Source organism: Scyliorhinus torazame, chromosome 5, assembly GCF_047496885.1.
Source record: "Scyliorhinus torazame isolate Kashiwa2021f chromosome 5, sScyTor2.1, whole genome shotgun sequence".
In the NCBI taxonomy this organism is placed as follows: Eukaryota; Metazoa; Chordata; class Chondrichthyes; order Carcharhiniformes; family Scyliorhinidae; genus Scyliorhinus; species Scyliorhinus torazame.
The window spans coordinates 177,234,593-177,514,089 of NC_092711.1; the positions used below are offsets into that span (position 1 = coordinate 177,234,593).

At 47.5% G+C, this 279,497-nt stretch overlaps 8 protein-coding genes and 4 long non-coding RNA genes across 19 annotated transcripts; 6 read left to right on the forward strand and 6 right to left on the reverse strand.

Annotated features, from left to right (window-relative positions):
* Positions 1-7,500: 7,500 nt before the first annotated feature.
* Positions 7,501-14,153, reverse strand: LOC140422469 (uncharacterized). Of its 3 annotated transcripts, none has more exons than XM_072507479.1 (3): positions 13,719-14,153; positions 10,296-10,722; positions 7,501-9,080 (listed from the first exon to the last, which is right to left on the reverse strand). In XM_072507479.1, exon 3 carries the CDS (start codon positions 9,031-9,033, stop codon positions 7,903-7,905), a length of 1,131 nt encoding a protein of 376 aa, XP_072363580.1. In that variant the 5' UTR covers positions 9,034-9,080; positions 10,296-10,722; positions 13,719-14,153; the 3' UTR covers positions 7,501-7,902. The 3 variants fall into 3 exon arrangements, with proteins under 3 accessions (XP_072363580.1, XP_072363579.1, XP_072363581.1); XM_072507478.1 differs by having other exon boundaries at positions 10,175-10,722; XM_072507480.1 differs by lacking the exon at positions 10,296-10,722.
* A 9,499-nt stretch (positions 14,154-23,652) lies between these two features.
* LOC140418062 (uncharacterized) lies at positions 23,653-146,258 on the forward strand (the record flags this gene model as incomplete). The annotated part of the gene is made up of 2 exons (XM_072501489.1): positions 23,653-24,804; positions 143,937-146,258. Coding segments are annotated over 2 exons (2,028 nt in total), but the record flags the coding sequence as incomplete, so codon positions are not given.
* Positions 32,596-39,656, forward strand: LOC140422488 (uncharacterized). Its single transcript, XM_072507511.1, has 2 exons — positions 32,596-32,682; positions 35,037-39,656. The coding sequence occupies exon 2, from the start codon at positions 35,383-35,385 to the stop codon at positions 36,055-36,057; it is 675 nt and encodes a 224-aa protein (XP_072363612.1). The 5' UTR covers positions 32,596-32,682; positions 35,037-35,382; the 3' UTR covers positions 36,058-39,656.
* On the reverse strand, positions 45,273-47,716 carry LOC140422479 (uncharacterized). Of its 2 annotated transcripts, none has more exons than XM_072507500.1 (2): positions 47,501-47,716; positions 45,273-47,350 (listed from the first exon to the last, which is right to left on the reverse strand). In XM_072507500.1, the coding sequence occupies exon 2, from the start codon at positions 46,935-46,937 to the stop codon at positions 46,059-46,061; it is 879 nt and encodes a 292-aa protein (XP_072363601.1). In that variant the 5' UTR covers positions 46,938-47,350; positions 47,501-47,716; the 3' UTR covers positions 45,273-46,058. The 2 variants fall into 2 exon arrangements, with proteins under 2 accessions (XP_072363601.1, XP_072363602.1); XM_072507501.1 differs by having other exon boundaries at positions 47,480-47,716.
* LOC140422480 (uncharacterized) lies at positions 53,244-59,786 on the forward strand. The gene is made up of 2 exons (XM_072507502.1): positions 53,244-53,311; positions 58,321-59,786. Exon 2 carries the CDS (start codon positions 58,672-58,674, stop codon positions 59,536-59,538), a length of 867 nt encoding a protein of 288 aa, XP_072363603.1. The 5' UTR covers positions 53,244-53,311; positions 58,321-58,671; the 3' UTR covers positions 59,539-59,786.
* LOC140422493 (uncharacterized) lies at positions 78,946-80,477 on the reverse strand. The gene is made up of 2 exons (XR_011947486.1): positions 80,217-80,477; positions 78,946-79,305 (listed from the first exon to the last, which is right to left on the reverse strand). It is a non-coding gene; the product is annotated as an uncharacterized lncRNA (long non-coding RNA).
* LOC140422487 (uncharacterized) lies at positions 80,703-97,647 on the forward strand. 2 transcript variants are annotated; one of them, XR_011947483.1, is made up of 3 exons: positions 80,703-80,824; positions 83,568-84,897; positions 97,397-97,647. XR_011947483.1 is itself a non-coding variant. In XM_072507510.1 (2 exons), exon 2 carries the CDS (start codon positions 83,949-83,951, stop codon positions 84,648-84,650), a length of 702 nt encoding a protein of 233 aa, XP_072363611.1. In that variant the 5' UTR covers positions 80,703-80,824; positions 83,568-83,948; the 3' UTR covers positions 84,651-85,342. The 2 variants fall into 2 exon arrangements, 1 of the variants encoding a protein (XP_072363611.1); XM_072507510.1 differs by lacking the exon at positions 97,397-97,647 and having other exon boundaries at positions 83,568-85,342.
* LOC140422484 (uncharacterized) lies at positions 111,753-120,875 on the forward strand. Its single transcript, XM_072507508.1, has 2 exons — positions 111,753-111,930; positions 117,110-120,875. Exon 2 carries the CDS (start codon positions 117,468-117,470, stop codon positions 118,251-118,253), a length of 786 nt encoding a protein of 261 aa, XP_072363609.1. The 5' UTR covers positions 111,753-111,930; positions 117,110-117,467; the 3' UTR covers positions 118,254-120,875.
* Positions 146,259-181,358: 35,100 nt separating the features above from the next.
* LOC140422497 (uncharacterized) lies at positions 181,359-183,669 on the reverse strand. Its single transcript, XR_011947492.1, has 2 exons — positions 183,470-183,669; positions 181,359-182,566 (listed from the first exon to the last, which is right to left on the reverse strand). It is a non-coding gene; the product is annotated as an uncharacterized lncRNA (long non-coding RNA).
* An 8,352-nt stretch (positions 183,670-192,021) lies between these two features.
* LOC140422507 (uncharacterized) lies at positions 192,022-212,704 on the reverse strand. Its single transcript, XR_011947505.1, has 2 exons — positions 212,478-212,704; positions 192,022-200,405 (listed from the first exon to the last, which is right to left on the reverse strand). It is a non-coding gene; the product is annotated as an uncharacterized lncRNA (long non-coding RNA).
* Positions 212,705-212,830: 126 nt separating this feature from the next.
* On the forward strand, positions 212,831-222,610 carry LOC140422467 (uncharacterized). 4 transcript variants are annotated; one of them, XM_072507474.1, is made up of 3 exons: positions 212,831-212,995; positions 219,630-220,050; positions 220,947-222,610. In XM_072507474.1, the coding sequence occupies exon 3, from the start codon at positions 220,994-220,996 to the stop codon at positions 222,350-222,352; it is 1,359 nt and encodes a 452-aa protein (XP_072363575.1). In that variant the 5' UTR covers positions 212,831-212,995; positions 219,630-220,050; positions 220,947-220,993; the 3' UTR covers positions 222,353-222,610. The 4 variants fall into 4 exon arrangements, with proteins under 4 accessions (XP_072363575.1, XP_072363573.1, XP_072363574.1 ...); XM_072507472.1 differs by having other exon boundaries at positions 212,832-212,995; positions 219,630-220,171; XM_072507473.1 differs by lacking the exon at positions 212,831-212,995 and adding an exon at positions 213,126-213,245 and having other exon boundaries at positions 219,630-220,171.
* Positions 222,611-253,366: 30,756 nt separating this feature from the next.
* Positions 253,367-273,282, reverse strand: LOC140422504 (uncharacterized). Its single transcript, XR_011947503.1, has 2 exons — positions 272,970-273,282; positions 253,367-256,269 (listed from the first exon to the last, which is right to left on the reverse strand). It is a non-coding gene; the product is annotated as an uncharacterized lncRNA (long non-coding RNA).
* Between the last annotated feature and the right edge of the window lie 6,215 nt (positions 273,283-279,497).

Sequence of the window (279,497 nt, forward strand, 5' to 3'; positions counted from 1 at the left end):
GGTGAATCCCTGCCCCCACACATAGGGAGCTGGTCAAGGGCCTCTCCCCGGTGTGAACTCACTGATGTGTTAGCAGATTGTATGAACTGTTGCTAACACAATTATATCTTTGTTTTTCAAACAAGGTGAAGAAGCAGTGCACAATATTTTAGATGTGGCCTCACCAAGACCCTGCACAGCTTCCATTCCCCTTCTACTAGCAAACCAACGTTTTGTGATTCCTGTACCAGGACACCCAGATTTCTCTGTACCACTTAGTATTGCAATCTCGCTCCATTTAAATAGGATACTGTTTCTCTATTCCTCTTGCCAAAGTGAACATGTTCATATTCTTTCACATCATAGTCCATCTGCATTTTCCCCCCACACACTTAACCTGCCTGCATCTTTTTGTAGACATAGAATCATAGACTTTACAGTGCAGAAGGAGGCCATTCGGCCCTCGGAAAGAGCACCCTACTTATCCCTACCCTTCCACCCTATCCCCCTTGCCCGTTCTAACCAAGCAGTTAAACCGGGACTCACTGACATCTCATCTGAAAGATGGTACCTCCAACAGAGCAGCACTACCGCAGTGCTGCACTGCAGTATCAGCCTGAGTTTTGTTCTACAGTCCTGAATGGGAAGATGAGCCCAGAACTTTGGAACTCAAGAGGTAGGAGTGTTACCCACTGAGTTCCGACTGACAGTGAAGGTAAAGAGGACTGGGAGGAGGTATGTGTGGAGCATCAAAACCATTGCAGACCAGGTGGGCCGAATGCTCTGTTTCTTTGATGTCCATTCTATGTCATTTCAACCAGTGGAACATTTCAGCCACGGAATGATCAATTTCATATTAAGGATTGTTTGGGTGTAATGCTGAAAGCAAACTTTTTTTGTAAAATAATTTCAGCTGAGTGTCCCTGAATGATGAGGAGAGATCACAGGCAGCAGTTCTTAAAGAGACAGCAGTTCTGAAAGAGACACCGATCACCCAGAAAATCTGCAGCCCAACTGATCCCACATCAATGATATCACATAGGTTGTTCAATCCAAATCTGGTTTATTTGACATAATCCAGAATATTAAACTCTAGTCCAGTTACAGGGGGCTGTAACTTCAGAATGAAACTCCAAGTGGCAGAATGAATAAGGTTTGGTCCTGAACAGCAGCAACAACAGTAAAATCCTTCTCCCTCTCAAATGTTTTTTCCCCACACACTCCCCCATCCTTGTTGATGTTAATACTGATTCATCCGCCTCCTGCTTTTCCCCCAATTCTCCTTCCCTGAAGCTGCTGACTCTCGGGTTCAGTTTCACTCTCACCTATTGCCCTCCCCAAATGTCACACAGGAGTCTAAATCTTTACACCTGAAGTTAACAAATTGTTTTCTTTTTTTAACAAACAATTTTATTGAGGTATTTTAGGCATATAGAAAAAGTGACATTGTACAGTACAAAAAAAAATGAGTCAAGACACAAATTACAATTTAAACATAGTGCAAACCTTGGCTCTGTTCACACACGGACCTGCCTCAATATCCCCCTACTCGACTCTACACTACCCTAGCCCCCTCCTCCCCTCCCCCCCTCCCCTTGCTGACGCTTACTCCTCTGCGAAGAAGTCAATAAATGGCTGCCATCTTCGGGCGAACCCTAGTAGCGAACCTCTTAAGGCGAACTTGACTTTCTCTAGGCCAAGAAAGCTCGCCATGTCCGATAGCCATACTTCAGCCCTCGGGGGCTTTGAGTCCCTCCATGCTAACAGTATTCGTCGCCGGGCTACCAGGGAAGCAAAGGCCAGAATATCGGCCTCCCTCTCTTCCTGGCCTCCCGGGTCCTCTGAAACCCCAAAGATTGCCACCTCCGGGCTCATTACCACCCCAGTTTTCAACACCCGGGACATGACCTCTGCAAATCACTGCCAATACCCCCTTGAGTTTAGGGCACGACCAGAACATGTGTACATGGTTAGCCGGACCTCCAGCTCATCTTGCAGACTTGTCCTCCAGCCTGAAGAATTTACTCATCCGGGCCACCGTCATGTGGGCCCGGTGCACGACCTTAAACTGGATCAGGCTGAGCCTGGCGCATGTTGCGGTCGTGTTTACTCTGCTCAGGGCTTCTGCCCAAATACCGTCCTCCAGCTCCCTCGCCCCCCCCCCCCCCCCCCCCCCCCCGAGCTCCTCCTCCCACTTAAGCTTCAAGTACTCGGTCTGCGTATCCTCAGCTCTCATTAGCTTCTTGTCGACGTCCAAAACTCTACCCTCTCCCACCTCTCCCCTAGAAACTACCCTGTCCTGCCTCCCCTTCGGCGGGAGACGTGGGAAAGACGGCACCAGTCTACGTACAAAATCCCTCACCTGCAAGCATCTAAAGTCGTTCCCTCTCGTCAGCCCAAACTTCTCCTCCAGCGCCCTCATGCTCGGAAAGCTCCCTTCCAGGAACAGATCCCCCATCCTCACAATCTCCGCCCTCCTCCACAGTCGATACCCCCCGTACATGTTCCCCGGGGCAAATCGGTGATTGCCGCAGATTGGGGTCCACACCGATGCTCTTACCTCCCCTACATGCATCCTCCACTAGCCCCAGATCCGAAGAGCCGCCACTACTATCGGGCTGGTGGAGTACCGTGCCGGGGAAAGCGGCAGAGGCGCCGTGACCAGGGCTGCTAAGCTAGTGCCCCTGCACGAAGCAGCCTTCATCCGCTCCCACACCCACCATCCATTTCCTTATCACCGCTGTGTTGGCTGCCCAGTAATAGTTGCTGAAGTTCGGCAACGCCAGCCCCCCTTCTCCTCTGTTCCTTTCAAGCATCGCCCTCTTCACCTGCGGGGACTTCCCTGCCCATACAAATCCCAGAATAATTTTATTAAGCCTCTTAAAGAGGACCGCGGGATAAAGCTGGGGTGACATTGAAAAACAAACAAGAACCGCAGGAGAATCGTCATCTTGACAGTCGGTACCCTCCCCGCCAATGACAGTGGGAGCGCATCCCACCTCCGGACCTCCTCCTTCACTCGTTCCACCAGTCGGGACAGGTTGAGCTCGGGCAATCTGCCGCAGTCCCATGCCACCTGAATCCCCAAATATCGAAAACTCTCCCCCACTAGCCTGAATGGCAGCCCCTTCAGCTTACTCTCCTGCCCCCTCGCCTGAATTACAAACAACTCACTCTTAGCCATGTTCAGTTTGTATCTGGAGAACCCACCAAATTCCCTGAGGGTTGCTGTAATACCGTCCATCCCCACCATTGGGTCCGGTACATAGAACAGCAGATCATCCGCGTATACCGAGACTCTTATGTTCCACTCCCCCTGGACCAGCCCTTTCCAGCCCCTAGAAGCTCAGCGCAATTGCCAGCGGCTCTATGGCCAGCACAAACAGTAGTGGGGAGAGAGGTGGCCCTGTCTTGTCCCACAGTGCAGTCTAAAGTAGTCTGATGTCATCCTGTTCATCCTTACACTCGCCTCCGGGGCCTGATACAATAGCCTAACCCAGTCAATGAACCCCCCGCCCTCCACCCCCGAACCCGAACCGTCCTAGTACCTCCCACAGATAATCCCACTCGACCCGGTCAAAAGCCTTTTCAGCATCCATGGCTACCACTATCTCGACCTCCCTACTCTCCGGGGGCATCATAATCACGTTGAGCAGCCTTCTTATGTTGGCCACCAGCTGCCTCCCCTTTACAAACCCGGTTTGGTCCTCCACAGTTACATCCGGTACACAGTCCTGAACTCTGGTCACCAAAAATTTGGCCAGTAGCTTGGTGTCTACGTTAATCAGAGATCGGCCTGTATGACCCACAGGCCTCCGTGTCCTTATCCCGTTTCAGAATGAGCGAGATGGTGGCCTGCGACATCGTCAGGGGTAAACTCCCTCTGTCTCTTGCCTCGTTGAAGACCCTGACCAGCACCGGCCCCACTATCCCGGCAAATGTTTTGTAAAACTCCACCGGATACCCGTCCGGCCCCGGGGCTTTACCCGACTGCATTACCTTCAGACTCCCCAACACCTCTTCGATCCTGACCAGGGCCCCCAGTCCGTCCACCAACCCCCTTCCCACTCTTGGGAAGGTCAGTCCATCCAAGAATCGCCTCAACGCCCCCGGTCCCCCGGGTGGTTCCGAAGTGTACAGCTGCCTATAAAAGTCCCTAAAAACCTTGTTCAGCCCTACTGGATCACCCACTAGATTACCTTCCCCATCCACTACCCTCCCCATTACCCTAGCCGCTTCCCTCTTCTTCAGCTGCTGCGCAAGCATTCTACTGGCCTTCTCCCCATGCTTATAAATCACACCTATTACCTTTCTAAGCTGCTCTACAGCCTTGCCTGCAGTCAGCATCCCAAATTTGGCCGGCTGCCTCTGTCGTTTCCTGAGGAACTGTGGCCTTGGGGATTCCGCGTAACTCCTGTCTGTCCGTAGAATTTCCTTAATCAGTCAGTCCGTCTCTGCCCTATCTGTCCTGTCCCTATACGCCCGGATTGAAACCAGCTCCCCTCTCACCACTGCCTTCAGTTCCTCCCAGAGCACCACTGCCGAGACTTCTCCAGTATCGTTCACCTGCAGGTAATTCTGCATGCAGTTCCTCAGACCCTTGCACACCGCCTCCTCCGCGATTAGTCCAACTTCCAGCCTCCATGGTGGGCGCTGAAAGCTGTCCTTACAAAACTGCAGGTCTACCCAGTGCGTAGCATGGTCCGATATGGCAATTGCCGAATATTCTGCCCCCACCATTCCGGCCAGCAGGTCCCTACTCACAACAAAGTAGTCAATTCGAGAATACACCTTGTGGACGTGGGAGTAGTACGAGAACTCCCTCGCCGTCGGCCGGCTAAATCTCCACGGATCTGCTCCCCACATTTGCTCCATGAACCCTCTCAGTTCCTTTGCCATCGCTGGCAACCTGTCCGTTCTTGAGCATGACCGGTCCAGGACTATTAAAGTCCCCACCCAGGATCAACTTACGCGAGTCCAAGTCGGGGATCATCCCGAGCATCCTCCTAATAAAATCCACATCGTCCCAATTAGGGGCATACACACTGACCAGGACTACTCTCACCCCTTCGAGCTTACCCCTCACCATAACGAACCTGCCACCCCCATCCACAACTGTGCCCTCCGCCTCATATTGTACCCTTTTATTAATCAGGATCGCAACCCCCCCTCGTCTTAGAATCAAGCCCCGAATGAAAGACCTGACTGACCCAGCCCTTCCTTAACCTAACCTGCCACTTTCAGGTGCGTCTCCTGCAACAAGACTATGTCTGCCTTCAGAACCCGCAGGTGCGCAAACACACGCGCCCTCTTCACTGGCCCGTTTAACCCTCTAACGTTCCAGGTGATAAGCCTGGATGCTAAGCTGGCACTTCGCCCCCCCCCCCCCCCCCCCCCCCCGCCCCCCACACACCCCTTTGCTGATCAGCCATCCCCTTTCCTTGGCCAGCTCCCCAGCCATGTGTCATGCTTCATCTGGCCCGCCTCCTGACCGGCTCCACCCAGGACCTCCTCTCTGTTACCGTGCCCAGTTCTTATCCCCGTCAGCAGAACAACTCCGCCCCCCCCCAGCAACACCATCCTGTCACCTAACCCTTGCCCTAATCGAACTATATGGACACCCCCCCACCTCGGCTCCCGTTGACTAGCTGCACTCAGCTAGCCTGGGGCTCCCAGCCTCGGCTCCAGCCCGTCTCCCACCGATTGTTCCCAGTCACCCCCGACCCCTCCACACCACTTCCCCAGATCAGCCCTACTTAAGCAAACGCTCTTTACAAGTCATAAACAACCGCCGCAATAGCACAATTCAAGTTAAACAAGAAAAAAAGAGATAAGAAATAACAGGCACTCTCATACAGACACAGAAAAAAAAAATTGCACAAAGTTCCCCTGAAGCATCTATTTCAACTCAACCCTTTTAAACTGTTTTCTTTATTAATTCCCCCCCAGCCAAACTCCAACTAAGCAAAGAGCCCAAACAGGAAACATTGAGGTAAACCACGCAAAGAGCACGCAAAAAACAACCACAACAGAAAAAAAAGATACATCCCAAAACAGGAGAGACACCACATATATACTTAAAAGCTCTAACATGAGTCCAAACGTCCTCAGCTCAGGGCCAGCCCTCGCTTCTTAACGAAGTCCATCGCCTCTTCGGGTTCCTTGAAATAGTGGTGCTGACCCTTATACGTAACCCATAGTCACGCCGGAAAAAGCAGCCCGAATTTCACCTTGTTTTTATACAATATCTCCTTCACCTGCCTGTAGCCTCCCCTCCTCCTGGCCACCTCAGCGCTCACACGGAGGGTGGTATTGTCCCAAATACAGCTTTGTGTGCTCTTTGCCCATTGCAGCACCCGTTCCTTGTCCAGGTACCTGTGAAAGCGCACCACCATCGCGCGTGGGGGACCCCCTTGTCGCGGCTGCCTCACCCGCACTCTGTGTGCCCCGTCCACCACCGTCGGGCGCGGGAACACCTCGTTCCCCAGCAACCTCTGAAACATACCCTCTACATATGCGGCAGCGTCTAGCCCCTCTGTCCCCTCCGGGAGGCCCACGATTCTCACGTTCTGCCGGCGAGATCTGTTGTCCAGGTCCTCCAGTCTTTCCAGAAGCACTTTTTGCTGGTCCCGCATTCTCTGAATTTCCACATCCGCCACCGTTTGAAAGTCAGCCTGCTCCTCCACTGACTTCTCCAACTGCTGGAGCTTCTCAGCCTGATCACCCAGCCTTTTTTCCCATCCGATCAATCGACTTCTGAAGCGGCTCAAAGTTGTCACGCTTCAGAGCCAAAAAGCCCTCCTGCATAGTCTGCAGCAGCTGCTCCATTGTGGGCTGGGCTGTCGGCTCCTTGCTCTGAACACCAGCCATGCTAGTCTCTCTCACAGCCTCCACTGTGCCCTTACTCGACCACTTCTTCTGCTGTTTACGGTCCCTCCAGCTTCTTAAGTCCATACAATTCTGCATGGGTCCAGTGCCTGAGTACTATTGCTTTCCAGTTCCGCGCTCAAAAGCGCAAAAAAGTCAGGAGAAAAGGTCCAAACATCCGACCGAAACGGGAGCCACCAAATGTGCGACCTACTCCCTCATAGCCATCACCGGAGGTCCGTATTCTTTTGTATTAATGGGATAGTCAAAGTATCTTCCACCATAAAGACTGATGCAAAAAAATCTGTTTAACACCTCTGCCACTTCCTCATACCATGACAGATTCCTTCTGCGAGAAACTCCCAGATAAATTAGACAAAAGAACCCTGTAACCACCACAGCCCATCTTCATGGCAACGTGGCTGCTTTGGGAACTAAATATCTTCCAACGTGCAAACACCTTTTCATTCTGTGCTCCTCGTCAAACTTGGAATCAGATAATCGCAACGAGGCTCAAAAATGATCAGCCCACCGGAGGCAGAGGTGTTAGACCGGCCAGTCCAGCAGAAAGAAACCCTCCAATCATCACCATTCACCAGATGTCAGAATGAACAAAATGCAGTCCTGGATGTCAGTGAGAGCAGAAACAATAACAACGGAGCCAACATCTGTAATTTATTGTGAACTTGTTGGAATCACAACAGATGTGATGAATCACAAAACCCCTCCCCACATTGACAGCAGATGAATGGTCTCTCCCCAGAATTAACTCGCTGGTGTCTCCGTAGTTGGGACGGTTCATTGAATGTCTCCCCTGCTCAGAGTAGGTGAATTGCCTCTTCCAGGTGTGAACTTGCTCATGTTCCTGCAGGGTGTATGGATATCTGAATTCCTTCTTTCACTAAGAGCAGGTTAACGCCTTCCCTCTGTGTGAACTCGCTGGTGTGTCTGCAGGTGGGATAACCGAGCGAATACCTTCCCACACTGAGAGCAAGTAAAGTGCCTTTCCCCGGTGTGAATTCGCTGGTGTGTCCGCAGGTTCGATGAAGTCGTGAATCACTTCTCACACTGAGAGCAAATGAATGGCTTCTCCCCAGTGTGAACTCGCTGATGTATCCGCAAGTTGGTTAACTGAGTGAATCCCTTCTCACACTGAGAGCAGGTGAACGGCTTCTCCCCAGTGTGAAGTCGCTGATGTATCTGCAGATTAGATGAAGTCGTGAATCCCTTCTCACACTGTGAGCAGGTGAATGGCCTCTCCCCAGTGTGAACTCGCTGGTGTGTCCGCAGGCTCGGTAAAGTACTGAATCCCTTCTCACGCTGAGAGCAGATGAACGGCCTCTCCCCAATGTGAACTTGCTGGTGTTTCCGCAGGTTCGATGAAGTAGCGAATCCCTTCTCACACTGAGAGCAGGTGAACAGCTTCTCGCCAGTGTGAACTCGCTGGTGTGTCCGCAGGTTCGATGAAGTAGTGAATCCCTTCCCACACTGAGAGCAAATGAATGGCTTCCCCCCAGTGTGAAGTCGCTGATGTATCCGCAGGTTGGAAAACTGAGTGAATCCCTTCTCACACTGAGGGCAGGTGAACGTCTTCGCCCCAGTGTGAATTTGCTGGTGTGTCTGCAGGCTGGATAACTGAGTGAATCCCTTCTCACACTGAGAGCAGGTGAATGGCCTCTCCCCAGTGTGAACTCGCTGATGTATCTGCAGGCTGGATAACCGAGTGAATCTCTTCCCACATGGAGAGCAGGTGAATGGCCTCTCCCCAGTGTGAACTCGCTGATGTCTCTGCAGATTGGATAACTTACAGAATCCCTTCTCACACTGAGAGCAGGTGAATGGCCTCTCTCCAGTGTGAACTCGCCGGTGTGACTGCAGGGCGGATAACAGAGCGAATCCCTCCTCATACTGAGAGCAGGTGAATGGCCTCTCCCCAGTGTGGACTCGCTGGTGTTTCCGCAGGTCGGATAAAGTAGCGAATCCCTTCTCACACTGAGAGCAGGTGAACGGCCTCTCCGCAGCGTGAACTCGCTGATGTCTCTGCAGGGTGCATAACACAGTGAATCCCTTCCCACACACAGAGCAGGTAAATGGCCTCTCCCCAGTGTGAATGCGACGATGAATGTCCAGCTGAGATGGAGCCATAAATCCCTTCCCACAGTCCCTACATTTCCACCGTTTCTCCATGTTTTTGGTCTCCTCGTGTCTCCCCAGGTTTGACGATCAGTTGAAGCCTGTAAAAGAAAAAATGGGAAAATATGTCATTTGAAACATGGAAGTCTGGCAATACCTGGATAAGGTACATGAGAGAATGTAGGGAAAAATCCCACGAAGGGTTAACAGCAGCTGCAAAAGAAGGTTTTGAAATGCAGATAGCCATTATCAAACAGGCGTTAAGGAAATAGCTTGTGACTATTCAAGCTGCAAAACTGTCTTTTAAGTCACAGCAGATTGAACTTTTTAGTTATATGGAAAAAAACAATATTTTGCACCTTCTTTGAAGTTAATTATTTTAGTAAGCAGCTAAAAAAGAATTGCTAGGATTTTCAGTTAATTGGGTGACAAATGTTTAGGTGTGAAATTCTGCTGACACCAGGTGAATTTGGGAAGCTGGACACAACGTGTCCACGGGAACACAGGTTAGCCCCAAATTGGAGTCAGAGTTCTGAGCTGGGGGCACTATTTGGTGATAAAGCAACTTTAGAAATGACAGAAACTAGATGTAACACCCCTCTTGGATCAAAGTACTTTTGAACATCACAAAGGAAACAATGTAATCAGAGTTCGATGAGCTGAAGTCATGCTCAATATGAATACATAGTCGTGTTAGAAATAATTCAGATTAAAGGTACCTTGTTCAATCACGAGTAAAATAAAGTTACTTTACGATAATGTCATATCACTTAATAACTGCTGGAAGAAAATATAAACCCTAAAAAATTGGGATAGCCAGCAGAGAGTCAGCTCTCATAGCTCGGTCATGTAAAGAATAGAACATAGCAACCGAGTAGAACAGCGAATCCATCTGAGGAAGACCAACAGCTTAAAAAAAGAGAGTCAGCTCTCATAGCTCGGTCATGGGAAGGATAGAGCATAGCAACCGAGCGGAACAGCGAATCCATCTGAGGAAGACCAAAAGCTAAAGAAGAGAGATTGTCAAGGTGGACCTGAAGGTCTTTTCAACCAATCAGGAGAATCCAGAAGCAAGATCTTTTTACTTTTCTGTAAAGACAGTGATTGCATCTTTTAAAAGAAAAAAATATAATCATAAAATAACTTAAAAGTTTTAACCTGAAACCGTGGTTATTACAAAGTCTACTTTACTTACTTAGCAACGCGGGATCCAGGATCGATGCTACTAAGTGGTAAGTAGATAAAATTATTTGATGAAGATATGGGTTATACCGGGGGATAACTTGAAAATACAGTTTGACCTGAATAGCACCCACCTAAGTCTGCATAGGAGTCAGGGAGTGAGAATCCCTGTTCACCATTTAGAATGTCTTATTGACCCTTTTTGGTATAGGGGGAATTCTAAGAATAGTGGTGAGTTTTTTACTTCAAGCCTCATCCACACACAGAACATTTGTAGGGTCTCTCCCCGCTGTGAATGGTGTGATGTTTTTTCTGGCTGTGTAACTGGTTAAAGCTCTTTCCAGTCAGTGCTCTGGAACACTCTCACTCGTGTGTGTGTGTGTCTCGGTGCTTTTCCATCACACTGATGTTTAAAATATTTTGAAGCCGACAGAACAGACAAATATTTCTACTTTTAGATTCAAACTCCGGTGATATTCAGTTCCAAGGAATTGAAAGACTCAGTCAGATTGAGACGTAAAGTTTGAGAATTCTGTCTGTAATTCCTCCTCTTCTAATATCCTGCAAAACAATTTACAAAAGACATCAATGTCAGTACAGAATAGAAATTCAGAACAGACAATTCTAGTTCCTAGAGAACATTCTTTCCTCTCTCATTCCCCAAAAGCTGTAAATCTCCATCCCACACACTCTCCCTCCATTCTCACTCTGCTGTATCTAATATTCACCCTCCCAATTCTCCTGAAGGTGCTGATTCAGGCTGATTGACAGATCCATGCTCACTGCTTCCTGCCCTGGTCACAGAGATCATAACTAATAGGACCTGCAGTCACCCATTCGGCCCATCGAGCCTGCTCGTCTATTTTGTGGGATCATTGACCGATTTTTGTCAGCAAATTTATCCGTGTTACTGACCACAGGCTGAATGTGCTGACTCAATATCTGTGAGCTCATGAGGCCGAGCTGTAAAACACCAAGGAAAGGATCGACGATCCCAAGGAGAGATTCCTGAATGTTGAGCAAGATGCCTCCTCGGGGCATTTAAATCCTTGGAGAACCGGCTGAGTGGAGTGGGGGAGGTCATAGATCATAGAATTTACGGTGCAGAAGGAGGCCATTCGGCCCATCAAGTCTACACCGGCTCTTGGAAAGAGCACCCTACCCAAGCCCACACCTCCACCCTATCCCCATAACCCAGTAACCCCATCCGACACAAAGGGCAATTTTGGACACTGAGGGCAATTTAGCATGGCCAATCCACCTAACCTGCGCATCTTTGGACTGTGGGAGGAAACCGGAGCACCCGGAGGAAACCCACGCACACAAGTGGAGAACGTGCGGACTCCGCACAGACAGTGACCCAAGCCGGGAATCGAACCTGGGATCCTGGAGCTGTGAAGCAATTGTGCTAACCACTAGGCTACCATGCTGCCCCTGGAGGTCTTGGAGAACCGAGGGTCAGAGAAAGAACATCCGAGTCGTCAGCCTGCCAGAAGGTGTGGAGGGTAAGGTTCCGATTAGGTTCTTCGAGGACCGGCTGCCACATTTTCTCAAGCTGGATGTGAAGCCTGGGTGTTTCAAATTAGAAAGGGTATTGGATCCTGTCTTTGAGACCGAGGGATAGTTTTCATCCCAGGCCTGTAAACATTCACTTCCACAACTTGAAAGATCGGCAGAAGGTCCTGGAGATGGGTAATGTGAGGTGGGACCCGGCTCCATGAGGGAGTAAGGATTTCCTTCTTCCAGGACTTTTCGGCAGCCACACAAACGAAGCATCGAGGCTTCGATGAAGTTTGAAGGGAACTCAATGCTGCGGGAGTGAATTCTGTCGCTTTATCCTGAGACCCTGAAAATTGTGTCCGACAACACCGTCAAGACTTTCGATAATCCGACTACTGCCTCGGCCTTCATTAAATCCATGAAGGGCAAGGATTTGGAGGGATGGTTTGCAGCTCGGACTAACTCAGGCTCTAATCCGGACTCTTTCCCTATCATGGTGTTGTTGTCTGAATTTGTTATCTTTTATCCTGTTGAAGGGAGTTGTTATTCTGTGAGGGCCAATTGAATGTCTTCTTCTCCTCCATCGAGTGTTACAGGGACTCATATTATCTTATCTCAGTTATGGTAGATGTGCCGTGTGCTTATTATCCATCATCTTTGTTCTATTATCCGAGCGTTAATCATGGCAGAACCGAGTGGCGCCATTGCCAACGGGTGGGTGGTGGTGGATGCAGGTCTTCACGGGTGGGTCTAAAATGTGGGAAGGACATTCGATCCCCATTCCCTTGTTGGCCCTTATTTTCTTCTCCTAAGTTTGGAGAAGGTATCCCGAGGGTAACGACAGTCTGGCTGTGGGGTTAACCCTCCAGGTCCTTAGTCATATTGAGGAAATTCCCCTTGGATCTATTGTGGTCGTAATTCTTTTGTATTTTTGTTATTATGGGAGGGTTTATGTATTGTTGACTTTATCCTACTCTGGTAGAGACGAGGCTTTTATCCGTGAAAGGAGCAGTTTGGGGATACTTTGGTTCCTCTGGTGTAAAGTGAGTTGGACGAGGGGGTAATGGCACATGCCTGATTGTGGTATGAAAATCTGTTCCTGTTCTCTCTGTCGCCTAACTAATGGCGACAGTTAATCTTCACATTTTCTCAGGGAAAGTACGGGGGGCATCCATCACCCTATCAGAAGGAAAAAGATCCTCTACTTTCGTAAGGAGAAAGTCGACATAGCTTTATTGCAGGAAACTCATCTCGCTTAAACTCATTTGGTGCGGCAATGTGGCACAGTGGTGACCGCAGGTGCCTTACAGCGCCAGGGACACAAGTTCAATTCGGGCCTCGAGTGACTGCATAGGTGGAGTTTGCACCTTCTCCTCGTGTCTATGTGGGTTTTCTCTGGGTTCACCAGTTTCCTCCCACAGGGCAAAGATGTGCAGGTTAGGTGGATTGGCCATGCAAAAAAGCCCCTCAGTGTTCAAATAGGTTAGGTAGGGTTGCTGGGTGACAGTGATCGGGTGGAGGCATGGGCCTAGGTAGAGTGCTCTTTCAAAGGCAGATGCAGAATCGATGGGCTGAAAGGCATCCTTCTTTCTGCACTGTAGGGATTCTATGATGAGGAACACTTTAAATTGAGGCTGGATTGGGTGGGAAGGATTTTCTTTGCCTCTTTGTCATCAAGTAGCAGGGTTGTAGCAATCCTTATTAATAAAAATATCCCTTTTAAGGTTGAAACCTGCACCAAGGACAAAGGAGGTAGATCTGTGATCATTAGAAGTTCGGTGAATGGAGATGTTGTTTCAATAATGAATGTTTATGGATCCCCGACTGACTCCCCGGAGTTCATTGCGAAAGCTTTTGTGGATTTTGCTGTTAGCTTCGACTAACTCTTTTGTGGTTGGTCACTTCAATGGCCACATATATCCTCTGGTAGATAAGCTCCCGGTTACCAGGAAATCCCCCCACCCACCGCTACAAGCTAGGGCGTTGGTCTCGGCTTGTGAGGAGGTGGGTTATGTGGATATTTGGGGAACTTTGCACCCGAGGGGCGGAGATTTTACCTTCTTTCCAGTCCCACAGCAATGTCAGACTAGAATCGCCGACTTCTTCGTGCCGAGGACGGCCTGGTGTCCGCTTGCACCACAGGGAACATCTTAAATGCGGCCCATCCCCCCCCCCCCCCCCCGTTTTTCTGGAGGTTCTGCTCGAGGGCTCACCCCCAGGTCGAGAAAGTGGAGGTTTGATGCCTCCCTGATCAGAGATACTTCATTCACTGCACATTTTCAGGAAGAGTTTGAGTTCTTCCGTTAACTCGGCCCCTGGTATTTCCCCCTCCAGACGTGTAAAGCTCAGGGCGGGGGGGGTGATCATTTGCGTCACTGCTGATGAAAGGTGCAGAATGCTGGAGAACCAGCGGCGTCTGGAGGTTTGTTTGCTGAAGGCCCAGGAGGAGGTTTCCGCCGGAGTGAAGCTCAGTCACCCAAACCCCGCGCTATGATTGGTTGGAGGACCAGACTCCTTCCGGTCGTGCAACTCTTCCCATTGGTCAATGCCTCAGCAGGACGGTCAGGAGGTGAGCTCTCCTGCACATGCGCAGCTTCCACTCTCCTTTAAACATGCGCAGTCTCAGGCAGGGGGGAGATCACCGAGCGGCTTTCAGCTCTGATCGGAGCCGTCAGCCGGTTGCCTGGAAACTTGTCTCGAGGAGGTGTGGAGGGAGGGGGTTGATCGGGGCTCCCGCGTCCGCGTACTGGAACCCAGTGACGACACCGCGGAATAGAGTAATTCCTATTGGCTGATTCAGGGAGGGCTCCATTCTGATGTCACAGCGGAAGTGAAGGTAAAACCTTCTCCTGTCTCCAACATCTGTGAGTAAAACACTTTCTTTTTTCCCCCTTTCCATTTATTTTCTCATTCTGACCTTCAATTGGTCACTTGCAGCAACTGAAGGGAAAGGAAGTGAATCCAGGGAGGGTGCAGACTCTGCAAAACTTGGCCCAGGTCTCTCTCTCTCTTAAAGACATTGTGTGGAGATACCGGCGTTGGACTGGGGTGAGCACAGGAAGAAGCCTTGCAACACCAGGTTAAAGTCCAACAGGTTTGTTTCGATATCACTAGCGCTCCGAAAGCTAGTGATATCGAAACAAACCTGTTGGACTTGAACCTGGAGTTGTAAGACTTCGTACTGTCTGAAAGACATTGACATCCTTTGCTCCCTCAGCTTGACACATTTATTTGTCTGGCTAAAAGGATGGTCTCTTTCCCAATGTTCACAATTAAAGGGCTGCTTTCCCCAAGAGATGGCTGACATTTAAGGGGTCAGTAAATTAATATCGGACAGAGATTTGTCCATTGTTGTTATATGGTACATATTAGATATATTGTTCATGGTTCTATAATGAAGTATATTTATTATTATTTCAGTAGTGTAATATTGTGTTTTAGCTCTGTTACATATGTACAGTCAGCTCCTCCTTCAAGACCATAAGACAGGAGCGGAAGTAAGGCCATTCGGCCCATCGAGTCCACTCCACCATTCAATCATGGCTGATTTCAACTCCATTTACCCACTCTCTCTCCATAGCCCTTAATTCCTCGAGAAATCAAGAATTTATCAACTTCCGTCTTAAAGACACTCAACGTCCCGGCCTCCACCGCCCTCTGTGGCAATGAATTCCACAGACCCACCACTCTCTGGCTGAAGAAATTTCTCCTCATCTCTGTTCTAAAGTGACTCCCTTTTATTCTAAGGCTGTGCCCCCGGGTCCTAGTCTCCCCTGCTAATGGAAACAACTTCCCTACATCCACCCTATCTAAGCCATTCATTATCTTGTAAGTTTCTATTCGGTCTCCCCTCAACCTCCTAAACTCTAATGAATATAATCCCAGGATCCTCAGACTTTCATCGTACGTTAGGCCTACCATTCCTGGGATCATCTGTGTGAATCTCCGCTGGACCCGCTCCAGTGCCAGTATGTCTTTCCTGCGGTGTGGGGCCCAAATTTGCGCACAGTATTCTAAATAGGGCCTAACTAATGCTTTATAAAGCTTCAGAAGTACACCCCTGCTTTTATATTCCAAGCCTCTTGAGATAAATGACAACATTGCATTTGCTTTCTTAATTACGGACTCAACCTGCAAGTTTACCTTTAGAGAATCCTGGACAAGTCTCCCAAGTCCCTTTGCACTTCAGCATTATGAATTTTGTCACCGTTTAGAAAATAATCCATGCAAGACCTCGCACTTGCCCACGTTGAATTTCATCAGCCATTTCTTGGACCACTCTCCTAAACTGTCTAAATCTTTCTGCAGCCTCCCCACCTCCTCCATACTACCTGCCCCTCCACCTATCTTTGTATCATCGGCAAACTTAGCCAGAATGCCCCCAGTCCCGTCATCTAGATTGTTAATATATAAAGAGAACAGCTGTGGCCCCAACACTGAACCCTGCGGGACACCACTTGTCACCGGTTGCCATTCCGAAAAAGAACCTTTTATCCCAACTCTCTGAGTGTTGTTAGTCTCTGGATTTCTCTTCCAAAGGGATCAGTGGAGTCTGGGAGTCACTGAATGTGTTCATGGATGAGTTAATATTTCTTTTGTTATGTTTTTTAACCAATTTTTAAATAACAAATGTAACGGAATAACAGGAAAAATGTGGAAAACGGGTACAGAGCAGAACAACTGATACGGCCAACATAAATACAAGCAACACATTGCAGAATTAATTCATAGCAGAATATTTGAGTGACCAGAGCCTCGAGATGAAATGCCTGGTCCATTGAACAACCAGTTAACAGGTTAACATAGTGAGTGGAGAAAGAGGGTTCGATTATATAAAAATGGAAGAATAATAATGCAGGACGCACTCCCCAAAACATTACAAATGGACTAACAGCATAGTTGAATTCAAATGAATAACATAACATAATGAGATAGAAGCTCTGCAGTGCAGAAGGAGGCCATTCTCTCCTTCAATCTGCACTGACCCTCAGAAAAAGCACTCCACTGAGGCACGCTTCCCACCCTATCCCCGTAACCTCGTGCATTGATCATGGTCAACCCACCTAACCTAATACCTTTGGACACAAAGGGGCAATTTAGCATGATGAATCCACTGAACCTGCACATCTTTGGACTGTGGCAGGAAACCGGAGCAGACACTGAGAACATGCAAACTCCACACAGATACTCAAGAAATCGAAGCTGGGTCCCTGCCTCTGTGCGGCAGCAGTGCTAACCACTGTGCCTCACTGTGCCCTACTCCCGACCTAAGTTGAATTTAATTCACTGATGGAAATCTCTGGAGGAGCAAGTCAGTCAAATTGGAACCTATATATCTGAGATAGGGGTCGTATAACTTACCAAATGTATCAGACTTTGAATGAACTACAGACATTAAAAATTCCATAGGGGTGCATTCTGTAATCGGCCGATGCCAGTTTTAGATAGAGGGAGAAGTGACTGGCCTGCTTCTATATCGAGCCAGAGGGATGTTGGGTCCATTCTCACCCAATCCCTTATGAACCTAAGATGCGAGGCCAATTGATATAGCCCAATATTCCGGAGACTCAACCCTCCCTTGGATCCTGGTGATTGGAGCTGAACAAACTTGAGGCAAAGTTTCTTTTTGTTCCAGATAACTGTACTAATCATTCCATTAATTTCCTTAATGACTCTGGTTGACAGCAGTATAGGCAGCATCTGCAGAGGGTACAACAGTCTGGGCAACACATTGATTTTAATGAAGACGATCCTCCCTCACCATGAAATCGGAAGAGCCGACCACCAGGCAAGGTCCCACCTAATAGTCACTATCAGCTGTGGAAAGTTAGCCCCATATAGCTGTCTGAAAGAGGGGGGTCATTGATATTCCCAGATATTTAAATCCCAAGGGGGGAGCATCTGATTGGGAACTTAGCAAGAGGAGGGGGCTTACCCTTCAACACCCCCCTCCCATCACCAGCATGGCCCCTGACTCAGTAAAATTCATCTTATAACCAGAGAAGGCACTAAATCTGTCCACAATCGGGTACAGCTGGTTAAGATGAACATTTTGCTGTGGTTTTTATTTTTATCTCGGTGCCTAATGGTCTTTTTTCCAAAATTGGTCTTTGTGGAGGTGGATCGGTTGGCTTAATCGTTTGTGTGGGCAGATAAGTTGGCAAGGATTAGGAAGACGGTGATTCAGAGAGGGCGACAGTCAGGAGGCATGGCCCTGCTGAACCTGTTATACTATTATTGGGCGGCGAACGCAGAATAGGTGTGGGGTTGGAACAGGGAGACGGAGGCTTTGTAGGCTTACATTAAAGGGTAGGTGGGGTTAATGGGTTACAGAGATAGGGTGGAGACACGGTTTATGTCGGGTGCTCTTTCAAAGAGCCGGTGCAGACTCGATGGGCTGAATGGCCGCCTCCTGCACTGTAGGGATCCTATAATTTCACGGCGCTGGTTACCGTCAACTGATAGGTGGGAGGGAAGGAGGTGGAGAGGTTGGTTAGGGAGTTGGGGTGGGTTTATGTTTTTTTTGTTGGTTTTACTTTGTAATGTTATGTGTTGTAAATGTTAAAATCTGATTGAAAATACTTCAAAAAATCTATCCACTTCTCCAATAATGTCCAGGACTGAAACACTGGGGTTCAACACAAACTGCAGCCCGTCATCTGCGCACAGAGTGATCTTGTGCTGCCTCACCCCATCCCCCAGTCCCGATATCAGAGGATCCAATCTAATAGCCTCTGGCAATGGCCAACAACAAGGGGGACAGAGGGCAGCCCTGTCTCGTCCCTCTCTGAAGCTGAAAATTCGATGCCCGTAAACCATTGGTGAGCACCGCCGCTGCCGGTCTGTGATGTAACAATTGAATCAAGTCAATCTAATCCTCACCCAACCCGAAGCCTCACAGCGGATACACCAGATAATTCCACTCAACTCGAGCAAAAGCTTTCTCTGCATCGAAGGAGATCAGCAGCCCATCCAATGCATATTTCTGAAAAGCCTGAATCACATTCAGCAACTTTCCAACATTGTTACTGGAAACTCTTCCCCGTATAAACCCAGTCTGGTCCTCCCGCACGATTGTCGGGAGGATGTCCTCCAGCCTTATCGCTAAAACATAAGATCGCAGTTTCAAGTCAACATTCAAAAGAGAGGGAACTTGTGACGGGGATGTGCTGAGTAGTCACACATCAGGTGGCTCTCCTCCATGCAACAGAAAAATATGCACTGTCGGCCGAATTTAGCCACAAAATCAGAGTTAACCATCCCCCTCAGCCTCAACAATAGTGCGGACAACAAAATGCCAGAAAGCAACAGCTCGAAAGGCTGCAGTCACAGAAACTGCAGCAAGGGACAGGAACGGCGAGCAAGCGGGTCGGCGGCCCCACGAGGCAGGCGGTCTCCAGTCTTCCCGACAGAGGGAGACCGACGACCCAGAAAACAAGCCCCCCCAACCCCTCCCCCTCCCCCCGACCAGGCGATGGATGGAGGATGTTCCGAACCAAGGAACTAAACGCAATGAAGGATGACATTAAGGGTGACGGTCAAGCTGGCGGAGGTGCTAGCCGCCATGCAGAAGGTGCTCAATGGCATGTGGAGGAAACTGGAAGCCCAGGGGAGCACAGTTCGAGAGCTGGAAAAGGTTGTGGACCAGTAGAATCGGTCAAGAAGGCAGAACATTCGGATAGTGGACCTGCCAGAGGGGATCGAGGGCAGGGACTCAATCGACTACGTGGCCCAAATGCTGGACAACCTGATTGGGAGGGACAGCTTCCCCAAACCGCCAGAGATCGACAGGGCTCACAGGTCGCTCCGACTGCATCACCTCGCAATGAACAGGGGGCCAGCTCATAGGAGGGAGGGGGCAAGGGCAGCAGAGCGCAGGAGATGGTGAGGAGGAGGCAGCAGGGACACAAGCAGAGTGGGTGTAGGAGGGGGTCAGATCGATCCTGGGTGGGGGGGCCACACACCAGCAGGAAAGCTAGTGCCGGGAAGTACGGGAGAGAGCGGGACTGCGGCACATCTCCCACTGAGAAGAGAGCATCTGGGAGGGGGGGCAGATAGAGGAAGGGGATACGGTGGGGGGAATAAAAGAGGGAGGAATACGGTGGGGTGGGGGAGATAGAAGAGGGGGAATACGGTCTGATCACGGGAGGGGGAACTTCACAACTGTTCACAGGATCCATTGACAATCAGATCAATCCCAGAACACGGAAAATGAGAGACACGGCGAGGGAACTGGGAACGTTCATGGAGCAGACGGGACAGTGGATCCCTGGCGGTTCATGGAGCAGACGGGGGCAGTAGATCCCTGGCGATTCATGGAGCAGACGGGGGCAGTGGATCCCTGGCGATTCTTGGAGCAGGCGGGGGCAGTGGACCCCTGGTGGTTCATGGAGCAGATGGGGGTAGTAGATCCCTGGCGGTTCATGGAGCAGACGGGGGCAGTGGATCCCTGGCGATTCTTGGAGCAGATGGGGGCAGTGGATCCCTGGCGATTCTTACACCCGGGTGAGAAGGAATTCTCGTTCTTCTCACCAGTGCACAAGGTCTACACTCGCATCGGCTTCTTTGTTGTGGGGAAATCGGTGCTTCCAGAAATAGTCAGAGCGGAATAATCCATGATTGTAATCTCAGACCACGCTCCACATTACATGGATGTGAGGTTGGAGACGGGCCAAGCCCAATGCCCCACATGGAGGTTGGACACAACCCTCTTGGCCAACAAGGTCTTCTGCCAGAAAACATCACAGGCCATCGGCAAGTACATCACGAACAACCAGAACGGGGAAGTCTCACCTTCCACATTCTGGGAGGCACTAAAGGCTGTGATTAGGGGAGAAATAATCACCAAAAGGTTCGCGGAGACAGGGAAGAGAGAGCGGTTAGGCAGCAACTGATCGACTCCAGTCTGGAGGTTGTCAGACGATACTCCGAGGCCCTGACCATAGAGCTTCTGCTGGAGAGGAAGAAGCTGCAAAAGAACTTTGACCTGCTCCCCACCAGGAAGGCAGTGCACCAACTCCGCCAGGCACGGGGGACCTTTTATGAGCACGGAGAGGGCTCGCCGCCTGCTGGTTCACCAGCTGAGAAAGAAGGCAGCCACGAGGGAAATAGCCCAGGTAAAGGATAACAGAGGCAGACTGGTATAATAATAATCTTTATTACTGTCACATGTAGGCTTACATTAACACTGCAATGAAGTTATTGTGAAAATCCCCTAGTCGCCACACTCCGGCGCCTGTTCGGGTACACTGAGGGAGAATTCAGAATGTCCAAATTACCTAAGTACAAACTCGAGCTGGGCAAAAACAAAGATTTCCCGGTGAGGCAGAGAGGGGGAGGGACAGAGCTGGAGGGCCTCCCAGTTAAAATAGCCCAAAACAAATTCCGCTACCTGGAGATCCAGATTTCTCATGAGTGGACACGGATCCACAAGTGGAAGCTGTCCAGTCTGGCGGAGGAAGTCAAAACCGACACATAGAGATGGGATGGACTGCTTTCCCTGGCGGGGAACATGCAGACGATCAAGATGAACGTACTGCCCAGGTTCTTCTTCCTGTTTAGATCCTTACCGATCTCCATCCCCAAGGCCTTTTTCCATTCAATAGATGAAGTGATTCTGGCATTTGTGTGGAGGGCAAGAATCCAGGAATCCCTAAAACAGTACTACAATGGAGAAGAAACATGGGAGGCCTCCCCCTCCCGAACTTGCAATACTATCACTGGGCAGCCACGGCCGAAAGAGTGAGGAGATGGGTAAAGGACCCAGACATGGAATGGTTGATGATGGATGAGTCCTCATGTACAGGAATGACCCTCCCGGCCCTCGCCACAGCAACACTCCCATTCCCGCCAGCACCAGTCCAGTGGTGGCAGCTACCCTGGAACCAGATGTGGCAGCATTTCAGTCTGACCGATGTGTCCATCATGGCCCCCATCTGCGGCAACCATAGGTTTGCACCAGCCATTTTCGACGCCACCTTCAAGAGGTGGAGACAGGATGGGGGCACACTGATGGTGAGGGACTTTTACACGGGAAATAGACTAGCGACCTTAGTGGAGCTGATGGAGAGACTGGACCTACCAAACAGGGATGAGCTCCAGGTCAAAAACTTTCTCCACAAGGAGACACCAGTACACCCAGAAACCCTGAGAAGTACAATGCAAGAGGGGTTACTGGAAGCAGACAGTCTGGGGAAGGGAAACTGTGGGGACCTGTACGGTCAACTCTTAATAAGGATGCGCTCCTTACTCGACCAAACCCAGGAAAAATGGGAGGAAGAGGGAGGGACGGAAATAGGGTGGGGACTCTGGAGCGAAGCACTGAACGGAACCAACTCCACCTTCTACGCAAGGCTAAGCTTCATGCAGCTGAATGTTGTGCACAGAACGTACCTGACAAGAACCCGAATGAGCAGGTTCTTCCTGGAGACAGAGGACAAATGGGAAAGGTGCCAGCGGGGCCTGGCAAACCATGCCCACATGTTCTGGGAATGCCCCAGACTTGTCGAATTCTGCACAGCCTATTTAAAGGCTGCAGACTGGCTGGCAGACCTATCGGACTTTCTCCATCTGGAGAAGATCAAGCTCACCGTCCGAGGGTCAGAGGATGGTTCCCACAAAGTGTGGAGGCCATTCACCAACTTGTTCCAGGACCTGTTTGAAGCCAGCGGCCAATGGAACACTGGGGAGGGAGGTGGACGTACGGGGGCCAACGGGATCACAGGGAGCAGGCAGGAAAGGGATGTGGGGAGGAGGGGGGTGGAGGCTTCTGGGAAAAGGAGGAGGAGGCCATAAACCAACTGACACAGAGACCAGAGAACGAAAATATAAGAAGAGGAACCCCCAAGGGAAGGTTTAAAACAGGACAGGGAGTGCGCGGGGTGGAAGGTGGGAGGCCCATCAACAAAATGGGGGGGAAGGGAGGGCACCGTCCACTTGTAAATAACAGATAATTCCCATTGTACAGTGACGGGCCCAGGAAAGGACCCAGAAACGGCGAGTGAAGGGGGTGGAGGGGAGGGACGGGAGATGGGGGGACCGACACAAAGGAAATTGACATGCACATTGTATTCGGCAGAGTTACCCTGACTGCTTGGATAGTGTATAATAAGCATTGCCAAAAGTCTGTTACTGGATGAAAAGGAGGTGAAAAAAACTGCCCCATCCAATCCCGCCTCAATTTAAAGTGTTCCTCATAATCCAGATGGGTTTCCTGTAATAAAGCAATGTCAACTTCCTCCTTAAGAAAGGAGAGGATCTTTTTCCTTCTGATAGGGTGATGGATGCCCCGTACATTCCCTGAGAAAATTTGCAGATTAACTGCTGCCATTAGTTAGGCGACAGAGAGAACAGGAACAGATTTTCACACCACAATCGGGCGTGCGCCATTACCCCCTCCTCCAACCCACTTTACACCAGAGGCACCAAAGTCTCCCCAAACTGCTCCTTTCACAGCTAAAAGCCCCGTCTGTCCCAGAGTAGGATAAAGTCAACAACACATAAACCCTCCCATAATGACAAAAATACAAAAGAATCACAACCACAATAGACCCAAGGGGACATTCCTCAATAAGACTGAGGACCCGGAGGGTTAACCCCACGGCCAGACTGTCGTTCCCCTCAGGATACCTTCTCCAAAATGAGGAGAAGAAAAGTCACTTTTGTAAATTGTTTTTACAGGATATTAGAAGAGGAGGAATTGCAGACAGGAATCTCAAATATCGCGTCTCAATCTGACTGAGTCTCTCAATTCCTTGGAACTGAGTATCACCAGACTTTGAATCGAGAAGGAGAAATGTTTGTCTTTTCTGTCGGCTTCAAAACATCAGTGTGACTGGAAAAGCCCCGAGACACACACACCCGAGTGAGAGTGTTCCAGAGCACTGACTGTGGAAAGAGCTTTAACCAGTTACGCAGCCTGAAAAAACATCACACCATTCACAGTGGGAGAGACGTTACACGTGTTCTGTGTGTGGACGAGGCTTCAACTGATCGACAAACCTGGAGGGACACGAGGAGACTCCCACCCTGGAGAAACGGTGGAAATGTGGGGACTGTGGGAAGGGATTCAGGGTTCCATCTGCACTGGAAGCTCATCGGCGCAGTCACACTGGGGAGAGGCCGTTCATCTGCTCTGTGTGTGCGAAGGGGTTCATTCAGTTATCCGCCCTGCAGAAACACCAGCGAGTTCACACTGGGGAGAGGCCGTTCACCTGCTCTGTGTGTGGGAAGGGATTCATTCAATCATCCGACCTGCGGACCCACCAGCGGGTTCACACTGGAGAGAGGCCGTTCATCTGCTCTCAGTGTGAGAAGGGATTCACTACTTTAAGGAGCCTGCAGATTCACCAGCGAGTTCACACTGGGGAGAGGCCGTTCACCTGCTCTGTGTGTGAGAAGGGATTCACTCAATCATCCGACCTGCGGACACACCAGCGACTTCACACTGGGGAGAGGCCGTTCATCTGCTCTCAGTGTGAGAAGGGATTTGCTCAGTTATCCAACCTGCGGATACATCAGCGAGTTCACACTGGGGAGAGGCCGTTCACCTGCTCTCGGTGTGAGAAGGGATTCGCTCAGTTATCTAACCTGCGGACACATCAGCGAGTTCACACTGGGGAGAGGCCGTTCACCTGCTCTCAGTGTGAGAAGGGATTCACTCAATCATCCGAACTGCGGACACACCAGCGAGTTCACACTGGGGAGCGGCCGTTCATCTGCTCTCAGTGTGAGAAGGGATTCACTCAGTTATCCAACCTGCGGATACATCAGCGGGTTCACACCGGGGAGAGGCCATTCACCTGCTCTCAGTGTGAGAAGGGATTCGCTCAGTTATCCAACCTGCGGACACATCAGCGAGTTCACACTGGGGAGAGGCCGTTCACCTGCTATCAGTGTGGGAAGGGATTCACTCAATCATCCGACCTGCGGACACACCAGCGAGTTCACACTGGGGAGAGGCCGTTCACCTGCTCTCAGTGCGGGAAGGGATTCACTACTTCATCGAGCCTGCGGATACACCAGCGAGTTCACACTGGGGAGAAGCCGTTCACCTGCTCTCAATGTGAGAAGGGATTCACTCGGTTATCCCACCTGCAGAGACACCAGCGAGTTCACACAGGGGAGAAGGCGTTAACCTGCTCTTAGTAAGGGAAGGGATTCAGATATCCATACACCCTGCGGGAACCCTAGCGAGTTCACACCTGGAAGAAGCCATTCACCTGCTCTGAGCAGGGGAGACATTCAATGATCCGGAGACACCAGCGAGTTAATTCTGGGGAGAGACCATTCATCTGCTCTCAATGTGGGGAGGGGTTTTGTGATTCATCACACCTGTTGTGACTCCAACAAGTTCACAATAAATTACAGATGTTGGCTCCGTTATTGTTTCTGCTCTCAGTGACATCCAGGACTGCATTTTGTTCATTCTGACATCTGGTGAATGGTGATGATTGGAGGGCTTCTTTCTGCTGGACCGGCCGGTCTAACACCGCTGCCTCCGGTGGGCTGACCATTTTTGAGGTTAGTTGCGATTACCTGGTTCCAAGTTTGACGAGGAGCACAGAATAAAAAGGTGTTTGCACGTTGGAAGATATTTAGTTCCCAAAGCAGCCATGTTGCCATGAAGATGGGCTATGGTGATTACATCGTTCTTATGTCTAATTTATCTGGGTGTTTCTCGCATCTTTGTATCATTGGAACATAGGAGCAGGAATTGGCCATTCAGCCCGTCGAGCCTGCTCCACCGTTCAATATGATCATGGCTGATCATCCACTTCAATGTCTTTTCCCCACACTATCCCCATATCCCTTTGTGTTATTGGGATTTAGAAATCTGTCAGTCTCTGCTTTAAACACACTCAGTGACTGAGCTCCCACAGCCCTCTGGGGTAGAGAATTCCAAAGATTCACAACTTGTAGATTTCTATTGATCAAATGATTGCCCTGTTCTATTCCCGTATCTATGTCAGTTTATTTCCCTCAAAAGCCCATCCAATTTCCTTTTGGAAACATTCCACCATCTCCGCTTCTACCCCCCTCCTCGGAAGTGGGTTTCAGGTAATTCCCAAATACTGCCAAACTCTGGTTCAAGTCTAAGATTTTCTTCAAATGTAAACAGGAATCAAAGGGCAAAGAAGGAGGCCATTAAGCCCACCATTCCCATGCTAGCTCTTTGAATGAACAATCTAATTGGTCCCTTCACCCTGCAAGTTTATTTTCCTGCAGAATTTTTCCAGTTCCTATTTGAAAGTTACAGCAGAATTCACTTCCTGCACCATTGTCAGGCAGTGAATCCCAAATCACAACAAGTCATTCTGTTTTAAATCAAATACTTTCATGAGATACTGTGTTTGGATTTTCACAGGGTATTTGAAATGAAGTGAAAGACATGGTTGTTACATAAAATCAAGTCTCAATCTTTATGAGTGATCTTCGTGAGTGGACCGAGTGTGATATATCCAAGTTTGGGGACTAGTTCTAAAAATAAATTACATTTATTACAGTGGCACAATGGCATAGTAGTTAGCACTGTTGCCTCACAGCACCAGGGGTCCATGTTCCATTCTGACCTTGGTCACTGTCTGTGTGTGGTTTGTATATTCTCCCCATGTCTGTGTGGGTTTCCTCCCACAGTCCTAAAATGTATGGGTTAGGGGGATTGGCCCTGATAAATTGCCCCCCGGTGTCCAGGGGTCTGCAGGTTAGGTTATGGGTGAGTGGATATGGGTAGAGTGCTCTTTTGAAGGGTTGGTGCCGACTCGATGGGCTGAATGACCTCCTTCTGCACGCAAGGGATTCTATATCTATTTCTATAACATCTTTCGTGACCACACAATCTCCTAAAACTTTTTACAGCCTTTGAAATACTTTTGAAGTGCAGTCACTGTTGTAATGTTGGAAATTCTGGGTATGCCTCATTAATAATATTTCTTTTTAAAAATCAATCACTCATCCAACTTCCCTGTTATAAGTAACAAGGTTAAGGAAGCCATGTTAAACTCTGAAACGTGACTGGATCTTTATTTTAAAAATTCATTCTGTATAAACCAAATTGTTTCTCGAAACTGATGAATAAGGCAAAATTGTTTAAAACAACAAATTGTTCCAGAATTTTGTAAAGCTACATGGTATCATATCCTGCCAAAGTCTGGCTCAAGTCTAAGACTCATTGTTCAATCCAATCAAAGTCAATAAGAAAGAAAGTGGTTGTCTTCCACAAGACTGTCTCTTTGAACCTGTGTATCTTGTATTAACCAAATATATTAATTAAAGATTACTGTATTAATTAGCAACCAATCAGTAACAGATGACTGATTAAGTAATGAGCCTTAATTGAGTGACAATTAAATAATCAAAAGTGAATCAGTAGTTATCGCAAGAGACTGAGGTTTATTTGCTGTAAAAATGTAAAAGCTTAATTGCTGTGTATGTAAAATATGTGCAATCATGATAAATGTACTGGCAAGAGAGACCTTCAAGCTCTGATTAGCCTCAACATTTGAAACTGTATGAATAAGGGATTGTATAGAATCAGATAAAGGGATAGTATGAAACAGTTCTATTGTATTCCTGTCTGAGATAATGAGAGAATGTGGTGTCAGTAATTTGGGATCCAATTAAATTAATCCAGTGACCAAATTGACCAATGGCCATGTTACAACTGGCCCAACTCTGACGTGAGGTAATGGTCACTTTGGGGATAAAAGTAGAGATTCTGAAGGTCTTCCTTGCTGGCCAAGTACTAAAGATTCCCAAGGCCGAGTTCCAAGGAAATTACTGTCAAAGAAGGAGCCAGACTCCCGAGGATGAATTCCACAAGAATTACTGTCAAAGAAGGAGCCAGAGAGGGTTACGCTTCTACAGACTGATCACCCACATGAAGTTGTAAAAGTCAATGTCTTACAGTTTCTTTGAATAAACTTTTTAATTTAATATCAAGCAAATTCTATCTTTGTCTTAATTGCCTTGTCTGAACCAAAGTGAATATATGAAATGGTAGGTTGGGTGTGGCTGAAATCAATAAAGTTCCAGATAATAAGATCAGACAACAGAAATCTTCAATTTAACAACTTGCATTTCTATAGCATCTTTCACAACCACAGGACGTCGCAAAGTGCTTTACAGCCAATGAAGTACCTTTGAAGTATAGTCACTGTTGCAATGTAGGAACCGCAGCAGCCAATTTACACACAGCAAGATCCCACACACAGCAATGTGATAATGAGCAGATGATCTTTTTAGTGATGTTGATTGAGGGGTAAATATTGACCAGGACACCGGGGATAACTCCCTTGCTCTTCTTCAAAATAGTGAGTGTGGGAACTTTTACACCCACCTGAGTGGGGCAGACAAGGCCTCAGTTTAATATCTTATTTGAAAGAAGGCTGTGCAGACTCCTTCAGTGCTGGGACCCGGAATGTTTGATGTTATTCTTGTCCTCGGGTCCCTGAACTGGGATTTGAACCAACAACCTTCTGACTCAGAGGTGAGAGAGCTGCCCACTGAGCCATGGCTGACACTATCGACAATGCAAAGTTAGAAAGGGAAAGTCACCCGTTAAAAACTCCCACCCTTTGTCTCCCCTCTCACCCACTTTCCCTAAAGTACATCAATGTGACATGAAAAGGGGTGGCACGGTAATAATAGAAACCCCAGTATAAATAACATGGATTTGATTGGCAAATGTTGATGTCTGGGTTTAGAGCCACAAGTTTCGACTTCCCATTTGAGCCACGGGCACCTTTCTGTGTCTATTGCTCTTGTCAATGACAGCCAGGAGACGGAGCTGAGGCTGAATTTAGCTGAGAATAACAGGGCTTGCGCACCAGTTGGGAAACTGCCATGGACGTCGCACTAATAGAGAGACAGGAAGGTGCTGGAGGACTGACTGGGAAATGGGCCTCCAACCAATTAGTATATCGGTCACTCGAAGCTAAAGATAACTCCATCTCTTTAAATACATATCCAGGGAAGAGGCTGCAATGAAATCTGTCCCTTTTAACCTGCACAAAAGCAGGAGGCTCAGATTCACAGGTTGGAGGAGGAGCCCATTTGGCCCATCATGCCCCTGCTATCTCTTTGGAAGGACTGACTGATTCATCCAACTGCTCTGCTCTTTCCCCACAGCCCTGCAAATTCTTACCTTTCAAGTATTTACCCATTGGAAAGATACTACTGAATCAGCTTTCAGGCAGATCAGAACAGCTCGCTGTGTCAAAAAATAAAATCTCATCTACCCCACTGGCTCCTTTGTCAATTACCTTGGAGCAGTCACTTTCAAATCGAGCGGCACGACTTGAGGATGGGTCCTGGGCGGGTATTGGGAAGGTCGTGCCGTGGGCATTCCGGATCATGGAAATTGGTGCTCAACGGCGCAACCGCTTTTAGAATGCCAGCTGTTCCCCGCATGCGTGCCCCCTCAGCAGTGTGCAGGCCCGGAGCCCAGCAGGGTAGAACGCAGCCTCCTGATGTCAATGCGCTGACCCAGGAGCAGATTTTTTTTTTAATAGCTGGAGTCTTCTGCCTGGAGTGGTGGCAGACAGCAGGCCACACTGACATCACGTGCTCTAGGCGCGCAAGAGTGATTCCTCCATTTTGAGTTCCAGGGCCTCTGGTGAACAACCCATGAAGAAGAAGCTGCGAACAGGAACAAAGCAGCATAAAGATGATTACTTGAGGGATGCGTTATTCATTGTACCACTGCAAATCAGGATTCAAAGTGTGTTATATGCAGGGAAGCACTGGGAAATGAAAGTTTAAAACCCTCAAAACTTCAAAGACATTTGAAGACGAAACATGGCGAGTTTGAGGATAAATGTCTTTATTTTTTTCAATGGATGCAGTGAGATCTTAAATCATCAGCTGAAGTCATTGTCAGGAACGTAACATTGAATAACAAAGCAAGTGAGATTGTGAGGAGCAAGCAGACTCACCTGTCACATTAAAGGTCAGTGAAAATGGTGGGTCACGAAGGTTGGCCAGTGAGGGTCACATAGGTCAGCCGATGTGGCTCGCAAAGATTGGCTGACGTGGGTCGCAAAGTTCGGCCGATGTGGGTCGCGAAGGTCGACCGGTTGGCAAAAATGGGTACTCAGTTAAAACGTTTGAAAAACACCGCCTTAGAGTGGCTCACTTTCTGTTAAAGAGTCTGTCACTCCCTCTTACCCGCTATCCTTAATGTGCATCGGTCTAATCAAGAAAAGTCAACAAAAATCAAATATTTTTCCTGATAAAAGTTTATTAATGAAACTGAACATGGTTATAAAAAGCAGAAAATGAGTTGAGGCTCAAAGACAGCCAGAGTAAAAGGATATTTACAATGTTCTGGACCCAAATGGTTTCTCTTTGGCTCCCCAAATGATTTCTCTTTGGCTCCTCTGTTAGCTGTTCCTGTGACTCCCCACTTTTGGCACCAGGGCACATTCAGCCTGTTTGGGGATCGATGAGTCTGGAAGCTCTACGTGTTTAGGTTTGGTGATGTCAGTACATTGTAGTCACTAAAAAGAGTGGTGAATCCATGGAAAATAGTTGGAGTCAGCCACTTTATCATAATTGGCTGTTAGACTTCACCTCATTAACGCATTTTTGTAATTAATTTGTACTGTACATAAGCTCGGTGATTAAATATATTCAATAGCATCTCCCTTTAAGTGTCAGATACTCTAATGTAGCTTTAGACTTGTATAACAGCTTTCAGGGCCACTGGATTTCTCAATGCACTTTCCAGCTAATGATGAACTTTCTGAGGTGTAGTCACTGTTGTGTAGGAAACGTGGCAGCAAATTTAGGCAAAACAAGATAGGAACACAGGAACAGGAGAATGCCATTCAGCTCTTTGAACCTGCTGCCCAATTCGATAAGATTATTGCTACTCTGGCTGAGACTTTCCTGTCTCACCCCCATAACCCTTGTCTCCTCTGTCAATAATCTGTCGAACTCTGCCTTGAATATATTCAATGACCCAGCCCCCACTGCTCTCTGATGAAGAGAATTCCAGACTAAACACCCTCTGTGAGAAAAACATTCTCCTCAATCTCCGTCTGAATAGTGGATCTCATATTGATAAACTGTATCCCCTAGTTCTAGTCTCTCTCATATTTGGAAACATCTTCCTAATTTCCACCCTATTAAATCACCTCAGAATTGTAAATGTTTCTATAATATTACTCTCCTTCCTCTGAACTCTAGTGACTAAGGACCTATCATGTTCCACCTTTCTGCATAAGAGAAGCCCTTCATCCTGAGAATGAGTCGAGTGAACCTTCTCTGAACTGCTGCGAACACAATTATATCTTTGTGTTTCAAACAAAGTGAAGAATTAGTGCACAATATTCCAGATGTGGTCTCACCAAGGCCCTGCACAGCTGTAACTTTCATTCCCCTTGTGGGAAACACTAATATTCCAGTTGTTTTCCTAATCACTTAATGTACCTTCATATTAACATTTTGTGATTCCTGTACCAGGACACACAGATCCCTCTGTAATACTGAGTATTGAAATCTCTCTCAATTTAAATAGAATTGTGTTTCTCTATTCTTCTTGCCGAAGTGAACACATTCAAATTCTATTCCATCTGCAAATTGTTGCCCACTCACCTAACCTGTCTGTATCTGTTTGTAGTCTCCTTACAACCTATTGACAGTTAACAAACAGCAATAGGATAATAATGATCTGTTTTAGTGATGTTTATTGAGGGATATATATTGACCAGGACACCTGGGATAACTCCCCTGCTCTTCTTCAAAAAGAATGATGTGGGATATTTTATATTCACCAAAGGAGGAAAATGGGACCACAGTTTCACACATCATTTGAAAGATGGCACCTCAAAAGAGCAGCACTCCCTCAGCACTGCACTAGAGGACAGCCGTGGTTTTGTTCTCCAGTCCTGATTGAGAAATGAACCCAGAACCTTTGGAACTGAGAGGCAGGAGTGTTATCCGCTGAGCCCTGACTGACGGTGAAGGTGAAGAAGACTGGGAGGAAACATATGTGGAGCATCAAAACCATCACAGACCAGGTGGACCTTATGGCATGTTTATTTGATGTCCATTCTATGTCATTTCAATCAGGTTGGAATTGTTGATTTCACACCAATGGATTTGTTTGGGAGCGATGCTGAAAGTGAACTGTTTTATTGTAAAATAATTTCAGCTGAGAGTCCCTGAATGAATGTGGAGAGATCACAAACAGCAGTTCTTAAAAAGACACTGATCACCCAGCAATCAGCAGACCCAACTGAACTACAGGAAGGACATGACACAGGGTGTGCAATTCAAATTTGGTTCATTTGAGCTAAATCCAGAACTTTAAACTCCATCTCAGTTACAGGCGTCTCTAACATCAGCAAAAATAAGCCCCAACCTTCAGCATCAATAAGATTTGGTACAGCAACAACAGCAGAATCACTCTTTGTCTCAAACAATAAATCTGTGTCCCCAATCTCTACCTCCTCCCTACTGGTTGTAACACTACTTCATCCCACTATCCTCCTCCTGCTTTTCCCCCAATTCTCCTCCCCTGAAGGTGCTGACTCTCGGGTTCAGTTTCACTCACACCTATTCCCTCCCCAATATGTCACCCAGGTGACTAAATCTTTACACCTGAAGTTAACAAACTGTTCTGCAAAGGGAGACGTCACAAACAAATCCAGTGACTTTGTGTCAGGGTTGGGTCACTGCTCCCTCCCGCTGCCCCACTCTTGATGCCAGTCCCAGGAGTTTGGAGACTGGGCTCCACATGAGTAATGGCGGCCGCGGCTCCCACAATTCCCCGCACTGGAGAAAGGCTCTATCCGCCGCGTGGGTAGGCGGCCCGGGACTGCGCATGTGCAAGAGTGAGGGGCAGCTGCGCATGTGCGGAGAAGAGTCAACACCCTGATCTTCCTGCTGAAGTGTTGACCAATGGGAAAAATTGGAGGACCGGAAGGACTCTGGTTCTCCAGTCAATCAGTGCGCCGGATTTGTATGAATGAAAATTGAGCTTCACAGACGGAAACTGTCTCCTGTCTCCAAACATCTGTGAGTAACACACTTTATTTTCTCTCCCTTTTCATTTCTTTTCTCATTCTGACCTTTACTTGGTGACTTGCAGCAACTGAAGGGAAAGGAAGTGAATCCAGGGAGGGTGCAGACTCTGCAAAGCTTGGCCCAGGTCTCTCTCTCTCTCTCTCTCTTAAAGACATTGACATCCTTTGCTCCCTCAGCTTGACACATTTATTTGTCTGGTTAAAAGGATGGTCTCTTTCCCAATGTTCACAATTAAAGGGCTGGTTTCCCCAGGAGATGGCTGACATTTAAAGGGTCAGTAAATTAATATCGGACAGAGATATGCCTAGTGTGAAATAATACAGATTCGATATATTGATGGTTCTGTAATAAAGTACATTTAATATTATTTCTAGTTGTGTAATATTGTACTGTAGAGGGCAGCATGGTGGTGCAGTGGTTAGCACTGGGGACCCTGGTTCGGTCCCAGCCCTGGGTCACTTTCCATGTGGAGTTTGCACATTCTCCCGCGTCTGCGTGGGTCTCACCCCCATAAACCCAGAAAGATGTGCAGGATAGGTGAATTGACCATGCTAAATTAGCCCTTGATTGGAAAAAAATTAATCGGGTACTCTGAATTTAATTTTTTTTAAATACATATATTGTACTGTAGCTACATTATATATTTCCAATCATCTCTTTCCTCGGAGGGTTGTTTGTCTCTGGATTTCTCTTCCACTGGGATCAGTGGAATTGAATATTTTCAAGGATGAGTTCTACCAATTTCTGATTGACAAGGGAGTCGAGGGTTTTGGGGAATAGGCAGGAAAATTAAGAATTCTCTACCCCAGAAGAGTGTGGAACCTCAGTCATTAAGGATTTGCAAGATAGAGATTGATAGGTTTCTAGATATTACAGATATCAAGGGATATAGGGCATTGTGGGGAAATGGTGCTTATGTAGATCAGCCAATGATGTCATTGAATGGCTGAGCTGGTCTGAAGGGATGAATAGCCGATTGCAGCTCCTATTTCTTTTTTAAAAAAAATATATTTATTAAAGTTTTTTAACACAATATTTCTCCCTTACAAACAATAACCCCCCCCCCCCCCCCAACGTAACAAAAAAAACCCCGAGAAATCGCGCAGAGCAAGATATATACATGGCAAGATGATATATTTACACAGCTTTGTACACTGGCCCTCATTTGTACGTGCCAGTTTCCCCAACCCTTCATGTTATCTCTTGCTCATCCACCCTCCCTGGCAGTCCCCCCTTCCCCCCCCCCCCCCCTCCCAAGACGTCTCCCCCCCCCCCCGCCCCTCTTCCCCCCTTCCCCCCCCCCCCCCAAGGTTGCTGCTGCTGCTGCTGACCGACCTTCCTTTAACGCTCCGCGAGATAGTCTAGGAACGGTTGCCACCGCCTGTAGAATCCCTTAGCAGACCCTCTCAAGGCGAACTTAATCCTCTCCAACTTTATGAACCCAGCCATATCATTTATCCAGGCCTCCGGGCTGGGAGGCTTCGCCTCCCTCCACATTAGCAAGATCCTTCGCCAGGCTACTAGGGACGCAAAGGCCAGAATGCCGTCCTCTTTCGCCTCCTGCACTCCCGGTTCGTCCACTACTCCAAATATTGCTAGCCCCCAGCCTGGCTTGACCCGGACTTTCACCACCTGAGATATTGCTCCCGCCACTCCTCTCCAGAGCCCCTCCAGTGCCGGGCATGACCAAAACATATGGGCATGGTTCGCCAGACTCCATGAGCACCTTCCACATCTGTCCTCTACCCCAAAGAACCTACTCATCCTCGCCCCCGTCAAGTGCGCTCTGTAGACCACCTTAAATTGTATCAGGCTGAGCCTGGCACACGAGGAGGAGGAATTAACCCTACCTAGGGCATCAGCCCACAGACCTTCCTCGATCTCCTCCCCTAGCTCCTCCTCCCATTTACCCTTCAACTCTTCTGCCAGCGCTTCCCCCTCTTCTTTCAACTCCTGGTGTATTTCCGACACCTTGCCCTCCCCGACCCATACACCCGAGATCACCCTATCTTGAACTTCTTGTGCCGGGAGCAACAGGAATTCCCTCACCTGTCACCTCACAAAAGCCCTCACCTGCTGCAGCTCCTATTTCTTATGAACCTCTCAGTCCGAGAGATGAAGTGGTCAGTGTGGATGTATTGATCAGCCTGAATCAGCACCTTAAGAAGAATTGGGAGGGTAAATATTAGATACAGCAGAATGAGAATGGAGGGAGAGTGTGTGGGATGGAGATTTACAGCTTTTGGGGAATGCGAGAGGAAAGAATGTTTCATAGAAATTAAATTGTCTGTTCTGAATTTCTGCCCTGTACTAAATGTGATGTCTGTTGTGAATTCTACTTGCAGGATATTAGAAAAGGAGGGATTACAGACAGACATCTCAAATCAAAAGTCCAGATCTCTCAGAGTCACTCGATTATTAGGTTTGTGACGATCAACAGCCTCATAATCTGGAAGGAGAAATGTTTGTCTGCTTCAAAATATTTCAGACATCAGTGTGACTGGAAAGCACTGCGACACACAGGCAGCTGAGTGAGAGTGTTCCAGTGCACTGACTGTGGAAAGAGCTTTAACCGGTTTCACAGCCTGAATAGTCATCGTACCATTCACAGCGGGGAGAAATCATCCACATGTGAGTGGTAAAGGCTTCAACTGCTTGCCCAATCTGGAGAGACACTCTGGCAAGCGCACCATGGAGAAACTGTGGAAATGTGGGGATTGTGAGAAGAGATACAATGCACCATCAGTGCTGGAAGCTCATCGACGCAGTCACACCGGGGAGAGGCCATTCACCTGCTTTCAATGTGGGACGGGATTCATTCTGCAATCCCACCTGCACAGACATCAGCGAATTCACACTGGGGAAAAGCCGTTCACCTGCTCTCAGTGTGGGAAGGGGTTCAGTGATTCAACCACTCTGCAGAGACACCAGCGAGTTCACACTGGGGAAAAGCCATTCACCTGCTCTCAATGTAGGAAGAGATTTGCTCAGTTATCCAGCCGGTGGACACACCAACGGGTTCACACTGGGGAGAATCCATTCACCTGCTCTCAGTGTGGGACCGGATTCACTCTGCAATCCCACCTGCACAGACGTCAGCGAATTCACGCTGGGGAAAAGCCGTTCACCTGCTCTCAGTGTGGGAAGAGATTCAGTGATTCATACACTCTGCAGAGACACCAGCGAGTTCACACTGGGGAGAAGCCATTCACCTGCTCTCAGTGTGGGAAAGGATTTACTCAGTTATCCCACCTGCAGAAACACCAGCGAGTTCACACTGGGGAGAAACCATTCACCTGCTCTCAGTGTGGGAGGGGATTTTGTGATTCATCGCACCTGCGGAGACACCAACAAGTTCACAAGTGATTACAGGGGTTGGATTCTGCTGATTTTGTTTCTGCTCTCATTTACATCCAGGACTGCATTTCGTTCATCTGACAGTTGGACAATGGGGATGGTCGGAACTTTTCTTTCTGCTGGACTGACCGGTCTGACTAATTTGCCTCCAGTGGGCTGATGCTTTTTGGGCCTTGTTGCGATTTTGGCTTCAAATTGCACATGGATCACAGAGTGAAAGGGGTCTGGAAGTTCGAAGATAATTATTTCTCATTTCTGTTTGGAAACCCCCAAAGCATGCCATGTTGCCATGAAGATGGCATTGGTGTTTACATGGTTCTTTTGTCTAATTTATCTGGATGTTTCTTACAGAAGGAAACTATCGGTGTGAGAGGTACTTTGTCTGAGGTGGACTGAGAAACTACATTAAATGGTATGTTCCGAGATAGGCAGTAGCTAATATTTAAGGAATTATTACATATTGACCAAGGGGTCAGTTAGCACAGCTAGCTGGACGGCCGGTTCGTGATGCGGCACAATGCCAACAGCGTGGCTTCAATCCCCCGAGCGGCTTTGGTTATCCATGAAGGCCCAGCCTTGTCAACATTGCCCCTCAACTGAGGTGTGGTGACCCTCAATTTAAATCACCACCAGTCAGCTCTCTCTCTCTCAAAGGGGAGAGCAGCCGATGATCTTTTGGGAATTTTAGCGACTTTAAATTCAAATATTTACATCAAATATAGATTCCTTTCAGAAACAAATATCAAACAGGAAAAGTGATGCAAGTGTGGCTACATGAAAGTTAAAGATTCCTTTTGATCAAAGGAAGGGACCCATAAACTGGACAAAATAGTAGTAAGTCTGAAGTTTCAGGGGCAGCACGGCGGCACAGTGGTTAGCATTGCTGCCTCATAGCGCCGAGGTCCCAGGTTCGATACCGGTTCTGGGTCACTATCTGTGTGGAGTTTGCACATTCTCCCGTGTTTCCGTGGGTTTCGTCCCCACAACCCAAAGATGTGCAGGGTAGGAGGATTGGCCAAGCTAAATTACCCTTTAATTGGAAAAGTGAATTGGGGACTCTAACTTTAAAAATAAAAATCCTGAGATTTCGGAACTTGTTTAGAATTCAGCAAAGGAGGACCAAGAAACTGATAAAGGTAAAATAGAATATGAGAGCAAACTGGCGATAAACATAAAAACCGACTGGAAAAGCTCCTATAGGAATGTGAAAAGGAAAAGATTAGCAAAGACCAATGTGGGTCCATTCCAGACAGAGACAGGAGAGTTTATAATGGGGAATAAGGAAATGGCAGAGAAACTAAACAATGTGTCTGCCGTCATGGAGGAAGACACATTAATTGTCCCAAAAACACTAGGGAACCAAGGGACTAGTGAGCACAAGGGACTGAAAGAGGTTAGAATTGGTGAAAAAGTAGTACTGGAGACATTAATGTGGCTGAAAGTTAATAAATCCCCAAAAGCTGCTGCTCTACATCCCAGAGTGTTGAAAGAGGTCGCTGGAGAGATAGTGGATACATTGGTGATCATCACAAATGGGGCTGATTTAGCACAGGGCTAAAGAGCTGGCTTTTAAAGCAGACCAAGGCAGGCCAGCAGCATGGTTCAATTCCCGTACCAGCCTCCCTGAACAGGTGCCGGAATGTGGCGACTAGGAGCTTTTCACAGTAACTTCATTTGAAGCCTACTTGTGACAATAAGTGATTTTCATTTCATTTCATTTTCATTTCATTCATTCAAAATTCGATAGATTCTGGAATGGTTCCTGCAGATTGGAAGGTGGTAAATGTAACCCCAATATTAAAGGAGGGAGAGAGAAAACGGGGAACCACAGACCCATTAGCCTGACATCAGTAGGAGGGAAAATGCTACAATCTATTATAAAGGATGTGATAAGACACAAATTACGAGCAGCAGTAGGCCACCCGGCCCCTCGAATGGCCTACTGCTGCCCCATTTCATCTGATCGTAGTATTTTTGTGAATCTTTGTTGCACCTTCTCCAAGGCCTCGATTTCCTTTTTCTAAATGGCGATCACAAATGTTTACAGTACTGCCTGTGTAATCTAACCCTGGTTCTAAACAAGTTTAACGTATTGAACAATTCTAACCCTCAAAAATTGAACCTTATTTTGGGGCCCCACACTTTAGGACAGATGTGAAGTTCTCAGAGAGGGTGCAGAGGAGATTTATGAGAATGGCACCTGGGATGAGCAACGTCAGTTAATTGGAGAGACTGGAGCAGATGAAATTTCTCTCTATAGATCTATCCCTTTTCATTTGTATCCCTCAGGTGCCCCTCCGACTTCCTTTGGGAAACATTCCAATGTCTCTGCTTCGAATCCACTCGTAGGAAGTGGATTCCTGGTATTTACCACTTTTCTTTAAGTGCAAATGCGGCTCAGAATGCACAGAGGGAGCCCAATCCACCCCTTATGCCTATGCTGACTCTGAATATTATACATAACAAGGTCAAGGAAGCCATTTTAAACTCGACTATGTGACAGGAACTTTATTTCAAAAGGTAACACTGTATCAACCTAAATGCTTGAATAAGCTGCATAGCAACAGAAATTGTTTAAACTAAGAATTTATTTTATCATTTTGATCAGCTACACAATATTATGTTTTGTCCAATCTGGCATCAAGTATAAGGCAGATACTTCAGTCCAATCACGATGAGTAAGAAAGAAAGCTATTGTCTTCCAAACTTGTCTTTTTGAATCAGTGGATCTTGTAGTAACCAAATGTATTAATTAAAGATTACTGTACTAATTAGCTACCTGTCAGTAACAGATGATTAAGTACTGACCTTAATTGAGCTACAATTAATGAATCAGTAATTATAGTAAAAGACTGAGTTTTATTTGCTGTAAACAAAGAAAACCTTATTTGCTGTGTATGTAAAGAATGTGCAATGAAGTGAGTGGCATGGTGGTGCAGTGGTTAGCACTACTGCCTCACGGTGCTGAAGACCCGGGTTCGATCCCCGCTCCGGGTCACTGTCTGCATGGGTCTCACCCCCACAACCCAAAAGATGTGCAGGGTAGGTGGATTTGCCACGCTAAACTGTCCCTTCATTGGAAAAAATGAATTGGATACTCTAAATTTATTATAAAAAAGAATGTGCAATGAGGATAAATGTACTGGCAAGAGAGACCTCCAAGCTCTGATTAGTGTCAACATTTGAAACTGTCTGAATAAGGGATTGTATAGAATCAGATAAAGGGATAATAAGAAACAGTTCTATTGTATTCTTGTCTGAGATAATGAGAGAAGGTGGTGTCCGTAATTGGGGATCCAATTAAAATAATCCAGTGACCAAATTATTATTTTTTTTTTAATGTTTTTTATTGTATTTTTGAACAGAGTATATTTTGCCGTTACGTACACAGGATATGATATATCTATATATATGTAAGCAGGCACCCGTTTGTGCCGGCGAGGCACTTCCGGAGGGCAATCCTCGAGTAGGTCTGGTGCCGGTGTTGCCTCTCCCGGTCGGATTTTGCCGCCGTTGTCTTCACGTGCACGCTGCTGCTTCAGCCGGCCCTCCCATCCTCCACCTGTGTTCTCCTTTTTCTCTGTTCCTGTGGATGTAAAGTTGGTTAATGTTTCCCAGCCTCCCCCCCCCCCCCCCCCCACCTCCACCTCCCTGGCTCTCCTCTATTGTTCCCTGTCTCTTCCCCCCCCCCCCCCGTGGTTCACCTTTCCTTCCTCTTAGAATGAGTTGCCCCCCTCCCGTTCTATCTCCCCCTCTCATGCTTTGGCTATCCAGTGACCAAATTGACTAATTGTCATGTTACAACAGGCCCAACTCTGACGTGAGGTGATGGTCACTTTGGGGATAAAAGTAGAGGTTATGAAGGTCTTCCTTGCTGGCCAAGTACTGAAGACTTCCGAGGCTGAGTTCCAAGGAAATTACTGTCACAGAAAGAGCCAGACTCCCGAGGCTGAATTCCACAAGAATTACTGTCAAAGATGGAGCCAGAGAGGGTTACGCTTCTACAGACTGATCACCCACATGAAGTTGTAAAATTCAATATCTTAAAGTTGTTCAGTAAACCTTTTTCATTTAATAAACTTCTTTTAAAATTTACCATCCAGAGAATTCTGCCTTTGCCTTAATTGGTTAAAGTCTTGTCTGACCCAAAGTGAATTTATTAAATGGTAAGTTGGGGGTGGCTGAAATCAATTAAGTTCCAGATAACAAGATCAGATGACAGAAGTCTTCAATTTAAAAACTTTCATTTCTATAGCACCTTCTACAACCACAGGACGTCCCAAAGTCCTTTGCAACCAATGGAGTGCTTTTTGAAAAACTCTTTTATTTTTATTTTCTCACGGCACACAGAAACAATAGGTTAAAATGGTTTGAATTGTCCACATCAATCATTGGCATTGTTGACAGAAATATAACAGACACAGTATAACAAAGACACTTTTAGTTTTGAGAATCAAGTTACACGTACAGACAGATGTTGATACAGCAGATAAACAAGAGTTTGATGATAATAACTGGTCCGTATAAAAGTTGTTTCCTTACATAGAGCACCAGTGAAAAATGACCACGGAAATATATGGGAAAACACGGTTTTAAAAAAAGGCAAATAAAATGTATATAATGAGTGGGGCTTGGTTGGGTGCGGGAGTGCTCTCTGTGGTTTAGTTCATGTGAATAATATTCCCGTTACTGGCAGCCACCTTTGAAATAATGTTTGGCTCTGGGAGCGGAATGCATGTGGGATTCTGTCCATCTCAAATCGCTCTCTGACTTCGGATCACCAAGTTTCACAGGTTGGGGGAATGGGTTTCAGCTATTTGAGGACAACACCCTTCATGACAGCAAAACTTGTAAAAGATTGTGTTTTATTCGTTCCATCTCTTCTGGAATTATCCCTCACAGAGCAGCTGGAGGGGGGTCTGTGGGATGTCCATGTGCAATACCTCAGCCAATGTTTTGAATATCTTATCCCAATCTCTCTCAAATTTGGCCACGATCAGAATGTGTGGAAGTAATGATTTCCTGCAGTCTTTTCAGTAACTACTTGTAGAGGGGGAACCAATTTTTACAGTAATATGTGGTCTTCTGAAGTAGCTCGGAATGAGCTTCCATTTATATTCCCTCCGGATATTTGGGTCGGTGACGAGATTGGTCTCAGGACAAGTTTGATCCCAGTCTTCCACTGCTATCTCCTGTTGCAGTTCAACCGCTGCAAGCGCTGGAAGCCATCCTGTTAAACATGCCCAAAATGGGACTCTGTTTCTTTTCCATGAAATTGCCCCCTTCATGTTTGCAAAGAAAATGTTGTATCAGTACGTATGCTAAGAATGTTAATATTTGGAAGGCCAAATTCCCCTCTGATCTGCTCAAAAGATTTTGGAGTATCTGCTGAAATATCTGGTGAAGGTGAGGCAATATTCAGACCATTTCTTAAAAAGTCCTTCTCGTGCGTGGAGAGTATTAAATGTTTTATAGACCCAATGGTGGTCAGAGCCGAGATTGAACCAGGTAAATCAAATGATTTCTGAATTTCTTTTCAAATATTGTTAGTCAATCTGGCATTCACTCATTCTGCAATCCCTTAAGCTGTTACCCAGAAATGGCAGTGCTGTTAATGGAAGTTGGGACGCAGGTTTCTCCAGGTTCAGCCACCGTGTGTCTACGCTGTCTGTTAACCAAGCTGTCACAGATTATAGTTGAGCTGCCCAGAAACGGGAGATCGGACAATGTAGCAAATTGAATATAGATTCTGGAATCTGAACAGGTAACATCTGGAACAGGGACAACAATCTGGGGAGGACATTCATCCAAATACCTTCAATCCGTCCTGACAGAGAGAGTGGTCGGCTCAGCCACTCATCCAGCCCACTCTTCATACAGTTAACGATGTGAGTGTAATTTGCTCCATATATTCTATCGATTGTTGGTGGGACAAGAATTCTGAGATATTTAGTGTCCGACTGAGCCATTTAAAGGCACGTTGTTTCTCCATATGGTTGGGATTTGTCCACCATTGCTTCAAACTTTTTAACATTAACTTTATAACCCGAGTCACAGCCTACCTTTTAAATACTCTCTTTCATAGAAAATATGGATGTTGCAGGATCTGATAAGTAAAGCAGGACGTTATCAGCATAGAATGACAACTTGTGCTTTTCTTCTCCAGCTAGAACCCCTTTATGTCTGTCTTGTCTCTCACCATTTGGGCTAACGGTTCTATACATAAGTGAACAGAAGAGGGGGACAGAGACTAACCCGGTCTTGTTCCCCTCTCTAGCCCAAAGACTTCAGCAATATGACTGTTCACACGAACAGAGGCCCATGGATTTGAATAGAGATCTTGAGTCCAAACTCCAGGCTGGTGTAAAGTCAGAAATATGTACACCCATGATATTCGATCAAATGTCTTTTCAGCATCTAAAGATAAGATCATGGCCTCAACTCCATTCCCTTGGGCATGAGTCATGATGTTAAGGAGCCTGTGGAGATTGTCTCCAGAGTAACACCCAGTTTGGTCTGGGCGTTAACACCTCAGTTATTATTCTGTTTACTCTATGGGCCAGTATTGATGTTAGAACCTTCAGGATACAATTAAGTTATGATATGGGGCGATGTGACCCACACTCTGTTGGGTCTCTCCCCTCCTTATGAATGACCGTTATAATTGCATCTCTCCATGAAGGAGCCAATGATCCAGTTTCTAATGAGTGACAATAGGCCTGCTGAAGTAAAGGTGGATGTATGTCTTTAACGGTCTTATAAAATTTGTTTATGTAGCCACCTAGGCCAGGGCTTGCTTTTTAAAATGTAAATTTAGAGGACATAATTATTTTTTCCAATTAAGGTGCAATTTAGCCTGACACGAGAGGATAAGAATCCCTGGTTTGCCAAGCATCTGCCCAGCTTACTGTGGTCTGTGTCTGACAATTGTGTTTCTTGTAAAAATGCAGTTTTGCAGCTCAGATGTTTCAACTGACAGAGCATCTTTTTTCTCTCAATGGGTTTATGTCACCCTTTCAGATTTAAAAAAAAAAAAAATTAGAGTACGCAATTAATTTAACATTTTCATCTGGAGCTGAGAAATTTCACCACAAATGATCTTGGGGTGAATTAGCATCTGACGGCTTTTGTTACAGTGATCTGTGAGCCCACTCTAGTTGCAGTGGGAAATCGATCGGGAGTTTAAGCAGGTTCTTGAGAAAGCTTTCGACCCAGCGGATAATGTCCCGCCTGCTGAGTTTTCTGGCACCTCATAAATTCACAGATTGTTCCATCTCATGAAATGTTCAAGGTTCTGACATCTGTCCTCTAACCGTCTGTCTCTCTGGTGTAAATAAGAAAGGAGCCTGTATCTGTGAATGTTACTATCGTTAACCATACTAATTCTGTTCTCAGGCTGCACTACCCTCTTTCCCAAACCGCTGACAGCTTGATCCAGTTCTGAGACTGAATTTTTCATTGTCCCAAGGGTGTCACTAATGTCTTTTCTGAATTTTCTCAGCTCAGTCAGGATAGTCTCAGCTAAGACTTTTCCAGACCTGAATGTGGTGTTGGGACGGGCCCGTTGCTGCCATATGAAGAGGGGCTGAGGCTTCTTACTGAGTGAATCCCTTCCCACACTCAGAGCAGATGAATGGCCTCTCCGCAGTGTGTACTCGCTGGTGCTTCCGCAGGTGAGATGAATTAATTAATGCTTCCCCACACTCAGTGCAGGTGAATGGCCTCTCCCCAGTGTGAACCCGTCGGTGTATCAGTAAATTTGATGAATGACTGAATCCCTTCCCACACTCAGAACAGGTGAACGGCCTCTCCCCAGTGTGAACTCTTTGGTGTGTCAGCAAGCCGGATGAATTGATGGATCCCTTACCACACTCAGGACAGGTGAATGGCCTCTCCCCAGTGTGAACGTGTTGGTCTGTCAGTAAGTTGGATGAATGACTGAATCCCATCCCACACTCAGGACAGGTGAACGGCCTTCTCCTCGTGTGAAGCTGCAAGTGCTTCAGGAAGCTGGATGAATTAATGAAACCCTTCTCACACTCGGAGCAGGTGAACGGTCTCTCCCCAGTGTGACTGCTTTGATGAATTTCCAGCACAGAACGGGATCTGAATCCCTTTCCACAGTCACCACGTTTCCACGGTTTCTCCATGGTGTGGGTCTGACTGTGTCTCTCCAGGTTGGACAACCAAGCCTCATGCACACAGAACACGTGTACGGTCTGTCCCTGCTGTGATTGGGATGCTGTTTTTTCTGGCGGTGTAACTGGTAAAATCTCGTTCTACAGTCAGTGCACTGGGACACTCTCATGTTGGGTATGTGCATCTTGGTGTTTTTCCAGTTATACTGATGTTTAAAATATTTTGAAACGCTTAGAATGCACAAACATTTTCTCGATTCAAAGGCCGATGATATTCAGGTCCTGATGCAACGATGACTGGCAGATCTGGGGCGTCATTCTCCGACCCCCCGCCGGGTCAGAGAATGGCCGTTGGCCGCCATGAATCCCGCCCCCGCCGAAGTCTCCGGTACCGGAGATTGGGCGGGGGCGGGAATCGGGCCGCGCCGGTTGGCGGGACCCCCCGCTGGATTCTCCGGCCCGGATGGGCCGAAGTCCCGCCCAGGAATTGCCTGTCCCGCCGACATAAATCAAAACTGGTATTTACCAGCGGGACCAGGCGGCGTGGGCGGGCTCCGGGGTCCTGGGGGGGGGGGCGCGGGGCGATCTGACCCCGGGGGGTGCCCCCACGGTGGCCTGGCCCGCGATCGGGGCCCACCGATCCGCGGGCGGGCCTGTGCCGTGGGGGCACTCTTTCCCTTTCGCCACGGCCTCCACCATGGTGTAGGCGGAAGAGACTGTCCCCACTGCGCATGCGCGGGAAACTGACAGCGGCCGCTGACACTCCCGCGCATGCGCCGCATTTCCGCGCCAGCTGGCAGGGCAACAAACGCCATTTCCGCCAGCTGGCGGGGTGGAAATCCCTCCGGCGCTGGCCTAGCCCCTCAATGTTGGGGCTAGGCCGCCAAAGATGCGGAGCATTCCGCACCTTTGGGCCGGCGCGATGCCCGTCTGATTGGCGCCGTCTTTGGCGCCAGTCGGCGGACATCCCGTCGTTGGGGGAGAATTCCGCCCCTTGACTCAACATCCAATCTAATGTCCTGTAAAAGGAGATGACAAAAGTCATCACTGTCAGTCGAGGATAGAAATTCAAACACACAATTCTAGTTTATAATAATAATAATCTTTATTGTCACAAGTGGGCTTACATTAACACTGCAATAAAGTTACTGTGAAAAGCCCCTAGTCACCACATTCTGGCTTGTTTGGGTACACGGAGGGAGAATTCAGAATGTCCAAATTACCGAACAGCACGTCTTTCGGGACTTGTGGGTGGATACAGGAACACCCGAAGGAAACCCACGCAGACACGGGGAGAACGTGCAGATTCTGCACAGAAAGTAACCAAAGCCAGGAATCCACATTATAGAAGGGATGGGATAGCACTGGAAAGGGTGCAGAGGAGATTTACCAGGATGTTTCCTGGTTGGAGAGTTTTAGTTACGAAGAGATAGACTTGGATTGTTTTCCTTGGAGCAGCGGAGACTTGATGAGCAAAATTATGAGGGGCATAGATAGAGTAGACAGGAAAAAACTTCTCCCTTTGGTAGAGGGATCAGTGACCAGGGGGCATAGATTTAAGGTAAGAGGCAGGAGGTTTAGAGGAGATGTGAGGAAAACATTTCTCACCCAGAAGGTGGTGGGAGTTTGGAACACGCTGTCTGAAAGGGTGGTGGAGGCAGAGACCCTCATGACATTTAAGAAGTATTTAGATAGGCACTTGTGAAGTCCAGGCTATGGGCCAAGCACTGGAAAATGTGATTAGAATAGGCAAGTGGTTGTTTTGGACTGGCGCAGCCTCGAGGGGCTGAAAGGCCTTTACTGTGCTGTATGACCTATGTGAAGTTGGTTACAATCGGATCAGCTGGTGTCTCTGATGGATAATCGAGTGAGTCACTTCTCACATTGAGAGCAGGTGAATGGCTTCTCCGCAGTGTGAACTTGCTGATCTGTCTGCAGGGTGGATGAATGTCTAAATCCCTTCCCACACTGAGAGCAGGTGAATGGCCTCTCCCCAGTGTGAATCCGCTGGTGTCTCTGCAGGGTGGATGAATGTCTGAATCTCTCCCCATACTGAGAGCAGGTGAACGGCTTCTCCCCGGTGTGAATCCGCTGGTGTTTCCGCAGGGTGGATGAATGTCTGAATCCCTTCTCACATTGAGAGCAGGTGAACGGCTTCTCCCCTGTGTGAACTCGCTGGTGTGACAGTAGATTGTTTAACCGAGTGAATCCCTTCCCACACCGAGTGCAGATGAATGGCCTCTCCCCAATGCAAATTTGCTGATGTTTCTGCAGGCTGAATAACTCAGTGAATCCCTTCCCACACTGAGAGCAGGTGAACGGCCTCTTCCCAGTGTGAACTCGCTGATGTTTCTGCAGGTTGGATAACTGAGTGAATCCCTTCTCACACTGAGAACAGGTGAATGGCCTCTCCCCAGTGTGAACTCGCTGATGTTTCTGCAGGTTGGATAACTGAGTGAATCCCTTCTCACACTGAGAACAGATGAATGGCCTCTCCCCAGTGTGAACTCGCTGATGTAACTGCAGGTTGCATAATTGAATGAATCCCTTCCCACACTGAGAGCAGGTGAATGACTTCTCCCCAGTGTGAATTTGTTGGTGTCTCTGCAGATGGGGTAACTGAGTGAATCCCTTCTCACACTGAGAGCAGGTGAATGGCTTCTCCCCAGTGTGACTGCGTCGATGAGCTTCCAGCAAACATGGGGCTCTGTATCCCTTCCCACAGTCCAAACATTGCCAAGGCTTCACCATGTTTTCGGTCTCCTTGTGTCTCTACAGACTGCACAATTGAAGCCTTGACCACACACAGAACACATGTACGGTCTCTCCCCGCTGTGAATGGTGATGTTTTTTCAGGCTGTGGAACTGGTTAAAGCTCTCTCCACAGTCAGTGCTCTGACACACTCACCCAGGTGTGTGTGTCTCGGTGCTTTTCCAACTGATGTTTAAAATCTTTTGAAGCTGAGAGATGAGAGAAACCTTTCTCCTTCTAGATTCAAAGGCTGATGATATTCATATCCCAAGGAATTGAGTAAAACTTTTGTTGGATTTTTGTTGCTTAAGGAGTCTAAATTTTGTATAGATTTAGACTGTCAGATCTAAATCTGTCAGGTCGAGATGTGTCGTTTGAGATTTCTGTCTGTAATTCCTCCTCTTCCAACATCCTGTAAAAACAATTTACAAGAATTATCTGTCAGTACAGAATAGAAATCTAGTTTCTCTGGAACATTCTTGTTCTCTCATTCTACAAAAACTGTAAATCTCCATCCCACACACTCTCCCTCCATTCTCACTCTGCTGTATCTAATATTCACCCTCCCAATTCTCCTGAAGGTGCTGATCCATGCTCACTGCTTCCTGGCCTGGATACAGACTGAAAATCTTCATGAATTACTACACAAAAAATGTGTAATATACAGATTGGATTCAGTTCCTTTCCCTTCAGTTGTTGCAAGTCGCCAATGTCGTCCCCGCCCCCGAATGAGAAAAGAAATGGAAAGAAGGAAACATTGATTTCCTCGCACAGAAAAGGAAGCTCAATGTCCAATTTCCGGGCTGTGACGCCACAATATAGCCCAGCCTACATCAACCAATAGGAATCAGTCTGTTCCACGGTGACGTCATAGGGTTCCAGTGCGCAGGGGCATCAGGGGTGCCCGCCTCCACTGGCATATCCTCGAGACAAGGTTACCGGGCAACCATCTGACGGCTCCGGCCAGAGCGAGAAGCCGCTCGGTGACTATACAACACAGTCACAGTACATATTGTCATAATATACACACAGGTATATGATTGTGCACAGACAGGCAGTGATTGACACACAGGATGACCAGTGAACACACAGAACACAGCAGCCAATCACCAGACAGGACACGACCACTATTAAGCCAGGGGGCACTAGTTTTCCCTTTGGGATCCAGTCTCTGAGACAGTCAGAGCCCATGAGCAGCAACTAGAACATACACCATGTGGTAGTAAGATAGTCTGGTCAGGTTAGCCTCAGGTCTCCAGTCAAGTCAGCAGAGTGTCAATCCACAGTTAAAGTATGTATGATAGTTAAGAGTTCAATAAAATCAAGTTGCATTTCTTCAAGTGTTGGAAGCCTGTCTCTCTCACTGCTGCAGCAAACGCAGTGGTCGCAGACCCGGCATACCCAACACATCATGATACCAGTGAGTTATGCTCGAGTTTGACGGACCTACCTTGAGATAGTCTTCCTTTGACCAGCGATCAGCCATCCGGTAACATGGACTGCGTCTGCCCTCCCCTGCAGCTCCGCATCGGCGGCAACCTCGGTGCTAACTGGAAGATTTTCAAGCAGAAGTTCCAGCTGTATCTTGACGCCACCGACCTGGAAACCGCATTGGATGCCAGGAAGATCACTCTCTTCCTCTCTACGGCCGCGGACCACGCTATCCACATCTTCAAGTCCCTCACCTTTGCTGAAGGCGAGGACATGACAAAGTTTAAAACAGTCCTGCTGAAGTTCGACAGCCACTGTGACATCGAACTCAATGAGAGCTTTGAACGCTATGTGTTCCAGCAGAGGCTGCAGGGTAAGGAGGAACCTTTCCAGTCCTTCTTAACCCACCTCTGTATCCTCGCGCAGTCCTGCAACTACGACTCCACTTCCGACTCCATGGTCCGCGACCAGATCGTTTTCGGGGTCCACTCCGATCCCCTTCGCCAGCAGCTCCTTAAAGTTAAGCAGCTCACCCTTACCATCGCCGTCGAAACCTGCGTCCTCCACGAGCACGCTAACAACCAGTACTCCCATATCGAGGCAGCAGAGATGGCACGGCAAGGCCCCCACGATGTGGAGCAGGTGCAGGCTATACACCCAACACATCACATATTACACTGGAGCTAATAATAAATGTACTTTATTACAGAGCCATAAATCATATATCTAATCTGTACCATATAACAACACTGGACATCCTATATTAATTTACTGTCCCTTAACCAAGGACATGGACATGGGAAAACTGGATAGACTCTGTGACTTGGGAAAGAAGATCTCTTGGGAAGGTTCAACCAATAGTAAAATGGACTCTTGTTGACAAGAGCACTGGGACTCTCGAGCAAGCTGAACTTTAAAACCTCATTGTCACATTGGGTTAGTTTTGTTCAGGTTTAAGCTTATAGTTTTGCCAAGGTGATATGTTTCATTGTAAAATGGGAAAAAGAGAAACCATTATCTGTACAATGTGTAATAAGGTCGTTGTTACAGTGTTTATAATGTTCAAATGTGTTGTAGCATGAAAGGATTCTGAAAACATGCTTACTTCAGAAGCGTTATTTCTTGGGGATGGGCGGGCATGTGATGACCCAGGTACTTTGGGAAAATTTGTGCAATGACCCGTTTAAGACCCAAAGTGAAACTGGAGATTCTTCTGAAGGAAATGAATTGATTTCCTGGTTCTGAGGTCATCAGTTCCAAGAAATGACCGTGTGACCTGAGGTTATTCTGGGAATGAAAAGCTGGAGAAGCTAAGCGTAAATAGACAGATAATTGTATATTCAGTTACACGTTCCATCCTACTAAAGCAGGTTCAGTTGCTGGGGGATAAGAAGCGTTAAGAAGATAACCTGCAGTTCAAAATAGAGCATGGAGCTTCCAACAGGTCCGGGTGTTGAAGCAGTGCACTGAGAATACAGCAAGGACTGTGTTACATTGTGTGTTACACAGTTGGAAAGGACAGCTAGCTGAAGTCTAGGAGAGCAGGGGGTTGTGGATCGGAAAACACCACTTGCTTCTATTTCAGTTATGTAAAATCCAACCATACTGTTTAAAGAGGTCATAAAATGGAGTCTCTGGAGACATCGGAGCCTCACAACCCGAAAGAGAGAGCATTTGCAAGCGTGCACTTTGTTGGTGTTCATCCTATTCACGGATCTTGGATAGAATTCGGCTGTTGGTGGAAGTGACTCGAAGGCCAAGTCCATTGGATGGGAAGTGAGGGATTCGACATTGCAGAAGGAGATTGGGAAGAGTGTGAGATTGTCCATGGTGCAACATTTCGACAGGAAGTAATGTGAGGGCTGATAACGACGTGAGATGTATCTTTGTTGTACTGACTAGTAAAGTGAAATTTCTCTTGTTCTGTGAAATATCCAGTCCCTGTTAATTAAAGTTTGTGTCGATTTTAGTTGGTTTGTTACAGTGAAAGTTTGAAAATGTGAAATTGTGTCCATTGGTTTGCTTTCCAGTGGAGATTCCTTTCATTTAATAAGTTATCAATCTCTACAGAGATGGTAACAAGTGACAGAGTCATTAGGGCAGTGGAGGAGGCCATTCTACCCATGCTAACCCTGTGTAGATCATCCATTCAGTCCCATTCGCGCCTTCTATCCCCGTACCCCTGTATGTTTATTGCCCTCAAGTCCCCATCCAATTTCGTTTTGATATCTGGGAAAGGTGGGAGGAACCAAAGGAAATCCAGTTTAATCTGGCACATCCGCTGTTTATTATTAAGACCTGGAAGATAATAAGGTGTTTAGTTAATAAAGAAGTCGAACCTGGATCAGGTCAATAAAATGGGGACATTCAATGGGTTTGGTGTATATCTGAGATGATGAAGCTTCACTAAACACGTTAAAATCTTTAAGTGAGAGAGAGAGACAAACATGAGGACTGGTCCCAGTCCCCATTAAAACACAAATAAACGGGAAGATTAGTTAAGGAATCTCCACTCAGTCAGCTCCTGGTTGATCTGCACCTCGACTCCGTGCTCCTGTCTTTGCTGCTCTTTGCACAGGGTTGGGTCGATGAGGGGCAGAAGCTGGCGAGGTGAGACTGGGGGAGGGGAACCACAGCCAGATGAACACACACGTGAACTCTGCAGGAGACAGGTCCTCCCCGAAAACTGACCCACCCAGAAGAACGAGAGCATCCTGAAATGTAACAATAATTCTGTCAGTTAGTGGCTAACTAGACAATATGTTGTGATGAGGTTTTAGAAATAGACCCTGGGTAGACGAGTTCACTAAAGCTCCCACAGTGAATCTGTCTAACAGCCACAGCGACCTCTAACGTTGGAAAATGGGTGTAACCCTGTTTGGATGCTGCCGTCAAAGGATGCTTGATAAGTCGATGCAGAGCTTCTTTACAATAATAATCTTTATCAATGTCACAAGGAGGCTCACATTAACACTTCAATTAAGTTACAGCGGAAATCCCCTAGTCGCCACACTCGGGTATACTGAGGGAGAATTCAGAATGTCCAATTCACCTAACAGCACATCTTTCAGGACTCGTGGGAGGAAACCAGCGCAACCGGAGGAAACCCACGCAGACACTGGGAGAACGTGCAGACGCCTCACAGACAGTGACCCAAGCCGGGAATCAAACCGGGGTCCCTGGCACTGTGAAGCAATGGTGCTAACCACTGTGCTACCGTGCCACTTGTAGATGGTGAATGGGGTGCTGATCCCAGTGTTTACTTTGTCTTGTATAAAACAAACTCTCCGATTTGAGTAAGACTGATAATTAAGCACTTTTAAGAATTGATTGAAACATATTAAATTTAACTGATCCAGCTCATTTGAAAAAAAATCTGCCCTTCAAAGATATATTGGTACAAATTACATGAGCTCTTTGTAGTTGAATTGAATACCTTGACTCTTCACACGGACACCTGGCTGACAAGAGGCATTAATTGGACAATAGCTGGAAATAATAAGCTGAAATGTTTTTCTGGGAGACTCTGTCTCTTGTTCACCCGGAATCGACTATGTGAGAGTTAAAGGCAATACCAGGCTAAATTACATTGAATATACAACATAGAAACGCCCAACCAATCCATGCCAGTGTTTATACTTCATTTGAGCTTCCTCTTATGCTTTCCCATCTGACTCTATCAATATATCCGTCTGTTTCATTTCTCCCTCATGTTCATCCAGCAACCCATAAATATATCGATGATATTTACCTCCACCAATCCCTGTGGTAGCGAGTTCCACAATCCCACAACTCACTGGGGAAGAAATTTCTCCTGAATTCCTGATTAGATAGTCTCACCTTGATAGCCTCTCATTTTGCTCTTACCCTTACAAGTGAAAACATTCTCCATGTGTATCAAAATCTTTCATAATTTACAGGCCTCCATTAGTCCCTCAGCCTTGTATTTTGAAGAGAGGAGTGACCCGCCCTATTCATCGTCTCCTGATAGTTTTAACCTCACACACTAAAAATCTGAAGACAAAAATGCTTTGTTCGCACTTGAGATCAGATCAGGGATAGAGTTGCAAGGGAGCCTGAGAACAGCAGATTCATTGAGAATGGGTGGGCTGGGCTGATCTGTGTAAATAAGATGGTTAAATAGACTGTTCATGACCTTCTAGCAGGTGTTCAGGATAGTGGAGGAGCTCAAGTGTCAGTCTTCGACAACACAGTAATTTGCATTTATACAGCACATTTAATGTAATTCAATTTCACAAGGACATTGTAAATCCAAGTTTCACAAATGATTTGATAAAATTGTCCAAGCTCATGATCATGTGACAGAAAATGCTACATCTCTCTGACTCTGCCTCCACACACTCCCTCCCTATTAATTGCAACACTAATTCATCTCAATATCCTCCTCTTGCTTTTCCCCCAATTCTCCTCCCCTGAAGGTGCTGACTCTCGGGTTCAGTTTCACACTCACCTATTGCTCTCCCCAATATGTCTAAATCTTTACACCTGAAGTTAACAAAAAATTGTGCTAAGGGGCGTCACAATAAAATCCAGTGACTACACACATGTACTTTGTGTCCGGAATGGGGGCACTGCTACTCCACCCCCACTTTTCATCCCAGTCCCAGGGGTTTGGAGACTGGTTTGGAGATGGTTAACGGCGGCTGAATCTCCCATAGGGCCCCTCGACGGAGACACCGCTCCATCCACCGCGCGGTGGCGGCCAGGGACTGCGCATGTTCAAAGGAGAGGAGAAGATGCGCGTGCGCAGTAACGGTTCTTCCCATTGAGGTCAAATGGGCATCCATGACACGTGACATCCGTTGCCCATTGTCTTTAGGCGGCCAGCAACCAATGGAAAGATTGGAGGACCGGAAGGACTCTGGTCCTCCCGCTTTGTGCGAATGAAATTTGAGCTTCAGATAGAGTGTGCCCAACATCTGTGAGTAAAACACTTTATTTTTTCCCCTTTCCATTTATTTTCTCATTCTCACCTTCAATTGGTCACTTGCAGCAACTGAAGGGAAAGGAAGTGAATCCAGGGAGGGTCAGACTCTGCAAAGCTTGGCCCAGGTCTCTCTCTCTTAAAGACATTGACATCCTTTGCTCCCTCAGCTTGACACATTTATTTGTCTGGCTAAAGGATGGTCTTTTTCCTAATGTTCACAATTAAAGGGCTGGTTTCCCCAGGATATGGTTGACATTTAAGGGGACAGTAAATTAATGTAGGATAAAGATATGTCTGGTGTTTGTATATGGTGCTGATTAGATATATTGTTAATGGTTCTGTAAGAAAGCACATTTATTATTATTTCTAGTTGTGTAATATAGGACTGTAGCTACGTTATATATTTCCAGAAGAGAAATGCTGGAAAATCTCAGCAGGTCTGGCAGCATCTGTAAGGAGAGACAAGAGCTGACATTTCGAGTCCAGATGACCCTTTGTCAATGATAAAGGGCATAGAAAGTGGAAAATATTTATACGGTAGGGTGAGGGAATGAAAGATGAGTCATAGCCACAGAAACAAAGGAAAAAGAGTGCAAATAGCAGTCCTCAGGGAGGATAAAAGGTGTGAAAGGTCAAACAGCAGAGAAACTAAAATCTGAGGGTAAGGTGCGACAGATACAGGTGTGGGGAGAAGGGGGTCATGGGTGGTAAATAGGTAAAATGAGGGGAAGGGGGAAGCAAAGGGGAGAAATTGTAAGGAAAATGGGGATATGGTTGGGGAGGAAAATATATATCAAGAAAGAAAGACAAATTAAAAGACAGGTAAAATGAAATGTAATGAAAACATAGTAGAGCTAATCATCTGAAGTTGCTGAATTTAATGTTGAGACTGGAAGGCTGTAGCATCCCTAACCGGAAGATGAGATGCTGTTCCTCCAGGATGCATTGAGCTTCTCTGGAACATTGCATCAGGCCAAGGACAGAAATGTGGGCATGGGAGCTGGGTCTTGTGTTAAAATGGCAAGCTACGGGAAGGTCAGGGTCCTGAATGCACACAGATCAAAGGTGCTCAGCAAAGCGATCACCCAGTCTACGTTTGGTCTCTCCGATATAGAGGAGACCACATTGGGAACTGTAAATGCAATAGACCAAATTGAAAGAGGTGCAAGTGAAACACTGCTTAACCTGGAATGAGTGCTTTATGCCTGGGATGTAAAGAATGGAAGAGGTAAAGGGGCAGATGTCACATCTTCTGCAATTGCATGGGAAGATGCCGTGGGTGATGGGAGAGGTGTTGGGTATGGTGGGGGAGTGGACTAGATTATCCCAAAGGGAGCGGTCTCTGCAGAATGCTGACAGCGGGAGTGAAGGAAAGATATGTTTAGTGGTGGCATCATGCTGGAGTTGGTGAAAATGGCAGAGGATTATGCTTTACATACGGAGGCTGGTGGGGTGAAATGTGCAAATGAGGCGACACTATCCTTGTTCTGGGAGAGAGGGCAGGGGGTGAGGGAAGTGGCACGGGAGATGGGCTGCACACTGTTGAGGTCCCTGTCAACAACTGTAGGTGGGAAATCACGGTTGAGGAAGAAGGAACACATTTTCGAAGCACCACTTTGGAAAGTGGCATCGTCGGAGCAAATGCGACGGAGGCGAAGGAGCTGAGAGAAAGGGATGGAGTCCTTACAGGATGTAGGGTGTGAAGAGCTGTAGTCCAGGTAGCTATGGGGGTCAGTGGGCTTGTAATGGATGTTAGTAGATAGTCTATTGCCGGAAATGGAGACAGAAAGATCAAGGGAAGTGAAGCGTCTGAGATGGATGGGGTGAAAGTGATGAGAGGGGTGGAAACTGGAAGCGAAGTTGATGAATTTTTCCAGGTCCAGACGAGAGCATGAAGTGGCACCAAAATAGTCATCGATGTACCAATAAAAGAGTTGTGGGAGGGGACCTGGGTAGGCCTGGAACAATGAATGTCCACATACCCCATAAAAAGGCAAGCGTAGCGAGGACCCATTGCTACACTTTTGATTTGGAGAAAGTGGGATGAGTTGAAGGAGAAGTTATTGAGAGATAAAACAAGTTCAGCCTGGCGGAGAAGAGTGGTGGTGGATGGGAATTGTTAAGGCCTCTTTTTTTGAGAAAGAAGTGAAGAGCTCTCGACACCTCCATCCCACACCAGGATGGGTTGAGATCTCTTTGGGAATCACCCGAAAGTCGGCCTTTTTCTTTGTCAAACGGGCCAAGTATTTGCACGGCTTTTTCCCAAACTCGTACAACTTCTCCCTCAAACTGTCAACTTTACTCGACCTGCTGAGTCAACAGGGAGTCCAAAACTCCTCTTGCTGCATTAACCTCCTTCAGCAAAGCTTACTCGGGCCCTCCATATGATTCTCCACCGCCTTCACCAAACAAACCTCCAGAAGCCGCTGGTTCTCCAGCATTCTGTACCTTTTATTAGCAGTGTAAGAAATTATCAGCCCCCGAGCATAAACTTTACTTGTCTCCCACAAAATGGAGGGGGGAATTTGGGGGTCGAGTTAGCCAAAAGGAAGAACTTAAAATGCGCAGTGAATGAAGCGTCTCTTATCCGGGAAGCATCAAACCTCCACATTCTCAACCTGGGGGTGAGCCCTCAAGCAAAAAGTGCAGACAAACGGGGGAAGGTCTGCGATTACGATGCTCCCGGCACAAGAAAGTTGTCGATTCTGGTGTGGCGTTGATGTAGGTCTGGAAAGAAGGTAAAATCTCCGCCCCTTGGATGCAAAGTTCTTTCAAACATCCACATAACCCACCTCCTCACAAGCCGATGCCAAGCCCTAGCTTGCAGTGTTGGGGGGTTCCTGGTAACCGGGAGCTGATCAGTCAGAGGATATAAGTGGCCGTTGAAGTCGCCAACCACAAAAGAGTTAGTCGAAGCTAACTTTGCAAAATATACAAAAGCCTTTGCAATGAACCCCGGGGAGTAATTTGGGGGTCCATAAACATTCATTATTAAAACAACATCTCCATGCACCGAACCTCCAATGATCACATATCTACCTCCTTTGTCCTTGGTGCAGGTTTCAACCTTAAAAGGGATATTTTTATTAATAAGGATTGCCACACCTCTGCTACTTGATGAAGGAGTTGAAAAAACCTGCCCCACCCAATCCCACCTCAATTTAAAGTGTTCCTCATAATCCAGATGGGTTTCCTGTAATAAAGCTATGTTGACTTTCTCCTTAAGAAAGGAGAGGATCTTTTTCCTTCTGATAGGGTGATGGATGCCCCGTACATTCTCTGAGAAAATGTGCAGATTAACTGCTGCCATTAGTTAGGCGACAGAGAGAACAGGAACAGATTTTCACACCACAATCGGGCGTGCGCCATTACCCCCTCCTCCAACTCACTTTACACCAGAGGCACCAAAGTCTCCCCAAACTGCTCCTTTCACGGATAAAAGCCCCGTCTGTACCAGAGTAGGATAAAGTCAACAACACATAAACCCTCCCATAATAACAAAAATACAAAAGAATCACCACCACCATAGATCCAAGGGGACATTCCTCAATAAGACTGAGGACCCGGAGGGTTAACCCCACGGCCAGACTGTTGTTACCCTCAGGATACCTTCTCCAAAATTAGAAGAAAAGAAGGGCCAACAAGGGAATGGGGATCGAATGCCCCTCCCGCATTTTAGACCCACCCGTGAAGACCTGCATCCACCACCCACCCTTCAGCAACGTAACCACTCGGTTCTGCCATGATTAACGCTCGGATAATAGAAGACAACGGATAATAAGGACACGGCACATCTACCATAACTGAGATAAGATAATACAATTCCCTGTAACACTCGAGGAGAAGAAGACATTCAATCGGCCCTCACAGAATAACAACTCCCTTCAACAGGATAAAAGATAACAAATTCAGACACCAACACCATGATAGGGAAAGAGTCCGGATTAGAGCCTCAGTTAGTCCGAGCTGCAAATCATCGCTCCGATCCTTGAACTTCGTGGATTTAATGAAGGCCAAGGCAGTAGTCGGATTATCGAAAGTCTTGACGGAGATGTCAAATATAATTTTCAGAGTCTCAGGATAAAGCGACAGAATTCACTCCCACAGCCTTCAGTTCCCTTCGAACTTCATCAAAGCCTCGATGCTTCGTTTGCGTTGCTGTTGAAAAATCCTGGAATATGGAAAATCCTCATTCCTTATGGAGCCAGGTCCCACCTCATCTTACCCGTCTCCAGGACCTACTGCTATCTTTCAAGTTGTGGAAGTGAATGATTACAGGCCTGGGATGAAAACTATCCCTTGGTCTCAAAGACAGGATCCAATGCCCGTTCTAATTTGAAACACCCAGGCTTCACATCCAGCTGGAGAAAACGTGGCAGCCGGATCCTCGAAGAACCTAACGGGAGCCTCACCCTCCACACCTTCTGGCAGGCCGACGATTCGGATGTTCTTTCTCTAACCCTCGGTTCTCCAAGTCCGCCAGGCTTCTTCCACGCCACTCAGCTGGTTCTCCAAGGATTTAATTCTTGCCTCCGCCGAGGAGGCATCTTGCTCAACGTTCAGGATTCTCTCCTCCGGATCATCGAGCCTCTTAATGGTGTTTTACAGCTCGGCCTCATGCGCTCACAGATATTGAGTCGGCACACTCAGCCTCTGGTCAATAACACGGATAATGTCGCTCACATAGATCGGCCAATGATCCCACAGAATAAATGAGCAGGTTCGATGGGCCGAATGGCCAACAGCAGCTCCTATTTGTTATGATCTCTGTGCCCAGGACAGGAAGCAGTGAGCAGGGATCTGTCAATCAGCCTGAATCAGCACCTTCAGGAGAATTGGGAGGGTGAATATTAGATACAGCAGAGTGAGAATGGAGGGAGAGTGTGGGGGGTGGAGAATTACAGTTTTAGGGGAATGAGAGAAGAAAGAATGTTCCATAGAAAATAAAAATAATCTGTACTGAATTTCTATCCTGTGATGTCTTTTGTAAATTGTTTTTACAGGATATTAGAAGAGGAAGAATTACAGACAGAAATATCAAACGTCACGCCTCAATCTGGCTGAGTCTCTCAATTCCTTGGAAGTGGATATCACCGGACTTTGAATCTAGAAGGAGAAATGTTCGTCTGTCGGCTTCAAAACCTTTTAACCATCAGTGTGACTGGAAAAGCACCGAGACACACACACCCGAGTGAGAGTGTTCCAGAGCACTGACCGTGGAAGGCGCTTTAACCAGTTACACAGCCTGAAAAACATCACACCATTCACAGCGGGAGAGACCGTACACGTGTTCTGTGTGTGGACGAAGCTTCAACTGATTGTCAAACCTGGAGAGACACCAGGACACCCAAAACATGGAGAAACCGTGGAAATGTGGGGACTGTGGGAAGGGATTTAGTGCTCCATCTCAGCTGGAAGCTCATCGACGTAGTCACACTGGGGAGAGGCCATTCACCTGCTCTGTGTGTAGGAAGGGATTCATTCAGTTATCCGCCCTGAAGTCACACCAGCGAGTTCACACCGGGGAGAGGCCGTTCACCTGCTCTCAATGTGGGAAGGGATTCACTGAGTTATCCAGCCTGCGGAAACACCAGCGAGTTCACACTGGGAAGAGGTCATTCACCTGCTCTCAGTGTGAGAAGAGATTCACTGAGTTATCCAGCCTGCGGAAACACCAGCGAGTTCACACTGGGGAAAGGCCGTTCACCTGCTCTCAGTGTGAGAAGGGATTCACTCAAACATCCGACCTGCAGGCACACCAGCGAGTTCACACTGGGGAGAGGCCGTTCACCTGCTCTCAGTGTGAGAAGGGATTCATTGCTTTATCGAGTCTGCGGATACATCAGCGAGTTCACACTGGGGAGAGGCCGTTCACCTGCTCTCAGTGTGAGAAGGGATTCACTACTTCATCAAACCTGCTGACACACCAGCGAGTTCACACTGGGGAGAAGCCGTTCACCTGCTCTCAGTGTGAGAAGGGATTCACTCAGTTATCCAGCCTGCAGAGACACCAGCGATTTCACACTGGGGAGAGGCCGTTCACCTGCCCTCAGTGTGAGAAGGGATTCACTCAGTTATCCAGCCTGCAGAGACACCAGCGAGTTCACACTGGGGTGAGGCCGTTCACTTGCTCTCAGTGTGAGAAGGTATTCACTCGGTTATCCAACCTGCAGAGACACCAGCGAGTTCACACAGGGGAGAAAGCGTTAACCTGCTCTTAGTGAGAGAAGGGATTCAGACATCCATAGACCCTGCGGGAACAATAGCGAGTCCACACCTGGAAGAAGCCATTCACCTGCTCTGAGCAGGGGAGACATTCAATGAACCGTCCCAACTACGGAGACACTAGCGAGTTAATTCTGGGGAGAGACCATTCACCTGCTCTCAATGTGGGGAAGGGGTTTTGTGATTCATCGTACCTGTTGTGACTCCAACAAGTTCACAATAAATTACAGATGTTGGCTCCGTTGTTATTGTTTCTGCTCTCACTGACATCCAGGACTGCATTTTGTTCATTCTGACATCTGGTGAATGGTGATGATTGGAGGGTTTCTTTCTGCTGGACTGGCCGGTCTAACACCTCTGCCTCCGGTGGGCTGACCATTTTTGAGGCTAGTTGCGATTACCTGGTTCCAAGTTTGACGAGGAGCACAGAATGAAAAGGTGTTTGCAGGTTGGAAGATATTTAGTTCCCAAAGCAGCCACGTTGCCATGAAGATGGGCTATGGTGGTTACAGGGTTCTTTTGTCTAATTTATCTGGGTGTTTCTCGCAGAAGGAAACTGTCACGGTATGAGGGGCAAGTTGTCTGTGGTAGATGGGGAAATTACAATAAACATATCACTGAAAGTGGCAACGCAGGTGGATAAGGAGCTAAGAAGGCAGACGGCATGCTTGTCTTCATTGGTCGGGGCATTGAGTATAAAAATTGTCAAGTCATGCTGCAGCTGCACAGAACCTTAGTTAGGCCACACGTGGAATATTGCCTCCAATTCTGGTCACCACATTACCAAAAGGATGTGGAGGCTTTGGAGAGAGTACAGAGGAGGTTTACCAGGATGTTGCCTGGCCTGGAGGGTATTAGCTGTCAGGAGAGGTTGGATAAACTCGGATTGTTTTCACTAGAGCGACGGAGTTGAGGGACGACCTGATAAAAATTTACAAAATTCTGAGTGGCACGGACAGAGTGGATAGTCAGAAGCTTTTTCCCAGGTTGGAAAAGTCAATTACCAGGTGACATAGATTTAAGGTGTGAGGGGCAAAGTTTAGAGGAGATGTGCGAGGACATTTTTTTTACACAGAGGGTGGTGAGTGCCTGGAACTCGCTGCCGGAGGAGGTGGTGGAAGCAGGTACGATAGTGACGTTTAAGAGGCATCTTGACGAATACATGAATCGGATGGGAATAGACGGATACAGACCCTGGAAGCACAGAAGGTTTTAGTTTAGACAGACATCATGATCCAAGCAGGCTTGGTGGGCCGAAGGGCCTGTTCCTGTGCTGTACTGTCCTTTGTTCTTTGTATGACAATAGACAGGCAACCACTCACATTTTATTTACATAAAATATAGATTCCTTTAAGAAGCAAAAATTAAACAGCAAAATGAAGCTATCGTGGCTAACAAGAACAGTTAAAGATTCTATTAGATCAATGGAGGAGACTCAAAGTGGGTAAAATATTAGTGAGCCTGAGGATTGGGAACTTGGTTTAGAATTCAGCAAAGGACCAAGAAACTGATAAAGAGAAAATAGAATATGAGAGCAAACTGGGGAGAAACATAAAAACCGACTGGAAAAGCTCCTCTCGGAATGTGAACAGGAAACGATTAGCAAAGACCAATGTGGGTCCATTCCAGGCAGAGACAGGAGAGTTTACAATGGGGAATAAGGAAATGGCAGAGAAACTAAACAATGTGTGTCTGTCTTCACGGAGCAAGATACAGAAATTGTCCCAAATACACGAGAGAACCAAGAGACCAGTGAGCACGAGGGAATGAAAGAGATTAGTATTAGTGAAAAAGTACCACCGGAGAAATTAATGGGATTGAAAGTTAATAAATCTCCAAAAGCTGATGCTCTACATCCCAGAGTGTTGAAAGTGGCGGCTGTAGAGATAGTGGATACATTGGTGATCATCTTTCACAATTCTATAGATTCTGGAATGATTCCTGCAGATTGGAAGGTGGTAAATGTAACCCCAATATTTAAGGAGGATGAGAGAAAACGGGAACCACAGACCCATTAGCCTGACATCAGTAGGAGCGAAAATGCTACAATCTATTAAAAAGGATGTGATAACATACGAATTAGGAACAGGAGTAGGCCACTTGGCCCCTCGAGCCTGCTCCACCATTCAATAAGTTCACGGCTGATCTGATTGAAACCTCAACTCCACAGAGGCCCCTTAGAAAATAAATCTGAGGCGATAGTAATAATATTCTTTATTATTGTTACAAATAGGTTTACATTAACACTGCAATGAAGTTACTGTGAAAATCCGCCAGTCGCCACACTCCGGCCTATTCGGGTACACAGAGGGAGAATTCAGAATGTCCAATTCACCTAACAAGCACGTCTTTTGGGACTTGTGGGAGGAAACCCACGCAGTTTTGGGAGAACGTGGAGACTCCGCACAGACAGTGACCCAAGCCGGGAATTGAACCCAGGTCCCTGGAGCTGTGAAGCAACAGTGCTAACCACTGTGCCTCCATGCCGCTGTGTCAGTTATGGGGAACAAGGAAATGGCAGAGGAGTTAAACAGATTTTTTTGCATCAGTCTTTATGGTGGAAGATACTTTGACTATCCCATTAATACTAAAGAATACGGAGAGAGCAATTACATACCATCACTGGAGAAGTCATTTTGGACAAACCGATGGGAATAAGATAAGTCCCCTGGATGGCTGCATCCTAGGATCCTAAAAGAAATGGCTACAGAGATAGTGGATGCATTGATTGTAATTTTCCAAAAATCCTTGGATTCTGGAGAAGCACCGGAGGATTGGAAAACTGCCAATGTGACAACCCCCCGATTCAGAATGGGAGGGAGGCAAAAAACGAGACCCTATAGGACGATTAGCCTAACATTTATTGTTGAAAAAAATGTTGGAATCATTTATTAGGCAGTATTAGCAGCACATTGAGAAAATCATAATCTAATCAAGCAGAGTCAGCATGGCTTTGTGAAAGGGAAACCGTGTCTGACTAATTTATCAGAGTGTTTCGAGGACGTTTCAACCAGAGTGGATAGAGGGGGACTGGTAGATGTGTTGTATTTAAACTTCAGAAGGCCTTTGACAAGGTACCTCACAAAACGTTAAGTCATGAGATAAGAACCCATGGAGTTGGAGGTAGTATATTGACATGGATAGAGAATTGACTAATGAGCAGGAAACAGCGAGTGGGGATAAGGGGTTCTTTTTCAGGTTGGTGACCTGTAACCAGTGGGGTTCCACAGGGGTCAGTGCTGGGATCGCAACTGTGTACAATTTATATTAATGACTTGGAGGAAGGAAGCGAACGTACTGTGCCCAAATTTGAAGACAACACAAAAATAGGTGGAAAGGCAAGTTGCGAGCGGGATACGAACAGTTTTCAAAGAGATATTGATAGGTTAAGCAAGTGGACAAAAAGTTGCCACATGGAGCATAATGTGGGAAAATGTGAAGTTCATTTTGGAAGGGAGAACAAAAGAACAGTATTATTTAAATGGAGAAAAACTGCAGAAAGCTGCAACACAAAGGGATTTGGGGGACTTCTGCACGAAACACAGAAAGCTAGCAGACAGGTGCAGCAGGTATTCAGGAAGGCTAATGGAATGTTGGCCCTGATTCCAAGGGGGTTGGAGTATAAGAGTCGGGAAGTCTTGCTGCAGCTGTACAAGGTGCTGGTGAGACCACATCTGGAGAACTGAAAGCAGTTTTGGTCCCCTTATTTAAGGAAAGATGTTACTTCATTGGAGGAGGTTTAGAGAAGGTTCACTAGGATGATCCCAGGTATGGAGGGATTGTCTTAGGAGCAAAGGTTAAACAGGTTGAGACTCTACTCATTGGAATTTAGAAGAATGAGAGGTGATCTCATTGAAACATACAGGATTCTTAAGGAGCTTCACAGGGTAAATGCTGAGAGGATGTTTCCCTTCATGGGAGAGTCTAGGACCAGAGGGCATCCTCTCAGAATAAAGAGGAGCCAAATTAAGACTGAGATGAGGAGGAAAGTCTTCTGAGAGTCTTTAAAACTGAGAGTTGAGGGGACAGAGTCCTTGTGTATACTTCAGGCCAAGATAGATTTTTGGTCAGTGAGGGAACCAAGAATTACAGCGAAAGGGCAGGAAAGTGAACGTGAAAAATTTCAGATCAGCTGTGATCCGATTGAAAGATGGGCCAGGCTGGAAGGACCGAATGGCCTACTCCTGTTCCTATTACGTCTGGTCTTAGTATGGTCTTATTCCCGCCTACCCTCCCTATTATCTTTCACCCCCTTGCTTTTCAAGAATCTATCCAGCCTGCCTTCAAAATATTCAAAGTCTCTGCTTCCACTGCCCTTTGAGGAAGAGAGTTCCAAAGACTCCAAACCCTCTGCCTTAAATGGGCAAGTTGTTACTTTTAAAGTGACTTCGATTTCTAGATCCTCCCACAAGAGGAAACATCCTTTCCACATCCACCCTGTCAAGGCCCCTCAGAATCTTATACGGTTCAATCAAGTCACCTAAACTCCATCGGACACAAGCCCAGCCTGCTCAATCATTCCTCATAAGACCAGCCTCCAATTCCAGGTATGAGTCCAGTAAACCTTCTCTGAACTGCTTCCAACACATTTACATCATTCATTAAATGAGAACAATACTGTACCCAGTGCTCCAGATGTGGTCTTACCAATGTCCTGTATAACTGAAGCATAACCTCCCTACTTTTGTATTCAATAAACAATAACTTTCTATTAGCTTTCCTAATTACTTGCTGTACCTGTATACTCGCCTTTTGTGATTCATGCTCTTGGACACCCAGATCCCTCTGAATCTCAGAGCTCTGCAATCTCTCACCATTTAGATAATAAGCTTTTTATTCTTCAGGCCAACATGGACAATCACACATTTTCCCACATTATTCTCCATTTGGCAGATCTTTTTCCGCTCATTTAAAATATACCTTTTTAACCTCCTATCTCCTCTTCACAATTTACTTTCCTGCTTATCATTGTACCATTGGAACATAGGAGCAGGAGTTGGCCATTCAGCCCATCGCGCCTGCTCCACCATTCAGTACGATCATAGCTGATCATCCACTTCAATGCCTTTTTCCCCACATTATCCCCATATCCCTTTGTGTTATTGGGATTTGGAAATCTGTCAGTCTCTGCTTTAAACATACTCAATGACTGAGCTTCCACAGCCCTCTGGGGTAGAGAATTCCAAACATTTACAACTTGTAGATCTCTGTAGATCAAACCATTGCCCCGTTCTATCCCCATATCCCTGTCAGTTTATTTCCCTCAAAAGCTCATCCAATTTCCCTTTGGGAAACATTCCAAAATCTCTGCTTCTACCCGCATCGTAGGAAGTGGCTTCCAGGTTTTTCCCTTGTTCTTCAAATGCAAAAGAGTCTCAGAGAGCACAGAAAGAGGCCATTCTGTCCATCGTTCCCATGCTAGCTCTTTGAATGAACTATCTAATTCGTCCCATCGCCCGGCAAGTTTCTTTTCCTACAGAATCTGTCCAGTTCCCTTTTGAAAGTTACAGTTGAATTTACTTCCTGCACCTTTGTCAGGCAGTGAATTCCAACAACTCGTTCTGTTTTAAATCTAATAATTTCACAATACGCTGTGTTTGGATTTTCACAGGGGATTTGAAATGGAGAGAAAGACATGGTTGTTGCACAAAATCAAGACTCCGTCTTTATGAATGATCTTCATGAATGGGCAGAGCGTGAAATACCCAGGTTTGCGGTGCCAAGGTGCCAGTCTGGCAGTGCCAAGGTGTACACGTTCCAGGGGCTTGGCCAGGGGGGCCACCCTGCCCTATCCCAGACCACTCAGGGGCCTCCAATGGCCCGGAAACCCCTCTGGTACCATGATGCCTGGCCCATGTCTGTGTGGGGCCAATACTCATCGGCGTCCATGTGACCGACTGGGGAGTCGCTTAAATCAAGCCTTTAGATAGGGGGTCCTTCCCGTTAACGGGATGGAGATTGGCCTTAATCCGGCCAGTGGGAATAGGCCGGTTAGATCGGAAACCGATTGGCGCTTGGTGCCCAATTTCGGCTCTCCTGTGATCTAACTGGCGCACTTGGATTCGCGCCTTGCGCATCGTGGCCATTAGATCGTGCCCTGATTCTCATTTGCTGTAAAAATGTCAAAGGATAATTGCTGTGTATAAAGAAAGTGCAATGTGGATAAATGTACTGACAAGAGAGACCTTCAAACTCTGATTAGTCTCAACATTTGAAACTGTATGAATAAGGGATTGTATGGAATCAGATAAAGGGATAGTATGAAACAGTTCTATTGTATTCCTGTCTGAGATAATGAGAGAAGGTGGAGTCAATAATTGGGGATCCTTAAATTAATCTAGTGTCCAAATTGGCCAATTGTCATGTTACAACAGACCCAACTCTGACGTGAGGTAATGGTCACTTTGGGGATAAAAGTAGAGGTTCTGAAGGTCTTCCTTGCTGGCCAAGTACTGAAGACTCCCGAGGCCGAGTTCCAAGGAAATTATTGTCAAAGAAGGAGCCAGAGTCCCGAGGCTGAATTCCACAAGAATTACTGTCAAAGAAAGAGCCAGAGAGGGTTACGCTTCTGCAGACTGATCACCCACATGAAGTTGTAAAAGTCAATGTCTTAAAGTTATTCAGTAAACCTTTTTCATTTAATAAACTTATTTTTAAATTTACTATCCAGAGAATTCTGCCTTTGTCTTAATTGGTTAAAGTATTGTCTGAACCAAAGTGAATTTATTAAATGGTAAGTTGGGTGTGGCTGAAGACAATTGAGTTACAGATAACAAGATCAGATAACTTAAATCTTCAATTTAAAACCTTGCATTTGTATAGCACCTTTCACGCCCACAGAATGTTCCAAAGTGCTTTACAACCAATGAAGTACTTTTGAAGTGTAGTCACTGTTGTAATGTAGGAAACACAGCAGCCAATTTACACACAGCAAGATCCCACACACAGCAATGTGATAATGAGCAGATGATCTGTTTTTAGTGATGTTGATTGAGGGATAAATATTGACCGGGACACCGGGGATAACTCCCCTGCTCTTCTTCAAAATAGTGGCTGTGGGAACTTTTACGCCCACCTGAGAGAGGCAGACAGGGCCTCAGTTTAACATCTTATTTGAAAGAAGGCTGTTCTGACAGTGCAGCATTCCCTCAGTGCTGGGACGAGGAATGTTGGATGTGTTTTTTGTCCACAGGTACCTGAACCCACAACCTTCTGACCCAGAGGTGAGAGAGCTGCCCACTGAGCCAAAGCCAACACTATCGACAATACAAAGTTAGAAAGGGAAAGTTACCCTTTAAAACCCCCACCTTTTGCCTCAAGTGCCTAAATCTAATAATAAAAACCCCAGTATAAATAACATGTTTGACTGATAACTGTTCAAGTGTTGATTTAGAGACACAAGTTTTAACTTCCCATTTGAGCCTCAGGCACTTCTCTGTGTCTATTGCTCATGTCAATGACATGAAGGTGACGGCGCTGTGGGCTGAATTGGATTGGATTGGATTTGTTTATTGTCACGTGTACCGAGGTACAGTGATAAGTATTTTTCTGCGAGCAGCTCAACAGATCATTAAATACATGGGAAGAAAAGAAAATACATAATAGGGCAACACAAGGTATACAATGTAACTACATAAGCACCGGCATCGGATGAAGCATACAGGGTGTAATGTTAATGAGGTCAGTCCATAAGAGGGTCATTTAGGAGTCTGGTAACAGCGGGGAAGAAGCTGTTTTTGAGTCTATTCGTGCGTGTTCTCAGACTTCTGTATCTCCTGCCCGATTTAGCTGAGAATAGCGGGGCCTGCGCACCAGTTGGGAAACTGCCATGGGCGTCGCACTAATAGAGAGACAGCAAGGTGCTGATGGACTGACTGGGAAATGGGCCTCCAACCAATTGTTGTATCGGTCACTCAGAGCTAAAGAGAAATTTGTCCCTTTAAATACATATGCAGGGAAGAGGCTGCAATAAAATCTATCCCTTTTAACCTGTACAAAAACAGGAGACCTCAGATTCACAGGCTGCAGGAGGAGTCCATTCAGCCCATCGTGTGCCTGCTAGCTCTTTGAGAGGACTCTCCGATTCATCCAACTGCTCTGCCCTTTCCCCACAGCCCTGCAAATTCTTCCCTTTCAAGTATTTACCATTTGGAAAGATACTATTGAATCTGCTTTCAGGCAGATCAGAACCATTCACTGTGTCAAAAAATAAAATTCCCCTCTGGCTCCTTTGCCAATTACCTTAGAGGGACTCACTTTCTGTTAAAGAGCCTGTCAACCCCTCGCACCCACTTTCCCTAAAGTGCATCAATCTAATGAAAAGTTCAGAAAAATCAAATATTTTTACTGATAAAAGTTTATTAATGAAGCAGAACATGGTTAAAAATACAGAAAATGATTTGATGATCAAAGACAACCAGAGTAAAAGGATGTTCACAATGTTCTGGATACAAATAGTTTCTCTTTAATTTATCTGTAGCCTGTTCCCTGCCTTCTTTTTCAAAAAAAAATCTTTTTATTGGCATTTTCAATATTGTATACATTGCCTTTCGTTGTCATTTATTGTACAGTCACAAAGGTTTCTTCTTAGGTTTCTCTATTTACAGTCTGTCGCTGTCTTGCTCAGCATACAATCCTCCTTATCCACCCCCGCCCCCCCCCCCCCCAGCTCCTCTCTCCCTGACTCCCCCTCCCTCCCAGCTCCTCTCTCCCTCACCCCCCCCCCCTTCTTCACTGCTACCGCACATTCTTTCTTGCTGGGTTTTGCTCCCTTACCTTGCACCCCACCCCACCCCACCCTGGCCCTTCCTCGCTTTCCTCTTTTTTTTCTTCTGGATATTTCTCCCTGGCTACTGGCTATTTATCTATTTATGTGTTGGCTGCAAACAGGTCTCGGAACAGTCGGGTGAATGGCTCCCATGTTTTGTGGAATTCCTCTTCTGACCCACGGATGGTGAATTTGATTTTCTCCATTTGGAGAGATTCCGATAGGTCGGACAGCCAGTCTGCAGCTTTGGGTGGTGCTGCTGACCACCAGCCGAACAGGATTCTCCGGCGGGCGATCAGGGAGGCAAAGGCAAGGATGTCTGCCCTCCTCCCCAGGAATAGACCTAGCTGGTCTGATACTCCAAAAACCGCCACTTTCGGGCATGGCTCCACCCTCATCCCCACCACTTTGGACATTGCCTCGAAGAAGGCTGCCCAGTACCCAACAAGTCTGGGGCAAGACCAGAACATGTGGGTGCGGTTGGCCGGGCCTCCTTGGCACTGTTCACATCTATTCTCCACCTCCGGGAAGAACCTGCTCATTCAGTTTCTGGTCAAGGGGGCTCTATGTACCACTTTTAGCTGCGTTAGGTTGAGCCTCGCGCATGTGGAGGTAGAGTTGACTCTGTGCAGTGCTTCCCTCTGCAGCCAGTAGATGCTGGGAGAGGCTTCCCCCAGGCTTCCCGCCTCATGAGATCTAACCGGATCTCGCAAGGCATCGCGATCAGGATCCCGCCCACAATGGGCGGGATCGAGCCTCGCACACTTATCTGGGTTTAAAACCCAGGATCTATCAGCTCCCAGCATCTACCGGCGTCACCAGGGAAACCCCAGGCAGGCGCTGTTCAGTACTGGTCCACACAGACATGGAAGGCCTGAAAATGGAGGTCCTCGGTAACCCCACAGTGGGGGTCCTCACTTGGGAGGGTGTAGGATAACAGCAAGTGTGTGGGAAGTGACATTGCTCGTGGGTGGGGGTGTGGGAACCTTCAAGCACAGATCGGGGCATCTTTTCTTTTTTTCTTCAATAAATTTAAAGTATCCAAATCAATTTTGTTTTCCAATTAAGGGGCAATTTAGCGTGGCCAATCCACCTACCTTGCACATCCTTGGGTTGTGGGGTGAGACTCATGTAGACACGCGGAGAATGTGCAAACTCCACACGGACAGTGACCCGGGGCCGGGATCGAACCCGGGTCCTGAGCACCGTGAGGCGGCAGTGCTAACCATTGCACCACTTACTCAGGGCCACCCTTTCCAAACGGTGGGCCGAGCTGTGCGAAGCCGGTCTGACCGGCGAGTTCAGCTCCCCAGTGATGAAGATAATTCTCAGTGTGGGCCTGACCAGGGAGAAATTCCCCAGGGCCCAAAAAAGTGACTAAATGTGGTTAAATAGCGGCGGAGAACTCGCCAACAGAGTCAGGGAGAAACTCACAACTAACTGGCCACAAATAACACTTTGAAACTTTTCCATGAGATCACGCCCTCTCCTTCTCTCTCCACAGATGCTGCCAGACCTGCTGTATTTTTCCAGTTCTTTCTGTATTTATGTTATATCTGTCTGTTCGGGGGGGGGGGGGAAATATTTACTATCCAGAATAAAATAAATGTCCTTCCTCAGCTTTTGTGGATCATTTCAGTGGAAATGTGCTCTCCCAGGCTCAAAGAGCATCAGCCCACTGGAAGCAAAGTTGTGAGACCGGCCAGTCCAACAGAAAGAAACCCACCGACCCTCCCATTATGAACATGGTTCAGTCCTGGATGTGATTAACAGCAGCAATAACAGCAGAATCTAACTCCTCCAATGAATCATTGAATCAGACAGTGACCCAAGCCGGGAATCGAACCTGAGACTCTGGAGCTGTGAAGCAACTGTGCTAACCACTCTGCTACTGTGCTGCCCGGTTCACAATAACTTGTGAACTTGCTGGTGTCTCAGCAGACTGGATAACTGGGTGAATCCCTTCCCACACTGAGAGCAGGTGAATGGCTTCTCCCCAGTGTGAACTCGCTGGTGTGTCTGCAGGCTGGATAACTGAGTGAATCTCTTTCCACACTGGGAGCAGGTGAATGGCCTCTGCCCAGTGTGAACCCGTTGGTGTTGCTGCAGTGTGGATGACATTTTAAACCTCTTTGTGCAGAGAGAACAGCTGAACGGTCTCTCCTCAGTGTGAATGCGCTGGTGGGCTACCAGTTCCCGAGAACTTTTGAAGCCACTCCCGCAGTCAGAGCATTTAAAGGGTCTCTCATTGGTGTGGGTGACATGGTGTGTCTGCAGGTGGGATAACTGAGTGAATCCTTTCTCACACAGAGCAGGTGAACGGCCTCTCCCCAGTGTGAACTCGGCAATGTCTCTGCAGTTGGGATGAATCACTGAATCCCTTACCACATACAGGGCAGGTCAATGGCCTATGCCCAGTGTGGACTTGCTGGTGTACCCGCATGTTTGATGATGTTTTAAATTTTTTGGTGCAGTGAGAGCAGCTGAACGGTCTCTCCTCAGTGTGAATGCGCTGGTGAATCATCAGATCTGCAGCACTTTTGAACCCACTCCCGCAGTCAGAGCATTTAAAGGGTCTCTCATTGGTGTGAGTGACATTGTGTCTCAGCAGGTTGGATGACTGAGTTAGTCTCTTCCCACAAACGGTGCAGGTGAATGGCTTCTCGCCGGTATGAACTCGCTGATGTCTCAGCAGGCTAGATGACTGAGTGAATCCCCTCCAACACACAGAGCAGGTGAATGGGCTCTTCCTGGAGTGAACTCTCTGGTATGTCAGCAGGTTGGTTAATTGAGAGAATCCCTTCCCCACACACTGCAGGCAAACGGCCTCTCCCCAGAGTGAACTCGCTGGTGTGTCAGCAGGTGGGATGAATGACTGAATCCCTTCCCACACACAGAGCAGGTGAACGGTCTCCCCCCGGTGTGAACACGTCGATGTGTTTCCAGCACCGATGGGTAGCAGAATCCCTTCCCACAGTCCCAACATTTCCACGGTTTCTTCATGATCGATGATATCTTCAGGTTTGATGATCAGCTGAGTTATCCACACTGAACGTGAGTACGGTTTCTCCCCACTGTGAATGGTGCAATGTTTTTTCAGGCTGTGTAACTGGTTAAAGCTCTTTCCACAGTCTTGGTAGTTTTGGGTCTTGGTAGTTTTTTCTGGTCAGGCTGATGTTTAAAGCCTTTTGAAGAAGACAGAACAGTAAAAACATTTTTCCTTCTAGATTGAAAGGCCAATGATAATCATGTCCTGATCATAGAGAATTTACAGTGCAGAAGGAGGCCATTCGGCTCATCGAGTCTGCACCGGCCCTGACAAAGAGCACCCTACTGAAGCCCACATATCTACCCTATCCCCGTAACCCCCACAACATTTGTTGGACACTAAGGGCAATTTAGCATGGTCAATCCACCTAACCCGCACATCTTTGGACTGTGGGAGGAAACCGGAGCACCCGGAGGCAACCCACGCAGACACGGGGAGAACGTGCAGACTCCGCACAGATAGTGACCCAGCCGGGAATCGAACCTGGGATCCTGGAGCTGTGAACCAACTGTGCTAACCACTATGCTACAGTGCTGCCCCAAATGAATCAAGTGGCTCTGTCAGATCATGATCTGAGATTTAATTTGAGATTTCTGTCTGCAAATCCTCACTTTCTGATGTCCTGTAAAATGAGTTTACAAACGTCATCACTACAGGATAGAAATAAAGAACAGATCATTCTAGTTTCGGTGGAATATTTTTTCCTCTGTTGTTCCCCAAAAGCTGTAAATTCCTGCCTCAGGTTGGTGGTAGCAGTGATTTAAAAAATTTGGAGTATCCAATTCATTTTTTTCCAATTAGGGGGTAAATTAGCGTGGCCAATTCACCTACCTGCACATCTTTTTGGGTGTGGGGGTGAGACCTACACACACACAGGGAGAATGTCTGTCTGGAATTTGCACAATGATCTGGGTGCTCGGCACCGTGAAGCAGCAGTGCTAACCACTATGCCACCGTGCCGCCCTGATGGTAGCAGAGATGATTAACAATTTCAAAAGGAAATTGAATGGGTACATGAAGGAAATAAACTTTCTGGGGAACAGAGATATTGAGGGGAAATGGGATTGAATGTATCGGTCTACAGAATCGGAATGGACAAGTTACTGAATGGACCTGTTCTATGCCGTAATGACTTTGGGCAGGATCCTCCATGTCGCCGGCAGCGCACTCACGCCCACGGATTACCCAATGGCGTGGGGGTGCTCACAATGGGAAACCCCATCGACCGTCAGCCGGGACAGAGCATCCCGCTGCTGGCGGGGGAGCGCGACACCAGAAAATGGGTGTAGCGGGACAGAGAATGCAGCCTCTTTGTCTGGAAATATATAACATAGCTTCAGTACTATATTACAAGACTAGAAATAGTAATAAATATACGTTATTACAGAATCAAACAAATACATTTAATCTGTACCATAACACTAGACATATCTCTGTCTGATATTAATTTACTGTTGCCCTAAATGTCAGCCACCTTCTGGGAAAAGCAGCCCTTTAATTGTGAACATTAGGAAAGTGACCGTCCTTTTAGCCAGACAAATAAATGTGTCAAGCTGAGGGAGCAAAGGATGTCAATGTCTTTAAGAGAGAGAGAGACCTGGGCCAAGCTTTGCAGAGTCTGCACCCTTCCTGGATTCACTTCCTTTCCCTTTAGTTGCTGCAAGTGACCAATTGAAGGTGAGAATTAGAAAATAAATGGAAAGGGGGAGAAAAGAAAGTGTTTTACTCACAGATGTTGGAGATAGGAGGAGGTTTCAGTCTGTGTGAAGCTCAATGTTCGTCCGCACAAAGCCCGCGCTCTGATTGGTTGGAGGACCAAAGTCCTTCCGGTTCGTTAACTCTTTCCATTGGTCAACACTTCAGTCGGAAGTCAGAGGGCGGGCTCTTTCTGCACATGCGCAGCTCACCTCGCCTTCGGACATGCGTAGTCCCGGGCCACACGTCCGCGCGGTCGATAGAGCGGTTTTCCGGGCGCGATGGAATGTGGGAGTTCCGACCGCCATTACTCATCCTGAGCCCAGTCTCCAAACTCCAGGGACTGGGATGGAAGGAGGGGGAGGGTGACATGTGGGTAGTCGCTGGATTTGATTGAACAAAGAACAAAACAGCACAGGAACAGGCCTTTCGGCCCTCCAAGCCTGTACCGGTCATGATACCAACCTTTGCCAAAACCCTCAGCACTTCCTTGTGCCGTATCCCTCTGAACGTCTTCAGGTGTAAAGATTTAAATATCTGGATGACGTGTTGGCGAGGACAATAGATGAGGGTGAAACTGAATCTGAGTGTCAGCACCTTCAGGGGAGCAGAATTGGGGAGAAACAGGAGGTGGATATTGGAATGAATTAGTGTTACAATGAGAATGTGTGGGGTCAGAGATTTATAGTTTGAGAGGGAGATGAATGTTTTATGCCAACGGACAGTTTTCTACCCTTTACTTAGAATGATTTAATAGAGTGCATATGCAGACAGGAACCACAAACCAAACATCAAGTCACAATTCGATGGAGTCATTCAATTCAAGAGGACCTGGATATTATTGGCCTTTGTGGAAGGTAAAATGTTTGTCTGCTGTATCTGTGGTAAAGGCTTCAGCTGTCGGTCTGTGGCTTCAACTAATCATCCAGTTTAGTGATGGACAACTGTAATCTGACTGGAACAGAACAATATCTTTTTTAAAAGTATTTTATTCCACAAACTTTCAACATTTTTACAGTTTACTACAACCCCACAAACGCCCTAACCCACCAAGGCCCAGGTCGTCCCCCTCTCCCCAATCCTCCCTCAGCAATCATCGGTAAACAACTCCGCAAAATACAAATTCAGCAAACCCCAACAAGTGTAGAACACCCCCTTTAGAGCAAATTTCACTTTTTCCAGGGTCAAAAACTCCAACAGGTTTCCCCACCATTCCAAGGCACAGGTTGGAGAAGCTAACATCCACCCAAACAAACCCCACCTGTGAGTGAAGGCCAAAACACCTGCCCCAGCACCCGCCAGCAGCTCCGACCAGCCCGACACCCCAAATATGGTTTCTAGGGGACCGGGCTCCATGTCCACACGTAGAACCCCCTAAATGGTGCTGAACACCATCCTCCAAAACCTTTCCAGCTTCATGCAGGACCAAACCATATGCACATGGTCTGCAGGGCACCTCCCACATCGCTCACAGACATCCTCCACCTCTTCAAACAGTCAGCTCATCCTAGATTTTGTAAGGTGCGCCAGATACAATATCTTCAGCTGTAAAGGCCCCAGCCTTGCGCATGAAGCCAAGCCATTTACCCTCAGCAACAAGTCATCTGCATATAAGGACACCCTATGCACCATCCCCCCTCCTCATTATCCCCTTCCACAACTTTGAACTCCTCAGCGCAATGGCCAAGGACACTCTAGTCAATACAAACAGAAGGGGGGACATGAGGTATCCTGCCTCGTACCATAGTGCAATGCACAGTACCCTGAATTCATATTATTCATGCACACACTCACCATCGGCTCCCTATATAACAGCTGCACCCAAGCCACAAACTTCAGTCCAATCCCAAATTTCTCCAATACCACCATCAAATAACTGCACGCCATCCGATGAAACACTTTCTCCGCATCTAATGCCACCACCACCTTCGTCTCGCTTCCCTCTGCCGGAGAAAGCACCACATTCAACAGCCTCGTCACATTCGAGGACAACTGTCTGTCTTTTAGAAACCCCATCTGATCCTTCACAACCACCTTCGGCAGGCATCCCTCCAATATTAATGCCAATCGCTTAGCCTAAATTTTGATGTCTACATTCAGCAGAGGTATGGACCTGTACAACCCACATTTCACTGGATCCTTGCCCTTCTTAAGCAACAATGAGATATAGGCCGACACCATCGTTTGCGGCAAGGCACCACTGTCCATTGCGTCCTTGAATATTCCCACCATCAACTGCACCAGCCTATCCTTAATCTTTTATAAAATTCAACTAGGAACTCAACTGGTCCTGCTGCCTTCCCTGCCTGCATCCTCCCAATCGCTACCTTCACCTCCTCTGCCTCCATCTGCTCCTCAAACCCTGGGCAATCTAACCCATCCAGAAACTCCATCATCTGCTCCTCCTCTGGTGCCTCTGACTTATAGAAGTCCCGATAGAACTCCTCAAACACCTTATTAATCTGTTCTGGAGCCACCACCAGCTTCCCCGTCCTGTCCCACACCGGAACCATCTCCCTTGCCGTGGCCTCCCCACGGAGCTGAACTACCAACATACACTCTGCCTTCTCCCCATACTCATAGACAGCCCCCTCTCGCTCTTCTCGGCTAATGCATCTTTTTCCCTGTGAACAACAGGTCAAACCTCGCCTGCAACTCCGTCCTCTTTGCCAGGAGCCCCGGGTCCCCCGCTTACCTCTCATCCATCTCCAAAAATCTCTTCTATCAGTTGTTGGCGTTCCTCCCTCTCCTTCCTATCCACCTTGGCCTTAAACGGGATCACCTCCCCCCTCACCACCACATTCAGAGTCTCCCAAACCACCGATGTGAAACCTCCATTGTGCAATTGAACCTCACATACTCCTCAATCACCATCCCTATCTTGTCACAGAAGCTCCGATCCACCAACAACCTCACATCCATCCTCCACCCTGGCTATTAACTCATCGGTATCCAGATCTGGGATGGCACCCAGCGCTCGCTTCACACACCTCGCATCATCCCAATTGGGATAATATACACTTACCAGCTCCCCTCCAACGCACCCATCACTATTGCGTACCTGTCCCCTGGTCCGCCACCACCTTCTCCATCTGAAACCTCACCCCCATGCCCACCAAGATCATCACCCACCGAGCCCCACTCTCAAAAGTTGCCTCCTTTACCAGTTCTGCAGGTCCCCTACCTTAGCTCTGAGCCTTTCGTTGACCTCCGTCACCCTCCACAGCTCCTCACCCATTGAGGTGAACTGGTCACTGTGTTGCGACAGTGTCTCCTCCACCCCCTTCAACTTCTGTCCTTGCTCCCGCACCTTGACCGATGTCTTCATCTCTGCAGCCTTTACCAGGGCAATCGCATCCTCCACCCACTCTAAAGTGAAGCCGTCATCTCCCTCCGAAGCACCTTTCAATGCTTGGCAAACAGCCTTTCAAACTCCACTGTAGTGATAAGACCTTGTTTGTGCTAAAATGACTGATTGCAGGCATGATGGGAAGGTTTTGGTCAACTTGAAATGAGGCCTCTTATCTTTTGACTGGTGACCTATTTAGAGTCTGCAATGCACTGATGGAAAAGATTGTGAAATGCTGAGCAGAACATGAGTTGACACTTTTAACCACAATGTCTGAAGAATGGATCAATGGATAGAAGAAAGATGTCATTCAACAGTTTGAAGTAGAGTAAATATGACCTGTCTGGGACACGGGTCAGAAGGAGAATAAGAACCAAGCCTCGAAGATTCCGTTTCAGCGACGACCAAGGATCAACCGGGACAAATGGGTGAGGCTCAGAGAATAGGACAGACCTCCGAGAGGAATGTGGCCAATTCAGTTCAAAGGGGTAATATCTACTTATGTCTGAAGCTCTGACATCACCTCGGTCAGAGTTTCCCCGGTGAGGGGAGCGGCCCCACCCGACGACCCAGCCCCCGTCATCTTCCTTCCTGCAGGACTCACAGCAGCACTCGCCGGCGGACCTTCGCTCGCCCCCTTCTTTCCAGCACCTTTCCTCTGGGACTTTGTCAGCCTCCTTATGACTTCCCTCAACAACTCATCTAAAAAGTACCCGAAACTGGACATAAAAGTCCAAAATCTGAGCCTCTCGCAGGAGCCACCTTACGTGTGACATCCACCGACATGTTGTCCCCGGAATGAATAATATCAATATAACACCAGCATCTCCATATTAACGACAGGCCATTCATCTGCTCTGTCTGTGGACAGAGCTTCTCTCAGTCAGGCAGCCTGCTGGCACTAGGGAGAGGAAATTGAAAAATGTTCCAGGAGTGGGATGGAATTCAGCCAATCCGCCAGCTTGTTGACACACCAGCGAGTTCAAACTGGGGAGCTGCTGTTTCCATGTTCTCTGTGCGGATAGAGAGTCACCCACTCATCCCACTTCCTGACACACCAGCGACTTCATGTTTGACTGCAGGGGTTGGACTCGGCTGAGGGGAATATTCAGTCTATCTGAGCCTGTCAGAATTACACACAACTCAATTCAATCTCCCCTCAGCCTCCTCTGTTCCAATGGGAACAACCCCAGCCTCTCCAATCTTTCCTCATAGTTAAAATTCTCCATCCTGGGTAACATCATCATAAATCCCCTCTGCAGCCTCTCTCGTGTGATCACATCCTTCCTGTAATGTGGTGACCAGAACTGTGGTCTAATTGGTGTTTTATACAGTTCCAGCACAATCTCCCTGTTCTTATATTCTTGGCCCTCGGCTACCAAAGGAAACTATCCCACCTGCCTTCCTTTTTTAAAATATAAATGTCAAGTACCCAATTAATTTTTTCCAATTACGGGGCAATTTATTGTGGCCAATCCATCTACCCTGTGCATCTTTGGGTTGTGGGGGCAAAACCCACGCAAACAAGGATGAATTTCATTTCATTTTTCATTTTCATTTCATTTCATGTGCAAACTCTACACAGACAGTGACCCAGAGCTGGGATCAAACCTGGAACATTGGTGCCGTGAGGCAGCAATGCTAATCACTGTGCTGCCCCTACCTGCTTTCCTAAGCACTGAAGAGAGAGAGAGAGGCAGCTGAGAAAGACGGGGATAGAGAGGCAGCAGAGGGAGAGAGAGGCACCAAAGAGAATAGAGGAGCACCAGAGACTGAGACAGGAGAGAGAGATCAGAGAGACAGAGGGCAAGAGGGGCAGCAGAGGGAGAGAGAGGCGCGCCACAGACTGAAAGAGGCAGGAGAGGGAGAGAGAGGAGAGAAGAGAGAGAGAGAGAGCGAGAGGCACCCTAGTCAGTAACAAAAATAAGTAATGAAATTGAGTTCAGACAGAGATCTGCATGAACTGACACCACTTTGTTCACAGATTAACAGAGTAATCACTATACTTGAATCAATGTTATTCACTTCTGGAATTGAATGAATTCAGGGTCAGATTAACTATATCACCCCCAGTATCAGATAGGTCTGTTTAATACAGAACAGGGTTAAACCCAGTGTCCAATATTACAGGTCTCTGTGGCTGTTGGACGCCTGGTTTCACTGTACAGCTGACAAGTCCACAGCTTCAGTGAACTCATCTACCCAGGGTCTGTTTCTAAACCCTCATCACAACATATTACCTGGTTAGCTATTGTATATATCATCATGGTCGGACAGCTCACACAAAGCTCAACCAGAAACTATGGTTCTTCTTTCTACTGATTCCAGCTCTGACAAGGGGTCACAGCATCTCCAGCCGTCAGCTCTGTTACTAGGCTGTCATTGACATGAGCAACAGAGAGACAGCAAGTTACCTGAGGCTTAAATGGGAAGTTGAAACTTGTGACTCAAGACCAACTGTGTAAGATCTCTGAAAAGATCAGGAATTTTAAAAGATAAATTCTAAACCCAGTGAATAAATTAATGAGTCATAAGACAAAAACTTCAGGTTTTATGACTTTTACTGCAACAAACAAACTAGAAGCAACAATGCCTAAACATTATTTTTAATGTTGAACTATAAATAGAACGTTGCCCTTTTACTATTAAGACAATCAAAAATCACACTCCATGGTTACGTCGCTGAAGTTGTCTCTCAATTCTCCTGGAACCAGCCCAATGTGATTCTTCATTCCTGTGTTTACTTCCATTCTGTTCCTTTGCCTGACTGTCAAACCTTCACCCCAGAAATGTCCTTTGCAGTGATGGTTCTCCTGATGATATTCAGGTCCCGATAAACCATGTGACTATTCCAAATCCTGAAGTGGCGTTAGGTTTTTTTCTGAAAATCTTCATCTAATATCCTGAAAAATAATTTACAAATGGAAATTGAGAACAGGCAATTCTAGTTCCCATCCAACACACTCTTCCTCCATTCTCACTCTGTAATATTCACCCTCATAATTCACTAAAGGTGCTGATTCAGGCTGACTGACAGATCCCTGCTCACTGCTTCCCGTCTTGGAGAGGCCTGAAAATCTCCATGCAGACTGCCAGACATAAATATGTCTATATTACTGAACTCAAAATGTGTGGAACATACAGACTAGATTCACTTCCTTTCTTTTCAGTTGCTGCAAGTTACCAATAACCCCTCAGAATGAGAAAAGAAATGGAAAATAGACTTGGAGCGGCTGCTGCCTCTTGTGGGGCATTCCAGAACGAGAGGTAATAGTCTTACGGTAAGCGGTAGCAAATTCAAAACAGTTTTAATTTAAAAATAAATAAATTTAGAGTACCCAATTATTTTTGTTTCCAATAAAGGGGCAATTTAGTGTGTCCAATGCACATCTTTGGGTTGTGGGGGTGAAACCTACGCAGACACAGGGAGAAAGTGCAAATTCCACACAGACAGTGACCCTGGGCCGGGATCAAACCCAGGTCCTCAGCACCGTAGACAGCAGTGCTAACCATTGGGCCACAGTGCTGCCCTATTCAAAACAGAGTTGAGGAAAAACTGCTTCTCCCAAGGGCTGTGAATCTGGAATTCACTACCCCAGAGTGCGGTGGAGCTGGGACAGTGAGTAAATTTAGGAAGGAGTTGGACAGATTTTTAATTGGGTTCAAGGGTTCTGAAGAACTCTCAGGATGGTGGAGTTAAGGCCAGGATGAGATCAGCCATGACCGAATGGCGGAGCAGACTCGATGGGCCAAATGGCCTAATTCTGCTCCTATATCTTAAGAACTTATAAGAGCTAGTGACATCGAAACAAACCTGTTGGACTTTAACCTGGTGTTGTAAGACTTCGTACTGTGCTCACCCCAGTCCAACGCCGGCATCTCCACATTAAGAACTTATGAAAGGGGGAGACATTGATTTGCTCCCAGATGTTGCCCAGAGGAGGAAGTTTTCGTCTGAAACCCATTGTTCAACCTCCATATTGTGACATCACAAAGGAGCTCATCCTCTAAATCAGCCAATAGGAATCAATCCGCTCCGCTGTGACGTCACTGCATTAGTGCGCACGCGCCGGCGCGCGGACACGCGAGCCCCGCCCCCACCCTTTGTTCCCCCTCCTCCAACATATCCTCGAGACGGTTCCAGGCAACCGCCTGACAGTTCCGGCCGTCGGTGATATCCCCATCCCCGGGATTGCGCATGTCTCAGGGAGAGGGGAAGCTGCGCATGCGCAGGGGAGCTCACTTACACTGACCTTTCCGTTCAGGTGTTGACCAATGGAAAGACTCTGCCCCTCCGCCAATCAGAACTCCCCCATTGTCTCAATACGGAAGTTAGACATGGAGGTTTCTGCCGAGCAAAGCTGTTGTTCCTCCAACCCTGAATGAGCTGGAGCTGCTCACAGACTACTGTCTCCAACACCTGTGAGTAATACACTTTCTTTTATTTTCTCATTCTCACCTTCAATTGGTCACTTGCAGCAACTGAAGAGAAAGGAAGTGAATCCAGGGAGGGTGCAGACTCTGCAAAGCTTGGCCCAGGTCTCTCTCTCTCTCTCTCTCAAAGACATTGACATCCTTTGTTCCCTCAGCTTGACACATTTATTTGTCTGGCTAAAAGGATGGTCTCTTTCCGAATGTTCACAATTAAAGGGCTGGTTTCTCCAGGAGATGGCTGACATTTAAGGGGTCAGTAAACTGGCCAAATCCAACCCAGCCAACTACTTCCCTGTCGGAATATTCTCCATCATCAGCAAAGTGATGGAAGGAGTCATCAAAGGTCCTATTAAGTGGCACTTATTCTGCAACAACCTGCTCCTGGACGCTCAGTTTGGGTTCCGCCAGGGTCACTCAGCTCCTGACCTCATTACATCCTTGCTTCAAACTTGGACGAAAGAGTTGAATGCTAGAAGTGATGTGAGAGTGACATCAAGGCAGCATTTGACTGAGTATGGCATCAAGGAGCCCCAGCTAAACTGGAGTCAATGGGAATCGGGGGATAAATCTTCACTGGTTGGAGTCATACCTGGCACAAAGGAAGATGGTTGTGGTGATTGGAGGTCAATCATCTCTGCTCCAGGACATCACTGCAGGAGTTCCTCAGGGCAGTATCCCAGGCCCAACCATCTTCAACTGCTTCATACATGTTCTCCCTTCCATCATAAGGTGAGAAGTGGTGATGTTTGCGGATGACTGCACAATGATCAGCACCATTCTCAACTCCTCAGATAATGAAGCAGTCCATGTCCAAATTCAGTAAGACCTGGACAATATCCAGACTTGGGCTGATAAGTGGCAAGTTACATTTGCGCTACACAAGTGCCAGGCAACGACCATCTCCGAAAGAGAGGATCTAACCACCACCCCTTGACATTCAGTGGCATTCCCATCGCTGAAACCCGCACAACCAACATCCTGGGGGTTACCATTGATCAGAAACTGAACTGGACTAGCCATATTAATACTGTAGCTACCAGGGCAGATCAAGGGCTGGGAATCCTACGGTGAGTAACACGCTTCCTGATGCCCCAAAGCCTGTCCACCAGACATCTACAAGCACAAGTCAGGAGTGTAATGGAATACATTCCACTTTGCTGGATGAGTGCAGCTCCAACATCACGCAAGAAACTCTACTCTATCCAGGACAAAGCAGCCTGATTGATTGCAACCCCTTCCACAAACATTCAAACCTTCCACCACCGACAAGCAGTAGCAGCTGTGTATACCATCTACAAGATACACTGCAGTAACTCATAAAGATTCCTCAGACAGCACCTTCCAAACCCACAACCACTACCATCTAGAAGGACAAGAGCAGCAGATACCTGGGAACCTCACCACCTGGAGGTTCCCCTCCAAGTTACACACCACCTTGACTTGGAAATATATTGCCGTTCCTTCACTGTCTCTGGGGCAACATCCTGGAATTCCCTCCCTCACAGCACAGGGGATGTAGGGCAGCATGGTGGAGCAGTGGTTAGCGCTGCTACCTCACGGCACCGAGGTCCCAGGTTCAATGCCGGCTCTGGGTCACTGTCTGCGTTGAGTTTGCACATTCTCCCCGTGTTTGCATGCGTTTAGCCCCCACAACCCAAAGATGTGCAGGGTAGGTGGATTGGCCATGCTAAATTGCCCCTTAATTGTAAAAGATGAATTGGGTACTCTAAATTTATAAAAAGCAAATGAAAAAAACAGCACAGGGGATGTACCTACACCTCAAGGACTGCAGCAGTTCAAAAAGGCAACTCACCACTACTTCGGAAGGCCAACGAGGGATGGGCAATAAATGCTGGCCTGACCAGCATTGTCCACATCCCGTAAATTAATTTTTTAAAATTTAATATTGGACAGAGATATGTCTAGTGTTGTTATATGGTATGTATTATATATATTATTGATGGTTCTGTAATAAAATACATGTATTACTATTTCTATTTTTGTAATGTAGTACTGTACCTACATTATATATTTCCAGTCATACAATCATTGCAGCACTGACAGAATCCATTTGGGAACTCGAGTCAATGCTGACTCTCTGTACAGCAATCCAGTCAGTGCCATTCCCCCTCGATATCCCTGTTCACCTGCAAGTTTATTTTCTTCAAGTGACCATCCTATTTTATTTTAAATTATTGATCATCTCGACATCCACAACCCTTGTGGGCAGTGAGTTCCCTGTCATGACTACTCCATGAATAAATAAAATTCTTCCTCAGATTTCCCCATCTCTAATCAGTAAATGTACTTGTATGGAGATTCTCTACTCTTGTACAGGTTTTAGTGAGTTTAGATTTGTTGATCAGCATCTTCAGGAAAATTGGGAGGGAAAGTAAGTGAGTATACAGTCTGTATATTACCACATTTTTCATCCAGTAATATAGACATATATCTGTCTGGCAGCCTGCATGAAGTTTTTCAGGTCTCTGTGTCCAGGACAGGAAGCAGAGAGCTTGGATCTGTCAATGAGCCTGAATCAGCACCTTCAGGAGAATTGGGAGGGTGAATATTAGAAAAAGCAGAGTGAGAATGGAGGGAGTGTGTGTGGGATTGAGATTTAGAGCATTTCAGGGAAAGAGAGAGGAAAGAATGTTCGATAGAAACTAGAATTGCCTGTTCTGAATTTCTATCCTGTACTGACAATGATTCCTATTGTAAAATCTGTTTGCAGGAAGTTCGAACGAGAGGAGTTTGAGGCCGATATCTCAAACTAAATCTCACGTCAAGAACTGACTGAGTCACTCAATTCTTGGGATCACAGCCTTAGAATCTAGAAAGAGAAATGTTTGTCTATTCTGTCTGCTTCACGAGATTTTAAACAACAGTGTGTCTGGAAAAGCACTGAGACACACACACACCCGTGTGAGACTGTTACAGAGCACTGACTGTGCAAAGAGCTTTAACCAGTGACACAGCCTGAAAACATACTACACCATTCACAACAGGGAGAGACTACACCATTCACAACAGGGAGAGACTGTATAGGTGTTCTGTGTGTGGACGAGGCTTCAACTGACTATCCAACACGGTGAGACGCAAGATCACCCGGACCATGGATAAACCATGGAAATGTGAGGATTGTGGGAAGGGATTCGCAGCCCCGTGCGAGCTGGCAAGGCATCAACGCAGTCACACTGGGGAGAGGCCGTTTACCTGCACTGACTGTGGGAAGGGATTCACTCAGTTATCCCACCTGCAGACACACCAGCGAGTTCACACCGGGGAGAGGCCTTTCACCTGCTCTCAGTGTGAAAAGGGATTCAGTGACATTGGCAGCCTGCGGAAACACGAACGAGTTCACACTGGGGAGAGGCCTTTCACCTGCTCTCAGTGTGGAAAGGGATTCACTGACATTGGCAACCTGCGGAGACACGAACGAGTTCACACTGGGGAGAGGCCGTTCCCCTGCTCTGACTGTGGGAAGGGATTCACTCGGTTATCCAACCTGCAGACACACCAGCGAGTTCACACTGGGGAGAGGCCTTTCACCTGCATTCAGTGTGAAAAGGGATTCACTGACATTGGCAACCTGCGGAGACACGAACGAGTTCATACTGGGGAGAGGCCATTCATCTGCACTGTGTGTGATAAGGGATTCACTGACATTGGTAACCTGCGGAAACACGAACGAGTTCACACCGGGGAGAGGCCTTTCACCTGCACTGTGTGTGATAAGGGATTCACTCAGTTACCCCACCTGCAGACACACCAGAGAGTTCACACCGGGGTGAAGCCGTTCTTCTGCTCTGTGTGAGATAAGGGATTTGCTCAATTATCCAGCCTGCTGAAACACAATGTCACTCACACCAATGAGAGACCCTTTAAATGCTCCGACTGTGGGAATGGGTTTAAAAGCTCTCAGGTACTGATATCCCACCAGTGCATTCACACTGAGGAGAGACCGTTCAGCTGCTCTCACTGCACAAAGTGGTTTCAAACATCATCCACATTGCGGAGACACCAGCGAGTTCACACTGGAAAGAAGCCATTCACCTCTCACTGTGGGGAGGGATTTACTCAGTCGTCCAACATGCTGAGACACCAAAGGGTTCACAAGTGATGACAGGTTGGATTCTGCTGTTATTCCTGCTGCTAATCATGAGAATTTGGCTGATGATGGATAAATGAGCGTTTGGCTCAAGATGGATTGGAACTTTATGGGAAAACAAAATGTTAGATAAAGCTTTGTGTGAAGGAATGTCAAGACGGGCTCTTTTGGTAGCAAGCTGTAATCACTTGTTTTTGTACCAGACAAATTGCAGTAACGGCCTTGGGAATGGTTGCGCTAGCTTTAACGATAATTATAATTGAGGGGGCTGCCCTCAGCAATGAACCAAAAATGGATAAGAACTGCTGTCAGATGTATTGACTTTGGCTTACTATTGTAACTCTCAGAGATACAGCGGTCTTAGCACCGGCCGTGAAATAAAGTATACGTTGAAGTAACGAGGTGTTCGACTGATCATTTCATCCGGACTGGCAGCAAAGAATCCTCATTTGGTGTCAGGAGTGGGATTTCAAGGAGCCTCCCTGGAACCTGATGGCGTAACAGACTGATCGCATTCGGACCCTGAGGAGGGAATGTGCCACCAAACGTGAGTCCCCTTGTTACCATTTTGGTTTCCCCCTCTGCTGTCCCGAGTGTGGCCACGCCCTGCTGTTCGGTTTCTGAGGAGACTCTGACGAAATCAAAACAGTCCGCGAACCCGTTACGAATAAGGGTTGAAAGGGTTGGAGACCCTGGGAGGTTAGAATCCTTCCTAAAGACCCAGGTTGGAAACCCTGGGAGGTTAGAGTGCTCCCTAAAAGGTCCAGGGTTGGAGTCCCTGGGAGGTTAGAGTCCTTCCTAAAGTCCCGAGTTGGAAACCTTGGGAGGTTAGAGCCCTCCTTAAATCTCTGGGTAAATAGCCTGTGAGAGGTTAGAATCCTCTCCAAATTAGTAAGATGATTGAATGACGATGATCCTTAGGGTTGCCTAATACCTTCGCGATAAAAGATGGTTTTCGATAAATAAGTATATCAACCGGTGTCTCGACTTGTTCGACACTTCGGGTTGATCAGATTGAATATTACGGAGAACGGATAACTCTGTCCAAATTATATATTATAAAATTTAAATGGTGGTGCGGATAACACCTAAAGGAAACACAATAAACAGGGCTTGACCGTTGCGTACCCTGTCGGAACATTCGAACAATTTGATTTAGCCTCTTGATTGGGTAACGGGGCAGGATAACCCCGTTTAAATTCTTGATTGAATAAGCGATTTAGCATCGCTATCAAAAATAAGCAGGTAACCACAAGGATCATCTGAGGATAGGAGACAATGGGTAATACTTTAGATAGCACCTCTGATAGTGGAAGCGTGCTTCAGACTCTTTGTGAACAGTATCCGGAACATTCTCAGCAGCTGCGGCAGTTATCGGGAGAATTGCATAAGAATTTGGGAAAGGGCAATGGCCCCTGGGGGGGGGGATCAAAAGATTTGCCTACGGTTATGGAGGCACAGCAGATTATTTGGCAACATAACCGTAGCTCCACGGCTAAGAAATTGATTGAGTTATGGCGGGAGTACTGCCAAAAATTAAAAGATACATCTTTATTGGCTAGTTGGCAGGCTAACGCTTTAAAATTGGGTATTGAATTAACAGAAGGGGGAATTGTTAAGACTGCGGAGGTTTTAAGAAAGGAATGTGCCCACCATAGAAAAAGACCTAAGTCTGTAAAAAACCCCATTTCTAAATCAGGACCGTACGGTCAAATGGCCGGCCTTGCCTTGACCGAGGGAGACGATGAGGATGACCCTGAAAATTGGCAATATAGGGGATGACCGACTGTTACACCACCACTACCACCGCCTCCACCTTACATTCAAGCCCTTTATCCACCGCTCCCAACGCCACTATCACCACCTCCACCGTCGCAAGGAGTTCCGGCGTCTCGCACTCGTTCTAAAACCCATGCTAATCAATTCCCACAGATGAATCAAGAGTTAGTCCCGGGAAAAGAGGGGGCACTAGGGGTGGATTTCCCTGATTACCCAGATGATTATCAACCGCAATGTCAGTTTCCCGTCCGGCAAGTTCCCAATATAGCATACAACCCAGCCAACCCCCAGGGCCCAACAACCAGGCATTTCAAAATAATTAATAAATTAATAAAATTTCATCATCGAATTTACAGTGCAGAAGGAGGCCATTCGGCCCATCGAGTCTGCACTGGCTCTTGGAAAGAGCACCCTACCCAAGGTCAACACCTCCACCCTATCCCCATAACCCAGTAACCCCACCCAATACTAAGGGCAATTTATCATGGCCAATCCACCTAACCTGCACATCTTTGGACTGTGGGAGGAAACCGGAGCACCCGGAGGAAACCCACGCACACACGGGGAGGACGTGCAGACTCCGCACAGACAGTGACCCAAGCAGGAATCGAACCTGGGACCCTGGTGCTGTGAAGCAATTGTGCTATCCACAATGCTACTGTGCTGCCCCTGATACTGCCTGGGATACTACTGATTCAGTATTAATAAATTATACAATATGAATAATACAGTCAAACAGTTGATTGATCAGTAACATTTCAATAATAGTATTTCAGCTCAAATTCATCAATTGGGGGTACAGTTGGGTTAGTTTGAATCATTCTAATGGTTGGTCCCCTGTGTTTAGCGAATAGTTTTTTTATACACTTAGCACATTGGTATGTTATGTAAATGATGAATACAGCTACACAGGAGAATAAGATTATTCTTATTGTGGACATTCCAGTGTGTCCAAGCCACCCACAAATTTTATCCCAGAGAGAGATAAATTGGGGTGGATCAAGTTTTTTGATTTCTTTTTGGATATGTAATGCCAAATCTTTAACTTCTTTAGAGTTATTGGGAATGAAAGTGCAACATTCTGCACTTTGACATCTTCTGGATTATACACAAAAGTTTGTTGAAAGGGTTCATTTTCTTGCAGAGATAAAAAGAGGCGTATAGCTTGGAATGATGCCATTCGCATCTCCAAACGTTTTTAAAAAAAATATTTGTCACTCAAATGGACTGGGAGTAAAAGTTGGATTGCTGCCAAATTCCCGTTATCAAATGTCTTTGAACAATCTGTTCTTTTGGAATATAGATTAGCTTTTAATCAAAGTGTTTTTTTAAAAACCAGCTTCCACATTGTTTGAAGTTTTAATTCCCAGGCTAATTCTAAACATTTATTTTAAAATATCAAACGCAATAACTTATTAAACATATATAACTGAACCAATCTTATGCTGGCTCTTGGTTTTCTGTAGATGAATTCGTCGATTCTATTAAAGAAAGCACAACTAACAAGATATGTTAATTTCTTAAAATTAATAAAGCAATATTCAGAATAATGACAGTTCTCTTAAATTGACAGTTCTTGACTATCCCACCTGCACTCAGATCCTTGCTTCTATTTACAACAGCCTCCAGTCGGTGGCTAACCTTACCCTCCAGCAGGACATTGTGGTTTACAGCTCCCACTCTGTCACGGCACTGCTCGGACAGCTCCAAACCCAACATTTAACCATGGCTCGGCAGAACAAATACGAGATTTATCTCCTGAATAATCCCAAGCTCCAATTTCGCCACTGCACCACTATCAATCCAGCAAGTTTTCTCTCCGAACCACCCTCGGAATGCTCACAGCCAGGCCACGATTGCCTGACGCTCCTCAGAGAGGAAGCCTCCGACACTCGCCTGCCTGATGTAGACTTAACTGTTTTCACCGATGGCAGTGTTTCCATCGGGGAAAGGGGGGATAGATTATCAGGGTACGCTATAGTTAATCAGCAGGGAGAAACCCTGGAAGCATCAGCATTTGAAACACCGTTCTCCGCCCTACAAGCCGAGCTATTTGCACTTATCCGAGCATGCGTGTTAGGAGAGAATAAGAAAATAAACATTTACACAGACTCCAGATACGCATTTGGAGTCACACACGACTTTGGTCAATTATGGAAGAACAGGGGATTTCTTACATCTGCAGGCACTCAGATATCCCACAAACAGTTAGTTACACAATTACTACAGGCTTTAATGCTCCCTAAACAAATAGCCGTAATAAAGTGCGCTGCCCATACCACCAAGCCAAAGAGGCTTCTCGCTTAAAAGACATGGTGGTACCAAAAATGATGAGCCAGACTAAAAGCTCTAAGGGTCAGTCTCCTTCTGAAAAGCCAATGCCGACCATCACTGACGTCATTCAGTTACAGGAGGACGCTCCTGCTTGTGTAAAAAGACTATGGGAAGAATTGGGATGTTATGATCCTGTAAACAAATTGTGGGTCACCCCGGCAGGGCAAACTTGTATGCCCGATGCATTAGCAGCCTGGGTCACCGAATGTGTTCACTTTGCAACTCATTGTGGTGCACGTGCAACAGGTGACGTGCTGCTCAAAACATGGTGGCATCCGAGACTGCAAGGTATAGCGCAAAATATTAGCAGCCGTTGCCTGGTATGCCAGCAGTATAACCCTGGAAAAGCAATACCCTGTGAAATGGGTAAAACCCCGCTACCAGAAGGTCCCTTTGAGACACTCCAGATGGATTACATTGAGTTGGAAAGATGCCAATGTTATAAACATGTATTGGTTATTGTTGATGTATTTAGTAAATGGATAGAAGCTTACCCCACTGTAGATAACAAAGCTTCCACGGTAGTAAAAGTTTTGATGCGAGAAATTGTTCCTAGATTTGGGATTCCATATCGATTAAGCTCTGATAATGGACCTCATTTTGTGGGACAGAGTAATGAGGAATTTTGTACTCAGCTGGGAATAAAACAACAATTACATTGCGCATACCGACCCCAAGCCACGGGAATGGTAGAAAGGGTTAATCAGACATTAAAAACAAAACTGGCAAAACTACAGGCAGAGACTGGAGCCACTTGGTTCAAATTATTGCCTGTTGCCCTCTTCCAAATACGTGCAACCCCAGCTGGAAAGACGCGACTGAGTCCCGCCGAAATTTTATACGGAAGACCCTTGCGTACTCCTTGGGATCAAGGGAAACATAAGGAAGTACAGTTTCACCATATGACCACTGAAATGCCAACTATGTGATAGCCTTGACTAAAGTACTAAAGGGCCTCCATTCACGGGTACGAGCTGCTTATGAGGAGATACCTCCCTTGTCCAGTTCTGTCACTATTAATCCGGGGGAGTATGTTCTGATTCGTAATTGGGTTAGGAAGGGATTAGAACACCAATGGGAAGGACCACACCAGGTCCTACTCACTACTCCCACTACTGTAAAAGTGGAAGGCAGAAATGCCTGGATCCACATCCACCATTGTAAGGTTGTGAAAATGCAATAGAGAATAACCCTCTGTTTCAAGCCCAAGGTAATAACTTCAGCATCATTCACGGGATGAAGGACAGCCTTATTATCGTAACCCTGCTGGGACTTTTGGATACGGGAGAGGCCAAGCGAAGAACCTGTGGCCCCAAGGGAAGACGGACTCATCACCTCTGTCGAGGAGACACCTTACAATGCACTAGTCAAGGCCCAGGAGAAGGACCTTGGAACGCGACCCCTGCGGACGGATGTTCGGCCTACGTACAACGATGCAATCGGACCATACTCATCAGTGGAGTGACTAAGGGCAACCTACCCTGTCATCAGGTCAACTGTAAATGGGACTATAGCTGCAGAAACAAAAAAAAGACTTTACCCTTGGGATGCGTTGACCAAGGGAGGCTGCGGGAAAAAAAAGGGAATTACATGTAAACACGTATCTGTATATGTCATATGTGTACGCAAAGGATATGAATGTTTCTGGTTGCTGGGTATGTACACATATCCCGACCCATGCTAAGGGAGGGATCCCCCTCAGACCTGTTCCGCTTAACCTGTCGGAAACAGTAGAATGGCATATTTACCAGAATGGTACTCGTCAATCCCCCAGGACTATAAGAATTGCATCTATGGTAAGACACCCAGACGGCGGGGCAGCTTCTAGTTTATCGTTTCTCCCCATATCCCCAAGACCTTGGAAAGAGGGGGGCTATCCAATGAACACCTTTGAGATGTGGTACCAACCAAGTTATAACAAATCCCACCAGCCTCCGTTTCTTACCCTCACTAATACCAACATGGGAAGACCGCTGGGAATAATATGTTTAGTAAGGAATGTGGTTAAAGGGATATTCGTAGGTGCGAGTTAATGTGAGCACAGATTTGTGGTGGCCAACATATCCGAGGTCTATCCCATATATACGTCTCCTCAGTTTTATGGGTGTACACTGGACGTCCCATACTCAAATGGGACAGGTACCTTCAAGTACTCCTTGATGGCTGAAAGGTTTGATGTGGACAAACTCACTTCGTACAATGGGACGTACTTTATTTGTGGCCACAAGGCATATCCCTGGCTGCCAGAGAATTGGACGGGATCCTGTTATCTGGGGTATGTAGTCCCCTTTATACACCACCTCGCCAATTTAAGCGACCATTACCAAATGATGAAGCGACAAAAGAGAGCAATAACCGAAACGCAACGATACTTTGGGATCCTGCTTCCCCCTATCGGGGTAGCTCTTGCAATAATGATGATCCATCTCGATTGCACTTTGGAAAGTCGGACCACAAGATGGCGGTCCTTTTCCCGGCATACAAGCAGAAACTTAAGCTGGAGAATCTGGTTATGAACGTTGTGCAATGCTGGTCCGAGGCAACAGAAGAGCTCTTACGTGACTGGTCCATATTCAAGAACTCAGCAGCCAACTTAAACGAGTATGCCAGCACCATCACAGATTTCAGCAGCAAGTCTGTAGAAGATTGGGTGTCAAAGAAGGTAGTACGTACGTTACCCATGAACCCATGGTTTAATCGGGAGATTCACTCCCGACTGAAGGCCACGTCTGAGGCGTTCAAGTCAGGCAACCCTGACCTATACAAAAAAATCTAGGTACGACCTCTGCAAAGCCAACAGGGATGCCAAGAGACAACAGAAGAGTTGTCCAGACTAAGCTAGAATCATGGACTCTCATCGATTGTGGCGAGGCTTAAACAACATAATGCGCTAAAAAGCAAAGCCGAGTAGGATCTTTAGCAACAGCGCACCCCTTCCCAACAAACTCAATGCATTCTATGCTTATTTCGAGCAGGAAACCAACAAACCTTTGACATCTGCCCCAGCAGCCTTGGGCACACCCATGCCCATCGTCACAGCGTCCAAAGTCAGATTAGCCTTCTTGAAAGTGAACCCTTGGAAAGCGGCGGGTCCTGACTGAGTCCCTGCCGTGCACCCAGATCCTGCGCGGACCAACTGGCAGGTGTGTTCGCGGACATCCTGAACCTCTCCCTGCTCCGTTCTGAGATTCCCACCTGCTTCAAGAAGACCACCATCATACCGGTGCCAAAGAAGAACCAGGCAATGTGCCTCAATGAATACCGTCCGGTGGCCTTGACATCGATCATTATGAAATGCTTAGACCACAGCTGGAGTAATGTGTGCAGTTTTACTCCCCTTACCTTAGGAAAGGTATTGCCACAGAGGAACAGCAACAAAGTTTCACCAGACTTGTTCCGGGTTTGGCAGGACTGTCCTATGAATGCAGATTGGGGAAACTAGGCCTCTTTTCTCTGGAGTTTCAAGGAATGAGAGGGGATTTCATTGAAACTTACAAAATCCATTAAGGAATAGACAGGGTGGGTGCAGGTGAGAGGTTTCCCCTGGTTGGAGAGTCTGGAACCAGGGGACACAATTTCAAACTAAGGGAGAAGCCACTTAGGACCGGTCTCGGAGGAGACATTTCTTTACTCCGAGGGTTGTGAATCTTTGGAATTCTCTACCCTAGAGGGCTGTGGAAGTTCAGTCACTGAGTGTGTTTAAAGCAGAGACTGACAGATTTCTTTCTCTTTGTTTAATAAATTATGTTTTTCTAATTAAGAGGCAGTGTGGCGAGGCCAATTCACCAATGCTGCACATCAAGTTCAGTTGTGGATCTGAGACCCACAAGGCACTAGGAGAGTGTGCAAACTCCACATGGACAGTGACCCGGGGCCAGGATCGAACTCAGGTTCTTGGGGCCGTGAGGCAACAGTGCTAACCACTGGGCCACAGGCCACCTAACTGACAGATTTTTAAATATTAATAACACAAATGGATATGGAGATAGTGTGGGGAAAAAGACATTGAATCATAGAATCATAGAATTTACAATGCAGAAGGAGGCCATTCAGCCCATTGAGTCTGCACCGGCCCACCTTGCACAGACTTAATCTGACACGGCTGGTAGAACAAATGGAGGAGGACTTTAAGAGGTGGGACATGCAGCCTTTATCGCTGGCGGGCAGGGTGCAAGCAATTAAGATGATGGTCCTCCCGAGGTTCTTATTTGTATTTCAATGTCTCCCTATTTTAATCACCAGGACCTTTTTTAATAAAATAGATAGGAGCATTACGAGCTTTGTGTGGGCAGGGAAAGTTCCGAGAGTAAATAGGGGGGTTCCTTCAGCGCAGTAGGGACAGAGGAGGACTGGCACTACCGAACTTGGGAGATTATTATTGGGCCACCAATGTGGCAATGATACGTAGATGGATGATGGAGGGTGAGGGAGCGGCGTGGAAAAGGCTGGAGAGAAGGTCCTGTAAAGGGACGAGTCTAGAGGCGCTGGTGACGGCGCCGCTACCGTTCTCACCGAAAAAGTACACCACGAATCCGGTGGTGGCAGCAACACTGAACATATGGGGACAGTGGAGGCGACAGAGAGGGGTGCGGGGAGCCCTGGTGGGGTCCCCTATCAGGAACAACCATAGGTTCGCCCCAGGAAGAATGGATGGAGGATTTCAGAGCTGGTACCAGTTGGGAATTAGGAAGGTGGGAGATTTATTCATAGATGGGACTTTTGCGAACTTGGGAGCACTGGAGGAAAAGTATAAGTTACCCCGGGGGAATTTCTTGAGATATATGCAGGTGAGGGCGTTTACTAGACAACAGGTGAGGGAATTTCCGCGGCTCCCGACACAGGGGATACAGGACAGGGTGATTTCAGGGGTGTGGGTCGGAGAGGGCAAGGTGTCAGAGATTTATAGAGAGATGAGGGAAGAGGGGGAGGAGTCGGTGGGCGAACTAAAAAGAAAGTGGGAAGAAGAATTAGGGGAGGAGATAGAGGAGGGTATGTGCGCTGATGCCCTAAGCAGGGTAAATTCCTCTTCCTCATGCGCCAGGCTTAGCCTGATTCAATTTAAGGTGCTACATAGAGCACACATAACGGGGGCAAGATTGAGCAGGTTCTTTGGAGTGGAGGACAAATGTGGGAGGTGTGGCGGGAGCCCGGCAAACTACGCACATATGTTTTGGGCGTGCCCGGCACTGGAAGGGAGTGACGGGAGTGATTTCGCAGGTGGTGAAGGCCCGGGTCAAACCAGGCTGGGGGTTAGCTCTATTTGGAGTTGCGGAAGAGCCGGGAGTGCAGGAGGCGAAAGAGGCCGATGTCATGGCCTTTGCGTCCCTCGTAGCCCGGCGCAGGATCCTACTCATGTGGAAGGAGGCGAAACCCCCCGGACTGGAGGCCTGGGTAAACGATATGGTGGGGTTTATTAAACTGGAGCAGATAAAGTTTGCCCTGAGAGGATCGGCTCAAGGGTTCACCAGGCGGTGGCAGCCATTTCTCGACTACCTAGGGGAACGTTAGAGGGAAGACAGATGACCAGCAGCAGCAACCCGGGGGGGGGGGGGGGGGGGGGGAGGAGGAGGCTTAGTTGAGTATAGGTCAATAGAGTACGAGGTTTTGTTACTTGTATATTATTATTATTATTGTTAAAAAGTTAAAAAATTCCTGTTTTGTTATTGTTATCGTTTCGCTTGTTTTGTAAGCGGGAAAAATGTTGCTCAGGGAAAAAAAATTTCAATAAAATATATTTTTTTAAAAAAGAGTCTGCACCGGCCCTTGGAAAGAGCACCCAACCTAAGTCCACAACCCCACCCAACCTTTTAGGACACTAAGGGCAATTTAGCATGGCCAATCCACCTAACCTGCACATCTTTGGACTGTGGGAGGAAACCAGAGCACCCGGAGGAAACCCAGGCAGGCACAGGGAGAAAGTGCAAACTCCACACAGACAGTGGCCCAAGCCGGAATCGAACCTGGGACCCTGGAGCTGTGAAGCAACTGTGCTACCCACTGTGCTACCGTGAAGTGGATGATCAGCCATGATCGTATTGAATGGCGGCGCAGGCTCGATGGGCTGAATGGCCTACTCCTGCTCCGACGTCCGATGGTATAAAGATAGGTAGGAAAGTAAATTGTGAAGAGGACATAAGGAGACTACAAAGGATAGATGTAGGTTACGCGAGTGGGAAAAGATCTGCCAAATGGAGAATAATGTGAGAAAATGAGAAATTGTCCATGTTGCCAGAAGAATAAAAAGGTTTCTGATCTGAATAGTGAGAGACTCAGAGGGATATGGGTGTCCAAGAGCATGAATCACAAAAAGGGAATTGAATACAAAAGTAGGGAGGTTGTGCTTCAGTTACACAGGACATTGATGAATCCACATCTGGAGCACTGTGTACAGTATCGCTCTCATTTATGAAATGATGTCAATGTGTTGGAAGCAGTTCAGAAAAGGTTTACTGGACTCGTACCTGGAATTGGAGGCTGGTCTTATGAGGAATGATTGGACAGGCTGGGCTTGTGTCCAATGGAGTTTAGGTGACTTGATTGAACCGTATCAGATCCTGAGGGGCCTTGACAGGGTGGATGTGGAAAGGATGTTTCCTCTTGTGGGAGAATCTAGAAATTGGAGTCACTTTAAAAGCAATAACTTGCCCATTTAAGGCAGAGGAGAACTTTTTTCTCTCAGAGTTGTGAGTCTTTGGAACTCTCTTCCTCAAAGGGCAGTGAAAGCAGAGTATTTGAATATTTTGAAGATGGAGTTGAATAGATACTTTATTAGCAAACTTATCGGGGGGCGATGGGAGTTGAGGTTACAATCAGATCAGCCGGGAACGTATTGAATGGTGGAGCAGGCTCGAGGGGCCGAGTGGCCTACTCCTGCTGCTAATTTGTATGTTATCACATCCTTTATGATAGATTGTAGCATTTTCCCTCCTACTGATGTCAGGCTGATGGGTCTGTGGTTCCTGTTTTCTCTCCCTCCTTAAATAGTGGGGTTACATTTACCACCTTCCAATCTGCAGGAACCATTCCAGAATCTATCGAATTTTGAAAGATGACCACCAACGTATCCACTATCTCTACAGCCGCCTCTTTCAACACTCTGGGATGGAGAGCAGCAGCTTTTGGAGATTTATTAACTTTCAACCACATTAATTTCTCCAGTACTGCTTTTTCACTAATACTAATCTCTTTCAGTTCCTCGTGCTCACTGGTTCCTTGGTTCTCTGTTTTTGGGACGATTTCTGTATCTTCCTCCATGAGACAGACACACATTGTTTAGTTTCTCTGTCATTTCCTTATTCTCCATTATAAACTCTCCTGTCTTTGCCTGCAATGGACCCACATTGGTCTTTGCGAATCTTTTCCTTTTCACATTTTGCAGGAACTTTTCCAGTCGTTTTTTTATGTTTCTAGCCAGTTTGCTCTCATATTCTATTTTCTCTTTATGAGTTTCTTGATCCTCCTTTGCTGAATTCTAGAACAAGTTTCCAATCCTCGGGGTTACACTTATTTTGGCAACTATATGAGTGACAAGATCTTTTATTTTATCTTCAAAAATGAGCCCAAGGAGACTTCCAGGTGCGGCGATGACCAGCTGAGTCGCGCGTTTCGGCAGCTCCCGGTGAAACGGACTTTTGGGCTCTTGATAAGGAGCCCCAACGGCAATTTTGACGGCTAAAAACACCGTGCGGTAAACCAGAAAGGAATCCCCCCTGGATACGGATGAAAAAAGGAGGAGAAAGTGGCCGGATTGCAGTGGATCCTTTAGAACAGCGGCAAGGAAGGCAAGCAAAAACCAAGATGGCGTCGGAAGGTGGCAGTTTAACATGGGGCCCTGAACAACAAGAGTTTTTGAAATGCTGTGTGGAAGAACTCAAAAAGGAAATGAAGAAAGAGCTGTTGGCCCCGATACTACAGGCGATCGAAGGGCTAAAGGAGGAACAAAAGACCCAGGAGCGGGAGCTTCGGGTCGTGAAGGCAAAGGCAGCTGAGAATGAGGACGACATACAGGGCCTGGTGGTGAAGACGGAGACGCATGAGGCACATCAGAAACAATGTGTGGAAAGGTTGGAGGCACTGGAGAACAACGCAAGGAGGAACAACCTGAGGATTCTTGGTCTTCCTGAAGGTGCGGAGGGAGCGGACGTCGGGGCATATGTGAGCACGATGCTGCACTCGTTAATGGGAGCGGAGGCCCCGGCGGGTCCGTTGGAGGTGGAGGGAGCATACCGAGTGATGGCGCGAGGACCGAGAGCAGGAGAAATTCCCAGAGCCATAGTGGTGAGATTCCTCCGTTTTAAGGATAGAGAAATGGTCCTTAGATGGGCAAAGAAAACTCGGAGCAGTAAATGGGAGAACGCTGTGATCCGCGTTTATCAAGACTGGAGTGCGGAGGTGGCGAGAAGGAGGGCGAGCTTTAATCGGGCCAAGGCGGTGCTTCATAAAAAGAAGATAAAATTTGGAATGCTGCAACCGGCAAGACTGTGGGTCACATATCGAGGGAGGCACCACTACTTTGAGACGGTGGATGAAGCGTGGACTTTTATTGTGGAAGAAAAACTGGAATGAGCGGGTTATTAAAAAGAACGTTTGAACAAAGTGGTGGGGCGAATGTGGGGGGCGAAGAGGGGGGTTAAAAAGGGGGAAAGAGGAGTTTTATGTATTAATCCTGCGATGTGTTAACTTTTCTCTCTTCCACAGGTGGTGATGGGGGGAGGAGGGGAGGTGGAGGAGATGGGGCGTTGGCCATTGGGGGTGGGGCCAAGGGAAAAGCGCGGGCTTGGTTCCCGCGCTATGATAATCATGGCGGGAATAGAGAAGCAGGAAGGAGGGGGCATCGCACGGTGCGAGCCGAGGTCACGGGGGGAAGCCGAGGTCGGCCAGAGTTTGCTGACTTCTGGGAGCAACATGGGGGGAGTAATTACGCTAGCGGGGGATCTAGCGGGGGGGTGGGAGGGAGGAATTACTGGGTTGCTGCTGCTGGGGAGAGGGGGGAGCTGGTATGGGAGGGGATGGGCGGGGGGGCACCGCCTGGGGGAGATACAGCTGCGTGGGAACCGGGTGAGGAGCTGGAAAAAGGGGATGTCTAATCGACAAGGGGCGGGGGGGAGAGGGGGGGGGGGGTAGGAAGCCCCCCAACCCGGCTGATCACGTGGAACGTGAGAGGGCTGAACGGGCCGATAAAGAGGGCACGGGTACTCGCACACCTTAAGAAACTTTTTTTTTTTTTTTAAATAATATTTTATTGAAAATTTTTGGTCAACCAACACAGTACATTGTGCATCCTTTACACAACATTATAACAGTACAGATAATAATGACCTTTTTTATTTAAACAAGAACAAAAGAAAACGACAACAAATAAATAAATATTAAATAACAAAAAATAAAAACTAGCCCTAATTGGCAACTGCCTTGTCTCAGGCCACACCCCCCCCCCCCCCCCCCCGCCCCCCCACACCCCAAGTCCTGGGCTGCTGCTGCTGCCTTCTTTGTTCTCCCCTATCTATCTTTCCGCAAGATATTCGACGAACGGTTGCCACCGCCTAGTAAACCCTTGAGCCGACCCCCTTAGGACGAACTTAATCCGCTCTAACTTTATGAACCCCGCCATATCATTTATCCAGGTCTCCACCCCCGGGGACTTGGCTTCTTTCCACATTAGCAATATTCTGCGCCGGGCTACTAGGGACGCAAAGGCCAAAACATCGGCCTCTTTCGCCTCCTGCACTCCCGGCTCTTGTGCAACCCCAAATATAGCCAACCCCCAGCTTGGTTCGACCCGGACTCCTACTACTTTCGAAAGCACCTTTGTCACCCCCATCCAAAACCCCTGTAGTGCCGGGCATGACCAAAACATATGGGTATGATTCGCTGGGCCTCTCGAGCACCTCGCACACCTATCCTCCACCCCAAAAAATTTACTGAGCCGTGTTCCAGTCATATGTGCCCTGTGTAATACCTTAAACTGAATCAGGCTTAGCCTTGCGCACGAGGACGACGAGTTTACCCTGTTTAGGGCATCTGCCCACATTCCCTCCTCAATCTCCTCCCCTAGCTCTTCTTCCCATTTCCCTTTTAGTTCGTCCATCATAGTCTCCCCTTCGTCTCTCATTTCCCTATATATATCCGACACCTTACCGTCCCCCACCCATTTCTTTGAGATGACTCTGTCCTGCACCTCTTGTGTCGGGAGCTGCGGGAATTCCCTCACCTGCTGCCTCGCAAAAGCCCTCAATTGCATGTACCTGAATGCATTCCCTTGGGGCAACCCATATTTCTCGGTCAGCGCTCCCAGACTCGCAAACTTCCCATCCACAAATAGATCTTTCAATTGCGTTATACCTGCTCTTTGCCACATTCCATATCCCCCATCCATTCCCCCCGGGGCAAACCTATGGTTGTTTCTTATCGGGGACCCCCCCAGTGCTCCGGTCTTTCCCCTATGTCGTCTCCACTGTCCCCAAATCTTCAGTGTAGCTACCACCACCGGACTCGTGGTATAGTTCCTTGGTGAGAACGGCAATGGGGCTGTCACCATAGCCTGCAGGCTGGTCCCCCTACAGGACGCCCTCTCTAATCTCTTCCACGCCGCTCCTTCCTCCTCTCCCATCCACTTACTCACCATTGAAATATTAGCGGCCCAATAATACTCACTTAGGCTCGGTAGTGCCAGCCCCCCCCTATCCCTACTACGCTGTAAGAATCCCTTCCTCACTCTCGGAGTCTTCCCGGCCCAAACAAAACCCATGATACTCTTTTCTATCCTTTTGAAAAAAGCCCTCGTGATCACCACCGGGAGACACTGAAACACAAAAAGGAATCTCGGGAGGACCACCATCTTAACTGCCTGCACCCTCCCTGCCATTGACAATGCTACCATGTCCCATCTCTTGAAATCTTCCTCCATCTGTTCCACCAACCGCGTCAAATTTAGCCTGTGCAATGTGCCCCAATTCTTAGCTATCTGGATCCCCAGGTAACGAAAGTCTCTTGTTACCTTCCTCAACGGTAGGTCTTCTATTTCTCTACTCTGCTCCCCTGGATGCACCACAAACAGCTCACTCTTTCCCATGTTCAATTTATACCCTGAAAAATCCCCAAACTCCCCAAGTATCCGCATTATTTCTGGCATCCCCTCCGCTGGATCCGCCACATATAGTAGCAGATCATCCGCATATAAAGATACCCGGTGTTCCTCTCCTCCCCTAAGTATTCCCCTCCATCCCTTGGAACCTCTCAGCGCTATCGCCAGGGGCTCAATCGCCAGTGCAAACAGTAATGGGGACAGAGGACATCCCTGCCTTGTCCCTCTATGGAGCCGAAAATATGCCGATCCCCGTCCATTCGTGACCACACTCGCCACTGGGGCCCTATACAACAGCTGCACCCATCTAACATACCCCTCTCCGAACCCAAATCTCCTCAACACCTCCCACAGATAATCCCACTCCACTCTATCAAATGCTTTCTCGGCATCCATCGCCACTACTATCTCCGTTTCACCCTCTGGTGGGGCCATCATCATTACCCCTAACAACCTCCGTATGTTCGTGTTCAGCTGTCTCCCCTTCACAAACCCAGTTTGGTCCTCATGAACCACCCCCGGGACACATTCCTCTATTCTCATTGCCATTACCTTGGCCAAGACCTTGGCATCTACATTGAGGAGGGAGATTGGTCTGTAGGACCCGCATTGTAGCGGATCCTTTTCCTTCTTTAAAAGAAGCGATGTCGTTGCTTCTGACATAGTCGGGGGCAGTTGTCCCCTTTCCTTTGCCTCGTTGAAGGTCCTCGTCAGTAGCGGGGCGAGCAAGTCCAAATATTTTCTGTAAAATTCAACTGGGAATCCGTCCGGTCCCGGGGCCTTTCCCGTCTGCATGTTCCTAATTCCTTTCACCACTTCTTCTACCGTGATCTGTGCTCCCAATCCCATCCTTTCCTGCTCTTCCACCTTGGGAATTTCCAGCCGATCCAAAAACTCCATCATTCTCTCCCTCCCATCCGGGGGTTGAGCTTCATACAATTTTTTATAAAATGTCTTAAACACTTCATTCACTCTCTCCGCTCCCCGCTCCGTCTCTCCATCTTCGTCTCTCACCCCCCCTATTTCCCTCGCTGCTCCCCTTTTCCTCAATTGGTGTGCCAGCAATCTGCTCGCCTTCTCTCCATATTCATACTGTACACCCTGCGCCTTCCTCCATTGTGCCTCTGCAGTGCCTGTGGTCAGCAAGTCAAATTCCACATGCAGCCTTTGCCTATACAGTCCCTCCTCCGGTGCTTCCGCATACTGTCTGTCCACCCTCAAAAGTTCTTGCAACAACCGCTCCCGTTCCTTACTCTCCTGCTTCCCTTTATGTGTTCTTATTGATATCAGCTCCCCCCTAACCACCGCCTTCAACGCCTCCCAGACCACTCCCACCTGAACCTCCCCATTGTCATTGAGTTCCAAGTACTTTTCAATGCATCCCCTCACCCTTAAGCACACCCCCTCATCCGCCATTAGTCCCATATCCATTCTCCAGGGTGGACGCCCTCTTGTTTCCTCCCCTATCTCCAAGTCTACCCAGTGTGGGGCATGATCCGAAATGGCTATAGCCGTATATTCCGTTCCCCTCACCCTCGGGATCAATGCCCTACCCAACACAAAAAAGTCTATGCGTGAATAGACTTTATGGACATAGGAGAAAAACGAGAACTCCTTACTCCTAGGTCTACTGAATCTCCACGGGTCCACCCCTCCCATCTGCTCCATAAAATCCTTAAGCACCTTGGCTGCTGCCGGCCTCCTACCAGTCCTGGACTTCGACCTATCCAGCCTTGGTTCCAACACCGTGTTAAAGTCTCCCCCCATTATCAGCTTTCCGGTCTCTAGGTCTGGGATGCGTCCTAGCATTCGCCTCATAAAATTGGCATCGTCCCAATTCGGGGCATACACGTTTACCAACACCACCATCTCTCCCTGTAATTTGCCACTCACCATCACGTATCTGCCCCCGTTATCCGCCACTATAGTCTTTGCCTCGAACATTACCCGCTTCCCCACTAATATAGCCACCCCCCTGTTTTTCGCATCCAGCCCCGAATGGAACACCTGCCCTACCCATCCTTTGCGCAACCTAACCTGATCTATCAGTTTCAGGTGCGTTTCCTGTAACATGACCACATCTGCTTTAAGTTTCTTAAGGTGTGCGAGTACTCGTGCCCTCTTTATCGGCCCGTTAAGCCCCCTCACGTTCCACGTGATCAGCCGAGTTGGGGGGCTTCCCACCCCCCCCCCCCTTGCCGGTTAGCCATCATCTTTTTCCAGCTTCTCGCCCAGTTCCCACGCGGCCGTATTTCTCCCAGACGGTGCCCCCCCGCCCATCCTTTCCCGCACCCACTCCCCCCTTTCCCCAGCAGCAGCAACCCAGTAATTCCCCCCTCCCCCCCCCCCCCCGCTAGACCCCCCGCTAGCGTAATTACTCCCCCCATGTTGCTCCCAGAAGTCAGCAAACTCTGGCTGACCTCGGCTTCCCCCCGTGATCACGGCTCGCCCCGTGCGGCGCCCCCTCCTTCCTGCTTCTCTATTCCCGCCATAATTATCATAGCGCGGGAACCAAGCCCGCGCCTCTCCCTCGGCCCCGCCTCCCATGGCCAACGCCCCATCTCCTCTCCCTCCCCACCTCCCCCCATCACCACCTGTGGGAGAAAGAAAAGTTACCATACCGCAGGATTAATCATACAATCCCTCTTCGCCCCCCCCCCCACTCGTCCCACCACTTTGTCCAAACGTTCATTTTCGTAGTCCAATCATTCCAATTTTTCTTCTACAATAAAAGTCCACGCTTCATCCGCCGTCTCAAAGTAGTGGTGCCTCCCTTGATATGTGACCCACAGTCTTGCCGGTTGCAGCATTCCAAACTTTATCTTTTTTTTGTGAAGTACCCGCTTTGGCCCGATTAAAGCTCGCCCTCCTTCTCGCCACCTCCGCACTCCAATCTTGATAGACGCGGATCACCGCGTTCTCCCATTTACTACACCGAGTTTTCTTCGCCCATCTAAGGACCATTTCTCTATCCTTAAAACGGAGAAATCTCACCACTATGGCTCTGGGAGCTTCTCCTGCTCTCGGTCCTCGCACCATAACTCGGTATGCTCCCTCCACCTCCAACGGACCCGTCGGGGCCTCCGCTCCCATTAACGAGTGCAGCATCGTGCTCACATATGCCCCGACGTCCGCCCCCTCCACACCTTCAGGAAGGCCAAGAATCCTCAAGTTGTTCCTCCTTGCGTTATTTTCCAGTGCCTCCAACCTCTCCACAGATCGTTTCTGGTGTGCCTCCTGTATCTCCGACTTCACCACCAGGCCCTGTATGTCGTTTTCATTCTCTGCTGCTTTCGCCTTCACGACCCGAAGCTCCTGCTCCTGGGTCTTTTGTTCCTCTTTCAGCCCTTCAATCGCCTGTAATATCGGGGCCAACAACTCTTTCTTCATTTCCTTTTTTATCTCCTCCACGCAGCGTTTCAAAAACTCTTGTTGTTCAGGGCCCCATATGAAACTGCCACCTTCCGACGCCATCTTGGTTTCTGCTTGCCTTCCTTGCCGTTGTTCCAAAGGATCCGCTGCAATCCGGCCACTTTCCTCTCCTTTTTCCATCCGTGTCCAGGGGGAACACCCTTCTGGTTTACCGCACGGTGTTTTCAGCCGTTAAAATTGCCGTTGGGGCTCCTATCAAGAGCCCAAAAGTCCGTTCCACCGGGAGCTGCCGAAACGTGCGACTTAGCTGGTCATCGCCGCACCCGGAAGTCACACCTTAAGAAACTTAAGGCAGATGTGGTTATGTTACAGGAAACGCACCTGAAGCTGATGGACCGGGTTGGGCTACGCAAAGGATGGGTGGGGCAGGTGTTCCATTCGGGGCTAGATGCGAAAAACAGGGGGGTGGCTATATTAGTGGGGAAGCGGGTAATGTTCGAGGCAAAGACTATAGTGGCGGATAACGGGGGCAGATACGTGATGGTGAGTAGCAAACTACAGGGGGAGACGGTGGTTTTGGTAAACGTATATGCCCCGAACTGGGATGATGCCAATTTTATGAGGCGGATGCTAGGACGCATTCCGGACCTAGAGATGGGAAAGCTGATAATGGGGGGGAGATTTTAATACGGTGTTGGAACCAGGGCTGGATAGGTCGAAGTCCAGGACTGGAAGGAGGCCGGCAGCAGCCAAGGTACTTAAAGATTTTATGGAGCAGATGGGAGGTGTAGACCCGTGGAGATTTAGCAGACCTAGGAGTAAGGAGTTCTCGTTTTTCTCCTATGTCCATAAAGTCTACTCGCGAATAGACTTTTTTTGTGCTGGGAAGGGCGTTGATCCCGAAGGTGAGGGGAACGGAGTATACGGCTATAGCCATTTCGGATCACGCTCCACACTGGGTAGACTTGGAGATAGGGGAGGAAACAGGAAGGCGCCCACCCTGGAGAATGGACATGGGACTAATGGCAGATGAGGGGGTGTGTCTAAGGGTGAGGGGGTGCATTGAAAAGTACTTGGAACTCAATGATGGTGGGGGGGGTCCGGGTGGGAGTGGTCTGGGAGGCATTGAAGGCGGTGGTTAGAGGGGAGCTGATATCAATAAGGGCACATAAAGGGAGGCGGGAGAGTGGGGAACGGGAGCGGTTGCTGCGGGAACTTTTGAGGGTGGACGGACGGTGTGCAGGGGCACCGGAGGGGGGACTGTGCAGGGAGGGGCGGGGGCTACGTGTAGAATTTGACTTGCTGGCTGCGGGCGCTGCGGAGGCGCGGCGGAGGGGGGCACAGGGTGTACAGTACGAGTGTGGGGGGGGGGGGCGGGCGGGTTGCTGGCACACCAATTGAGGGGGGGGGCGGCGGGGGAAGTGGGGGGGGGGTGGGGGGTGGAGCGGGGAGCGGGGGGAGTGAGTGGAGTGTTCGGGACATTTTATGGAAGATTGTGTGGGGCTCGGCCCCCGGATGGGAGGGAGAGAATGATGGGCTTCTTGGATCGGCTGGGGTTTCCCGGGGTGGGGGGGGGGGGGGGGTGGGTCTGGGAGCGCGGATCGGGGTAGAGGGGGTGGTAGGGGGAATTGGGAGCGTGCGGGCGGGAGGGGCCCTGGGACCGGATGGATTCCCAGTCGAATTCTATAGAGGATGTGTGGACTTGCTCGCCCCGGTATTGACGGGGACCTTTGATGGGGCGGGGGAGGGGGGACAGCTGGCCCCGACTGTGTCTGAAGCGACGATGTCGCTTCTCTTAGGGAGGGAAGAGGACCCGCTGCAATGCGGGTCCTATGGACCTATTTCCCTCCTAGATGTAGATGCCAGGATCCTGGCCGGGGTGGTGGCGATGAGGGTGGAGGGGTGTGTCCCAGGGGTGGTCCGCGAGGGCCGGGCTGGGTTTGTGGAGGGGAGACAGCTGAACGCGAATGTGCGGAGACTGTTGGGGGTGGTGGTGGTGGCCCCACCGAGGGGGGGGGGGGAGATGGTGGTGGCGATGGATGCCGAGGGGGCATTTGATGGGGTGGAGTGGGATTGTTTGTGGGAGGTGTTGAGGAGATTTGGTTTTGGAGAGGGGTGTGTTGGATGGGTGCAGCTGTTGTGTGGGGCCACGATGGTGAGCGTGGTCACGGGTGGACGGGGATCTGCGTGTTTTCGGCTCCGTGGAGGGGCGGGGCAGGGATGCCCTCTGTCCCCATTGTTGTTTGCGCTGGCGATTGGGCCCCTGGCGATGGCGTTGGGGGGTTCCGGGGGGTGGGGAGGGGTGCTTGGGGGGGGGAGGGGAACACCGGGTGTCTTTGTGTGCGGACGATTTGCTGCTGTGCGTGGCGGACCCGGCGGAGGGGATGCCGGGGATGGTGCGGATGCTTGGGGAGTTTGGGGATTTTTCGGGGTATGGGTTGAGCATGGGGAGGGGTGGGTTGTTTGTGGTGCATCCGGGGGAGCAGAGTAGAGAGGTGGAGGGCCTGCCGTTGGGGAGGGTGGCAGGGGACTTTCGTTGCTTGGGGATCCAGATGGCCAGGAGTTGGGGCACATTGCATAGGTTGGATTTGGCGCGGTTGGTGGGACAGGTGGAGGAGGATTTCAGGAGATGGGATGTGGTGTCCCTGTCGCTGGCAGGGAGGGTGCAGGCGGTTGGGATGGTGGTCCTCCCGGGATTCCTCTTTGTGTTTCGGTGCCTCCCGGTGGTGATCACGGGGGCTTTTTTTAGGGGGGATTGAGGGGAGCGTCGTGGGTTTTGTGTGGGCCGGGAGGACCCCGAGAGTGGGGAGGGGATTCTTGCGGCGTGGCGGGGATGGGGGGGGGGGGCTGGCGCTGCCGAGCCTGGGTGGGTGTTATTGGGCCGCTGGTGTTTCGGTGGTGGGTGGGTGGGTGGGGGAGGAGGAGGGAGCGGCGTGGGGGAGATTGGAGGGGGCGTCCTGTGGGGGGACTAGCCTACAGGCTATGGTGACAGCCCCATTGCCGTTCTCACCGAGGAACTACACCACAAGCCCGGTGGTGGTGGCTACACTGAAGATTTGGGGACAGTGGAGACGGCATAGGGGAAAGACTGGAGCCTTGGGGGGGTCCCCGATAAGAAACAACCATAGGTTTGCCCCGGGGGGAATGGATGGGGCATATGGAATGTGGCAAAGAGCAGGAATAACGCAACTGAAAGATCTGTTTGTGGATGGGAAGTTCGCGAGTCTGGGAGCGCTGACCGAGAAATATGGGTTGCCCCAAGGGAATGCATTCAGGTATATGCAACTGAGGGCTTTTGCGAGGCAACAGGTGAGGGAATTCCCGCAGCTCCCGACACAAGAGGTGCAGGACAGAGTGATCTCAAAGACATGGGTGGGGGATGGTAAGGTGTCAGACATATATAGGGAAATGGGGGACGAAGGGGAGACTATGGTAGATGAACTAAAAGAGAAATGGGAAGAAGAGCTGGGGGAGGAGATCGAGGAGGGGCTGTGGGCAGATGCCCTAAGCAGGGTAAACTCGTCGTCCTCGTATGCCAGGCTAAGCCTGATTCAGTTTAAGGTATTACACAGGGCGCATATGACTGGAGCACGGCTCAGTAAATTTTTTGGGGTGGAGGATAAGTGTGCGAGGTGCTCGAGAAGCCCAGCGAATCATACCCATATGTTTTGGTCATGCCCGGCACTACAGAGGTTTTGGATGGGGGTGACAAAGGTACTTTCAAAAGTAGTGGGGGTCCGGGTCGAACCAAGCTGGGGGTTGGCTATATTTGGGGTTGCACAAGAGCCGGGAGTGCAGGAGGCGAGAGAGGCCGATGTTTTGGCCTTTGCGTCCCTAGTAGCCTGGCGCAGGATATTGTTAATGTGGAAAGAAGCCAAGCCCCCGGGGGTGGAGACCTGGATAAATGACATGGCAGGGTTTATAAAGCTAGAGCGGATTAAGTTCGTTCTAAGGGGGTCGGCTCAAGGGTTCACCAGGCGGTGGCAACCGTTCGTCGAATACTTCGCAGAAAGATAGATGGAATGGAAAAAAGAAGGCAGCAGCAGCCCAGGATCGGGGGGGGGGGGGGGGGGGAGGAGGAGGAACCAGAAGGACTCTCAGGGTTGTTAATATATACTGTATAATATGTATAGGTCGTTGCGACAGATAATTATATATTGGACTGTTAAATTATATTTTTGGAGAGTGTTACTTGTGATAAGGCAGTTGCCAATTAGGGTTAGTTTTCATTTTTGTTATTTATTATTTCTTCATTTTTTGTTTATAAAATAGGTCATTGTTATTTGTGTTGTTATAATATTGTGTAAAGGATGTACTGTGTTGGTTGACCAAAAATTTTCAATAAAATATTTATTTAAAAAAAAAATGAGCCCAAGCTCTGGTTGATTGGAGGTGTCCAAAAATGCAACTTTATTGCTAATTATCCACCTTGACTCTCTTACATAAAAATAAATCAAAATTCAGATCAAATAATACATCAAAACATAATAAAGAGAGTTAAACAAAAACATAAGAAAATATTAGGAAATGAATAGATGGTTCAGAATTTCTTAAAGCATGAATACAGAACAAACTATAGTCATGAAACTTTATTCTTAAAGAAATTCTTATCAATGGTCTAACCCCTTATTGGTTTCAAATTCTCAGCTGAGGCTTCCTGATTTACTCAAAAAATTCTCTGCCACTTGGAGCATGATTTGTTACCCAGGCATTGGTCATTACTTAAGATTCATTAATGTCTATCAAATTAATTAAATGTCTACATGCTCCCGCCACGTGTACCAATCCTCTGAAGATAAGATGTTCTGCATTAACCTTGCTTGTTGCTAAGGCTTTGCTACATTTTGTAAATGTTTCTGTTGCTAAGGCTGCGATACTTTTTCATTACTAGATGTATTTGTAGAGCAATGGTTTATTCATTATGAGGGTTTTAATGCAATTTTTCTTGAAAGTGTTAGATTCTGACATATTAAGTTGCTGTACAGCAATTCTCATATTTTTATCTGAAACAATGACTTTGCCTTGTGGACATTCCATTTTCTGTCTATATACTGAATTTAAGAATTTTACTGCACCAATTCTTAAAGGTACCAATAAACGAGTAAAGCAATAAATCTGTAATCTATCAATGAGCCTCTTCCTTTGACCTAATGGAATCTTTAATTTTTCTTGTTACTGGAGCCCAATGGAGGCAAAGTTGTGAGACCGGCCAGTCCAGCAGAAAGAAACCCTCCAACCCTCCCACTTCACCAAGTGTCAGAATGAACAAAATGCAGTCCTGGGTGTAATTGAAGCAGAAACAATATCAGCAGAATCCAACCCGTGTAATCACTCGTGAACTTGTTGGTGTCTCAGCAGGTACGAGGAAACACTGAACCCCTTCCCACACTGAGAGCAGGTGAATGGCTTCTCCTCAGTGTGAACTTGCCGGTGGGACGTCAAGGTAGATAATTGACTGAATCCCTTCCCACACTCGGAGCAGCTGAATGGCTTCTCCCCAGTGTGAACTCACTGGTGTCTCCGCAGTGTGGATGATTCACAGAATCCCTTCCCACGCTGAGAGCAGATGAACGGCCTCTCCCCAGTGTGAACCCACTTGTGTCTCTGTAGGCTGGATAATTGAGTGAATCCCTCACCATATTTAGAGCAGGTGAACGGTTTCTCCCCAGTGGTCAACTCGCTGATGTCTCTGCAGGGTGGATAAATGTCTGAATCCCTTCCCACACTGTGAGCAGTTCAATGGCCTCTCCCCAGTGTGAACCCTCTGGTGTGTTTGCAGGGTGAATGACTGACTGAATCCTTTCCCGCACTGAGAGCAGCTGAATGGCCTCTCCCAGTGTGAATGCGCCGATGAGCTTCCAGTGCAGATGGGGCTTTGAATCCCTTACCACAGTCCCAGCATTTCCACTGTTTCTCCATGTTTTGGGTGTCCTTGTGTCTCCCTTGGTCAGACAATTGAAGCCTTACCCACACAGAGAACATGTGTACAGTCTCCCCCCCGCTGTGAATAGTGCGGTGTTTTTTCAGGCTGTGTAACTGATTAAAGCTCTTTCCACAGTCAGTGCTCTGGAACACTCTCACTCGGGTGGGAGTTCTCCAAGGGATCAAGTGACTGTCAATCAAGACGTGATATTTGAGATTTCTGTCTGTAATTACTCCTCTTCTACTATCCTGTAAAACCAATTTACAAAAGTTATCATTGACAGTACAGGATAGAAACTCAGAACAGACAATTCTGGTTCCTATGGAACATTCTTTTCACTCATTCCCCACATGCTGTAAATCTCCATCCCACACACTCTCCCTCCATTCTCACTCGGCTGTATCTAATATTCACCCAATTCTGCTGAAGGTGCTGATTCAGGCTGATTGACAGATTCATGTTCACGGTTTCCTGTCCTGGACACAGCGACCATAACAAATAGGAGCTGCAGTCGGCCATTTGGCCCATTGAACTTGCTCAACCCTGTAATGAGCCAAATGGCCAATCTAGCTCAGCACCATTTCCCCACACTATCCCCCATATCCCTTGGTGACTTCAACATCTCAAAACCTATCAATCTCGATCTGGAAAATACTTGATGACTGAGGCTCCACAGTCCTCTGGGGGAGAGAATTCCAAAGCTTCACCACATCCTCAAGTGAAGAATTCACTCCTCATCTTAACTTTTCAGTCCATTTTCCTACCTGTTCCCCGTGACCCTCAACTCCCTCATCAATCAGAAATCTATCTAGTTTCACGGTGCCGAGGACCCAGGTTCGATCCGTGTGGAGTTTACACAAAATCCCCGTGTCTGCGTGGGTCTTATTTCCACAACCCAAAGATGTTCAGGGTAAGTGGATTGGCCATACTAAATTGGCCCTTAATTGGAAAAAACATGAATTGGGTACTTTAAATTTAAAAAAGGATGTTTTGGTGAGGGGGGGGGGGGTCACAATCAAATCCAATTACTAGCCACATGTTCTTTGTGTCATGTTGGGGTCAATGTCCACCCCCTCACTTTTCATCCCAGTCCCAGGAGGTTGGGAGTCTGGGCACCGGAGAAGTAATTGTGGCTGCAGCTCCCACAATCCCCCCGTGCTGGAGAAACTGCTCTATCCACCTCACAGGCGAGCGGGTGACCGGAACTGCACATGTCCAAGGGAGAGAGGCCCTCGATTGAAAAAAAAGACTGGGCACTTTAAATTCAAAAAAATAATTCTGTCCAATTTCCTTGAATATATTCAATGACCCCCAGACTCCACTGTTTCCTGTGGGAAAAGAATTCCAGAGATTAACAACCCTCTGAGGGAAGAGGTGACTGGAATTATATAACGTAGCTACAGATTACAAAACGAGAAACAATAATAAATATACTTTACAGAAGCATAAATAATATATCTAATCTGTACCATATAACAACACTGGACATTTCTCGATCTGATATTAATTTACTGTTCCTTTAATGGTCAGCCATCTCTGGGGAAACCAGCCCTTTAATTGTGAACATTAGGAAAGAGACTATCCTTTTAGCCAGACAAATAAATGTGTCAGGCTGATGGAGCAAAGGATGTCAATGCTTCAAGAGAAAGAGAGACCGGAGCCAACCTTTGCAGAGTCTGCACCCTCCCTGGATTCACTTCCTTTCCCTTCAGTTGGTGCAAGTCACCAATTGAAGGTCAGAATGAGAAAAGAAATGGAAAGGGGGAGAAAAGAAAGTGTTTTACTCACAGATGTTGGAGACAGGAGGAGGTTTCAGTCTGTGTGAAGCTGAATGGTCATTCACACAAGTTCCGCGCTCTGATTGGCTGGAGGCCAAGAGTCCTTCCGGTCCTCCCAGTTCCTCATTGGCGAACACCTGAGCAGGAAGGTCAGAGGGTGGGCTATCCTCTGCACAGCCCAGTTCACTGTCTCCCTTGGACATGCGCAGGTGGAGATGGAGATCACCGAGCGGCTTTTCGCTCTCGCCGGAAGTGCCAGCCGGTTACCTGGAAACCTTGTCTGCTTGGGGGTGCAGGGGGTGGGGGAAACAACGACGGGGGGGCGGGGCTCTCGTCTGCGCCCTGCGCACTGGAACCCGGAAACGTCACCGCGGCGCAGTGATTCAGGCAGGGCTCCGTGGGACGTCACAATGACTCAGAGGGGCGTTCCCAGCACACAGCCTCCCATTGGGAGCAACATCCCTGGTCACAGAAACAAAAAACTGCGGATTGGACAACAGCTCAGCGTAAGGAGGTCAAATCCCCGTCCGTCCCCTCATTGTCTCCATGAGTGACATTGGCCAATAGGAACCTGTGGAGGACCGGACAGGCGCTGATCCTCCAGCCAATCAGAGTTTGGGGCCTGTGTCACTGGCTGCACGGAGTTTCCTTCACTGTCTTCCCAGCAAAGCTGCTGTTCCTTCAGCTTCACACAGACTGAAATTTCCTCTAACTCCTGTAAGTAAAACACTTTCGTTTCTACCCATTAAATTTATGTTCTCATTCTCACCTTCACATGGTGACTTGTTTAAATCCTCAGGCCCAGATGAGATGTTTCCCTGGCTGCTGTGGGCCGCAAGAGAGGAGATTGCAGAGGCTCTGAGAATAATTTTCAAATCTCTGGTCACAGGAGCAGTGCCAGAGGACTGGAGGACAGATAATGTGGTTCCATTATTCAAGAACAGAAGTAGGGGAAATCCAGGAGATTACAGACCAGTGAGTTTAACGTGAGTGGTCAGGAAATAAATATTCTGAGGGACAGAATTAATCTCTGTTGCGGAGGCAAGAATTAATCAAGAATAGTCAGCATGGCTTTGTCAAAGGGAGATTATGTCTTATAAAGACCGACCCAAACAAAGGCTGTAACAGGTTTGTGAGCAGCGGTAGCAGTGCCTCTGGTTCTGCACCAGAACAAGGAGATGGAGCTGAGGCTGTGGACAGGGCATGTTCTGCACAATGTCCTCTGCCAATTTGGAGACTTTGAGTGAGACCTCTACATGCTGCTTGACAGTGAAGGGGACTGACTGTCTGACAAGCCAGCCAATCCACTCAGCATCTCAATGTACACCCTCATCAGTGCCGATTAAAATCCTCATCTGAGTCCACCCATAGCAGAACCCATCTCTGATCTCACCATCCAATGAACTGGCATGCAAACTATATTTCACCCTGACCTGGATCCAGTTCCAGTGTTTCACCACAGCTGATCCCAACTCTACCGTGGCTGCTAAGTTTGTGCAGTTGTATCTGAGCTGGTGGCAGAGAGGGACAGATCAAATGGCTATGTGTCTTCATGAAGTGCTGAGCTGTTGCACTCTCTTTTCATCTTTGACCTGCTGTGGCTGAACAGGCAGCATTTTCACGATGGGCCGAAGGGCATCTTTCTGTGCTGTAAAACTCTCTGACTCTTTAAGTTTTGGGTCTCTGAAAGCAGGAAATCAGAAGGGGAAAGTTGGTTTGAAGGAAGACGGTGGGGGGTTGGAAAGGAAGAGATCTATGGTCTACATTGTGTGGAATTTGCTCGTTCTCCCCGTGTCTGCGTGGGTTTCCTCCGGGTGCTCCAGTTTCCTCCCACAGTCCAAAGATGTGCAGGATAGGTGGATTGGCCATGAACAATTACCCCTTAGTGTCCAAAAGGTAGATGGGATTAAGAGGATGGAGAGGGGGAGTGGACCTGGGTAGCATGCTCTATCGGAGGGTCAGTGCAGAAGGATTCTGTGGATTCTATTTCATTTGAATTTTCCGAGGAGATGACTAGGTGTGTAATTGAGGGGAGTGCAGTTGACAATATCTTTTGTCACAAGTAGGCTTACATTAACATTGCAATGAAGTTACTGTGAAAAACCCCTAGTCGCCACATTCCGGCGCCTGTTCGGGGAGGCTGGTACGGGAATTGAACCGTGCTGCTGGCCTGCCTTGGTCTGCTTTGAAAGCCAGCTATTTAGCCCTGTGATAAACCAGCCCCTGTATGTACAGGGAGGGAGAATTCAGAATGTCCAATTCACCTAACAATCACGTCTTTCGGGACTTGTGGGAGGAACCCAGAGCACCCGGAAGAAACCCACACAGACACGGAGAGAACGTGCAGACTCCACACAGACAGTGACCCAAGCCGGGAATCGAACCTGGAATCATGGAACTATGGAGCAACAGTGCTACCCACTGTGCCGCCCACATGTAGCCCATATAGACTTTAGTAAGACTTGTGACAAGGTCTTACATGGGAGAGTGGTCAAGATGGGATCCAGGGCAAATTGACACCAAAATTGGCTTCCTGGCAGTAGGCAGAGGGTGATGGTCAAAGATTGTCTTTGTGACTGGAAGCCTGTGTCCAGTGGTGTTCCACTGCGATCGGTGTTGGGTTCCATGTTGTTCGGAGCGCACATCAATGATCTGGATGTGAATATTGGAGATATGATAAGATGGCAGATGACACAAAAATTGGGGGTGTGGGAAATGGTGAGGAACGCCTAAGAATACAGGATGATATGGACGGGCTGGTCAGATGGCAGAACAGTGGCCAATTGAATTTAATCCTGAAAAGTGCAACAGGTCAAATTCAAGTAATCTCTCCTAACTCAGCAACTGGAGCTGTGTATATAGTTAATGTTAAATAAAATAAGTTTTGTTTTCTCTACAACTCGGTGTTGTACTCTTCATTGTATCTTATTAAATACCCATATCCCCACACTCTCCTGCCACTCAACCAATTTCCTAACTGTGTCAATAATTTGCCCTCAACTCCGAAAGCTTCCACCTTAGCTAACAGTCTTTTGTGTGGGAGTTTATCAAATGCCTTCTGGGAATCCGTATAAATGACATCCATAGACATTCCCCTGTCCTCTACCTTAGTCATCTCCTCAAAAAATTCAGGAAATAAGTCAGGCTGGCTGTCCCTGATCGAACAAAGTTTTTTCAAAGTGTTCAGTTACCCCACCCCTAATTATACATTCCAGCAGTTTCCCCACCATAGATGTTCATAACAATAATCTTTATTAGTCTCAAAAGTAGGCTTACATTAATACTGAGGGACTGAATTCAGACTGTCCGATTCACCTAACAGCACATCTTTTGGGACTTGTGGGTGCACCAGGATAAAACCCACGCAGACACGGGGAGAACGTGCAGACTCCACACTTACAGTGACCCAAGGCGGGAATCGAACTTGGGTTGCTGGCGCTGTGTAGAAACGGTGCTAACCATTGTGCTACCATGTCGTGTTCGGCTAACTGATCTGTAATTCCCTGTTTTACCCCTTTCACCCTTCTTAAAAAGTGAATCCCTTCCCACACTAAGAGCAGGTGAATGGCTTCTCCCCAGTGTGAACTCGTTGGTGTATCCGCTTCAAAAAGTGCAATTTTCCAACCCAGAGGGACTACTCCTGAATGTAGGGAACTCTGGGAGATTCTAGTTAGAGCATCTACAATGTCCTCCCCGACTTCCTTTAACACCCTTGATGGAAACCGTCAGGTCCTGGTTATTTGTCACTCTTTAGTTCCATTAGTTTCCTAGTTAGTGATGGTATCGTTATGTTAATTGTATTAAGTCCCTGTCCTCTATCGACTATTAATTTCTGGCAAGTTATCCACTTTTCAACTGTAAATCCTGAGGCAAAGTAATTGTTCACCGTGTCTGCCATTCCCCCATTATCACTGACAATATCTCCATTTCCAGCTTTTACTGGGCCTACATTGCTCTTCACCACCCGCTTTCCCTTTATATAACTAAACATTTCTTCTCATTGATATTGATGTCCCTTGCGAGTTTCCTTTCATAATCCCTTTTAGTCGCTCTTACAAGCTGCTTTGTGACCCTTTGCTGGTCTTTGTACCTATCCCATTCGTCCGGATCTGTCCTGTGTCTTGTATTTTTGTGCGCTCTTTCTTTTAGTTTTAAGCTGTCCCTAATCTCTTTATTTATCCGTGGCTGTTTTTTTTTGTGAAGTGTAGCCTTTTCCTCTCAGGGGGATATACTTGCTCTGTATCTCGTTAAATGTTTCCGTAAATATTCTCCACTGATCTTCAGTTGTTTGACCCAGTCTAAAGTCTTACCCAAGTCTAAAATTCTACTGTCTGTAACGTGCTTTTCACTTTCAAACACGACACTAAATTCAATCATGTTATGATCACTATTTGATAAATGTTCGTGCACAGTTAGGCTGCTAATTAAATTGGGCTCATTACTCATAACTAAATCTAATATTGCCTGTCCGCTTGTTACATCTGGAACATATTGCTACAGGAAACTATCCCAGACACATTCCAGAGATTCACTCCCTTTCTGACAGGTGCCTGTGTGCCTCTCCCAATCTGTACTCTGCCTTTGCTACACACTCCCCTAATTTCTGCCTTTATACAATCTAGCACCTGAGAACTGCCACCAGGGGGTCGATACACAACACCCATTACAGTTTGAGATTTTTTTGTTCCTCAGTTCCACCCATATGGGGCGGGATTCTCCATCCCGTCGGCCAATGGAGTTTCCCATTGTGGGCACCACCATGTCGTCGGGAAGTCCGCGGGCGTGAGCGCGCTGCCGGCGAAGCGAAGGATCCCGCCAATGGAGAATCCAGCCCATGGTCTCCGCTGGATGCTCCCCCCTCATTATCCTCCCTCACCATTGAGGTGATAGTATTTCTAATCAGTAAGGCTACTCCACCCCCTCTGCCATATTCTCTGTCCCTCCTGTAAACTTTATAACCGGTATATATGGTACCCAGTCCAGACCGTCCTGCTGCTTATTTTTGGAACTGTGTTGAGTTCCCCTGAGGCCCCCCCACACTCCATTTGTTAGTTGAGTTCCCCTGAGGCCCCCCCACACTCCATTTGTTAGTTGAGTTCCCCTGAGGCCCCCCCACGCTCCATTTGTTAGTTTAAAGTCCTTGTGACATTCCTTTTTATCCTTTCCACAAGGACACTGGTCCCAGATCGGTTCAGGTGGAGACCGTCCCAACGTTACAGATCCCTCCTGTCGCAATACTGATGCCAGTGCCCCATGAAATGGAACCCCTCTTTCCCGCACCACTCCTTTAGCCACGTGTTTACTTCCCTAATTTTCTCATTCCTGTGCCAAATTACATGTGGCTCGGCAAATAATTCCTGATTTTCCCCAACCAGGTCCTCTTTCCGAGTCTTGCTGATGTTGCTTGTCCCAACATGTACCACAGCAACTGGATCCTCCCCTCCCTCTCCAATATCCTTTCAAGCCGGTTACAGATGCCCCTCACCCTGGCACCGGGCAGGCAACATACCATGTGGGACTCTCAGTCCTGCTTCCAAAGGATGTTATCAGTTCCCCTAATTATAGAATCCCCGGCAACTACCACTTCCTCCCCCCGCTTGAATGGCCTCATGTACCAGGGTGCAGTGGTCAGCGAGCTCATCACTGCTCCGATACCCTGCCCCTCTGAGTCCGCTCCCTGGAAACTCGGCTGTGAATCCTGAGATAAGGTTTTTGTCCTCACAGCTCCGATACTCCGTCCCTCCGAGTCCGCTCCCTGGAGACTAGGTATGGGGAATAGGTATTGGAGACGAGGTATTGGGGAATGAGAGGAAGGAATGTTCCATAGATCCTAGAATTATCTGTTCTGAATTTCTATCCTGTACTGAGTGTTGACTGATGTAAACTTCTTTTACAGATATTGCAAGAGGAGGAATTACAGACAGAAATCTCAATTGTCACGTCTCGATCTTACAGAGTCACTCGGTACCTTGGGATCTGAGTACCATCGGCCTTTGAATCTAGAAGGAGAAATGTTTGCCCAATCTGTCGGTATCAAAAGATTTTAAACATCAGTGTGACTGGAAAAGCACCGAGACACACACACCCGAGTGAGAGTGTTCCAGAGCACCGACTGTGGGAAGAACTTGAACCAGTTACACAGCCTGAAAAAACATCACACCATTCACAGCGGGGAGAGACCGTACACGTGTTCTGTGTGTGGATGAGGCTTCAACTGATCGTCCAACCTGGAGAGACACGAGGAGACCCAAAACATGGAGAAACCATGGAAATGTGGGGACTGTGGGAAGGGATATAGATTCCCATCTCAGCTGGAGACTCATCGACGAATTCATACTGGGGAGAGGCCATTCACCTGCCCTGTGTGTGAGAAGGGATTCACTCTGTTCTCCAGCCTTAAGACCCACCAGCGAATTCATACTGGGGAGTGGCCATTCACCTGCTCTCAGTGTGGGAAGGGATTCACTCAGTTACCCAATCTGCAGACACATCAGCGAGTTCACACTGGGGAGAGGCCATTCACCTGCTCTCAGTGTGAGAAGGGATTCACTCAGTTATCCCACCTGCAGAGTCACCAGCGAGTTCACTCTGGGGAGAGACCGTTCATCTGCTCCCAGTGTGGGAAGGGATTCAGTAAATCATCCAACCTGCGGACACATCAGCGAGTTCACGCTGGGGAGAGGCCATTCACCTGCTCTCTGTGTGGGAAGGGATTCACTCAGTTATCCCACCTGCAGAGTCACCAGCAAGTTCACTCTGGGGAGAGACCGTTTATCTGCTCCCAGTGTGGGAAGGGATTCACCCAGTTCTCCAACCTGCGGACACACCAGCGAGTTCATACTGGGGAGAGGCCATTCACCTGCTCTCAGTGTGGGAATCGATTCACTCAGTTATCCAGCCTGCAGAATCACCAGCGAATTCACACTGGGGAAAGACCGTTCACCTGCTCCCAGTGTGGGAAGGGATTCAGTGATTCATCCAACCTGCGGACACATCTGCGGGTTCATAGTGGAGAGAAGGCAATCACGTTCTCTGAGTAAGGGAAGGCAATTAGTGTTCCATCCCGCCTGCAGACACACCAGAGAGCTCACACTGGGGAGAGGTCATTCACCTGCTCTCAGTGTAGGAAGGGATTCACTCAGTTATCCAGTCTGAAGTCACACCACAAATTCACACTGGGAGAAGCCGTTCACCTGCCCTCAATGTGGGAGGGAATTTTGTGTTTCCTCGTACCTGCCGAGACACCAACATGTTCACAAGTGATTACAGGGGCTATTGCTGTTATTGTTTCTGCTCTCAGTTACATCCGGGACTGCATTTTGTTCATTCTGTCAGTTGGTCACTGGGGAGGGTCGGAGGGTTTTGTTCTGCTCGACTTGGCAGTCTCATGGCTTTGCCTCCAGAGGGCTGACGCTCTTTGAGCCTTGTTGCGAATACCTGGTTTCAAATTTCACAAAGATCACAGAGTGAAGGGGTGTTTGGAAGTGAGAAAATACTCAGTTTGCATTTCTGTTTGGATCCCTCTAAATCCTGCCACATTGCCATGAAGATGGGCATTGGTGGTTACATGTTTTTGTTTAATTTATCTGGGTGAACATCCAATCAGGGTATGAGGGGCAAGTTGTCTGAGGGGGACTGGGAAACTGCATTAAATGGTATGATGGGAGACAGGCAATAGCTAATATTTTAAGGCATTATTGTTCATCTACAGGGTGGGGGGGTCTGTTAGCTCAGTTGGCTGGATGGCTGATTCACGATGCGGAGTGACTCCAATAGCTGGGGTGCAACTGTCGTACTGGCTGAGGTTATTCATGAAGGGTCCACCTTCTCAACATTGCCCCTCGTCTGAGGTGTGGTGACCCTCAGGTTAAACCACCAGTCATCTCTCCCGCTCTCTCTCTCTCGCGCTCTCTCTCTGATATCTTCAGTCTGGATAGGCCCAGTGGACCAGGCTATTCTGGGTCTGGATATTTTACCACAATTGAATTCTCCCTTAAGCTTTGAAAATGAGAAAGTAACATGGTCAATCAGAACCATCAGGAAAGATCAGCTTTATGACCATCCAATGTGGCAAAAGATAAGAATGATTGTGGCCAATTACAGATGGAACCAGCATCATTCACTGGTAATGTTCCACTGTGTACCAAACGATACCCATCAACCCGTCCTCAACCAAAGGGATTTTACCCACAGTAGAGCAACTGGAGGAAAGAGGGGTGTTAATTAAAACACGCAGTTCGTCAAATAGTCCAGTTTGACAAGTGGTACAGGGTGTCTGACCATTGACTACTGAAAGGTAAACCTATATCAATCTGGTATCCACCTGTGTTCTAGTGAAAGTCTGGAATGTTTAGATGGGATGAATAAGTTGATCACTTTCTCCTGGAAATATTTGCATCCTGGCCCATGAACTTTATTTGAAAGAAATCCACATTTGAAAGCCCGGCCACGACATGAAATATCAGCACCATAACAGGGCATCAGCGCATCTGAGAGTTAAGAATATGTGACATGATTTGGGGATACCGGTGTGGGTGTGCAGATGTGATTTGTTACATGTGAAAAATACAAGCCTAAATTCATAGTGAAATGGACTGAAGACCGGGTCCCAAACACACACAGCTACTGGAGACACAGCAGGAGATGAAGTGGTTAATGTGGCCAGGGGATTGAGACACCATTGTGACATCATCAAGACATTGACACACTCCAGAGAGAAACTGACTTTAAAACAATCAGGATAGAATTAAACACACTGGACATGGGCAAAGTGGGAGTGAAATTAAAGCGATAATGGGACAATGAAGGGCTTGGGAGAAATAATGCTGAGTAAGAACTGTCCACAATTTGGCCGTGGGGTAGAGAGGGAGTTGGAAAATCTTTCACATCCATGTTTGATCTGTTGTTTGAAGCATCTGTCCTTATGCACCAGTAACCTAGAACTCACCGCACAAGAAGAAATTATCGAGTAGATGTTACCCCAGGTAGAGCCAGAACTGGACAATAATGGAGTGAAATTGAGTGAGGATTTGTGGAGAGTCTTGTAAATTCTTAATAGGATGTGGGAGTCGCTGGACCAGAATTTATTGCCCTTGAACTGAGGGGCTTGCTCGGACATTTCAGATTTTAACCGGGTCTCCCCTATTTCTAGTCTCTGCCACCAGGGGAAACATCCTCTCTGCATTCTCTGTGTCAATTCCACTCAGGATCTCATGTGCTTCAATACGATCATCTCTCATTCTTCTCAACTGCAATGGATATAGTCCCAACCTGTTAAACCTTTCCTCAGAGGATAACCCACTCATTCCAGAATCTGGGAGTCAACCTCCTCTGAACTGCTTCTAATGCATTTCTAAACTGCAGAGCACCTGAACAAATTAATCTACAGAGATCAGTACAGGCTGTAAACTAAAGACTTTAATCTGCAGGTTTGCTGTGAAGAAAAGTGTGCGAAAAAACATCATCTGAAAAAAAGAATTTATTTCACTTTTGATTTTATCCCTTTCCACCCCTCTGTGTTTGTCTGTCTATGTGTGTGTATATATATAGAGGCTGGGGGCAGGTTAAAGTGGGAATTAGGAATTGGCTTATAGTTAATCAGTTGTGTTTGCTGCATATTTTATTATTGTTCTTGTTATAAATAAAAACAGTAATCGTATTTACATTTGCAACAATGGTGACTAATTATTGGGCAGCCAAGGGCCAAAGACATAGGGTTTTTTAATAAGAATTATTGGTTAATTCACTAGTGCTGTGACTCCGGGGCACGTGGGACTGGAATTGACCGCGCACTAGCCCAGGGTGTTGTAACACAGCAAACTAACTTGTGATTCCTGTACCAGGACACCCAGATCCCTCTGTGCCTCAGAGTTCTGTAATCTCTCTCCATTTAAATAATGTTTTATTTAATCCTTCCTGCCAAAGTGGACACGTTCACATTTTCCCAGGTTATGCTTCATCTGTCAATTTGCTCCCACTCACTTAATCTATTTGTTGCACTTTGCATTCTCCTGAAGTCCACTTGACAAATTAATTTCCAATCCCTCTTTGTGTCATCAGCAAATTTAACCCCATCCAACTCATTAATGTAGATTGTGAATAGTTGAGGGCCCAGCACTGATCCTTGTGACATTCCACTTGTCACATCTTACCAACCCAAACATGACCCATTTATACCCACTCTCCGCTTCCTGTGAGCTATCCAATCCTCTATCCCTGCTGACATGTTGCCCTCCACACCATGAGCTCTTATGTTGTGCAGTGACCTTTGATGTGGCATCTTGGGAAATACTTTCTGGAAATCTAAATAAACCACATCTGCAGGTTCCCCTTTATTGACATCCCATGTTACTCCCTCAAGGAGCCTGAATAAATGAGTCAATCAAAATTGACTCCCTGAACCCCATTTTGCATGTCAAAAGAAAAATCAAATCTCCTCTCCCCCTCTGGTTCCTTTGCCAATCGCCTTAGAGGGACTCACTTTCTGTTAAAGAGCCTGTCAACCTCTCACCCACTTTCCCTGAACTACATCAATCTAATCACGAAAAATCCAGCCAAATCAAATATTTTTACAGTCAATCGTTTATTAATGAAACAACATGGTTAAAAAAACTAACAGAAAATTACTTGAGAATAAATAGCAAGCAGAGTAAAAGGATGTTCACAATGTTCAGAACCCAAATGGTTTCTCTGTTCCCGTGACTCCCCACTTTGGACACAGGGGCACTGAATACCGGGGGTCACGTCACTACCAGCCCCGGTCACCCCCTCCTGCGTCCTAATTGGTTGGACGTCCATTTCCCAGTCAGTCCTCCAGCACCTTCCTGTCTCTCTATTAGTGCGACGCCCATGGCAGTTCCCCAGCTGGGGTGCAGGCCTCGTTATTGGTAACTAAATTCAGCCCTCAGCTCCATCTCCTGGCTGTCACTGACATGAGAACAGTGAGCCAGAAAACTGCCTGAGGCTCAAATGGGAAGTCAAAACTTGTGGATTAGGATCTCTGTACAGATCAGTAACTTTTTTTTTAAAAATCAATTCCAAGTCAACAATGTAAAGGATCACACAACAGGAGTTACGGTTTTATGGCTTTTACTGCAGCAAACAAACTAGAAGCAACATTTTGTTTTTAATTTTTCCAATTAAGGGGCAATTTAGCGTGGCCAATCCACCTATCCTGCACATCTTTTTGGATTGTGGGGTGAGACCCACGCAGACACAGGGAGAATGTGCAAACTCCACACGGACAGTGACCCAGGACCAGGATCAAACCTGGGTCCTCAGCGCCGTGAGGCAGCAGTGCTAACCACTTCATCACTGTGATGCCTCAGAAGCAACATTAACTAAACACTATTTTTGCCAGAAACCTACATCTTACATAGAACATACAGTGTAGAAGGAGGCCATTCGGCCCATTGAGTCTGCACCAACCCACTTAAGCCCTCACTTCCATCCTACCCCAATAACCCCTCCTAACCTTTTTCTTGGACACTAAGGACAACTTAGCATGGCCAATTCGCCTAACCTGCATGTCTTTGGACTGTGGGAGGAAACCGGAGCCCCTGGAGGAAACCCACAGACACGGGGAGAACGTGCAGACTCCGCACAGAAAGTGACTTAAGCCGGGAATCGAAGCTGGGACCCTGGCGCTGTGAAGCCACAGTGCTATTACGTGTGCTACCATGCCACCCACATCTTTATTTATAAAATAGAACTTTGTCCTTTTACACAATCTAAAGTTCCACTCCACGGTTATACTTTACTCTGCACCAGAAATCCAAACTGAAGTGTCTCAGAACCAGTCAAAAGTGATGATATAAAGATAGTGGATGCATTGTGATCATCTCCCATAATTCTATAGATTCTGGAATGGTTCCTGCAGATTGGAAGACAGCAAATGTCATCCCACTATTCAGGAAGAGAGGGAGAGAGAAAATGGTGAACTGCAGCCCTGTTAGCCTGACATCAGTATTGGGAAAATACCAGAATCTATTATAAAGGATGTGATAAAATGCTGATTTGGGGATCCATAGATTTGAGCCAGAGAGGTGGGATGGAAATTTTCAGAGATGGGAGGAGAAAGGAATTAGGACGCTAAAAGATTTTGCGGGATTGAAGGAGCTGGGAGCGAAGTATGGGCTGGAGTAGGGGGAAATATTTAGATACATGCAGGTTCAAGACTTTGCCAGAAAGGAGATACAGAGCTTCCCAGTAGAGCCGGCTTCCACATTACTGGAGGAGGTGCTGACGACAGGGTGACTGGAGAAGGGGGTAGTATCGGTGGTTTACGGGGCTATTTTCGAGGAGAAGAAGGAGCCACTGGTAGGGATCAAGGCAAAGTGGGAGGAAGAGTTGGGAGAGAGTATGGAGGAGGGGTTCTGGTGTGAGGTGCTCCGGAGGGTGAACGCCTCAACCTCATGTGCGAGGTTGGGGCTGATACAGCTGAAGGTGGTGTATAGAGCACACGTTACAAGGGCGAAGGTGAGCTGGCTCTTTGAGGGGATAGAAGATGTAGCAGGGGGGGCCCCGCAAACCACGTTCATATGTTTTGGGCCTGTCCAAAGCTGGAGGATTACTGGAAGGAGGTTTTTAGGGTAATTTCTAAAGTGGTGCACGTGAAACTGGACCCGGGCCCCTGGGAGGCCATATTCGGGGTGTCGGACCAGCCGAGGTTGGAAACGGGCACGGAGGCAGATGTTGTAGTCTTCGCCTCATTGTTCGCACGAAGGCGGATCCTGTTAGGGTGGAGTTCAATCTCTCCACCTTGTGCACTGGTGTGGCGGGGTAGACCTGCTGGAATTCTTGACGCTTGAAAAGGTCAAATTTAAACTGAGGGGAAGGATGGAGGGGTTCTACAATTCATGGGCGTTATTCATTATGCACTTTCGAGAATTGGATCACATCGAACATTAGTGTGGGGGGGGGGGGGGGGGGGCTGGGGGCTGGGAGAGTTGGGGGTAGACGGACTGTATGTGTTAATGGTGACTATGGGTGATTCCCGATTCCTTTTTGTCATTTGTTTATGTTAACATGCAGGCTAATGTTTGGGGGTTTGGTGCCAATGATCAAAGATATGTCGGAAAGTAAATTGTGAAGGGGACAGAAAGAGACGCAAAGTGATATAGATAGGTTAAGTGAGTGGGGAAAGATCTGGCGAATGGAGTATAATGTGGGAAAATGTGAAATTGTCCATTTAGGCAGGAAGAATACAAAAGATTAACTAAATGGTGAGAGATTGCAGAGCTCTTGAGATTCAGAGGGATCTGGGTGTCCCAAGAGCATGAATCACAAAAGGCGAGTATACAGATACAGCAAGTAATTAGGAAGCTAATAGAATGTTATTGTTTATTGTGGGGGGACTTGAATACAAAAGTAGGGAGGTTATGCTTCAGTTATACAGGACATTGGTGAGACCACATCTGGAGCACTGTGTACAGTATTGCTCTCATTTAAGGAATGATGTCAATGTGTTGGAAGCAGTTCAGAGAAGGTTTACTGGACTCATACCTGGAATTGGAGGCTGGTCTTATGAGGAATGATTGGACAGGTTGGGCTTGTGTCCAATGGAGTTTGGGTGACTTGACTGAACCATATAAGATCCCGAGGGGCCTTGACAGGTGGATGTGGAAAGGTTGTTTCCTCTTGTGGGAGAATCTAGAAATTGGACTCACTTTAAAAGTAATAACTTGCCCATTTAAGGTAGAGGAGAACTTCTTTCTCTCAGAGGGTTGGGAGTCTTTGGAACTCTCTTCCTCAAAGGGCAGTGGAAGCAGAGACTTTGAATATTTTGAAGGCAGAGCTGGATAGATTCTTGATAAGCAAGGGGGTGAAAGGTTTTCGGGGGGTTGGTGGGAATGTGGATTTCAGGTTACAATTAGATCAGCTGTAAACGTATTGAATGGTGGAGCAGGCTGGATGGACTGAGTGCCCTACTCCTGCTCCTAATTCATATGTTATCACATCCTTTATAATGGATTGTAGCATTTTCCCTCCTACTGATGTCAGGCTAATGGGTCTGTGGTTCCCCATTTTCTCTCTCCCTCCTTAAATATTGGGGTTACATTTACCACCTTCCAATCTGCAGGAATCATTCCAGAATCTATAGAATTGTGAAAGATGATCACCAATGTATCCACTGTCTCTACAGCCGCCTCTTTCAACACTCTGGGATGTAGAGCATCAACTTTTGGGGATTTATTAACTTTCAACCCCATTCATTTCTCCAGTAATTCTTTTTCACAAATATAAATCTTTTTCATTCCCTCGTGCTCACTAATTCCTTGCTTCTCCAGTGTTTTTGGGACGATTTCTGTATCTTCCTCTGTGAAGCCAGACACACATTGTTTAGTTTCTTTGTCATTTCCTTATTCCTCATTATAAACTCTCCTGTCTCTGTCTGGAATGGACCCACATTGGTCTTTGCTAATCTTTTCCTTTCCACATTCCTATTGGAGCTTTTCCAGTCAGTTTTCATGTTTCTCGCCAGTTTGCTCTCATATTCTATTTTCTCTTTATCAGTTTCTTGGTCCTCCTTTGCTGAATTCTAAAACTAGTTCCCAATTCTCAGGCTCGCTACTATTTTGCCCACTTTATGAGCCTCTTCCTTTGATCTAATGGAATCTTTAACTTTTTTTGTTAGCCACGGTTGCATCACTTTTCCTGTTGGATGTTTATTCCCTCAAGGAATCTATATTTGGTGTATATATCTGCAATGAAAGTCGCCAAAGGACCAGAGCCTGATCTCCTCTTTGAGAGAGTGAGAGTGAGATAACTGGTGATTTAACCTGAGGGTAACCACACCTTAGCCGAGGGGGAATGTTGAGAAGGTGGACCCTTCATGGATAACCTCAGCTAGTACGACAGCCAACTGAGCTAACTGACCCCCTGGTAGATATATAATTCATTAAATATTAGCTATTGCCTATCTCCCATCACACCATTTAATGTGGTTTCCCAGTCACCTCAGAAAACTTGTCCCCCATACCCTGATAGTTTTCTTCTGTGAGAAACACCCAGAGAAATTTAAAAAAAAACATGGGCTGGATTCTCTGACAACCAAAAAGTTGCCCCCCCCCCCCCCCCCCCCCCCGCCCCGCCCGGGCACCGATGCTCCGTCCAGTGGGGGACTAGCAGCCGCAAAAGCCCCCGGCATTACCTGCCGATACGGACGCAGAATGGCCGGGTCTGTTGCCCGCATGCGGCACCTTGCGGCGGCCGTGCCGTATAGCATGGCGCCGGCCACCCACGGACCCGGCCTGCCAAAAACAGCCCCTCTGTATCTCCCCTCACAACCGCTGGACCACCCCCCACCAGTCCTCCCCCCAGCCCCCGCCGAAGCCCCCCCTGCCAGCGGAACGGCTCCAAACACCCTCGCCTCCCAACTGTGGCGGCGCTTGAGTACGCCATTTGCGAGGGGGCAGAGCATCGGAAAAACAGCGCCGCCCCCGATTTTGTTGTAAAAATGGATTCTCCGGCCGATCGTCGAACGCGTTTTCGGCGTCGGCAATCGGAGAACCCCGCCCAAAGGAACCTCCAAGGCCCATCTGCATGGCAATGTGGCATGATTTTGGAGGATCCAAACAGAATTGCGAACTGAATATCTACTCCCTTCCATACACCTCTTCACTCTTGTGAAATTTGAAACCAGGTATTCGCAATGTTGGGGGACATTTTCTGATACTGGACTATAATATGTTATAGTTGGCTCTGTAACTACATTTTTGCTCCTATATTACTTTTGAATGGTTCTGCTGAGACAAAAGATACTCATTGGCTTAGATGCCTGTTTAGAAGAGGCAATTTGTAGGAATAGACAGTGTATACACATTGCTTACTAATATCAGAAGGGACACAAAATGGCTGTTAGCTAAGATAGCAATACTAAAGACACAAAATGGCTGAACTAAACACATTCCTGAACAATAAGTTCCAAACTGTGCCTCATTGATTGAGAACCAGGTGTGGGTGTCTCTCGGGAGTATTTCAATAGCCGCTGATAACACCTTCACAGGACAAGGACCACAATATATTCTTAATAGCTCAAGGTCTCCAGCTGAAGAAAGGACATATCCTTATGGTAGTCTTGAGTGATGTCTGCATGAAGTTAGGGGCTGGTGAGACAAGACCCACTTTAACCATATATGTGACAACTGGGATGCTAAGAAAATTGATTGACTGCTTGCATGTAATGAATTGTGACACAAACAGTTGATTGATTGTATGTAAATGAGAATGCAACTAATTCCGCCCCTTCAATCTGTATGTTAACCCAATGCGAACCTTAGCTCGAGTGAGAAAGTGTGCTGTCTAAAGCTGCGGATCCTCAGGCCTTCCTCTCAGAGCTCTGATATAACAAACTGCTTCTTTACTCATTCAAAAAGGCCTGCGTGTGAATATTTTCACCTCTAACAGCAACAAGACTCGAAAAGCGTGAGCCCACTGGAGGCAAAGCCATGAGACCGGCCAGTCCAGCAGAAAGAAACCCTCTGCCCATCATCATTGACCAACTGACAGAATGAACAAAATGCCGTCCTGTGTGTTATTGAGAGCAGAAACAATAACAGCAGAATCCAACCTCTGGAATCACTTGTCAACATGTTGGTGTCTCAGCAGGTGCGCTGAATGATGGATTTCCTTCCCAGGAGAGCAGGTGAACGGCCTCTCCCCATTGTGAACTCGCTGGTGTCTCTTCAGGTTCGATAAGTGAGTGAATCCCTTCCCACACTGAGAGCAGGTGAACGGCCTCTCCCCAGAGTGAACTCGCTGGTGACTCTGCAGGTGGGATGACTGAGTGAATCCCTTCCCACACTGAGAACAGGTGAACGGCCTCTCCCCAGAGTGAACTCGCTGGTGACTCTGCAGGTGGGATGACTGAGTGAATCCCTTCCCACACTGAGAGCAGGTGAACGGCCTCTCCCCAGCGTGAACTCGCTGATGTGTCTGCAGGTTGGATGATCTACTGAATCCCTTCCCACACTGGGAGCAGATGAACGGCCTCTCCCCTGTGTGAACTTGCTGGTGATTCTGCAGGGTGGATGAAGCACTGAATCCCTTCCCACACTGAGAGCAGGTGAATGGCCTCTCCCCAGTGTGAATTCGCTGGTGTGCCTTCAGGCTGGAGAACAGAGTGAATCCCTTCTCACACATGGAGCAGGTGAATGGCCTCTCCCCAGTGTGAATGCGTCGATGAGTCTCCAACTCAGATGGGAATCTGTATCCCTTCTCGCAGTCCCCACATTTCCACGGTTTCTCTATGTTTGGCATCTCCTCGTGTCTCTCCTGGTTGGACAATCAGTTGAAGTCTCGTCCACTCCACACACAGAACAGATGTACGGTCTCTCCCCGCTGTGAATGGTGTGATGTTTTTCAGACTGTGTAACTGGTTAAAGCTCTTTCCACAGTCAGTGCTCTGGAACACTCTCACTCGGGTGTGTGTGTCTCGGTGCTTTTCCAGTCACACTGATGTTTGAAATGTTTTGATACCGACAGATTGGGCAAGCATTTTTCCGTCTAGGTTGAAAGGCCGATGATACTCCGATCCCAAGGTATCGAGTGACTCTATGGGACTGAGACGTGACAATTGAGATTTCTGTCTGTAATTCCTCCTCTTGTAATATCTGTAAAAGGAGTTTACAAAAGTCAAAGATGGCTTTTGTTTCGGTGCAACATCGTGGGCCGAAGGGCCTGTACTGCGCTGTATTGTTTTATGTTCTATGTTCAACACTCAGTACAGGATAGAAATTCAGAACAGAGAATTCTAGTTTCTATGGAACATTCCTTCCTCATTCCCCAATACCTCGTCTCCAGGGAGGGATGGAGTATTGGAGCAGTCAGTATAACAACCTTACCTCGGGATTCACAGCCTAGTCTTCAGGCAACAGACTCGGAGGGATGCAGTTTCAGAGCTGTGAGTACAGAAACCTTATCTCGGGGATTCACAGCCGAGTCTCCGGGGAGCGGACTCGGAGGGATGAAGTTTCGGAGCTGTGAGTACAGAAACCTTATCTCGGGGATTCACAGCCGAGTCTCCAGGGAGTGGACTCGGAGGGGCAGGGTATCAGAGCAGTGACTGTAGGAAGGATGAGCTGGCTGACCACTGCAACCTGGTACAGGAGGCCTTTCAAGCGGGAGGAAGAAGTGGTAGTTGTCGGGGATTCTATAATTAGAGGAACTGATAACATCCTTTGGAAGCAGGGCCGAGAGTCCCACATGGTATGTTGCCTGCCCGGTGCCAGGGTGAGAGGTATCTCTAACCGGCTAAAAGGATATTGGAGAGGGAGGGGGAGGATCCAGTTGTTGTGGTCCACGTTGGGACAAACCACATCAGCAAGACTCAGAAAGAGGACCTGTTTGGGAATATCAGGAACTAGGAACAAATTTAAAGAACAGGTTTCCAAGGGTTATAATCTCTGGATTATTCCCTGAGCCACGTGCAAATTAGCATAGGGATGAGAAAATTAGGAAAGGCAACATGTGGCTAAAGGAGTGGTGCAGGAAAGAGGGGTTCCATTTCATGGGGCACTGGCATCAGTATTGGGACAGGGGGGAATCTGTACCGTTGGGACGGTCTCCACCTAAACCGATCTGAGACCAGTGTTCTCACGGAAAGGATAAATAGGGAGGTCAGAAGGACTTTAAACTAACAAATGGTGGGGGAGGGGAAGGCCTCAGTGGAACTCAACACAGTTCCAAAGACAAGCAGCAGGATGGTCTGGACTGGACAAATATACCGGTTATAAAGTTTACAGGAGGGACAGAGAATATGGCAGAGGGGGTGGAGTAGCCTTACTGATTAGAAATACTATCACCTCAATGGTGAGGATTGGATTTGTTTATTGTCACGTGTATCGAGATACAATGAAAAGTATTGTTCTGTGTACAGTTCAGACAGATCATTCCGTACATGAGAACAATACATAGGGCAAACATAAATATACACGGCGCCTTCCCCTCCTCAAAATAGCCCCGTAAACCACCAATACTACCCCTTCCCCAGTCCCCCTGTCGTCAGCACCTCATCCAGCAATGTGGAAGCTGGCTCTACTGGGAAACTCTGTATCTCCTTTCTGGCAGTCTCGAATCTGCATATATCTAAATATTTCCCCTTGCTCCAGCCCATACTTCGCTCCCAGCTCCTTCAATCCTGCAAAACGACCCCCAAGAAATAAATCTTTTAGTGTCCTAATTCCTTTCCAATCCCATCTCCAAAAATTTCCAATCCCACTTCCCTGGCTCAAATCTGTGGTTTTCCTCTCCTTTCTTTAGGAGAAAGTCGACATAGCTTTATTACAGGAAACTCATCTGGATTACGAGGAACACTTTAAATTGAGGTGGGATTGGGTTGGGCAGGTTTTTTCATCTCCTTTTCATCAAGTAGCAGGGGTGTGGCAATCCTTATTAATAGAAATATCCCTTTTAAGGTTGAAACCTGCACCAAGGACAAGGGAGATAGATATGTGATCATTAGAGGTTCGGTGCATGGAGATGTTGTTTCAATAATAAATGTTTATGGATCCCCAAATTACTCCCCGGAGTTCATTACGAAAGCCTTTGTGGATTTTGTAGAGTTAGCTTCAACTAACTCTTTTGTGGTTGGTGACTTCCCATCTGTCCCTTAAATCCGCTGGTAGATAAGCTCCCGGTTACCCCCCGGCAACCTAGGGCGTTGGCCTTTAATTGTGAGGAGGTGGGTTATGTGGCTGTTTGGAGAACTTTGCACCTGAGGGGAGGAGATTTTACCTTCTTTCCAGCCCTAATCAATGTCATACTAGAATCAACGACATTTTTATGTCCAGGACGATCCTACACCTGGTGTCCTCTTGCACCGTCGTGACCATCGATTGTGGACCATCCCCCGTTTCTCTGGAATTCTACTCGAGGGTTCACCCCCAGGTCGAGAATGTGGAGGTTTGCTGCCTCTCTGATAAGAGATACTTAATTTACTAAGCATTGTAAGAACAAGTTTGAGTTTTTCCTTTGGGTTAACCTGACCCCTGGTATTCCCCCCTTCATTTTATGGGAGACATGTAAAGTTTATGATCAGATGCTGAAGAACCAGCAACGTCTGGGGGTTTGTTTCACGAAGGCCGAGCAGAATTATAAGGAGATCTCGAATAAGCAATTGCTGAAGGAGGTTAATGCGGCAAGAGTGGCTTTGGACTCCCTATTGATTCAGCAGGTCAAGAAAGGTTTGCAAGGCAGACGAGTTTGGGAATAAACCGAGCAAATACTTGACCTGTCTGACAAAGAAAAAGGCCGACAATGGAACAATTCCCGGTGTGTGGCTTGGGAGAGGGAAAAAGGTTCTGAGGACAGAGGAGATAAACAGGGATTTGGGGAATTCTGTGCCGGATTATAAAGTCAGTGAAGTCTGGTGAAGTGTTGCTGGATATGGAGCATTTATTCTCTTCCCTGAAGCTTCCAGAGGCCACAGAAAGCCAGTGTGAGCCTCTTAATGCTCCCCTTTCTAAGGAAGAGGTCTCAAAGGCCATGAAAGAGCTGCAGCTGGGTAAAGCACCGAGACCGGAATGGCTGTGGGTGTGAGTTTTATAGGGGGCTTGAGGATTTGTTGTTGGGCCCATTGATGGGTATGTATTGTCACTCTTTTGATTCAGGGATGCTACCATCGACTCTTCGTGAGGCTACTATCTCTTTGATTCTGAAGGACCAGACAAGTGTGTCTCTTATTGGCCAATATCTCTTTTGAATGTTGACTTCAAATTACGATCAAGGGGGGAGGGGGAGGGGGAGGGGGAGGGGGAGGGGGGGGGGGGGGGTTACCAGATTGGGTTTATAAGGGGGAATGTAACAATGTTGGAAGGTTGCTGAATGTAATTCAGGCTTTTCAGAAATACACAGTGGATGGGCTGGTGATCTCCTTCGATGCAGAGAAAGCTTTTGCTCGAGTCGAATTATCTAGTTAGTGGCTTCGGATTGGGTGAGGATTATATAGAGTGGATTCAATTGTTAGATTAAAGGTAAAGTCGCCACGGTCCCAGATGACCATAGGCTGCTTTCCCCTTTGAGGGGTATAATTGACTGGTGGTGATTTAACCAGAGGATCAACACACCTCAGGCAAGAGACAAGGTTGAGAAGGTGGTGCCTTCATGAATAACCTCAGCCGTGAATTGAAGCCTCGCTCTGCATCACGAACCAGCTGTACATCCAACTGAGCTAAACAGGCCCCTGTTATATTACAGGCTGGGCAGGGCTCATAGATGGTTTATTGTTGTCATATTTGAGCTTCAGAGAGGGTCTCGACAAATAAATGTGTCAAGCTGAGGGAGCAAAGGATGTCAATGTCTTGAAGAGAGAGACCTGGGACAAGATTTCCAGAGTCTGCACCCTCCCTGGATTCACTTCCTTTCCCTTCGGTTGCTGCAAGTGACCAATTGAAGGTCAGAATGAGAAAAGAAAGTGTTTTACTCACAGATGTTGGAGACAGGAGAAAGTTGTCAGTCTGTGTGAAGACTAATCTCATTTACACAAAGCCCATGCTGATTGGCTGGAGGACGAGTCCTTCCGGTCATCCAACCCTTTCCATTGGTCAACGCCTCAGCAGAAAGGTCAGGGGTGAGCTTTCCCTTGCACATGCGCAATCTCTCCTCTCCCTCGGACATGCTCAGTCCCGGGGAGGGGGAGGGGGAGGGGAAATCACCGAGAGGCTTCTTGTTCTGGCCGCAGCCGGTTGCCGGGAAACCTTGTCTCGAGGAGGGAGAACATTGGGTTGACCAATGATGGTGAACCGGAAGGACTCTCTTCCCCATCCAATCAGCTCCCCCGTTGTCTGAACGCGGAAACTGGACACTGAGGAAACCTGGGGCTTCACACAGACTGAAAACATCCTCCTGTCTCCAACATCTGTGAGTGAAACACTTTCTTTTCTCCCCCTTTCCATTTCTTTTCTCATTCTCACCTTCAATTGGTCACTTGCAGCAACTGAAGGGAAAGGAAGTGAATCCAGGGAGGGTGCAGACTCTGCAAAGCTTGGCCCAGGTCTCTCTCTCTCTGTTAAAGACATTGACATCCTTTGCTCCCTCAGCTTGACACATTTCTTTGTCTGGCTAAAAGGATGGTCTCTTTCCTACTGTTCACAATCAAATGGCTGGTTTCTCCATGAGATGGCTGACATTTCAGGGGACAGTAAATTAATACCAGACATGTCTTGTGTTGTTATATAGTACAGATTAGATATATAATTTATGGTTCTGGAATAAAGTACAATCCAGTCATCTCTTCCCTTGGAGGGTTATTAGTTTATGGATTTCTCTTCCACAGGGACCAGTGGGGTGTGGGGGTCATTGAATATATTCAAAGATGAGTTGGACAGATTTTTAATAAATTGCTGTTTTAAATAATTTTTAAACAATGAATGCAACAGAGTAACAGAAACAAATTGTGGCAAATGAGCACAGAGTGGAACAAGAGATATTGCCAACATAAATCCAAGCAACACATTGCAGAATTAATTTGGAACAGGATATTTGAGAGACCAGAGCCTCGAGATGAAATGCCAGATCAATTGAAGAACCAGTTAACAGGTTAAAGTAGTGAGTGGGGAAAGATGGTAAGATTATATAACAATGCAGTTTGTAAACCCAAAAATATCACAAACAGACTAACTGCATAATCAAATTAAAATGAATAACACAACATAGATGACATAGAACTCCTGTAGTGCAGAAGGCTATTCGCCCCTTCACATCTGCACTGACCCTCAGAAAGAGCATTTCACTTAAGCCCACTCCCCATCCTATCCTCATAACCTGGTGCATTGATCATGGTCAACCCACCTAACCTACACATCTTGGACATTGAGGGGCAAATTAGCGTGACCAACCCACTTTCGCTGCACATCTTTGGACAGTGGGAGGAAACCGGAGCACCCGGAGGAAACACAGAGACACGAGGAGAATGTGCAAACTCCACACAGACAGCCGTCCAAGTTTGGAATTAAACCTGTGTCCCTGGCGCTGAGGTAGCAGTACTAACCACTGTGCCCTACTCCTGGCCTAAGTTAAATTGAATTCACTCATGGAAAGCCCAGGAGGAGCAAGTCAGTCAAATTGGAGCCTATGTATTTGAGATAGGAGTCCCATACTTTACCCAATGCATCAGACTCAGAATAAATTACAGACATTAAAAATGCATGGAGATGCTTTCCATAATCAGCCTATGCCAGTTTTGGATAGAGGGAGAACTGACTGGTCTGCTTCTGTATTGAGCCAGATGAATGTTGGCTCCATCCTAATCCAATCCCTTATGAACCTAAGATGAGAGACTAATTGATGAAGCCTGATTTTTGGGAGACTATACCCTCGCTTGCTCAACAAACTTGAGACAAGGTTTCTTTTCCAGATAGAGTCATAGATGTTTACAGCTTGAAAACAGGCCCTTCGGCCCAGCTTGTCCATGCTGCCCAGTTTCTATCACTAAGCTAGTCCCACCTGCCAGCATTTGGCCCATATCCCTCTATACCCACCCTGCCCTTGTAACTGTCTAATTGCTTTTTAAAGGACAAAATTGTACCCGCCTGTACCACTGCCTCTGGAAGCAATTTCCAGATGCTCACCACCCTCTGTGTGAAGACATTTCCCCTCTGGTCTCTTTTGTATCTCTCTCCTTAAACCTATGCCCTCTAGTTCTAGACTCTATCTTAGGGGAAAGATGTTGACTATATACCTTATCTATACTCCACATTATTTTATTGACTTCTATAAGGTCGCCGCGAAGCCTCCTACGCTCCAGGAAAAAAGTCCCAGCCTATCCAGCCTCTCCTTATAACTCAGACCATCAAGTCCTGGCAGCATCCTGGTAAATCTTTTCTGCGCTCTTTCTCGTTTAACAGTATCCTTCCTACAATAGGCTGACCAGAACTGAACACAGTATTCCATGTGTGGTCTTACCAATGTCTTGTACAACTGTTTTTAAGAAAAAGATAGATGCCTTTCTAAAGAATAAAGGGATTCGGGGATATGGTGTACGGGCCGGAGAGTGGAGCTGAGTCCACAAAAGATCAGCCATGATCTCATTAAATGGCGGAGCAGGCTCAAGGGGCCAGATGGCCTACTCCTGTTCCTAGTTCTTATGTTCTTATGTTCAACAAGACATCCCAACTCCTGTATTCAGTATTCTGACCAATAAAACCTCACATACTGACTGCCTCCTTCACCACCCTGTCCACCTACGACTCCACCTACAAGGAGCTATGAACCTGTACTCCTAGATCTCTTTGTTCTGTAACTGTCCCCAACTCCCTACCATTAACTGAGTAGGTCCTGCCCTGATTTGATTAATTCCCCTAACGACTCTGGTTGACAGCAGTATAGGCAGCATCTGCAGAGAGTACAACAGTCTGGGCAACACATTCATTTTAATGAAGGTGATCCTCCCTCGACATGAAATCAGAAGAGCCGACACCGGGCAAGGTCCCACCTAATAGTCACCATCAGCTGTGGAAAGTTGGCCCCATACAGCTGTCTAAAAGAGGCGGACATTGACATTCCCAGATTTTTAAAAGGCATGGTGTGTGGGGGGGGGGGGGGGGGGGGGGGGGGGGGGGGGGGACCACACATCTGAAGGGGAAGTTAGCAAGACGAGGGGACTTACCCCTCAACCCCTCCCCACTGGCATGGCCCCACTCAGTAAAATTGTTCTCGTAACCAGAGAAGCCACTAAATCCATCCACTGCTCTAATAATGGCTGGGACTGAAACACTGGGGATCGACATCATCAGCAGCCCGTCATCTGCACACACAGTGATCTTGTGCTGCCTCACCCCAGCCCCCAATCCTGATATCAGAGGATCCGATCTAATATCCTCCGGCAAGGACTCAATGGCCAACACAAACAGCAAGGGGGACGGAGGGCAGCCCTGTCTATTTCCTCTCTGAAGCTCAAACTTCGACACCCTGAAACCATTGGTGAGCACCGCCGCTGCCGGTCTGTGATGTAACAATTGAATCCACTCAATATAATCCTCACCCAACCCGAAGCCTCGCAGCGGATACACCAGATAATTCCACTCAACTCGAGCAAAAGCTTTCTCTGCATCGAAGGAGATCACCAGCCCATCCAATGGATATTTCTGAAAAGCCTGAATCACATTCAGCAACCTTCCAACATTGTTACTGGAAACTCTTCCGCGTATAAACCCAGTCTGGTCCTCCCGCACGATTGTCGGAAGGATGTCCTCCAGCCTTATCGCCAAAACATAAGATCGCAGTTTCAAGTCAACATTCAAAAGAGAGATTGGGCGATAAGAGGCCCACTCCTCTGGGTCCTTGTCCACCTTCAGAATCAAAGAGATATTAACCTCACGAAGAGTCGGTGGCAGCATCCCAGAGTCAAAAGAGTGAGAATACATATCTACCAACGGGTCCAAAAACAAATCCTCAAACCCCCAATAAAACTCACACCCACAGACATCCGGTCCTGGGGCTTTACCCGGCTGCAGCTCCTTCATGGCCTTTGACACTCTGTCCTAGAAAGGGGGGCATTAAGATCCTCACAATGGCTTTCTGAGACCTCCTGAAGCTTCAGGGAAGAGTAAAAATGTTCCACACCCACCAACACATCACCAGACTGCTCAGACCTGTATAATCCTGCATAGAATTCCTGAAATCCAAGTTTGTCTTCATGACCCTTTTCCCTCTCCGAAGCCGAACAGAGGTAATTGCTCTAAAGTCGACCTTTTCTTTGTCAAACAGGCTAAGTATTTCCTCAGCTTATTCCCCAAACTCGTACAATTTCTGCCTCTCAAACATCCAACTTTTCTGCTGAGATAATAGGGAGTCCAAAGCCACTCTTGCCGTGTTGACCTCCTTCAACAATAGCTGACTCGGGCCCTCCATATGATTTATTTGCTTTCGCCAAACAAACCTCCAGACGCCGCTAGTTCTCCAGCATCCTGCACCTTTTACTAGCAGTGTAAGAAATGATCAGCCCCCCTGAGTATAAACTTTACACGTCTCCCACAAAATGGAAGGGAAAATACCATGAGTCGAGTTAACTGAAAGGAAGAACTCAAACTATTCTGCAAAGTGTGTAGTAAATGAACCGTCTCTTATCAGGGAGGCATCAAACCTCCGCGTTCTCGACCTGGGGGTGAGACCTCGAGCAGAAACTCCAGAAAAACGGGGGAAGGTCTGCGATCACGATGCTCCCTGTGATGTAAATAGACACCATGTGTAGGATCGTCCTCGGCACAAAATAATTGTTGATTCTAGTCTGACATTGATGTGGGGCTGGAAACAAGGTAAAATCTCTGCTCCTCGGGTGCAAAGTTCTCCAAACATCCACATAACCCACCTCCTCACAAGCCGAGGCCAACGCCCCAGCTTGCAGAGCGGGGGAGGGGGGGGGGGGGGATTTCCTGGTAACCGGCAGCTTATCTGCCAGAGGATATAAGTGGCAGTTGAAGTCACCAACCACAAAAGTGTTAGTCAAAGCTAACTCTGCAAAATCCACAAAAGCCTTTGTAATGAACCCCGGGGAGTAATTTGGGGATCCATAAACATTCGTTATTGAAACAACATCTCCATTCACCGAACCTCCAATGATCATATATCCACCTTCTTTGTCCTTGGTGCAGGTTTCAACCTTAAAAGGGATAGTTTTATTAATAAGGATTGCCACACCCCTGCTACTTGATGAAAAGGAGATGAAAAAACCTGCCCCACCTAATCCCGCCTCAATTGAAAGTGTTCCTCATAATCCAGATGCGTTTCCTGTAATAAAGCTATGTCGACTTTCTCCTTTAGAAAGGAGAGGATCTTTTTCCTTCTGATAGGGTGATGGATGCCCCGTACATTCCCTGAGAAAATTTGCAGATTAACTGCCGCCATTAATTAGGCGACAGAGAGACAGGAACAGATTTTCACGCCACAGTCGGGCGTGCGCCATTACCCCCTCCTCCAACTCTCTTTACACCAGAGGCACCAAAGTCTCTCCAAACTGCTCCTTTCACAGATAAAAGCCCCGTCTGTACCAGAGTAGGATAAAGTCAACAACACACAAACCCTCCCATAATAACAAAATACAAAAGAATCACCACCACCATAGATCCAAGGGGACTTTCCTCAATAAGACTGAGGACCCGGAGGATTAACCCCACGGCCAGACTGACGTTACCCTCAGGACACCTTCTCCAAAATGAGAAGAAAAGAAGGGCCAACAAGGGATTGGGGATCGAATGTCCCTCCCACATTTTAGACCCACCCGTGAAGACCTGCATCCACCACCCACCCTTCGGCAATGGCATCACTCGGTTCTGCCATGATTAACGCTCGGATAATAGAAGAAAGACGACGGATAATCAGCACACGGCACGTCTACCATAACTGAGATAAGATAATCCGAGTCCCTGGGACACTCGAGGAGAAGAAGACATTCAATCGGCGCTCACAGAATAACAACTCCCTTCAACAGGATAAAAGATAACAAATTCAGACAACACCATGATGGGGAGGGCGGCACGGTGGTGCAGTGGTTAGCACTGCTGCCTCATGGCGCCGAGGACCCAGGTTCGATCCCGGCCCCAGGTCACTGTCCATATGGAGTTTGCACATTCTTCCAATGTCTGCATGGGTCTCACACCCACGACCCAAAACAATGTGCAGCGGAGGTGAATTGGGCAAGCTATTTATATTTTTTTTTCTCCAAAAATTTAGAGTACCCATGAGGCAGCAGTGCTTACCACTGCACCACCGTGCAAAGGTTTACCACGAGCATAACCCTAATTTGGGCACGCTAAACTGCCCCTTAATTTGGCAAAAAATTACTGGATGCTCTAAAAATTATTTTTTTTTTAATGATGGGGAGCGGGTCTGGATTAGAGCCTGAGTTAGTCCGAGCTGCAAACCATCCCTCCAAGTCCTTGCCCTTCATGGATTTAACGAAGGCCAAGGCAGTAGTCGGATTATCCAAAGACTTGACGGAGTTGTCGAACACAATTTTCAGGGTCACAGGCTAAAGGGACAGAATTCACTCCCGCAGCCTTGAGTTCCCTTCGAACTTCATCGAAGCTTCGATGCTTCGTTTGTGTGGCTGCCAAAAAAGTCCCGGAAGAAGGAAATCCTCACTCCCTCATGGAGCCGGGTCCCACCTCACCTTACCCATCTCCAGGACGCTCTGGCGATCTTTCAAGTTGTGGAAATGAATGATTCCAGGTCTAGGTTGGAAACTATCCCTCGGCGTCAAAGACAGGATCTAGAACCTAACGGGAGCCTCACCCTCCACACGTTCCGGCAGGCCGACGACTCGGATGTTCTTTCTCTGACCCTCAGTTCTCCAAGTCTTCCAGGAGTCCACCACATCACTCAGCCGGTTTTCCAAGAATTGAGGAGATGCTGAGGAGGCATCTTGCTCAACGTTCGGGATTCTCTCCTCCGGATCATCGAGCCTCTTCATGGTGTTTTACAGCCCAGCCTCATGAGCTCACAGATATTGAGTCAGCACACTCAGCCTCTGGTCAGTAACACGGAGAATGTCGGCAGTCGGCATTTTCACCGCCTCCGAGAGAGTCCCGGAGAGCGCGGGGTCGCGAGACCTCCTGAGGGTCAGGCCGCCATGTTGAAATGGCGGCTCCACCCCCACTGAATCCGCCTGCACTCTTTTATCGACGGATTTCTTGATGTTTTTCAGCATAATCTTACCAAACGTAATCCCAAAGCGTTCCAGGGACATGACAACAAATATTAATTCAAGGATTAGGTAGATGAGTGCCGGGCAATCAGGATAAATGACGGATTATAGGCGAGTGACACTAGAACCTGTGGAATAGCAGCTACTCCCATGGCCGTATTACGGGATACTCTTCCCCCCCGGGACAGATTTCTGATTGACGAGAGAGTCAAGGGTTATGGGGAACAGGCAGGAAAATGAGGAGAAAGCTGAGATGGGGAGGGATTTCTTCACTCGAGGATGTGGTGAACATTTGGAATTCTCTACCCCAGAGACCGTGGAGCTCAGTCACCAAATATTTTCAAGACCGAGATTGATAGGTTTCTAGATATTAAAGATATCGAGGGATTTGGGGGATAGTGTGGGAAAATGGTGCTGAGGTAGATCGGCCAATGGTCTCGTTGAATGGTTGAACAGGCCCGAATGGCCAACTGCAGCTCCTATTTGTTATGATCTCTGTGTCCAGGACAGGAAGCAGTGAGCATGGATCTGTCAATCAGCCTGAATCAGCCCCTTCAGGAGAATTGGGAGGGTGAATATTAGACACAGCAGAGTGAGAATGGAGGGAGAGTGTGTGGGATGGAGATTTACAGCTTTTGGGGAATGAGAAAGGAAAAATGTTCCAGAAAACTGGAATTGTCTGTTCTGAATTTCTATCCTGTACTGACAGTGGTGTACATAGAACATAGAACATAGAAAATACAGCACAGAACAGGCCCTTCAGCCCACGATGTTGTGCCGAACCTTTGTCCTAGATTAATCATAGATTATCATTGAATTTACAGTGCAGAAGGAGGCCATTCGGCCCCCTGAGTCTGCACCGGCTCTTCGAAAGAGCACCCTACCCAAACTCAACACCTCCACCCAACACCAAGGGCAATTTTGGACACTAAGGGCAATTTATCATGGCCAATCCACCTACCCTGCACATCTTTGGACTGTGGGAGGAAACCGGAGCACCCGGAGGAAACCCACGCAGACACTGGGAGGACGTGCAGACTCTGCACAGACAGTGACCCAAGCCGGAATCGAACCTGGGATCCTGGAGCTGTGAAGCAATTGTGCTATCCACAATGCTACCGTGCTGCCCTTAAGAACAAATAAATCTACACTATATCATTTTACCATAATCCATGTACCTATCCAATAGCTGCTTGAAGGTCCCTAATGTTTCTGACTCAACTACTTCCACAGGCAGTGCATTCCATGCCCCCACTACTCTCTGGGTAAAGAACCTACCTCTGACATCCCCCCTATATCTTCCACCTTTCACCTTAAATTTATGTCCCCTTGTAATGGTTTGTTCCACCCGGGGAAAAAGTCTCTGACTGTCTACTCTATCTATTCCCCTGATCATCTTATAAACCTCTATCAAGTCGCCCCTCATCCTTCTCCGTTCTAATGAGAAAAGGCCTAGCACCCTCAACCTTTCCTCGTAAGACCTACTCTCCATTCCAGGTAACATCCTGGTAAATCTTCTTTGCACCTTTTCCAAAGCTTCCACATCCTTCCTAAAATGAGGCGACCAGAACTGTACACAGTACTCCAAATGTGGCCTTACCAAAGTTTTGTACAGCTGCATCATCACCTCACGGCTCTTAAATTCAATCCCTCTGTTAATGAACGCGAGCACACCATAGGCCTTCTTCACAGCTCTATCCACTTGAGTGGCAACTTTCAAAGATGTATGAATATAGACCCCAAGATCTCTCTGCTCCTCCACATTGCCAAGAACTCTACCGTTAACCCTGTATTCTGCATTCATATTTGTCCTTCCAAAATGGATAACCTCACACTTTTCAGGGTTAAACTCCATCTGCCACTTCTCAGCCCAGCTCTGCATCCTATCTATGTCTCTTTGCAGCCGACAACAGCCCTCCTTACTATCCACAACTCCACCAATCTTTGTATCGTCTGCAAATTTACTGACCCACCCTTCAACTCCCTCATCCAAGTAATTAATGAAAATCACAAACAGCAGAGGACCCAGAACTGATCCCTGCGGTACGCCACTGGTAACTGGGATCCAGGCTGAATATTTGCCATCCACCACCACTCTCTGACTTCTATCGGTTAGCCAGTTTGTTATCCAACTGGCCAAATTTCCCACTATCCCATGCCTCCTTACTTTCTGCATAAGCCTACCATGGGGAACTTTATCAAATGCCTTACTAAAATCCCATGTACACTACATCCACTGCTTTACCTTCATCCACATGCTTGGTCACCTCAAAGAATTCAACAAGATTTGTAAGGCAAGACCTACCCCTCACAAATCCGTGCTGACTATCCCTAATCAAGCAGTGTCTTTCCAGATGCTCAGAAATCCTATCATTCAGTACCCTTTCCATGACTTTGCCTACCACCAAAGTAAGACTAACTGGCCTGTAATTCCCAGGGTTATCCCTAGTCCCTTTTTTGAACAGGGGCACGACATTCGCCACTCTCCAATCCCCTGGTACCACCCCTGTTGACAGTGAGGACGAAAAGATCATTGCCAACGGTTCTGCAATTTCATCTCTTGCTTCCCATAGAATCCTTGGATATATCCCGTCAGGCCTGGGGGATTTGTCTATCCTCAAGTTTTTCAAAATGCCCAACACATCTTCCTTCCTAACAAGTATTTCCTCGAGCTTACCAGTCTGTTTCACACTGTCCTCTCCAACAATATCGCCCCTCTCATTTGTAAATACAGAAGAAAAGTACTCGTTCAAGACCTCTCCTATCTCTTCAGACTCAATACACAATCTCCCGCTACTGTCCTTGATCGGACCTACCCTCGCTCTAGTCATTCTCATATTTCTCACATATGTGTAAAAGGCCTTGGGGTTTTCCTTGATCCTACCCGCCAAAGATTGTTCATGCCCTCTCTTAGCTCTCCTAATCCCTTTCTTCAGTTCCCTCCTGGCTATCTTGTATCCCTCCAATGCCCTGTCTGAACCTTGGTTCCTCAGCCTTACATAAGTCTCCTTTTTCCTCTTAACAAGACATTCAACCTCTCTTGTCAACCATGGTTCCCTCACTCGACCATCTCTTCCCTGCCTGACAGGGACATACATATCAAGGACACGTAGTACCTGTTCCTTGAACAAGTTCCACATTTCACTTGTGTCCTTCCCTGACAGCCTATGTTCCCAACTTATGCACTTCAATTCTTGTCTGACAACATCGTATTTACCCTTCCCCCAATTGTAAACCTTGCCCTGTTGCACGCACCTATCCCTCTCCATTGCTAAAGTGAAAGTCACAGAATTGTGGTCACTATCTCCAAAATGCTCCCCCACTAACAAATCTATCACTTGCCCTGGTTCATTACCAAGTACTAAATCCAATATTGCCCCTCCTCTGGTCGGACAATCTACATACTGTGTTAGAAAAGCTTCCTGGACACACTGCACAAACACCACCCCATCCAAACTATTTGATCTAAAGAGTTTCCACTCAATATTTGGGAAGTTAAAGTCACTCATGACTACTACCCTGTGACTTCTGCACCTTTCCAAAATCTGTTTCCCAATCTGTTCCTCCACATCTCTGCTACTATTGGGGGGCCTATAGAAAACTCCTAACAAGGTGACTGCTCCTTTCCTATTTCTGACTTCAACCCATACTACCTCATTAGGGTGAAACGCCTCGAACTGCCTTTCTGCAGCTGTTATACTATCTCTAATTAACAATGCCACCCCCCCACCTCTTTTACCACCCTCTTTTGTAAATTGTTTTTACAGGATATTAGAAGAGGAGGAATTACAGACAGAAATCTCAAACGTACGTCTCAATCTGACAGAGTCATTCGCTTCCTTGGGACCTGAATTTCATCAGAATTTAAATCTAGAAGGAGAAATGTTTGTCCGATCTGTCAGCTTCAAAGCTTTTAAACATCAATGTGACTGGAGACACACACACACACCTGAGTGAGAATGTTCCAGAGTACTGACTGTGGAAAGAGCTTTAACCAGTTCACAGCCTGAAAAAACATCATACCATTCACAGCGGGGAGAGACCGTGCACGTGTTCTGTGTGTGGTCAAGACTTCAACTGATTGTCCGACCTGGAGAGACATGAGAAGACCCAAAACATGGAAAAACCGTGGAAATGTGGGGACTGTGGGAAGGGCTACAGATTCCCATCAGAGCTGGAAGCTCATCGACGCAGTCACACTGGGGAGAGGCCATTTACCTGCTCTGTGTGTGGGATGGGATACACTGAGTTATCCAGCCTGAAATCACATCAGCGAGTTCACACTGGAGAGAAACTGTTCACCTGCTCTCAGTGTGGGAAGGGATTCAGTCGTTCATCCACCCTGCAGAAACATCAGCGAGTTCACACTGGGGAGAGACCGTTCACCTGCTCTCAATGTGGGAATGGATTCTCGCAGTTATCCCACCTGCAGATTCACGAGCGGGTTCACACTGGGGCAAAGCCATTTACTTGCTCTCAGTGTGGGAAGGGATTCACTGATTCATCCCACCTATTGAGACACCAGCGAATTCACACTGGGGATAGGCCATTCACCTGCTCTCAGTGTGGGAAGGGATTTACTCAATTATCCATCCTGGAGAAACACCGGCGAATTCACACTGGGGAGAAGCCGTTCACCTGCTCTCAGTGTGGGAAAGGATTCAGTGATTCATCCCACCTATTGAGACACCAGCAAGTTCACACTGGGGCGAGGCCATTCATCTGCTCTCAGTGTGGGAAGGGATTCAGTGATTCATCCAGTCTGCAGACACACCAGCGAGTTCACACTGGGGAGAGACCGTTTTCCTGCCCTCAGTGTGGGAAAGGATTTACTCAATTATCCAACCTGCGGAAACACCAGCGAGTTCACACTGGGGAGAGGCCGTTCACCTGCTCTCAATGTGGGAAGGGATTCTATGTTTCATCGCACCTGCTGAGACACCAACAAGTTCACAAGTGATTACAGGGGTTGGATTCTGCTGTTATTGTTGCTACTCTCAATTACACCCAGAACAGCATTGTGTTCATTCTGTCAATTGGTCAATGGGGAGGGTCGGAGGATTTCTTTCTGCTGGACTGGCTGGTCTCACGACTTTGCCTCCAGTGGGCTGATGCTCTTTGAGCCTTGTTGCGAATATCTGGCTTCAAATTTCACAAGGATCACAGAGTGAAAGGGTGTAAGAATATATTTAGATCACATTTCTGTTTGGAACCCCCTAAATTATGCTTGTTGCCATAGTGATGGACAATGGTGGTCACATGGTTCTTTTGATTATTTTATCTGGGTGTTTCTCACAGAAGAAAACTGTCAAGCTGAGGGGCATGTTGTCTATGGTAGACTAGGAAATGACAATAAAAGATAAAATGGCAGATATGCAATTGCCAGCATTTCAGGAATTATTACCTATTGACATTAAATTAGATTGCTTTGAGGAACAAAACTGTCAACAGGAAAGGTGGTGTAACCATGGCGAACAAGGAAAGTTTAGATCCATGGAAGAGACTCAAAGTGGCCAAAATAGTAGTGAGCCTGAGGATTGGGAACTTGTTTTAGAATTCAGCAAAGGACCAAGAAACTGATAAAAGGGAAAATAGAATGTGAGAGCAAACTGGCGAGAAACATAAAAATCAATGGAATATCCTCGATCAGTATGTGAAAAGAAAAAGATTAGCGAAGATCTATGTGGGTCCATTCCAGGCAGAGACAGGAGAGTTTACAAGGGGGAATAAGGAAATGGCAAAGAATCTAAACAATGTGTCTGTCTTCATGGATTCTTCAGAAATTATCCCCAAAACACGAGAGAACTAAGGGACCAGTGAGCACAAGGGACTAAAAGATATTAGTATTAGTAAAAAAAGTAGCACTGGAGAAATTAATGTGGTTGAAAGTTAATAAATCTCCAAACGCTGCTGCTCTACATCCCAGAGTGTTGAAAGAGGTGGCTGTAGAGATAGTGGATACATTGGTGATCATCTTTCAAAATTCTATAGATTCTGGAATGGTTCCTGTAGATTGGAAGGTGGTAAATGTAACCCCAATATTTAAGGAGGGAGAGAGAAAATGGGGAACCACAGACCCAGTACCTTAAATCAAGGAGAGAAAATCAGAAATCTGTCCATGTGGCACAGTGGTTCGCACTGCTACATCACAGCACTGAGGTCCCGGTTTCGATCCCATCCTTGGGTCACTGTCCGTGTGGAGTTTGCACATTCTCCCCGTATGTATGGGTCTCACCCCCACAACCCAAAGATGTGCAGGGTAGGTGGATTGGCCAGACTAAATTGCCCCTTAATTGGGAAAAAGAAGTGGGTACTCTAATTTTATTTTTTTTAAAGAAAAGAAAGACCCAGGGATGGTTGATAAGGGGGTCTGGAAGATGTCACAAGACCAAGAGTATCCCCCCCCCCCCCCCCTCCCCCCCCCCCCCCCCCCCCCCCCCGCCCCCGCCCCAAGTGTCCATGATATGATCAGCAGTTCCTTGCTGCCCAATATCCAATTTCATTGGTTTTAAAGGTCAATATATGTAATCCATAATCACTATGATTGGATTGTGTCCAGCCGAGATGGGCTGAGTAACTGAAATGGAATAAAGATCGCTGATTTTATTTGTTCGGCGGAGATGTATCTGTATCGCTCTGTGACTCGTTCCCTGCCGGTGTAACCTCAATAAACTGACGATTGGTGCAGACCCGAGTGTCGAGTGATTCTTTCGGATTCATTCCCACTAACATTTTCCCATCATTTAACTGATCTATGTTACTCAGTAGCCTCCTATGTCCTCTTCACAATTTACTTTCCCGCCTATCTTTGTAATTATGGAACATAGGAGCAGGAGTTGGCCATTCAGCCCGTCGAGCCTGCTCCACCATTCAATACGATCATGGCTGATCATCCACTTCAATGCCTTTTCCCCCACACTGTCCCCATATCCCTTTGTGTTATTGGAATTTAGAAATCTGTCAGTCACTGCTTTAAACATACTCAATGACTGAGCTCCCACAGCCCTCTGGGGTAGAGAATTCCAAAGATTCATAACCCTATGAGTAAAGAAATGACTCCTCCGAGACCGATCTTAAATGACTTCCCCCTTATTTTGAAATTGTGTCCCCCGGTTCCAGACTCTCCAACCAGGGGAAACATCTCACCTACACCCACCCTGTCTATTCCTTTAAGTATTTTGTAGGTTTCAATGAAATCCTCTCTCAGTTTGAAACTCCAGAGAATACAGGCCCAGTTTCCGCAATCTCTCTTCATAGGACAGTCCCGCCATCCCTGGAACAAGTCTGGTGAACCTTCATTGCCCTCCCTCTGTGGCAATAATACCTTCCCTGCGGTAAGGGGAGTAAAACTGTACACAGTACTCCAGCTGGGGTCTAACCAAGGTTCTATACAATGGGTTTATTCTGGTCGGTTTCACGACTTTCCTTCCAGTGGGCTGATGCTTTTTGAGCCTGGGAGAGCACATTTCCACTGAAATGGTCTACAAGGGGAGCACGTTAGCACAGTGTGTAGCACAGTTGCTTCACAGCTCCAGGGTCCCAGGTTCGATTCCTGGCTTGGGTCACTGTGTGGAGTCTGCATGTTCTCCCCGTGTCTGCGTGGGTTTCCTCCGGATGTTCCGGTTTCCTCTCTCAAGTCCCGAAAGATGTGCTTGTTTTAGCCCTGACAAATGCCTCCTTTTTCTTTTTGACGAGGCCTACAATATCACTCGTCATCCAAGGTTCCCGAAAATTGCCGTATTTATCTTTCTTCCTCACAGGAACATGCCGGTCCTGTATTCCTTTCAACTGACACTTGAAAGCCTCCCACATGTCAGATGTTGATTTGCCCTCAAACATCCGCCCCCAATCTGTGTTCTTCAGTTCCCGCCTAATATTGTTATAATTAGCCTTCCCCCAATTTAGCACATTCATCCTCGGACCACTCTTATCCTTGTCCACCAGTACTTTAAAACTTACTGAATTGTGGTCACTGTTACCGAAATGCTCCCCTACTGAAACATCTACCACCTGGCTGGGCTCATTCCCCAATACCAGGTCCAGTACCGCCCCTTCCCTAGTTGGACTGTTTACATATTGTTTTAAGAAGCCCTCCTGGATGCTCCTTACAAACTCCGCCCCGTCTAAGCCCCTGGCACTAAGTGAGTCCCAGTCAATATTGGGGAAGTTGAAGTCTCCCATCACCACAACCCTGTTGTTTTTACTCTTTTCCAAAATCTGTCTACCTATCTGCTCCTCTATCTCCCACTGGCTGTTGGGAGGCCTGTAGTATACCCCCAACATTGTGACTGCACCCTTCTTATTCCTGATCTCTACCCATATAGCCTCACTGCCCTCTGAGGTGTCCTCTCGCAGTATAGGCGGGAATCTAAATGTTGAAGGGTATTGTCGGAGTGGCAGGAAGCTAGGAAAAGTTGATGGGATCACTCCTGTCAATTAAGGATAACATTTTTTCAGTACTGAGTGATCACCTTAGCCTGAAAGATGAGGATGAGCAATCAATTTCAGTCAAACTAACAAATAGTAAATTTACGATGTCTTTTTTGGGAGTAGTTAATGAGCCTCCTAACATAAGACATAGGAGGGGAAGTAAGGCCATTCGGCCCATCGAGTCCACTCCACCATTCAATCATGGCTGATTTCAACTCCATTTACCCGCTCTCTCTCTCCATAGCCCTTAATTCCTCGAGAAATCAAGAATTTATCAACTTCTGTCTTAAAGACACTCAACGTCCCGGGCTCCACCACCCTTTGTGGCAATGAATTCCACAGACCCACCACCCCCTGGCTGAAGAAATTTCTCCTCATCTCTGTTCTAAAGTGACTCTCTTTTATTCTAAGGCTGTGCCCCCGGGTCCTAGTCTCCCCTGTTAATGGAAACAACTTCCCTACATCCACCCTATCTAAGCCATTCATTATCTTGTAAGTTTCTATTAGATCTCCCTCAACCTCCTAAACTCCAATGAATATAATCCCAGGATCCTCAGACGTTCATCGTATGTTAGGCCTACCATTCCTGGGATCATCCGTGTGAATCTCCGCTGGACCCGCTCCAGTGCCAGCATGTCCTTCCTGAGGTGTGGGGCCCAAAATTGCTCACAGTATTCTAAATGGGGCCTAACTAATGCTTTATAAAGCTTCAGAAGTACATCCCTGCTTTTATATTCCAAGCCTCTTGAGATGAATGACAACATTGCATTTGCTTTCTTAATTATGGACTCAACCTGTAAGTTTACCTTTAGAGAATCCTGGACTAGGACTCCCAAGTCCCTTTGCACTTCAGCATTATGAATTTTGTCACCGTTTAGAAACTAGTCCACGCCTCTATTCTTTTTTCCAAAGTGCAAGACCTCGCACTTGCCCACGTTGAATTTCATCAGCCATTTCTTGGACCACTCTCTTAAACTGTCTAAATCTTTCTGCAGCCTCCCCACCTCCTCCATACTACCTGCCCCTCCACCTATCTTTGTATCATCGGCAAACTTAGCCAGAATGTCCTCAGTCCTGTCATCTAGATCGTTAATATATAAAGAGAACAGCTGTGGCCCCAACACTGAACCCTGCGGGACACCACTCGTCACCGGTTGCCATTCCGAAAAAGAACCTTTTATCCCAACTCTCTGCCTTCTGCCTGACAGATAATCATCAACCCATGTTAGTACCTTGCCTCGAATACCATGGGCCCTTATTTTACTCAGCAGTCTCCCGTGAGGCACCTTATCAAAGGCCTTTTGGAAGTCAAGATAGATAACATCCATTGGCTCTCCTTGGTCTAACCTATTTGTTATCTCTTCAAAGAACTCTAACAGGTTTGTCAGGCAAGACCTCCCCTTACTAAATCCATGCTGACTTGTCCTAATCCGACCCTGCACTTCCAAGAATTTAGAAATCTCATCCTTAACAATTTATTCTAGAATCTTGCCAACAACCGAGGTTAGGCTAATTGGCCTATAATTTTCCATCTTTTTCCTTGTTCCCTTCTTGAACAGGGGGGTTACAACAGCGATTTTCCAATCCTCTGGTACTTTCCCTGACTCCAGTGACTTTTGAAACATCATCACCAACGCCTCCACTATTTCTTCAGCTATCTCCTTTATCAATTTTTAGACCTTATTTCCTCTCGCACTTTCTCCTTTTTGATGGCTACCATATTCAACTCTGCCCCCTGACTCTCCTGAATTATTGGGATATTACTCATGTCTTCTACTGTGAAGACTGACGCAAAGTACTTATTCAGTTCCTCGGCTATTTCCTTGTCTCCCATCACAAAATTACCAGCGTCATTTTGGAGAGGCCCAATGTCAACTTTTGCCTCCCGTTTGTTTTTAATGTATTTAAAGAAACTTTTACTATCATTCCTAATGTTACTGGCTAGCCTACCTTCAAATTTGATCCTCTCTTACCTTATCTCTCTCTTTGTTGTCCTTTGGTTGTTTTTGTAGCCTTCCCAATCTTCTGACTTCCCACTACTCTTTGCCACATTATAGGCTTTCTCTTTTGCTTTGATGCATTCCCTAACTTCCTTTGTCAGCCATGGCTGCCTAATCCCCCCTCTGATAACCTTTCTTTTCTTTGGGATGAACCTCTGTACTGTGTCCTCAATTACTCCCAGAATCTCCTGCCATTGCTGTTCTACTGTCTTTCCCACTAGGCTCTGCTCCCAGTCAATTTTCGTTAGTTCCTCCCTCATGCCCCTGTAGTTACCTTTATTTAACTGGAACACCTTTACATCTGATTCTACCTTCTTTATTTCAAATTGGAGATTGAATTCGACCATATTATGATCACTGCCTCCTAAGTGCTCCCTTACTTTAAGATCTTTAATCAAGTCTGGCTCATTACATAACACTAAGTCCAGAATGGCCTGTTCCCTTGTGGGCTCCATCACAAGCTGTTCCAAAAAGCCCTCCTGTAAACATTCAATTAATTCCCTTTCCTTGGGTCCACTGGCAGCATTATTTACCCAGTCCACCTGCATACTGAAGTCCACCATGATTACTGTGACCTTGCCTTTCTGACATGCACTTTCTATTTTGTGGTGCATCTTGTGCCCCTGGTCCTGACCACTGTTAGGAGGCCTGTACATAACTCCCATTATGTTTTTTTTGCCTTTGTGGTTCCTCAACTCTACCCACACAGACTCCACATCACCAGACCCTATGTCGTTTAGTGCTGTTGATTTAATTTCATTCTTAATTAACAAGGCAACCCCGCCCCCTCTGCCCACCTCTCTGTCTTTTCGATAGGTTGTGAATCCCTGGATGTTTAAATGCCAGTCCTGAACCCCCTGCAACCATGTCTCTGTGATGTCTACCACATCATACCTGCCAGTCACAATCTGGGCCACAAGCTCATCTACCTTGTTCCGTACACTGCGCGCATTTAAATATAGCACCTTTAATTCTCTATTGACCGTACCTTTTTGTTTTCTTAGTGTGGTGGACCTTGGTTTACTGAGCCTTTCCATACACTGTCATATTTTGTGGGATGAAAACTATTGTAACCTCTCCTGAGTTCTGTCTTTTCGTGCTTTTTTGTATTCCTAAGCAGCTACGCTTCCCACTGATTACTTCACCTCTTGGTTCCCTGACTTTCCCTTCCCCCACTCCCCCAATCATTAGTTTAACAGTAGTTATACTGCAGGTAGAATACAAGGAGTGATAAATAAGGCTTGTAATTAATGTGCCACAATAATCATGGGTGGCTTTAATCAAAGTAGATTGGGATGGGCTGCATGGTGGCGCAGTGGTTAGCACTGCTGCCTCATGGCGCCAGGGTCTCAGGTTCGATCCCAGCTCTGGGTCACTGTCCTTGTGCAGTTTGCACATTCTCCCCGTGTTTGCGTGGGTTTCACTCCCACAACCCAAAGATGTGCAGGGTAGGTGGATTGTCCACGCTGAATTGCCCCTTAATTGGAAAAAAATGAATTGGGTACTCTAAATTTAAAAAGAAAAAAAAGTAGATTGGGATAATCAGATTGGCAAAAATATGTTGGGTTGATAAAGTTTTTGGGGGAGAATTTCTTAGAGCTGTTCCTTCTGGAGCCAACCAGGAAGCAGTCTATCCGAGACCTCAGTGTGCAGTGAGACAGGATTCATCAATAAACATGGTGATGGAGCATCTGGGTAACAGTGATCATAATATTCAAGGGAAGTCACTGTTTAGTCATTTTAATAGTTTTGGTTTAGTTATGTTCGGTTATCGCAGAATCAAAGTGTATGAATCAATTCACTCAATACAGTATCGCACTCTGTGAGTTTCTGTATTCAGGTGCACTCCTTGACAAGTGACTTGTACCATATTGTCTTAGCCCAAAGTAGGGTTACGTTTTATGGTTTTACCACAGGACTAATGCAGAATGAGAATCTCTGTTGTATGTGATGTTTCTTGTAGATTAATTGTGCGTGTCAATGCTGGAGAAATGATGTGTCTTCAACTGTATTCGCTTTTTAACTTAAAGCAAAATAATCACTTTCCTTCAAAGTATACACAGATTATCTGCATTAATTTGGGTTTTGTAATGTTTCTGTAATGGTGTTGTCGTTATGCAGTTTCTGTGATTTGTATTTCTTATGAACACGTAATTTATTAATAGATAATGGTGTTTTGTAATGTGTATCTTGCTACTTGAACTTTAGTACACCAATCACCTTGATGGATTTATTTTCTATGTTCTGTAGTAGTTGCTGTGTTCGTTTAAGTTTGTGTATCTCGTGTACTTACAGCTATTTGTAGTTAAGTAACTTGCTTCAGGCATCAGCAATCACTGAGAAGTTACACATAACACCTGAGATGTATTAGGACGATGAGCCTGACGGACATCAATCATGAGGAATTGACACCACATATCCTCTTATTACAAATACGTAGACACACAAATTACCTGTGCTGCCTTGCTATCTTAGTGCAAAAGCTAGAAATGTAATAAAACAGCAAGGGACAGCAATAAAAAAAAGGATGTTACCACAAGTGACTGAGGTCCTGGGTAACTATTTAGTAGTTAATGGGAAGTGACATCAGCAAGGTGACCGGGTTAATGGGAAAAAGCATCAGCAAGATGACCAACATCCTTCAAAGACCAATCAGACATTGATGTTGCATCATTTAATCAATCAGCGACTGACCATGTGCTGTTTGGGCCAATCTGAAGTTCAGGATACTACCGACCATGCATCGAGCTGGTTTCTAAAAAAGGTTAATGAGCTACAATTCTCTGGAGCTCGGTGCGCAACACAACATGAAGTAAGAAGTTAGACGTCGGTCAACAGAACAAGAGACAGCGGCAACATGGTGGCGCAGTGGTTAGCACAGTGCCGAAGTCCCAGATTCGATCCCGGCTCTGGGTCACTCTGGGTTTCACCCCCACAACCCAAAAGATGTGCAGGGTAGGTGGATTGGCCACGCTAAATTGCTCTTCATTGGAAAAATTAATTGGGTCTCTAAATGTATTTTAGAAAAAAGAACAAGGGACAGCCCACAGTCACTTGGAACTCGAGAGCTGGTGACCCAGAGTAAACAGACTGATCCACTGACGATGTTAAGTACTGTGATTTTCTATTTATTACAATCAACTTAATGAATTCTGTGACAACATTCTTGTACCCGGAATGGTCTGTAACTAGTCAGGAGCTGCAGGTTCCATTTAGATAACAATCGCAACACATTCTGACGTGTAATTGATTTGAGTGTTACAATTGAGATTGGAGCCAAAGCCAGATCTTACAACAGGATCGAATTTCACATTCCGTTTGGGTATCCTGCACTAACAGCGATGGCTTTTGTAAACTCCTTTTACAGGATATTAGAAGGGGAGGATTTACAGACAGAAATTTCACACCAAACATCACATCAAGATCTGACAGAGTCACTCAATTCATGGGAGCTGAATATCATCGACCTTTGAATCTAGAAGGAGAAATGTATGTTGTGCTGAAAGAGATTTTTAAACATCACTCAGTGTCCAGACACTGAGACAGGCATCACTGCAAACAATCTATTTTATACTCTTTAGCTCACCCAAAGATGGAAATTTCAGCTCACATTTCTCCATCTTGTATTTTTTAATGTTTTGTTCAACCGTTAAATGTCCTCGACCTCTGGACGCTTCATTACAGAACTCAGCTTGAAGACATCAAAACTTGTGTCCGGCCTTGTCTGTGTGCCCAGCTAATCCAATTGGCTTCGACTTTGCAGCTGCTCAGTCCCAGCTTTGGAAACATCTAAAATTGGTGCAATGCAGGAAGCGAAGAGGAGGTAAAGATTTTACAGATTGATATAGGTAGGCTTGGAGGAAGGGCTAAAATTTGGCAAATGGAGTTTAATGTAGATAAATGTGAGGTTATCCATTATGGCCAAAAATAATAAAGGCAAATTATTATTTAAATGGAAAGCAGATTCAAGATGCATCTGGGCAGAGGGATCTGTAACAATATGTATATTGTAAAGACGACAAAGGGTTAACAATTTTACATTAATACTTCTCATCACCAGATGGAGATAAGGAGCAGTCAAATAAATATCAGGTGACTCCTGGGATTCGTGGAGAAGGTGTTTTGGCGTGAGAGTGATTAGTTGCATAGTTGAGAGATCAGTAGTTAGAGATATTGTTTAATTTAAAAACTTTTACCTTGGAATTTGTTTGGATCTTATTTATGTAGTGTAAATAAATCAGCTTTGTTCGTTTACTTAGCTTGATGTTCTTTGTTCAACACTACGTACACAACAGAGAACATCACATGGTACCAGGAGTGGATCCTAAGATAGAATAGTTAGATTTAGCGAGGAAAAGAAAACAATCTCCCCCCAAAAATACTTGCGAAGTCAAAAACAAATCTCATCCAGACTCTGATTGCAACACCCTCATGGAAGCCATTCATTTTGAACAGAAGAGCCCAGTCGAAGCTTCATGGAGGGTTTGCAGGCTCCAAAGCAGTTCGGGACATTGGGTAAAGTAGATGTAAACTGGAGGAATTTTAAACCAGTTTAAATTGTACCTCTCAGCCTCAGGCCTCAAAGCGGCCAGTGATCAGTGAAAGATTGCGCTGTTCTTAACCATGGTTGGACCACAAGCGGTAGAATTGTATAACTCATTCCACTTCAAGAATAAAGTTGATAAGAAATATTATAGTCATAGAAAAGTTCAACAGACACTGTGAATTGCAGATTAATGAAATGTTTGAGTGCTATATATTCCGAAAAAGAGTCCAAAAGGCATGTGAAACACTTGACAGTTTCATAAGAGATCTCAGGCTCAAAGCGCAGACCTGTAATTTTTGGCTATTATCAGACACCCCTCTGTGTGATCAGATTGTATTCAACAAGAAAGTGCAGGTACAGCATGTAATTAAAAAGGCAAATGGAATGTTGGCGTTTATTTAAGTAGAGCAGTGTTGTTGTAATTGTTTGGGTGTTGGTGAGATCACATCTGGAATACTGTGTCCAGTTTGGGCCTCCTTATTTGAGGGAGGATGTGGTGGCATTGTAGGCAGTTCAGAGGAGGTTCTGCAGATTGATTCCGGGGATGAACAGGTTGACGTGAGGAAACAGTTTGGGCTTATACTTGCTGGAGTTTAGAAGGATGAGAGGGATCTGATTGAGGTGTATAAAATACTAAATGGGATTGATAAGGTAAACATAGACCAAATGTTCCCCCTTGTGGGGAACAAGAGGTCACGGATATAAGTTGAGAGGCGGTAGATTTAGAACTGAGATGAGGAAGAACTACTTATCGCAGAGGGCGGTGAATTTGTGGAATTCAGTACTTAAATGTTTTCAAGAAAGAGAGAGATATATTTTGATTTTAAAAACGGGTTAAACGGATATGGGCAACAGGTGGGGAAGTGGATTTTAGATCAGGAAGAGATCAGCCAAGATCTGATTGAATGGCAGAGCAGGTTCGAAGGGCTGAATTGCCTACTGCCGCTCCCAATTCCTATGTTCCAATGTTCATCTTTCTATGAGGCCCCGGCCCCATTGACTGTGACAGGGCTCATACTGTCTCTGTGAGATTGTTGATGTAAAGTCACGTCAGACCCACACTGCCCGATTACCAATCCAATTTATTTAACGTCCCAGAAGCCTGACTCCATCCTTAAATGTTGTTCTGATCCTGTCAGTAACGTTGTTTTGGAACTCACTAGTACCACCACATAGGCAGCCATCAACATGCATCATAAAGATGTCCGAGAGTTTCCTGCCTTGGTACCAATAAAGCACGGCAGCTTCTGCCTTCAGGTGGAGACAACCCAACTTTAACAAAACTGATCCAACTGAAAAGTACCATATACTCTGAAAAAATAGACAAACTTATTTAACTTCCAAAGTCTTCCTTCTACATCTGGCACCTTAGGAGGTTGCAGAAACACTGCCCTCGGGAGGTGACCCCCCAGCGCAAATGCAGCTTTTATGTTTCTTGACTTATATTCCCGTGAAAATGTTGTGAAAGGGACCAAAGGAATTTCAAAATGACCTTTCCTGCTGTGGGTGAGTCCACTCTGACTTCTTTATCTTCCAAGGGTCCTTCAAATCCCTGAGCCACTAACCTCACCTTTGACTTGTCATATGTCATAGAATTTACAGTGCAGAAGGAGGCCATTCAGCCCATCAAGTCTACACCGGCTCTTGGAAAGAGCACCCCACCCAAGGTCAACACCTCCACCCTTTCCCCATAACCCAGAAACCCCACCCAACACTAAGGGCAATTTTGGACACTTAGGGCAATTTATCATGGCCAATCCACCTAACCTGCACATCTTTGGACTGTGGGAGGAAACCGGAGCACCAGGAGGAAACCCACACACACACGGGGAGGATGTGCAGACTCCGCATAGACAGTGACCCAAGCCGGAATCGAACCTGGGACCCTGGAGCTGTGAAGCAATTGTGCTATCTACAATGCTACCGTGCTGCCCTTGTAAGTTCCATCTGGTTGGAGCTTTTCTGTACAGATCTATCGATGTGATGATGTTGGCTGACCCCTATCTGGGACCTCTTAACACACGTCAAACTCTGTCTGTTCAGCCTCCCCTACGCCTTTATCCGCTCATCTGTCGACAGCTACAAAACCCTCTCGGTCACGGGGACTTCAGCATCGCCCCCAAACACATCCTTGGTGTAGAATCGACAATTCCTGTCTGAAATGTTCCAGTTATTGAAATTACATTGAGTGGACGTCAAAGGAACAGACCAGAAACAGATCCCTGAGGTTCCGAGGAGGCCCCAGTGGTCAGTCAGACTGAACTAAACATGGGTGGTATAAAACAAACAACACTCACCCCAGTGTCTGCTAGACACGGGGACCTTCCTTTAATCAGAGCCATGATGTGGAGATGCCGGCATTGGACTGTGGTGGGCACAGCAGGAAGTCTTACAACACCAGGTTAAAGTCCAACAGGGTTGTTTTGTGATTCAAAACAAATCTGTTGGACTTTACTCTGGTGTTGTAAGACTTCTTACTGTTAAATCTGGATCCGTCAGTGGATCCTGTTCCTGACACCAGGTTGTTGTGGGACAAATGTCACTCGGAGTCCAGAGTTGGTAAAAGTTTGGGAATCTTTATTACAAACATGCAGGGAATGCTTCAGCGAATCGAATCATCTCAAGGAGTAATTGCAATAACACACATTTATACACAGTACATTTGCAGCTGGTCAGGCTGTTTTTTCTGCAAATTAGTGGGAAAGTACAGAATGTCAAGGAAACAACTCGAAAACAGCTCAGAATTATCGGCTATAGTGATTTCATCTCTCACAAAACACATCTAGGAAAACAATAGCCAGACTAGTAATCTAAGGATCCACGGTAATGCAATAGGGATCCAGGTTCGGCAGATGGTGAATTTTGCATTCATTTATATCTGGAATTAAAGTCATTGATGACCATGAAGGAACTGTTGATGGTTGGGAAAAAAATCTGGTTCACTGATGTCCTTTGGAGAAGGAAATCTGCCATGCTGACCTGGTCTGGCCTATTTGTGACTTCAGACCCATTCCGAAAAAGAACCTTTTATCCCAACTCTCTGCCTTCTGCCTGACAGATAATCATCAACCCATGTTAGTACCTTGCCTCGAATACCATGGGCCCTTATTTTACTCAGCAGTCTCCCGTGAGGCACCTTATCAAAGGCCTTTTGGAAGTCAAGATAGATAACATCCATTGGCTCTCCTTGGTCTAAACTATTTGTTATCTCTTCAAAGAACTATTTACAGGTTTGTCAGGCACGACCTCCCCTTACTAAATCCATGCTGACTTGTCCTAATCCGACCCTGCACTTCCAAGAATTTAGAAATCTCATCCTTAACAATGGATTCTAGAATCTTGCCAACAACTGAGGTTAGGCTAATTGGCCTATAATTTTCCATCTTTTTCCTTGTTCCCTTCTTGAACAGGGGGTTACAACAGCGATTTTCCAATCCTCTGGGACTTTCCCTGACTCCAGTGACTTTTGAAAGATCATAACTAACGCCTCCACTATTTCTTCAGCTATCTCCTTTAGAACTCTAGGATGTAGCCCATCTGGGCCCGGAGATTTATCAATTTTTAGACCTCTTCGTTTCTCTAGCACTTTCTCCTTTGTGATGGCTACCATATTCAACTCTGCCCCCTGACTCTCCAGAATTGTTGGGATATTACTCATGTCTTCTACTGTGAAGACTGACGCAAAGTACTTATTCAGTTCCTCAGCTATTTCCTTGTCTCCCATCACAAAATTACCAGCGTCATTTTGGAGCGGCCCAATGTCTACTTTTGCCTCCCGTTTGTTTTTAATGTATTTAAAGAAATTTTTACTATCATTCCTAATGTTACTGGCTAGCCTACCTTCAAATTTGATCCTCTCTTTCCTTATTTCTCTCTTTGTTATCCTCTGTTTGTTTTTGTAGCCTTCCCAATCTTCTGACTTCCCACTACTCTTTGCCACATTATAGGCTTTCTCTTTTGCTTTGATGCATTCCCTAACTTCCTTTGTCAGCCATGGCTGCCTAAACATTTGTGATCTCCATTTGGAAAAAGGAAATCGAGGAACTGGAGAAGGTGCAACTAAGATTCATAGAATCCCGATAGTGCAGGAGGCCATTCAGCCCTTCATGTTATGTACCAGCCCGCTGAAAGAGTACACCACCCAAGCACACTCACCTGTCCTATCCCAATAACCCCTCAACCTAAACATCTTTGGACACGAAGGGGGAATTTAACATGTCCAATCCACCTAACCTGCACATCCCCCACACAGATACAGGGAGAAAGTGAAAACTCACACGGACAGTTATCCAAGGCCGGAATTGAACCTCCTGGGTCGCTGGTGCTGAGAGGCAGCAGTGCTAACCATGTGGCACCGTGCCGCCCAGGAATAATATCAGAACTGAGAACATTTAACCCACAGGAAAGGCTGGGGCTGCTTTTCTCTCAAAAAGAGAAGACTGAAGGGTGACCTGAGGGAAGTCTTCAAGATGATGAAGGGGTTCAATAATCCAATAGGGATTTGATGAGAAACCTCTTTACCCAGCGAGTGGTGAGAATGTGGAACTCACTACCACAGCGAGTGGTTGAGGTAAACAATGTGAATACATTGAAGGGGAAGCTAGATACAAGTCTGGTGAACCTTTATTGCACTCCCTCTGTGGCAATAATACCTTTTCTAAGGTAAGGGGAGTAAAACTGCACACAGTACTCCAGCTCAGGTCTAACCAAGGTTCTATACAATGGGTATATTCTGGCCAATCTCACAACTTTGCTTCCAGTGGGCTGATGCTTTTTGAGCCTGGGAGAGCACATTTCCACTGAAATGATCCACAAAGCACAAGTGATTAGCAATTGGGCTTCACAGCGCCAGGGTCCCAAGTTTGCTTCCCTGCTGGGTCACTGTCTGTGCGGAGTCTGCACGTTCTCCCCATGTCTATGTGTCGGTTTCCTCCGGGTGCTCCGGTTTCCTCCCACAGTCCAAAGATGTGCAGGTTAGGTGGATTGGCCATGATAAATTGCCCTTAGTGACCAAAAAAGGTTAGGAGGGGTTATTGGGTTACGGGGCTAGGGTGGAGGTGAGGGCTTAAGTGGGTCGGTGCAGACTCGATGGGTCGAATGGCCTCCTTCTGCACTGTATGTCCTATGTTCTTAAATGCTGCTGATGGACATTAATTTTATCCAGGTAGTAAATCGTGTTTTTCCCCCACTACAGGTAGATCTAAAATAAATACATTTGTCTCTGTTCCATTGAGTCTACAGCACAGGGCCAGGCCAGTTGGCTCAATTGGTCTCTGTCAGTATTTATGCAACACATAAGCCTCCACTCACTGCTCTTCATCTCCCTCCACCAGCATATCCTTCTATTCCTTTCTCCCTCATGTGAAAGCAGATGAATGGCCTCTCCCCAGTGTGAACTCGCTGATGTCTCCGTAGGCGGGAATGGATCACTGAATGCCTTTCCCTTCTCAGAGTAGGTGAATGGCCTCTCCCTGGTGTGAACTCACTGGTGGACCAATAGGTTGGATAACTCATTGAACATCTTCACACACAGAGCGGGTGAATGGCCTCTCACCAGTGTGAAGTCGTTGGTGTGACTTCAGGCTGGATAAATGAGTAAATACCTTCTCACACTGAGCACAGGTGAATGGCTTCTCCCCAGTGTGAACTCGATAGTGTGACTTCAGGTTGGATAAATGAGTGAATCCTTTCCCACACTGAAAGCAGGTGAATGGCCTCTCCCCAGTGTGAACTCGCTGGTGTGTCTGCAGGGTCGATAATTGAGTAAATCCCTTCCCACACTCAGAGCAGGTGAACGGCTTCTCCCCAGTGTGAACTCGCTGGTGTGACTTCAGGCTGGATAACTCAGTGAATCCCTTCCCACAATGATTGCAGGTGAATGGCCTCTCCCCAGTGTGAACTCGTTGGTGTGAATTGAGGTTAGATAACTGAGCGAATCCCTTCCCACACTGAGAGCAGGTGAATGGCCACTCCTCAGTGTGAATTCGCTGGTGTGCCCGGAGGGTGGATGAATGACTGAATCTCTTCCCACACTGAGAACAGGTGAATGGCATCTCCCCAGTGTGAGCCCGCTGGTGTCTCTGCAGCTGGGATAAGCAAGTGAATCCCTTCCCACACACAGAGCAGGTGAACGGCCTCTCCCCAGTGTGAATGCGTCGATGAATTTCCAGCGTAGATGGGTATCGGTATCCCTTCCCACAATCCCAACATTTCCACGGTTTTTCCATGTTCATCGACTTCTCGTGTCTCTCCAGGTCAGACAATTAGTTGAAGCCCGTCCACACACAGAACACAAGTACGGTCTCTCCTCGTCGTGAATGATGCAATATTCTTTCAGGCTGTGTAACTGGTTAAAGGTCCTTCCACAGTCACTGCTCTCGAACACTCTCACTTGGGTGTATGTGTCTCGGTGCTTTTCCAGTGACACAAATGTTCAAAATCTCCTGAAGCCGCCAGAACAGACAAACATTGTTCTGTGTGGTTTAAAAGCCGATAATATTCAGGTCCCAAGGAATCCAAGTGACTCTGTCAGTTCTAGACGTGACGTGAAATCTGTAATTTCTCTTCTTCTAATATCCTATAAAAACAATTTACAAAAAATGTCATCTGTCATAACAGGGGAAAAATTCAGAACAGATAATTCTATTTTCTATGAAATATTCTTTCCACGCTCATTCCCCAAAAGCTGTAAATCTCCATCCCACACACTCTCCCTCTATTATCACACTGCTGCATCTAATATTCACCCTCCCAATTCTCTTGAAAGTGCTGTTTCAGGCTGATTGACAGACCCATGATCATTGCTTCCTGTCCTGGACACAGAGATCATAATAAAGAGTAAGCTTATGGCCCATCCAGCCTGCTCGACCATTCAATCAGATCATTGGGTGATCTATATCAGCACCATTTTCCCACACTATCCCCCCATATCCCTTGATATATTCAATATCTAGAAACCCATCAATCTCTGTCTTGAAAATACCTGATGACTGAGACTCATCTCAGCTTTCTCTCCATTTTCCTGCCGGTTCCCCATAATCCTTGACTCCCTCACCAAATATAAATCTGTCCAACTCATCCTCAAATATATTCAATGACCCCAGATTCCACTGGTCCCTGTGGAACAGAAATCAATCGACTAACAACCTTCTGAGGAAAAAGATGACTGTAAATACATAACATAGCTACTGTACTAGATTACAAGCTTGAAATAATAATCAATGTGCTTTATTACAGAACCATAAATAATATGTCTAATCTGTACCATATAACACTAGACATATCTCTGTCTGATATTAATTTACTGTCCCCTAAATGTCAGCCATCTCCTGGAGAAAGCAGCCTTTTAATTGTGAACATTGGGAAAGAGACCATCCTTTTAGCCAGACAAATAAATGTGTCAAACTGAGGGAACAAAGGATGTCAATGTCTTTAAGAGAGAGAGACCTGGGCCAAGCTTTGCAGAGTCTGCACCCTCCCTGGATTCACTTCCTTTCCCTTCAGTTGCTGCAAGTCACCAATTGAAGGTCAGAATGAGAAAAGAAATGGAAAGGGGGAGAAAAGAAAATGTCGATTTCAGTCCGCGCAAAGCTCAATCGTCATTCACAGAAACACGCGCTCTGATTGGCTGGTGGACCAAAGCCCTTCCGGTCCTCCAATTCGACCCATTGGTCAATATGTCAGCTGGACGGTCAGGGGGTGGGCTCTACCCCGCACATGCGCAATCTCCCCGCTCCCTTGGATATGCGCAGTCCCGGGTCGAGGGCGAGGTCACCGAGCGACTTCTCGCTCTGGCCAGAGCCGTCAGCCGGTTGCCTGGAAACCTTGTCTCGAAGAGGTGTGGATGGAGGGGGAAACAATTGGTGGAGGCGGGGCTCCCGTGCCCGCGCGCCGTGCCTCCCCGTGCCGGGCGCCGGGCCCGCGCACTGGAACCCGGAAATGTATTTGGCGCCTTTCCGCGGATGTGGAAGAATGTGCGGGGGGGGGGGGGGAGAGTGTGCGCACGCGCGGGCTCGCCTTCTGGCGGCTACTTCTTATTGGTTGTTTAGAGCTTTTTGTCTTTGGTGCAGCTGATGTGTTTTTGCATCGTGACTATTGTGTGTTTACCCTGTCGTCTGCCTTGGTCGCTTTGTAAGAAGTCTTATAACACCAGGTTAAAGTCCAACAGGTTTGTTTCAAACACTAGCTTTCGGAGCGCTGCTCCTTAGATGAATGAAGAGGTATGTTCCAGAAACATATATATATATATAGACAGATTCAAAGATGCCAGACAATGCTTTGAATGCGAGCATTAGCAGGTAATTAAGTGTTTACAGATCCAGAGATAGGAGTAACCCCAGGTTAAAGAGGTGGGAATTGTCTCAAGCCAGGACAGTTGGTAGGGTTTCACAAGCCCATGCCCAGACCATCTCGCATTCCAAGCATTGTCTTGCATCTTTGAATTTGTCTATATATATGTTTCTGGAACATAACTCTTCATTCACCTGAGGAAGGAGCAGCACTCCGAAAGCTAGTGTTTGAAACAAACCTGTTGGACTTTAACCTGGTGTTATAAGACTTCTTACTGTGCTCACCCCAGTCCAACGCCGGCATCTCTACATCTTGGGCAATGGGACCGCCTTTTTCGGCTGAACTGTGCCCCTCTGGGGAGGGGAGGGGAGGGGAGGGGTCTCTCTCACCCACCGTGCCCGTGTCAGTGTGTCCTTTCCTGATGGTCGGTGCTGCTCATTCTCTCACACACACTCTTACAGACCGGCACATGCAGCATTCACTCAGATCCTCCTACACACACGCCTGCTCTTGCTGACATGCATGTACTGCTTCCACACCCATACTTTCCCACAAACACGTTTCCACTGATGTGGGGCTACCGCTGGGGAGTCGCTGGCTTTGTTTTCACGCTGATTATTCTGTATTCAGCTAAGTTGTTGTATTGTAGAATTGTTAACAAACTAAAAAATCTAAAACTTTCTCTAGGAGGAATTCAATGTTTCTCCCTTTCCATTTTTTTTCTCATTCTGACCTTCTGACTTGCAGCAACTGAAGGGAAAGGAAGTGAATCCAGGGAGGGTGCAGACTCTGGAAAGCCTGGCCCAGGTCTCTCTCTCTTAAAGACATTGACATCCTTTGCTCCCTCAGCTTGACACACTTATTTGTCTGGCTAAAAGGATGGTCTCTTTCCCAATGTTCACAATTAAAGGGCTGCTTTCTCCAGATGGCTGACATTTAAGGAGACAGTAAATTAAGATAGGCCAGAGATATATCTAGTGTTATATGGTACATAATAGACATACTATTTATGGTTAATAAAATACATTTATTACTATTTTAAGTTGTGTAATATAATATTGTAGTTATATATTTTCAGTCAGAGTCATGGGCACCACGGTAGCATAGTGGTTAGCACTGTGGCTTCACAGCGCCAGGGTCCCAGGTTCAATTCCCTGCTGGGTCACTGTCTGTGCGGAGTCTGCACGTTCTCCCCGTGTCTGCGTGGGTTTCCTCCGGGTGCTCCGGTTTCCTCCCACAGTCCAAAGACGTGCACGTTAGGTGGATTGGCCATGCTAAATTGCCCTTAGTGTCCAAATAGATTAGGAGGGGTTATTGGGTTAGAGGGAATAGGGTGGAAGTGAGGGTTTAAGTGGATCGTGCAGACTCGATGGGCTGAATGGCCTCCTTCTGCACTGTATGTTCTGTGCAATTATAGTACAGAATAAATCCATTCAGTAACTCGAGTCCATATCGACTCTCTTTACAACAAACCAGTCAGTTCTATTCCCCCCTCTATATCCCCGTTCCCCTGCAAGTTAATTTCCTTCAAATACTGGTCAATTTTATTTTAAATTCAATATTCGCCTCCACTTCCACCACCATCGTAGACAGCAAATTCAACGTCTTGACCACTCGCTACCAAAATTAAATCCTTCCTCAGGGTGACACGGCACACAGTGGTTAGTACTGTTGCTTCACAGCGCTCAGGACCAGGGTTTGATTCCCAGCTTGGGTCACTGTGCGGAGTCTGCACGTTCTCCCCATGTCTGCGTGCGTTTCCTCCCACAAGTCCCGAAAGATATGCTTGTTAGGTGAATTGGACATTCTGAATTCTCCCTCTGTAGCCGAATAGGTGCCGGATTGTGGCGACCATGGGATTTTCACAGTAATTTCATTGCAGTGTTAATGTAAGCCTACTTGTGACACTAATAAAGATTATTAGATTCCCCATTTATCTCTAATCAATAGACACTTGGATGAAAATTTTCACCTCTTCAATAAGAAACAGTGAGCCTGGATCCCTCATGAATCAGCCCCTCAGGAGAATTGGGAGGATGAATATTAGATACAGCAGAGTGAGAATGGAGGGAGAGTGTGTGGGACGGAGATTTACAGCTTGTGGGGAACCAGAGAGAAAAGAATGTTCCAGGGAAACTAGAATTGTCTGTTCTGAATTTCTGTCCTGGACTGACAGTGATGTCTTTTGGAAACATCTTTTACAGGATATCAGAAGGTTAGGATCCACAGACTGAAATCTCAAATCAAACGTCACATCAAGATCGGGTGGAGTCACTCCATTCGCTGGGACCAGAATATCATTGGCTTTTAAATCTAGAAGGAGAAAGAGCATCTGAAAAAGCACCGAGACACACACACCCAAGTGAGTGTGTTCCAGAGCACTGACAGTGGAAAGAGCTTTAATCAGTTACACAGCCTGACAAAACATTGTACCGTTTACAATGGAGGGAAACTACCCGTTTTCTATGTGTGAGTGAATTTTCAACATTCTGTTGAATCTGGGGACACACAAGGGACACCTTTATCCTGCACAAACTGTAGGAACACGGGAATTGTGGGAACAAATTTGGATGCCTGTCTGAAGTGGAATCTGATCAACGTGGACATACCGGGGAAATGCCTTTCTCCTGCTCTGAGTGTGGGAAGGAATTCAGTGATTCATTCAAACTCCAGACACACCAGAGAGTTCACACTGGGGAGAGGCCATTCACCTGCACTGAGTGTGGGAAGGGATTCACTCAGTTACCCAATCTGCAGAGACATCAGCGAGTTCATACTGGGGAGAGGCCGTTCACCTGCACTGACTGTGGGAAGGAATTCGCTCAGTTGTCCAATCTGCAGACACACCAGCGAGTTCACACTGGGGAGAGGCCGTTCATCTGCTCTCAATGTGGGGAGGGATTCACTCAGTCATCTACCCTGCTAATGCATCAGCGAGTTCACACGGGTGAGAAGCCGTTTCGATGCTCTGTGTGTGGGAAGAGTTTCATTCAGTCATCCAGCCTGCTGGTACACCAGCGAGTTCACACCGGGGAGAGGCCATTCACCTGCTCCGTGTGTGGGAAGGGATTCACTCGATTATCAGGTCTGCATAGACACCAGCCAGTTCACACTGGGGAGAGGCCGTTCATCTGCTCCGTGTGTGGGAAAGGATTCACTCAGTCAGCCCACCTGCTGATCCACAATGTCACTCACACCAATGAGAGACCTTTTAAATGCTCTGACTGTGGGAGTGGCTTCAAAAGCTCTCGGCATCTGACAGCTCACCAGCGGATTCACAGAGGAGAGACCGTTCAGCTGCTCTCACTGCACAAAAATGTCTAAAACATCATCTAACCTGCGGGTACACCAGCGAGTTCACACTGGGGAGAGACCATTCACCTGCTCTCTGTGTGGAAAGGGATTCACTCATTCATCACACCTGCAGAGGCACCAGCGAGTCCACACCGGTAGAGGCCTTTCCCCTGCTGGGTGTGTGGGAAGGGATCCCACCAGCAGTCACACCAAAGAGCTCACAAGTGATTACATGGGTCAGATTCTGCTGTTGGTGTTGCTGTTAATCACATCCAGGATCGAACCATGTTCATTCTGAAATCCTTCACTCCCTCTTGACACATTTATTTGTCTGGCTAAAAGGGTGGTCTCTTTCCTAATATTCACAATGAAAGGTCTGGGCTGGTTTCCCAGGAGTTGGATGACATTTAAGAGGACTGTAAACTACTATCGGACAGAAATGTGTCAAGTGTTATATAATACGGATTAGATGTTTTATGATGTGGTATGCATTAAATATATTATTTAAGATTCTGGGTAATGAAGTAAATTTTTACTATTTCTAGTCTTGTAATATAGTACCGTAGCTACGTTATATATCTCCAGTCATAGAGTCCTTACAGCACAGGGGGAGTCCATTCAATAACTCGAGTCCAGACTCTCTGTAGAACAATCCAGTCTGTCCCATCCCCCTCTCTATCCCCGTTCTCCTGCAAGTTTATTTCTTTCAAGAGTGCAAGCATTTTAATTTGGAAATTGTTGATTGTCTCCACTTCTATCATCCTCGTAGGCAGTGAATTCCCGGTCATGACTACTCGCTGTGTAACAAAACTCTTCCTCACATCACCCCTGTATCTCTGTTCAAGTAATACTGTGAATATTACACATATCTTTAGTTCAATAAATATACAGATATCTATTTAGAGATGCAGCCTGCATGAAGATTTTCAGGTGTCTGTGTCCAGGACTGGAAGCAATGTGCTTGGATCTGTCAATCAGCCTGAATCAGCACCTTCAGGAGAATTGGGAGGGTGGATATTAGATCCAGCAGAGTGAGAATGGAGGGAGTGTGTGGGACGGAGATTTGCAGCTTTTGGGGAATGAGAGAGGAAAGAATGAATAGAGATTTTTTGAAGAAACCGGAGTCCTGTCAAAATAATGCACAATTGCTGGCTGTATTCTTCAGAAACTGTTTCTCAGCTCACTTTCCAGCCAAAACACTGCCGGCCTGCTAGATACCCGATACCCTCACACCTCCCATTAGTTACATCACCCTTATGCCACTCAGATTTCAAGACCTGATTATTTCAGTTTAAACACAATTTATCTAATTATTTATTTACCAGAGAACCTTCTTTGTATAAAAAAGTACATTTCCCAAGATTTTACGATACCTTAATTTCACCTCTGTCTCCAAAATGCCGAGCTGCTTTACAAACCAGGATTTTTATAAACGTGACTACAGCAGTCACACACTAACCGAGACTTTTAACCCTTAATGCACCAAATATATATAATACAATATTTCTGAAATTCCTGCATTGATCACACAATTTGGAGCTTTTCTGTGCAGATCCATCGAGGCAATAATGCTAAATGACCCCTTATTTGGGATCTCTGAACACGCCAAACTCTCTCCAACTGCCTAACTCTTTCTGGTTAGCCTATATAGCTATATGCCCTCATTTGTCGGCAGCAACAAAACCATCTCGGTCACAGGGACTTCAACATCGCCCCCAAGCACATCCTTGGTGTAAAACCGACAATTCCCTGTCTGAAATGTTTCAGTCATTGAAATTATATTGAATGGAGGTCAAAGAAACAGACCAGAAACAGATCCCTGAGGTTCTAAGGAGGCCCCAGTGGTCAGTCAGACTGAACTAAACACGGGTGGTATAAAACAAACAATACTCACCCCGGTGTCTGCTGTCCACGGGGACTTTCCTTTAATCAGAGCCGTCAGTGGATCCTGTTCCTGACACCAGGTTGTTGTGGGACAAATGTCACTTGGAGTCCAGAGTTGGTTAAGGTTTGGGATTCTTTATTACAAGCACGCAGGGGAATGCTTCAGCGAACCAAAGTATCTGAAGGAGCAGTTACAATAACACACATTTATACACAGTCCAGTTGCAGCGGGCCAGGCTGTTTTATCTGCAAGTTAGTGGGAAAGTACAGGACTTACGGAAAACAAAATATAACTTGATAACAGCTCAGGCTTATCGGATAGAATGACTTCATCTCTCACAAGACACATCTAGGAAAACAAAAGCCAGACTAGTAATCCAGAGACCCAGGGTAATGCAATAGGAATTCAGGTTCGGCGGATGGTGAAATTTGAAGTCACAACAAATCTGGAATTTAAGTCGATGACCATGAAAGCATTGCCGATTGTTGTAAAAACCCATCTGGTTCACTGATGTCTCAGAGAAGGAAATCTGCCATGCTGACCTGGTCTGGTCTACTTGTGACTTCAGATCCACAGCAATGTGGTTGACTCTGAGCTGCAGCCACTCAGTTCAAGGGCAATTAGGGATGGGCAACAAAAGCAGCCCAGCCAGCAATGCCCACATCCCATGAATGGAATAAACAAATAGAAGATGTGCAGGTCAATGGTTCTGGTGGAAAATACAGTGAGATAGAGTCTATGAATATAACTCACTTTCCTTATCTGGATGGAGCAAGGATGTATGTGGGAATGATCCCACACTTCATGATCAGGGATGTGGCCAAATTCTGCCAACGATGCACATAGTGCACCCTGGTGGAACCAGGCCGTCCCTGCACGATCAAAATGGAAAGTCAGCCCCGGCCCAAACAACCCTTGGAAAACCTGCAACTAGATTTTCCTGGACCCTTGCCTCGAGTACAGGATAAAACATATTGTCTGCTGGTTATACATCAATTCACCCGGTGGGTGGTAGCATTCCTGTGTAAGGACGCCACCGTTTGCGCCATGGCTTTGATATTGGCTAACAAAATAATACCAAGGTAGGAGGGTGCCCCTCCAACTGGATTCTGACCAAGGGACCCACTTCACGGGAAAAGCCATGAAGGAGGCCTGTAAAGTTTTGGAAATCCAGCAGAGATTCTACAAACCAGACCATCCTCAGAGTTCGGGAATGGTAGAGCAGATGAACAGAACCTTAAAAACAGCCTAGCCAAAGCCATGCTGAAGGAAGGGAATAATTGGGTACGGGCCTTGCCCGCAATATTGTTCTGACAAAGAGCCACCCCCGCCCGGGGAACAGGATTAACCCCTTTTGAGTTAATGACAGGAAGAGCAATGCGCCTCCCAGAGGAGGTGATAACCGGAGGGGTGGAACTTGAGATAAACACAGGAACTGTGCTCCAATGTATGAAAGATCTGGTAGACTGCCTACTGGTCCTGAAAGGTCAGGTAATCACACAGCAACAGCATAGAGACTGGACCAAACTGACTGGAGAGGATACCCTCAACTACCCATGCCAGGGGACAGGGTAATAGTCAAAGACATGACAGGTAAAAAGGGACTAGGGGTTTGATGGGAGGAACCCTATGAATTAATAGTCACTGGACAAACGTGCCTAATAGACGAAAAACCCACTGGACACAGTTAAAATCATACCCCAATGAGTAGTCCCATAATCACAAACATTGAGAGACCCTCCGATAGGTCAACGAACCCACGGAACTGGGGGTAGCCGTGGCTTTTGCAGCCACTGCATTTGTGAAAGGAATCATCTGGATTTGTAAGTGGGCCACGAGTGCAGCCCAGGTTATGGGACAACGGAACCAAAAGGACAAAGGAGGGATTGGAAATGATACAAATGATATAATACTAACTGAGATCCGGAAGGCGTCTCTTTATACCTCCAGAATTGTATTGCCAGCGCGCTTTGGGGCCCCATCCGATATCTGGTTTCAACCACTGACATCGACCTCGTCACAATGGACACAGAAGGAGCCGGACATCACTGACACAAAAACCAATGCTCACATGTATACTAATGTCACGTGGGTGTGTTGGGCCACTATAATTGCAATAAGAGACATAAGGGGAAGGAGCGGTATAGGTTTTTATTATGACGAGACCCAGGATGTATGTACCAATGGGACTTCATACGTCCGCGGGGCAGCTTATGCCAATTACCTGCAGTTCTGAAATACCTCGGCCCTATATCAGTTGGGGAACCCAGGATCAAGGGAATTACAGGTAATAGGGAAAGCTGGGACCCGCAGGCAAGATGACAGTGTATTTTAAAATGACCGAGCAGAAAAGACAGTGCCCTCAACAACCCCAATCGCTCTATTGTGAAATATAAAGTTAGAGGGGACTGTATAGAAATATATTGTATAGACCCCTGCCAGGCACCTCAATGTACCAAGAATCAAGAGGTGAGATGCGAGAGATTGACTTCTTTGTACCAGGGAAGAGAATCAGGAAGCCAGTCAGCACAGAAGCCCAAAGATTGAGTGGGATATTGTAGGAAGCAAGGACCCCACTAGATAAGGGTTGGAACCAGGCCAAAGCCTACCACCAGCACTGTGACACAGGCAAGCCCTGGCTTGGATACAACCACGGGTCCAGGGGCACCCCCAGGCCCGAATGCGACGAGCAAATCACTAGCCACACTATGGGACAGGGGTTAGTCCTGATCCCCGCTGACGAATCAGTGACAATAGTACCGGGATATGAATATGTAAAAGTTATGATCAATCTCATCAGCCGACACAACTATGGCCAGGAGTTATTTGTGAGCCTGGAGCAGAAAATTCTGGAGGTGAGTGGACTGAAAACGCGTCAGTTACAACAGAGGGGCTTTGTGGAACTAGCAATTTGAGGATATGGGCAGGAGTTCCCACTGTTAACTCCCCTGATATTGCAAAATAAGTGAAGAGATTGAGGTTATGAAAGGGCAAATGAGAACTGCAGTAAAGGACATATACCAGGATGCGTGAGTGGCTAGACCTCAGCCAGCGAGTCAATCAGCTCGTGTAGAAGGTTGCAGCCATATCAGACAATGATTAACAAGTTAATTGATAGACAAGGTAAGATTTCACAGATAATACACAGGATGCAGGCATGTAACATGTATGCAACACACTTGTTGCAGACCCTCCAGGGCAACCGACTCCAGCTTGATGCACAGTAAGTACCTAATTGGGTGAGCAATGATCAATTGAAAGCATGGATAAAAACGGCCCACCAAGCTCCTGAACTCATAAGGGAACTGACATTGGTCAGTCGTGTTCCCTTTCAGAATGATAACCTCATCTTCCTAGTGGAAATGTTGTTGCATATTCCCTGGGCAGGAGAGAATAGCATTCATGAGCTTCTCCAGGTGAACAATTTGGGATGCTATGGGAACAGGGTGTTAGTTAAACTAAAGGATGCCCCTGAAAATGCAATCCAAAAGAGAGATAGAATATACTCCGTCAACCTCAGGAAATGCAAAGGAGGGGGAACAAACTGGTTGTGTCCAGAGAAGAGTATTAGTACAGAAGATTACTGCGGGTACACTACATGTGAGAACTGCACGATAGTAGTCGAATTGAACAACCAGACTGTGTTTCCTTTTAAAGATAATTTATTGAAGGTATATCCAGAAAATAAAAACAATAAAAAACAGGAACAGTCCATAACACAAAAAATATTGAACACTGCATAACATATTAACAATGCATATAACACTATAGCAATATAACACAGCAGGAACCCCCATCTATACAAGTGCATCAGCCACACCCTCAAAGATTTTTAAAAAAAATAGAGTAACCCCCTACCCCTTAACAACCAATAGTTACTGTACCCCCCCCCCCACACACACACACACACCCCTCCCGCTGACATTCTAATACTTCTTGAAAACGTAAATGAACAGCTTCCACCTTACGAAGAACCCCTCATCTCTACCTCTAATGGCGAACTTAATTCCCTCCAAATGTAAAAACTCAGCAAGGTCTCGCATCCATGACCCGATACTTGGTGGATCCGAGGTCCGCCAGTTTAGCAAAATTCTCCTCCGGGCTAACAGGGAGGCAAAAGCCGCAACATCGGCCTCCTTCCCCACCAAAACACTCGGATCCTCAGAAACTCCAAAAATAGCTCCCCATGGAGAAGGCGTGACCACCATTCCACCACTTTTTCTTTAAAAAATGTAATTGGTGATGGAAATGTTAGTCAGTGGGGTTAAGTGCTGTACTTGTGAGATGTGGGAGATCCGGGACGCTTCCAGCGTCTCGGACGACTACACCTGCAGGAAGTGCACCTAATTATTGGTCCTCTCAAACCACATGGATAGGTTGGAGCAGCAGTTGAATGCACTTAGGGGCATGAAGGTGGTGGAAAGCATCATAGATAGGATTATTAGTGATGTGGTGACACCCAAGGTGCAGGCAGATAGATGGGTGACCGCTAGAAGGGGCAGGCAGTCAGTGCAGGAAACCCCTGTGGTCATCTCCCTCTCGAACAGGTATACCGCTTTGGATACTGTTATTGGGGTGGCCCATCAGGGGATAACAGCAGCAGCAGCCAGAGCAGTGGCACCACGGCTGGCTCTTTTGTTCAGCAGGGTGGGACAAAGAGCACGAGAGCAATAGTTATAGGGGTACAGATAGGTGCTTCTCTGGACGTGAAAGAGACTCCCTGGTGCCAGGGTCCAGGATGTCTCTGAACGGGCAGAAAGCATTCTGAAGGGAGATGGTGAACAGCCAGAGGTTGGATAAAGTGCTGTCCTCGGGAGGTGCTAAATTGGGGGGAGGTTAATTCCCACAATATTAGGGAGGAACTGAAGGATGTAGATTCGCAGCAGATGTTTGAGGGCAACATCTGGCTTTTGGGAGGCTTTCAAGTGTAAGTTGATAGTAATTCAGGACCGGCACGATCCTGTAAGGATGAAGGACGAGTATGGCAAGTTTCGGGAACCTTGGATAACGAGAGATATTGTGAGCCGAGTCAAAAAGAAAAAGGAAGCATTTGTCAAAGGTAGGAGGCTGGGAACACACAAAGCAAGCGTGGAATACAAGGAAAATAGAAAGAAACTTAAGCAAGGAGTCAGGAGAGCTAAAGAGGGTCACGAAAAGTAATTGGCCAGCAGGATTAAGGAAAATCCCAAGGCCTTTTATACATATATAAAGAGCAAGAGGGTAGCCAGGGAGAGATTGGCGCACTCAGGGACAGGGGTGGGAATCTATGCGTGGAGCCAGAGGAAATAGGCAAGGTATTAAATGAGTACTTTGTGTCAGTATTCACCAGAGAAGGACTTGGTAGATGATGAGTTTGGGGAAGGGTGTGTAAATAGTTTGGGTCATGTTGAGAACAAAAAAGGGGTACTGGGGGTTTTGAAAAACATTAAGGTAGACAAGTCCCCGGGGCCTGATGGGATATACCCCAGAATACTGAGAGAGGCAAGGAAGAAAATTGCCGGGGCCTTGAGATAAACTTTTGTATCCTCACTGGCTACAGGGGAGGTCCCAGAGGATTGGCGAATAGCCAATGCTGTTCCTTGGTTTAAGAAGGGTAGCAAGGATAATCCAGGTATTTAAAAGCTAGTGAGCCTTACGTCAGTGGCAGGGATATTATTGGAGAGGATTCTTTGAGACAGGATTTACTCCCACTTGGAAATGAGTGGACGTATTAGTGAGAGCAACATGGTTTTGTCAAGGGGAGGTCGTGTATCAGTGAAGTGATTGAGTTTTTCGAGGAAGTGATGGAGATGATTGATGAGGGTAGGTCAGTGGATGTTGTCTCCATGGACTTTGGTAAGGCCTATGACAAGGTCCCTCGTGGCAGACTGGTATGGAAGGTGAAGTTGCACGGGATCAGAGGTGAGGTAGCAAGATGGATACAGAACTGGCTCGGTCATAGAAGACAGAGGGTAGCTGTGGAAGTTTGCTTTTCTGAATGGAGGACAATGGATTTCCTCAGGGATCAGTGCTGGGACCGTTGTAATATATACAAATGATTTGGAGGAAAATGTAACTGATTTGATTGGTAAGTTTGAGGACGACACAAAGGTTAGTGGAATTGCAGATAGCGATGAGGACCATCAGAGAATACAGCAGGATTTGATTGGTTGGAGACTTGGGTGGAGAGATGGCAGATGGAGTTTTATCCGGACAAATGTGAGGTAATGCATTTTGGAAGGTCAAATACAGATGGGAAATATACAGTAATGGCAGAAATCTTAAGAGTATTAAAAGCAAATTACTGCAGATACTGGAATCTGAAACCAAAAGAGAAAATGCTGGAAAATCTCAGCAGGTCTGGCAGCATCTGTAGGGCGAGAAAAGAGCGAACGTTTCAACTCCAGATTACCCTTTGTCAAAGCTAAAAGGCTTAGAAAGTGGGAGAAATTTATACTGTGGGATGAGGGAATGAAAGATGAGTTATAGCCACAGAAACCAAGAGAAAAGAGTGCTAATAGCCACCAAAACCAAGGGAAAAGAGTGCTAATGGCAGTCCCCAGAGAGAATAAAAGATGTGAAAGGCCAAACAGCAGAGAAACTAAAATCAGAGGGTAAAGTGTGACAGATGTAGGGGGGAAGCAAAGGGGAGAAAAGGTAAGGAGAGGGGGACAAGATTGGAATTGAGGAAGTGAGTAGGGTAGGAGAAGAGCGATTAAAGGAGGCCACTGGGACCCTGTTTCTCGATGGGATTCGGCGGAGTGAATGAAGAGTCAAGAACAGGATGGGCGATAGTTGAACAAGGCGGGAGGAAATTAAAAGTGGAATCTATGTGATGGGTAATGAGAGCAATGATGATGTAAAAAAAACATACAGTTTAGCTGCTGTTCATGGACAGAAGGACAAAGCCTCTTATTCAAGAATATACCAATAAGTCACTAACAACAAAGTCGTATTTCTGACACCTCCACCAACTGGACTACCGATTCTTATTCAAAGAGAAAAATAAGAGTCCCTATACCCATTATAAACTCTCCTGTCTCTGCCTGGAATAGACCCACATTGGTCTTTGCTAATCTTTTCCTTTTCACATTCCTATAGCTTTTCCAGTACTCCCCAGTTTGCTCTCATATTCTATTTTCTCTTTATCAGTTTCTTGGTCCTCCTTTGCTGAATTCCAAAACAAGTTCCCAATTCTCAGACCTGCTACTATATTGGCCACATTATGAGCCTCTTCCTTTGATCAAAAGTTAGCCACGGTTTCCTCACTTTTCCTGTTGGATTTTTGTTTCTTAAAGGAATCTCTATTTGTTGTATAAATGTGAAGTGAAAGTCACCAGAGTCTGAGGGGCCTGTGGGCTGCTCTCCCCTTTGAGAGAGAGAGCTGGACTTCCAGTGATGGGGATGTGCTGAGAAGTCCCACATCAGGTGGCTCTCCTCCCACGAACCTGAAAAATAGGCTCTTTTTGACCGAAAAATGCGAACACCAAAAAACACCCCCACACCAGTTCCACAACACGGCAGAGAGAGAATAATACCAAACAGCAGCCCATCCAGAGGACAAGTGGAAACCAGGAGTGGAAAAAGCCTGGACAAGCAAACGACCGAACCGGCTGACACACGAGGCAGTGAAACGCAGGCTTCGCCAGAGCGAGAGGGACCGGCCTGCCACACGAGAAGCCCCCCCCCCCCACACACACACCAGGGGATGGGTGGAGGATGTTTCTCTCAACAGAAATGAGACAACATTGGGAGGAAACTAAACTGGACATCCAAGCTGTGGTGAAGAGTATGGTTGCCAAAGCGATGGCGACCATGCAGGTGGACCTGGACAGGGCGGAAAGGCGCCTGGAAGTCCAGGGGGAAATATCAAGGAGCTGGAAAGGGCTGCATCAGATCAGGGCGACCGGATCATTGCCCTGGAAAAGGAGGTGGTAAGGTTGGTCGCGACTCTGGGGAATTTAAAAGGGGAAATCGAGGACCAGAAGAACGGGTCGAGGTGGCAAAACCTACGAATCGTGGGCCTTCCGGAGGGGATTGAAGGTAGGAACTCCACAGACTTTGTGGCCCAATTGCTGGGTAACCTGGTGGGAAGGGACAGCTTCCCCAACCCACCAGAAATCAACACAGTGCACCGGTCGCTCCGACCAAAGCCCAAAACCGGGGAACAGCCAACGGCGATAATCGGCAAGATGCACCGGTACCAGGACTGGGAAAGAATCCTGCGCTGGGCCAGGCAGTCCACAAACTGCAGCTGGGAAGGCCACCGGATTTGGATTTATCAGGGCATTGGGGCTGACCTGGCCAAGCGTCGGGCTGAATTTAACACAGTAAAGGCCGCATTGTACAGAAACAGTGTGAGGTTTGGGATGCTGGACCCAGTCAAGCTCTGGGTCACGTCCCAAGGCAGAGAGACTTCTTCACGGTCCCTGCGGACGCGGACAAGTTCGTCGCGGAGAATGGACTGGAGAAGCGACAGCAGGGACAGCGATGGAGAGCCCATAGAAAGACACTCTTAATGCTTAGTGTTTATTTGTTACATTCTGTACAGCCAACTGTGAACCATCACCACATCGGCCACGTGGTGCGGGAGCGTACTGCCTCGTTCTCGGGACCGACGAGGAAAGAGTGGGAGGTATGAACGAGGGCAGCAGAGCGTAGAAGGTGTGGGGAATGGCGGACAGGGAGCCCAGGGATCAGGCGACAGAGGATGCATAACTCACCACGGGAAAGGGGGCCACCACACTAAAGAGGTAGTTAGCACCGGGAAGCGTGCAGGGAAGTCTGTGGTGCGTCTCCTGCAAGGAGGAAAGCGCCTGGTGAGGGGGGCCAGACATCATGAATTGGAGGACAATCAGGGGAAGTAACCACAAGGGAGAGACAGGTAAAGATTTAGGGCATTAGACCGGCTACATTAGGTCACACGTGGTGACATGGAACAAAATGGCTCTGCAAGCAACCACTTTGGAGGGTCCCTGAACAAAGGGAAACCCCAGAGTTCAGGGGCTCACCCACGTGGAGAACTCACAGTCGGCGGCCATGTTCGGTGTCCCCTGGACAAAGGGAAACCCCGGAGCGCAGGGGCCCGACCTCATGGGGAGAACAGTGACCGCGGCCATCTTGGACGACCCCCAAACAAAGGGAAACCCCGGACTGCAGGGCGCATCCACCAGGTCAGTATTGATCCCGCAGTAACGGGGGGAGAGAAACCCCCCATCAGGGCAGTCACCTGGAACGTCAGGGGATTCAACGGCCCAGTGGAAAAATCCAGAGTCTTCGCCCACCTGAAAAGTTTGAAAGCCGACATAGTCTTCCTCCAAGAGACACACCAGAGGGAGAAGGACTGACTGTGGGTAAGGAAGGGCTGGGTGGGACAGACCTACCATTCCTGCTAATCTCCGACCACCTCCCCCAAGGAGGTTGGACACGGCCCTCCTGGCCGATAAGGCTTTCTGCAAAAACATTTCACAGGCCATCGGCAAATATATGACTAATAATCAGAATGTGGAGGCTGTGGTCAGGGGCGAAATTATAGCTTACAAAGAATGAAGAGATAGTGGTGGCTAGGCAACAGCTAGTCGCCTCCAAACTGGAGGTAGACCGGCGATACTCCGGGGCCCTGATTGTAGAGCTCCTGGCAGAGAGGAAAAAGCTACGGATGGTCTTTGACCTGATCTCCACGAGGAAAGCAGTGCACAGGGGACCCTGTACGAACACGGAGAGAAGGCCAGCCGCCTGCTGGCTCACCAGCTGAGAAAGCGGCAGCAACGAGGGAAATAGCCCAGGTTAGGGACAGCGGAGGCAAATTAGTAGCGGAGTCGGTAAAGGTCAACAAGGCATTCGAGACCTTCTACTGGGGGCTGTACACCTCCGAGCCCCCAGCAGGGGACTTGAGGATGAAGCAGTTCCTCGATGGACTGGACATGCCCATTGTGGGGCAGGATAGGAGACGGGGCCTGGAAGCACCGCTAGAACTGGGAGAGATCATGGAGAGTATTAGCTCCATGCAGGCGGGGAAGGCGCCGGGACCGGATGGTTTCCCGGCGGACTTCTAAAAAAGATTTGCGACAGCTCTGGCCCTGCAGCAGCCGGCGATGTTCACAGATTCACTGGCAAGGGGCACCCTGCTGCCTACACCAGCACAAGCCTCAATCTCGCTGATACCTAAGAAAGACAAAGACCCAAAAGAATGCAGTTCCTACAGATCCATCTCACTGCTAAATGGAGATGCGAAAATACTGGCCAAGATCCCAGCCTAAAGGCTGTAGGACTGCCGACCAGAGGTGGTATCAGACGACCAGAGGGGCTTTGTTAAGGGTAAGCAGCTAACACGAACATCAGGCGCCTGCTGAATGTGATCATGACACCCTCCGGGAAGAGAAAACCTGAGGTGAACGTCTCCCTGGACACAGAAAAGGCCTTCGACAGGGTCGAATGGAAGTACCTCAGAGTTACTGGAGTGGTTCGGGCTTAGAAAAGGATTCACCGCCTGGGTGAAACTCCCCTACAACGCTCCCACGGCGAGCGTTCGGATAAACACCAACTGTACAGAGGCACAAGACAGGAATGCCCGTTGTCCCCGCTGCTGTTTGCACGAACGATCGAGCCACTAGCGATTGTGCTTAGAACAGCAAAGAACTGGAAAGGGATCCAGAGAGCACAGAGTCTCACTCTGTGCAGATAATCTTCTCCTCTGCATCTCGGACACGCAAACCGCATGGAAGGAATGATGGCGCTTTTGAAAGAGTTTGGAATCTTTTTGAGCTACAAAATTAACCTGAGCAAAAGCGGGATCTTCCCATTGAACCCGGAAGGGGGAGGAGCAGAGCTGGAGTGGCTGCCGTTTAAACAGGCCCGGCACAAATTCCACTACCTGGGGATCCAAATCGCTCATCACTGGACAGGGATCCACAAGTGGAACCTGACCAGCCTGGTGGAGGAAGTATAAAAGGACCTGCATAGCTGGAACACATTCCCACTCACCCTGGCGGGGAGAGTGCAGACGATCAAAATGAACTTACTGACCAGGTTCCTCTTCCTGTTTAGATCCATCCCGATATACATCCCCAAGGCCTTTTCAATTCACTGGACAAACTGATTATGGTGTTTGTGTGGGGTGGGAAGAACACAAGGATCCCAAAGAGAGAACGAGATCCATGGGGGTCCTAGCCCTCCCAAACCTGCAATATTACCACTGGGTAGAAACCGCGGAGAGGGTAAAGGGGTGGATAAAGGAGCCAGAAGCTGAGTGGGTGCTCATGGAGGACTCCTACAGAGGGACCTCCCTCCGGGCCCGAGCCACTGCGGCACTCCCATCCCCACCTAATAAATACTCAACTAGCCCAGTGGTGGCAGCAACTCTCCAGTCATGGAACCATTTGCGACAGCATTTCAGGCTGAGATGTTCGATAAAGCCCCATCTGCAACAACCACAGGATCGCACCGGCGATCATGGACTCTTCCTTCAAAAGGCGGGGACAGGACGGGAAGACACTGACAGTTCAGGACTTTTACACCAACAACAGGCTAACCACGCTCAAAGAACTGACTGAAAGATTCCAGCTGACAGGTGGTAATGAACTTAGGTACCTCCAACTGAAAAACTTCCTATGAAGGGAAACATGGACATGTCCACGACCACCACGACAGTCACTGCTGGACGCAGACAGCCGAGGGAAAGGGAACTGTGGTGACATGTACGGGCGACTGCTAATGGGGGCCAACATCCAACTGGATGAGACGGCACAAGTGAGAGGAGGACGTAGGGTTTGAAATAGGGTGGGGACTCTGGAGCAAAGCACGGCACAGTGTCAACTCCACCTCCACATGCGCAAGGCTAAGCCAAATTCAGCTAATGGTTTTACACAGAGATCACTTAACCAGAACCCAAATGAGCAGCTTCTTCCCGGAGGTGGAGGATAGATGTGAACGGTGCCAAGGAGGCCCAGCCAACCACGGCCACATGTTCTGGTCTTGCCCCAGACTTGCTGGGTATTGGACAGCCTTCTTCGAGGCAATGTCCAAAGTGGTGGGGATGAGGGTGGAGCCATGTCCGAGAGTGGCAGTCTTCGGGGTATCAGAGCAGCCAGATCTCTTCATGGGGAGGAGGGCGGTCGCCCTTTCCTTTCGCCGGAGAATCCTGCTCAGCTGGCGGTCAGCAGCACCACCCAAAGCTGCAGACTGGCTGTCCGACCTATCGGAATTTCTCCAAATGTAAAAAATTAAGTTTGCCATCTGAGGGTCAGAAGAGGCTTCCACAAAACGTGGGAGCCATTCACCCGACTATTCCGAGACCTGTTTGTAGCTAATAGCTTAGAAGACAAAGAACAGGAGAAGGCAGTCATGACACAGTAAGGAAGGGGGGGTGGGATAGGGGAATAAGAGGGGAGCAGGGAGACATGGAACCCAACCATGCCCAACAAAAGAAGCATGAGAAACAAGGGGGGCCCCCCCGGCAGGAAAAGAGAAAAAGGGGGGGGGGGCTGGGACAACAGCCGGAACAAAAATAAACAGTGGGGAACGAAAAACAGGAAACCACAACCACCACTGTGAATAATGCGAGAGAAAGAACAACCGTGTCTGTATGTACACACTGATCCTTCTTCTGTATACCACAAAAAACTAGAGAGAGAGAGACCCTGGTAAATATGTAATCATTCCTTAAATATTAGCTATTCTATGTCTCCCATCCGTTTCCCAGTCCACCTCAGACAACTTGCCCCTCATACCCTGTTGGCGTTCTTCTGTGAGCAACACCTAGATAAATTAAACGAAAAAGACCCATGTAACCATCACGGCCCATCTTCATGGCAATGTGGCATGATTTTGGGGGATCCAAACAGAAATGCAAACTGAATATCTTCTCACTTGAGAAACATCCTTTTACTCTGTGATTCTTATGAAATTTGAAGCCAGGTATTCGCAACAAGACAAAGAGCATCAGCCCACTGGAGGCAAAGTCGTGAGACCGGCCAGTCCAGCAGAATGAGACCCTCGGACCCTCCCCATTGACCAACTGTCAGAAAGAACAAAATGCAGTCCTGGACATAACTGAGAGCAGAAACAATAACAGCAGAATCCAACCCCGGTAATCACTTGTCAATTTATTGGTGTCTCAGCATATACAATGAATCATGCTTTCCCTTCCCACATTGAGAGGAGGTGAATGGCCTCTACGCAGTGTGAACTCGCTGGTGACTCTGCAGGTTGGATGACTGAGTGAATCCCTTCCCACACCGAGAGCAGGTGAACGGCCTCTCTCCAGTGTGAACCCGCTGGTGTCTCTTCAGACCAGATAAGCGAGTGAATCCTTTCTCACACACAGAGCAGGTGAATGGCCTCTCCACTGTGTGATCTCGCTGGTGGGTCTTTAGACTAGATAAGTGAGGGAATCGCATCCCACACTGAGAGCAGGTGAATGGCTTCTCCCCAGTGTGAACTCTTTGATGTGTCTTCAGGTTAGGTAACTGAGTGAATCCTTTCTCACACACAGAACAGGTGAACGGCCTCTCCCCAGTGTGAATTCGCTGGTGTGTCTTCAGACTAGATAACCGAGTGAATCCTTTCTCACACACAGAGCAGGTGAATGGCCTCTCCCCAGTGTGAACTCGTCGATGTGTCTTCAGGTTAGATAACTGAGTGAATCCTTTCTCACACACAGAGCAGGTGAACGGCCTCTCCCCAGTGTGAACTCGCTGGTGTGCATTCAGACTAGATAACTGAGTGAATACCTTCAAACACTGAGAGCAGTTGAATGGCCTCCTCCCAGTGTGAACTCGCTGGTGTGACTGCAGGTGGGATAACTGACTGAATCTCTTCCCACACACAGAGCAGATGAAGGGCCTCTCCCCAGTGTGACTGCGTCGATGGGTTTCCAGTGCAGATGGGACTCTGAATCCCTTCCCACAGTCTCCACATTTCCACGGTTTCTCCATGTTTTGGGTTCCTTGTATTTCTCCAGGTCGGACAATCAGTTGAAGCCTCGTCCACACACAGAACACATGTACGGTCTCTCCCCACTGTGAATGGTGTTTTTTTTTTCTAGCTGTGTAACTGGTTAAAGCTCTTTCCACAGTCAGTGCTCTGGAACACTCTCACTCGGGTGTGTCTGTCTCGGTGCTTTTCCAGTCACACTGATGTTTTAAATGTTTTGATGGCGACAGATCGGGTAAACATTAATTCTTCTGGATTCAAAGGCCGATGATATTCAGATCCCAACGAATCAAGTGGCTCGGTCAGATCGAGACGTGACGTTTGAGATTTCTGTCTGTAATTTCTCCTCTTGTAATATCCTGCAGAAGGAGTTTACAAAGTCAACTCAGTATCGGATAGAAATTCAGAACAAACAATTCTAGTTTTTGCATAACATTTTTTCCTCTCTCATTCCCCAATACCTCGTCTCCAATACCTATTCCCCATATGTAGTTTCCAGGGAGGAATTAAGTATTGGAGCAGTAAGTATAACAACCTTACCTTGGGATTCACAGCCTAGTCTCCAGGGACAGGACTCGGAGGGGCGGAGTATCTGAGCTAAGAGTATAAAAAAACTTCACAATTTGCACATTCTCTCCGTGTCTCCCTGGGTCTCACCCCCCACAACCCAAAAAGATGTGCAGGGTCGGTCAATTGGCCACGCTAAATTGCCCCTTAATTGGGAAAAAAAAGAATTGGTTTACTCTAAATTTATTTGAAAAAAGATTTAATTATGAGTAATAACCCTAATTTAGTTGGTAGCCTAACTGTGCGCAAACATTTATCAAATAGTGATCACAACATGATTGAATTCAGTGTAGTGGTTGAAAGTGAAAAGCACGTTACAGACAGTAGAATTTTAGACTTGGGTAAGGCTGACTTTAACGGGATGAGACAGAGACTGTCCACGGTAAACTGGGGAGATTGGTTACTGGGTCAAACAACTGAAGATCAGTGGAGAATATTTAAAGAAACATTTAACGAGGTAGAGAGCAAGTATATCCCCGAGAGGAAAAAGCTCCGCTTCACAAATAAAAACAGCCACGGACCAATAAGAGGTTAGGGACAGCTTAAAACTATAAGGGCGCACAAAAATACAAGTCACAGGACAGATCCATTTCAAGTTGACTATGTTGTTAGTCAGTTCCCCAATACTTTGGGGTGTGTGACCTGCATTGTTATCCTCCTGTTTTTATAGAATCTAACCCTCTTTCCCCACTCACTATGTGAACATGTTGACTGGTTGTTGAATTGCTGACATTTGATCTGGAGGCTGTGCTCCCTCAGATATCCTGTTCTGAATGAATTCTCAATGTCTGGTTGTATTTCTGCGGCAATATCTCTTGTTCTCTGGGCCCATTTCCCGCCAGTTTTTCTGCTGCTTTCATTGTTTGAAAAATGATGAAAACAAAAGTAATAAAAATATTTACATTTGCGGGTGTCTGGCGGGAGGTGCGCGGCTTCCCTTCCGACAGGGAGTCAGGGAGCCGCTTCAGCTCTTTCCGTGCGGCCTGGTCAAGCTGCCGAGAGCCTCGGGACTCACTGCTCGGTGCCGCGGGTCTGACAGGGGCACGGCCCAGTCAGTGACCTTCCCCTCCCCCCGGTCCGGGACTGCGCATGTGCGGGGAAGAGAAGCCGCGTATGTGCGGCGGAGCGCCCACCCCTGACCTTACTGGTGACGTTTGGACCAATGGGAAGAATTGGAGGACTGCGCATGTGCAGTGAAGCTGCGCATATGCGGCCGGGAACCAACCCATGACCATCCAGCAGACGTATGGACCAATGTGAAGAGTTGGAGGACCGGAAGTACACTGGTCCTCCAGCTAATCAGCGCGCGGGCTTTGTGCGGCTGATAATTGAGCTTCACACAGACTGAATCTACCTACTGTCTGCAACATCTGTGAGGAAAACACTTTCTTTTCGCCCCCTTTCCATTTTTTTTCCCATTCTGACCTTCAGTTGATGACTTGCAGCAACTGAATTGAAAGGAAGTGAACCCTGGGAGGGTGCAGACTCTGCTCCCTCTGCAAAGATTGGCCAGTGTCTCTCTCTCTCTCAGTCTCTTAAAGACATTGACATCCTTTGCTCCCTCAGCTTGACACATTTATTTGTCTAGCTAAAAGGATGGTCTCTTTCCTAATGTTCACAATTAAAGTGCTGGTTTTCCCAGGAGATGGCTGACATTGAAGGCAACAGTAAATTAATATCAGACAGATACATAAATGTCCAGTTTTATATGGTAGATTAGATATATTATTGATGGTTCTGTAACAAAGTACATTTATTATTATTTCTAGTTGTGTAATGTTGTTCTGTATCTCCATTATATATTTCCAGGCATCTCTTCCCTCAGGGTGGGATTTCTCTTCCACAGGGACCAGTGGAGTCTGGGAGTTGGTGAATATTTTCATGGATGAGTTTGCCAGATTTTTCTGAACGCATTTTTTTTTAACCATAGACACAACAGTACAATAAACACAACAGAGTAACAGAAAAATTGGTGGGAAATGGGTACAGAGCAGAACAAGAGATATTGCCGCATAAATACAAGCAACACATTGCAGAATTAATTCGGAACAGGATAGTTGAGGGACCAAGGCCTCTAGATGAAATACTGGATCAATTGAACAACCAGCTAACAGGTTAACATGGTGAGAGGCGAAAGAGGTAAGAGTTTGTAAAAACAGGAGGACAGCAATGCAGGTTGCACACCCCAAAGTATTATGAAACAGACTAACAACATAGTCAACTTAAAACGAATAAGGTGAATTGAATTTAGTCATGGAAAGCCCAGGAGGAATAAGTCAGCTGAATCGGAGCCTATGTATTTGAGATATGGCTCCATACTTTACACAATACATCAGACTTAGAGCAGAGTACAGATGTTAAAAATTCCATAGGGATGCATTCCATAATCAGCCTATGTCAGTTTTGGATAAAGGGGAAGTTGTCGGTAATCCAGGAGGAGAGGATATTTTTACGAGTGGCAAAGGTCAGGATATTATATTTCCTTTTAAAGTTAGAATTGGTGATTCGCCCACCTTGGAGACCCAGGATCAGGAATACAGGTTTAGATTCTAAAGCTCTCTCAAAACCCCTCTCCAGTTCCCTGACTACATTTGACCAATAGGATTGAATCTTTACACGGCTCCATAGACAACGTATATAGTCACTCTCAACCACCAGGCACATTGGAGTAGAGTAGGCTCAAACCGGTGTCTAAGACTAGACGTAATATGAAGACTGTGTAGTATTGCACAGTCTCCTTCATGTCATTGCAAATCAAAATTTCACTGGCATAGTCCCATATGTTACTCCATGTCTCCTCATCAATATTGACTGCTAAGTCCTTGTCCTATGGCTGCAAAGTTCTCAGCATTGAAATACAGGATCTGGAATTTAGTACATTATATATTTGGCTAATCAATTGTTTAGGCTCCACAGAATTCAGCATTCTTTCCACTGGGGAAATAGAGGAATCAAGATACAAAGATGTCTTGTTACGAATAACATCTCTGAGCTGTAAAAACTTAAAGGATTGTCTTGTGATGTCAAATTGCTGACATAGCTGCTCAAAGGATGACAAGGAAGTGTCTCTGAACATGTCTCCCAGTCGACAAACACCTCTATCACTCCAGGTATCGAATCTGTGGTCTTTGAATTCTAGACTTTGAATCTAGAAGGAGAAATGTTTGCCTCATCTGTCGGCTTCAAAAGATTTTAACCATCAGTGTATCTGGAAAAGCACTGAGACACACACACCCGAGTGAGTGTTCCAGAGCACTGACAGTGGAAAGAGAACACTGCCTGAAAAAACATCACACCATTCACAGTGGGGAGAGACAGTACACGTGTTCTGTGTGTGACCGAGGCTTCAACTGATTGTCCAACCTGGAGAGACACAAGGAGACCCAAAACATGGAGAAACCGTGGAAATGTGGGGACTGTGAGAAGGCATTCAGAGTCTCATCTGAACTGGAAGCTCATTGACACATTCACACTGGGGAGAGGCCATTCACCTGCTCTGTGTGTGGGAAGGTATTCACTCATTTATGCATCCTAAAGACACATCAGCGAGTTCACACTGTGGTGGATTTATTAAGTTGGAGAGGGTGAAATTCACCTTGAGAGGGTCGGTACAAGGGTTCTTCAGGTGGTGGCAACCGTTCTTAGACTTCCTGGCAGAACAGTAGTCATTGGTCAATGGGAGCAGCAACTCGGGGGGGGGGGGGGGGTTTACTTTATTTTTGTTTGTTTACACTGGGGGGGGATCTGAGGGGGTGTATATATTTGCTATGTTGGCTTTGTGTTAAGTCGGTGTGTTAATTTATTATTTATGTACAGGGAGGAGGGGGGTATGGAGGGTTGTTTTTTGACTTTTGTATTTAACTCTGTTGGCTTCCTTTTTCATTTTGTTATTGATATTCTGTGAAAACCCGAATAAAAATTATTTTAAAAAAATAAAAAAATTTGATTTGTATTTTTCGAGGAGGTGACTTGGTGATGAAGGTTGTGCAGTTGATGTAGTCTACATGGACTTCAGTGAGACTTCAGTCTGTCTTGGGAGACTGGTCAGTAAGGCAAGAGCCCAATTGATCCATGGCATTTTGCCAAATTGGATCCAAAATTGGCTTAGTGGCAGGAAGCAGAGGGTGATGGTCAAAGGTTATCTTTGACTGGGACCCCATGTCCAGTGGTGCTCCGATAGGATTGCTGCTGGGTCCTTTGCTGTTTGTAGTGTACATTAATTATGTAGATGTGAATGTAGGTGGCAAGTACGTATGCAGATGACAAAACATTGGTGGAGTGGTAAATAGGAGAAAATCCTTATATTACAGGATACTATAGATGGTCTCGTTAGATGGGCAGAACAGTGGAAAATGAAATTTAATCTTGAAACGTGTGAGGTAGTGTGTTTTGGGAGGACTAACAAGGCAATGGAATATACAATGAATAGTAGGACCCTCCCTAGGAAGTACAGAGGACAGAGGGACCTTGGTGTGCATGTCCATAGATCCCTGAAGTCAGAAGGGCAAGTGGATAAGGTGGTTAATAAGAGGTATCAGATACTTGCTTTTATCAGCTGAGGTATAGAATATAGGAGCAGGGTGGTTATGATGGAGCTGTATAAAATGCTCATTAGGCGACAGCTGGAGTACTGTGTGCAGTTCTGGTTGCTACACTAGAGGAAGGATGTGATTAGATTAGAAAGGGTGCAGAGGAGGTTCACCAGGATGTTGCCTGGACGTTTCAGCTATGAAGAAAGGCTGGTTAGGAGTTCTTCTCCTTAGAGCTGAGGAAACCGAGGAGTAAGTGAGATCTACAAATTTATGAAAGACATAGCGAGAGTAGATGGGAAGAAACCTTTCCCCTTAGTAGACATGTCGATAAACAGCGGGCATAAATTTAAGATGAGGGGCAGGAGATTTAGAGGGTATTTGAAGAAAAACATTTTCACCAGAGGATGGTGGGATATGGAACTCACTGCCTGAATTGTGGTCAAGGCGGGAAACCTCACAACATTGAAGAAGCATTTAGCTGAGTATTTGACAGGTCAAAGCACACAAGGCTACGGACCAAGTGCTGGAAAATGGGATGAGAATAGATAGGTGCCTGATAACCAGTGCAGACAGGATGGGCCGAAGGACCTCTTGCTCTGCTGTGAAACTCTCTGATTCTATGAGGACAGCGATATATCTTGTGTTGTTACATTGCACAGATTAGATACATTATTGATGGCCTTGGAATAAAGTACATTGATTATTCCAGTCCTGTAATGTAGAATTGTAGTTACGTTTTATATTTCCAGTCCGATAGATTACAGAAGATCAGGAATCCAGTGGACATCTCGAGTTGATGCTGACTCTGTTGAGCAATTCTGTCAGTCTCGAGTCTGTCCCATTCTGTAACCCTGCAGCACCCATCCAATTTCATTTAGAAATTTTTGATCATCTATTCCAACATAATTAAAGTATCTTAACCAACTGGAACAATCCTAAACATTAAACACATTTTCAGTCCAGTAATATAGACATATATTTGTCTGGCAGCCTGCATGAAGATTTTCAGTCTCTGCGTCCAGGACAGGAAGCAGTGAGCAGGAATCTGTCAATCAGCCTGAATCAGCACCTTCAGGAGAATTGGGAGGGTGAATATTAGATACAGCAGAGTGAGAATGGAGAGAGAGTGTGTGGGATGGAGATTTACAGCTTTTGGGGAATGAGAGAGGAAAGAATGTTCCATCAAAACTAGAATTGTCTGTTCAGAATTTCTACCCTGTACTGACAGTGATGATTTTTGTAAACCCCTTTTACAGGACATTAGAAAGTGAGGATTTACAGAAAAGAAATCTCAAACCGAACATCATGTCAAGATCTGACAGTCAGTCGATTCATCGGGACCTGAATATCATCAGCCTTTGAATCTAGAAAGAGAAATGTATGTTCTGTCGACTTCAAGAGATTTTCAACATCAGTGTGACTGGAAAAACACCGAGACACACCCACCCGAGTGAGAGTGTTCCAGAGCACTGACAGTGGAAAGAGCTTTAACCAGTTACACAGCCTGAAAAAACATTGCACCATTCACAGCAGGGAGAGACCGTACACATGTTCTGTGTGTGATCAAGGCTCTAACTGAATATCCAAACTGCAAAGATACAAGGAGACGAAAAACATGGAGCAAGTGTGGAAATGTGGAGACTGGGAAGGGATTTAAATACCCGTCTGAGCTGGAAACTCATCAACGCAGTCACACTGGGGAGAGACCATTCACCTGCTCTGTGTGTGGGAAGGGATTCACTCAATTATCCAACCTGCAGACACACCAGCGAGTTCACACTGGGGAGAGGCCGTTCACCTGCTCTGTGTGTGGGAAGGGATTCACCCAGTCATCCAGCCTGCTGAGCCACAATGTCACTCACACCAATGAGAGACCCTTTAAATGCTCTGACTGCGGGAGCGGCTTCAGAAGATCTCAGGCATTGATGGAACACCAGCACATTCACACGGATGAGAGACCGTTCAGCTGCTCTCACTGTAAAAGGAAGTTTAGAACATCATCCACATTGCGACTACACCAGCGAATGCACACTGGGGAGAGGCCATTTAACTGCACTGAGTGTGGGACGAGATTCACTCAGTCATCCGTCCTCCTGAGACACCAGCGGGTTCACACTGGGGAGAGGCCATTCACCTGCACCGTGTGTGGGAAGGGATTCTCTCGGTCTTGGATTCTGCTGTTAATCACATCCAGGACTGAACCATGTTCATTCTGCCAGTGAGTGAAGTTGGAGGGTTTCTTTCTGCTGGACTGGCCCATTTCATAAACACTGGGTTTGCTTCCAGTGGGCTTTTGCTCTTTGAGCCTGGGAGAGAACATATTCACTGAAATGATCCACAAAAGTTGAAGGACATTTAATTTATTACTGGATAGTAAATAGTATTTTCCCCCACTACAGACAGATGTAAAATAAATACAGAAAGATCTGGAAAAACGCAACAGGTCTGGCAGCATCTGTGGAGAGAAACAGAGTTAATGTTTCATGCTGGTGAGAAAGGGGGAGGGTCAGGTAGAACAAAAGGGAAAGTCAGGGATTGGTTAGAGGGTGGGTGAGATCAAATGTCAAATATGTCCTGGAACAATCGCAAAGGGAGAGGGAATGGTTGTAGTAAAGAAACAAAGCATTGGTCCAGAGTAAGTGTTAATGGCAGAATAAAGGACAGCTCTGTCTGGAAGCAAAAAACATGAAAACAAGATGCAGACTGGAACTCAGTAAAAAAACCAAATCAATAGGGTGGCACATGGCACAGTGGTTAGCACTGGGACTGCGGCACTGAGGTCCCAGGTTCCAATCCTGCTCCCTGTCCGTGTGGAGTTTGCACATTCACCCGTGTCTGCATGGGTTTCACCCCCACAACCCAAAGATGTGCAGGTTAGGTGGATTGGCCACGCTAAATTGCCCCTTAATTGGGAAAAAAAATAATTGGATATTCTAAATTTAAGAAAAAAAACCCAAAACAAATCAAAATGGAGGAGAGAGTTCAGGGTGTGAAGTTGTTGATCTCAATGTTGAGTCCAGAAGGCTGTAAAGTGCCTCATGGGAAGATGAGGGGCTGTTGGTCCAGCTTGTGTTGGGCTTCTTCGGAACATTGCAGCAGGCCGAGGACAGAAATGTGAGCCTGAGAGCAAGGTGGTGAATTCTAATGGCAGCAAGCGGAAGGTCAGGGTCATGCTTGTGGACTGAGCGGAGGTGTTCCACAAAGAGGGCAGGGAACAGGCTACAGATGAATTAAAGATAAACCATTTGTGTCCAGAATATTGTAAATATCCTTTTACTCTGGTTGTCTATGATCCTCAAGTCATTTTCTGGACTTTTATTTCCTGCGTTCTGCTTCATTAATAAACTTTTATCAGTAAAAAGATTTGGATTTTTCTGGACTTTTCATTATTAGATTGATGGACTTTAGGGAAAGTGGGTGAGAGGGGTTGACAGGCTCTTTAACAGAAAGTTAGTCCCTCTGAGGTAATTGGCAAAGGAGCCAGAGGGGGAGATGAGATTTTATTTTATCTGTTGACACAGCGAGTTGTTCTGATCTGCCTGAAAGCAGATTCAATTGTATCTTTCCAAAGAGTAAATACTTGAAAGGGAAGAATTTGCAGGGCTGTGGGGAAAGAGCAGAGCAGTTGGATGAAGCGGCGAGTCCTTTCAAAGAGATAGCAGGGGCATGATGGGCCGAGTGACTTCCTCCTGAATCTGAGCCTCCTGCTTTTGTGCAGGTTAAAAGGGACAGATTTCATTGCAGCCTCTTCCCTGTATATGTATTTAAAGAGACGGGTTTCTTTTGAGCTCTGAGTGACCGATATACCAATTGGTTGGAGGCCCATTTCCCAGTCAGTCCTCCAGCACCTTCCTGTCTCTCCATTAGTGTGACGCCCATGGCAGTTTCCCAACTGGGCACAGACCCCATTATTCTCAGCTAAATTCAGTCTCAGCTCCGTCTCCTGCCTGTCATTGACACGAGCAATAGAGACAGAAAGGTGCCCGAGGCTCAAATGGGAAGTTAAAACTTGTGTCTCTAAATCAACACTTCAACATTTGTCAGTCAAATGTGTCATTTATACTGGGGTTTTTATTATTAGATTTGGGCACTGGAGGCAAAGGGTGGGATTTAAAGGGTAACTTTCCCTTTCTAACTTTGTATTGTCGATAGTGTCAGCCGTGGCTCAGTGAGCAGCTCGGTCACCTTTGGGTCAGAAGGTTGTGGGATCAAATCCCAGTCCAGAACCTGAGGATAAAAATCACATCCAACATTCCTCATCCTAACACTGAGGGAGTGCTGCACTGTCAGAACAGCCTTCTTTCAAATAACATGTTAAACTGAGGCCCTGTCTGCTCCTCTCAGGTGGGTGTAAAAGTTCCCACAGCCACTATTTTGAAGAAGAGCAGGGGAGTTATCCCCGGTGTCCCGGTCAATATTTATCCCTCAATCAACATCACTAAAAACAGATCGCTGTGTGTGGGATCTTGCTGTGTGTAAATTGGCTGCTGCTTTTCCTACATTACAACAGTGACTGCACTTCAAAAATATTTAATTGTCTGTAAAGCACGTTGGGACATCCTGTGGTTGTGAAAGGCGCTATAGAAATGCAAGTTTTTAAATTGAAGATTTCTGTTATCTGATCTTGTTTTCTGGAACTTAATTGTTTTCAGCCACACCCAACCTACCATTTAATAAATTAACCAATTAAGACAAAGGCAGAATTCTCTGGATAGTAAATTTAAAAATAGGTTTATTAAATAAATAAGGTTTACTGAACAAAAGACATTGACTTTTATAACTTCATGTGGATGATCAGTCTGTAGCAGCGTAACCCTCTCTGGCTCCTTTGATAGTAATTCTTGTGGAATTCAGCCTCAGGAGTCTGGCTCCTTCTTTGACAGTAATTTCCTTGGAACTCGGCTTCGGGAATTTTCAGTACTTAGCCAGCAAGAAAGACCTTCAGAACCTCTGCTTTCATCCCCAAAGTGACCATTATCTCACATCAGAGTTGGGCCTGTTGCAACATGACAATTGGTCAATTTGGTCACTGGATTAATTTAATTGGATCCCCAATTACTGACTCCACCTTCTCTCATTATCTCAGACAGGAATACAATAGAACTGTTTCATACTATCCCTTTATCTGATTCTATACAATCCCTTATTCATACAGTTTTAAATGTTGAGGCTAATCAGAGTTGAAGGTCTCTCTTGCCAGTAGCAAATGAGTATGAGGGCACGATCTAATGGCCACGATGCGCAAGGCGCGAATCCAAGTGCGGCAGTTAGATCGCAGGAGAGTGAAATCGGGCACCGCACCAAGCGCCAATCGAGTTTCGATCTAACCGGCCTATTCCCATTGGCGAGATCTGGATGCAATTAAGGCCAATCTCCATCCCATTAAAGGGAAGGACCCCCTATCTAAAGGCCTCCCTTGATTTAAGCGCCTCCCCAGTTGGACGCCGATCAGTATTGGCCCACACAGACAAGGGCCAGGCCTCACGGTACCCGAGAGGTTCTCGCACCATTGGAGGCCCCGGAGTGGCCCCCCTGGCCCAGTCCCTGGAACATGTGCACCTTGGCACTGCCAGACTGGCACCTTGGCACCGCAAACCTGGGTATTTCACACTCTGCCCATTCATGAAGATCACTCATAAAGACGGAGTCTTGATTTTGTGCAACAATCATGTCTTTCTCTCCATTTCAAATCCCCTGTGAAAATCCAAACATAGCGTATCATGAAATTATTTCATTTAAAACAGAACGAGTTGTTGGGATTCACTGCCTGACAAAGGTGCAGGAAGTAAATTCAACTGTAACTTTCACAAGGGAACTGGACAGATTCTGTCGGAAAATAAACTTGTTGGGCGATGGAACTAATTAGATACCTCACTCAAAGAGCTAGCATGGGAACGATGAGCAGGATGGCCTCTTTCTGTGCTGTCTGAAACTCGTTTGCATTTGGAGAAAGTGGGAAATACCTAGAACCCACTTCCTATGATGCGGGTAGAAGCAGAGATGGTGGAATGTTCCCAAAAGGAAATTGGATGGGCTTTTGAGGGAAATAAACTGACAGGGATACGGGGATAGAACGGGGCAATGGTTTGATCTACAGAGATCTACAAGTGTAAATCTTTGGAATTCTCTACCACAGAGGGCTGTGGAAGCTCAGTTATTGAATGTGTTTAAAGCAGAGACTGACCGATTTCAAAATACCAACAACACAAAGGGATAGGGGGACAGTGTGGGGAAAAGGCATTGAAGTGGATGATCAGCCAAGATCGCATTGAATGATAGAGCAAGCTTGATGGGCTGAATGGCCAACTCCTGCTCCTTTGTTCCAATGATACAAAGATAAGCAGGAAAGTGAAGAGGACATAAGGAGGGAAAAAGGTATATTTGAAATGAGTGGAATAAGATCTGGCAAATGGAGAATAACGTGGGAAAATGTGGAATTGTCCATGTTGGCCAGAAGAATAAAAAAGCTCATTATCTAAATGGTGAGAGATTGCAGAGCTCTGAGATTCAGAGGGATCTGGGTGTCCAAGAGCATGAATCACAAAAGGCGAGTATACAGGTACAGCAAGTAATTAGGAAAGCTAATAGAATGTTATTGTTTATTGTGAGGGGAATTGAATACAAAAGTAGGGAGGTTATGCTTCAGTTATACAGGACATCAGTGAGACCACATCTGGAGCACTGTGTACAGTATTGCTCTCATTTAAGGAATGATGTAAATGTGTTGGAAGCAGTTCAGAGAAGGTTTACCGGACTCATACCTGGAATTGGAGGCTGGTCTTACGAGGAATGATTGGACAGACAGGGCTTGTGTCCGATGGAGTTTAGGTGACTTGATTGAACCGTGTAAGATCTTGAGGGGCCTCGACAGGATGGATGTGGAAAGGATGTTTCCTCTTGTGGGAGAATCTAGAAATTGTGGTCACTACAAAAGCAATAACTTGCCCACTTAAGGCAGAGGAGAACATTTTTCTCTCCGAGGGTCGCGAGTCTTTGGAACTCTCTTCCTCGAAGGGCAGTGGAAACGGAGTCTTTGAATATTTTTAAGGCAGACCTGGATAGATTCTTGAAAATCAAGGGGGTGAAAGTTTATCGGGGTAGGTGGGAATAAGACCACACTAAGACCAGAAGGAATAGAAGCAGGCCATTCGGCCCTTCCAGCCTGCTCCACATTTCAATAGGATCATGGCTGAAACCAACATTCCTCACGTTCACTTTCCTTCTCTTTCCCCGTAATCCTCGGTTCCCTGACTGATCAAGAATCTATCTCAGCTGGGCAGCACGGTGGTGCAGTGGTTAGCACTGCTGCCTCACGATGTTCCCAGATTCGATCCTGGCTCTGGGTCACGATCCGTGTGGAGTTTGCACATTCTCCCAGTGTTTGTGTGGGTTTCGCCCCCACAACCCAAAGATGTGCAGGTAGGCCACACTAAATTGCTACTTAATTGGAGAAAAATGAATTGGGCACTCTAAATTTATTTTTAAAAAAAACAAAACAAAAAAAAGAATCTATCTCAGCCTTAAATATACACAGGGACTCTGTCCCCACAACTCTCTCAGTTCCAAAGTCTCTCAGAAGAAATTCCTCCTCATCTCAGTCTTAAATTGACATCTCTTTATTCTGAGACTATGCCCTCTGGTCAACTCTCCCATGAGGGAAACATCCTCTCAGCATTTACCCTGTCAAACCCCTTAAGAATCCTGGATGTTTCAATGAGATCACCTCTCATTCTTCTAAATTCCCAACCTGTTTAACCTTTGCCCCGAAGACAACCCCTCCATAATGGGGATCATCCTAGTGAACCTTCTCTAAACAGCCTCCAATAAAATAATATCTTTCCTTAAATAAGGGGACCAAAACTGCACTCAGTTCTCCAGATGTGGTCTCACCAGCACCTTGTACAGCTGCAGCAAGACTTCCCGACTCTTATACTCCAACCCCCTTGGAATCAGGGCCAACATTCCATTAGCCTTCCTGATTACCTGCTGCACCTGTCTGCTACCTTTCTGTGTTTCGTGCACAAGTTCCCCCAAGTCCCTTTGTGCTGCAGCTTTCTGCAGTTTTTCACCATTTAAATAATACTGTTCTTTTGTTCTCCCTTCCAAAATGAACTTCACATTTTCCCACATTATGCTCCATGTGGCAAATTTTTGTCCACTTGCTTAACCTCTCAATATCTCTTTGCAAACTGTTTGTATCCCCCTCGCAACTTGCCCTTTTGTTTTGTCTGCAAATTTGGGCACAGTACGTTTGCTTCCTTCCTCCAAGTCATTAATATAAATTGTACACAGTTGCGATCCCAGCACTGACCCCTGTGGAACCCCACTGGTTACAGGTCACCAACCTGAAAAAGAACCCCTTATCCCCACTCACTGTTTCCTGCTCATTAGCCAATTCTCTATCCATGTCAATATACTACCTCCAACTCCATGGGTTCTTATCTCATGACTTAATGTTTTGGGAGGTACCTTGTCAAAGGTCTTCTGGAAGTTTAAATATAACACATCTACTGGTCCCCCTCTATCCACTCTGGTTGAGACTTCCTCGAAACACTCTGATAAATTAGTCAGACACGGTTTCCCTTTCACAAAGCCATGCTGACTCTGCTTGATAAGATTATGATTTTCTCAATGTGCTGCTGTTACTTCCTAATAATTGATCCCAACATTTTTTCAATAATAAATGTTAGGCTAATTGTCCTATAGTGTCTCGTTTTTTTTGCCTCCCTCCCATTCTGAATCAGGGGGTTGTCACATTGGCAGTTTTCCAATCCTCTGGTACCTCTCCAGAATCCAAGGATTTTTGGAAAATTACAATCAATGCATCCACTATCTCTGCAGCCATTTCTTTTAGGATCCGAGGATGCAGCCATCCAGGGGACCTACCTTATCCCCATTAGTTTGTCCAATACAACTTCTCCAGTGATGGTATTTAATTGCTTCCTCCGTATTCTTTAGTATTAATGGGATATTTGAAGTATCTTCCACCGTAAAGACTGACGCAAAATATCTGTTTAACTCCTCTGCCATTTCCTTGTACCCCATAACTGACACAGCGGCATGGAGGCACAGTGGTCAGTGCTGTTGCTTCACAGCTCCAGGGACCTGGGTTCAATTCCCGGCTTGGGTCACTGTCTGTGCGGAGTCTGCACGTTCTCCCCAAGACTGCGTGGGTTTCCTCCGGGTGCTCCAGTTTCCTCCCACAAGTCCCAAAAGACGTGCTGGTTAGGTGAACTGGACATTGTGAATTCTCCCTCTGTGTACACGAACAGGTGCCGGAGTGTGGCGACTCGGGGATTTTCGCAGTAACTTCATTGCAGTGTTAATGTAAGCCTACTTGTGACAATAATAAAGATTATCATACTAATAAAGAATAATTATTACGCTCTCCCAAGATTCATTTTCTAAGGAGCCTCTGTGGAGTTGAGGTTACAATCAGATCAGCCGTGAACTTATTGAATGGTGGAGCAGGCTCGAGGGGCCGAGTGGCCTACTCCTGCTCCTAATTCGTACGTTATCACATCCTTTATAATAGATTGTAGCATTTTCCCTCCTACTGATGTCAGGCTAATGTGTCTGTGGTTCCTGTTTTCTCTCTCTCCTGAAATATTGGGGTTATATTTACCACATTCCAATCTGCAGGAATCATTCCAGAATCTATAGAATTGTGAAAGATGATCACCAATGTATCCACTATCTCTACAGCCACCTCTTTCAACACTCTGGGATGTAGAGCATCAGCTTTTGGGTATCAATTAACTTTCAATCCCATTATTTTCTCCAGTCCGCTTTTTCATTCTAATCTTTCAGCTCACTAGTCCCTTGGTTCTCTCGTGTTTTTGGGATTCATAGATTATCATAGAATGTACAGTGTAGAAGGAGGCCATTCGGCCCATCGGGTCTGCACCGGCTCTTGGAAAGAGCACCCTACTCTATCCCCATATCACAGTATCCCCACCCAACACTAAGGGCAATTTTGGACACTAAGGGCAATTTATCATGGCCAATCCACCTAACCTGCACATCTTTGGACTGTGGGAGGAAACCGGAGCACCCGGAGGAAACCCACGCACACACGGGGAGGATGTGCAGACTCCGCACAGATAGTGACCCAAGCCGGAATCGAACCTGGGACCCTGGAGCTTTCTGTATCTTCCTCTGTGAAGACAGACTCACATTGTTTAGTTTCTCTGCCATTTCCTTATTCCCCATTATAAACTCTCCTGTCTCGGCCTGGAATGGACCCACATTGGTCTTTGCTAATCTTTTCCTTTTCACATTCCTATAGGAGCTTTTCCAGTTCTCCCCAGTTTGCTCTCATATTCTACTTTCTCTTGATCAGTTTCTTGAACCTCCTTTGCTGAATTCTAAAACAAGTTCCCAATCCTCAGGCTCACTACTATTTTGGCCACTTTATGAGTCTCCTCCATTGATCTAATGGAATCTTTAACTTTTCTTGTTAGCCACGATAGCTTCACTTTTGCTTCTCAAAGGAGTCTATATTTTATGGAAATAAAATGTGAGTGGTTGCCTGTCTATTGTCTATCGTCATACAAAGAACAAAAAAGAACAAAGGACAGTACAGCACAGGAACAGGCCCTTCGGCCCACCAAGCCTGCTCGGATCATGATGTCTGTCTAAACTAAAACCTTCTGTGCTTCCAGGGTCTGTATCCGTCTATTCCCATCCTATTCAGGTATTCGTCAAGATGCCTCTTAAACGTCACTATCGTACCTGCTTCCACCACCTCCTCCGGCAGTGAGTTCCAGGCACTCACCACCCTCGGTGTAAAATACGTCCCTCACACATCTCCTCTAAACTTTGCCCCTCGCACCTTAAACCTCTGTCACCTGGTAATTGACTTTTCCAACCTGGGAAAAAGCTTCTGACTATCCACTCTGTCCATGCCACTCAGAATTTTGTAAACTTTTATCAGGTCGTCCCTCAACTCCTTCGCTTGAGAGAAAACAATCCGAGTTTATCCAACCTCTCCTGACAGCTAATACCCTCCAGGCCAGGCAACATCCTGGTAAACCTCCTCTGTACTCTCTCCAAAGCCTCCACATCCTTTTGGTAATGTGGTGACCAGAATTGTAGGCAATATTCCACATGTGGCCTAACTAAGGTTCTATACAGCTGCAGCATGACTTGACAATTTTTATACTCAATGCCCCGACCAATGAAGACAAGCATGCCGACTGCCTTCTTTGCGACCTTATCCACCTACATTGCCACTTTCAGTGATATGTTTATTGTAATTTCCCAATCTACTACAGACAACTTGCCCCTCATACCATGACAGTTGGCTTCTGCGGGAAACACCCAGATAAATTAGGCAAAAGAACCCTGCAACCACCATAGCCCATCTTCATGGCAACGTGGCTGCTTTGGGAACTAAATATCTTCCAACGTGCAAACACCTTTTCATTCTGTGCTCCTCGTCAAACTTGGAACCAGGTAATCGCAACTAACCTCAAAAATGGTCAGCCCACCGGAGGCAGAGGTGTTAGACCGGCCAGTCCAGCAGAAAGAAACCCTCCAATCATCACCATTCACCAGATGTCAGAATGAACAAAATGCAGTCCTGGATGTCAGTGAGAGCAGAAACAACAACAACGGAGCCAACATCTGTAATTTGTGAACTTGTTGGAGTCACAACAGGTGTGATGAATCACAAAACCCCTCCCCACATTGACAGCAGATGAATGGTCTCTCCCCAGAATTAATTCGCTAGTGTCTCCGTAGTTGGGACGGGTCATTGAATGTCTCCCCTGCTCAGAGCAGGTGAATGAAATGAAATGAAATGAAAATCGCTTATTGTCACAAGGCGGCTTCAAATGAAGTTACTGTGAAAATCCCCTAGTCGCCACATTCCCGCGCCTGTTCGGGGAGGCTGTTACGGGAATTGAACCGTGCTGCTGGCCTGCCTCTGTCTGCTTTCAAAGCCAGCGATTTAGCCCGGTGCTAAACAGCCCGGCTTCTTCCAGATGTGAACTCGCTAGTGTTCCTGCAGGGTGTATGGATATCTGAATACCTTCTCTCACTAAGAGCAGGTTAACGCCTTCTCCCCAGTGTGAACTCGCTGGTGTCTCTGCAGGTCGGATGATTGAGTGAATCCCTTCCCACACTGAGAGCAGGTGAACGGCCTCTCCCCAGTGTGAACTCGCTGGTGTGCCAGCAGGCTCGATGAAGTAGTGAATCCCTTCTCACACTGAGAGCAGGTGAACGGCCTCTCCCCAGTGTGAATTCGCTGGTGTTTCTGCAAGTTGGATAACTGAGTGAATCTTTTCTCACACTGAGAGCAGGTGAACGGCCTCTCCCCAGTGTGAACTCGCTGGTGTGCCAGCAGGCTCGATGAAGTAGTGAATCCCTTCTCACACTGAGAGCAGGTGAACGGCCTCTCCCCAGTGTGAATTCGCTGGTGTTTCTGCAGGGTGGATAACTGAGTGAATCCCTTCTCACACTGAGAGCAGGTGAACGGCCTCTCCCCAGTGTGAACTCGCTGGTGTTTCCGCAGGTCGGATGATTGAATGAATCCCTTCCCACACACAGAGCAGGTGAATGGCCTCTCCCTGGTGTGAACTCGCTGGTGTGACTGCAGGGCGGATAACTGAATGAATCCCTTCTCACACACAGAGCAGGTGAACGGCCTCTCCCCAGTGTGAATGCGCCAATGAGCTTCCAGCTGAGATGGGGCCCTGAATCCCTTCCCACAATCCCCACATTTCCACCGTTTCTCCAGGGTGGGGGTGTCCTCATGTCTCTCCAGGTTTGTCGATCAGTTAAAGCCTCGTCCACACACAGAACACGTTTAACGTCCCTCCCGCTGTGAATGGTGTGATGTTTTTTCAGGCTGTGTAACTGGTTAAAGCTCTTTCCACAGTCAGTGCTCTGGAACACTCTCACTCGGGTGTGTGTGTCTCGGTGCTTTTCCAGTCACACTGATGTTTAAAATCTTCTCAAGCCGACAGAAAAGACAAACATTTCTCCTTCTAGATTCAAAGTCTGGTGATATTCAGTTACAAGGAATTGAGAGACTCAGTCAGATTGAGACGTGACGTTTGAGATTTCAGTTTGTAATTCCTCCTCTTCTAATATCCTGTAAAAACAATTTACAAAAGTTACTTTTCTTCTCCTCATTTTGGAGACGGTATCCTGAGGGTAACGACAGTCTGGCCGTGGGGTTAATCCTCCGGGTCCTCAGTCTTATTGAGGAATGTCCCCTTGGGTCTATTGTGGTGGTGATTCTTTTGTATTTTTGTTATTATGGGAGGGTTTATGTGTTGTTGACTTTATCCTACTCTGGTACAGACGGGGCTTTTATCCCTGAAAGGAGCAGTTTGGGGAGACTTCAGTCCCTCTGGTGTAAAGTGAGTTGGAGGAGGGGGTAATGGCGCACGCCCGATTGTGGTGTGAAAATCTGTTTCTGTTCTCTCTGTCGCCTAACGAATACAAAGAACAAAGAACAAAGAAATGTACAGCACGGGAACAGGCCCTTCGGCCCTCCAAGCCCGTGCCGACCATGCTGCCCGACTAAACTACAATCTTCTACACTTCCTGGGTCCGTATCCTTCTATTCACATATTTGTCAAGATGCCCCTTAAATGTCCCTATCGTCCCTGCTTCCACTACCTCCTCCGGTAGCGAGTTCCAGGCACCCACTACCCTCTGCGTAAAAAACTTGCCTCGTACATCTACTCTAACCCTTGTACCTCTCACCTTAAACCTATGCCCCCTAGTAATTGACCCCTCTACCCTGGGGAAAAGCCTCTGACTATCCACTCTGTCTATGCCCCTCATAATTTTGTATACTTCTATCAGGTCTCCCCTCAACCTCCTTCGTTCCAGTGAGAACAAACCGAGTTTATTCAATCGCTCCTCATAGCTAATGCCCTCCATACCAGGCAACATTCTGGTAAATCTCTTCTGCACCCTCTCTAAAGCCTCCACATCCTTCTGGTAGTGTGGCGACCAGAATTGAACACTATACTCCAAGTGTGGCCTAACTAAGGTTCTATACAGCTGCAACATGACTTGCCAATTCTTATACTCAATGCCCCGGCCAATGAAGGCAAGCATGCCGCATGCCTTCTTGACTACCTTCTCCACCTGTGTTGCCCCTTTCAATGACCTGTGGACCTGTACTCCTAGATCTCTTTGACTTTCAATACTCGAGGGTTCTACCATTCACTGTATATTCCCTACCTGCATTAGACCTTCCAAAATGCATTACCTCACATTTGTCCGGATTAAACTCCATCTGCCATCGCTCCGCCCAAGTCTCCAGACAATCTAAATCCTGCTGTATCCTCCGACAGTCCTCATCGCTATCCGCAATTCCACCAATCTTTGTGTCGTCTGCAAACTTACCAATCAGACCAGTTACATTTTCCTCCAAATCATTTATATATACTACAAAGAGCAAAGGTCCCAGCACTGATCCCTGTGGAACACCACTGGTCACAGCCCTCCAATTAGAAAAGCATCCCTCCATTGCTGCTACTCTGCCTTCTATGGCCTAGCCAGTTCTGTATCCATCTTGCCAGCTCACCCCTGATCCCGTGTGACTTCACCTTTTGTACTAGTCTACCATGAGGGACCTTGTCAAAGGCCTTACTGAAGTCCATATAGACAACATGTACTGCCCTACCTGCATCAATCATCTTAGTGACCTCCTCGAAAAACTCTATCAAGTTAGTGGGACACGACCTCCCCTTCACAAAACCGTGCTGCCTCTCACTAATACGTCCATTTGCTTCCAAATGGGAGTAGATCCTGTCTCGAAGAATTCTCTCCAGTAATTTCCCTACCACTGAAGTAAGGCTCACCGGCCTGTAGTTCCCGGGATTATCCTTGCTACCCTTCTTAAACAGAGGAACAACATTGGCTATTCTCCAGTCCTCCGGGACATCCCCTGAAGACAGCGAGGATCCAAAGATTTCTGTCAAGGCCTCAGCAATTTCCTCTCCAGTCTCCTTCAGTATTCTGGGGTAGATCCCATCAGGCCCTGGGGACTTATCTACCGTAATATTTTTTAAGACACCCAACACCTCGTCTTTTTGGATCACAATGTGACCCAGGCTATCTACACTCCCTTCTCCAGACTCAACATCTACCAATTCCTTCTCTTTGGTGAATACTGATGCAAAGTATTCATTTAGTACCTCGCCCATTTCCTCTGGCTCCACACATAGATTCCCTTGCCTATCCTTCAGTGGGCCAACCCTTTCCCTGGCTACCCTCTTGCTTTTTATGTACGTGTAAAAAGCCTTGGGATTTTCCTTAACCCTATTTGCCAATGACTTTTCGTGACCCCTTCTAGCCCTCCTGACTCCTTGCTTAAGTTCCTTCCTACTTTCCTTATATTCCACGCAGGCTTCGTCTGTTCCCAGCCTTTTAGCCCTGACAAATGCCTCCTTTTTCTTTTTGACGAGGCCTACAATATCACTCGTCATCCAAGGTTCCCGAAAATTGCCGTATTTATCTTTCTTCCTCACAGGAACATGCCGGTCCTGTATTCCTTTCAACTGCCACTTGAAAGCCTCCCACATGTCAGATGTTGATTTGCCCTCAAACATCCGCCCCCAATCTATGTTCTTCAGTTCCCGCCTAATATTATTATAATTAGCCTTCCCCCAATTTAGCACATTCATCCTCGGACCACTCTTATCCTTGTCCACCAGTACTTTAAAACTTACTGAATTGTGGTCACTGTTACCGAAATGCTCCCCTACTGAAACATCTACCACCTGGCCGGGCTCATTCCCCAATACCAGGTCCAGTACCGCCCCTTCCCTAGTTGGACTGTCTACATATTGTTTTAAGAAGCCCTCCTGGATGCTCCTTACAAACTCCGCCCCGTCTAAGCCCCTGGCACTAAGTGAGTCCCAGTCAATATTGGGGAAGTTGAAGTCTCCCATCACCACAACCCTGTTGTTTTTACTCTTTTCCAAAATCTGTCTACCTATCTGCTCCTCTATCTCCCGTTGGCTGTTGGGAGGCCTGTAGTATACCCCCAACATTGTGACTGCACCCTTCTTATTCCTGATCTCTACCCATATAGCCTCACTGCCCTCTGAGGTGTCCTCTCGCAGTACAGCTGTGATATTCTCCCGAACAAGTAGCGCAACTCCGCCTCCCCTTTTACATCCCCCTCTATCCCGCCTGAAACATCTAAATCCTGGAACGTTTAGCTGCCAATCCTGCCCTTCCCTCAACCAGGTCTCTGTAATGGCAACATCATAGTTCCAAGTACTAATCCAAGCTTCAAGTTCATCTGCCTTACCCGTAATGCTCCTTGCATTAAAACATATGCACTTCAGGCCACCAGACCCGCTGTGTTCAGCATCTTCTCCCCGTCTGCTCTGCCTCAGAGCCACACTGTCCCTATTCCCTAGTTCTCCCTCAATGCTCTCACCTTCTGACCTATTGCTCCCGTGCCCACCCCCATGCCATAATGGCGGCAGTTAATCTGCAAATTTTCTCAGGGAATGTACGGGGCATCCATCACCCTATCAGAAGGAAAAAGATCCTCTCCTTTCATAAGGAGAAAGTCGACATCGCTTTATTACAGGAAACACATCTGGATTATGAGGATCACTTTAAACTGAGGTGGGATTGGTTGGGGCAGGTTTTTTCACCTCTTTTAATCCAGTAACAGACTTGTGACAATGCTTATTATACACTATCCAAGCAGTCAGGGTAACTCTGCCGATTACAATGTGCATGTCAATTTCCTTTGTGCCGGTCCCTCCATCTCCCGTCCCTCCCCACCGCCCCCTTCACTCGTTGTTTCTGGGTCCTTTCCTGGGCCCTTCACTGTACAATGGGAGTTATCTGTTAGTTACAAGTTGGCGGTGCCCTCCCTTCCCCCCCATTGATGGGCCTCCCCCCTTCCACCCCGCGCACTCCGTCCTGTTTTCAACCTTCCCTTGGGGGTTCCTCTTCTTGTGTTTTTGTTCTAGGCTCTCTGGTTCTCCCTCCTTGTCCCAGTAGCCCCCCCCCCCCCCACCCCCGGGTCCCATTTTCCTGCCTGCTCCCTGTGATCCCGTTGGCTCCCGTATGCCCACCTCCCTCCCCAGTGTTCCATTGACCGCTGGTTTCAAACAGGTCCTGGAACAAGTTGGTGAATGGCCTCCACACTTTGTGGGACCCATCCTCTAACCCTCGGACGGTGAACTTGATCTTCTCCAGGTGGAGAAATTCCGATAGGTCTGCCAGCCAGTCTGCAGCTGTGGGTGGTGCTGCTGATCGCCAGCCGAGCAGGATTCTCCAGCGGCCGATTAGAGAAGCAAAGGCAAGGGCATCCGCCCTCTTCCCCGTGAATAGTTCTGGCTGGTCCGATACCCCGAAGACTACCATTTGTGGGCACGGCTCCACCCTCATAATCATGGACATTGCCTCTAAAGAATCTTGTGCAGAATTCAACAAGTCTGGGGCATACCCAGAACATGTGGGCATGGTTTGCCGGGCCCCGCTGGCACCATTCACATTTGTCCTCCATCTCCGGGAAGAACCTGCTCATTCGGGTTCTTGTCAGGTGCGCTCTGTGCACAACATTCAGCTGCATGAAGCTTAGCCTTGCGTAGGAGAAGGTGGAGTTGGTTCCGTTCAGTGCTTCGCTCCAGAGTCCCCACCCTATTTCCGTCCCTCACTCTTCCTCCCATTTTTCCTGGGTTTGGTCGAGTAAGGAGCGCATTTTTATTAAGAGTTGTCCGTACAGGTCCCCACAGTTTCCCTTCTCCAGACTGTCTGTGTCCAGTAACTACTCTTGCATTGCGCTTTTCAGAGTTCCTGTGTATGCCGGTGTCTCCTTGCAGAGAAAGCTTTTGACCTGGAGCTCATCCCTGTTTGGTAGGTCCAGTCTCTCCGTCAGCACCTCTAAGGTCACTAGCCTATTTCCCGTGTAAAAGTCCCGAACCATCAGTGTTCCCCGTCCTGTCTCCACCTCTTGAAGGTGGCGTCGAGAATGGCTGGTGCAAACCTATGGTTGCCGCAGATGGGGGCCATGATGGACACATCGGTCAGACTGAAATGCTGCCACATCTGGTTCCAGGTTCTCAGGGTGGCTGCCACCACTGGACTGGTGCTGCCGGGGATGGGAGTGTTGCCGTGGCGATGGCGATGGCCCGGAGGGTCATTTCTGTACATGAGGACTCATCCATCATCAACCATTCCATGTCTGGGTCCTTTACCCATCTCCTCACTCTTTCGGCCGTGGCTGCCCAGTGATAGTATTGCAAGTTCGGGAGGGCCAGGCCTCCCATGTTTCTTCTCCATTGTAGTACTGTTTTAGGGATTTTTGAATTCTTGCCCCTCCGCACAAACGCCATAATCACCTTATCTATTGAATGAAAAAAGGCCTGGGGATGTAGATCGGTAAGGATCTAAACAGGAAGAGGAACCTGGGCAGTACATTCATCTTGATCATCTGCATCCTCCCCGCCAGGGAAAGCAGGAATCCATCCCATCTCTGAGGGTCGTTTTTGACTTCCTCCACCAGACTGGTCAGTTTCCACTTGTGGATCCGTGTCCACTCGTGGGAAACCTGGATCTCCAGGTAGCGGGATTTGTTTTGGGCTATTTTAACTGGGAGGCCCTCAAGCTCTGCCCCTCCCCCTCACTGGGAAATCTTTGTTCTTGCCCAGGTTGGGTTTGTAGCCCAAGAAGATTCCGAAATCTCTCCGGGGAGGAGGGGGGTCTTGGAGGTGTACAGTCCCCGGTCGAAGGCCTCAAATGCTTGGTTGACCTTTTTTGGTTGGGCTACGGGACGACTATGGTTGGGCAGCACGGTAGCACAGTGGTCAACAATTTTGCTTCACAGCGCCAGGGTCCCAGGTTCGATTACCGGCTTGGGTCACTGTCTGTGTGGAGTCTGCACGTTCTCCCCATGTCTGCGCAGGGAGACATTCTGAATTCTCCCTCCGTTACCTGAACAGGCGCCGGAGTGTGGCGACTAGGGGATTTTCACAATAACTTCATTGCAGTGTTAATGTAAGTCTACATGTGACAATAATAAAGATTATTATTATGCCAGTCTGCCTCTGTTATCCTATATCTGGGCTATTTCCCTCGTGGCTGCCTTCTTTCCCAGCTGGTGAGCCAGCAGGCGGCTAGCCCTCTCCGTGCTCAGAAAAGGTCCCCCGTGCCTGGCGGAGTTGGTGCACTGCCTTCCTGGTGGGGAGCAGGTCAAAGTTCTTTTGCAGCTTCTTCCTCTCCAGCAGAAGCTCTTTGGTCAGAGCCTCGGAGTATCGTCTGTCAACCTCCAGAATGGAGTGGATCAGTTGCTGCCTAACCGCTCTCTCTCCCCTGTCTCTACGAGCCTTTTGGCGATTATTTCTCCCCTAATCACAGCCTTCAGTGCCTCCCAGAACGTGGAAGGTGAGACTCCCCGTTCTGGTTGTTAGTGATGTACTTGCCGACGGCCGGTGATGTTTTCTGGCAGAAGACCTTGTCGGCCAAGAGGGTCGTGTCCAACCTCCATGTGTCGCTTTGGGCTTGGCCCATCTCCAACCTCACATCCATGTAATGTGGAGCGTGGTCTGAGATTACAATCATGGATTATTCCGCTCTGGCTATTTCTGGAGGCACCGATTTCCCCACAACAAAGAAGCCGATGCGAGTGTAGACCTTGTGCACTGGTGAGAAGAACGAGAATTCCTTCTCATCCGGGTGTAAGAATTGCCAGGGATCCACTGCCCCTGTCTGCTCCATGAACCGCCAGGGATCCACTGCCCCCATCTGCTCCATGAACGTTCCCAGTTCCCTCGCCATGATTGTCATTTTCCCTGTTCTGGGATTGATCTGTCAGTAAATGGACCCTGTAAACAGTTGTGAAGTTGCCCCTCTCATGATTAGGCCGCATCCCCCCCCTCTTCTATTCTCCCCCCCCCTCCCACCCCACCGTATCCCCCTCCTCTATCTGCCCCCCCTCCCAGGTGCTCTCTTCCCAGTGGGAGATGTGCCCCGGTCCCGCTCTCTCTCGTACTTCCTGGCACTAGCTTTCCCGCTGGTGTGTGGCCCCCCACCCAGGATCGATCTGACCCCCTCCTACACCCGCTCTGCTTGTGTCCCTGCTGTCTCTTCCTCACCCACTCCTGCGCTCTGCTGCCCTCGCCCCCATGAGCTGGCTCCCCTGTTCATTGCGAGGTGATGCAGTCGGAGCGACCTGTGAGCCCTGTCGATCTCTGGCGGTTTGGGGAAGCTATCCCTCCCAATCAGGTTGCCCAGCATTTAGGCCACGTAGTCGATTGGGTCCCTGCCCTCGATCCCCTCTGGCAGGCCCACTATCCGAATGTTCTGCCTCCTTGACCGATTCTACTGGTCCTCGAGCTTTTCCAGCTCTCGAACTGTGCTCCCCTGGGCTTCCAGTTTCCTCCACATGCCATTGAGCATCTTCTGCATGGCGGCTAGCACCTCCACCAGCTTGACCGTCACCCTTAACTCAGCCTCAATGTCATCTTTCATTGCGTTTAGTTCCTTGGTTAGGAACATCCTCCATCCATCGCCTGGTCGAGGGGGGGGGGGGGGGGCTTGTTTTCTGGGTCGCCGTTCTCCCTCTGTCGGGAAGGCTGGAGACCGCTCGCCTCGTGGGGCCGCCGACCCGCTTGCTCGCCGCTCCTCTCCCTTGTCGCAGTTTCTGTGACCCTGCAGCTTTTCGAGCTGTTGCTTCCTGGCATTTTGTTGTCCGCACTATTGTTGAGGGTGAGGGGGATGGTTAAGTCTGATTTTGCAGCTAAATTCGGCCGACAGTGCCTATTTTTCTGTTGTATGGAGGAGAGCCACCTGATGTGTGACTACTCAGCACATCCCCGTCACAAGTTCCCTCTCTTTTGAATGTTCACTTGAAACTGCGATCTTATGTTTTGGCGATAAGGCTGGAGGACATCCTTCCGACAATCGTGCGGGAGGACCAGACTGGGTTTATACGGAGATGATTTTCCAGTAACAACGTTGGAAGGTTGCTGAATGTGATTCAGGCTTTTCAGAAATATGCATTGGATGGGCTGGTGATCTCCTTCGATGCAGAGAAAGCTTTTGCTCGAGTTGAGTGGAATTATCTGGTGTATCCGCTGCGAGGCTTCGGGTTGGGCGAGGATTATATTGAGTGGATTCAATTGTTACATCACAGATCGGCAGCGGCGGTGCTCACCAATGGTTTACGGGCATCGAATTTTCAGCTTCAGAGAGGGACGAGACAGGGCTGCCCTCTGTCCCCATTGCTGTTGGCCACTGAGCCATTGCCAGAGGCTATTAGATCGGATCCTCTGATATCGGGACTGGGGGGTGGGGTGAGGCAGCACAAGATCACTCTGTGCGCAGATGATGGGCTGCTGTTTGTGTTGAACCCCAGTGTTTCAGTCCTGGACATCATTGGAGAAGTGGATAGATTTATTTGAAGTATTTTCAATCAGATTTTAACATTTACAACACATAACATTACAAAGTAAAACCAAGAAAAAAAACCTAAACCCACCCCAACTCCCTAACCAACCTCTCCACCTCCTTCCCTCCCACCTATCAGTTGACGATAACCTGCGGCGTGAAATTATAGGATCCCTACAGTGCAGGAGGCGGCCATTCAGTCCATCGAGTCTGCACCGGCTCTTTGAAAGAGCACCCTACATAAGCCGTGTCTCCACCCTATCCCTGTAACCCATTAACCCCACCTACCCTTTAATGTAAGCCTACAAAGCCTCCATCTCCTTGCTCCAACCCCACGCCTACTCTGCGTTCGCCACCCAATAATAATATAACAGGTTCAGCAGGGCTAAGCCCCCTGGACTGTTGCCCTCTCTGAATCACCGTCTTCCTAATCCTTGCCAACTTATCTGCCCACACAAACGATTAAGCCAACCTATCCACCTCCATAACGAACAATTTCGGCAAAAAGACCATTAGGCACGGAGATAAAAATAAAAACCACAGCAAAATGTTCATCTTAACCAGCTGTACCCGATTGTGGACAGATTTAGTGCCTTCTCTGGTTATAAGAGGACTTTTACTGAGTCAGGGGCCATGCTGGTGAGGGGAGGGGGGTGTTGAAGGGTAAGCCCCCTCCTCTTGCTAAGTTCCCAATCAGATGCTCCCCCCTTGGGATTTAAATATCTGGGAATGTCAATGACCCCCCTCTTTCAGACAGCTATATGGGGCCAACTTTCCACAGCTGATGGTGACTATTAGGTGGGACCTTGCCTGGTGATCGGCTCTTCCGATTTCATGGTGAGGGAGGATTGCCTTCATTAAAATGAATGTGTTGCCCAGACTGTTGTACCCTCTGCAGATGCTGCCTATACTGCTGTCAACCAGAGTCGTTAAGGAAATTAATGGAACGATTAGTACATTTATCTGGAATAAAAAGAAACTTTGCCTCAAGTTTGTTCAGCTCCAATCACCAGGATCTAAGGGAGGGTTGTGTCTCCGGAATATTGGGCTATATCAATTGGCCTCTAATCTTAGGTTCATAAGGGATTGGGTGAGGATGGACCCAACATCCCTCTGGCTCGATATTGAAGCAGGCCAGTCACTTCTCCCTCTATCTAAAACTGGCATCGGCCAATTACAGAATGCACCCCCATGGAATTTTTAATGTCTGTAGTTCATTCAAAGTCTGAGACATTTGGTAAATTATACGACCCCTATCTCAGATATATAGGTTCCAATTTGACTGACTTGCTCCTCCAGAGATTTCCATCAGTGAATTAAATTCAACTTAGGTCGGGAGTAGGGCACAGTGAGGCACAGTGGTTAGCACTGCTGCCGCACAGAGGCAGGGACCAAGGTTTGATTTCTTGAGTATCTGTGTGGAGTTTGCATGTTCTCCGCGTCTGCTCCGGTTTCCTGCCACAGTCCAAAGATGTGCAGGTTCAGTGGATTCATCATGCTAAATTGCCCCTTTGTGTCCAAAGGTGTTAGGTTAGGTGGGTTGACCATGATCAATACACGAGGTTACGGGGATAGGGTGGGAAGTGTGCCTCAGTGGAGTGCTTTTTCAGAGGGTCAGTGCAGATTGAAGGAGAGAATGGCCTCCTTCTGCACTACAGAGCTTCTATCTCATTATGTTATGTTATTCATTTGAATTCAACTATGCTGTTAGTCCATTTGTAATGTTTTGGGGAGTGCGTCCTGCATTATTATTCTTCCATTTTTATATAATCGAACCCTCTTTCTCCACTCACTATGTTAACCTGTTAACTGGTTGTTCAATGGATCAGGCATTTCATCTCGAGGCTCTGGTCACTCAAATATTCTGCTATGAATTAATTCTGCAATGTGTTGCTTATATTTATGTTGGCTGTATCAGTTGTTCTGCTCTGTACCTGTTTTCCACATTTTTTCTGTTATTCTGTTACATTTGTTATTTAAAAATTGGTTAAAAAACATAACAAAAGAAATATTAAAAATATTAACTCATCCATGAACACATTCAGTGACTCCCAGACTCCACTAATCCCTTTGGAAGAGAAATCCAGAGACTAACAACACTCAGAGAGTTGGGATAAAAGGTTCTTTTTCGGAATGGCAACCGGTGACGAGTGGTGTCCCGCAGGGTTCAGTATTGGGGCCACAGCTGTTCTCTTTATATATTAACAATCTAGATGACGGGACTGGGGGCATTCTGGCTAAGTTTGCCGATGATACAAAGATAGGTGGAGGGGCAGGTAGTATGGAGGAGGTGGGGAGGCTGCAGAAAGATTTAGACAGTTTAGGAGAGTGGTCCAAGAAATGGCTGATGAAATTCAACGTGGGCAAGTGCGAGGTCTTGCACTTTGGAAAAAAGAATAGAGGCATGGACTATTTTCTAAACGGTGACAAAATTCATAATGCTGAAGTGCAAAGGGACTTGGGAGTCCTAGTCCAGGATTCTCTAAAGGTAAACTTACAGGTTGAGTCCGTAATTAAGAAAGCAAATGCAATGTTGTCATTCATCTCAAGAGGCTTGGAATATAAAAGCAGGGATGTACTTCTGAAGCTTTATAAAGCATTAGTTAGGCCCTATTTAGAATACTGTGAGCAATTTTGGGCCCCACACCTCAGTAAAGACATACTGGCACTGGAGCGGGTCCAGCGGAGATTCACACGGATGATCCCAGGAATGGTAGGCCTAACATACGATGAACGTCTGAGGATCCTGGGATTATATTCATTGGAGTTTAGGAGGTTGAGGGGAGATCTAATAGAAACTTACAAGATAATGAATGGCTTAGATAGAGTGGATGTAGGGAAATTGTTTCCATTAGCAGGGGAGACTAGGACCCGGGGGCACAGCCTTAGAATAAAAGGGAGTCACTTTAGAACAGAGATGAGGAGAAATTTCTTCAGCCAGAGAGTGGTGGGTCTGTGGAATTCATTGCCACAGAGGGCGGTGGAGGCCGGGACGTTGAGTGTCTTTAAGACAGAAGCTGATAAATTCTTGATTTCTCGAGGAATTAAGGGCTATGGAGAGGGAGCGGGTAAATGGAGTTGAAATCAGCAATGATTGAATGGTGGAGTGGACTCGATGGGCCGAATGGCCTTACTTCCACTCCTGTCTTATGGTCTTCTGGTCTTGAAGGAAGAGCTGACTGTAAATATGTAACAGAGCTAAAGCACAATATTACACTACTGACATAATAATAAATATACTTCATTATGGAACCATGAACAATATATCTAATATGTACCATATAACAACACTGGACAAATCTCTGTCCGATATTAATTTACTGACCCCTTAAATGTCAGCCATCTCTTGGGGAAAGCAGCCCTTTAATTGTGAACATTGGGAAAGAGACCATCCTTTTAGCCAGACAAATAAATGTGTCAAGCTGAGGGAGCAAAGGATGTCAATGTCTTTCAGACAGTAAGAAGTCTTACAACTCCAGGTTCAAGTCCAACAGGTTTGTTTCATTATCACTAGCTTTCGGAGCGCTAGTGATATCGGAACAAGCCTGTTGGACTTTAACCTGGTGTTGCAAGGCTTCTTACTGTGCTCATCCCAGTCCAACGCCGGCATCTCCACACAATGTCTTTAAGAGAGAGAGAGAGAGAGAGAGACCTGGGCCAAGCTTTGCAGAGTCTGCACCCTCCCTGGATTCACTTCCTTTCCCTTCAGTTGCTGCAAGTGACCAATTGAAGGTCAGAATGAGAAAATAAATGGAAAGGGGAAAAAAAAAGAAAGTGTTTTACTCACAGATGTTGGAGACAGGAGGAGGTTTTACCTTCACTTCCGCTGTGACATCAGAATGGAGCCCTCCCTGAATCAGCCAATAGGAATTACTCTATTCCGCGGAGTCGTCACTGGGTTCCAGTGCGCGGACGCGGGAGCCCCGCCCGTTCAACTACCTCCCTCCACACCTCCTCGAGCAAGGTTTCCAGGCAACCGGCTGACGGCTCCGGCCAGAACTGGAAGCCGCTCGGTGATCTCCCCCCCTGCCTGAGACTGCGCATGTGCAGGGGAGCTCACCTCCTGACCGTCCTGCTGAGGCATTGACCAATGGGAAGAGTTGCGCGACCGGAAGGACTCTGGTCCTCCAGCCAATCAGAGCGCGGGGTTGGTGTGACTGAGCTTCACTCCGGCGGAAACTTCCTCCTGGGCCTTCAGCAAACAAACCTCCAGACGCCGCTGGTTCTCCAGCATTCTGCACCTTTCATCAGCATTGACATGGCCTGAGCTTTACACGTCTGGAGGGGGAAATACCAGGGGCCGAGGTAACGGAAGAACTCAAACTCTTCCTGAAAATGTGCAGTGAATGAAGTATCTCTGATCAGGGAGGCATCAAACCTCCACTTTCGCGACCTGGGGGTGAGCCCTCGAGCAGAACCTCCAGAAAAGCGGGGGGGGGGGGGGGGGGGGGGGCGCATTTAAGATGTTCCCTGTGGTACAAGCGGACACCAGGTCGTTCTCGGCACGAAGAAGTCGGCGATTCTAGTCTGACATTGCTGTGGGACTGGAAAGAAGGTAAAATCTCCACCCCTCGGGTGCAAAGTTCCCCAAATATCCACATAACCCACCTCCTCACAAGCCGAGACCAACGCCCTAGCTTGGGGCGTGGGGGGGGGGGGGGGGGGGGGGGGGTGTATACCAGGATATATGTGGCCGTTGAAGTGACCAACCACAAAAGAGTTAGTCGAAGCTAACAGCAAAATCCACAAAAGCTTTCGCAATGAACTCCGGGGAGTCATTCGGGCATCCATAAACATTCATTATTGAAACAACATCTCCATTCACCGAACTTCTAATGATCACAGATCTACCTCCTTTATCCTTGGTGCAGGTTTCAACCTTAAAAGGGATATTTTTATTAATAAGGATTGCTACACCCCTGCTACTTGATGACAAAGAGGCAAAGAAAATCCTTCCCACCCAATCCAGCCTCAATTTAAAGTGTTCCTCATCATAGAATCCCTACAGTGCAGATGGATGCCTTTCAGCCCATCGATTCTGCATCTGCCTTTGAAAGAGCACCCTACCTAGGCCCAAGCCTCCACCTGATCACTGTCACCCAGTAACCCTACCTAACCTATTTTTTTTTTTTTTTTTTTTTTTATAAATGTTTTATTGAAAATTTTTTCCCAAACAACAATTTTTCCCCTCTTACAAAGCAAACGCAACAATAACAATACAGAAATTTTAAACAATACACAAGTAACAAAACCCCTTTATCTTTGACCTAAACTAAACCCCCCCCTCCCCCCCCCCCCCCCTCCCCCTGGGTTGCTGCTGCTGGTCATCTGTCTTCCCTCTAACGTTCCCCTAGGTAGTCGAGAAATGGCTGCCACCGCCTGGTGAACCCTTGAGCCGATCCTCTCAGGGCAAACTTTATCTGCTCCAGTTTAATGAACCCCGCCATATCATTTACCCAGGCCTCCAGTCCGGGGGGTTTCGCCTCCTTCCACATGAGTAGGATCCTGCGCCGGGCTACTAGGGACGCAAAGGCCACAACGTCGGCCTCTTTCGCCTCCTGCACTCCCGACTCTTCCGCAACTCCAAATAGAGCTAACCCCCAGCCTGGTTTGACCCGGGCCCTCACCACCCGCGAAATCACTCCCGTCACTCCCTTCCAATACCCTTCCAGTGCCGGGCATGCCCAAAACATATGTGCGTGGTTTGCCGGGCTCCCGCCACACCTCCCACATTTGTCCTCCACTCCAAAGAACCTGCTCAATCTTGCTCCCGTTATGTGTGCTCTATGTAGCACCTTAAATTGAATCAGGCTAAGCCTGGCGCATGAGGAAGAAGAATTTACCCTGCTTAGGGCATCAGCCCACATACCCTCCTCTATCTCCTCCCCTAGTCCTCTCCTAATTCCAGGTCCACCCAATGTGGGGCATGATCCGAAACCGCTATGGCTGAGTACTCAGCTTCTTCCACCCTAGAGATCAACGACCTTCCCAAAACAAAAAAAAAAATCTATCCGGGAGTACACTTTATGGACATGGGAGAAGAAGGAATACTCCCTAGCCCTAGGTCTAAGAAATCGCCATGGATCCACTCCCCCCATTTGGTCCATAAACCCCTTAAGTACCTTGGCCGCTGCCGGCCTTCTTCCGGTCCTTGAGCTGGATCTATCTAGCCCCGGGTCCAGCACCGTATTAAAGTCCCCTCCTAAAATCAAGTTTCCTACCTCCAGGTCCGGTATACGCCCCAGCATCCGTCTCATAAATCCCGCATCGTCCCAGTTTGGGGCATACACGTTAACCAACACGACCTCCATTCCCTCCAGCCTGCCACTCACCATTACATATCTACCTCCGCTATCTGCTACGATGTTCTTTGCTTCAAATGCGACCTGTTTCCCCACCAAAATGGCCACCCCTCTATTCTTTGCGTCCAGTCCTGAGTGGAACATCTGTCCCACCCATCCTTTCCTTAGCCTAACTTGGTCCGCCACCTTTAGGTGCGTCTCTTGGAGCATAACCACGTCTGCCCTTAGTCCTTTCAAATGCGCGAGCACTCGGGCCCTTTTTATCGGTCCGTTCAGGCCTCTCACGTTCCACGTGATCAGCCTCACTAGGGGGCTACCTGCCCCCCTCCCGTGTCGACTAGCCATTACCTTCTCTAGGCCAGTCCCATATCCCGCCTCCACGCTCCCGCTCGCTCCCCCAGCGTCGCACACCATCCCCGCCCACCCACTCTTTAGCCATTTCCTTTTGGATTTCCGCAGCAGCAACCCAGTTGTCCCCCCCCCCCTTCTCCCTCCCTCCTCCCCTCCCCGCTAGATCTCTTTCTAGCTTGATTGCTCCCCCCATATTACTTCCGTAAGTCAGCTGACTTCAACTGACCCCGGCTACTCCTGCTCACTCCTCGACCCCCCCCATGTGGGGAACTCCCATCCGCCTTGCGCCTGTCTTCCCGCCTTATTCTTTCTGGTGCGGGAACATCCCTTTACCTGACCCGCCTCTTATGGCGCAGCTCCCTTTCCCCTCCCCCTCCCCTTCCCCATTCTCCAACTATGTCCCGTCTTTCCCCCCTCACCGGCGCCCACATTTCCCCAATGTCTCCCCCCTTCCCTGTTTACTTCTCAATTAACTTCCACCGTAACATTAACAATAACATTTCCTGCAGCATCAGTCCCTCAGTTCCGATCCAATTTCTCTTCTTTGATGAAGGTCCATGCTTCCTCCGCCGTCTCGAAATAATGGTGTCTCTCCTGATACGTGACCCATAGTCTTGCCGGCTGCAGCATCCCGAACTTCACCTTCCTTTTATGCAACACCTCTTTGGCTCGGTTGAAGCTCGCCCTCCTTCTCGCCACCTCCGCACTCCAATCCTGGTATACCCGTACCACTGCATTCTCCCATCTGCTACTCCGCACCTTTTTAGCCCATCTCAGGACCTCTTCTCTATCCTTAAGGCGGTAAAATCGCACGATTATCGCCCTGGGTGGTTCTCCCGCTTTTGGTCTTCTCGCCGGAATCCGATTTGCCCACTCCACCTCCAAGGGGCCCGTAGGGGCCTCAGCACCCATCAGTGAGCTCAGCATCGTACTTGCGTACGCTCCACAGTCCACTCCTTCCACACCCTCAGGGAGACCCAGTATCCGAAGGTTCTTCCTTCGCGCTCCATTTTCTAGGGCTTCGATCCTTTCAGTACACTTTTTATGAAGTGCCTCGTGCGTCTGTGTCTTAACCGCCAGGCCCAGGATCTCGTCCTCAATATCTGTCACCTTCTGCTCCACCACACGGAGCTCTGTCTCCTGGGTCTTTAATGTCTCCTTGAGCCCCTCAATTGCCTGTAGCAACGGGGTCAGCACCTCCCTCTTCAGCAGCTCCACGCACCGTCTCACAATTTCATGCTCAGGCCCCCATGTCGCCTGCGCTTTCTCCGCCGCCATCTTGTACTTCTCTTTCTGACCCTTTGGTCGACGATTCCTCGCGCTGCAGCCGCCGCCGCCGGTTTTTTCCTCCTTCGTTTGGGGGGGACTCCCTTCTCACACGCCCCACACCGGGTTGCGTCGTCGAAAAATTCCCCGTTGAGGCTCTTAAAAGAGCCCGAAGGTCCGTCGGAGCTGGAGCCGCCGAAGCGTGCGGCTAGCTAGGCATCACCGCAACCGGAAGTCCCTTCAGTGGCCTTGATGAGGTCTTTTCACAGTTGTTCCCTCTGCTGCTAGAATTCACCTTTGATACAGGCCCTCAGGTCAGCTTGCAGCTTTAAGCTTGCCCTTCCCCCGCCTGCATGCTGGAAGAGGCCCTGTTTATCCTGTAGTTGCAGCCAAATCTTTCACTGTTTCTGCGTGTGTCTGGCAACCAAGAGACATACCCTTCCTGGGGGACACTGTCGGGGGAATATTGCCGCCTTCTTCCCACACCGGGAAATGTCAAACAAATGCCGTGGGGGCCCTGTAAAAGAGCCCAAAAGTCCGTTCCAAGCAGGAGCTGCCGAATATGCGACCTAGCTCTGCATAGCCGCACCCGGAAGTCCTACCTAACCTATTTGAACACTGAGGGGCTTTTTTGCATGGCCAATCCACCTAACCTGCACATCTTTGCCCTGTGGGAGGAAACCGGAGAACCCAGAGAAAACCCACATAGACACGAGGAGAAGGTGCAAACTCCACCTATGCAGTCACTCGAGGCCCAAATTGAACTTGTGTCCCTGGCGCTGTAAGGCACCTGCGCTCACCACTGTGCCACATTGCCGCACCAAATGAGTTTAAGCGAGATGAGTTTCCTGCAATAAAGCTATGTCGACTTTCTCCTTACGAAAGGAGAGGATCTTTTTCCTTCTGATAGGGTGATGGATGCCCCCCGTACTTTCCCTGAGAAAATTTGAAGATTAACTGTCGCCATTAGTTAGGCGACAGAGAGAACAGGAACAGATTTTCATACCACAATCAGGCATGTGCCATTACCCCCTCGTCCAACTCACTTTACACCAGAGGAACCAAAGTATCCTCAAACTGCTCCTTTCACGGATAAAAGCCCCGCCTGTACCAGAGTAGGATAAAGTCAACAACACATAAACCCTCCCATAATAACAAAAATACAAAAGAATTACGACCACAATAGATCCAAGGGGAATTTCCTCAATATGACTGAGGACCTGGAGGGTTAACCCCACAGCCAGACTGTCGTTACCCTCGGGATACCTTCTCCAAACTTAGGAGAAGAAAATAAGGGCCAACAAGGGAATGGGGATCGAATGGCCCTCCCACATTTTAGACCCACCCGTGAAGACCTGCATCCACCACCACCCACCCGTCGGCAATGGCGCCACTCGGTTCTGCCATGATTAATGCTCAGATAATAGAACAGAGATGATGGATAATAAGCACACGGCACATCTACCATAACTGAGATAAGATAATACAAGTCCCTGGAACACTCGAGGAGAAGAAGACATTCAATCGGCCCTCACAGAATAACAACTCCCTTCAACAGGATAAAAGATAACAAATTCAGACAACAACACCATGATAGGGAAAGAGTCCGGATTAGAGCCTGAGTTAGTCCGAGCTGCAAACCATCCCTCCAAATCCTTGCCCTTCACGGATTTAACAAAGGCCGAGGCAGTAGTCGGATTATCGAAAGACTTGACGGAGTTGTCGGACACAATTTTCAGGATCTCAGGATAAAGCGACAGAATTCACTCCCGCAGCCTTGAGTTCCCTTCAAACTTCATCGAAGCCTCGATGCTTCGTTTGTGTGGCTGCCGAAAAGTCCTGGAAGAAGGAAATCCTCACTCCCTCATGGAGCCGGGTCCCACCTCACCTTACCCGTCTCCAGGACCTTCTGCTGATCTTTCAAGCTGTGGAAGTGAATGTTTACAGGCCTGGGATGAAAACTATCCCTCGGTCTCAAAGACAGGATCCAATACCCTTTCTAATTTGAAACACCCAGGCTTCACATCCAGCTTGAGAAAACGTGGCAGCCGGTCCTCGAAGAACCTAATCGGAACCTTACCCTCCACACCTTCTGGCAGGCTGACGACTTGGATGTTCTTTCTCTGACCCTCGGTTCTCCAAGACCTCCAGGGGCAGCACGGAGGCTAGTGGTTAGCACAATTGCTTCACAGCTCCAGGATCCCAGGTTCGATTCCCGGCTTGGGTCACTGTCTGTACGGAGTCTGCACGTTCTCCACTTGTGTGCGTGGCTTTCCTCCGGGTGCTCCGGTTTCCTCTCACAGTCCAAAGATGCGCAGGTTAGGTGGATTGGCCATGCTAAATTGCCCTCAGTGTCCAAAATTTCCCTTTGTGTCGGATGGGGTTACTGGGTTATGGGGATAGGGTGGAGGTGTGGGCTTGGGTAGGGTGCTCTTTCCAAGAGCTGGTGCAGACTTGATGGGCCGAATGGCCTTCTGCACCGTAAATTCTATGACCTCCCTCACTCCACTCAGCCGGTTCTCCAAGGATTTAAATCTTGCCTCCCACGAGGAGGCATCTTGCTCAACATTCAGGAATCTCTCCTTGGGATCGTCGATCCTTTCCTTGGTGTTTTACAGCTCGGTCTCATGAGCTCACAGATATTGAGTCAGCACATTCAGCCTGTGGTCAGTAACACAGATAAACTTGCTGACAAAAATCGGTCAATGATCCCACAAAATAGACGAGCAGGTTCGATGGGCCGAATGGGTGACTGCAGGTCCTAATAGTTATGATCTCTGTGACCTGGGCAGGAAGCAGTGAGCATGGATCTGTCAATCAGCCTGAATCAGCACCTTCAGGAGAATTGGGAGGGTGAATATTAGATACAGCAGAGTGAGAATGGAGGGAGAGTGTGTGGGATGGAGATTTACAGCTTTTGGGGAATGAGAGAGGAAAGAATGTTCTCTAGGAACTAGAATTGTCTGTTCTGAATTTCTATTCTGTACTGACATTGATGTCTTTTGTAAATTGTTTTGCAGGATATTAGAAGAGGAGGAATTACAGACAGAATTCTCAAACTTTACGTCTCAATCTGACTGAGTCTTTCAATTCCTGAATATCACCGGAGTTTGAATCTAAAAGGAGAAATATTTGTCTGTTCTGTCGGCTTCAAAATATTTTAAACATCAGTGTGATGGAAAAGCACCGAGACACACACACACACGAGTGAGAGTATTCCAGAGCACTGACTGGAAAGAGCTTTAACCAGTTACACAGCCAGAAAAAACATCACACCATTCACAGCGGGGAGAGACCGTACACATGTTCTGTGTGTGGATGAGGCTTGAAGTAAAAAAACTCACCACTATTCTTAGAATTCCCCCTATACCAAAAAGGGTCAATAAGACATTCTAAATGGTGAACAGGGATTCTCACTCCCTGACTCCTATGCAGACTTAGGTGGGTGCTATTCAGGTCAAACTGTATTTTCAAGTTATCCCCCGGTATAACCCATATCTTCATCAAAGAATTTTATCTACTTACCACTTAGTAGCATCGATCCTGGATCCCACGTTGCTAAGTAAGTAAAGTAGACTTTGTAATAACCACTGTTTCAGGTTAACACTTTTCAGTTATTTTATTATTATATTTTTTCTTTTAAAAGATGCAATCACTGTCTTTACAGAAAAGTAAAAAGATCTTGCTTCTGGATTCTCCTGATTGGTTGAAAAGACCTTCAGGTCCACCTTGACAATCTCTCTTCTTTAGCTTTTGGTCTTCCTCAGATGGATTCGCTGTTCCGCTCGGTTGCTATGCTCTATCCTTCCCATGACCGAGCTATGAGAGCTGACTCTCTTTTTAAGCTATTGGTCTTCCTCAGATGGATTCGCTGTTCTACTCGGTTGCTATGTTCTATTCTTTCCATGACCGAGCTATGAGAGCTGACTCTCGGCTGGCTATCCCCTTTTTTAGGGTTTATATTTTCTTCCAGCAGTTATTAAGTTGATATGACATTATCGTAAAGTAACTTTATTTTACTCGTGATTGAACAAGGTACCTTTAATCGGAATTATTTCTAACACGACTATGTATTCATATATTGTTTTTTTTCCATATAACTAAAAAGTTCAATCTGCTGTGACTTAAAAGACATACATCAGTTTTGCAGCTTGAATAGTCACAAGCTATTTTCTTAACGCCTGTTTGATAAAGGCTATCTGCATTTCAAAACCTTCTTTTGCAGCTGCTGTTAACCCTTCGTGGGATTTTTCGCTACATTCTCTCATGTACCTTATCCAGGTATTGCCAGACTTCCATGTTTCAAATGACATATTTTCCCATTTTTTCTTTTACAGGCTTCAACTGATCGTCAAACCTGGGGAGACACGAAGAGACCCAAAACATGGAGAAACGGTGGAAATGTAGGGACTGTGGGAAGGGATTTATGGCTCCATCTCAGCTGGACATTCATCGTCGCATTCACACTGGGGAGAGGCCATTTACCTGCTCTGTGTGTGGGAAGGGATTCACTGTGTTGTGCACCCTGCAGAGACACCAGCAAATTCACGCTGCGGAGAGGCCGTTCATCTGCTCTCAGTGTGAGAAGGGATTTGCTACTTTATCCGACCTGCAGAAACACCAGCGAGTCCACACTGGGGAGAGGCCGTTCACCTGCTCTCAGTGTGAGGAGGGATTCGCTCAGTTATCTGCCCTGCAGTCACACCGGCGAGTTCACACTGGAGAGAGGCCATTCACCTGCTCTCAGTGTGAGAAGGGATTCTGTAAGTTATCCAATCTGCAGAGACATCAGCGAGTTCACACTGGGGAGAGGCCATTCACCTGCTCTACATGTGGGAAGGGATTCACTCGGTTATCCAGCCTGCAGATACATCAGCGAGTTCACACTGGGGAGAAGCCATTCACCTGCTCTCAGTGTAAGAAGGGATTCGCTGTGTTACCCCAACTTCAGAGACACCAGCGTGTTCACACTGGGGAGAGGCCATTCACCTGCTCTCAGTGTGAGAAGGGATTCACTGTGTTATCCAGCCTGCAGACACACCAGCGAATTCACACTGGGGAGAGGCCATTCACCTGCTCTCAGTGTGAGAAGGGATTCACTCAGTTTTCCAACCTGCGGATACATCAGCGACTTCACACTGGGGAGAAGCCATTCATTTGCTCTCAGTGTGGGAAGGGATTCACTACTTCATCGAACCTGCGGACACACCAGCGAGTTCACACTGGGGAGAAGCTGTTCACCTGCTCTCAGTGTGAGAAGGCATTCACTACTTCATCGAACCTGCGGACACACCAGCAAGTTCACATTGGGGAGAGGCCGTTCATCTGCTCTCAGTGTGAGAAGGGATTCAGTACTTTACCGAGCCTGCGGACACACCAGCGAGTTCACACTGGGGAGAGGCCATTCACCTGCTCACAGTGTGAGAAGGGATTCACGACTTCATCTAATCTGCAGATACATCAGCGACTTCACACTGGGGAGAAGCCGTTCACCTGTTCTCAGTGTGAGAAGGGATTCACTCAGTTAACCAACTTGCGGATACATCAGCGAGTTCACACTGGGGAGAAGCCATTCATTTGCTCTCAGTGTGAGAAGGGATTCACGACTTCATCAAACCTGCGGACACACCAGCGAATTCACACTGGGGAGAGGCCGTTCACCTGCTCTCAGTGTGGGAAGGGATTCGCTCGGTTATCCCACCTGCAGACACACCAGCGAGTTCACACAGGGGGAAGGCGTTAACCTGCTCTTAGTGAGAGAAGGGATTCAGATATCCATACACCCTGCAGGAACACGAGCAAGTTCACACCTGGAAGAGGCAATTCACCTGCTCTGAGCAGGGGAGACATTCAATGAACTGTCCCAACTACGGAGACACTAGCGAGTTAATTCTGGGGAGAGACCATTCATCTGCTGTCAATGTGGGGAGGGGTTTTGTGATTCATCACACTTGTTGTGATTCCAACAAGTTCACAATAAATTACAGATGTTGGCTCCGTTGTTATTGTTTCTGCTCTCACTGACATCCAGGACTGCATTTTGTTCATTCTGACATCTGGTGAATGGTGATGATTGGAGGGTTTCTTTCTGCTGGACTGGCCGGTCTAACACCTCTGCCTCCGGTGGGCTGACCATTTTTGACGCTAGTTGCGATTACCTGGTTCCAAGTTTGACGAGGAGCACAGAATGAAAAGGTGTTTGCACGTTGGAAGATATTTAGTTCCCAAAGCAGCCACGTTGCCATGAAGATGGGCTGTGGTGGTTACATGGTTCTTTTGTCTAATTTAGGTGTTTCTCGCAGAAGGAAACTGTCAGGGTATGAGGGGCAAGTTGTCTGTGGTAGATTGGGAAATTACAATAAACGTATCACTGAAAGTGGCAACGCAGGTGGATAAGGAGCTAAGAAGGCAGACGGCATGCTTGTCTTCATTGGTCGGGGCATTGAGTATAAAAATTGGCAAGTCATGCTGCAGCTGTACAGAACCTTAGTTAGGCCACACGTGGAATATTGCTGACAATTCTGGTCACTACATTACCTAAAGGATGTGGAGGCTTTGGAGAGAGTACAGAGGAGGTTTACCAGGATGTTGCCTGGCCTGGAGGGTATTAGCTGTCAGGAGAGGTTGGATAAACTCGGATTGTTTTCACTCCAGCAACGGAGGTTGAGGGACGACCTGATAAAAGTTTACAAAATTTGGACTGGCATGGACAGAGTGGATAGTCAGAAGCTTTTACCCAGGTTGGAAAAGTCAATTACCAGGTGACATAGGTTTAAGGTGCGAGGGGCAAAGTTTAGAGGAGATGCACGAAGACATTTTTTTACACAGAGGGTGGTGAGTGCCTGGAACTCGCTGCCGGAGGAGGTGGTGGAAGCAGGTACGATAGTGACGTTTAAGAGGCCTCTTGATGAATACCTGAATAGGATGGGAATAGACGGATACAGACCCTGGAAGCACAGAAGGTTTTAGTTTAGTCAGACATAATGATCCGAGCAGGCTTGCTGGGCCGAAGGGCCTGTTTCTGTGCTGTACTGTCCTTTGTTCTTTGTTGTTCTTTGTATGACGATAGACAATCGACAGGGAACCACTAGCATTTTATTTACATAAAATATAGATTCCTTTCAGAAGCAAAAATGAAGCTATCGTGGCTAACAAGAAAAGTTAAAGATTCCATTAGATCAATGGAGGAGACTCATAAAGTGGCCCAAATAGTAGTGAGCCTGAGGATTGGGAACTTGTTTTAGAATTCAGCATTTGAGGATCAAGAAACTGATAAAGAGAAAATAGAATATGAGAGCAAACTGGGGAGAACTGGAAAAGCTCCTATAGGAATGTGAAAAGGAAAAGATGAGCAAAGACCAATGTGGATCCATTCCAGGCAGAGACAGGAGAGTTTATAATGGGGAATGAGGAAATGGCAGAGAAACTAAACAATGTGAGTTTGTTTCACAGAGGAAGATACAGAAATCATCCCAAATACACGAGAGAACCAAGGGACCAGTGAGCACGAGGAACTGAAAGAGATTAGTATTAGTGAAAAAGCAGAACTGGAGAAATTAATGTGGTTGAAAGTTAATAAATCCCCAAAAGCTGCTGCTCTACATCCCAGAGTGTTGAAAGAGGCGGCTGTAGAGATAGTGGATACATTGGTGATCATCTTTCAAAATTCTATAGATTCTGGAATGGTTCCTGCAGATTGGAAGGTGGTAAATGTAACCCCACTATTTAAGGAGAGAGAGAGAGAAAACGGGGAACCACAGACCCATTAGCCTGACATCAGTAGGAGGGGAAATGCTACAATCTATTATAAAGGATGTGATAACATACAAATTAGGAGCAGGAGTAGGCCACTCGGCCCCTCGAGCCTGCTCCACCATTCAGTAAGTTCCCGGCTGATCTGATTGACACCTCAGCTCCATAGAGGCCCCTCAGAAAATAGATCTGAGGAGATAGCAATAATATTCTTTATTATTATAATCTCTATTATTGTTACAAATAGGCTTACATTAACACTACAATGAAGTTACTGTGAAAATCCGCCAGTCTCCTCACTCCGGCACCTGTTCGGGTACACAGAGGGAGAATTCAGCATGTCCAATTCACCTAACAAGCACGCCTTGTGGGAGGAAACCGGAGCACCCGGAGGAAACCCACGCAGTTTTGGGGAGAACATGGAGACTCCGTACAGACAGTGATCCAAGCCGGGAATTGAACCCGGGTCCCTCGAGCTGTGAAGCAACACTGCTAACCACCATGTGCCTCCATGCCGCTGTGTCAGTTATGGGGAACAAGGAAGTGGCAGAGGTGTTAAACAGATTTTTTTGCATCAGTCTTTATGGTGGAAGACACTTTGACTGTCCCATTAATACTAAAGAATACGGACCTCCGGTGATGGCTATGAGGGAGTAGGTCGCACATTTGGTGGCTCCCGTTTCGGTCGGACGTTTGGACCTTTTCTCCTGACTTTTTTGTGCTTTTGAGCGCGGAACTGGAAAGCAATAGTACTCAGGCACTGGACCCATACAGAATTGTATGGACTTAAGAAGCTGGAGGGACCGTAAACAGCAGAAGAAGTGGTCGAGTAAGGGCACAGTGGAGGCTGTGAGAGAGACTAGCATGGCTGGTGTTCAGAGCAAGGAGCCGACAGCCCAGCCCACAATGGAGCAGCTGCTGCAGACTATGCAGGAGGGCTTTTGGATTTGAAGCGTGACAACTTGGAGCCACTTCAGAAGTCGATTGATCGGATGGGAAAAAAGGCTGGGTGATCAGGCTGAGAAGCTCCAGCAGTTGGAGAAGTCAGTGGAGGAGCAGGCTGACTTTCAAACGGTGGTGGATGTGGAAATTCAGAGGCTGAGGAACCAGCAAAAAGTGCTTCTGGAAAAGCTGGAGGACCTGGACAACAGATCTCGCCGGCAGAACGTGAGAATCGTGGACCTCCCGGAGGGGCCAGAGGGGCTAGACACTGCCACATCTGTAGAGGGAATGTTTCAGAAGTTGCTGGGGAACGAGGTGTTCCCGCGCCCGACGGTGGTGGACGGGGCACACAGAGTGCAGGTGAGGCAGCCGCGACAAGGGGGCCCCCGACGAGCGATGGTGGTGCGCTTTCACAGGTACCTGGACAAGGAACGGGTGCTGCAATGGGCAAAGAGCTCACAAAGTTGTATTTGAGACAATACCACCCTCCGTGTGAGCGCTGAGGTGGCCAGGAGGAGGGGAGGCTACAGGCAGGTGAAGGAGATACTGTATAAAAACAAGGTGAAATTCTGGCTGCTTTTTCCGGCTAGACTGGGTTACGTATAAGGGTCAGCACCACTATTTCAAGGAACCCGAAGAGGCGATGGACTTCATTAAGAAGCAAGGGCTGGCCCTGAGCTGAGGACGTTTGGACTCATGTTAGAGCTTTTAAGTATATGTGGTGTCTCTCCTGTTTTGGGATGTATCTTTTTTTTTGTTGTGGTTGTTTTTTGCGTGCTCTTTGCGTGGTTTACCTCAATGTTTCCTGTTTGGGCTCTTTGCTTAGTTGGAGTTTGGCTGGGGGGGAATTAATAAAGAAAACAGTTTTCAAGGGTTGGGTTAAAATGGATGCTTCTGGGGAACTTTGTGTAATTTTTTTTTCTGTGTCTGTATGAGAGTGCCTGTTATTTCTTATCTCTTTTTTTCTTGTTTAACTTGAATTGTGCTATTGTGGGGGGTTGTTTATGACTTGTAAAGAGCGTTTGCTTAAGTAGGGCTGATCTGGGGAAGTGGCGTGGAGGGGTCGGGGGTGACTGGGAACAATCGGTGGGAGACGGGCTGGAGCCGAGGCTGGGAGCCCCAGGCTAGCTGAGTGCAGCTAGTCAACGGGAGCCGAGGTGGGGGGTGTCCATATAGTTCGATTAGGGCAAGGGTTAGGTGATAGGATGGTGTTGCTGGGAGGGGGGGCGGGGAGGAGGGGGAGGGAGTTGTTCTGCTGACGGGGATAAGAACTGGGCACGGTAACAGAGAGGAGGTCATGGGTGGAGCCGGCCAGGAGGCGGGCCAGAGGAAGCACGACACATGGCTGGGGAGCTGGCCAAGGAAAGGGGATGGCTGATTGGCAAAGGGGGGGCGGGGGATGCAGTGCCCCCTCAACCAGGCTGATCACCTGGAACGTTAGAGGGTTAAACGGGCCAGTGAAGAGGGTGCGTGTGTTTGCGCACCTGCGGGTTCTGAAGGCAGACATAGTCTTGTTGCAGGAGACGCACCTGAAAGTGGCAGGTTAGGTTAAGGAAGGGCTGGGTCAGTCACGTCTTTCATTCGGGGCTTGATTCTAAGACGAGGGGGGTTGCGATCCTGATTAATAAAAGGGTACAATTTGAGGCGGAGGGCACAGTTGTGGATGGGGGTGGCAGGTTAGTTATGGTGAGGGGTGAGAGTAGTCCTAGTCAGTGTGTATGCCCCTAATTGGGACAATGTGGATTTTATTAGGAGGATGCTCGGGATGATCCCCGACTTGGACTCGCGTAAGCTGATTATCATAGAATTTACAGTGCAGAAGGAGGACATTCAGCCCATCGAGTCTGCACCGGCTCTTGGAAAGAGCACCCGACCCAAGGTCAACACCTCCACCCTATCCCCATAACCCAGTAACCCCACCCAACACTAAGGGTAATTTTGGACACTAAGGGCAATTTTAGCATGGCCAATCCACCTAACCTGCACATCTTTGGACTGTGGGAGGAAACCGGAGCACCCGGAGGAAACCCACGCACACACGGGGAGGATGTGCAGACTCCGCACAGACAGTGACCCAAGCCTGAATCGAACCTGGGACCCTGGAGCTGTGAAGCGATTGTGCTATCCACAATGCTACCGTGCTGATCATGGGTGGGGACTTTAATACAGTCCTGGACCCGAGCCTGGATCGGTCATGCTCAAGAACGGGCAGGTTGCCAGCGATGGCAAAGGAACTGAGAGGGTTCATGGAGCAAATGGGGGGAGCAGATCCATGGAGATTTAGCCGGCTGACGGCGAGGGAGTTCTCGTACTACTCCACGTCCACAAGGTGTATTCCCGAATTGACTACTTTGTTGTGAGTAGGGACCTGCTGGCCGGAATGGTGGGGGCAGAATATTCGGCAATTGCCATATTGGACCATGCTCCGCACTGGGTAGACCTGCAGTTTTGTAAGGACAGCTTTCAGCGCCCACCGTGGAGGCTGGAAGTTGAACTAATCGCGGACGAGGCGGTGTGCGAGGGGCTGAGGAAATGCATGCAGAATTACCTGCAGGTGAACAATACTGGAGAAGTCTCGGCAGCAGTGCTCTGGGAGGAACTGAAGGCAGTGGTGAGAGGGGAGCTGGTTTGAATCGGGCGTACAGGGACAGGACAGATAGGGCAGAGACGGACCGACTGATTAAGGAAATTCTACAGACAGGAGTTACCCGGAATCCCCAAGGCCACAGTTACACAGGAAACGACAGAGGCTGCCGGTCGAATTTGGGGTGCTGACTGCAGGCAAGGCTGTAGAGCAGCTTAGAAAGGTAATAGGTGTGATTTATAAGCATGGGGAGAAGGCAGTAGAATGCTTGCGCAGCAGCTGAAGAGGGAAGTGGCTAGGGAAATAGGGAGGGTAGTGGATGGGGAAGGTAATCTAGTGGGTGATCCAGCAGGGCTGAACAAGGTTTTTAGGGACTTTTATAGAAGCTGTACACTTCGGAACCGGCCGGGGGGGGGGGGGGGAGAGGCGATTCTTGGATGGACTGACCTTCCCAAGAGTGGGAAGGGGGTTGGTGGACGGACTGGGGGCCCTGGTCAGGATCGAAGAGGTATTGGGGGCCAGAAGGTCATGCAGTCGGGTAAAGCCCCGGGGCCGGACGGGTATCCGGTGGAGTTTTACAAACAATTTGCGGGATAGTGGGGCCGGTGCTGGTCAGGGTCTTCAATGAGGCAAGAGACAGAGGGAGTTTACCCCGACGATGTTGCAGGCCACCATCTCGCTCATTCTGAAACGGGGTAAGGACCCGGAGGCCTGTGGGTCATACAGGCCGATCTCTGATTAACGTAGACGCCAAGCTACTGGCCATGATTTTGACGACCAGAATTGAGGACTGTGTACTGGATGTAATTGTGGAGGACCAAACCGGGTTTGTAAAGGGGAGGCAGCTGGTGGCCAACATAAGAAGGCTGCTCAACGTGATTATGATGCCCCCGGAGAGTAGGGAGGTCGAGATAGTGGTAGCCATGGATCCTGAAAAGACTTTTGACCGGGTCGAGTGGGATTATCTGTGGGAGGTACTAGGACGGTTCGGGGGGGGCGGGGTGTTCATCAACTGGGTTAGGCTATTGTATCAGGCCCCGAAGGCGAGTGTAAGGATGAACAGGATGACATCAGACTACTTTAGACTGCACTGTGGGACAAGACAGGGCTGCCCTCTCTCCCCACTGCTGTTTGCGCTGGCCATAGAGCTGCTCGCAATTGCGCTGAGCTTCTAGGGGCTGGAAAGGGCTGGTCCGGGGGGAGTGGAACATAGAGTCTCGTTATACGCGGATGATCTGCTGTTCTATGTATCGGACCCAATGGTGGGGATAGACGGTATTATGGCAACCCTGAGGGAATTTGGCCGATTCTCCAGATACAAACTGAACATGGCTAAGAGTGAGTTGTTTGTAATTCAGGCGAGGGGGCAGGAGAGTACATAGAACATAGAAAATACAGCACAGAACAGGCCCTTCGGCCCACGATGTTGTGCCGAACCTTTGTCCTAGATTAATCATAGATTATCATTGAATTTACAGTGCAGAAGGAGGCCATTCGGCCCTTTGAGTCTGCACCGGCTCTTGGAAAGAGCACCCTACCCAAACTCAACACCTCCACAGTAGGCTGAAGGGGATGCCGTTCAGGCTAGTGGGAAAGAGTTTTCGATATTTGGGGATTCAGGTGGCATGGGACTGGGGCAGGTTGCACAAACTCAACCTGTCCCGACTGGTGGAACAAGTGAGGGAGGTGGTCCGGAGGTGGGATGCACTCCCATTGTCATTGGCGGGGAGGGTGCAGACTGTTAAGATGACGATTCTCACGCGGTTCTTATTTGTTTTTCAGTGTCTCCCCATCTTTATCCCGCGGTCCTTCTTTATCATCATAGAATTTACAGTGCAGAAGGAGGCCATTCGGCCCATCGAGTCTGCACCGGCTCTTGGAAAGAGCACCCTACCCAAGGTCAACACCTCCACCCTATCCCCATAACCCAGTAACCCCACCCAACACTAAGGCCAATTTTGGATACTAAGGGCAATTTATCATGGCCAATCCACCTAGCTTGCACATCTTTGGACTGTGGGAGGAAACCGGAGCACCCGGAGGAAACCCACGCACACACGGGGAGGATGTGCAGACTCCGCACAGACAGTGACCCAAGCCTGAATCGAACCTGGGACCCTGGAGCTGTGAAGCAATTGTGCTATCCACAATGCTACCGTGCTGCCCTAAAGAGGTTTAAGAGGCTGAATAAAATTATTCTGGGATTTGTATGGGCAGGGAAGTCCCTGCGGGAGAAGAGGGCGCTGCTTGAAAGGAACAGAGGAGAAGGGGGGCTGGCATTGTCGAACCTCAGCAACTATTACTGGACAGCCAACACAGCGATGATAAGGAAATGGATGGTGGGTGCGGGGTCGGTTTGGGAGCGGATGGAGGCTGCTTCGTAGCTTAGCAGCTCTGGTCACGGCGCCTCTGCCACTTTCGCCGGCACGGTACTCCACCAGCCCGATAGTGGTGGTGGCTCTTCGGATCTGGGGCCAGTGGAGGTGGCATGTAGGGGAGGTAAGAGCATCGGTGTGGACCCCAATCTGCGGCAACCACCGATTTGCCCTGGGGAACATGGACGGGGGCAATCGACTGTGGAGGGGGGCGGGGATTGTGAGGATGGGGGATCTGTTCCTGGAAGGGAGCTTTCCGAACATGAGGGCGCTGGAGCAGAAGTTTGGGCTGGCGAGTGGGAACGACTTTAGATACTTGGTGAGGGATTTTGTATGCAGACTGGTGCCGTCTTTCCCACATCTCCTGCTGAAGGGGTGGCAGGACAGGGTAGTTTCTAGGGGAGAGGGTAGAGTTTTGGAAGTCTACAAGAAGCTAATGAGAGCTGAGGATACGCAGACCGAGGACTTGAAGCTTAAGTGGGAGGAGGAGCTCGGGGGGGGGGGGGGGGGGGGGGGGGAGGACGGTATTTGGGCAGAAGCCCTGAGCAGAGTAAAACACGACCGCAACATCCGCCAGGCTCAGCCTGATCCAGTTTAAGGTCGTGCACCAGGCCCACATGATGGTGGCCCGAATGAGTAAATTCTTCAGGCTGGAGGACAAGTCTGCAAGATTAGCTGGAGGGCCGGCTAACCATGTACACATGATCTGGTCGTGCCCTAGACTCAGGGGGTACTGGCAGGGGTTCGCGGACATCATGTCCCGGGTGTTGAAAACTGGGGTGGTAATGAGCCCGGAGGTGGCAATCTTTGGGGTTTCGGAGGACCCGGGAGTCCAGGAAGAGAGGGAGGCCGATGTTCTGGCCTTTGCTTCCCTGGTAGACTGGCGACGAATACTGTTAGCTGTTAGCATGGAGGGACTCAAATCCCTTGAGGGCTGAGGTATGGCTATCGGACATGGCGAGGTTTCTTGACCTAGAGAAAGTTAAGTTCGCCTTAAGAGGTTCGCTGCTAGGGTTCACCCTAAGGTGGCAGCCATTTATTAACTTCTTCGCAGAGGAGTAGGCGGGGGGGGGGGCTGCGGGAGGAGGGGTGTCTAGGGTACAGTAGAGTAGGGGGGTATTGAGGCAGGTCCATGCGTGAACAGAGCTGAGGTTTGCACTATGTTTAAATTGTAATTTGTGTCTTGACTTATTTTTTTTTGTACTGTACAATGTCACTTTTTCTATATGCCTAAAATACCTCAATAAAATTGTTTGTTTAAAAAAAAGAAAACAATTTGTTCACTTCAGGTGTAAAGATTTAGACTCCTGGGTGACATTTGGGGAGGGCAATAGGTGAGAGTGAAACTGAACCCGCGAGTCAGCACCTTCAGGGGAGAATTGGGGGGGAAAGCAGGAGGCGGATGAATCAGTATTAACATCAACAAGGAGGAGGGAGTGTGTGGGGAAAAAACATTTGAGAGGGAGAAGGATTTTACTGTTGTTGCTGCTGTTCAGGACCAAACCTTATTCATTCTGCCACTTGGAGTTCCATTCTGAAGTTACAGCCCCCTGTAACTGGACTAGAGTTGAATATTCTGGATTTAGGTCAAATAAACCAGATTTGGATTGAACAACCTGTGTGATATCATTGATGTGGGATCACTTGGGCTGCAGATTTTCTGGGTGATCGGTGTCTCTTTCAGAACTGCTGTCTCTTTAAGAACTGCTGCCTGTGATCTCCTCATCATTCAGGAACACTCAGCTGAAATTATTTTACAAAAAAAGTTTGCTTTCAGCATTACACCCAAACAATCCTTAATATGAAATTGGTTATTCCGTGTCTAAAATGTTCCACTGGTTGAAATGACATAGAATGGACATCAAAGAAACAGGCCATTTGGCCCACCTGGCCTGCGATGGTTTTGATGCTCCACACATACCTCCTCCCAGTCCTCTTCACCTTCACTGTCAGTCAGAACTCAGTGGGTAATACTCCTACCTCTTGAGTTCCAAAGTTCTGGGCTCATCTTCCCATTCAGGACTGTAGAACAAAACTCAGGGCTGATACTGCAGTGCAGCACTGCGGTAGTGCTGCTCTGCTGGAGGTACCATCTTTCAGATGAGATGTCAGTGAGTCCCAGTTTAACTGCTTGGTTAGAACGGGTGAGGGGGATAGGGTGGAAGGGTGGGGATAAGTAGGGTGCTCTTTCCGAGGGCCGGTGCAGCCTTGATGGGCCGAATGGCCTCCTTCTGCACTGTAAAGTCTATGATTCTATGTCTACAAAAAGATGCAGGCAGGTTAAGTGTGTGGGGGAAAAATGCAGATGGAATATGATGTGAGAGAATATGAACATGTTAACTTTGGCAAGAGGAATAGAGAAACAGTATCCTATTTAAATGGAGCGAGATTGCAATACTAAGTGGTACAGAGAAATCTGGGTGTCCTGATACAGGAATCACAAAACGTTGGTTTGCTAGTAGAAGGGGAATGGAAGCTGTGCAGGGTCTTGGTGAGGCCACATCTAAAATATTGTGCACTGCTTCTTCACCTTGTTTGAAAAACAAAGATATAATTGTGTTAGCAACAGTTCATACAATCTGCTAACACATCAGTGAGTTCACACCGGGGAGAGGCCCTTGACCAGCTCCCTATGTGTGGGGGCAGGTATTCACCTGGTCATCCAATCTGCTGACATACCAATGAGTTCTCACTGGGGAGAGACAATTCTCCAGCTCACTGTGTGGGTAGAGATTCAGTCGGTTATCTGAACTGAGACCTGAACAAGCTCACCAGTGATTACAGGGTTCGAATTCTATTGTTATTGCTGCTGTTTCTCACTCCCATGACTAGATCATGTTCAATCTGACAGCTAGTAGAAGTGGGATGGTTCCTTCTTGCTGGACTGGTTGATCTCATAAGTTTGCTTCCAGCCCACTAATTCTCTTTGCGAATTGTTGTGAAAATCTAATTTCATATTTAATGTGGATCACAGAATGAAAGGTTGCTTTGAAGGTAAATCATATTCACTTTGCTTTTGTGTTTGGAACCTCTGTGAACATATCACATTGCCATGAAGGTGGGCTGTAGGATTTGGGAGGTTCTTTTGTTGAATTTATCTGGGCATTTCTCACAGAAGGCAATTGAAGATTTGGTCTACTGTATTTTCAAGTTTCCTTGGACTTCGTGAGGGGAAAAAAAGCTGGAAGATTTACCTAGCTTGGAGCTAGATGAAGAAACCCACAGTGACTGGCACAGTTGGTTTCTCTGGTAGTGGAAGCAATCAGCTTCAACAGTGAGTTTGAAATGAGGAGTGAAGAAGATCTGGGCGCTGGTTGGAAAAAAAAATCTGTCTGCCCAAAGTTAGAACCAGAAGGCAGTGAGGCTGAATCTTGTGCTGAGTAATCCAGAGTCATCAAGCATTGGAGGCTCAATTTACCAAAAGCTAATGGAAAGATGTGGACGAATCCTTGGGCCTGAGAAGAGTTGCTGAAATATTGAGAAGAAAATGATGTGCATTCCAGAGGGCTGTGGCATACCTTTGGGTTAATCCCTGAAAAAGTAAACAAACCTTCAAGATCTCACAATGTGTAAAGAATCTCTTCGGTAGAACGACGATACAGTTCGGACTTTACAACTTACGTAATTACAAAATGTAGTGTTACATTATGTGCTTTTTAAAAAAAAATCACATTAAAATTTGATTTTGTTTAAAGACATTAAGCCTTGTGGTTTAGCTCTTTCAGTTAACTACTGGGTGTTTTGATTTCTCTTGAAATATTTACTGGTTAAAGACATTCGATAGATACAAGTTGTGACTCTCTGATTAGGATTAGGCTTTGAGGAAACTGATTAGTTAGAAGTCACATATTGTAAAAATGGCTGTTTTTTAAAAATATTTTTATTGGCATTTTCAATTTATACACAGTAACACAGTTCAATATTTACAGCACGTGTGGTTCTTATATACATACTGTTGGCAAAAATGATGGTTAACAATGACAGGAGGAAACAACATAGAGTGATGTTGGATGTTGTCAAATCACAGTTTCTGACTCTCAGTCCCGAAAACCATAACCACAACGCTAACCGATAACCCAAAATCACCCGAACCTATAAAAGCACTAACCTTAACCTTAATAACACTAATCCTAACCTCTAATAATCCAAATCATAACACCTAATACTCTTAACCTAATCATAACAACCACAATGGTTAGCACTGTTACTTCACAGCTCCAGAGTCCCAGGTTCGATTCCGTTTTTGGTCACTGCCTGTGTGGAGTCTGCACGTTCTCCCTGTGTCTGCGTGGGTTTCCTCCGGGTGCTTCGGTTTCCTCCCATAATGCCCGAAAGATATGCTTGTTAGGTAATTTGGACATTCTCAATTCTTCCTCAGTGTACCCGAGCAGGTGCCGGAATGTGGCAACTAGGGGCTTTTCACAGTAACTTAATTGCAGTGTTAATGTAAGCCTGCTTGTGACAATAACAAAGATTATTAATTAAAATTAACTAACATCCTCAATAACCTTAACCGCGAATGGCCACTATCACCACCGTAAATACCCATTCACTTTCATCACCTGAAGTATCCACTGATCATAAAACTTCTTAAAACAAACACTAATTATCAACTAACCCTAACTCTTTATAATCCAAACCCTAACCCCGAATCGCCTATAACCATACAAGCATAAACAAATCCTAACCATAACCTAACATTAACTCCTGATAACCCAAACCCTAAAACCGAATCTTTACTAATGCCAAATATGACCCTAACCTGAAACACAACCTTAAACCAACAGCAACCCTAACCCTGGATATACACTGACCTCTGACTTCCGGGGAGGAGAATTGGGTGAAAAGCAGGAGGAGGATAGTGGGATAAATTAATGTTATAGTCAATAGGGGAGGAGGGAGTCTCAGGGAGACAGAGATTTATAGTTTGAGATGAAGAATTTTCTGTGACAAATAAAATTGTCAGTTCTGAATTTCCATCCTGCAATCACAGTGATGAGTTGATGATGTCAATCCAATCACACCCATTAAAGTCTTTCTCAGGTCAGTCTTCCGCCTTCTCTTTCCCGGAGGAAATATCACCAACCTATTCAAGCTATCATGTAATTTAAACACTCAGTCCTGCTATCATCCTTGTGAAGCTTTCTTGCACCTCCTTGAGGCCCTCTGTCAGTTTTGAAGGAGGGGCATATTTTAAAGGGGTGGCACGGTGGCACACTGTTAATGTCTCACTCTAAAGCTGGTCCCTCTGACAGGACGACACTCCCTCAGTACTGACACCGGGAGAGTGGACTGTGGGGGCTCGAGTCTCTGGAGAGGAGATTCAATCCCCCACCTCCTGACTCAGAGGCGACCCACTGTACAGAATCAACTGGTGTTCGAGAATCGGTGATTTACTTCACAGAACGCAGAATCTTCACAGTGCAGAAGGTGGCCATTCGGCCCATCGAGTCTGCTCTGGCTCGTCTGCTCTGGCTCTCTGGCAGAGAATTTTACCCAGTCCCACTCCCGTGTCTTATCCCACTAACCTTTCATTCTTTCTTTTCAGATATCAATCCAATTCCCTTTTGAAATACCTCAATCGAATCTGCCTCCACCACCCTCTCAGGAAGTTCATTCTAGTCTCCAACCACCCTGTGGGTGAATAAAAATTCTCTCTCTGCGCTTTTACTCTTTTGCCAATTATTTAGGATCTGTGCCCTCTTGTTCCTGATTCTTTCAGTGGGAACAGATTCTCACCATTTACCCTGTCCAAACCCTCAGTATCTTGAACACCTCGAACAAGTCTCAGCCTTCATTTCTCCAAGGAAAAAGGACCCAATTTCTCCAATCTATCCTCATTGCTACAGTTCGTTATCCCTGGAATCATTCTGGTGAATTTTCTCTGTACTCTCACATTTTCACATCCTTCCTCATTCACAGTGACCAGAACTGGATACAGTGCTCCAGATGTGGCCTAACATGACCTCCTTACTCTTGTCCTCACTGCCCTTATTAATTTTTTAAAAATTTGTTTATGGGACGTGGGCTTCTCAGGCTGGGCCAGTATTTATTGCCCGTCCCTAATTGCCCTTGAGGGGATAGTTAAGAGTCAACCACATTGCTGTGGGTCTGAAGTCACATGTAGGCCAGACCAGGTACGGCAGCAGATTTCCTTCCCTGAAGTGAACCAGATGGGTTTTTACGAGAATCGGCAATAGTTTCATGGCCATTATTAGACTTTTAATTCCAGATATTTTATTGAGTTTAAATCCAGCACCTGCCGTAGTGGGATTCGAACCCGGCTCCCCAGATCATCACCCTGGATCTCTGGATTACTCGTCCAGTGACAATACCACTATGTCACCGCCTCTCCACTTAATAAAGTCTAAGATACCATCTGCTTTATTAACTGCTCTCTCAACATGCCCAACCACCTTTAATGACTTATGTACATATACACCGAGGTCCCTCTGTTCCTGCACCTCCATTCGAGTTTTCCCTTTATTTTACACTGCCTCTCCATATTCTTCCTGCCAAAATAAATCACCTCTCACACTCTGCACTGAACTTCATCTGCCACTTGTCTGCCCAATCCACCAACCTGTCAATGTCCCTTTGAAGTTCAAGACTATCCTCATCACAGTTGACAATGTTTTCAATCTTCGTATCATTGGCAGATTTTACCACCAAACCCTGAACACCACAGTCTGGGTCATGAATATATATCAGGAAGTGAAAGAGTCCCAACACTGCCCCCTGGGGAATTCCACTACAAACCTTCCTCCAGTCTGAAAAACAACCATTTATCACTACTCTCTGTTCCTGTCACTTCTGAGCCAATTCCTTATCCAAGTGCCGACTTTCCCTTTTATTCCACAAATTAGATTTTTCTCACAAGTCGGTTGTGTGATTCTGTGTCAAATGTCTTTTGAGAATCCGTATCCACCACATCAACAGTGCTGCTCTTATCAACCTTCTCTGTTACCTCCACAAAACACTCCAGCAAGTTAATTAATCATAATTTTCTCCTAATGAATCCAGGCTGGTTTTCATTAATTTTCCTGCACTTGTCTAAGTGACTATTGATTCAGCCCCAAACTATATTTTCCAGAAGTTTCCCTACCACTGAAGCCAGACTGACTGGTCTGTAGTTGCCGGCTTTATCCTCGCATCCCTTTTTGAACAAGGGTGTAACATTCATAATTCTCCAGTCCTCTGGCACCAGCCCTGTGTCTAAGGAAGACTGGAAAATTATCACTAGTGTCTCTGCAATTTCCACTCACTTCCCTCAGTATCTCTGGATGCATCCGGTGCTGGAGCCTCATCTACTGTCAGTAAAGATGGTGTTTCTACCACCTCAGAATCACAGAAGAATACAGAGCAGAAGAGGCCCTTCAGCTCATCGTGTCGGCGCCAACACATGAAAAACACCTGACCTGCCGACCTAATCCCATTTGCCAGCACTTCCTGTTTTTACTTTAGATCTATCTGTAGTAGTGGTAAAACCACCTTTGCCATCCAGGATAAAATAAATGTCCTTCACCAGCTTTTGTGGATCATTTCAATGGAAATGTGCTCTCCCAGGCTCAAAGTGCATCAGCCCACTGGAAGGAAAGTCGTGAGAACAGCCAGTCCAACAGAAAGAAACCCTCCGACCCTCCCACTTCACCAAGTGTCAGAATGAACATGATTCAGTCCTGGATGTGATTCACAGCAGCAGTAACAGCAGAATCCAACCCCTGTCATCACTTGTGAACCTGTTGGTGTGTCAGCAGGTTTGATAACTGAGTGAATCCCTTCCCACACTGAAAGCAGCCAAATGACTTCTCTCCAGGGTGAAGTCGCTGGTGTCTCTTCAGCTTGGATACTTGAATGAATCCCATCCCACACTGAGAGCAGGTGAATGGCTTCTCCCGAGTGTGATTTCGCTGGTGTGACTTCAGGCTGATAACTCAGTGAATCCCTCCCACACTGAGAGCAGGTTAACGACCTCTGCCAGTGTGAACTTGCTGTGTCTTCGGAGGCTGGATAACTGACTGAATCCCTTCTCACATTGAGAGCAGGTGAATGGCTTCTCCCCAGTGTGAACCGTAGGTGTTTCTGCAGGCTGGATAACTGAGTGAATCCCTCCCACACACAGAGCAGGTGAACAGCCTCTCCGCAGTGTGAATTCGCTGGTGTCTTCGCAGTTGGGATAACTGAGTGAATCCCTTCTCACACATGTGCAGGTGAACGGCCTCTCCTCAGTGTGAACTCGCTGGTGTCTTTGCAGGGTGGATAATTGAGCAAATCCCATTCCACACTGAGAGCAGGTGAACGGACTCCCCGCAGTGTGAACTCGCTGGTGTCTTCGCAAGTGGGAGAATTGAGTGTATCCCTTCTCACACAGAGTGCAAGTGAACGGCCTCTCCCTGGTGTGAATGCGTTGATGAATTTCCAGCTTAGATGGGGCATCAAATCCCTTCCCACAGTCCCCACATTTCCATGGTTTCCCCATGTTTGAGGTCTCTTTGTGTCTCTCCAGCTTTGACGATCAGCTGAAGCCTTGTCCACACACAGAACACGTGTACGGTCTCTCCCCGCTGTGAATGGTGGCAGGCTATGTAACCAGTTGAAGCTCTTTCCACAGTCAGTGCCCTGGAACACTCTCACTCCGATGTGTGTGTCATGGTGCTTTTCCAGCCACACTGATGTTTAAAATCTTTTGAAGCTGACAGATCAGGGAAACATTTCTCCTTCTAGATTCAAAGGCCGATGATATTCAGGCCGCGATGAAGTGAGTGACTCAGTCAGATCAGGATGTGACGGTTCCTCCTCTCTAATATCCTGTAAAAACAATTTCAAAAAAATCATCAGAGTCAGTACAGGATAGAAATTCAGAACAGAGAATTCTAGTTTCTATGGAACATTCTTTCCTCTCTCATTCCCCAAAGCTGTAAATCTCCATCCCACACACTCTCCCTCCATTTTCACTCTGCTTTGTCTAATATTCACCCTCCCAATTCACCTGATGTGCTGATTCAGGCTGACAGATCCATGCTCACTGATTCCTTTTTTAAAAAAAAAAATATTTTATGAAAATTTTGGCCAACCATCACAGTACATTGTGTATCCTTACACAGTAATATCACAATATAAATAACAATGGCCAGTTTTATAAACAAGAAATAAATAATATATAAACAAAAACAAAACTAAATGGCAACTGCCTTGTCCCAGATAAATATTCTCCAAAAATATGTTTTAACAGTCCAATATACAATTATCTATAACAACAACCTGTACATATTATACTTATATATTAACATCCTGAGAATCCCTCTGGTTTCCTCCCCCCCCCCCCCCACCCCCCCCACCCCCACCCCCACCACCCCCCCCACCCCCACCCCCCCACCCCCCCCACCCCCACCCCCCCACCCCCCCCACCCCCACCCCCACCACCCCCCCCACCACCCCCACCACCCCCCCCACCCCCCCCCCCCCACCCACCCCCCCCACCCCACCCCCACCCCACCCCCACCCACCCCCCCCCCCCACCACCCCCCCCCCCACCACCCCCCCCCCCCCCACCACCCCCCACACCACCCCCCCCCACCCCCCACACCACCCCCCCCACCCCCCACACCACCCCCCACACCACCCCCCCCCACCCCCCACACCACCCCCCCCACCCCCCACCCCCACCCCCCCCCCCACCCCCCCCCCCCCCCCCCCCCCCCCCCCACCCCCCCCCCACCCCCCCCCCCCACCCCCCCCCCCCCCCCCCCACCCCCACCCCCCCCCCCCACCCCCCCCCCACCCCCCCCCACCCCACCCCCCAACCCCCCCCCCCCCCCCACCCCCCCCCCCCCCCCCCCCCACCCCCCCCCCCCACCCCCCCCACCCCCCCCACCCCCACCCCCCCCCCCACCCCCCCCCACCCACCCCCCAACCCCCACCCCCCCCACCCCCCCCACCCCCCCCCACCCCCCCACCCCCCCACCACCCCCCACCATATCAGAGACCATATCTTTTAACCAGACTAATAAATGTGTCAAGCTGAGGGAACAAAGGATGCCGGATGCCAATGTCTTCACGAGGGAAAGAGGGCAGGCAGCACGTTGCGCAGTGGTTAGCATTGCTGCCTCACGGCACTGAGGGCCCAGGTTCGATCTCGGCTCTGGGTCACTGTCCGTGTGCAGTTTGCACATTCTCCCCGTGTTTGCGTGGGTTTCGCCCCCACAACCCAAAGATGTGCAGGTTGGGTGGATTGGACACAATAAATTGCCCTTTAATTGCAAAAAATGAATTGGGTACACTAAATTAATTTTTAAAAATCGGGAGAGAGAGACCTGGGCCAAGCTTTGCAGAGTTTGCACCTTCCCCGGATTCACTTCCTTTTCCTTCAGTTGCTCCAAGTGACCAATTGAAGGTCAGAATAAGTAAATAAATGGAAAGGGGGAGAAAATAACGTGTTTTACTCACAGATGTTGGAGACAGGAGGAGGTTTCAGTTTGTGTGAGGCCCCAGTTTGGATGGTGGAAGAGAGTCCTTCCGGTTCATCAACTCTTGCCATTGGACAAAACCTTCCGGCCGATGCGCGGTGACGTCTCAGGGTTCCAGTGCGCAAACCCGGCGCCGCTTTCCTCCTCCCCCTCCACCTCCGTCAGACAAGGTTTCCATGCTACCGGCTGACAGTTCCGGCCACAGCGAGAAGCCTCTCGGTGATTTCTCCTCCCCCGGCACGGGATTGCGCATGTCCGACGGAAAGCTCACCCCGTGACCTGCCAGCTGACGTATTGACCAATGGGAAGAGTGGGAGGACCGGATGGACTCAGGTCCTCCAGCCAATCTAGATTTGTGGGAATGAAGTTTGAGCTTCACACAGTCTGAAACGTCCTCCTGTCTCCAACATCTGTGAGTAAAACACTTTCTTTTCTCCCCCTTTCCATTTCTTTTCTCATTCTGACCTTCAATTGGTCACTTGCAGCAACTGAAGGGAAAGGAAGTGAATCCACGGAGGGTGCAGACTCTGCAAAGCTTGGCCCAGGTCTCTCTCTCTCTCTCTCTCTATTAAAGACATTGACATCCTTTGCTTCCTCAGCTCGACACATTTATTTGTCTGGCTGAAAAGATGGTCCCTTTCCTAATGTTCACAATTAAAGGGTTGGTTTCTCCAGGAGATGGCTGACAGTTAAGGGGACAGTAAATTAATACCAGACAGAGAAATGTCCAGTGTTGTTATATGGTACAGATTCGATATATTATTGATGGTTCTGTAATGAAGAATATTTATCATTATTTCTAGTCTTGTAATATACAAGGGAACCTAGGAATCAGGAGCAGAAGAGGGCAATTCAACCCTTCAAGCCTGTTCCGCCATTCAATCAGATCACTGAAGCTGGTTTAGCACAGGGCTAAAGAGCTGACTTTTAAAGCAGACCAAGGCAAGCCCGCAGCACGGTTCAATTCCTGTAGCAGCCTCCCCGAACAGGCGCCAGAATGTGGCGACTAGGGGCTTTTCATAGTAAATTTGTTTGAAGCCTACTTGTGACAATAAGCGATTTTCATTTTTCATTTCATGGATCTTCCTGGTCTGAAATTCACCTCCAGACTAGTTCCCCATATCCCTTTAACCTATTATTTAAATCAGAAATATATCTATCTGCTTCTTGAAACCATTTAATGACTCAGACTCCGCCACACTATGCAGCAGCGAGTTCCATAAATTCCACCACCCTCTGCGAGCAGTCGTTTCTCCTCATTTCAGTTCTTAATCCACCGTCTCTCAACCTATATCTGTAACCTCTCATTCTAGATTGCCCATAACAGGGAACATTTGGTCTATGTTTACTTTATCAATCCCTCTTATGATTTTATATACCTCAATCAGATCCCCTCTCATTCTTCTAAACTCCAGCGGGTATAAACCCAAACTGTTCAATCTCTCCTCATACGTCAACCCTTTCATCCCTGGAATCAATCTGGTGAATGTCCTCTGAACTGCCACCAAATCCACCAGATTATGCCAGATGTGGTCTCCCTATACAATTGCAACAATACTTCTCTACTTTTATACTCCAGTCCTTTTGCAATTAATGCAAAAATTCCATTTGCCTTTTTTATTAAATGCTGTACCAGCATACTGACTTTCTGTGATTCATGAACAAAGGCTCCCAGATCCCTCTGCCAGACACATTTTGAATATGCTTTTGATTCCGATAATTTGCCTTTTGATCTTTTTGGCCAAAATGGATAACCTCACACTTATCTAGAGAATGTCCAATTCACCCAACCTTGTGGGGGGAGAACGTGGAGCACCCGGAGGAAACCCACGTAGACACGGGGAGAAGGTGCGGTCTCCACACAGACAGTGACAAGCGGGAACCAAACCCACGACCCTGATGCTGTGAAGCAACAGTGCTAACCACTGTGCTACCATGCATTGTCCTCGAAAGGGCTCACATTTATTTTAGCTACTCTCTTGCTCTTTATTTACTTATAGAAGCTTTTGGTATCAGTGTTTATATTTTGTGCTAGTCTCCTTTCGTAGTTCATATTAGCTCTTTTGATCTTATTTTTAGTGCCTTTTGCTGAACGTTCAAGTTCTCCCAATCCTCCAGCTTACCAGTAGCTTTGGCAGTATGGCATGCCCTAGCTTTTTACCTTTATGTCCTCTTTGACTTCCTTGTTTAGCCATGGGACGCTTTCTCCCTTTTACAATTTGTCTTCCTCTCAGGAATATACAATATGCTTTAATTGTGAGCTAATAATTATCTTTATTAGTGTCACAGGTAGGCTTACATTGACAATGCAATGAAGTACTGTGAAAACCCTTTAGTCGCCACACACCAGCGCCTGTTTGGTTGCACTGAGGGAGAATTCAGAATGTCCAGTTCACCTAAAACGCATGTCTTTTGGGACTTGTGGCATGCATCCGGAGCACCCGGAGGAAACCCACGCAGACACGGGAAGCATTGCGCAGGTCAAGGAGACACAGCCTGAGTGAGAGAGATACAGACCGAGTGAGAATTTGGTAATTTGATGCAGTGAGGTAACCAGGAAAGGGAAGTGGTTCATCTAATTTTGCTGTTTTTCAGTTAAAAGTGCAGTGTAGATTAGTGTCTGATTGGCTGAAGCTGCCCCCACCCTAATTGCTGAGAGGCAGTTATCTGGCAGTCACCTGAGGCCTGTTAAGGGGCACAAAGGTACACATTGTATTCTTCTCTTTGAAGTTTTAGTGTGAGTCATCCTAAGGTCTGTATAAAAGACAGACAGAAAGCGCACATTAGTAAGCATTGCGCAGGTCAAGGAGACACAGCCTGAGTGGGTGAGACACAGACAGAGTTAGAATTTGGGTAATTTGGTGCAGTGAGGTAATTCGGTGAAGAGTGGGAGAAGGTGCTTTTTCCCGACTGTTTTGTTCTCTCTCTTTCTTCGGGCCTAATTTCGGGAGCCGTTCGGAGGAGGAGGAGCAGTCTCTGTGAGTATAAAAACCTAACGGAAACTTCCTGTTTTCCAGTTTGTTTCCCAAAAGTGACGTCAGAGGGAAGCTGTGATCTGAGTGGTTGATAGCAAATCTGCCCCAAATTTAAAAAAAAAACACCGCTAAACTCCTAAACTTAAATTAAACGAATTAATTAATTAGTGATGGCTGGTCAGGTGATGTGCTTGAGCTGCTTGATGTGGGAGCTGGCAGATCCCATTGTGAGCTGCAGCGACCACATCTGCAGTAAGTGTTGGCTGCTCGAAGAGCTCCGGCTCAGAGTTGATGAGCTGGAGTCTGAGCTTCAAACACTGAGGCACATCCGGGAGGGGGAGACTTACCTGGACACTGTGTTTCAGGAGGCAGTCACACCTGTCAGAGTAAGCAGTTTAAATCCTGCCAGTGGCCAGGGACAGCAGGGTGTGGCTGCAAGTCAGGCAGGTAAAGGGAACCAGCAGTCAGGAACTCAGGAGCCTCAGCCCTTGACTCTGTCCAACAGGTATGAGGCACTTGCTCCCTGTGTGGATGGCGAACAGGGCTGCAGGAAGGATGAGTCAGCTGACCAAGGCACCATGGTTCAGCAGGCCATTCAAGGGGAGGGAGTAAATAGGCAAGTTGTAGTTGTAGGGGATTCTATTATCAGGGGATCATAGTATCCTTTGTGAGCAGGATAAAGAGTCCCGCATGGTATGTTGCCTGCCCGGTGCTAGGGTGCGGGATATCTCTGACCGGCTTGAAAGGATACTGGAGAGGGAGGGGGAGGATCCAGTTGTTGTGGTCCATGTCGGTACCAACAACATAGGCAAGTCTAGGAAAGAGGACCTGTTTAGAGATTATAAAGAGCTAGGATTCAAATTAAAAAACAGTTCCTCAAGGGTCATAATCTCCGGATTACTGCCCGAGCCACGTGCAAATTGGCATAGGGAGGCAAGAATAAGGGAAGTTAACACGTGGCTGAAAGAGTGGTGTGGGAAAGAGGGGTTCCTTTTCATGGGACACTGGCATCAGTTTTGGGACAGGGGGGACCTATACCGTTGGGATGGTCTCCACCTGAACCGAGCTGGGACCAGTGTTCTGGCGAAAAGAATAAATAGGGTGGTCAATAGGACTTTAAACTAAAGATTGGGGGGGAAGGGAAAGTCAGGGAACCAAGAGGTGAAGTAATCAGTGGGAAGCGTAGCTGCTTAGGAATACAAAAAAGCACGAAAAGACAAAACTCAGGAGAGGTTACGATAGTCCCCATCCCACAAAATATGACACAGTGTATGGAAAGGCTCAGTAAACCAAGGCCCACCACACTAAGAAAACAAAAAGGGACGGTCAATAGAGAATTAAAGGTGCTATATTTAAATGCGCGCAGTGTACGGAACAAGGTAGATGAGCTTGTGGCCCAGATTGTGACTGGCAGGTATGGTGTGGTAGGCATCACAGAGACATGGTTGCAGGGGGTTCAGGACTGGCATTTAAACATCCAGGGATTCACAACCTATCGAAAAGACAGGGAGGTGGGCAGAGGGGGCGGGGTTGCCTTGTTAATTAGGAATGAAATTAAATCAATAGCACTAAACGACATAGGGTCAGATGATGTGGAGTCTGTGTGGGTAGAGTTGAGGAACCACAAAGGCAAAAAAACCATAATGGGAGTTATGTACAGGCCTCCTAACAGTGGTCAGGACCGGGGACACAAAATGCACCACAAAATAGAAAGTGCATGTCAGAAAGGCAAGGTCACAGTGATCATGGGGGACTTCAATATGCAGGTGGACTGGGTAAATAATGCTGCCAGTGGACCCAAGGAAAGGGAATTCATTGAATGTTTACAGGAGGGCTTTTTGGAACAGCTTGTGATGGAGCCCACGAGGGAACAGGCCATTCTGGACTTAGTGTTATGTAATGAGCCAGACTTGATTAAAGATCTTAAAGTAAGGGAGCACTTAGGAGGCAGTGATCATAATATGGTAGAATTCAATCTCCAATTTGAAAGAAAGAAGGTAGAATCAGATGTAAAGGTGTTACAGTTAAATAAAGGTAACTACAGGGGCATGAGGGAGGAACTGACGAAAATCGACTGGGAGCAGAGCCTAGTGGGAAAGACAGTAGAACAGCAATGGCAGGAGTTTCTGGGAGTAATTGAGGACACAGTGCAGAGGTTCATCCCAAAGAAAAGAAAGGTTATCAGAGGGGGGATTAGGCAGCCATGGCTGACAAAGGAAGTTAGGGAATGCATCAAAGCAAAAGAAAAAGCCTATAATGTGGCAAAGAGTAGTGGGAAGTCAGAAGATTGGGAAGGCTACAAAACCAAACAGAGGATAACAAAGAGAGAAATAAGGAAAGAGAGGATCAAATATGAAGGTAGGCTAGCCAGTAACATTAGGAATGATAGTAAAAGTTTCTTTAAATACATTAAAAACAAACGGGAGGCAAAAGTTGACATTGGACCGCTCCAAAATGACGCTGGTAATTTTGTGATGGGAGACAAGGAAATAGCTGAGGAACTAAATAAGTACTTTGCGTCAGTCTTCACAGTAGAAGACATGAGTAATATCCCACCAACTCCGGAGAGTCAGGGGGCAGAGTTGAGTATCGTAGCCATCACAAAGGAGAAAGTGCTAGAGAAACTAAGAGGTCTAAAAATTGATAAATCTCCGGGCCCAGATGGACTACATCCTAGAGTTCTAAAGGAGATAGCTGAAGAAATAGTGGAGGCGTTAGTTATCATCTTTCAAAAGTCACTGGAGTCCGGGAAAGTCCCAGAGGATTGGAAAATCGCTGTTGTAACCCCCCTTTGCAAGAAGGGAACAAGGAAAAAGATGGAAAATTATAGGCCAATTAGCCTAACATCGGTTGTTGGCAAGATTCTAGAATCCATTGTTAAGGATGAGATTTCTAAATTCTTGGAAGTGCAGGGTCAGATTAGGACAAGTCAGCATGGATTTAGTAAGGGGAGGTCATGCCTGACAAACCTGTTAGAGTTCTTTGAAGAGATAACACATAGGTTAGACCAAGGAGAGCCAATGGATGTTATCTATCTTGACTTCCAAAAGGCCTTTGATAAGGTGCCTCACGGGAGACTGCTGAGTAAAATGAGGGCCCATGGTATTCGAGGCAAGGTACTAACATGGATTGACGATTGGCTGTCAGGCAGAAGGCAGAGAGTTGGGATAAAAGGTTCTTTTTCGGAATGGCAACCGGTGACGAGTGGTGTCCCGCAGGGTTCAGTGTTGGGGCCACAGCTGTTCTCTTTATATATTAACGATCTAGATGACGGGACTGGGGGCATTCTGGCTAAGTTTGCCGATGATACAAAGATAGGTGGAGGGGCAGGTAGTATGGAGGAGGTGGGGAGGCTGCAGAAAGATTTAGACAGTTTAGGAGAGTGGTCCAAGAAATGGCTGATGAAATTCAACGTGGGCAAGTGCGAGGTCTTGCACTTTGGAAAAAAGAATAGAGGCATGGACTATTTTCTCAACGGTGACAAAATTCATAATGCTGAAGTGCAAAGGGACGTGGGAGTCCTAGTCCAGGATTCTCTAAAGGTAAACTTGCAGGTTGAGTCCGTAATTAAGAAAGCAAATGCAATGTTGTCATTCATCTCAAGCGGCTTGGAATATAAAAGCAGGGATGTACTTCTGAAGCTTTATAAAGCATTAGTTAGGCCCCATTTAGAATACTGTGAGCAATTTTGGGCCCCACACCTCAGGAAGGACATACTGGCACTGGAGCGGCTCCAGCGGAGATTCACACGGATGATCCCAGGAATGATAGGCCTAACATACGATGAACGTCTGAGGATCCTGGGATTATATTCATTGGAGTTTAGGAGGTTGAGGGGAGATCTAATAGAAACTTACAAGATAATGAATGGCTTAGATAGGGTGGATGTAGGGAAGTTGTTTCCATTAGCAGGGGAGACTAGGACCCGGGGGCACAGCCTTAGAATAAAAGGGAGTCACTTTAGAACAGAGATGAAGAGAAATTTCTTCAGCCAGAGAGTGGTGGGTCTGTGGAATTCATTGCCACAGAGGGCGGTGGAGGCCGGGATGTTGAGTGTCTTTAAGACAGAAGTTGATAAATTCTTGATTTCTCGAGGAATTAAGGGCTATGGAGAGAGAGCGGGTAAATGGAATTGAAATCAGCCATGATTGAATGGCGGAGTGGACTCGATGGGCCGAATGGCCTTATTTCCGCTCCTATGTCTTATGGTCTAATGTACAGACTCCGCACAGACTGTGACCCAAGTCGGGAATCAAATCCGAGTCCCTGGTGTTGTGGAGCAGCAGTGATAACCACTGTGCTACCGTGTCGCCATAGGTCTGTAATATTTCCCTGAACATTCGTCATTGTTCATCAACTGTCTTACCCTCAATTATTTGTGCGAGTCTCCTTGGGCCACTCTTTCCTCACGCCTGTGTAATTACCTCTGCCCAAAGCTGTCACTCTAGTATCGCACTCTGTCTTCTTTCGCTTAATCAGGTGTTCATCGGGGCAGTGGCCAGGGGTCTGTCAGGAAGGTAAGTTTACCTCTTTAAAAACTTACCTTGAAGAGTGACATCACAGCAAAGCAGTGACCTGATTGGCTGGTAAGGAAAGTGCTCCAATTAGCAGTAGCTGGGAGAAATTTAACTCTTCATGTGTTGGTAAGTATTGTGATTGGTAAGTAAAATCTTTATTCTTTTCACTTATTCATTATTTGATATTATATTTGTAATCAGTTAAGGTAAAGTGTAAAAATGGCAGGAGATCCCAGACCCGTGTTATGCTCCTCGTGCTCAATGTGGGAGTTCAGAGACGCGGCCGATGCTCCTGACTCCTTCATGTGCGGGAAGTGTGTCCAGCTGCAGCTACTGTTAGACCGCATGACGGCTCTGGAGCTGCGGATGGACTCACTTTGGAGCATACGCGATGCTGAGGAGGTTGTGGCTAGCACGTTCAGTGAGTTGGTCACACCGCAAATTAGGATTGGCGAGGGAGACAGGGAATGGGTGACAAAAAGGCAGAGAAAGAGCAGGAAGGCAGTGCAGGTGTCCCCTGCGGTCATCTCCCTCCAAAACAAATATACCATTTTGGATACTGTTGGGGGAGATGACTCACCAGGGGAAGGCAGTAGTAGCCAGGCTCATGGCACCGTGGCTGGCTCTGCTGCGCAGAAGGGCAGGAAAAAGACTGGCAGGGCTATAGTCATAGGGGATTCAATCGTAAGGGGAGTATACAGGCGTTTCTGTGGTCGAAAACGAGACTCCTGAATAGTATGTTGCCTCCGGGGTGCACGGGTCAGGGATATCTCAGTTCGGCTGCAGGACATACTGAAGGGGGAGGGTGAACAGCCAGTTGTTGTGGTGCATATAGGCACCAACGATATAGGTAAAAAAACGGGATGAGGTCCTACAATCAGAATTTAGGGAGTTAGGAGATAAGTTAAAAAGTAGGACCTCAAAGGTAGTAATCTCAGGAATGCTACCAGTGCCACGAGACAGTCAGAGTAGAAATTCAAGAATAGTCAGAATGAATATGTGGCTTGAGAGATGGTGCAGGAGGGAGGGGTTCAGATTTTTGGGACATTGGAACCAGTTCTGGGGGCGGTGGGACCATTACAAATTGGATGGTCTACACCTGGGCAGGACTGGAACCAATGTCCGAGGGGGTGCTTTTGCTAACACTGTTGGGGAGGTTTTAAACTAATGTGGCAGGGGGATGGGAACCAGATTAGGAAGTTAGAGGTCAGTAAAGAGGCAGCAACTAAAGCCAGTAAGGTACTAGATAATAAACTCAATGTGACTAAGGGGAAGAGTAGACAGGGAAGAGATGATGAACGCAAAGGGACAGGTGGTCTGAGGTGCATTTGTTTTAATGCGAGAAGTGTAGCAGATAAGGCAGATGAACTTAGGGCTTGGATTGGTACCTGGGAATATGATGTTATTGGTATTACTGAGACTTGCGTGAGGGAAGGGCAAGACTGGCAACTAAATATCCCAGGGTATAGATGCTTCAGGGGGGATAGAGGGGGAGGTAAAAGGGGTGGAGGAGTTGGATTACTGGTCAGAGATGATATCACAGCTGTGATTAAGGAGGGCACGATGGAGGATTCGAGCACTGAGGCAATATGGGTAGAGCTAAGAAATAGGAAGGGTGCAGTAACATTGTTGGGACTTTACTACAGGCCTCTCAAAAGTGAGCGTGAAGTAGAGATATAAATATGTAGACAGATTATAGAAAAATGTAGGAGCAATAGGGTGGTTGTGATGGGAGATTTTAACTTCCCCAACATTGAATGGGACTCATGTAGTGTTGGAGGCGTAGATGGAGCAGAATTTGTAAGGAGCATCCAGGAGAGTTTTTTAGAGCAGTATGTAAATAGTCCAACTCGGGAAGGAGCCATACTGGACCTGGTATTGGGGAATGATCCCGGCCAGGTGGTTGAAGTTTCAGTCGGTGATTACTTTGGGAATAGCGATCACAATTCCGTAAGTTTTAGAATACTCATGGACAAAGACGAGAGTGGTCCGAAAGGAAGAGTGCTAAATTGGGGAAAGGCCAAGTATAATTCGGCAGGAGCTAGGGAATGTGGATTGCGAGCAGCTATTTAAGGGTAAATCCACATTTGAAATGTGGGAACCTTTTAAGGAAAGGTTGATTAGAGTGCAGGACAGACATGTCCCTGTGAAAATGAGGGATAGAAATGGCAAGATTAGGGAACCATGGATAACGGGTGGAATTGTGAGACTAGCTAAGATGAAAAAGGAAGCATACATAAGATCTAGGTGACTTAAAACTGATGAAGCTTTGGAGGAATATCGGGAAAGTTGGACAAATCTCAAACACGCAATAAAGAGGGCTAAAACGTGTCATGAAATATCTTTGGCTAACAGGGTTAAGGAAAATCCCAAAGCCTTTTATTCGTATATAAGGAGCAAGAGAGTAACTAGAGAAAGGATTGGCCCACTCAAAGACAAAAGAGGGAATTTATGCATGGAGTCAGAGGAAATGGGTGAGATTCTTAATGAGTACTTTGCATCGGTATTCACCAAGGAGAGGGACATGACGGATGTTAAGGTTAGGGATGGATGTTTAAATACTCTAGGTCAAGTCGGCATAAGGAAGGGGGAAGTTTGGGGTATTCTAAAAGGCAATAAGGTGGACAAGTCCTCAGGTCCGGATGGGGTCTATCCCAGGTTACTGAGGGAAGCGAGGGACGAAATAGCTGGGGCCTTAACAGATATCTTTGCAGTATCCTTGAGCACGGGTGAGGTCCCAGAGGACTGGAGAATTGCTAATGTTGTCCCTCTGTTTAAGAAGGGTAGCAGGGATGATCCAGGGAATTATAGACCTGTGAGCTTGACGTCAGTGGTAGGCAAACTGTTGGAGAAGATACTGAGGGATAGGATCTATTCACATTTGGAAGAAAATAGACTTATCAGTGATAGGCAGCATGGTTTTGTGCAGGGAAGGTCATGTCTTACAAACCTAATAGAATTCTTTGAGGAAGGGACAAAGTTAATTGATGAGGGAAGGACTGTAGATGTGATATACATGGACTTCATTAAGGCATTTGATAAAGTTTCCCATGGCAGGTTGATGAAAAAAGTGAAGTTGTATGGGGTTCAGGGTGTACTAGCTAGATGGATAAAGAACTGGCTGGGCAACAGGAGACAGAGGGTAGTGGTGGAAGGGAGTGTCTCAAAATGGAGAAAGGTGACTAGTGGTGTTCCACAGGGATCCGTGCTCGGACCACTGTCGTTTGTGATATCCATAAATGATCTGGACGAAGGTATAGGTGGTCTGATTAGCAAGTTTGCAGATGATACTAAGATTGGTGGAGTTGCAGATAGCGAGGAGGACTGTCAGAGAATACAGCAAAATATAGATAGATTGGAGAGTTGGGCAGAGAAATGGCAGATGGAGTTCAACCCAGGCAAATGCGAGGTAATGCATTTTGGAAGATCTAATTCTCGAGTGGACTATACGGTCAATGGAAGAGTCCTGGGGAAAATTGATGTACAGAGAGATCTGGGAGTTCAGGTCCATTGTACTCTGAAGGTGGCAACGCAGGTCGATAGAGTGGTCAAGAAGGCATACAGCATGCTTGCCTTCATCGGACGGGGTATTGAGTACAAGAGTCGGCAGGTCATGTTACAGTTGTATAGGACTTTGGTTAGGCCACATTACCTGAAGGATGTGTATGCTTTAGAGAGGGTATAGAGGAGGTTCACCAGGATGTTGCCTGGTATGGTGGGTGCTAGCTATGAAGAAAGGTTGAGTAGATTAGGATTGTTTTCATTGGAAAGACAGAGGTTGAGGGGGGATCTGATTGAGGTCGACAAAATTATGAGGTATGGACAGGGTGGATAGCAACAAGCTTTTTCCAAGAGTGGGGATGTCAATTACAAGGGGTCATGATTTCAAGGTGAGAGGGGGGAAGTTTAAGGGAGATGTGCGTGGAAAGTTTTTTATGCAGAGGGTGGTGGGTGCCTGGAACGCTTTGTCTGCGGAGGTGGTAGAAGCGGGCACGATAGCATCATTTAAGATGCATCTAGACAGATATATGAACGGGCGGGGAACAGAGGGATGTAGATCCTTGGAAAATAGGTGACAGATTTAGATAAAGGATCTGGATCGGCGCAGGCTGGGAGGGCCGAAGGGCCTGTTCCTGTGCTGTAATTTTCTTTGTTCTTTGTTTAAAGTCAACGCACACTACGAGACAGACGCTGTTAGCTGCTATCCTGTGCCAGCTCAAATCCAGCAGCCTCAGAACCGAACAATGGCCATTGTTCCTCTGACTGAGTGGGCGCCCGAAGCTAAGTATAGGCTTTAGCAGTAGTGATAGTTTAGTTTGGAGAGTTTTATGCATGAGTATATTTGACTGTGTGTGTAAATAAATGAGCATTGATTTCGAACTTAGTAACTGGTGTATCGAGTCTTTGATCAGTATTCGGTTTTGAACCTTGTGGCGGTATCGAGAGATACCTGGCGACTCTTGAGCAAACATAATTAAAATTAAGGAAGGCGACCATATTGGCCGCCATCTTCAGAGCCAAATTAAGAGAAACACAATTAGCAACAAAATACAGACATGATCCTTTTCCTGAATGTTCAGAGATCCCACTCGATGATACTGGGATGTTTCCCTCATCCTTAAGTACTGTAATTTGTCCGTTGAAGGAATAGACTCTTCCCTTTAGCATCTGACACTGTTCTCAATCTTCCCGTGTTTAAAACCTGCATTCAGGGGGTTCTATATGGATTTTCTATATCCAGCAGCAACTGCTGATTTCTTGTTAGAGTAATAGGCTACAGGGCACAATTTTAACCCTTTCCTTTCTATCTCTTTTCCATCTTGTGGTCAATTGTTACTCTATTTCATTCTCCTTGACCTTTATATTGTTTCAAATCTGAGGCAGTCTTTTTTTTTAAATTCTCTCTCTCATGATCAATTTAAGATTCTCTTAAGATTAGTTTCTCTGAGTTTGCACATTCTCTCTGTGTCTGTGTAGGTTTCACCCCCACAACCCTCAAAAAATGGGCAAGTTAGGTGGGTTGGCCACTAAAATGCCCCTTAATTGGAAAAAAAATAATTGGGTACTCACAATTTATAAACCAAAAAAAGGTTAGTTTCTCTGTTGCCTTGAGTTTTCTAAAAGTATTTATGAATTCTTAAAAACATTTTTAAAAAAAATCTTTTTATTGCCATTGCTCATATTTCTAAATAGTTGGATGTATACATTACATTTTTCTTACCCGCGCTAATTTACTTTATTATACAGAGAGGTTTATTTTGTCCTTCATTTAACTGACCCTATGTACATTTTGCTGCCCTCTGGATCGGTCTATAGCTCCCCTCACCTCCAACCCCCACCCTGGCTTTGGCTGTGTTTTTCTTTTATTTTCCGGGAAAGAGGGGGAGGTAGGCCCCCCTCCTCTTCTCTTGTGGTTTTCCCACCTTCCTTCCGTCTCCCTCCTCGGGCCCGCCCCCGGGTTGTGCAGTCCTTTGGTTCCTCATCAATCTTGTTTTTTAAATTCTTAGCTTACTCCTCGTTGCTGGCCTCAAACAGACCGAGAAACTGCCCCCAAGTATCCAGGAAGCCTTCCTCTGACCCTCAGATGGCGTACTTAATCTTCTCCAGGTGGAGAAGTTCCGAGAGGTCAGCGAGCCAGTCTGCAGCTGTGGGTGGTGCTGCCGATCGCCAGCCGAGCAGGATTCTCCGGTGTGCGATTAGGGAAGTGAAAGCAAGGTCGTTGGCTCCCTTCCCCATGTGTAACTCTGGCTGCTCCGATACCCCAAAAATTGCCACTATTGGACATGGCTTCACCCTCACCCCCACAACCCTGGACATTGCTTCAGAGAAGGCTGTCCAGAACCCAGCAAGCTTGGGGCAAGCCCAAAACATGTGGGTGTGGTTGGCCGGGCCCCTCTGGCACCGCTCACATTTGTCCTCCACCTCCGGGAAGAACCTGCTCAATCGGGTTCTGGTCAGGTGCGCTCTATGCACCACTTTGAGCTGCATTAGGCTTAGCCTTGCGCAGGAGGAGGTGGAGCTCACCCTGCAGAGGGGTTCGCTCCAGAGTCCCCATCATACCTCGGTCCCCAGTTCATCCTCCCATTTTTGTCTGGTCTCATCCAGTGGTGTTCGAGCTCTGTCCAGTAGCTGTCGATTTATTTTCCCATATAGCCCCCCCTTCTCGCTGTTTGTGTCTATCAGATCCTCTAGCAGTGTGTTTTCTGGGGCCCCAGAGCACCCGACTGTCTCTTTGCGGAGGAATTGTTTTATTTGGATGTGACTCAATTCCTGTCCTTTTGACAGTTTCCACTTCCTCGTCAGTTCGTCCAGTGTCACCAGACTGCGCCCTACGGACTGTCCCAGACTGTCAGTGTGGCCCCGTCCCGCCTCCATCTTTTGAAGGTGGTATCCAGCATGGCTGGGGGAATCTGTGATTGCTGCAGATGGGGCCATGGGGGCCATTTTAGTTATCCCGAAGTGCTGTGTCGACTGGGTCCACATTCTCAGTATGGCTACTACCACTGGGCTCGATGTGTACCTTGTTGAGGAGGATGAGAGGGCTGCTATGGCCAGGGCCCGGAGGGCCGTTCCTTTACAGGATGCCTCCTCCATTTGTACCCAATCTGTGTCGGGTTCTTGTACCCATCCCCTCACTCTTTCTGCCGTTGCTGCCCAGTGGTAGTATTGTAGGTTTGGTAAAGCCAGGCTCCCTTTGATTTTTCTTCTTTGCAGTGTCGGTTTGGGAATTCTCGGGTTCTTACCTCCCCACACAAACGCCATGATTAGATTGTATACGTTTTGGAAAAAGGCCTTGGGGATGAAGATCGGAATGGATCTCAACAGGAAGAGGAACCTTGGCAGTATGTTCATCTTGATCGTCTGCATTCTCCCCAGCAGGGAGAGTGGGAGTGAGCCCCACCGGTGAAGGTCTTTTCTAACTTCCTCCACCAGGCTGGTCAGGTTCCACTTGTGGATCTGTCCAGTTTCTGGCTATCTGGATCCCCAGATAACGGAAGCTGTTCTGAGCCATTTACTAGTGGACTCGCTGGTGTCTCAGCAGGTGGGATGACCGAGAGAATCTCTGCCCACACACAGTGCAGGTGAACGGCTTCTCGCCAGTGTGAACTCGCTGGTGTCGCCGCAATGTGGATGATGTTTGAAATCTCTTTGTGCAGTGAGAGCAGCTGAATGGTCTCTCCTCAGTGTGAATGCGCTGGTGTTCCATCAGTACCTGAGAGCTTTTAAACCCACTCCCACAGTCAGAGCATTTAAATGGTCTCTCATTGGAGTGAGTGACATTGTGGCTCAGCAGGCTGGATAACCGAGTGAATCGCTGCCCACACTCTGAGCAGATGAATGGCCTCTCACCAGTATGAACTCTCTGGTGTGTCCGCAATGTGCATGAGGTTTTAAACCTCTTTGTGCAGTGGGAGCAGCTAAACGGTCTCTCCTCAGTGTGAATGCGCTGGTGGATCATCAGAACCTGAGAGCTTTTGAAACCACTCCCACAGTCAGAGCATTTAAAGGGTCTCTCATTGGAGTGAGTGACATTGTGGTTCAGCAGGGTGGATAACTGAGTGAATTCCTTTCCACACACAGAGCAGATGAACGGCTTCTCCCCAGTGTGACTGCGTTGATGAGTTTCCAGCTTAGATGGATATTTAAATCCCTTCCCACAGTCTTCACATTTCCACACTTTCTCCATGTTTTTCGTCTCTTTCTGTATCTCTCCAGTTTGGATATTCAGTTAGAGCCTTGATCACACACAGAACACGTATACGGTCTCTCCCCGCTGTGAATGGTGTGATTTTTTTTCAGGCTGTGTAACTGGTTAAAGCTCTTTCCACAGTCAGTGCCCTGGAACACTCTCACTCAGGTGTGTCTGTCTCGGTGCTTTTCCAGTCACACTGATGCAGAAAATCTATTGAAGTCGACAGAGCAAACATTTCTCCTTCTAGATTCAAAGACTGATGATATTCAGGTCCCGATGAATCGACTGACTGGCAGATCTTGACATGATGTTCGTTTTGAGATTTTTTTTGCTGTAAATCCTCACTTTCTAATATCCTGTAAAAGGGGGTGACAAAAATCATCGCTGTCAGTACAGGATAGAAATTCAGAACAGACAATTCTAGTCTCTGTGGAACATTCTTTCCTCTCTCATTCACCAAAAGCTGTAAATCTCCATCCCGCACACTCTCCCTCCATTCTCACTGCTGTATCAATTCTGCTGTATGCAGAACTGGTTTAGCTCAGTGGGCTAGACAGCTGGTTTGTAATGCAGAACAAGGCCAGCAGCGCAGGTTCAATTCCCGTACCGGCTGAGAATTCTGAATTCTCCCTCTGTATACCCAAACAGGTGCCAGAATATGGCGACTAGGGGCTTTTCACAGTAACTTCATACATGTGACAGTAAAAGATTATTGTTATATTATTATTAATATTCACACTTCCAATGCTCCTGAAGATGCTGATTCAGGCTGAGTAACAGATCCACGCTCACTGCTTCCTGTCCTGGATGCAGAGACCTCAAAATCTTCATGCAGGCTGCCAGATATATGTTGTACATTACTGGCTTAAAAATGTGTTTAATGTATAGGTTTGTTCCAGTTGGTTGAGAAACATGCATTTGTGATTGATCATGATCTTGATACTTGCTGCCTATAAGGGTAGACAAGCAGAGATGCCCAATAATTTCTAAATGATAATGGATGGTCGCTGCAGGGTTACAGAATGGGACCCACTCGAGACTGACAGAATTGCTCAACAGAGTCGGCATCAACTCGAAATGTCCACTGGATTCCTGATCTTCTGTAATAAATCTAATCGGAAATATGTAACGTAGCTACAGTACAATAATAATAATCTTTTATTGTCACAAGTATGAAGTTCCTGTGAAAAGCCCCTAGTCGCCACATTCCGGCACCTGTTCGGGTAAGCTGGTACGGGAATTGAACCCGCACTGCTGGCCTTGTTCTGCACCACAAACCAACTGTCTAGCCCACTGAGCTAAACTAGCTCCAGTACTATGCTACAAGACTGGAATAATCAATGTACTTTATTCCAAGGCCACCAATAATGTATCTAATCTGTGCAATGTAACAACACAAGATATATCGCTGTCCTCATAGAATCAGAGAGTTTCGCAGCAGAGCAAGAGGCCCTTCGGCCCATCCTGTCTGTACTGGTTATCAGGCACCTATCTATTCTCATCCCATTTTCCAGCACTTGGTCCGTAGCCTTGTGTGCTTTGACCTGTCAAATACTCAGCTAAATGCTTCTTCAATGTTGTGAGGTTTCCCGCCTTGACCACAATTCAGGCAGTGAGTTCCATATCCCACCATCCTCTGGTGAAAATGTTTTTCCTCAAATACCCTCTAAACCTCCTGCCACTCATCTTAAATTTATGCCCGCTGTTTATCGACATGTCTACTAAGGGGAAAGGTTTCTTCCAATCTACTCTTGCGATGTCTTTTATAAATTTGTAAATCTCAGTCACTTACCCCTCAGCTCTAAGGGGAACAACTCCTAACCAGCCTTTCTTCATAGCTGAAACGTCCAGGCAACATCCTGGTGAATCTCCTCTGCACCCTTTCTAGTCTAATCACATCCTTCCTCTAGAGTAGAGGAACTGCACACAGTACTCCAGCTGCAGCCTAATGAGCATTTTATACGGCTCCATCATGACCACCCTGCTCCTATATTCAATACCTCAGCTGATAAAAGCAAGTATCCCATATCCCTTATTATCCACCTTATCTCCGTGTCTTTCTGACTTCAGGGATCTATGGACATGCACACCAAGGTCCCTCTGGTCCTCTATGCTTCCTAGGATCCTACCATTCATTGTATATTCCCTTGTCTGGTTAGTCCTCCCAACATGCATTACCTCACACTTTGCAGGGTTAAAATCATTTGCCACTGTTCTCCCCATCTAACGAGACCATCTATAGCGTCCTGTAATATAAGGCTTTCCTCCTATTTACCACTCTACAATGTTTTGTCATCTGCATACATTCTTGCCTCCTACATTCACATCTACGTCATTAATGTACACGACAAACAGCAAAGGGCCCAGCAGCAATCCTATCGGAACACCACTGGACATGGGGTCCCAGTCACAAAGACAACCTTCGGCCATCACCCTCTGCCTCCTGCCACAAAGCTAATTTGGGATCCAATTTGCCAAAATGCCCTGGATCCTTTGGGCTCCTACCTTCCTGGCAAGTCTCCCATGACAGACTGAAGCCTCACTGAAGTCCATGTAGACCACATCAACTGTACAACCGTCAGCACCTATTCACCGCCTCGAAAACTACAAATCAAATTTGAAAGACACGATCTCCCCCTGACAAAACCATGCTGACTATCCTTCTTTAATCCTTACCTCCCCAAGTGGAGATGAATTCTGGCCCTCAGAATTGTTTCCAATAGTTTCCCCAACACTGAAGTTAGACTCACTGGTCTGTAATTTCATGTTTTTTCCCTACTTCCCTTTGTGAATAATGGAACCACATTATCTGTCCTCCAGTCCTCCGGCACCGCTCCTGTGACCAGAGAAGATTTGAAAATTATTGTCAGAGCCTCTGCAATCTACTCTTTTGCCTCCCACAGCAGCCTGGGAAACATCTCATCTGGGCCTGAGGATTTAAACAAGTGACCAATTGAAGGTCAGAATAAGAAATGGAAAGGGGGAGAAAAGAAAGCGTTTTACTCACAGATATTGGTGGAACTTGGGTGAAATTGTACCGGGGTTGGTAAAACCCGGTGAACACCCCTGAGAGATGGTACCCTGCCTTCTTCCATTGTTCTAGATGTCTGGCATACATATCTATCCCCGAGATACCTTCCGTCGATTTCCCCCGCGTCTCTTTCTGCTTAATTATTCACGCTGCCACCTCCGTTATATTAAAGGGCACTGATCTCAGGGGTATTCCCCCTTTTGCATGGATTGGCACATGGGCACACACCCAACAGCTAGAGACATCTGTGCCTTTCGCATATGCACATGACATGTACAAGTAGGGATTTACATGCAAGTCCTGTACATTCCGCGCTGGGAGTCTACTCCCGGTTACTACCATCAAACATATTATCATTATTACTGCAAACACCATGGGTCTTCTGCAGTTCTTTGGAATTTTGGTTGTGTGGAGTTACCTCGTTTGAACATAAATACATATTTTTACTCTCGGTATACTTTTAATTGTGTCCAATGTTTCCATCGTCCCATACCTTCTATGTCCACACGTACACAGGTATCCCCACTGATCAGGACTTGGTCCATCTGGGGGCAATCCCAGGCTTTTCAGGTAGCACCTTTACCATCACCTTCATCCCTGCTATCGGGTCATCAGGGAATACGGTCCAGAAAAAGTTCCAGATTTTTCTCCTTCGTCTCCTGCCCAGTCCACACTGGCTGCCGCATTTCCTTTCACTGATTACTGAGCTCTAATATGTATCTACGCGTCCTGTCCCTTATCGGACTATTTCTTCTCCCCCTGTTATTATCCCCTGCGCAGTTGCACAGCTCGTCGCGTCATCACCTCATAGGGTGATAATCCAGTTGTTCGGTTTGGGCTCGCTCTTAACTTCATTAGGACAGTGGGCAGCACATCTACCCATTGCTGCCGATTCTCCCCTAGAGCCTTTGTCAGGGCAGTTTTTAGAGTCCTATTCATCCGCTCTACCATTCCTGAGCTTTGGGGATGGTAAGGGATGTGCAATTTGTGTTTGATCCCCATCCACTCACATATTTTCTTCATTACTGTTCCAGTAAAGTGTGTTCCTTGGTCCGAATCTAGTTGCAAGGGTACCACCCAGCAAGGAATCATGTCCTCGGCTAATATTCGTGCCATGGTTGTGGCTGTGCAGTCTCGGGCTGGGAATACCTCCACCCATCTGGTAAATTGGTGAATTATTACTAGGCAGTATCGTTCAGCCTGGCTCGGAGGTTGTGATCCGGTAAAGTCAATTTGGAGATTCTCCCAGGTCCCTTTGGTCTCGGCTGATGTGCCACCCGGATCTTTATGGAGCGCCCCGGGTTGTACTGCGCACATGGGATGCATCTCTGACAGTGATTAACTAGATCTCTCCCCATTCCTGGCCACCACCATTCCTTAATAATAATATAATAATCGCTTACTGTCACAAGTAGACTTCAATGAAGTTACTGTGTAAAGCCCCTAGTCGCCACATTCCGGCGCCTGTTCGGGAGGCTGGTACGGGAATTGAACCCGCGCTGCTGGCATTGTTCTGCATTACAAGCCAGTTTAGCCTACTGTGCTAAACCAGCCCCTTTCCGATTAAGTGTATCATGGCCTCTCTTCCTGCCTGGTCCATTCCATGATGTAATTCAAGGAGGGTCTGCCTGATGCAGGCAGGGGCAATTACCTTTCCAATCTTCCTCCAGATCCCTTTCTTATTTGTCTTCCCCCCTTTTTTATCCCATTCCTCCTTTTCTTCCCTTGATATGTCTTTGTGTAATTGTTCATCACTAATGTTTTCTACCTGGGCATTCATGACGGGAATGTCGTGTTCCAGGGCAATTTGGGCCGCCTTGTCTGCTGCTTCGTTACCTTTTTGTTGGGGTGTCTCCACCTTCCAGTGGGCCTTAACGTTAATCACTGCTACCTGTCTCTGTAACCTTATAGCTTCCAATAAGGCTTCTACACGCTGTTGTTGTTTTATCCTATCACCTCCAGAAGTGACAAAGCCCCTCCTGTCCCATGCCGTTATATAGTCGTGCACGACCCCGAAGGCATACCTATTATCTGTGTATATGTTCACCGTCTTCCCCTTGGCCATGATCAGGGCCTGAGTGAAAGCCACCAATTCAACCACCTGTGCTGACAGTGCTCCTTCCAGCCTTCCCGAGAGGACTGTTACTAATTTGTCATCTCCTACTGCCCATCCGGTTCGTGGGGACCGTTGACATATTTTCTAGATCCATCTACATCCAGGTGAGTTCTGGGGTTTCTCGAGGGTCTTCTTCCATTATCGTTCCACTTACCTCCTCATCTATCTCAGAGTATACATAGGACTCTCCTGTGTATATGATTCCTTCTGCAGGGTTTTCCCCGGTGTCCTTCATGATGCCTTAAATAGGCAAGTTGTAGTAGGGGATCTATTATCAGGGGGATAGATAGTATCCTTTGTGAGCAGGATAAAGAGTCCCGCATGGTATGTTGCCTGCCCGGTGCTAGGGTGCGGGACATCTCTGACCGGCTTGAAAGGATACTGGAGAGGGAGGGGGAGGATCCAGTTGTTGTGGTCCATGTCGGTACCAACAACATAGGCAAGTCTAGGAAAGAGGACCTGTTTAGGGATTATAAAGAGCTAGGATTCAAATTTTAAAAAACAGGTCCTCAAGGGTCATAATCTCCGGATTACTGTCCGAGCCACGTGCAAATTGGCATAGGGAGGCAAGAATAAGGGAAGTGAACATGTGGCTGAAAGAGTGGTGTGGGAAAGAGGGGTTCCTTTTCATGGGACACTAGCATCAGTTTTGGGACAGGGGGGATCTATACCGTTGGGATGGTCTCCACCTGAACCGAGCTGGGACCAGTGTTCTGGCGAAAAGAGTAAATAGGGTGGTCAATAGGACTTTAAACTAGAGATTCGGGGGGGAGGGAAAGTCAGGGAACCAAGAGGTGAAGTAATCAGTGGGAAGCGTAGCTGCTTAGGAATACAAAAAAGCACGAAAAGACAGAACTCAGGAGAGGTTACGATAGTCCCCATCCCACAAAATATGACACAGTGTATGGAAAGGCTCAGTAAACCAAGGTCCACCACACTAAGAAAACAAAAAGGGATGGTCAATAGAGAATTAAAGGTGCTATATTTAAATGCGCGCAGTGTACGGAACAAGGTAGATGAGCTTGTGGCCCAGATTGTGACTGGCAGGTGTGGTGTGGTAGGCATCACAGAGACGTGGTTGCAGGGGGTTCAGGACTGGCATTTAAACATCCAGGGATTCACAACCTATCGAAAAGACAGAGAGGTGGGCAGAGGGGGCGGGGTTGCCTTGTTAATTAGGAATGAAATTAAATCAACAGCACTAAACGACATAGGGTCAGTGTGGTAGCATGTATTGGGGGTCATGTGGGACTGGAAGCCCTAATGTCATTGGCTGACAGATCCCGGGACCTGGTTGGCCGTTGACCTCAAGCTCCGCCCTGAAGGCGGAGTATAAGAAGCCGGAGTCTTCCCCCGCAGGCCAGTTTACTATCGAGCTGCGGGGGAACAGACACGCTTAATAAAGCCTCATCGACTTCACTCTATTCGTCCCATGGAGTCTTTGTGCGCTACAATTTATTAAGCGTGCCTAAAAAAAAAAGGGGCTATGGAGCTCAGGATCATTCCGGAATGCCTGAGGATCAGCCCCCACGCAGTGAACGCGGCAGCAGCCTTCAAGCACTGGCAGACTTGCTTCGAGGCCTACCTCAGAACGACCACCGGCCGAGTCTCAGAAGACCAAAAACTGCAGGTCCTGCACTCGATGGTGAGCACGGAGATTTTCTCCCTCATCGAAGACTCGGACGATTTCCAGACGGCGTTCGCAGCACTGAAAAGTCTCTACGTTCGCCCAGTTAACCAAATCTACGCTCGCTACCAGCTCGCGACGAGACGGCAAGCTCCCGGAGAATCGATGGACGAGTTCTACGCCGCGCTGCTGATTTTGGGATGAGCCTGCAGCTGCCCGTCGGTGAACGCAAACGAACACACGGACATGTTAATGCGCGATGCTTTTGTGGCAGGTATGCAATCCTCCCAAATCCGCCAAAGACTTCTAGAAAAAGAGTCGCTAGGACTCTCAGAGGCACGGGCCCTAGCAGCCTCCCTAGACGTGGCCGCGCGTAATACCCGCGCCTACGGCCCCGACCGCGCGGCAACCCATTGGGCCCCGTACGTACCCGTCGCGGCAAACCCCCTACCCCTCCACAGGCTTGCGCGGTCCAAACGCCGAGTCGCACCGGGGGCGCCCGCTGTTATTTCTGCGGCCAGGCGAAACACCCCCGACAGCGCTGCCCGGCCCGCGAAGCTATCTGCAAAAGCTGCGGGAAAAAGGGCCATTATGCGGTTGTGTGCCGGTCCCGTGAGGTCGCCGCCGTCCCGGGAGCACAGGGAGCCCTGCAAGCAGTTTACGCGCCCCAACCCCCCCAGTACGCCATGTGCGACCCGCAGGCGCAGCCGCTCTGGGTCCCGACCACCGCGGTCCCGGGAGAACTGGGAGCCCTGCACGCCGCCTACGCCCCCCAACCCCCCTCCCCGCAGCCCATGTATGACCCGCCGCCGGCGCTACCGCTTTGGGTCCCGGCCAACACTCTCCACGGAGAGGAGGGAGTTTTCCGCGTCCCTAACGCCACCCTAACCCCCACCGCGCGCCCCACGCCTGACCCGCCGGCGCCACCTACTTGGGCCCCGACCACCGCTGTCCCCGGTGAGGGAGCTCCGCGCGGTCCTTGCGCTCGCGGCCCCACGCCTGACCCGCCGGCGCTGCCGACCTGGGCCCCGACCACCGCTGTCCCCGGTGAGGGAGCTCCGCGCGGTCCTAGAGCTCGCGGCCCCACGCCTGACCCGCCGGCGCTGCCGACTTGGGCCCCGACCACCGCTGTCCCCGGTGAGGGAGCTCCGCGCGGTCCTAGCGCTCGCGGTCCTAGCGCTCCCCAGCCCCCCCAGCACACCATGTGCGACCCGCAGACGCCGCCATTTTGGGTCCCGGCCACCACGAGGGGAGGAGGGGCGCCGATGTGCGACCCGCAGATGCCACCATTTTGGGTCCCGGCCACCACGAGGGGAGGAGGGGCGCCGCCACCTTGGACCGCCCCAGACCTGTACGACGCGTGGGGGCGGCCATTTTGTCCACCCCCGCCGCCATCTTGTGACCCCCCAGCCACGTGCGATGTATGGGGGCGGCCATTTTGTTCATCCCCGACTCCATCTTGGACGGCAACAACGGACCCCACTCCACTACTACAACCACGGCTCGCTTCGATTACGCTCGATCAAGCTCGGCCCCGGACACTCCAGACGACAACGGTACTAATAAACGGCCACGAGACGCCATGCCTAGTCGACTCCGGGAGCACGGAAAGCTTTATACACCCTGACACGGTAAGACGCTGTTCCTTAACCACCTATCCCAGCGCACAAAAGATTTGCCTAGCTGCAGGATCCCACTCCGTACAGATCCAGGGATTCTGCATAGTTACCCTAACGGTGCAGGGGAGGGGGTTCAAAAACTACAAACTAAACGTCCTTCCCCAACTCTGTGCCCCCACCTTGCTGGGATTAGATTTCCAATGCAATCTACAGAGCCTTACGTTCAAATTCGGTGGCCCCATACCCCCACTCACTATCTGCGGCCTCGCTACCCTCAAGGTGCAACCCCCGTCCTTGTTTGCGAACCTCACCCCGGATTGCAAACCCGTCGCCACTAGGAGCAGACGGTACAGCGCCCAGGACCGGACCTTCATTCGGTCCGAAGTCCAGCGGCTACTAAAGGAGGGCATAATCCAGGCCAGCAATAGTCCCTGGAGAGCGCAGGTGGTAGTAGTGAAGACAGGGGAGAAACAAAGGATGGTCATTGACTATAGCCAGACCATTAACAGGTACACACAACTAGACGCGTACCCTCTCCCCCGCATATCCGACATGGTCAATCGGATTGCCCAGTTTAAAGTCTTCTCCACCGTGGACCTCAAGTCCGCCTACCATCAGCTCCCCATCCGCCCAAGTGACCGCAAGTACACAGCCTTCGAGGCAGACGGGCGATTATACCATTTCCTACGGGTCCCTTTTGGCGTCACAAACGGGGTCTCGGTCTTCCAACAGGAGATGGACCGAATGGTTGATCAACATGGGTTGCGGACCACGTTCCCGTATCTCGACAATGTAACCATATGCGGCCACGATCAGCAGGACCACGACGCCAACCTCCAAAAATTCCTCCAGACCGCCAAAGCCTTGAACCTCACGTACAACGAGGACAAGTGCGTTTTTAGCACCGACCGGCTAGCCATTCTGGGCTACGTAGTGCGCAATGGGATAATAGGCCCCGACCCCGAACGTATGCGCGCACTCATAGAATTTCCCCTCCCGCACTGCCCAAAAGCCCTGAAACGCTGCTTGGGGTTCTTTTCGTACTACGCCCAGTGGGTCCCCCAGTACGCAGACAAGGCCCGCCCCCTAATACAGACCACGACCTTCCCTCTGTCGACAGAGGCTTGCCAGGCCTTCAGCCGCATCAAAGCGGATATCGCAAAGGCCACGATGCGCGCCATCGACGAGTCCCTCCCCTTCCAGGTCGAGAGCGACGCCTCCGACGTAGCTCTAGCGGCCACCCTTAACCAAGCGGGCAGACCCGTGGCCTTTTTCTCCCGGACCCTCCACGCCTCAGAAATCCGCCACTCTTCAGTAGAAAAGGAAGCCCAAGCCATAGTGGAAGCTGTGCGACATTGGAGGCATTACCTGGCCGGCAGGAGATTCACTCTCCTCACGGATCAACGGTCGGTAGCCTTCATGTTCGATAATGCACAGCGGGGCAAAATCAAAAACGACAAGATCTTAAGGTGGAGGATCGAGCTCTCCACCTTCAACTGTGAGATTTTGTATCGTCCCGGAAAGCTGAACGAGCCGTCCGATGCCCTATCCCGCGGCACATGTGCCAACGCACAAATAAACCGCCTCCAAACCCTCCACGTGGACCTCTGCCACCTGGGGGTCACTCGGTTTTACCACTTCATCAAGTCCCGCAATCTCCCATACTCTTTAGAGGAGGTCCGTACAGTCACAAGGGACTGCCACATCTGCGCGGAATGCAAGCCGCATTTTCTCAGGCCAGATGGAGCGCACCTGATTAAGGCTTCCCGCCCCTTTGAACGCCTCAGTCTCGATTTCAAAGGGCCCCTCTCCTCCACCGACCGCAACGCATATGTTCTTAATGTAGTGGACGAATACTCCCGCTTCCCTTTTGCCATTCCCTGTTCTGACATGACCGCGGCCACAGTCATTAAAGCCCTGAACAGCATCTTCACACTGTTCGGTTACCCCGTATACGTCCACAGCGACAGGGGGTCCTCTTTCATGAGTGACGAGCTGCGCCAGTTCCTGCTCAGCAAGGGCATAGCCTCAAGCAGGACGACCAGCTACAACCCCCGGGCGAACGGGCAAGTAGAAAGGGAGAACGGCACGGTCTGGAAGGCCGTCCTACTGGCCCTACGGTCCAGGGACCTCCCAGTTTCACGGTGGCAGGAGGTACTCCCGGACGCTCTCCATTCCATCCGGTCGTTATTATGTACGAGCACTAATCAAACGCCACATGAACGTCTCCTTGTCTTCCCTAGGAGGTCCTCCTCTGGAACGTCACTGCCGACCTGGCTGGCGGCCCCAGGACCCATCCTGCTCCGAAAGCATGTGCGGGCACATAAGGCGGACCCGTTGGTCGAAAGGGTTCACCTCCTCCACGCGAACCCCCAGTACGCCTACGTGGAGTACCCCGACGGCCGACAGGACACGGTCTCCCTGCGGGATCTGGTGCCCGCCGGCAACACGCACCCCCCCCCCCCCCCCCGACACCATTCACCCAACCCCCCCCCTTCCTGCCACCACCGCACCCAGCGACCGCCCCCTTCCCAGGAGGATCGGTCCCCCTCCCCTCAGCTTCGACCAAGAATCAAGCCCAAGCTGAAACCGTATGGCTCCTGGAGGCGACAACACTGGTACAAGCACCACCACCACCACCGCCGGGGCCGAGGCGATCGACACGGACGACCAGACCGCCCGACCGACTCGTGGCGTCAATGTAAAACAAATATGGACTGTTCACAAGAACATTTTGCTTTTCTTCCTATACCCTCTGTAAATAGTTGCAACAGGACAAAATTGTCCAATACTGTATTGCCATGTGAATGTTTTGTCCTCCCAGGACCAGCCCTGTAAACCCTTACCACCATACGAAGCATCACCCCGTCGGGTTCATTTTGACAAGGGGTGAATGTGGTAGTATGTATTGGGGGTCATGTGGGACTGGAAGCCCTAATGTCATTGGCTGACAGATCCCGGGTCCTGGTTGGCCGTTGACCTCAAGCTCCGCCCTGAAGGCGGAGTATAAGAAGCCGGAGTCTTCCCCCGCAGGCCAGTTTACTATCGAGCTGCGGGGGAACAGACACGCTTAATAAAGCCTCATCGACTTCACTCTATTCGTCTCATGGAGTCTTTGTGCGCTACAGTCAGATGATGTGGAGTCTGTGTGGGTAGAGTTGAGGAACCACAAAGGCAAAAAAAACATAATGGGAGTTATGTACAGGCCTCCCAACAGTGGCCAGGACCGGGGGCACAAAATGCACCATGAAATAGAAAGTGCATGTCTGAAAGGCAAGGTCACAGTGATCATGGGGGAGTTCAATATGCAGGTGAACTGGGTAAATAATGCTGCCAGTGGACCCAAGGAAAGAGAATTCATTGAATGCTTACAGGAGGGCTTTTTGGAACAGCTTGTGATGGAGCCCACGAAGGAACAGGCCATTCTGGACTTAGTGTTATGTCATGAGCCAGACTTGATTAAAGATCTTAATGTAAGGGAACACTTAGGAGGCAGTGATCATAATATGGTCGAATTCAATCTCCAATTTGAAAGAAAGAAGGTAGAATCAGATGTAAAGGTGTTACAGTTAAATAAAGGTAACTACAGGGGCATGAGGGAGGAACTGACGAAAATCGACTGGGAGCAGAGCCTAGTGGGAAAGACAGTAGAAAAGCAATGGCAGGAGTTTCTGGGAGTAATTGAGGACACAGTACAGAGGTTCATCCCAAAGAAAAGAAAGGTTATCAGAGGGGGGATTAGGCAGCCATGGCTGACAAAGGAAGTCAGGGAATGCATCAAAGCAAAAGAGAAAGCCTATAATGTGGCAAAGAGTAGTGGGAAGTCAGAAGATTGGGAAGGCTACAAAAACAAACAGAGGATAACAAAGAGAGAAATAAGGAAAGAGAGGATCAAATATGAAGGTAGGCTAGCCAGTAACATTAGGAATGATAGTAAAAGTTTATTTAAATACATTAAAAACAAACGGGAGGCAAAAGTAGACATTGGGCCGCTCCAAAATGACGCTGGTAATCTAGTGATGGGAGACAAGGAAATAGCTGAGGAACTAAATAAGTACTTTGCGTCAGTCTTCACAGTAGAAGACATGAGTAATATCCCAACAATTCAGGAGAGTCAGGGAGCAGAGTTGAATATGGTAGCCATTACAAAGGAGAAACTGCTAGAGAAACTAAGAGGTCTAAAAATTGATAAATCTCCGGGCCCAGATGGGCTACATCCTAGAGTTCTAAAGGAGATAGCTGAAGAAATAGTGGAGGCGTTAGTTATGATCTTTCAAAAGTCACTGGAGTCAGGGAAAGTCCCAGAGGATTGGAAAATCGCTGTTGTAACCCTCCTGTTCAAGAATGGAACAAGGAAAAAGATGGAAAATTATAGGCCAATTAGCCTAACCTCGGTTGTTGGCAAGATTCTAGAATCCATTGTTAAGGATGAGATTTCTAAATTCTTGGAAATGCAGGGTCGGATTAGGACAAGTCAGCATGGATTTAGTAAGGGGAGGTCGTGCCTGACAAACCTGTTAGAGTTCTTTGAAGAGATAACACATAGGTTAGACCAAGGAAAGCCAATGGATGTTATCTATCTTGACTTCCAAAAGGCCTTTGATAAGGTGCCTCACGGGAGACTGCTGAGTAAAATAAGGGCCCATGGTATTCGAGGCAAGGTATTAACATGGATTGACGATTGGCTGTCAGGCAGAAGGCAGAGAGTTGGGATAAAAGGTTATTTTTCGGAATGGCAACCGGTGACGAGTGGTGTCCCGCAGGGGTCAGTTTTGGGGCCACAGTTGTTCTCTTTATATATTAACGATCTAGATGACGGGACTGGGGGCATTCTGGCTAAGTTTGCCGATGATACAAAGATAGGTGGAGGGGCAGGTAGTATTGAGGAGGTGGGGAGGCTGCAGAAAGATTTAGACAGTTTAGGAGAGTGGTCCAAGAAATGGCTGATGAAATTCAATGTGGGAAAGTGCGAGGTCTTGCACTTTGGAAAAAAGACTAGAGGCATGGACTATTTTCTAAACGGTGACAAAATTCATAATGCTGAAGTGCAAAGGGACTTGGGAGTCCTAGTCCAGGATTCTCTAAAGGTAAACTTGCAGGTTGAGTCCTTAATTAAGAAAGCAAATGCAATGTTGTCATTTATCTCAAGAGGCTTGGAATATAAAAGCAGGGATGTACTTCTGAAGCTTTATAAAGCACTAATTAGGCCCCATTTAGAATACTGTGAGCAATTTTGGGCCCCACACCTCAGGAAGGACATACTGGCAGTGGAGCGGGTCCAGCGGAGATTCACACGGATGATCCCAGGAATGGTAGGCCGAACATACGATGAACGTCTGAGGATCCTGGGATTACATTCATTGGAGTTTAGGAGGTTGAGGGGAGATCTAATGGAAACTTACAAGATAATGAATGGCTTAGATAGGGTGGACGTAGGGAAGTTGTTTCCATTAGCAGGGGAGACTAGGACCCGGGGGCACAGCCTTAGAATAAAATGGAGTCACTTTAGAACAGAGATTAAGAGAAATTTCTTCAGCCAGAGAGTGGTGGGTCTGTGGAATTCATTGCCACAGAGGGCGGTGGAGGCCGGGACGTTGAGTGTCTTTAAGACAGAAGTTGATAAATTCTTGATTTCTCGAGGAATTAAGGGCTATGGAGAGAGAGCGGGTAAATGGAGTTGAAATCAGCCATGATTGAATGGTGGGGTGAACTCGATGGGCCGAATGGCCTTATTTCCGCTCCTATGTCTAATGGTCTTATGACACTGATCTATCATTAGGAATGAACACTGTTTCCCAGTGGGCCTGTTGTCGGTTTGAGACTGATCTGAGCTTACTGTTGTTCAACATTTCTACAATGGTATGCCTGGTGTGTAAGATGATATCTCCGGTCATTACTGTAGGTTCGCTGACCCTGACCGCCCATGCTGCGCAGTCCCGAGCTGCCACGCAGCGAGACAAGCCCGCCAGTGCGGGCGGCTGTCTTGTTGAGTAATATGCCACTGGTCTTCGCCTGTCCCCATGGACTTGGGTGACGACTGCGGCATAGAACTCACCGTCGTTCCTGCAATGTATGTGGATCGGCTTTCTCGGGTCTGGTAGACCGAGGCTGGGGGCAGATGACAATGCCCGTGTGCTTGTTTCTCTTCCAGTCCCCAGTCCATGGACTGGGTGCCAGGACTTCCCCCTTTTACCAGTCTTTGGATAGGATCCCCTATGCCGCAAAGTTAGGTATAAAATCCTGACTATAATTAAACAGCCCTGAAACCTTACGAACTCCGTGGACAGAGATATCTCCTGGATTGCCGCTCGGTTTCCTGGGGCATGGTTCAGGTTCCCTGGGATATCTGTTGCCCCAGATAAATGACGGTCTTGCATCCTATTTGAGCCTTTTTGGGGTTTACCTTAAATCCTCCTGTTTCTAATGCCTGTAGGACCTCCGTCAACGCTGCAGCGTATCCGGGTTCGCCCTCTGAGGTGATCAACAGATCATCTACACACTGCAGAATTGTGCTGCGATACAGGCTTAAATACACCCTTTCCAGCAGGGAGTTCATAACACGGTGGAATATGGCTGGGCTGTTGTGGAATCCCTGCGGCAGCCTCGTCCATGTGCATTGTTTATCCCCCACGTGAAGGCAAATTTATTCTGGGACTCTGGATCCAATGGTACGGACCTGAATCCATTAGCTATATCCAAAACTGTGAGTATCTTGTGTTCTGGGTTCAAATCGGTCAAAATGGTAGCTGGGCTCGAGACTATGGGGTGTAATTTAGGAGTCACCTTGTTCAATTCTGTGTAATCGATGGTCAGACGGAATGTTTTATCAGGTTTAATTACTGGCCATACTGGTACGTAGTACTTTCAGTCAGACTAATTATTCCCTTCTCTTCTAAATCCCGAACAACTTCTTGTACTGCCTGTTATGACTCGGGCATCATGGGAAACTGCTCATGTGGTTTATGTCCAGGTCCTTGGAGGACGATGGGTTCCATAGGGATCTCCCCCATCTCCTGTTTCATTTTGGCCCATACCCCATCCATCAATCTGCACACAGTGCCGAAAGGCCCCGGCTCCTCGTCCCAATCTCCTTTTAGGATGCTTGCACTCCTCACTTTGGCCATGTGGTGGCAATGTTGGTTGAATCGGACCTTGGATCGTCATTTCGTGGCCAGTGAACTTTGTGGTTCGCTGCGTCTATCAGTATATGCAGTTTTTTTAGTCGGTCCATTCCCAGGACTCATCCCTCATTATCAGGGCATACAAAAATCTGGACTGGTCACAGTCGGTCGGCTATGTCTAATATAACTGTTTTGCTCTTATAGACTCGGGTCCTTGAACCCCCCAGTCCAATTATATATATATATTCTTTTGTAAGTGGCAAGGGTTCCGAAACCCTTCGAAACAGCCTGCTTCTCAGCGGAATGAGGCTTTGGGCAGGATTCTGCGGGAATCAGTGGGGTGGGCGACTCCAGCGCTGAGGAGTGGCGTGAATCACAATGGCGTCGGGCCACCCAAAGGTGTGGAATCCTCGCCGGAGTGGTTTGCGCCGCGCTGGCCGGCGGGTAAGGGGCTTGGTGCCACGCCAACCGGTGCCGAAGGGCCTCCGCCGGCCGGCGCGAGTTGGCACATGCGCGGGAGTGCCAGCGTGTGCTGGCGTCATCCCAGCGCATGCGCAGGGGGCGTTCATCTCCGCGTCGGCCATCGCGGAGGTCCACAGCGGCCGACGCGGAAGAATAGAGTGCCCCCAAGGCACAGGCCCGCCCGCAGATCGGTCGGCCCCGATCGCGGGCCAGGCCACCGTGGGTGCACCTCCAGGGGCCAGATCCCCCCGCGAGGCACCCGGAGGCCGCCCGCAGAGCCACTGGTCCCGCCGGTAAGTACCTGGTGGACCTGGAGCGGCCGCCCGCAGCTCGACTCCCACCCCCGCCAAATCCCTGGTGCCGGAGAATTCGGCAACCGGCGGGGACGGGATTCACGCTGCCCCCCGGCGATTCTCCGATCCGGTCCGGGGGGGGGGGGGGCAGAGAATCCCGCCCCTTGTATCTCTGGTTTGTGGCATTAGCATACCGCTGAAAGGGTGCACACTTGACTCCTGTTACTTCTTCCCCGTCCCGTTTTGGTGGGGCGGAGCCATTGGGTGGCGGCTTTATCAGTTTTACCAGTTGATGGACCAAGATGATCCCGGCCTTTTTGGTCGTGTCCCGTTTTTGTCCATCCCACCACTTTCTCTGTGCTGTGAGGGACACTGTGGGATCCCATCCTTCTTTACACATTTTCTTCACTAACTCTTTGCCTACATTTCAGGGACCCCGGGGGGCCTCAGTTCGGTGGTCCTCGACCACTCGCTTCCATGACTTGTTAACTAAAATCGCCTGCTCACCACGAATCCGGTCCCGCTCAGGCGACTCGTTCTCAGAGGTCTTACCACTCGTCCGCCTCGAGAGGTGGGGGTCCTGACTTGTAACTATGTCGTTATGATGATTACACCGGACGGGTAACACATGGCACTCTGTGCGTCTTAGATTCCCAACTAACTCTGGCCGTCACACGGGGCTCAATCGCACCCTTCATTCAGGCTCAGTCTGGGCCCTCGAGCAGCTTCCCATCACAAAGCCTGTAATAGCAAGACGGACACATTTTAAATTGTGTCTCTTACTCACTCGGTCTGACTGCCTGATCCGCTGAATATCACTTCGCCGTCCGGCCGCCTCGCCAAATGACTCTAATTTCTGGCTGTCAGAACTTTGACGACTTGCCCAGTTCACTGGCTCGGGCGGCATTCCAGCTTGTTACAGAGCTCTGGGAGAAGAGTCCCAGACCCTGCAGTCTGTGGAAACATCTTCTCGTTCGAGCCAGGGCTTACACTGGTTTAACACAGTTTCAAAAAGCGGAATTAGTTTATGTACTCATTTACTTGGAGCCAATCCCTTATTAACACATTTAGATCACATTTCTCCAATCAATTCCTTACACATTAGGTTACATTGTTCCAATCAGCTCTTCACATTTGTGATTATATATTAGTCATGGTGTCTCAGTTAGTGACACACAAAGAGGGCCTCTTCCTCATTTGGTTGCTATTTTGAGTTTGGTCACCCGCTCCTGTGGTTGTGGAGCAATGGGTCAGTTACATACACAGGATGCACCTGGTCAGGGGACACTTATTTTCCCCTTGTGTTCAGCAGAATTCGGTGTTCGTACAATAGTCAAGTATCCCGGCGTGCATCGCCAAATCCAAAAATTCACTCCAACAGTACTGTTGTTAGTTAGGGTGAGGGGTATTTTTTTCCTGTGTTAGCGGGCTATTTTGAGTAAGAGAGCCTATTTCCGGGTTTGTAGGAGAAGAGGCACCTGATATGCTGCTCAGCACAGCTCCGTCTCCGGAAGTCAACGAAGGCTTTTGTGGATATTGCAGAGTTAGATTCAACTAACTCTCTGTGGTTGCTGACTTCAACTACGGGTTGCACAGCGGTTAGCACTGCTGCCTCACAGCTCCAGGGTCCCGGGTTCAATTCCAGCCTCGGGTGACTGTGCAGAGTCAGCATGTTCTCCCCGTGTCTGCCTGGGTTTCCACCGACTGCTGTAGTTCCCTCCCACAGTCCAAAGATGTGCAGTTTCGGTGGATTGGCCATGATAAATTACCCCTTAGAGTCCAAAAGGTTAGGTAGGGTTCCGATTTCGGGTGGAGGTGTGGCCTTAAGTAGGGTGCTCTTTCCAAGGGCCGGTGCAGACTCGATGGGCCAAATGGCTTCCTTCTGCATTGGAGGGATTCTATTCGACAAACTTAAATCCTCTGGTTGATAAGCTCCCGGTTACCAGGAACCATCCCTCCCCCCTTGCTTGTGAGGAGGTGGTTATGTGGACGTTTGAAGAAATTAGCAGCCGGCGCAGGGATTTTCGCTTCTTTCTAGCCCCACAGCAATGTCATCCCAGAATCTCCTGGGCTTTCCATGAGCAAATTCAATTCAGCTTATTCATTTTAATTCTGCTGTGTTATTAGTCTGTTTTGCCCCTACCTCCCTCCCTCCCTTAAGAATCCCCTAAGCTTCTGACATGCCCAAACATGTGGACATGATTCGCGCACACTGCCCACACCTATCCTCCAGCCCTTCAAAGAACCTGCTCATACAGGCCACAGTCACATGCGCCCTGTGGACCACCTTGAATTGTATCAAGCTAAGCCTGGCACACGATGAGGACGTGTTAACCCGACTCAAGGCACCTCCCACAATCCCGCCTCTAATTCCTTGCCCAACTCTTCCTCCCATTTTCGATTTATCTCCCCTATCGGTGTTCCCTCCCATTCCATTAACTCTATCAATTTCCGAGACCTTCCCCTCCCCACTCCCATTTTTGGCACTACTTTGTCATGTATCCCTTGGGGCGGTAGGAGCGGAAAGGTCGAAACTTGCCTCTGTGCAAAGTCCCTCACCTGAAGATAGCGGAACCCATTCCCACCTGGCAGCTCAAACTCCTCCGACAAGCCCGGAAAGCTGCCGTCAATAAACAGGTCCCCTAACCCATCAACCCCAGCTCGCTGCCACGTCCGAAACCCCCCAATCTAGCTCCCCCTGCAATAACCGGTGATTGCCACAAATTGGAGCCCACACCGACGCTCCCTCCACTCCCATGTGTTTCCGTCACTGTCCCAACACCCTCAAAGCCGCCACGGGCTCGTGGATTAGCGAGCCGGCAAGAACAGCAGAGGTGTCATTAGCAGTGCCCCTACACAATGCCGCCTCCACCCGCTCCCACACCGACACCCCCCCCCCCCCCCCCCCCCCCCCCCCACTACACACTTCCTGATCATTGCTATGTTCGCCGCCCAATAGTAGTTCCTGAAATATACAAAAGTACGTCGTCCGCAGATGACAAGATTCCATCAGCTCGGACAAGTCGAAGCTTCATGGCAGGACTGCAGACTCCAGAGCAGTTCAGGACATCAGATAATATATTCCAAGTGGAAAACTTTTTAAAAACAGTTTAAACCCTCCCTCTCAGCCTCCGACCTCAAAGTGGTCAGTGACAAACGAAAGATTGCGCTGTTATTACTAATGGCTGGACTGCTGGCTATAGACTTGTTTAATTCATTGAACTTTGAGAATGATGATGAAAATAAGTTTAATGTGGTCATTGAAAAAATTAATCGCCATTGTGACCTTCAATGAAATGAAAAGCTGTCTGAAAGTTTGCTTAGAAACGGGCAGCATGGTGGCACAGTGGGTTAACACTGCTGCCTCACCGCGTCGAGGTCCCAGGTTCGGTCCCGGCTCTGGGTCACAGTCCGTGTGGAGTTCGCACATTCTCCCCGTGTTTGCATGGGTTTCGCCCCCACAACCCAGAAATGTGCAGGGTAGGTGGATTGGCCACGCTAAATTTCCCCTTAATTGGAAAAAATGAATTGGGTATTCCAAATTTTTTTTTAAAAGATCGTGAATGTGGCGCGAAAGTTCCCAACTCCGTTGAAGCTGCGGCACAGCTAAAAAAAAACAGCGCTACAGAGGAAGGCCAGTTTGTACAAGCGCACTGGGAGAAAAATGCGCTTCGGAAGGTGGAGATTTCGCACATGTGCAGTTGAAGAATCAACGTGATCCGGACATTGATCGTTCTGCACATGCACATTTGAAAAAACAGCGCACTCCATAAATCGACTTTTCTGCGCATGCGCATGAGAAGTTTGTGCATGACGAGCGTGATGACGTGTAGACGTTGTGGCCATGCCCACGGAAGAAAAACATGCCCGGAATTCAGAAAAAGGTGATTGAAATGCAGCAAGTTAAACCACTTTGCCTCGCAATTCGGAACACTCAGGAATTTTCAACGAGCAGCTGTAAGAGAGGTTTTCAGCATGAAACAAGCAGCGAATTTAACCAAATGTACAAATAAAGAGAATAAACCTGACATTGTAAAAAATGACTTAGATATGGAAGATGTATTCAGGTTAGAAGATTCTTGCGTTAGTAACACGATTGACAAATTAAATACAATTCCACTAAAGATAGATGGAACCAATAAATTGATGGAATTGCATACCGGTGCAACATCGGACAACAGTAACCTGACAGAGGGTGATGCTGATATCATTGAAGACAAATGGACAATTCCAGTGATGCTGAATGCCACATTAATCAACTGCAAACTCGTCACGGGAACGAGTGCCAATCTCCTCAGCCTCTCCGGTTTGAACCACCTGAGAGTTCAACCAACAGTTTTTGTTCGACTGAAACGGCTGATTGGCTATGTGAAGAATGCGACTGAAATGCTCGGGGTATGTGACCTAGAAGCATGGGTGCACAATCAAAGTCACATTGTGCAATTCGCCATTGTGGACATAAAGTAAGAGTCCATATTGGGAGCGAAAGTGTGCGAAGCCCTGAACCTCGTTGAGCGACTGTACGTTCCAAACAGCATGAAGACAAAGGATCATTGTAACTGGCTACGAGATATGATGCCGCAGTCATCCGATGAGGACAGTGATGAAAAAGATGATGAGCCAGAAGAGGAAGACTCTGGAGGTCTATCAACTTTATTTGCAACTGGTTGATCAACAGGATGAGTCCCATTTGGACATGCAGCATTTGTGCAGTAGATTGGAGCAATTGTGCAAACATTTGGCCACCACAGTGTATGGTGAAGGTGAAGGAAGGTATTTAACTGCCATATGGGAGCTTCTGTTTTCCATAGTAACTGTGGTAAAGACCAAAATAAGCTAGAACTTTATTGCAAAATGGATTATATGAATGAGGAAATTGATGCAGATAAACTGTTTTCGCTGGAAACACAGTTTTTGAAAGATCTTTCACCAATATCTTTGGCATCCCAAAAGCTTTGTTTATTTCCTACTTTGGCAGCTCGACATTGAATGACCCAGAACCTGAAGATGACCTAATTGGCATTTCTGAGCTGCTTCTTTCCAACAATGAGTCTGAAAGTCCCACTGATTGTGAAAGATTCTCTACGGACGTGGGACAGTTAATAAACTTCTCGTGGTCTGAATTTTGCAATAAGATATGGCTGATATAGTTAATCTCTACAGATATGAGGAAACAATAATTGTAGTTGGGTTGACAAAAAGGGACTTATTGATGTCACTCAGAACATTGTGTACAAAGGTTTCTGCTGGATGTGTAGCCAGAGTGGCTCCTTCAACAATGAACCTGTTGATTCAATCAGTTCTCTGATGGATGTCCATTGGACGCCATCTTGGAAATATTGGAGCCAAAGAATCACATTAAAAATAAAATGTTTATCTCAATTAAAAAAACAACAAAAAACTTTATTTGCAACTAGTGACGAAGTGATCACGGGTGGCATACAATGTGTGCAGGATAACGGCGAGACTGACAGTTTACATAGATTACATAGAACATACTAAGCTGGACTGTACAGAGGCTGACAATGAGAGTGCAACACTGAACAAATAAGTCGAGAGCACACCGATTGTGAACAGCCAACAAGAAAATGCAGACATCTTGGAGAAGTTGACTCCAAATGAGAAGCACAAAGAGCTCAAAGATACGTCAGATAATCCAAAGGGAACCGATCGTAAAAAGATCAAAGATTGTGGGAGAATCTAGAAATTGGAGTCACTTTAAAAGTAAGAACTTGCACATTTAAGGCAGAGGAGAACTTTTTCTCAGAGGGTCGTGAGTCTTTGGAACTCTCTTCCTCAAAGGGCAGTGGAAGCAGAGTCTGTGAATATTTTCAAGGCAGAGCTGGAAAGATTCTTGATAAGCAAGGGGGTGAAAGGTTATTGTGGGTCAGCGGGAATGTGGAGTTGAAGTTACAATCAGATCAGCTTGAACGTATTGAATGGTGGAGCAGCCTCGAGGGGCCGAGTGGCCTACTCCTGCTGCTAATTTGTATGTTATCACAACCTTTATAATAGATTGTAGCATTTTCCCTCCTGCTGATGTCAGGCTAATGGGCCTGTGGTTCCCCGTTTTCTCTCTCCCTCCTTAAATAGTGGGGTTACATTGACCCCCTTCCAATCTGCAGGAACCATTCCAGAATCTACAGAATTTTGAAAGATGATCACCAATGTATCCACTATCTCTCCAGCCACCTCTTTCAGCACTCTGGGATGGAGAGCATCAGCTTTTGGGGATTTATTGGCTTTCAACCACATTAATTTCTCCAGTACTGCTTTTTCACTAATACGAATCTCTTTCAGTTCCTCGTGCTCACTACTCTCTTGGTTCTCTAGTGTTTATGGGACAATTTCTGTATCTTCCTCCGTGAAGACAGACACACATTGTTGTTGGTTTTTTAAAAATTTAGTGTACCCAATTCATTTTTTTTCAATAAAGGGGCTATCACTGCGCCACCGTGCTGCCCTGACACACATTGTTTAGTGACTCTGCCATTTTCTTCTTCCCCATCATAAACTCTCCTGTCTCTGCCTGGAATGGACCCACATTGGTCTTTGCTAATCTTTTCCTTTTCACATTCCTATAGGAGCTTTTCCAGTCAGTTTTTATGTTTCTCGCTAGTTTGCTCTCATATTCTATTTTCTCTTTATCAGTTTCTTGGTCCTCCTTTGCTGAATTCTAAAACAAGTTCCCAATCCTCGGGGTTACTACTATTTTGGCCACTTTATGAGCCTCTTCCTTTGATCTAATGGAATCCTTAAATTTTCTTGTTAGACACTTTTCCTGTTGGATTACTGTTCCTTAATCTATATTTGATGTAAATATTGAATAATTCTTTAAATGTTTGCGATTGTCTGTCTATCGTCATATGTTTTATTGTAATTTATCAGTCTACCACAGACAACTTGCCCCTCAACAGTTTTCTCACCCAGATAAATTAGACAAAAGAACCATGTAACCACCATAGCCCACCTTCATGGCAATGTGGCATGATTTAGAGGGGTTTCAAACAGAAATGGTAACTGATCGATACAGATCTATGTGTCACCGCACTCATATATCACTCGACAGAACATAAAACAGAGCTTCATGCATGAAGTAAATTGTAGTTTTATTCAGTCAGATTTTGAATGTCTCTTGATCAGGTCAGTTTGCTTGCAAATACAAAGTTTTTAAAAGTTTGTTTTGTCTCAGCAAATAAAGATGACTGAGTTGAATTCAATACAGATCACAGTTCTTGATAATTTCTTCAAATCAAAATACACAATACAGAGAAGTTGGAAATAAACAAGATGGCAGCTTTCAAAGCTGAGCGCA

Bases quoted from the DNA above. Each gene is read 5' to 3' on its own strand.
- LOC140422469 (XM_072507480.1), bottom strand. From the start codon at position 9,033: ATGGAGAAACGGTGGAAATGTAGGGACTGTGGGAAGGGATTTATGGCT.
- LOC140422467 (XM_072507474.1), top strand. From the start codon at position 220,994: ATGGAGAAACGGTGGAAATGTAGGGACTGTGGGAAGGGATTTATGGCT.
- LOC140422484 (XM_072507508.1), top strand. From the start codon at position 117,468: ATGGAGAAACCATGGAAATGTGGGGACTGTGGGAAGGGATATAGATTC.
- LOC140422488 (XM_072507511.1), top strand. From the start codon at position 35,383: ATGGAGAAACTGTGGAAATGTGGGGATTGTGAGAAGAGATACAATGCA.
- LOC140422480 (XM_072507502.1), top strand. From the start codon at position 58,672: ATGGAGAAACCGTGGAAATGTGGGGACTGTGGGAAGGGATTTAGTGCT.
- LOC140422479 (XM_072507500.1), bottom strand. From the start codon at position 46,937: ATGGTGAAGCCTTGGCAATGTTTGGACTGTGGGAAGGGATACAGAGCC.
- LOC140422487 (XM_072507510.1), top strand. From the start codon at position 83,949: ATGGATAAACCATGGAAATGTGAGGATTGTGGGAAGGGATTCGCAGCC.